The following is a 288,358-nucleotide window of genomic DNA, read 5'->3' as shown; positions in this document are numbered from 1 at the left end:
GCATCAGGCGCTTTCTGGGTACTACAGGAGAGGCCACTACACTAGGGCCTTTCTTTCTTTCCCTCTCTGAGCAGATAAGAAAAATTTCCACCGAATCTCCAAGAGCAAATAGCTCAGCAAACCCGGGGTCAGCCAAGACTCAGTTTTGCCTCCTATCTGGGACCCCCGGCTAGGGCGAGCCGGTTGCAAATCCCTCGTCAGCACGGGGGAGCTCTCGCCCACAGGAGGGTGCACACAGGATCTATAATGGCTCATGAGTGACGTGCAATTTGTAGCTCACTTCCAGGTCCTCGGGCAAGTGGCAATAGGTCTGTAAAAGCTTTTACCACTGTTTGTTTGGGAATATAAAATCTTCAATCATCTTATTCATTTTAAAAATGATATTGTCAGGTGAGCAGAAATAGATTTCGATAGCCACCGTGTGGAATACAGCATACTAAATGGATGCTAGATAACGTGTCTGGGAGGCTCCCAGCTCTGGGGTGAAAAGGAAAGGCTGTATAAGTCAGGCTGGGCACATGGGATGTGTGAACACAGGGGTACGTACCTGCACTCCCATCCCAAGGAGAACTGAGGCACATATGCTGTAAGGGAGTCTTTCTGTGTTCACCTCAGTGAACACAATAATATTTACTCACTACCTGCCTACAGCTGATCCCTGTTCTCAAAGAGATTTACAAAAGGTAGATAGTATGACATAGTATGACCCCATGTCATACAAAATGGGGGTATGAGGATTTTGGTCACACAGCAGATCGGGAGGAGTGCTTTGGAACAGCTCCCACATTTCCCATTTCCTGCGAAGGAAACTTCTCCAGACAGAGCTGAGATCCCTCCTGAGGGCATGAATTTAAGCCCAAATCTCTGTAGTCATACCCTAGCAGCAAGTCTTCAAGACAGGCTCCATGATGTGGTCTCAAATATCAGCAAAGTGAGTGAATATGAGGAAAGCAAGGCTTTGTGCTGTGACAGTGGCTACCCATTGCATTTTGAAACTGTGCGGCTGCATCTTTCGCTATCTGGGAAGCCTACCAAAAGAGAATTACAGTAATTGGAAAATGGGCCAAGAGAGCAAGCACTGCTCTTTCAGGATAATTGCAAAGTAAATAAGGGTGCATGCAGCATTTGCAAATTTTACAGACATTAAAAAAAAAACAAAACCCTACTCTCATGAGACATCCAATACACATTTTTCCAGCAAGAGCTCAGAATCAAAAATAACCAAGTTAATAATACTAAACTAACACTTTCAAATTACATTCTCTTCTAATACACACAATGCAAACACATACTAATCACCCTACTCATTTACATTTACTCTACATTACCTGTCTTTTCAACATGGGAGGTCTTCTGAACCCAGAGAGAGAGATCATTTGAATCTCCACCACAAGAGCTCGGCTGTAGGATATCATTGTGTTGATGATAAGATATTCCATATTTAGTATGGTCTGAGCAAAAGGCCTCACGAAGTACTCTGAAATGCCAGAAACAGGCCAGATTTCAAATCCATCAGTACTGCCTCGCAGTGACTGTCAATTGTCTGAGTGATGACTGTTTCCATAAGTGTCGAAAACCATTTCAGAGAAAAACGGCCAATAAAAATCTGCAATCAACAATTTGAAAAGCTGCTGAAATGTGCTGAATTATCAAGGATCCATGACATGCAGCCTATAGGACCTGGCAGGACCTCAGCAGCAAGCAAGAGGTCTACACTGGCACTAGAAGAAAGCCAGCTGGTGGGAGTGACCTGGCCCAGAGAAACAGGTGCCTTTTCCAGAATGGGGCAATCTGACACCAGGGGCTGACCATATATGCCATCTCAGAGGTCTCACAATAAATAAACTCAGGCAAAGTAGTTTCTATGCCTCTTGATTTTCTCTCAGACCTTTAGCTGTGAAATTCTTCCAAGTCTCATCACTCTCCTCCTGTTTGTTGGCTGTGTCAAACCATGAGCCACGAGAACAAGACCCCATGAGTTATGGGCCACCACTATCCCAGCAGCCTTAATCCCCCCTCTTTCCCATGCCCTGGCAACACTTTTCCTAGCTGTCTGCAGCCTGAAGAAAGTTGAAAAACAGATACAAGGACGTCTCTTCTGGAGAACTACTGGGAGAAAGCAATTGGGTGTAGCAAAAAGCAAGAAACCAACAGGTCCGCAGGAACTGTGGTTTCATCTCTGTTGGAAGGGCTGGCCCTCCTGCAGCTAAGATGGATGTGGACCTAAGATTCCCATTGCTCTTTCTGTTTCAGGAAACCAAAATAACAACAGGAACACCTAATTTCATCTGAAACTAGCCAGGAAATTGTGCCCCTCACATTTGGATGTGGAACTTGGCTGAGCAAACTATGCTTTCATCACCTTCAAGTTAGACTATTGCAAGCAATACGTTCTCAAGCTGGAGTTAACCACAAAAAGGCATTCAGAACCTGTAACTAGTTCATGAGACTTGTCTCCTGAGTCAGACATGCCAAAGAAAGCACTTCACACCAGTGCTCTGCGCTCCCTCTGGACTCCTGGTCCAGTTAAACAACCGGCTTCAAGGATCTTGTCTTTCAGCTGTAAAATCTTGAAATGGCCCAGGCATGGCTCACAGTCCATCTTTCTTCCTTCTTCCTCTCACTATGATCAGTAGGAACAGCAGTTAGTGTTTTCCAAAGCACCAAAAGAGATTTAGGAGCCTTTATCTTTTTACCTTGCTGTTGCTTAAGCTCTTACACCTCTCGTACATTTCTGAAAATTTTATACACACAAGGACTCTGAGAGTCTAAAGTGCACAGATCTTATGTGTAGGGAAGAGGTGTTCCCAATTGCTGGGCTCAACTTCAAAAAGGAATGTCGTTTAATTAAAAGCAAGAACTTAGTATCCCATCTCCCCATGATGTACTTGGTATCAGAAACCAGGTGATAGGCACTTTCCCTGAGAAGAGATAAATTGAAACCTCCCCCATCCTCCTAAAGCTCAGGCAAGATGACAGGTTGTTGATTAGATTCTCCCTGGAGCTGACTCACAGCCCCACTGTGGAGGGTTCAGTAGTTTACTTGGCTTCTCTGCTTCATGCTGAGAAAAAAAAACCAAACCCAAAAACAAAAAGTCCGTTGTGTGTGAAAGTATCCCAGAAGACAGGGGATAACTTTTTCCAAAACAGTTAAGTACTGTAGGAGCTACATCCTTTCCATAATACTCTGTGCCACAGGATTCAGCAGAAATATTCAGCGTGCCTCTCACTGTATATTTAAGCAGAAAATACTCCATAAAAACTCCAGCACACACAGCAAATTCTAGTCTTGTTTTCCTTAAATACAAGCTTTTTTTTCCTTTTCAATTATCTGGAGATTCAACTGAAGGAGTTGTGGATGAACATACAGAGGCACACAACTCCTCGTATTGAGAAGAAGTGATGAAAAGAAAATAAAGCTCCTTGTAGGTGAGGACTGTAGAACTCAGATATGAAGCAGACAGTGCTGGGATAAGGAATAATGAAAGCTACTGTATGGGAGTGAAAAGGGAATGTGATAGGACATACAGAGCACTTCCCACAAGGAAAGAGGATGAAGTCCCTGAAGCAGAGAGGTGGGGAAGGGAGATGTGCAGCGACACAAGGGATGGAGGGTAAGAGCTCAAGATGTGTGAAAACACATTTGGCCTGCAAAGATGTTCTCTCTCTCCCCCAGTTCCTTTTTGTAGCTGTTCCCCATGACTCCCACATCTCTCTTTGCCTCTCTGTCAGGGTCTTTTCCTCATATAACATGCTGAATTTGAAACATCTTGAAAACCAACAGAAACAAAAGTATCACTATTGCCATGACTCAAACTGAGTAGAGAGAAATGTAGAGTACAGACTTCAAAATCAACAGGATATGTTTCCGGGGTTCCTATCAGAAAGGTGTTTTGATTAGGCACTTGTATGAACCTGAAAAAATAGGGTTTTACCATCCTGCAAAATGTCAAGGAAGAAATAGTAAGTGCTAATCTCTCTTAGATAAGGCTGGTGTGGTAGAAAAGATCAAACCCAGTGTATTTCTCCTGCTGTGTAACTGTTGTCTTCTGATTTTACACTGTACCTTTCTTAACAACTTGTTCAAAAAACCTTTCAAGAATCTTCTAAAAAGTGTTCATTTGTTTTGAGAGTCGAGTCATCTTGTCTTACTCATGTGAATAGTCAAAGGGACCCACCCAAGAAAGCAGAGTTTTACTTTTTAATGTAAGCCCTGTGACTGATTGAACTGGCCTACGTTTCATACACTGCATGTTGTCATATTCCACATTTGTCCTAAACCCATCTTTTGCAGTCCATTCGAAAAACTCATTTTAATTCAACGAGGAGCAGACAAAATTTCTTCTACCATATTTATCGTTACTGACCAATACTTCACTATACAAATAGCAAACTGAAGCTAGTAAGGTAACGTAGCAAAAGCTGGGACATTCTCAGTTGGTTTCCCATCAGGGAGTGTACATTGATGTTACAGAGATGAGTAGAGCTGCCTTACAAGTAGTTGACCCACGTTCAGTTCCCGGCTGGTGGAAAATCATGGTATCTTTCTTGTAGTGACTCTGTGACCTGTTTAGCTTTCTCGGGGGGGTGAGATGATTGTGGAAGGGGAACAAGGAGGGCAGCCGGTGGCACAGAACCTGAGTATTTTCTTTCTACATCTTGTTTCATATAAGCTGTAAACTTCATTTTGTGACTAGAAATGGTTACAGATAGGTTACGAGCAATTCTGTTGTAGGAAATGCAGCCCAAATACCAAGTTTGTCTGTGTAGATCTGCCCAACGTTTACCTCAAGAGACTGAAGCAGAAGACATGACCCCTTGCTTTTTGAAAGGGCTCCCCCAAAGGACAACTACATCACAAAGCTAACAACTGCAGAGCTTTTCTTTAAAGACAGTACAGAGCTGGTATGCTAAACCAAAGAACTAAGTGAAACAGCAGCATATGGTGAATTCTCCCATAAAAATGCTACTCACTGCAAGGATGGGCAGAATCTCACCTGGTGAAAAAAGGTGCAAATCCTGTTGCTTCATAATGAACATCACTTTGAATGCAATGACCAGAAAATATTATCACAGTTGTAAGAAATACCTCACTGTCAACAAAACAAAAATGCCATGCTTCAGGCTGCAATAGGCACAGCACACCAGTGCGTATGTCTAAGAACCATAGCACAAGCTGGAGTCTGCTGGACACACACCAGTAGTGGGTAATAGAAGTCACCTGTGTCAAGTGAGGTTCCAGCAGCAGCTTGTTCATGTAGTCCGTTCTTGTTGAACGGGAAAGGTACTGTTGTCTTCAGCATCTAATTTTCTTGTTCAGAACAATTTTGGAAAGCTGTGCTTCTCAACGACTGGCATTTGTATGGCATCCAAAAAGAAGCCATGGCAAAGAGCACTGGGCAATTTGCTGTGAGGCCTGCCCCTCTATCTAACTTAATGGGTAGCAAAAGGATAATGTTCCAGCTGAATAATATTTAACATCATTCTGGGGTTTGTGTGACTAATAGCAATACTTTCTTGGTTGTTGAGTATTGCAAATGGAGGCTCTGAGCCAGTTCTTCATAAACAGCTTATTCTAGCAACATGGTGCTGATAAGTAGTGCTAATAAGGGAATCTTTACAAGAATGCTAAAACTCACAGCCTGGGATTGAATTCATGTCCTCAAACACTGTAAGTGGATCCTCCTATATAATAAGGGCTTTTACAAATCACCTTCTTCCTCTTGGGAAAAGGAGGAATATGAGAAACCCCTTAACTACCACCACTACTAAGCACACGCTTCGGTTTGCTTTCCAACAGGAAAGGATTTAAGGATCTGCCTTTTCTTTCATACAAATTAATTATCGTCTCTTTTATCTTTAAGCAAACTTAGAATAGACCCAAGGAGAACTACAAAAATATTATACTGCAAAGGCAATATTGACATAATTTTTAAAGCTGTAAAAGTCAAGCAATATGGAATGAAGGTTGAAAAGCTGTCTTTACCTCATCAGTCAAACACAGGGATTTATGAGAGCACCTACTGCCTGCAAAAGGAGGGGTGGGGAATAATAGCTCTCAGTCAAGCTCATGATGTGTTATATTCTGGGGGATGAACACAAATAGTGGGTTTGGTTTTATTTCCCCTTACTTTCTTCTGAGACTAACAGTGAGAGGAATTAGTGTCTTCTGTGCAGGATCTAACTGGTTCAAGTCTTTTTCCTCTTGCACCCTTTATCCAGATATGTAACGATAGCCAGTTAAATACTTCCATTAGCATTATCTTTGTAAATATAACTTTAGCCACATACATTTCTTACCACATACATTGATTTTATGTGTGTGCTTGAGTAAGTGTGCTGATGAACAAATGTTCTGTTTCTACAGAATTTAACACAATCTTGAAAATTTGATACCAAACAGAAAACCTCAAGTTTTACAGCAGGTGTTTTTAGCCCACACCAAGAATTTCAATAGATGATAATATTGCAGGAAGATTAGATGCAACATGGGAGGCACCAGAAATGAAGTTCAAAAGTTATTAACTTTGTTACAGACCTTGCAACCTTCAAAAGTTTAGAGTCAAGGCTACGAGAAGGTAAAGAGAGGTGTCCCCACCTGTTTGGGTTGCTAACATGGAGTGGGGAGAGTCTCCAGCTCTGCCTCACTGGGAATTTAAATGCAGAAGAGAGTGGGGAGAAGCAGGTTGAGACTTAGTCTTTCTATATTTGGGGGAAGGAGGGTTAGTGGAAGGAGAGTGTGAAAAAATTATACCATTTACCTACTTCTCCTTGTATGGGCTCCAATTAAAGTAGGAGTTTTGAAGTTCCCCAGTCTTCCAGCTGTGGCTGCCTTAACTGAGCATAGCCAAGCTGCTTTGTAGTTGCAGTGAAAGCTCATGTGTGTATGGTATTGGTTCTCAGGTCCTTTTATGCTGGATAATGCTTGCTTTTTGTTCTTCCCAGAAGAATCTGAAACAGAAAAGATTTTTTTTGTGCTGTGCCCAAAGGCTGACCTCTTTTGAGGCAATTAAACAGGTTAAGTACAAGAAAATTTAGTGGGTTGTTTGGCAGGGTTTTTTTGTAAGTAGTAACCTGTGGTACTTTTGTTTCTTAGGAAGCTGAGGGGTTTTTGAGTAACTGGCATATGAGTTGGAACCTACATTCAGCACCCATCTCCCTTTGAATATCCTGTACGGTTCTAGGTGGGCTCCTGTGAAGCTGGATTTCTGCACATCTCAGGACCCCCGTCTCACAGGACAGTCTCAGCCCTCACGTTGCAGAGGACACTTGGCCTGTAACAGGGTGAGCCACAAGTACTTGTATTTTAGTAAGAAGTGGGCCCAAAAAACTTGTTTCCTGTGGAGCAGTCAGCATCCCTGTGGTGTCTCTGTGCTGTTTTGTAAATGCAGTTCTGCTACTGCTTTTCTTACATTGGAAGCATTCATAAGGAAAGTTTTCTCTGTCTAGCTGCTTATATTCAAAAAATGCTTAGGAACCTAATATCTCAGAAGCTTCTGCTCTCTCCAGTCTGGTGGAAGTTGGCTGATATAAATTCAAAATGAATGTGGAGGAAGTAGTGCATAAGCGAAGTGATGGCATAACCCTCAGGGGAACAAAACTTCAGTGTGTATTTCAAACACGATCCCAATTGCTCTGTGTTACTACATGGGAGAAGTAACACCCAGGTCATGGGTTTATACTGAACAACGATCTAACAGACAATGACTGTAATAGACAAATACAGCCTTATTGATAACATTTGGTATTTCAATCATGTAATTATTTATACGACCCAGGAACTGAGATGCCGTTGTGTACTGATTTTCTGTAAGTGAAGGAAGTTCAGCTATTACTTAAAAAAGAAATATAGTCTGAGTAGAGAGGAGAGACATGGTGATCTCTCAGAGGCTTACTTTTTTATTGTGTTTGCCTCTAATATAAAATTGTTAACATATTCTCTCCCTCCCATGGAAGCTAATAGCAATATTAAAGCCAGTTTTACAGTTTTCATCCTGTACCTAAATCCTCCCTCATCCTGCTTGCTTCTTATATGGGACTTTTTGCCTGACCTTTTATACAGTATACATTACTCTCCTCTAGCCCTCTCTCACAAATAAACATCCCACACCTGCGAGTGGAATTTCATCTGGGCAGGAAAAATGGAAACTTCTCCTAATGGAGAAGGGTTCGTGCATGTCTCGCTGTGCCACCACCGCTCTGAGGTGCATTGCTGCATGAATGCAAGCAGTGAGCTGAGTGATATGCACCACCAAGATGTTATATTGAATAGATGGCACTGGCAGAGAGCTAGGAAAATAATGGGATGGGGTTCAGGTTACTGCATCAGCACTTCCCTCAAGCAAAAATGTAGGCCGCTGGATCTTAATAAGATAGATATCCCTATTCCCCTTTGCTGGCTTCTGTAATAACTGTAGAAAGGTAGGCAGTTTTTTGTGGCTCAAGAGTGTGAATTTAATATCCTCAGTTCTTGAGTTCCCTTGCTAATTACAGCTCACTTCATCACTGTGTATTGGAAAGGTAAGTTTTACCCTAACAGTTAAATGAGAGTAGGAAAAACTATCACAAGAGAAGCACAAACCAAAACTGCAGAAGTAGCAGACTCATAGCACCTGCTTCTGCTCTCTGTGAATTTATAAGTTCTTGGGCTTTATTACAGGCTGGCTCTGTTTAGGTTAGTGCTTGGCAAAGATGTGTTCAATATATATTCAGGAGGAGTGTGTGAATCAGTTTTCTGGCTCCTTTCAAACAGTTTCTGCTAGTCAGAACTGTGTGCACACATCCAAAAGCTAGAAAGGCTCCATGGACTTTTGGCAACATACAATGTGAAGCGACCAAGAAAATGTGCTCCAAAAGCTGAAGCTTGTACAGAAATAATGTAAATATTATGTGACAATTACTGCAAAATGAAACTTTACACATCTGTGCATCTTTGGCCTGATTTTCATTTTGATGTGAAGGACAGTGTGCTTTTTTTCTTTCCTTCTTTAAAAAGTCTGAACTTTTCACTGCTGGACCTAAAATTCTGTGTAAACTTTTGATGTCAACTTCTGCAGTCATGGAAGGGAAGCTGTTTAGAAGCATCAGTAAGGTATCAAAAGATTTCGTCTGTTAGTGCTATTTAGTTACAAACAACAGGAACATTGCCAAACAGTTAAAACAGCCCTCTGTGTTCACAGCAGGCTAGAATAGACTCTGTTTTTTCTTAGGTGAAAATAAAACATCCTAAAATCACTCTCCCCTCCTCCCTCCATGAAGTCTCATACCTTCTAAAAACATGATGTTGCCCCAACTTTGTTCCCATTTGTTAATAACTTGGGGTGGGGGAAATGTTCATTTGGAACAGCACTAAATAAACACATTGCTCTTATAAACGAAATTGGTGCAGGAGCTGAAGTTTTTTTAAACCCTGGTTGATTAAAAAATCCTGACAGATACATAGGTTAAGCTTACATATTTCATTCTACAAATAATCAGCTTTATATGCCTTGCTTAGAAAAACACGACAAGCAAGCTTTGTTATTCATTCTCTCTCATCCGCGCATTTAATAGGAAAGACAAGAAGTGCCTGTTTTCCACCGCAGTGACTTACGCTCTCTGTACAGCTCTCTGACATCCCGGCAACTTGCCCCTACACGCTTCAGAAACATCAGCACAGAAGCTTGTGGTGATAATCCCTGGTGGGCTACAAGTGCTAAAGGGTAATACCATCACACACTTGATTAGAGCCGAGACGTACTGTGTCGCGAAGGGAAACGGTATACCCGCTGCTGGGAAGCCACAGGCAGTGAGTGATATGCTCCCCCAGTAGGGCTGTCCTGCTGTGTGCTAAGTGAAGAGCTGAGCCGCTCTCTGCATCAGCTGGTTTCCTACAGGACTCTCTCATATCGTCTGACATGGATCACTAGGAGAGGCTGCGGAGGACAAGCCCAATAACTATGAGAGGACAGTGTTCAAGGAGACCTTGAAAGCAGAAATTAGAAACACATCTTCCCATTTATAAATTCTGTAGACAGATCTTTTGCTTAGGAGGAGTCTTGTGTCAGTAACCAGCTGGTAGTACATGACCCAAGCTGTCTAAATTTGTCATGGGAGGAGAGGTGTCAGAAAACAGAGCGTGCCTACCCGTTTGGTGGAGGATGCAAAGCTGGAATGGGAGCATCAGGTTCAGCTGACTATTTACAGTCTCCTAGAGACAAGGAGCCTGTGAGGTTTGTGGTGGTGGTCACTGAGATGGAGACAACAGTGCAGCTGGGCATGACTGGCTAATATGGGGTCCCTTCAGTCTACTATACATCATTAACTCCCTTTTTTACCTACAACAGCATGCTTTACAGCATGAGAGTTAAGCCTTCAGTGTCAGACCAGGATGGCTAATTTGTTTTCCTATGCCACTCCCCCTCAAACCCAACACCAGAGCCCCTGTTTTTTTGTAACATGAACTTGGAAAGACATAGCTAAACTAAGGAAGAAGGTCATATTAGGAGTATGTAACAGGAAGTATTTTACCTCTATTTTTCCTTGCCCCTTTCTTTTGCTACATTCCTCTGCAGGAAGCTACTTTGCTTTGCAGGAAGGTATGTTGGGTTGGCTATAGCCTTTGGAGTTGTCTTTTCCCTCTCAGACCCAAAAGGGGACTTGTCGACTGCACCTGGAAAGTAAGTAGGAACTGTGGCCAAAATAGAGCTGGAGCAAGGAAGAGGGTCAGCTTTCTGTCTGCTAATGCCAGAGCTGTTTCAGAAACAGTACACCTTGGGCAAGTATAAATATTCTTCTCCAGACACTCCATTTGTCTTGGCATTCTGGGAGCTGGACGTGATGGGGATGGAGTGGGAGCAGAAGAAAGGCTGCAAAATATTTTGGTGGTATAGGGCAATCTTCCTCTCTTTGGGAGCTGCTTCTTCGGAAAACTGTGATGAAGGTCAATCCCACATCAGCACTTATGAAACACCATGGATGTAGTGATGAATGTCCTTGAGGAATAAAGGTTTTCCTATCTTCTAACCCCCAATTCAATGGGAGAAGACAAAATGGCCTGTGTTGTAGGATTGGACTTTAGTGAACATAACAGCTCCCAACCCAAAAAGTGATAGAAGGCTCCTAGGAGCTATGGTTCCTTGTAGACATGGTTAATATTTCCCATCTTGGAAAACACTTTATCTCCTAAAAAAAACGAAAATTACACTTTCCCTTCCCATATGGAATACCTTGCAACTTCTGCTTATTGGGGCTTGAAAAGCAAACCGTCAAGGAGGGAAACGCAATGAGAATTTCATCTGGCCTCAAAACCATGTGAAGTTGGGGATGGATGCTCTCTTGTTAGACAACAATGCATTGCGGAGTGGGAGCAGTAAAGCCAAGTGTCTCAGCGCAGACTTCAAGAGCCCTTTTCAAACTTCTGCCTCATGGTTGAAAATGAGTGGCCTGTAAAACGCTTCCTTGTACTTTTTTTTCTTTTTTTTTTTTTTTTTTAATTGTTGCAAGCACAGAAGACAACCAAGTACTTTCCCAAGTACCCACTAGATGTCAGTGTGCTCTGCCGGTTCAGGTCCCCCAGCAGAGGCCGCCGGCCGCCCGAGTCCCTGCCCGCGCCCGGGAGCGCCCCCGGGTGCCCCGGGGCCGGGGTCGGGGCTGGGACCGGGGCCGGGGCTGGGCTGGGGGGCGCAGCCCTCCCGGGCGGCTGGGCGATGCCCCAGAGCTGAGCTCTCCTGCCACCAAGCTCCTCCGGTTTTCAAGGAAAATACTTGCGCGGTTGTTGCGTTTGCACCTTTCGGAATAAGCAGTCGGGGCTGTCAGATGGATGCGTAAAGACTTGGTGATGCCTTTGGCTGGTTGAGTCTCATAGTTGCACACCCCCTTCCTAAAGAAAATGGGGTTGAAACGTTAAATTGTCTTGGGGACGTTGCAGACATCAGTATCTGAATGGGAAACTTGTTTATTTACCACCGGGCCGCATCACCATGAAGCATTTATTAAATGACTTATCCAATATTCTTCTTGAATACGAGGCTATCAATTTTCACTGTGTTTTGTGAATGCTGTCACCAGTAAAGAGCCTTTAGGAAGTGCCAAGTCTGCAAAAGGCAGATCTTTGCATTAGCCATTAAGCTCCCTATCTTTGCCTCCCTGGAAAGGTCGTGGATGTTTCGGCCTGATGCGTTTGGTGCAAATCATTTCAAAGAGAGGAACCAGCCCAACATTGAATCCAGATGTGGATTCAGAGTCACCCAGCCTCTCCGTCCGTGCTCACAGCTGTTGGAGCTTTCCTGATCCCATGTTCTGGGCCTATCTCAATCGCAGACATTTCACTCTTGATTTATTTTTAAAAAATAAAAAAATACCACTGCCACTATATCATCAAGTCTTGGCAGATCTATAAAAATCTCCTTGTTATACTGTTTCAAGGGACTGTCTCTTGCAAAGAATATTAATATTCCTGAGGTTTAGTATTTAAGAAAAAAATCTGGAACAAACCATTGTAGGTGATGAGGCAAGAGAGAATGCCTCCTTCAGATGTTTGATTAACATTTGAACTGTAAGTTTGGCAGAGCCTTCACAAAGCCTGAACAAGTAGGTCAGGTATTTGAGCATTTGTCTATTTTATTTATTCTGTGATGGATGTACAGCGCTAGCATGAATTTTTTTAAGGGAAGCACAGTGCTGTTTAATGTAAAGCGGATTAGAGGACATAAATTAAAACTGAAATGCAGCAGGGAACCCTGCAACAGCTCTTACTAGGGCAAGCCAAATATCTGCCCTATTGATCTCATCATTACATAAAAAAATATTAGGAAAAATTTCTTAGCTGACTAGTCTTACTGAGCTGTGCAAGAGTCTCCCCAAGGTGATGCACTAGGTCCCACTGCCTGACTCACTGAGCAGCGCAGCAGACAAACCACTAGCAAACTTGGGGAACAGTTCTGGGTTGGCAGAGGATGGACCAGATGACGTAACAGTCTTTTTTTTTTTTATGTCTCTAAATTTGCATTGAAAAGCTTTCTGTTTCAGCAAACAGCAGAGGCATATGACCAACTGTTTCTAGAAATATACAATTTACTGTACTCTGAAACATATAGGACATTAGGAAAGAACAATTCCGTAACATATCTCATTAAAACTTGTTCCTTCCAAGAGACATAGAAACATTCTTCTGCCCATCATAAGACTGATATATGTTCATTTCTTGAACTCTGAAACCCTTTGTACATGTGTGTTACTAGCCACAGAAATGCACAGTCATATGGCTGTACAATTAATACAATACTATTTCTTGTTCCTAGTGTTGCTGTGACATGATTTTCCTTTGGGTGGACTTTCAGGCAGGGGAATCCTATGAGATAGCTAAGCTACAGATGTTGACTTACAGTGTCTGTGAAACAGCAGATATTGGAATAGTTATGAATAATTATAACAATAAATCATAACTGTTAGTAAGGTCAAGAATGGACAAAGTCAAGCAGGAGAAAGCATAATAGTACTTTTTACTGTGTGAAAGGACTAATGCTTTTGTGATCCAAGGCAAATTATCTGCTCAGACTCACTAAACTCTGGTAAGGGGTGATAGCATTGAGACCCAAGCTCAGCTGACTTCTCATGAATTGCCCTTGGGTTGCTGCCAAAATGAAATTTTCTGCTTCTGAAAAGCAATTCCAGCTATTGCCAAGAACGGAGGTTAAAATGGAGAATGGAGGAATTTCACAGCCCTGTGGAGTGCCAAGTCAGCCTGTGATGGGACTGCTCAGGAAAACTACTGAAGGGCAGAGGATTGTCTCGGTGCTGGGGAAGGTTATGGAGCAGATCATCCTGAGCGCCATCACACGGCATGTAGAGGACAACCGGGGGACGAGGCCCAGTCAGCATGGGTTTATGAAAGGGAGGTCCTGCTTGACTAACCTGATCTCCTTCTATGACAAGGTGACCCACTTAGTGGATGAGGGAAAGGCTGTGGATGTTGTCTACCTGGACCTTAATAAAGCCTTTGACACTGTTTCCCACAGCATTCTCCCAGAGAAACTGGCTGCTCATGGCTTGGACGAGTATACTCTTTGCTGGGTAAAAAACTGGCTGGATGGCTGGGCCCAAAGAGTTGTGGTGAACGGAGTTAAATCCAGTTGGTGGCCGGTCACAAGTGGTGTTCCCCAGGGCTCACTACTGGGTCCAGTTCTGTTTAATATCTTTATCAATGATCTGGATGAGAGGATCAAGTGCACCCCCAGTAAGTTTGCAGATGACACCAAGCTGGCTGGGAGTGTTGATCTGCTAGATGGTAGGAAGGCTCTACAGAGGGACCTGGACAGGCTGGATCGATGGGCCAAGGCCAACTGTATGAGATTGAACAAGGCTGAGTGCCAGGTCCTGCACTTTGGTCACAACAACCCCATGCAACGCTGCAGGCTTGGGGAGGAGTGGCTGGAGAGCTGCCTGGCGGAAAAGGACCTGGGGGTGTTGGTCGACAGCCAGCTGAATATGAGCCGGCAGTGTGCTCAGGTGGCCAAAGCGGTCAGTAGCATCCCGGCTTGTATCAGAAATAGTGTGGCCAGCAGGACTAGGGAAGTGATTGTCCCCCTGTGCTCGGCATGTGTGAGGCTGCATCTCAAATGCTGTGTTCAGTTTTGGGCCCCTCACTACAAGAAGGACATTGAGGTGCTGAAGCGTGTCCAAAGAAGGGCAACAAAGCTGGTGAAGGGTGTAGAGCACAAGTCATATTAGGAGCAGCTAAGGGAGCTGGAGAAGAGGAGGCTGAGGGGAGACCTTATTGCTCTCTACAACTACCTGAAAGGAGGTTGTAGCAAGGTGGGGGTCGGTCTCTTCTCCCAAGTAACAAGCAATAGGACAAGAGGAAACAGCCTCAAGCTGCACCAGGGGAAATTTAGGTTGGATATTAGGAAAAACTTCTTCACTGAAAGGGTAGTCAGGCACTAGAACAGGCTGCCCAGGGAAGTGGTTGAGTCTCCATCCCTGGAGATATTTAAAAGACGGGTAGATGTAGCGCTTAGGGACATGGTTTAGTGGTGGACTTGGTGATGCTAGGTTAATGGTTGGACTTGATGATCTTAAAGGTCTTTTCCAACCTAAATGATTCTATGATTCTAATGGCTGAAGCACAAATATGTGGATTCTGGGTTTGAAGAAACTTTATTTGAAACTCTTCGGCCTGCATCTTTGAGTGGAGGACTTGCTAGAGGAAATGTTCTCCTGGAGGAGCTTGGACATTGCATGAAAGCAGTACTCTCCCATCGTACATTCAGTTTATTAGTTTTGAATCTTAATGGTAGCCCAGGAAAGTGGAAATCAGCTGAAGCCAAGTGGTTTGCAGTGGGATATGTTGCCTGAGGACAATGGCTGTGAGAGAGCTATTCCTCCTCACCTGGTAGGTTTGTACCTTAGCCGAGGAGCTCCAGTTCAGTGCTGTCTGCACCATTGTGCTGTCTGCACCTGTGGAATTTGGGAAGGGAGAAGGCACGTGCACATGGAAACAGCTGCTCTTAAAAATCTCTGAAGTAACTGTTTATGGGAGAGACATACAACATTTTGAATGCCATTATCAGGGAACAAGTGAGAAATGGAGCAGATCTTACCCATGAGCTCTCTACTCATGTTTTCAGATGTCCATCCAGGAGCTAACTCCCTGTAAGGAGCTAAGAGATTTTTATTTCCCCCAGGCTTTTCTACCCTCTAATTTGGAGTCATTTACTTTAAAATGGACAGCTGATGCATCACGGCTAATCTCCTCCTATGCTCCCCCTGAAATGCTTCTTGGAACTACCATATTGCACTGTCTTAGAAAGGACATTTGACAAGCCTTGTGCAGCACCCTGTTTTAATCTGCTCTTGTCAACCACCACTTCAGTTAGTTCAAGAAGATTTGAAAAATATTTGTTTACAGGAATCCCAGGTGAAGAACGCTGATCTCTCACACATGCATACACAAAAATGGGAGGGATGTGTGTGTTTTGTTTGGGTTTTTTTAATGCTGCATTCAGTTATAAAGCAGGCAAGCTCAGTGAGGTTTGTAGCACGTACATTTGAATCTTCAGTTAACGAGGAATGGAAAGAGATGCGTTCACTCTGAGATGTCTCTCTCGCTTTAGAATAGCCAAATAATCTTCACAGATGTCTGTTGATTGACTCCTTCCAAATCCTTTTGGTTTTTCTACTAGCTCCAAGCATTACTTGCAAATAAGTTCTTAATGTCACCTCTGACCTGCGTTTGATCAAGTTATTAATACACAGCTACTTTTAGGCAAAAGAAAAGGGTCTTGTGACAGGGAAAACAAAAGGAAAAAATGTCATTCTGCTAGCTGGGTGAATGAAACTGTTTTTCTATGATACCAGCTAATGTGTGATCTTTGTTTGTCCTTTCACACACCTGGTTTCTTGCAGACTTGCTCGTCTTCCCCACCAAACAGTACTTAATCTTTCATAGAACTCCCTTGGGGCATTGCTTAAGCCCTTATATTCCACATATATGTAATAAGCTCTGAACATTCTGTTACCAGACATATTTTGTTGCAAAAATGGATTTTTATAACATGCCGTTAGTGGCCTGTGACCACAGCTGTCCTTGGCCATGCTGCATTGTCACAGTCATATGGGTGACAGCAGGCAAGTAGTTGAGCTGGTCAGATGCTTTGAATAAACTTTTAAAAGGAAAAAGGTTGGGCTCTTCTAGGTTTCAAAGTAAGAAGAAGAAAACCTCACCTACGTTTCCCCGTGACATTTATTTATTTATTAGCAACAGAGATGAAGAAGAACACCAAATCTTGTGAAAGCAAAACTCTTCAATTAACATTTTCACAAAGGGAGTGAGTGATAGAGGTCCTTTTCCACCTACAAAGTGCCAAAGTTGCTCTGATTCTGCAATCTCTTCTTCTGCCCTTACCCATGCAGCATAAGGAGCACTATCTTTGCAGTACTGTCTTCTCCTTTCTTGCCGTTTGTGTAAAGTGGTTCCTTGTCGTTTTGGGGGCTGGAAACAGCATCAGAAGGGAGTGGGGCAAGGCAGCTGCTGGGCTTCAGCAACACTCAGTCCTGCAGAGGCTCCTGCGAGGCAGCTGCTGCGGAACATGGACGGTAGCTGCACCGCATCTGGGAGAGTGTGCAGTTGTCAGGAGGATGATCAGAAACCAGGAGAGCAGCACAAGGCAGTGGCTTTTCATTCAGAAGAGTACTGGCACCAAGCATCTCACTGACTTAATTTGCCCAACGTGAGCCTGTCGTGGTTTAACCCCAGCCAGCAACTAAGCACCACACAGCCGCTCGCTCACTCCCCCCCGCTGGGATGGGGGAGAGAATCGGAAGAGTAAAAGTGAGAAAACTCATGGGTTGAGATGAAGACAGTTTAATAGGTAAAGCAAAAGCCACACGCACAAGCAAAGCAAAGCAAGGAATTCATTCACTACTTCCCATGGGCAGGCAGGTGTTCAGCCATCCCCAGGAAAGCAGGGCTCCATCACGTGTAACGGTTACTTGGGAAGACAAACGCCATCACTCCAAACGTCCCCCCCTTCCTTCTTCTTCCCCCAGCTTATATACTGAGCATGATGTCATATGGTATGGAATAGCCCTTTGGCCAGTCTGGGTCAGCTGTCCTAGCTATACTCCCTCCCAGCTTCTTATGCACCTGGCAGAGCACAAGAAGCTAAAAAGTCCTTGACTAGTGTAAACTCTACTCAGCAAGAACCAAAACATCAGTGTCTTATCAACATTATTCTCATCCTAAATCCAAAACACAGCACTCTACCAGCTACTAAGAAGAAAATTAACTCTATCCCAGCTGAAACCAGGACAGAGCCCTTGTGCTCAATCTTGTACGCTTCAAGCATTTCCTGCTCTGGGAGGTAAATATTGTTTGATATTCTCGTTTTACCTTCCTGCGCTTCTTCTCCATAGCGTCTTTTTCCTCAGGGAAAAGTTAGAGCTGTACATGGACATCTCCCCATCCAGTTTTCACATTCCTATTAGGTACAACTCCTAAAAAGGTTTTCTTAATTGTATTTAGACTGTGTGCCATCACAGAGTGCCTGGCACCCTACTTAATCCAGTGACCTGACTGCACTGCACCACGACTCTCCTTTGGCTTACATAGCCAGATTTTCTTCTCCTAGAAGTGGGGTGTGGGGCAGGCTGACGTATACCTTGGTCTCGCCTGATTCTGGGTGGTGTAAAAGCCTAGCCAAGGAGCTCCTTGGACTCAGAAGTTAGGAGCAATCCCAAGTCCTGCAGCTGAGAAGCAGTTTACGTGGCTCAGTTCAAAATCTGTTCTCAGATGCATGGCCTGTTTCCCTGTGCTTGTACAGTGCACCAACAATTTTCTCTAAAAGACCTCGTGTGAAAGAGGTCCATTTTTTTTGTCATAGCAACAGCCTGAAGTGAAGGACTTTACCAAAAATGTTTCACTTTAAAGAAAAATCCATTTTCTTTTCCTAATAGGAACAGAGCATCCATCTTAAAAGTTGGCTTGGATGAGAATATCTGAATGCTGGCTTTGCTATAGAACATAATTTCTTTAAAAATGGCATTTCAAAGCATATGGAGGAATGTAATTTGCAGCGAAACTGAACAGTTTGCTAATAACGACAATTATGAGTCCTGAGATGCAACATGGGTTTACAGACTGTGGTGCATATTTATTTGTGTGATAACTAAGCCACTGATTTCCCCCTTCCACAAGAAGTAGCAAACTGACTACTAGCTATTAGCAAAATAGCTTTTGTATCAATAGGAGTTGCCTCAGCATATCAAAACTATGAAGAAATCTGTAGGTGAAGATTTTACATTTTTTTTTAAACAATTTAATGTCCTTGTGGGTTATTTGAAAAGTAAAACCAAGAGTTTCTGATTTACTTTCTGAATAGTACCCAGTCAATCAAGTATGTTATATTGCCAGTCCCAGAAGTCAATACACCTGTTAAGGTTGGCAGTGCCTGTTAAATACACAACCCATCAAGCTCTATCACCCAGAAACATGAGAGAGTAAAGCTGGCACTGGTCTCAGTTTCAGTTCTAAGAATTGCAGCCCTATGGTCTTCTATATTATCTTAACAGATACCAATCTGGTTACAGTTTGTGATCAGGATTATGCAGAAGTCTCCTCTGTGAGTAATTTCTGAGGCAAAAATTCGGTTCTTGTTTGGGTTATTCTTAAGGGTTATTGAATAATTTTGAAATGTAGTGCCAGCTTTATCATCAGAGCAATCTTCCACAAGGGGATATAGACACATGTGAAGGTGTAATGTTGTAATCATTGCATCGCTGTGTCTAAAACTGATAGTTACTTGTTCATTTTCTGTGGATCTTGTACAGAAACTTGCCAGTCCTATCGGTTTGTTAATGAGGACAAGCCTACACAGCATGGCTAAAGATCCCTGAGGATGAAGGAAGCAAGGGTGCAAAAGTAGCTGCAGAATCAGTCCCGCTGACTAGCAGGGTCTAATTCTTGCTTTTCAGCAATCCGTATGCCAATGGTGGAGGAGTCACAAAAAGAAAACACATCTCTGAGGTATAGCAAATAATCCTCACATTACAGGCTGAAATCAAGCCTGTTTTATTGTGATCCTAATCTCAGTCCGCCACTTCCACATCTAAACATTGTGCACACATCTGCACAGAGGACAGCCTCCTGCACCAATCAAGGGCCAGTACTGCAGCAGATAAGGAGCGTGAGCGTGCTTGAGCTGTATTAATCTATTATCTTCACTTTTTCTGTCTTTTTTTTTAAGCGTTTGAGTCTCAACCTAAGCAGCTATTCAAACTGTTGACGTAGTTTGAAGGTTCCTCAGAGGGTTCCTCCTTTTATAAAGACCATGTTACAAACATTAAATCCATAATTATATACAAAATTAGATGCTGGGCACAAAGCCTATCTCTAAATCAAACTGGCGTGAGGCAGGGTGGTGTTACGGGAACAGGCTCAAAATCAAGTTACGAACCATGACTTGGCTCAAATTCTCTCCCTAGTCCTCAGTCATTAGGTTTGATATATACAGGAATTTTGCAAGGACACACTGGAATTTCCAGTTTATTTTTGATCAAAGTATTCATAGAATGGGACAGGAAAGGTTTGGCAATTCAGAGACAAGTTCTGTTATCACTGAGATTTCTTTAGGACCATAAATGTAACTATTCCAATTAAATTTGCTAATAATTGTGTCCTAGTTTCAGCTGGGATAGAGCTAATTTTCTTCTTAGTAGCTGGTATAGTGCTGTGGTTTGGATAATTAGAATGAGAATAATGTTGATAACACGCTGATGTTTTGGTTGTTGCTGAGCAGTGCTTACACCAGTCAAGAACTTTTCAGCTTCCCATGCTCTGCCCGGTGCACAAGAAGCTGGGAGGGGGCACAGCCAGGACAGCTGACCCAGACTGGCCAAGGGGCTGTTCCACACCATAGGACATCACGCTAAATATATAAGCTGGGGGAAGAAGAAAGAAGGGGGGGACGTTTGGAGTGATGGCATTTGTCTTCCCAAGTAACCGTTACGCGTGATGGAGCCCTGCTTTCCTGGGGATGGCTGAACACCTGCCTGCCCATGGGAAGTAGTGAATGAATTCCTTGCTTTGCTTTGCTTTGCTTGCATGCACGGCTTTTGCTTTGCCTATTAAACTGTCTTTATCTCAGCCCACGAGTTTTCTCACTTTTACTCTTCTGATTCTCTCCCCCATCCCAGCGGGGGGGAGTGAGCGAGTGGCTGGGTGGTGCTTAGTTGCCAGCTGGGGTTAAACCACAATTGTCTTAGGAAATGTGAATTTGAACCTTCCTGGTAGATCAGACTGACAATTAGGGTGCAGCTACATTAGTGATATCCTGATCATTGCCACTTACCACCCTTTGGCTCACAGCACAGAGCAGTCTCTGAGTATAAAAACTGGTTTCCTTTTGGATTAAATGAAACCAGACAATGTGTTCCAGTGTTGCTCTTAATGCTCTCCAATTATTTCTACATATTCAATCCACAGGCCCAGACTTGAAACATGTATCATCTGCACATCAGATACTCAACACCATTTTTTCACTCTATAAATCCACTCTTATCAGGCCACATGCTTGCTAATGTAGATGTACCCTTAGATTTGCAGTTTGAGAGTTTAACAAAAATCATTTGGAGAATATTTCTGAGAGATCCTCAGATTCAGCGGTACAAAGCTCTTGGCCATGGAGCTGTGTGCCTTTGCAGCACTTTGCGATTTAAAAGCTGTCTCTAAAATACATAGAGTTGTGCTGTGTGCTTCGAATTTGCTGACGATTGAAGGAACCAGAACTGAAGTTTGAGTGTGTGAGTTTGCAAGTTGTCTCTTTTGACAATGGATAATGTATTAGCACCTAATGACTTCTGCTTTGCCACTGGTACCTGAGAAGCACAACAGGATTTCAGTATGTAAACAAAGCTTAAAGGCTTGGATAGAGAGGAAAAACATCAAAAATAGAGGCTGTGTTGACGAAGTGGCCACATCTGAATACATAGCAAGCTGATTTCTAAAACCTCTGGTGTTCTTGTATCATCAAAATTTTAAAAGAGAGAGATAATTTGTAAAAATATATGAATCCTTTGTATTTTAATGGATGAGAAAAGATGATGGGGGAGCGAAGCAGGGGAAGAAAGTGGACAAAAATGAGGGAAGTAGGCACTGGTATCTTATGGTAAACTTGCTAAACTGAAAAGAACTGGGGCAAAAAAAAGAGACCAGAAGCAAAAGCAGCATTTTGCTGCGGTTTTGTCTGCGTCTGAATGTAAACAGAAGTAATACTCCTTGCCCCGTCCCCAATTTTTGTTAGCAAATATTTGAGCTAGTTAAGATTCAAATCTAAGAACAGCACTGGGTACAGAAGCTTTTGGACAAATCAGTCAGTCAAGTCTTTCTGCCCATGTGACTAGACATCATCTTGAGCTCTTATACATGTGAAATTCCCTGGTTTATGAACTAAGCAGTCTGGGTAAAACAGCAGGTATTTCAGACATTCAGTCCTTCACTTCGTATCACCCAAAACTTCTGTGGCCTCCCCGTCCCATACTTAGCTGTAGTCAAGCCATTTGCCAAGAAAGTGCAAAGGGTGTTTCGTAAACACATTATTACTATACCCTGGATAATATGTGCTCTATGGAGATACCTCATGCCCGCTCCCAGCTTGTCTTGTGGAATGCTCCTGCATATGTACGATGCTGTATGTACTCAGGGTCCACGTTCAAAGTCGCCTTTCTGCAATTCCTTGCTCTGCTGTGCGTGAGTCTCTAGACAGCAAACTATGCTGCAGCACAAGCCTGGATGAGGTTTTCTCCTAAACTGAACTATCCAAAACAGAAGCCATTCCCAAACCATCTGTATATGCAACTGGTATTTACTCTGAGTTTTAAAAAAAAAAAAAAAAAAAAGGCGATAAATTGCATGTCTACCAGAAGACTCATATGTTTGAATACCATTGCTCTGCTAAACCAGGCTTTTAGGCTCTGTGCTCTTTGCCCTGCCTGCTCTCTTCCAAATCTTCCTCATGCATATATAACCAATCGCCCACGGACTGTGCAGAATTGGGCCATGTGTTTAAAGGACTTTCAGGATTTTCTCGCTCATACCTTAAGTTATGGCAGCAGTTAGGAGTGGCTTAAGAGGTAAGATGAGCATCCAACATGACTCACCAGAAGCTCTACTGACCCTGGTTTTACCTGTTTCAGTAGGCAGTTAGGTGACCTTGACAGAGTCTTGAACTACATCCTCAGCAGACAGGGATGTAAAGCGGTGGACAACTTTATTTTTACGTGCTATCACCACCATCAGGTGATCAATCAATGTGCACCACTTGCGAGCAGGATAGCCTCAAATTTACTACCTGATTTGCCATTCACTGAAGTATTTTTAACCTTTTCACATCAACTTGCTCTGAAATAAATAGAGGCTTAATGTACACTTCTGTTCAGAAGATGAGTCTTTTGTGAAAGGCTGTGGTTAATCGCCACAAGGGGCTGCAAAACCAAATCTTTTTCTCTGTCTGGTAATAACAATATGCCTTTAATTTGGCCAAGACTTGATTTTAATAACTTGTCTGCTAAGTAAAGAGAGTGTAGATGATTAAAAAAAAAAAAATCTTTCGTTTTTCCAGAAGTTCTGTGATAACTTGTTAAAGTAACTCTAACAATTACTACTGTAATTGTGTAAAGTTTGGTTGTTCATCACAGATGTGATAATGTCACAGACCTGGACCACCCTGTCAGCTTGTCAGCTTTAAAATATTACTCCTCGAATAATGAAAAATTGCCAGCTTCTCAGTATGGCTTTTTGATTTATGGGTAGTTCCTCAGAGATTGATTAGTTGTTTTGTTTTGTTACCTGGAATGAATGATGAATATTTTAAAAAATACTTAATGTTGGATCTAGTGCAAATGAGATAATTTTACAGTGACTTGTTTAGTTTTTTCCAGAATAATTGGACATTATTACCTGCCCACCATGCGTGAACTATAGGTCTCTGGAGGGGCTAAATAGCTTCAGTTGATGTTTCCTTAATATTTCAATGTAGTTCATCTGCACTGTTCATACAGGAGCTTTTACCAGATGGTTAACCAGCCCTGTAATGACATTTCACATTTCCCGTCTATTACTCACCAATGGAAAATGATACAATTTGATTCGCTGTTCACCGTAACTTATGACTGACTCACTTGTGTACCTGTAGTAAAGAATCGTGGCCAAGTGGCCCAGCGAGGTTAAATTGAAAGAGAGTTTCCTGTTACCTTGAATGGGATCAGTACTGACATCTACAATACTGAAGCAAATAATTTGCACTCTTTTTTATGATTTAAGAACAAATCCCGGGAAACAAACTGGGCTTTATTGGGCTTTTCCTGAGATGATTTGGCAAATAAGACACTTGGATAGCTACCCCGAGAGTGATTTTTAAAAAATTCCTGAAGAATCCATTATAATTTGAAACTGCTTTTAAACCTCTGGCTCTGCAGGTGGAGGTGGGAGAAGAAGGAGTCATAGTTAGCTGTGAGGCCATGAATAGCTGACCTTCATTTCTGAAAAATATACTATTTGTTCAATTCCTAAACATCAAGGCACGTCTCTCCCCTATCCTTTGGCTTCCCTGACCGTGTCCATGTTGTTTCAGCCCCTGCAAGGCAGCCTCCTGGAAACCAAGAGCCGCCTCGGGGCATTGCCCCCAGCAGGGAGGCACCACTGCTCTCTGTCTCCTCAGCTGCTGGGAGACAGCGGGGAACAGATGTCGTCTCACCTTTGGTGCGTTTTGGGCAGGGGGGAGGTGAGGGCAACATGTAATCCAAACTTATCTTTGTCTCCACTGGGCAGTGTTTAAGCAGGGCTTTTTTAATAGTTTATTTTTACTGGAGAGTTTCATTATGCTGCTTTTACAAATGGACCTTTTAGATACGCAGTGTCCTTGTGTCTGATAACCTATCAGTATTTTATTTGTCACCAAACATCTTCAGCATGGAGAAGGCAGTGGTAAAAGCCCACTTTGGGGAGACATTCAGAAAACTGCTGTTTCAAAACATAATCCTGCCTGTGTGCTGTCAGAAGTTGCACATCAGGAGCTGCATCTGTAGGAAAAAGACTGTTTTCTCTTCCTGCTGTCCTTGTTATTCACCTTTGAATCTACACTCCTCTATCTTCTTCCTTTTCTGTCTCTATACAATTTCCAGTTTGACTATGTTGTCTCAGCTCTGGGCTGTTCACGTTGGTTGAAGGCTCCTACACCCATGTTTGTTCTATACTAGTCTAGTTTTGCAAACTCTGGTCTTTCCTATTTGACCTCCATCCTTTGGCAAAGTGAAGAAAGATGTAATTGCAGCAATCAGTAGCCTTTGTTCTGTTGGTAACAGCTCTGAGGACTGGCTAGTGGAAAGGCACCTGGACTGGACCCCTGGGATCACAGAGCCCAATCTTTCACAGCTACAAGCATGAAATAGAAACTTTGTCTGGAGACCCCCCAAAAAACCACTGCAAGCCCCAAAATCCTCCTCAGGACCCTTTAGCAAACTTCATAAGTAAATACAAGAGACCCATACCAACTTCAGATATTACAGTGTGTCCCAAGAAGAGAATGAAGACATCACCAATGGCTTCAGACACTGCTTTAAGTGGAAAAGCTTCCATAATCTGAAGGAGTGGACCCTGTATCGAGCTGGTGAGGAAGGGAACCGTACAGGAGGAAGCCTTCCTCACTTTCTGGAACTTGCCCAAATTGCTGGGTTGTCTCAAGAGCTCTCCACTTTTCAGTAACCTGATCCTACAGAAACCTTTTGTTCCAACATTTCTTTCCTGGCTAATGTCTGCTTTGCAATGTGGCTACTTGACATGTGGATTACACTTCTATCCAGTATTCTTTCTTTGCTCATTAAGTGTCTGGCCTCTTAGAGTTTTCTTGATTTGAATCTTTGGGATCTTGTTGAACACAGCTATCTGTAGGAGTCTTTGTGATAAATGTATATGCTAGGAAATCATTCTGTTATGATGGCAAAAAATGGGTGTGGGATGACTGCTGTTTACTGTTTGAATTGTGCTACTTTATTGTTTCTGTCTGTGTTATCTCCTTCCCTGTCTTCTCCTTACAGGCTCTTTTGGCCATGACTGCCTACTTATTGTGTGTACTTTACCAAATGCCTCGTTGAAGTATCTAAGTGTTGCTGAAGTCTGTTATGAAAATTTGACATGATAGAGAGCAAAGAGAAGAGAAGATCATATTCAGAGTTGCACCATATTATTTTGATGTCAGAAAATCAAACTGAAAGGAGACCCTTTTTCCACTTTTCTGTTAAAAAAAAAAAAAAGCTCATTTTTATTCATAAAAGAGGCTGCTTCTTTAGCTGGAAAGAATTTTTCCCCTCTCACTAGGAATATAAATAATTTGAGCAGAAGAGAACAGAGAAGCCACATTAATCATGTATGTATGGATATATTTTATTTCAAAATTATTTTCTTAAATCTAAAAAACATTCATGACTGTCTTATTCAAGTACAGTAGTTTTCATAATATAGTGGACATATATAAGTATTTATTTCTTTCCTTAGAGACTTGGGTTTAAAAACATTTTTCTTTTTAATATCCAAAATTCATGTAAGGTTTAGGATTGACTTAGGTTGAAGTCATAATTCTTAAAACGCTTGTGCATATGCTTGACTTCAGGAATGTAAGTCTCTTTCAGTTCAATAGAACAACTTTGTCTAAGTTATATGCTTAAAGAAGATCAAAGCCTGGACCTAACTTTCCAAATAGAAGTTACAAACATTAGTTATAATGATCTAAGCCATGGGGGGAAGAAAAAAAAAAGCCTTTTTTAAAACAACTGTAATTTCAAATGGGTAAGACAGGATAAACTGTAGGTGAGAGTTGGAGCCTGGATCCGTGCTGGTCCTGTGAGTTATCCCTGCATGAAAACCAGCTTTTGCTGAAGAAGTGGAAGGCAAAGCAGGGCAATGGAAACCAAGAGAGATGGCAGAGAACGGAAAAAAGTTGAGCTCGGTGAGGCTCAGAGTGTTTCCAACTCTTTCAAGTGAGTTTTAGGCTGTAAAAAGAGGTGGAGAACCACTGCTACACATAACACTCCTGACTGCTAGTTCCTTTGCAAGCCCAACTTTGCCATGCTCGTAAAAGCTTCAGTAAAGATCCCATTGCACCCACTGAGAAGGGTTGGTAAGAAATTATTTTGACTTGAGAAAATTGCAAGGGCTTGATAGCCATCATTTGGAGAGGCACAGAGTCTTGGCTGTCTTTACCCACTCTTTGCTGTAGCTCCAAGCAAAGCAGGATGGCTGTAGAGCCTCTGTTTGGCTCTGCGGTGAGCAGGGGGGAGGTTTCCAGAGGCACAGAAGGGGATTAAGCAGACAACCAATGCTGGACACCCCTGGTAGAGAGGCATCCTTTCCTCTTTGTGTTGGTCAGAATTTTTTCCATCTGCCTTTTCCACAGTGACGGCACAGTGAAGTTATCAGAGAGTTCGTGTGGCTGCTAAAGAAGTTCAGGGCTGATTTAAGGGAGGGGGGTGCTGGAAACTTTGAAAAAAATTAATTTCCTGTGGAAATATGTTTTGTGTAGTGGTGAAATACCAGGACCTGAACATGCTTCTGGTTTTAATAAAAATGTTTAGGGCTTGGCTTTTGTCTTTTGTCAGTTGAAGAAAATTCAACCATCTCCACTACAAAGCATCTTCTCCATGTGAGAGAGCAGATGGAAAGTTTGGTTTCCCAGATGGTGTCCAGGGATTTTGCAGTAATGGATGGTCATTTTAACTGCTCTCCCGTGGAGATCTGAGCCGTACATGAAGGAGGGAAGGCAAGGCTCCAGAAGCAGCTACTGAGCACAGTGCGTGGTGGTGGAAATGGGGAGGCTCCAGAGATACAGCCGGAAGGAAGAGTCATTGGATGCGCCTGAGGCAGACAGGCGAAGGCTGGAGGAAGAGGAAAAGGGAGTATCTCTAAAATCGTGCAGCAGCAGGAAGAGTATCTGAAAGAGCGGAGATGAGACCACACAGACCAACAGATACTCTCTGGGATGCCAGTGACATCCTGCAGTAGTGGCATTCACCCAAAAAATTGTACTCATATTTGCCTTATTACTGTAGCCTTTATCGCTAATGCTGTCCACATATATTTCAGTCTGTGGGGAGAGAGATTATTATTATAATATATCCTCAAAGCATAGCAGTAAATATTTTTTCTACAGCCTTTATAATGCACACAGAGTCTTGGTATAGACTTGGATGGTGTGCCAATTTGCCGTTTTCTTGCAGGGGGCTCCCTGGGATGGGCTTTTCATCAGCTCTTCCCCCACAAACACTGCCCCCAAACTGCATTGATTTAGGCACCCAAACTACTGAAACCCATTTTTTCCCTAAACATTTGCAATGCAGTGTGGGTGGTAAAAGATTTTGAATGCTACAGGTCATGCAGTGCTGTACTCAACAGGAGTACTGATTTCTTAGTTCTTTATTAGAAACAACCAAATAAAACTCGATTAAAAATGTATTCAGTTTATTAGTTTTCCTAGTTCCTGAATGCCTACTAGCAATTTGCAATTATTTAACACTTACTTGTTCTAATTTACTCAACAAATATTTTAGTGTTGCTTGCAGTCATGGAATTTCTTGAAGAGTTTGCTATACACTTGCAGTACTTCATATTCAAAATTTGAAATCTATATAACAGTCGAGACCTAGCACTTATATTAATGTGTGTTCTCTGTTACATCAGTAAGCAAGTGCAGTTTTTTCAATTCTGGGTAGGAAATGAAGAATTTGAAGCCTCTGAAGGTTTTTATTTCCCAACTAAAGAAATACTTTTTTTCCTTTTTCTTAAGAGTAGCAAAAAACCTAGATAGGTGTGTACTAATCTGTATTTAAAAATTAAAAGCACAAGCCATTTCCTTCTACACCTTTCAGAGCTAGTTACAAAAGTCACTGTAAGATTTGTTGGCTAAAAGCATCGAGTTTCAGCACATTTGCAGGGAAAGAGAGTGTGGTAAGTGTAATCACATTGTTTCTGGGTTGTCCTTGCCCTGGTTCAGATGCATGCTTTGAAAATCCTATCTTGGCTATACAAGTTACGGAACACCATCTACAGGGTGGAAGCTCGAATGTGCAAAGCAGATGTTCAGCTGGTGTGAACTGTCATGGTGCCAGTGAAATAAATGAAGTTTTGACAGCCCGTATTAGCTGGGTTTGAGCTCCTATTTTGAGGTATAAAATTTGGGAATGCCAAAGAGCAGAAGTCAGGAGGATGATGGAATCTGTTTACAGCAACTTGTTGCAAAATTCATCTGGGCTCAGAAATAGATACTTTCTATTTTTGAATTGTGGTAGTACCCGAAAACCCAAACAGACCAAGGTCGCTGTTCCTACCCTGTGTCTGTAATTTCTCAAAGAGACAGCCTTTGCCTCAAAGAGTCTTCAGTCTAAATATAAGACAAAGGATGGGACAAGATACAGAAACATAGTGAGGCACAGTGATTTCTCCCCATTTTTTCAGCAGGTCAGCATCAATGCCAAAAGTGGAACCCAGTCTTCAGACTCCTGGCGCACTGACGTGTCATGCTGTGGATTAAGGCTGTGTACTGCCAATGCCAGTTTCAAAGTCCATTGGGATACAAATGAAAAAATGCTTAGGTAGTTGTATTTTAGATCACCCACATCATTATCTGGGGACATGAGGGAACAGAAAATTGAAATTATTTGCCTGAAGGATGGTTTTGGTTTTGCTTTATTACTGCAGTGTTTAATAATTCTGAAAATACGGGTTAATACATTGTGAACATGTTCAGAACCTGAAGTGGTAGAATTGTATTTTAAATGCTGCAAGATGAGAAAGATGTATTTGGTGTTGAAATAGGAAGGGAGGAGAAAAATCTCTGACTTCCAGTCCTCAAAGTAAGGTGAGATAATTTTACTAACTGGAGGAGTAGGTCCCCAATAAATGATTCCTGCAGGTGTTCTGCCAGGGTTTTTTTCCCCGACATGGAAGCGGTCTCACAACACACTCTCCAGAGTCATTGATGCGACAATATGTACTTGTTCTTCAGAGCCATTTTGGTTTTCACTCCTCACTGGCAAGCCTAGGAAGAAATTCTTGAACACACACACACACACACACACGTGCACGCACACACACGCACACACACACGCCCCCTAAATAAATTGTAACTGTGTGAATAACCTCTTGTGGAATCTGTATGTTGGTCGGTTCAAGTGGTCCTCTTTGTCCGTACTCATTCTGAGAGTGGTCAGGGGCCAACAGCATGAAGGAGCTGCAAAATATCCTAGCTCAAGCTGTTGATGTAATAACAGCTCCTTATTACTTAGACATTGGCTTATGTCCTGAAATACAAGGCTTTATATACCTTCCAAAATGTGCAAGTCCTCACTAATGCGCCTCTGAATGTTTTTATTATTCATGTAAATCACAGGTGACATCCTGAATGGAAAAAAAAAATTAGCAACTCTAAACGATAAACAAGTTTGGAACTGAAAAGAAGGTGAATGAATGAAAAGCCTTCTGGCCCAGGGCAGCATAGGGACTGTTCTGTGAGTTGCTGATTTTTTCCTGAAACGATGAAGTGTATCATTATGAGGGGAAGAAGCTGAAACGAGAATACAGGAAAGAAAGTGATTTTTATAAAGTATAAAGAATGGCAGGTAACTGTATTTTGACACTGTGTTTTATTACAGTAAAAATTATCCTATTACGTCACTTCTTACGAAAGTTCATCACTGTAATACCACTACTGTATTTATTATTACAAGGAGCAGACCAATCAATGTGTTAAACAGCTGTTTTGATCATTTTCAAAAGTTTTTGGGTTTTTTTAATCTAAAAGGGGAAAGTGCTGCTGTCCTGAAAATATCTAAGATTTGCTAATGGTAAAAAATGGGATAAATGGTAAAGTTACTGCATTCATCAGTCAACCACCCCAAAACATTTGCAACTGATTATATATTTCAAAACTTGGCTGGGAGTCGTGAGGTTTCTTGTAAGCAACATGCTGTATTGTGCCAAATGTAGGAAAACTAGAAGGTACTTCTGAAACATGTACTGAGGAAAAACCTTTCTTCTTGTTGTTGCTTTTTTGTAATAAATAATAATAATAATAATAATAATAATAATAATAATAATAATAATAATAGGACAAAGGTATGGGAATAGGCTTTGACCGGTAATAAGACATTCAAGGAAGACTGCAAAGTTACGAAAACTAAGACCATAATAAAAATATCTCATGTATGTACTATTTCCTATTTTATTGCCTACCAGTTGCTGTTAAACCGTACTCAGGTTGTGTCTTTTCCTGCTCTTACTGGAATATTTGTCAAGAGAATGAGGTGCCAGAACCTGAAGGCTTGTCCTAGGAGAGAGAATAGTCGGTCAGGGTTTATTGCAAGAGTCTCCACAAATGGTGGTCTTTGAGTCAAGCACATTTTTCTTCCTCCTCTCTTTCCTTTTTTGCGACTCATGTCTGGTATGTCTTGGCTTCTTAAAAAGGTTTGCTACCCCACACATTGGACGTCACTCATCCCTTTCCCCACTCTATTACACCTTCTTTCTCTTTCCTTCCCCTCACTATTGCTCTTTCAAGAATGTCAGACTCCCATCCAGACTTTGTACCATAAGCACTTTTTCCTTCCTGATGGTCAGTTGTGTCCTGCTGCATGGCCACCAGTGTTGGAAGGAGAAAGCTGACCTCCCTGGATGATAGCCATGTGTATGTCTCACTGCAGCATTTCTTGGACACTGGGGTCTGGGATGTTGCTGTTTTCTGTCGGTTCTGCTTCAGTGGAAGAAAGTTTTAAATTGCTGATACTTTTTAGGTTGCACCCTTCCTATCCTGTGCTGTTAGTAAATTATGCTGCTGTTTCTAGTCCAAGAGGGTGGGATCAGGCTTGGGAAATACTTCACAATTAGAGTTGTAAAGAATATTTCAAGTAATAAGCATAAGATCATCTGTGTATTGGAAATATGTGGGATTTGCATGTGCAGTTGCCTCCAGGTAATTATGACTCAACTTTTGTTACCCGTGATGCACATTTTTTTTGTACAATTCTCTTCATCACATGCATTTGTTACAACTCAAGGAAAGACTTTTTCTATTACTGTCTTCTTTAGTTAGACTATATTAACCAGATGTCATTAGATTGGTATTCTGACCCTGTGATAATTTATTATCACTTGGTGTTTTTTGTTTTGTTCCCCTCGGCTCAGGTACTCCTACTACATTAAAGCGCTCTCCTGATCCCCTACTTGTTATCTGTTACCTCTGGTTCCAATCAAATCCCCATTACAGTCGATATAAGTATTTTCAGTAATATCAGAGTGCTTGGAATTGAGCCCCTATCAAAAGAGAAGCAGACATTAGTGAGCTGAAAACTATGTCAAATATTGGCTCATGGAAGTCACAGTCTTACTGCAAAAACAACCCAAAAAGAACAGGTTTGTAGCTTTCAGCTCCTTAGCTTTTGTGCTGCAGTATTGATGCCACCTGTTTTGGTTTGGGTTTTTTTAAATGTGTGTTTTGTTTTCCCCTCCATATTGGGCAGCTGGTTTTACTTGAAACTTCACTGAATTGTGGTCATACCTTCATACCATTCTCATCTTATTTGGAGGAGCTAGTGCAAAGAGCAAGCTGGAGACCTGGCGCATAGTCCTTTTACACTGTATAGTTTCTCCCACTGTACAGCCACAATCTGACGCCTATTTTCAAATTAAGTCACTGGCCTGGACTCAAGGGAGGGAAGCTGTGGAGAAAAGAAACGGTTAGCACTGCAGCCATACCCAGGAAGCTCAAGTCCAGGCAGAACTAGCTTGCTCATACCATGTGAACTCAACTTGTGCGCCACCTTTTGCATGGACCATGTAGACTTGTTGCCTCACTGAGTTCATTAGCCATTAATAAGCAAAAAATTAACAGGTTCAAATGCAGCACAAGGCCATCATCTACATTAAAATTAAAAAGTGCAGACTAAAAGAGTCTAGAAGGTAATGAAGAGGAAGCTGTTTCTGAGGAAACCTTTCCCCCTGCTTAGGCTATGCTGATATATCAAAGCTTTCTCCAGGTCCCTCCATGCTAACTTCTGCAGTGCTCGTTGAAACTACTTTAAATTAGTAGCTAAAATTATGGGGACATCACAAGTTACATTTAAAATGAGGAGAACATATTGGGCAATGTTACTTTAAAAAAAAAAAAAAAAAAGGATTACTAAGAGAAAACATGTCCAATTTCTAAAAAACACCCAAACTGAAATTAATTCCTGGATCAGGGCAACTAGAAACCAATAACAAGTATTTTATATCCTGTCTCTAGGAGAGCTTAGTTTAGACAATACATAATACATGCTATTGCCTATGTTGAATAGCTTCCTGGTCTTGGTTGTTATGTCTTTAAGGCAGTTCAGCAGCAAAAATGCAGATAAATGCAATTTAATCAATGTACCTATTGGATAGAACAAAGAGTAACAGAAACAGATGCTTCCAGATTCCTTGTATGTATTCTGTGGGTTTTTTTCTTGCACTGTATCCTATAGGTACTGAATTTGAGGAACAGGATACAGAACATAAGGCTATCATTCTTACTAACATGATTACAAAAATCTTACTGTATTAGCAGCATTCCAGTTTTACTTACAGAGTGCTTAACTGAATCAGTAAGTTTTATTTTCATGTGAGATACTATCATTATTTAACTCTAATTTACTATGAAATCCTTATTGCTTTGTCACAGGAGTTTTATGATCCTTTTTTTTAATGATAGGAGTTGCCTTTGCACCAAGGGACTTTTTTTTTATTTAATCATGGTCTTAAGAGATTTGAAACTTCAGGGATTAATAAAGTATCCCCAAAATCATAAAGCAAATCACAGCATACCAAATCATTTCTCCTTTGAGACCAGTGCCAAACATTTTCTGTGGTGTTCCAGTGAAACCGGACACTTCCAGCCCAATGGCTAGTAAAGTCAGCAAAGAAAAGAAAAGAGAGTGACTATGTGACCAAACTTTTATTTTCAGCGCATAGCTGGAATTTCAGCCTCTCTGCACAAGTCCTTGCCATTACAATTTATTAGATGTTTTATGTAGCAGATTTTATTGAATGATTTAGGTAGTCTTGACTTGATCCTTTCCAAATGTGTTCAACAGTATTCTGCTACATGCGAAAGCATTTTTATATTCTCACTTTCATGTAACTAAATCTCTGAAATCTAGATAAAGTTACCCGCCTGCTATATATACTGGTTTACTTTCAGAATTAATTTGGAAAGCCCTGTATGGCCTGGCCTCTGCAGCCCTTTCCAGAAGATTTAAGATTATAAATTAGATTGTCTGACGTGCATCGGCATTTCGAGCCGGAAGGCATGTGTCTGCCAGCAGGAAGAAGAGGGGCACTGGAACCACCAAGCTGACTAAGAGCTATTAAGCTCCTGGGAGTGTGAAGGTTAGGATAAAAGGAAATGGAGAATATTAAAGATGCAGGAACTACATTTTCCAGAGCATATCTTGATTCCATGGTGTATTGATCTGCAGTCCTGGATTTCATCAAATGTAATACCTCATCTTCAACACACTCATGGAAAAGGACGGGGGAGCAGGGGAGGCAGCCTGAAGTAGTTGCTCTCCACTAAACCAAGGAGCTGGCTCTGCTTCTGTAGTAAGCATGTATTGCAAATCTTTTGATTTGCATTCAGACACATCTATATTGCAACAGAATTTATAATCTTCGTTCTGAAGGAAAGAGAGAAGCTTTCTTCTCCTAAATCATCTTTTAACAATAATTCCCCTAGAAAAACAGTTTTGATGAGATATAGAATGCCTCATGGTACTCTGTACCTCTTTTGAGAGCCACCAGTGTCAGGTCAATGGATATTTAAAAAAAAATGTTGCTTCAAAATACAAGGATGGCAATTCATGTATTTTCAGGTGTTAAGAATCCTTTATCTAATGGTAACTCCCAGATCATAACGAAGTTAGAGGCAAGTTTTAATCCATTCTTATTTGTTTTGCTTTAAATTATTTTCTTGTCATTCACACATGTAAATTTGTTAACTTTATAAATACATAGTGCATATACACAAATCTGCACGTATTCTGTATGTCAATTTGAAATAATGTGACATTATTTACTGAGTTACATTTCCATGAAAATTTAATATCTTTTTTTCTTCCTGCCACGTCTGACTTAAGCCTTAATTTTTAACTTTAACCAGATCATCATTCTGATTTTCAGTATAATGGATGAAATTCCTGTTATCTGAAGTTGCACGGTGTAAATGGCTGTCCATTTAGTTAACAAATTTGTAAGCAATGTGAAAAACATTCCTATAGATGAAGCCTGAGCTGAAGAGAAAAACAATTCCCTTCCGGAAATCAGAATCTTCTCTTACAGATTTGACCAAGTGTCTTTGCAACCTGGAGGACTCATGTTTGTTTATCAAATATATGTACCTTCTTACAAGGAAACCTGTTTATGTGCACATAAGAGCCACTGCAGGCCGGAGATCCGTCTAGCCTGATTTCCATCCTCTGTCAATGGCCAGAAAGTGTAGCGCAGGAGGCTAATCCCAGAGGGGCATGTACCTGGGCCATTCTCACAGCCTGAGGAAGTCTCCAGCTCAGAGACTTTTTGAGTCAGAGCTAGCACCAGTGTTGTGTTTGATGAACTTCCCTTTCCAGGAATTTGTCTAATAGATCTCTGAAATGATGTTATTTTGCAAGCTCCCGCAAAGCCACGTGGCAGCATGTTTCACAGCTTGTCTGCAGGTCATGTGATTATAACCCTGACTGGTTTTACCCTTTTTTCTTGTATTACAGTGGCAGTCAATAGTGTTCCATATTCACTATCTCCACTTCACCTAGAATTTTATATATGGTTTGTGTAAAGTTAACTCTTTTATTTTCGCCCCTACTCTCCACTCCTCGCTCATTGAAACCAGATTATGGTCACGTCTCATGTGGAGACTCTCCCATATCATCTTGACCTTCTCCAAGCCATCTCTAGTTCTGAAATATCTGCCTAGAAATAGAGGCTAGAAATCAACACTACCCCTGTAATTAAGATGCAGGTGCATTGTGGGTTTATCTAGAGACATGGTATTCTGTCATGATATTCCTTTCCTATATTACTTGTTTTTTAACCACTACTGAGCACTGAGCTGACTGTCTATCAGAGCTCAGAAATCTTCTCCCTGAATAGTAGTAGATAGTCTGAAAACTATCATTTTGTATGCAAAACTTGCATGGCTTTTTTCCCCAAGAGTATTACTTTACATTTCTCTGCATCAAATTTAATCTGCTATTTCATTGCCCAGTTACTCAACATAATGAGGTCCTTCTGGAGCTCTGCAATTGACTTAGCTTGTTAATATCCTGAATAATTTAGCTTTGATGCCAACTTTGTCACCTTACTCTTCATCCCCTCTTTCAGCTGATTTGTGAAGAGCACGGGCCCTATCACAGAAATCAGAGGAACTCCATGCTTGACCTTCCTCCTCTGAAAAAAAAGATTTTTTTTTTTTCCTGTGTTCCTTGCCTTTACATCAGTAATGTAAACATCACGACCTCTCCTCCTGTCCCATGGCAATTTAATTTTCCCTAAGAATACCTGGGGAAAAATCTTGTTGAAAACGTTTTGAAAATCCAGGCAGTCTATAGCAACTGTATCTCCTTTGTCCACATTTGTTGTCTCAGGTAATTCTAAGAGATCTGCAAGGGCATGACTTCTCACTATAAAACCCGTGTTGACTCTTTCCTAAGAAGTCATTTATTCATTTGTCCATTTATGCGTATATCCACTAATTCTTTTCTTTTAGTTTAATGTTTTGATGCAGAGTTGATAGCAGCTTTGGCTACTTATCTCCCATTTCTGACCAAAACCCCTCAAGACAATTCAAAGGAGTGCTGGACATATTTCCTTTCCTGCTGGGTATATCTAGAGCAGCAATCAAATATGTGTTGCTGAACTAGCCTTAAGAAATTAAATTAGAATTTTATTTGCATTTGCTTCCATGAAATTTCCTTCCAAGTTTAATGTCTAAGCAGTAATGTGTCTAATATCCATACTTTTATGATTCAGTTGTTTTATGGGTTTTTATTGTGGCATTGGATTCCTCCAGTCAGAAATGACCAAATTCACTGTGCTGAAAGGGTAGGGGGTGGAGAAAGAAAGGAAAATGGGGAATTATTTTCCATACCCAGAATTTGGTGGCCTGACTGATCAGGGCAAAAAGATGACTATGTGTAGTCTGTTCTCCTTTACCTGCAGCAATGTTGGTAGCAATGAGTTTCTCTTCAAAGATGGAAGTTTTACAAAGAGGGTAGTGAAACACGGGAACGTGTTGCCCAGAGAGGTTGTAGATGCCCCATCCCTGGAAACATTCAAGGTCAGGTTGGATGGGGCTCTGAGCAACCTGATCTAGTTGAAGATGTCCCTGCACATTGCAGGGGGGGTGGACTAGATGATCTTTAAAGGTCCCTTCCAACCCAAACTATTCTATGATTCTATGATTCTACTAGCAGTAGTGCAAAACAAAGGAGAATAAAGTGTCCCTAGCTTAAGTTCAATTAGAAAAAAGAGAAAGCCAGAAAAGGGGCATGGGGAAGATAGTGTTTAACATGCAAGCAGTAGTCATGGGGTGATCAAACAAATGCATTTTGCCAATTAATCAGATTTCATGTAGCTTTATTTATCACAGTGGCTGGAGGATAGTGACCTTGCAAAACTGTTCCCAACTGCTAGTTGGTAGTCAACAGCAGAGCCCTGGGCAGAGGGGAGAAACAGTAAGGAAGTCACATCTGGAGTATCAAGGATCAGAACAATGAAACTCTTTGAAGACAAGTTGAAAAATCATAAGTGGATTCAGTGGGAAGAGTGCAGGGGAGGGGACTTTAGCATGCAATGTGATGTAGCTAGTGTAACCTTGAGAAAATAGTGATTTAGAAATGGCGGGATCATGGGACAAATCCAAGGTATGTTTTTTACAGAGCCTAACCTTGCTTCTCTTGAAATTGTGGTAAAACTTTTATTGAACAAAAGCTCTATACTTCTGAGTTCTCTTACACTGCACTCTCTGTGGTGATAGACTCTACTATTTGATTCCAGTTGCTGCTTCAAAATACACATGATAATATGCGTGACTGCACTTTTTAAAAAACAACATTTTAAGAATCACAAGCGATTAGCAAATTAGTTTTTATGGAAATAAATTTACTGTGTCATTTAATTCTACCATGCTAAGCTGTTTTCTGTTTAAGCTCTTAGTGTATCACTGTGTACAATGATAGTAAGAAAAAGCAGGTTGGTAGATCTTTAGCTTAGAGTTGTTTTTTCCAGTGAGTCTAGTTGACATGCTTAAGTAATAGTAATGCTACAGGTGATTTTTTCATGATTCTGGTATTAAAGTACATTGTTTGACTAGTGCTCTTCTGGAGCAATGAAATTTTCAATCTAAATGAAACAAGCTTCTATCTAATTACATTATGCTCCTCTAGCAATTCCAGAGGGCATACAGAATAACATCAAAGGCCTAAGGATTTAACTCATAAAGCCAATTCTGGTCGGAATGAGCAATAATCTGAAAACTGCTTTAGTTTCACTTTTTGATTACTCTTTAGCAACAACACTTGACAAAAACACATTAAGCAAATGAAATATAAAAGTAACTTGCAAAGGCCTTGGGTTTTGAAGTTGTAGATAGTCATCATGTGATATTAAAGGTGGCTTGAAGCACAAGCATACAAGGAAGATCTTGAAAGTATCTAGTCTACAATTCAAAAGCCCTTCCAGGTATTTTGAAGACAGCAAAAACTCTTAAAGCATCCTCAATAATTTCTTCATTTTTTTTTTTTAAATCTGAAACAAATATTTGCAACAAAGAAAGTAATATTTTTTTGTGCGTGTGTTTCAATGTTTTGGCCCTATAACTGCAGCTGATCACCTATGTTAGAAGGAAGGATGTTTCAAGTTGAGCTGGAAGATCACACTTTCAAAACTAACTAGGAAATGTCCAGGAGCCATTCTGGTGTGCTGTGGTATTCATTTCAAGTAACCAAAGTAGGACTCTCAGTTTGTGGTGGTAGATGGTTATCCTTTGGTGGGACAAAAATGGCCACTGTCTCCACAGACTTTTATCAGTGGGATGTCATTTGCAAATATATTTGCCAGTCATGTCTATGCTGTTCTATTCTTGTTCAACTCCTCCTTTATTTCACTAGCAACATTTCTTATCAGCATATTTCCAAAGCACTTTTTAATTATTTGTGGTTGCTAGTACCTTCCATTTTTGTTTATTTCAAGTTACTTGACTCCTAGAAGAAAATCTATGTTTTCAGCTGTTTCGGAGCTCTGCCTTAAAGGATGCAATGTGAAGGGGGTAAATATCAGGTTTATCAAAAACACCTCCCTTTTCAGTTGAATTGACAAGCATGCCAAATGTTTTCAGTATTTCTTGTCTTGCAATAAATCTACGCATCATTCACTTTTACAATTTTGTTATATTTCAGTAAACTATGGCTTTTTTGCATGTTTTTTGAACCTTTCCAGATCAGGTGTGGAAAGCTGAGGGCTTAATGTGGATATGGCAGGGGGACATTTCTGGAAAAAGCTGTAACATTGTTTTCTTCAGGGCCATTGTTGCAACCTTGTATATTGTGTGTTTTCTGCTAGAACTTTTATGCCATGTCAGCTTATTTATCTTCCTAGTTGTCCCATTATATTTTATTTGGTGGTGGAAATGATGAAAGAGAGAGAGAGAGTGAGAAAGCAGTTTGGAGGCTTCATTATTGCTGTTATTGTAACGAAGTGTTTAAATGAAGTGCTGGCCCTTTTAAGATACTGTTTTCAGCAACATAAATACAAATTATCCTTGTGCTGAGTATAACCATTACAAAGAGTACTCTCAAATGATTATTTAAAATAAATGTGTAATCTTTTAATCACACTGAAGTTTATACAGAAGAGTAATTACTCTGGCATGAATCCAAGTAGTCCCTATCAAGGCATGTTATTAATGCACTAGTCAGCATAGCTGGAACACTATTATGGATTGGTAGGGCTCCATAGTCTAAGCCTGCAAGAAATTGAGGCTATCTGCCATGAAACTCTTTCCCAGTCTAGAATAAGACATTGGAATCAGGTCTAACACACAGAGGAAAAGTCACGTTTGTCAGAAGAAAAAGCAGTAGCCTGAATACTTCTCTTTAAACCAGTGGTAGAATTAATTTTAACTTAACAGAAGCAGAGAAGGATGGATTCTGAGAGACCTTGATGATCCTTCCTGTACTCCGTTGCCAGATTTGCACATAGGTCTGCTCTTTCGTTGCAATTCATGATTTTTCTGGCATGTGGCAAGTACTGAGAGCAAAGACTGCTTTAGACTCTCTAAAAATATCATTTACAGAGTGTATTTTTCACTCCTGAAGTATTCCACACCAGGCTGTATCACTGAAGTAGAGCGGCATTTGTGGTGGAAAGCAAAACATCATCTGCATGACTGAAAAACAGAGATTGCTTAGATGAGAGATCTTTCTCCTCTCCTGGAACATGGAATAGGAGAGGATCTTCTATAACCCCAGCCATGCCTGTCTCAAACTATCTATGTTTATTTCTGTAGAATTCATCGGGTTCCTCCTTATGGGGTTGAGATGGTCCCAGTTCTAATTTGATCCAGAAGGATCCTAAATCTGCTAAACCGTTCGAATCACTAAGCCATGTCCACATCTACTGAAATGTTACAGAATTGCAAGCACAGATTTATTGGAGGCGGGGGCCTTCCTGAGCACTGGGTCTCTCTTCACCCCACAACTGCAGTGGCTCCTTCTCATATGATATGGGAGACCTGCTCAGCTTTGCTATTCAGATGGGGGAGTATCTGCTTCAGTAGTTGCATACTGCTTTTCCAAAGCATACATCTGGGGGGAGGGGGGAAATCAAAGAAAAAAGTCTCTTTTTCTCTACAACAGTCTTATCCCAGTTCCCCATAGGAGTGACAGTGGCAGTGACGGACAATTGCATGTCTAAAAGAGAGACAGTGCTCTTCTCCTGGCTGTTAATACCTCTTAAATCTGAAGCACCGATGTAGTCTACGTCACACAAGCAGCACATACAGGCCTTGGGTGTTTGCAGTGGTAGAACCTGAACTTGCTGAACATCCCTCAGGTCCTGCTGTGTAAGTTGGGGATATTTTCCTTAGCTCTCAGGAGTGCTGTGAAACTAAATATGTCAAATCTTGCCCAGCAGCTTGCCTATTTCATAGAAGAAGCTTTAGATATTCAATACACCATGAGTGTAATTTTGTTACAAAACTCTGTCATTTGGTTAATATTAAAATAAAATATTTCCTCTCTCTATTGCTCAGCAGCAGTATCTTCTTTTTTTTCTGTCAGTATTCAATAAAAAGAACCTTTAGCACTTACCACTCCCAAAATACAGGATGTTTTGCTCTCCACTACTAATCCAGCTTTATTGCTCCTTTTCTTCTTGAATATTCTGCCCCTCCTGCGTATTGGCAATGTATACCGACTTTTTGGTGAAGTTCATACTTTCTGTGAGATAGTTATCTGCATGAATGTTAGATCCACCTTTGAAGAATTATCCTAGTACTTTCCCTCTGCCTTGATACTTGCTTTCGTTGCAATCTCCTTTTGCCTCTCTGGCAGGTAGTTCTTTACTTCCTTTCAATAGTTGAATTCATCCCCCTCTTTTCTACTCTCTAAAGATTTCCCATGTGTCAGCATATTTGATACCTTTCAAAGGCCAGACAGAGTAGATACAATAGATCTCCTTTGTCTAGAAAATCAGTTATCAAAGAGTTTAAAATGTCTGGCATGATCTCTTCAGTAAACCTCTGTCACATATTTTTATATCCTATTGCACTTTCCTTTTAATTATTCTTTTTTTGTGGCATTTGTTCTCTTATGTGTTATTGGGATTAGACCAAAGGACTCAAAGATGCCCTCGTCTGCCACCTGTTCTAAAATACATATGCCACCGTTACAACCCCCTGTTTTTGTAGTTCCACTTCATCACTTGATCTATTTGATAAAATTTCTTCCACTGGAACTGCAATTTTATTTTCAATGCCGTGGTCATTTCCATTTCTATAGTCACCTTCCCATGTAGCTTCTCATTATCAACAAGAGCATATTTCTAAGATGAGGCAAGATATTCAAATTCATCTGAATGTCAAATGAGTGATCTTTAATGCCTGACTTATTCCCACTGGATATGATTTTTTTAATAGATATTCTGGATTAATCTTTTGCTACTTGCTTTTTTTTCCAAAAAAATTTACCTCAGCTTGACTCTTGGAAGTTCCCACTTTATACCTACACTTTCCTACTTAGAACACAGTTCCCAGCTTTTTTTCCTGCTCTTTACTCTCCATCCTTGCAGCCATTTGCATCTACTCTCATTTTGTAAAGCAAGTTTTTTATTTATCCATTTGGTCTGAAGATCTTCCTTATGAACATTTTCTCTTTCACTAGAATAAAGACTTGGGCCACTTTTTCATACCTTTGATTTAAAGAAATTTAAAGCCTCCTCCATACTGAAGTCCCAGAGATCTTCAACTGAAGTGGCTTCACTGAATAGTCTCAGGCTATTTGCTTTGAAACACTGATCTTTTAGTAGCCAAGATCTCCATTATTTTCTGAAGGTTTCTACACCGTATTTGGCGTAGAACAAGAAGCACATGGAGTTTTTCTCCCATCTCAGTGTCTCACCACGCACTCCCAGAACTGGGTGTGCTTATCTTCTCCCAGCATGTGAAATATTTTTTTCTGAAAGTCAACTACAGGCAACTTGACTTTGTTCCCAGACGGTGGTGAAACACTAATTCTGCAGGAATCACAGGGATTTAATTTTTTCAGCTGACTTTCTCAGAGTGCTCATCTCACCTCAGTCTGCCCAGGGTTAGATTAGCAGAGAGCACTTTTCAATCTTCTGCTTTTACCTTTATATATAACAGAGTTAAGGGTTTAACCTGACAAGCACTGGAGAAAAAAAAAAACAAAAACCACAAACACATGCAAACATTGGTGTAACAAAAATAACAATGCTTTACAGCTCCCAGGAATCCCTTTCTTCGTGCTGATAGGAAACGTGCAAATTAAGAAATCTATGTATCATACAATGTGTGATTTTTAACAATTCTTTTATAGCCAGATTATGTCCATGGGGAGAAGGGCAGTTTTGAATTGCATTTTGTTTCATTTATTTCTAGATAGGTAGATAGATAGATTTATACACGCACACATATATAAGCAATGAGTGCTCATGTGCATAATGTGTGTATTCATGATGCAAACCTCCAAAGAGGCAGATTTAGAGTGTCATCGCCGTGCTTTTTCATACAAAGGGGAAAATCTGCAATTTAGAAACAAACCCGTGTCGTAACAAAGTGGTTTTTATTTTAGTTATAGGCCAAGCTTAAAATGTACCCAATCTAGGGCAAAGCCCATCTCTGTAGTGCACAGCCTGAGGTAAATTGATACATTCATTCCCAGTGCAGACTTCTTCTACACTGATTACTGGTCTCTACTAACACTGTTTGCAAGACGGCTTATCTATTCTCCTCTTCTATAAGAGACACTGTTCAAAGAGCTTGAAACACAGCTGCCTCTTTACAGGCTTTACGTAGTTTTCAAAAGGAGGGGAATCACGTGGCCGGGGGGTGGATGCCTCTGCAATAGAAAATCTAAATTAATCTTCATAGAAAGTGGGGAGCCTTGTTTGGATCTATCAGAAAGGGAAAGCACTTGTAGGTGAAATCTTCTTAAGACCAAAGTGAAAACTTGAGGGGAACCCTGTGAAAATGCTGGGCCATGAGGCTTCCTGGGCATTTCAAACAAAAGAAATTATCTCTCTGGATAAAAGGTTCCTGGTTTAAATGTGAAATTTTTCACCGTGAAGAGGCAGTGCAATGCTGAAAATCTGAACAGGCTGAGAGTTTACCATCAAAACTCTCCATCTGGGTTTGGGACAGCCTCTCTTCTTCCTCACCTGTCCTTCAGAGTAGGAGCCATGACACCACATACGCATTTGCTTCACCCTATTGGGAAATGAAACGATGGACTGAAGTGTATCCTAACCTCTGTAGGCAGCATTGCAGTAAATTCTCGCTTTTGAATTATCATTTTGGCCAGCTGGTCAAACACAAGGCTGGAAAAGATGTCAGAAGGACACCTCTTTCAGTGTTTCTCAGTCTCAGCCCTATTTCACTTGCCAGAGTGGGAAGGCTGTGCTGCAGCAGGAGATAGGTTCTGCTGGCGTCTGGTGCATTAGGATGTCTTGCAGACCACCGCTGGTCTGGAAAGCACAGAGCTCATCCACCTCACCCTCATAGTGCTGCCCTGTGCCCCAAGACCAGGAGCAGTGAGAGACTGGTGTTATAGCCAACAGGGATGACCAAACAGCGGGCAAGAAAAATCAAGGCAACAAAAGGAGAAGGTGAGAAAGAGGGTATTGCAAAAAGGGGCAGCCTGTTCATGTAAGCACGTAACCCAAAGATGTAGTTTACTGGAGACCAACAGCTTTTGACTTTCTTTTTAATTAACTTCCATGGGAAGAAAAAATACTTCTTTTCTTTGAGAAAGATTTGTGAGAGCACAGAGCTTTTCCCACACACATTGATGTTGGTTTGCAGTCTGACCTGTTCAGTTGCTCAAAAGTATGTAAGAGAGGAAAACTTTCTCTTCTTTTTAGAGCTCTGCTAACAGAGGACTTTTGGTATCTGAAGTGCTTGCAAGATGTGAAAAGCTACTGAACCAAAGTCACCACAGATTTTTGTGCAAAATATGCCAGAAATTTTCTGGTAATGTAAATCGGATCCTTTTGATTTGCCATCACTATGGTTTGTTTCCTCAGCGTGTTGGAGAATGAAACTTACGGTATGATGAATGAGCACTGACTTCTGGCCCAGGCAGCACTCAACGTAAAATCCATTGGCTTTTCCAAACTGACCGTCACTTGCCCTTCTTGTTCTTGGGAAATTAGGCTCATGAAGTGTGACATCACTCCAGACAAGCTCACATAGTTTTTTCTTGTTTTAAAATGTTAATGCACTTGCACTTGGAGATCTGGAGTGTAAGCAGGCAAAAGGGAGGTTGTGTACCTATAAGTCTGTGATAAATCTATTACAACAGGACTGTGGCTCATCCTGCTACCTGCTGTTTTGAAAGTGACTGTTTTGCATATCTGGAATCAAGTGTACTAGAGACATAGCTACCTACATTTCTAATAAGTGAATAGCATATTAAGTATTTAAAAGATGTGTAGACATGGCGCTTAGGGACATGGTTTAGTGGTGGACTTGGCAGTGTTAGGTTAACGGTTGGACTTGATGATCTTAAGGGTCTTTTCCAACCTTAATGATTTTATGATTCTATGATTCTATCCTTTTTTTCTGTCAAAACATTTTACACGTGTGTTTGTAGAAGAGCTGATCCTGAAATATGTGGTTTCCATATGCAAAGCTTTACACCTGAGACAGTGACGCTTGCTTTCCAGAATGCTGTTTTTCATTTCAGAAACAGGTCGCTGGCGAGAAGGAAAACAGCAGCACTTACGATATGAGTGGGGACCACAGATTAGTGTGCAAGTTCCCCTGGGGATTTCCATGTTCCAGTTTTGCACTTCAATAGGCCTTAGGCAGCAGAAATTGCATACCTACACCAGTTAGATTTTGTTTCTTCTTGAATTATGTGCAAGATATGCAACCCAACCCTCCTGTAAAAGACTCGCAACATGCAAGCTCACATAGCCCCCCAAGCAAGGGAATTTTCTTTTATGGAGACTGGCCTAATGTGTGAAATCATGAAATTAACCCCCTGGCATTAGTGGTGGGCCTTTGCCTTCACAGTTTAAGACTGAAAACTCCCAAGTGCTGGTCCCAAGCGCTCCTAAAGCCCGGTGGATATGACTGCAAGCAAAGCAAGCAAAGCAACTTCCCACCTCCAGATATATTTCATTTCCCCAAGCTTAATACAGTAAAATGCATCAGACAGAGATCTCGCTGTGTCTTTGGAAGCAAGACCACCCACGGGCACCTCTGTGAAATTATTCTGAGTGAATGTGATTTGAGCAGTTTAGTACAAGGTCAATGATTCTGGCTTTTTTTTCCTTTTTCTCACATCTCTTCTTCCTTCTTCCCATTTCACAATTGTGAAAAAGTCCAGTTTGATTTAAAACTGTAATCCCACCCAATATTCTTCTTTGCACAAGGCAAAAGAGGAAAACATTTTAACAGCTCTGCATAGTTACATTCGCTTAGACAGTGAATGAAAAAGCTTACAAGTAGCAGCTTTATGCACAGCTGTAGCCTTTGATTTGCTTTAAGTACCTGTTATTTTAAAATTATTCCCTTAAAAAAATAACCCTGTGCATTTATTTCTTCTATTTGCAAAGACCACTGGGAGGACTTGTGAGTCATTCACCATGGAGATAGAAAGGGCAGGGGAAGTGGACTGCTAACACTGGGATCTCACCTGCTGTCAGACCAGGCTTAGCACAGAATAGGATGGGAGATTTGGATGGGGCTCTGTGAGGCTTGATCCTACGCCAAGGCAGGGCTCAGCTCAATTGCTTAAAGGCATGTTCCTGCAGACAGAGCCAGTGCAAGTGTTGCCATTGACTTCCATGGAAACGGTACTGGAAACTTCTTTCCATCCCTTCTTCCCTTGCTTGCTTGCTCTCCCTCTTTTTCTTTATGTCCCATCTCTTTCACTTTGTTTCTGGCCTTTGCAGAAGGTGCAGCAATTTGGCCAGGGTCTCTGCCTGTAGATTAGGGGCCCAATGCCTTTTCTCACTGGACTCAACAGAAATCTTTCTTATGACTGTAAAGGCAACTTGACTGAATGTAAATTATCAGGCATGTGGGATTAGTTGTTGCATTAAATGTAAGCAATGATCACAGATAAGAAGCAAAAGAAATATTTTTGTAAGTAAGCAAGCACTTTTCTGGAAAGATTTAAAAAAAAAACAATTAAGATAAATGAATGAATAATTCAAGTACTTTTTCAGAAGACGAAAGAGATTATTACTTTCTCCTGCACAGAAATTCATTGAATGGGAAATTATCAAATACATCATTTACTGCATGGAGTCCAGACGAATCACTAAATTCAGCGGCGCCCTTCCTGACTCTCATTTCCTACACAAGAGGAGAAGCAGCCTGTGGGACTGCAGAAAGAAAAGATTAATAAATGGTAGAATGAAAGAAGAAAGGGAATAATTGTATTATTTGAACTGTAACACATCCCTCAACTACTTGGTCTCACTGCTGTTCCTCACAAGAAACTTTCTAAGTAACTTTTGCCCAGCTTGACGTTCAGTTTTTCAGTTTTCATGGACTAGAAGTGGACTGTGCAGGGCTTGGATCTGCCCCTCCAGCCACACAGAGCACAAGGATTTATGCGGAAATCCATCATAAACCCACAGCCCTCAAATCGATCCCTTAGAGGGTGTGCTCTGTAAGGCTACTCCCTTGGCCCTCTTCTATAACGCTACTTTCCTCCTTGCTGCAAACTTCCTTTAAAAATCACAATATCCTTGGCTCCCCCAAAGGCTGTGGGAGTTGGCAATTCTGTGCTGAGACCTGTTGGTATTTTCTGCTGGAAAAATCCTGGGGTGTGCTGCTCCTGGGCCATGGTGCTGTGTGGAGAGGCCAGGTTCTTCTTTGGCCTCATTTGGCCCCAAGACACATCCTTTCCAGAAAGATAAAGGAGAGGTATCTGCACCCTCAGGGAAGGAGGAAGATGTTTTTGCATGGGATTTGCTGCCCTCTCACAGACAGTTTGATCTTTGTCCTCACAAAGTTTCTGCTCTCCCACCAGGAGACAGAAGAGTAGAGGGCAAGTTCCCAGGATTTGCTAAAGTCTGCCTGGATTTTTTTTTTCCCAAAAAAAAGATCTGTCTTTAAATGTAAAGGTTTAAATGTTATTTAAAAATAGCTTGAAGCTTAAAAATAGATTTAAATGTTATTTTCTTTTATAAGTATGTATCTCTGGCTTCTTGTATTGCAATTACAGTATTTTGCAGAGTTCACATGCTTTTTATTTCGGCCGAATAGCCCTAGCGGAGCACTTGGCAGCTATTAAGCACAAAGACATCCTTGCTACTTTTGTATTTCCATCCGTCACCTTCCTCCTCCCCCTCTCCCATCCGCATGTTTGTCTCCATCACCTGTCCCAACACTTTTGGGCTGGGAGCCCTTTGTCACAGACCGTCTGTCAGCCCGCATGTTTGCACAGGGCTGGAGGCAGCGATACCCAGACCTGGGCGAGGCCTCTCGCACGATATAAATTGTCTCCACAGAGGAGACGTCTGTTTTTACAGAGAGCTAATCCTCACACATCCTCGTGTGGGGTAGGTAAGCCTCTTGCTTTTCAGAAGGACCCTCCGAGCTCAGAGGCACCGGCCCTAAAACCGGAGTACCTCCTGCTGGTGGGGTGCCAGGTGCGATTGCCACCCTAGGGACAGCATCCAGAATGTCTGGCACTGGCATGCGCAATTCCCCCCCCAAAATTTCCCGAGTATAGGAAAATCATGTGCATAAACATATCCTCAGTGCCGACACACTTCAGCTGGCTTTTGTGCTTGATGACAGCTCTGTCACCGAGCTTCAGAAAGGGCAGCATGAGGATTTTGTGAAGCAGCAAGCAGTAACCTACCGCAAAACACCTCTAACCGTAAACTCTGAGTTTTCTGTAGATGTTAACCCTGAAAGTGTGTTTATGGGTCTAGGTTCAGCCCTGCAGTGACTGTTGGAGAAGTATTAAAACAGAGCTCACACGTGAGTTTTGTCGCCCCGGACTGGCTGCGGTGCCACTGCGAGGCTCTGTTCACACCAAACACTAGCAGCGGCAAACCCCAGTGGCTGCTGATGCTCCCGGCAGATGTCAGGGCAGTTACGGTAATAAAATCTGTAAGGGCAGATACCTTTTTCCTGCTGTAACATCGAAGGTGAGTGCTGGAGAAGAGGGTTAAATCCTTCCTGTAAGTAGCATCTCACCAGTACCAGGAATGTGGCAGTTGGTGCTGGTATCTTGCACTTTCTAATGCTACAAAACACTCATCCATGGGTATGTCAGATGTTGGCAGTGTGCTCTCTGCACGTGAGGAGATTTCATCCTGTAATTTTATTTTTCTTTTTCAGCTGTGACATGGGTGTTTCCCCAGCGTACAGATAGGAACTCTTTGCTCTGAGTCTTCTTTTGGACATGCAGAAAGCTGCACCTCCTCATATCTCTCTTGTAGACTGGCAATCAAATTATAGTTCACTTCTACTTCAGCATTTGCAACTCAGGAGAGTAAAGAAGCTGGTTATCTGGAAGAGTGCAATACAGTTTTGAGAAATATGTAGGTTTTGAGTTACAATTGTTGTGATAGTTTGCTTTGTTGGGCTCCAATTCAAGCAGGAGAGCGGCAGCCAGGAAATAGCCAGGGAGGGTGGGGGAGGCAGGGGACGCAAGACGCTAAACCAGAGTCAGCGTTGCAAGATCTGCGCCCCACAAAAGACAACTGAGTTTCTTCCCAGCTGCTTGCTGTGCTATGTCTATTTTGGAACTCTAATTTCCAAGGACAGTTTATATTAAAAAACTCCTTGCTGAATCTGCTCAGAAATTCCAGTGTGAAGAAATGAAACAATTCTTCTTCCCAGGAATTGTCTTCCCAGCAATTGTTAATTAAAACCTGTGGATATCTTTTTATAATATTTGTTATACATGCCTGCTGGTTTCCCTTGCCTCTGTCATATTTCCCTACAGTTTCCAGATGACAGCCCACCTTTTCCCCCTCCTTCTCTTCTCTGTACCACATCAAACTCATACTGGAAAAATCTTGCACATCATCTATAGATGAAAAATTATGGTTTCAGATTTTAATTAAGAAATAATTTCCAGTAAGTGTTTTTCCAGTGAAGTCAAGTTTTACCAAGTTATTTGCATGGGTATTGAAAGAAATTTCATAAAAATAAAAATAAAATGAAAATATGCTGGTTTAGGCCCCAATTCAGCAATGTGCTTAGGCACGTACTTAAACTCATCCATTAACACATGTTTGAGCGCTGAATAAATCCCCTGTGGTATTTAAAGCATGAACCGTGTTTAAATATTTTTGTGATTTCAAATCCTAGTCCTACTCAGCAGGAGGAAAAAAAGTTTCCCATACATTAGATAAAAGCACTTCTATTTTCTTTAAAAAAATATTAAAGAGGATTAACGCATATAATATAGCCAATGTTTTGGGGCAGGCCAGACTGAAACACATGGCAAGCTGTGCTCCCGTAACCTGTCCTGAAGGGACAAACCAGTAGTGCGGGGTGATTAACGCCTGTCACTGAGTGGTGGAAAGACTCTTGCCTGCTTTCTGCACAGGCAGGCATGCAGCATCGGAGGGAGAGGTCAGCCACCCTCTCTTTCCTCACCTGGTGATGGAGGGCAAGTGGTGCTCTGCAGGCGGCTCTGTATGAGGACCCAAATGTGGGGCAAAGCTCCCAGAAGCTAACAGAAACAGCTGGAGGATGTTCTTGCTGCTGAGGTCAGTCCTGCTGAGCTGCCGCACTGCAGATGCTGCACAGTCCCCCTCGCCTCTGCCTCAGACTCAAGACATTTGCTTCCAACCTGAGACGGACGTACCCATGTACACACAGGGCGATAGGCACCGGCCTAGCTATGCTATTTCAAAGTCACACTCCACTTAATCTGAATTATGTTCCCAGGGCTGACAAAGACAAGAGAAGCTGAATTCAGTTGAATGGATCACGCCAGCAAGGAACTTGCTTCACTGTTATTAAGCAGGACTTAAGATGCACCCTCCTGCAGGAGTGGCCAAGCATCTTGGGCATCCTATAGCTGCCAACATATTTTCACCTCCTATTTTCTTCTTCAGCTCTGATGTTAAAAAGGCGAAAGCATGTACAATTCTGCACGGTAACTGAAAATGAAACAAAGTCTCTGGCTTTAATGCAAACTGCAGACAACATTGGACTCTTGGTAGCATCGCTTTGTAGAAGTTCTCTTTCAGCTCAGCTTTCATACAACTATATGATGAAAGTTCGATGAGAGATGTAAAGACAACAATTTAAAATTTCAGTGCTTACTGAGAAGGGTGGAGAATTGTTTTTCTTACACAAAAGCCACATTGAACAAAATAAGAGTACAGCATAACTCTGTTTCTCTTTTGGCCTCCACCTGAGTCCTGAAAGAACTCAGGCATAAACCGGATAAGCCACTAAATATGACTCAGCTCATTCATAAAAGCTGCAAAAAACCCTTTATTTATTTAAAGAAAATTCTCTAACAATAGCCCTACCTGCTTCAGCAGGCAAGCCTGACTGTTCGGTAATGCCAGGCTGTAGAAAGTATTATTTTAAATGCAGGATTTCCTCTCCTGATGATGTTTGAACAGATGGTTTTGTGGCAACACCTCTATGCTTCTTTTTTATTATTATTATTATTATTTTAATAGTAAATTTGTTTGGACTGTATGAGGCAAGCTATTAAAAGCAGCAGAGTACTAGGCTTGAAAGTATCATCTCAGTATTACACTCAAAAGGATCTAATAAAATGTCTGAAGGCATGATCATTAGCCATCCCAGTATTCTCTCTGCTGATGCCCAGTCCTGGGAATGTCAGGAACAGATGTAAAACTCTGGGATATTTAACCTGGGAAAAATTATACAGCTGTGTACACAGGTGAAGCTGTACTCCCTTGTATTAAGGGGAGGAGGTGGAGAGGGAAGGAAAGGTTAGGTAGAGAGGAAGTCATTGGAGTCTGTTGGCGATGAGTGGGCTGTTTAAATACACAGGGGGATAAAGTGAAGAGGGTTATTTTCCATGTAAATATGCACTTGTGGTGGTCAGAGTCCCCAAAACATCAAACTGAAGAATCCCATAACCTTTACTATAGGGACTGTAGCAGCCAGTGTCCCCTTACTGGGGACATTCTCCGTTTTGGTGGGTCCCCTGGTCCTCCCATAGTAAATGCTATCAGTAACAGCAATGCAATTCTGGAGATTCGTGTTTTGAACTATTCCAATCACATCCAACTGTACTCCTCCTCCTCCCCACCCGTGTTGGTCTCATTGCTTTAGCTCAGCTCCTCAGGTAGGCTGCTCCAAGGCTGGGCTCTGCAGCATCCCCCCATCCTTGGGATGCCCGGGTTTGCCTACTGCACCTCCAAGTCGGTGCCACCTGACTCAGGTCCAGGCATCATCCCTGCATTATCTGAGGCATGTATTCACTGTGCAGCCACCATGAAGAACTGGATCAGCAAGAAATGGGTTTCAGGCACTAGCGTATATTTCAGAGGAACTTAGGTTTATGTTCTTGCTCATTTAGTCACACTCTGCAGTTTTTGGAAAGCCACCAAGGCATTTGGAGCCCTGTTGCTCTGTGTGAATGTTGGAAGGAGGGTGGAAAAGTAGCCCTGACCTATGAATTGCTTATTCTGTAGTAGCAAAGGTTGAGCATGTGCTTTATAAGAGAAAAAGAGGTGGGCTAACTGACCCAGATTCAATACAGATATGACTGAAAAAAGCCTAGTAGGTTGGAGGAAAGATGTTGAAGCAGGAGCAGATACAGCATGTAAAATCCTGCTTCAGTTGATAGTCAAATTACCATTGGTTTTAATAGTTGTGAGGTTTCGTTCATGTTGTCTGCTGCTACTATCTGAATTTCAGTCATTGTGAATTTTGAGAAAAACCCATGCTTAAATCCCCCAAACACTTGTTTTACATCAAATTTAACTCTTCTAGAGTTTTTCATGATCTGTTTAGCCTGACTAAAGCTCTACTAAATCTGAAAAACTGTATTTCTGCTTATGATGATTAACAAAGAAGATAAACCCAATTTAACTTTAAGACTGTGTTTTCAGGGCTAGCAATTGTGCAAACACTGGTGGATATAACATAGAAAACCGAAATGAATTCCCAATAGCACCTCTTTTTACAACGTCATTGTGGGCTTTGTTGACTTTAGACTGGCTTTTTTTCTGTGGATGCCATGGAATTTGAGATGACTTGAAACACTCAAATGAACACATTTAAATGTGTGTATTTATGGGTAAGGGAGGGGAATTCGCGCTTAAATCCTAAGTGCTGGAATTAGCTCCAACAAAGCCCGAGTGTGTTGACTTTCAAATGTATTCAGCTGATGGAGCAGAAATTTGTTGGCTAGCTTCAAGAGTTATCTATTTTCCACCCCCACCCCGGAGAACATCTTTGCCAGCAGTCTCTGTATAACAGAATAAGTGCAATATGTTTAAACACAGAATTTTGGCTATGGAGTGGTGGAGCAGTGGGGTTCCTCTTCAGGTTCCTTTTGGCAGTGTAATTTGGTGAATCCTGCCTGTACTGTCTGTGCTGTTCTTGCTCTGCAAATGCAGAGCTCTCCAGCTGCCCTCAGTCCTAAATCATTCACTCAAGAGGGCTCTGACAGAGAGACTTTGGCAAATCCTGCTACAGAAATTTAACATATTAGCCAGCGCCCCTTGGATGTTAGTGTTGACAAGACCCAGGTGGCAGACTCTTGCCATAGCAGAGGTGGCAGAAGAGAGCAGAGTGCCCACACATTGCATCAGATCAGTGTGCCAGGCAGCCAACAGTATAAGCACAACAGCAAACCCGTTTCCTCTTCCACTTTTACAGAAGATGATAACGTGGGATGGAAAGGGGATCAATGGTTGGGGATGTCACCTGCAGCTGAAGTCTGAAAGTTCATCTGTTGGAACCAAAACTAAACAGTATGTTACAGGAGGCAAGCCATGGGTTGTTAGAAGTCTCTTTAGACTAGCTCCATTAGTCAGATTAATTGTATAAATTGCCACAAATTGAATCTGAAACAAACTCGGCAAATTGCCTCTTCTTTGTGTGGTATAAAGGAATAAACATTTTTAACCACCTGCCCAGGCCTCTGCATCACCTGTTAGCATTATTTTTACAGATCATATCAGCCCTGGCTCTTCTCTTTCCTACGGATGCTGTAAACACCAGTATTGCAGATGGATGCTGTGGCGGGGGAAGAACTGTGCTTGTAGGAAAAGTCCAGTTGGTGCTTACAAGTCAGTGGGCAGGACAGTGCTGACTTGAGGGGCTCAGACCAGGGCTTCTCAGGAGGCTGCTCCATCATGCTGTCATTTTTGTCTTCAGGGTATGAAAGAAAGACAATTCTGCGAAGATCAATATGCCTAGCATCATGCCTGGCAGATTTCCTACAGCCTCTGGCACTTGCTGGGGAAAAAAAAAATCTCAGCTGCACTTGCCCCTTCCTTCATGTGAATAAAACCTGCAACCTATGCCTAGTTTTTGCTTTGCAGATACAGTATGCACTTTATCTATTTATCTATCTATCTACATGTGATGAAGATAACTGTACTCTAATTTAACCCATTGTCTATCTCACTGCAAAATCTTCACTGAAACACAATGATTCACAGTGGTTTGATATACAGTTGGTGCAAATGACTGTTCTGTGAGGAACAGAATGGAGTACAGGGTTTGGTGCATAATTCTTTTTCTATAACAGAAAAGGAACATATAATGCAAACATTGTGTGCCTGACATATTTTTATAACAGCGTACTAAGAAAATACTTGCTACCTGAAATATTTCTGTAAGTCACTGAAGCAAGCAATCCAACATGTGGGTTACATTACATTCAGAGCTGATCTTAGTTTTGTAACACACACTAAACAGCAGTATGTAGGAGGCTCAGGTTTAATAAAACTAAAACTTTCGGTGGTGCATACAACCAATAAAGATTTAAGCATGCTGGGCATGATCAGCATACTAATTGCTGCATTAATAAATCCTGAAGCCTGGGTTGTTTTGAAAGGCAAATAAAATTATTGTAGAAACCTTGAGGAGCATTTACTCAGAAAAGTTAGCATATGTCTGTACTGAGATGTGTGTGAATGTAAAATATCAGTGATAACACTGATCAGATGTTTTTTCACGTTTTTTCTACCTCTCTGTTCTGTGCAATCAGGACTTTGCAACGTCCGATGTTAAGTTGTTCTGCCCTAGTGTTTATTGACAAAACATCACTGAAAATAATCATATCTCTGTAGCTGATAGCGATAATGCAGTTTATCTTTCATTTTCACTACTACATTGAATAAGTCATGTTGTACAGATGGAGGGGTCCCAAAGCGTAAGGCTGGACAGAGCTATCTATTCGACTACAACACTTCAGACCACAACCACAGGCAAAAGGGAACATGACGGCAATTGTCCGAGCACAAAAAATTGTCCAATGTATCTGTTTCACAAAGCTGGAGTGCAGTATTTCCCAGGAAGCCAGGGATACAGGAGGCACCTGAGGTCTCTTCTTGCATGGAAACAGGACCACAACTGGGTCTGAACTGATGTGAAGTGGTACTTTGAGTGCTGTGGGCCAGTGCGCAGCGTCTTGTCCAGCTGTCAGCAAGAAGCTCTCTCCTCTCGTTTCTGCTCCCCAGCAACCCCCAGCCCCTCACTAGAGAGAAACGCTGCCTGCCTCGTGCAGAAACGGGCTGAGTATCAGCGGCAAGAGGTTTTCAGCTTAGTAAGGACAAGCTTGCAAACGTGAAAAGGAAGATTAAAAAAATTAGCCCTGAGAGTTTACAGAAGTGTAAAGTGCATTTCCAAAGCTAGTGATGGAAGAAAGATGGTTTTACATGCAAAAAAATGTAAAGAAATGTTTTATTTTCATAGCGAGCTCACTTGCCTAGCAAAAAGTGTACTCCACTGTTCTTTACTTCCTAAATAAAAATTGTTTATTAAAAAGTTTGGAATTTTTTTAATGAAAGGTAAGATTAATGAGCCGTGCTCAAGCAGCAATGATTCCTGCCAGCTTGTGCATTAGTCAGCTATTAACATACTTCTTGGGTAATTTGAAGGCATTTTTTCATAGCGCATTGGAAATCACAAAAGACTCGTTGAACTCAACAGGATCCTTACTCCCAGTTAACTTGCCTTACAGTCTGATGGCTGTGGCTGTTCTAATACATTTTGGTATTTTTCACAGTAGCATCAGTACAGTTAGTGGAGAAAATCAGCAAATACCATAAGGTGAAAAGGGATTCCTTTTAGAGACACCTAATTTTTAACACAACAGCCATCCTAAGTGTCTCTCTCTCTTTCTCCTGCTACTATTACATGGACTGTAGGAACAGGGAGGTGAGATCTGGAGGCAGAGAAGATGGGGGGAAAAAAAAAGAAAAAAAAAATCGCATCTCTTTCCTTGTAAACTCTTGTCTACCCTGTCTGACACAGATAAGAAATGTGCGTTAGAGCTGTGAGTTCTGAATCTCAAGCAGAGTGTTTCCAGCACGCAGAAGATACAAGCGCAGTACACGATACTCCCTTTGGGAGAAAGTGATGAGCGAAATGTGTTTTGTTATTGCAGTGTCAAAAGGAATCCCCGGGCTGGAGAAGCTGTGGTTTCTAGCAAAAATCAGGGGTGAAATATGAATGAATAAAACATACATAGGAGGCAGCTGTTTTGGCAATGGTATTTCAGACTTCCACCAGCAACTATAATGAAGCAAGAAGCAGGGAAGTGGAATCATATTAAAGGAACTGGACCCAGACTGTAGGTACCAGACATGGTTCTCAAGTCTGCAGCAGATTCTGTAGGTGACACAGGTCAAATTAACCTTTCTTTTCCTCAGCTTTCCAGTTGCAAAGTGGGGGCAGCAAGAACACTGGCATTTGGTTTTTTCTAGACCTTTTGTCTGCTTTGTTTGTTCCCCTCAGGAGAGTAACCATCTTCTACTAACCATTTCTACTGTGGCCAACAGCATTGTGAACAGCGGTGCTGCGGCCTCAGCTAGATCCAGTGGCTGCTAATCTCATAGACTAGACTATCTTTGATTTCAGGTTGCGTATCTATTAGCTATATGCTTGCAGCATCTTGGATCCTAAGTCGATGGCAGTAGTTCTTAGGGCGCTGTCAGTTTACGTACCAAAGTCACTTTTTCATGTTGGTTACCACATGGTCTTTTTTCCTTTTAAAACAGCTGCTGCAGCAGGCAGAGATTTGTTGGCCTCCAACTCAGACCTCTAAGGCAAACCTTTCACGCTCCCAAACATACGTCCCATGGAAAATCTGCAGCTACCCAAGGTACCGTTCCCTCCTTTCTTCTGCCTGAGAGTCCACTAAAGAACTCAGGCACCACAGCAAAGGTTAAATGGGATTCATCCAAAGGACTGGAGAACTAGCAGACCTGGTTCCCATGGCAGAAAGCAATTCAGCCTTCTAAGGATGATGGTATCCCCCCCAAAAACCCTGCCTGGGGACATTTTCCATGGTAATTATCCAGACTTTGCTGCACTATGGAGAAATACTCCTTTCTCTGTTGAGGCGCTCAAAGACCTAGTGCAAGAAGCACTGTTCCCATCAGGATGGGAGTATGTGGTGTGTTACTGTACTGCCTGCACAGCAGCTGCTGTGGAACCTTTAATGGACCAACTCCACAGCCAGCCTCCAGTGCAGACATGCCCTTATTGTTACAGGTCAGTCTTCCCTTTTTGATGCTTTCACAGGGTATATTAAATGAATCTCACTCCTTTTAAAACCTGGCTACCAGAGCTGGAGGAAAGTGTTCCACACGTGCAGCTATTTTCCCAAAACATTCTCTCACTGTCTTAGGAAATATTTCAGGTCTCCTGCATTTCCCGAACAGAATTCAGTTCTGCTCCTGTTGTAGCTTTGTGCCATTTCTAATAAAAGAAGCTTAGCAGTACTTTTAAAATTCTTCAAATAGGGATTGTTTAGTTTATAGTGCTTAATACCATGGCACTGCATTCTGACTCTGGCTGCCACCATGCTGCTGTTGCTGAACCCCACATTTGAGCTAGGTTTGGCAAGTTTTTGGTAGGCATAGGCTAAGGTTCAAGCAAACATGAGCTAAATCATCACCTGGGGTGGAAACTGGAACAAAACAAGATAATAGTTGAGTTTCGGGTTTTCAGGTTTTGGTTTCATTTGAACCACAAACTCAGAACTGAAGATTAGAGATTGTTTACATGCCATGCCTGCATTTGCAACACAAGCAGTGGGTCGCATTCAGCCCAAGTGATGAGTGAATCCTAATAAATTATTTCTGTTTATTCAGACCTCTAGACATTAGAGGTATGGTGGAAATCTATTTGCCTAGTGAGATTTACTCTCTGGCCATTCTGGAAATATCATGAGAACAGTCTCTTTTATTGTATCTGTTTTATCACTCGTGATCTTACTCAAACCCAGAAATCCAAAATTGCCAGGCTGAAATGGCAGATAACATTTTTAAAGCCTGCTAATCTCAAGTTTTTATTGTTTGGCATAAGTATCTATGTTCAGTCTTATTTTAGTTGAACTGGTTAAAAAAGAAGGCAGGGGAGGCACAGAAATTGCCCATGAGTGTCCCTATATGCTGCACAGACCAGAAGTCCCATCATGGCTTGCGTGGCTCAGGGAAAGGTTCCAAAACATAAACCCGACAGGTCATACAGTCACTCTGACAGAAGTTGAAACAACTTACTAGGGTTTTTCAAGTGCTTGCCAGCTTCATTAAGTATTGCACTACATCTGTAAGCAGAAAAAAATAGTCATTGCTGATCAGTTAAAAAAAAAAGCACTGATATAAATAAAAAGATGTCCGGTCCACACAATCTACACTCTACAAAAACAACATACTGCCAGTAACTGTCTTTAAATAAACTCTTTAAAAATATTAATAGTAAAGCAATATACCAAATATAATGCAGAATAGAAACATTTCACTTTTCGTATTTTTACAATTCTGTAGATGAGGTATATAAAAGTAACTATTCACCATAAACCTGTATTTATAGACTGGTGATAACAAAACTTCTGTTGGAGTATTTGATGCTGCAGCTCCTCCCGTACTTGTCTGGGTGCCCTGTGTCCCACAAGAATACATTCTCAAGGTATGAAAAGTAGAAATTTAAAAAAGAAAAATTTTTTGGAGTGATTATAGAAAAACTAAGGAAACATGCCCTATACAGGACTGCTTATAATCCAGCAGTAATGACAAAATAAGAAGCAATGATGACTCTTGAAACAAAATATGTATTTAAAATATCTCAAAACAATACATTTATACATCTGCAGGAGTTGTTTTTCTGCTGCGTGTGCTTAGTAACAAGCTAGCACAGCTGCTCTCTAGTGATGCCAGTCCCAGCTACAAAGGTAAGAAATTCTAAATAATTAACAGGGAGAAAAGCAGCCTTAATAATCTGTCGTGCTGCATTGAATATATATAGCTGTGCTCCATTTGTGCACCGTGTAGTCCTCCCTGTGTAAACAGGGAGTCTCTGTAGCTGATGGGCTTCTTTCTCAGGGAGGAAGATGAATTATGTGGCTCAGCCCCATTGGCAAGAAAACACACAGCCCCCACATGTCAGTAGACATATCCTCATCACCACTCATGTAAAATCTAATCCCTGCCTGTCATGACAGTCTCCAAAACATGGAGTATTCTCTGAACCACAGCCAATTTTTTTGGTCATTCACTGCATCAGAAGCAGCAGTCGCTGTTCTCTGTGTGTGTGTGCATTATGCCTTAATGTATAAATATACATACTTTTAATTCAGTTACTTTAAAATTGAGAGGGGGTGGAAATCAGGGGAAACCCCTAGCGATTTCTTTTGGGGGTTGATACTTGAAACTTTGAGTTTCATTCATAACAATATGGAAAGGCTAGCAGTCTTGACGTGCCGCTCTTTGGGGAATTTTTCACAGATGAACATTTTCCCTAGTCTTATTTCACAACGTGTGAGTGAAATACAGTACACAATAGATTGATAGGGCTGTTTTAAAGAAGTCTTTGTCAAAAATTCCTGCATGCTTGACCCATTTCTTCAGTAGCAAGTCCTACCAGAAAGGCAATCTGAATATACAGTGAGCAGGACAAATGTGGCTTGGCATAAGCAGCTGCAGGTCTGCAGACGTGTGCCATGATGGGAGGTGAGTGCTAGCTGAATTGCTGCTCCACTGAAAAGGCACCTGTTGAAATAAAATACAGTTAAAGAGCAAAAGAGACTATGTTGGAGTGGCAATCCTTAGTAGCAATGTGGAGGTAAGACCACATACGTGTTTGAGCGTGCGCATGTGTTTAGCACGTGAAAACAGGAATCATTTTCTTTCCATGCAAGCTGAGGGGGCAGTTGGGTCCGCATCGAGAGCCCAGGGCTGGGGGAGGAGAGGGTGCAGGGCAATACGCAGATTTGACAGAATCTGAATTATGCAAATGCTACTGAATAAACAGGTGGGCTAGTGTATATTAAAAGCAGTGTTTTGATGCATTGATCTAGTTTCAAAGTATTTGAACAAGCAAGCAAGCTTTTTCATGGGGTATTTGGTACCTCATGGAAACCTTAATGTGGTCATTTTGGCATCTCCTTTTCCGCTCACAGCTGGAAAATTTACAGAGCCTGTGAAAGACCTGTGCACGTGTGGTGCATTCACACAGTAGAGGGGCATATGATTGTATTCTTCTCTGCCTAATAAGTAGAGTGTAGGTTTCTGAGGGTGATTCAGCACTGCTTAAGTGTCTCCCATCAGTCGCTTGCACTGACCGTGAGTTCCTTGGACCTGTAATCACTGCAGATTCTGGTTTCACACCCGAACCACCTTTTCTTCCTCCCCCACCGGCTATGCGTTAATGCTGGATACCTCAAACTCACCAAAAGGTTCAGGAAGACAGATTATCTGGAATTAAGTAGGTAACACTTAGCAAAAGGGTGAAGCAGAATGAAAAACAAGCAAGAGCCAAGCTGTGAATGCAAGTTTTTAACTTCTTAGCATTAATCATACTCTTGATGAAAGACTGAGGCTGCAAAACCATGCACAGCCCACGGACCTTGCAAATCAGGGCAGACAGCAGAGGCAACAAACATCCACTGGGCACTAAAGTGATTTAGGGGCAACGCTTTCTGTGCAGTGGGTCAGGAACTTAAGGTTACCATGCCATTTGATTTCTCTTTAATAATCTTAATTCCAAAACCAGAGAACCTCCCAGAAAAGCCAAATCTTGCCAGCAGTTTGTTGTCCCTGGACTTTTACAATTTCTTTCTGGAAAAAGCTTTTAAGAACTGATTGTCAAGGACACCATTTGTAACTCAAAACAACTTATTGTCATACCTGTTTAAAGCCATATATCTAGATCCATATTTACGATGAACAAATTTAGAATACACAAATTTACAATATATTTAGAGTACTTTATTTGATAAACTATACATTATTTCACTTAGACAAATAAAACTTTGTTGGAGTCAGAGTGATACTAGAAATACAGCAATTGTTGGTGTCAAAACAGGTTAATCCCACAAATGACGTATCCAAACCTCTTCCTTGCCCAGTCTAAACCCATTTCAGGCCAACAATGTAATACATCACAAGGCTTTAATGCCCTCTTGCATGGTTAACAGAAAAAAAAGAGGAAGGGAAAGGAAGGGAAGGGAAGGGAAGGGAAGGGAAGGGAAGGGAAGGGAAGGGAAGGGAAGGGAAGGGAAGGGAAGGGAAGGGAAGGGAAGGGAAGGGAAGGGAAGGGAAGGGAAGGGAAGGGAAGGGAAGGGAAGGGAAGGGAAGGGAAGGGAAGGGAAGGGAAGGGAAGGGAAGGGAAGGGAAGGGAAGGGAAGGGAAGGGAAGGGAAGGGAAGGGAAGGGAAGGGAAGAAGGGAAGGGAAGGGAAGGGAAGGGAAGGGAAGGGAAGGGAAGGGAAGGGAAGGGAAGGGAAGGGAAGGGAAGGGAAGGGAAGGGAAGGGAAGGGAAGGGAAGGGAAGGGAAGGGAAGGGAAGGGAAGGGAAGGGAAGGGAAGGGAAGGGAAGGGAAGGGAAGGGAAGGGAAGGGAAGGGAAGGGAAGGGAAGGGAAGGGAAGGGAAGGGGGGAAGAGAAGAGAAGAGAAGAGAAGAGAAGAGAAGAGAAGAGAAGAGAAGAGAAGAGAAGAGAAGAGGAAAAAGGAAAAAGGAAAAAGGAAAAAGGAAAAAGGAAAAAGGAAAAAGGAAAAAGGAAAAAGGAAAAAGGAAAAAGGAAAAAGGAAAAAGGAAAAAGGAAAAAGGAAAAAGGAAAAGAAAAGGAAAAAGGAAAAGAAAAGGAAAAAGGAAAGGAAAGGAAAGGAAAGGAAAGGAAAGGAAAGGAAAAGAAAAGAAAAGAAAAGAAAAGAAAAGAAAAGAAAAGAAAAGAAAAGAAAAGAAAAGAAAAGAAAAGAAAAGAAAAGAAAAGAAAAGAAAAGAAAAGAAAAGAAAAGAAAAGAAAAGAAAAGAAAAGAAAAGAAAAGAAAAGAAAAGAAAAGAAAAGAAAAGAAAAGAAAAGAAAAGAAAAGAAAAGAAAAGAAAAGAAAAGAAAAGAAAAGAAGAAAAAAGCCCTCTTCTGTAGCGTAGATAATTTCTAATCCTTTTCCTGTTATACACATTAACAACATCCTCATCAGGATGACCTGGGGCTCAGGTCCTTCTTACTTGCATAAATTCAAGTACCAGCTACCTTCACATGAGATACAGGGTGGAGAAGTAGGTTTGAGTGAAGGAAGACAGGAAAAGCTGTGGACATGTGTAGACATGCAATTTCTATTCCCTCTTGTATGAAATGTATTATTTCGTGCTATCAGTAAAAGCTGCAGAGATGGCCTTTTTAGGGACCCTAAATGACAGATTTTCAAATATTCCTACTATTTTCCCCTATTGATCCAACTGGCAGAATTGCCTGCAAAATGCCTACTGGGAAGTCCATCTTTTCTCAAAAGCAAAGGAGATGTGGGAGAAGGATTTGCACTGATATTAATTGGACTTGTGCTCAAAATTTCTTGATCCTGGCTCTCTGAGTTTAAGTGCCCAAAAGGGTAGTCTGGTTTCCTGAACTGATGCATGTGGAAGTTTTATGTGTACACATGGGCTTGTGAACTGAAGTTCACCTACACCAGAGGGGAAAATTTTCTGAATACTGCCTCATTGTTCTTCAAGGAAAAGAAGCAGAAGATAGCCCCAAAACTGTATTGTAACTGCTTAAGTAGACAACAAGTCAGATCTTGCAAATAGGAAATAATTACTTGCACAAGTAATTATTGTTTTAGTTTGAATGTCTATGAGCTAATGTTTACTTTTCAACCAGGAGATTCTGATGCTTGCAAGAGAACAAGAGAAATTTTCTGTAGGATTCTGCATTTATAAATCTATTGCATTTTTATAACCTCTTAATATAGTCATGAGGCTGAATTTATTTTGTGCATTAGTATTGTTTTTGCATCTCAGCATATCTTACAGTGTGGGGTTTTTTGCAAATGAAAAATACAGCATTAAAAATTTGCCAATCAATTGGTACAGGTGACTAAAAGATTTGTTTTCTTTAAATCAGTTTCATACTGCTTCAATAAGCAGATTTACTTCTATTATCCACCTATTTTTAATCCTAAATAACAACTGAAAATGTGTTTATTCCCTTGGTACAGTGAATAGGCACACTTGATGAATATGCATTATCTAATAACTCCACACTGTCACCACCTGCTGACCCACAAATCGATCACATATTTTTCCTTTCTCTTCCTTCATTATAGAGACCTCATCAGTGTGATTTTAATGACTTGGAGAGAAGTTCTCATTTTGCTTTGAATGCAGCATGCTGCACTTTTCAAAAGTTAGATTAAAATTCAGTAACTACAGGCCCAATCTAAAGCTGTGAGATATGCAGAACTCGGGCACCGATCCTAGGTCCTTTCCTGGACAGCCCAAATGCCCCAATAGCGACCCTTGTGAGTCTGGCTGGACAATCTCCAGGCAGCATCTAACCTTTTTCCCAGGAACCTCCTGAGGAACTTGAGAGAGGTCAATGAAATGTAGGTTGAGAGGAGTTTTGAGGAGATTCATCAATTGGGTGTGAAGCTCTGCATTAGAGAAAAAAGCTACAGTTTCACAGATTGATTGGGAATGACAAAGAAATACATTTATCCTTGAAAAAAAATCATTCTGCAATAAGGGAGGTTCATAGGCGAGTAAAACAATGTAGTGAGTCAGGCTTTTGCAGGATAGGCAACTTGTAAGACTAATAGGAAAGTTTTTAAGCACAAAGAGATGACACAGTGTCTGATTCATACAGGTAAAGACAGAAGAGGCAAACAAGTTTCTGTAAAGGCTAGAAGTATATAACGTTGTTATGAACTGCCAGAGGTCTAGTGGCAGTTATTAGTCAGTAAGAAGGAACAGTTCCAAAGCAGGACACAAATCAGCAATGGTTATGGTGTACTAATGCACATATTGCCATGAATCATACTTTTTCCAATGGTAAAAAGAAAAGCATATAAGCACTGTTTGTGTTTTATATACATTCAGTTCCTGACTTTTTTTTATTATTATTTCTTAAAATATCATAAAACAAACATGGTCTTTAATCCATCATAGAAAACCCCTGTATCTAATCTTAGTGTAGCTGTTGCCATATGGGCTGTGCAAACATTAAAAAAAGAAAACAGTAATTCTATGATAAGCAAAACAGGAAATTGGAGGTTGCTGATGATGAAACTGATATCCAACTGGTAACCTGAGCAATGAAGTCACTAAGCCTTTCCTGCACTATAAATTTGATTTCCTGGGACATATTTAATGTTTTTGTTAGATTTCTTGGATAGTATCAACCAGGTATTTTCAGCTAAGAATCATCACCATCGTTTTATTCAGTTCCCTCAAAATAAGTAGCGTGTTACAAGCATAATGTGGGAGCGGAAAGCTAAAGCGTGCTCATATTATAGTGTCAGCATTTACTTACAGCTGGGCCTGTTGTGCAGATAACATCTAAGTGGTAAAAGGAGGAGGGGGTTTAAGCAGTGCATGCTCTTTACAAAGGCTGCTTAGTAACCAACATCACATTGCCTCACTGGAAGCTTTATGTTTGTTCAGGCTATTTCATTAAAAAAAAGTAAAGAGCACTTCTGGAGAGTAGCGAGGAGGGAGACTCAGAGAGCAGCGGCCAGAGTAGATGAAATGTAATTACAGCCCACCAAAGCCTTTCCTCAAAATGGAGACAGCAAAAGATTTAGGTATTTTGTGAGCTGCTGTTAATCCTTGAAACTGTGATAGCCAAGTCTCTCATGGCCAAGCATAGGCCATTTATTTATTATTACAGGTGGTGGTGTGCTAAAATGCAGCAGTTTCTGAGAGACAGATCATATCATCAGTCAATGCAACTATGAAGTGGTGTTGGCTTTAGTGAACTTATACACAGTATCTGGCCCAAATCTTCATCAACGCTATTAAGTAATGTCCTGGCACCTCTGTAGACACTGTTTTAATGATTGCATATTATTTGGCTGGCTTAAAAATGGTGTTTTCAAGGGATAGTTCACAATGGCTTCAGTCTAAGTAGAGAATTATATTTCGGAAGTCTTGTTCTCCTGCACCTTTGAGAGCCAGAGACGGAACCTAGACAGTGGGCTGGAATTGTCCAAATTCACTACAGTGAAATGAGTCTGGGAATGATATCCGGCATAGGGGATATTTGCTGGGGAAATGCCTCTGGAGGCAAACAAGAGACCAGTAGGAGGAAGAAGCAGGCTGAGAGATAATTATAATCATGAGAGCATTAGCAGCACAATGTAGGAGATTATATCCCAAAAGCAGTGAGTGAGGTCTACAGTGGCACCAGCAATAGGCAAAGTTATTCCATAACAGAATTTATGTGTGTATTATAGAAGAGTGTGTGTGTATAATTAATATGAATTAGTCAATCTCAAAGGATTGAGATTGACCTGGAGGTGAGAGTCCCCTGGATGTAGAGGTTATTCTCTCATTCCAATAGGAAATGAACCTGCTAGAGGACAGAGCAGTGGAAAAGCAAAAGTCATGTGCCATAAAACCATGGGACTCATCACTACCACTCTCAAAAAGAAGCACAAGTTGATGGCAGTCATTTCTCTGAGGAAGGAGGCAACAAAGATAGACACTAGTGGACCAAGTTACACATTCAAAGAGGTATGCTACGTGCAAAGAGCTCAAATCTGAAACAGTTGTACAAAAGTTGTGAAGACATCAGGCATCTCTGTGGCATCTCTGCCTCCCACTTTTCTGACCAGTAATGACACTACCAGGAGTCACCCTGAGCATATCAGAGTGCTCCCAAGGCCCCAGGAACAAGGGATTAGGGGTTCAGGTGTTGGTCTCAGTATGTGCCTCCAGCTCCCCTGCCAGGAGCTGTTATTTGTGTGTGGCTGCATAGATGACATTGCCCCAGGCCATCCCATCCCATGTGATGATGTTGAGCATGGATGGAGTTAACATCATGAGAAAGGAGAAGAGCATTTTTGTACACCAATTTGTTACTGGAATGAAGAGAGGTCTAAACTGGAACAAAAGAATGAAAGGGAATGCCCTAAGAGGTATGAATCAATGTGACCAGCAGAGCAGAGGGTGAGAGAGGTCATTATAAAATAAGAACTGGGCTTAGTAATGGATCTGCAGATCCAACCAAGGCTGCCAAGTTAGGAAGGTCAGGTGGATAAATATTTTGTTGAGTAACTAACAAAATCATTCAGGGCACAAAGTTTGGTGACCTGTACAGATTTTGAATATCCAAACATCTTCTGGGAGAGAAAGGCAAATTGACTGTCCAGAAAACTCAAGGGATGGATGCAGTGTTGACCGTTTTCTTTTTAATCTGTATATTCTAAGAGCAAAGAAAAGTATTAGAGAGGAAGGTTTTTCTGATGCAATTCTATCTGCAGGGGAGGAACTGGTTCACACAGAAGTTAACTTGAGTAAGTATGACCGAAATGACAGAGCTTGCAATCAAGGAGAAGGAAGAGCAACAAAATAGAAACCATGAATCCATTCAAGAAAGTGGACTTCAGCAAAGTCAGAGGCTTTGTAGGATTGACGTCCCAGAAAACTGGTTCAAAGGAGTGGAAAGAATTCTTAAGGAAATGGTATTACAAACACATCAGCAAATTATCTTGTTGTGAAAGGAATGGAAAAATGGTGTAGAAAAGACCATGATGCCTACATTGGAAGTTCTTTTCACAGGCTTCAAACACAAGGAGAGAGTGTACAGAAGTTAGAAACTGAATCAGGTAATTCACAGAAACACAGCATGGGCATTTAGTGACAAAATCAGAGAGGCCAAGGCATAAAACGAATGCAGTTCACATGGGGCACCAAGAATAACTAATGCAGAGGAACACAGGCAGGAAGATATTGCTTGGTTCCCTGTCCTGCAACAGATGTCCACTCTGAAAGACTACACAGAGCATTGGTTCAATGCACCAACCTTAAGCCGTTAAACTCTACCTGAAACACTGTAAAAAATCTAGATCCTCTTTGCCAAAAACTCACAGTTATTTCTGTGCCGCAGGAAGAGGGCAGAAGAGGATCAAGAATACTGCCTCTGCCCCAGGACCCTGCAACAGCACAAAATGTCTCGTAGCTCCCAGAACATTGTGCAAAAATGCTTCATGCTGTTGAGAGCAGAGGAGAGATGGTCCTGGCCAGTCTGATCACTGGGAGGGAGCTTCCCCCTCCAACTCCAAACCTGGCAGTGAGGGTGCAAGTAGGGGGTGGTAGGCAGCAGGGGTGCTACTTGCTACATGAGTAGCAAAAGGAAGACCACAGAATGGAATGGGAAAGCTATAGACAGGGGACGTTTGGGGAAGACCACTGACATACTGGAAGACTGGAAAAAGAGAAAATACAGTAAGGGCTTTTACAAGGTGACATGCAAAGGTGTTTGGAGTGATGTACTTGGGCAGTAGTTGTCAGTGGTCACCAATGGCATGGGAGGCTGTGCTGAGCACACTTTTGCAGCAGTCTGTCCTGGAATCTGGTACGAGTATTTTCATTACTGACTTGGATGTTAAATAAGCAATGTGCTAACCATATTTGCAGATCACACCAGTTTGGGAAGACCTATAAATAGTGAAAGACTGAAAATGAACTCTACGTGATGGCTACAAAACTGAGAAACAGCATTTAAAAATATTTAACTCAGTAAGAATGAGAGTAAAGTGCTATGTAGGGATGCTATAGATACAGGACAGGGAACAGGTTGATAAATGGTAGCTCTCTAAGAACAGACCTCGTTGTTATAGTAGGTCATTAGATGAGCCATGATACACTCTGCTAACGATGAATGCCATCCAGGGGTTGGACAGGAGCAGAAGGTAGGGGAACTGTTGCATCCTCTCCAACACAGCAGGAGTCAATTAGAGGGAATTCAGAAAACAGAAATGTCGATAACCAGAAATATAGAAAGGAGGGTTTGTGAAAAAAAAATTGAATGAACTGTGACTTTTCAGACCCACAGGAGAAAAAAACTTGAAATAATATCTAGAAGAAACTAGACATAAACATAATATTCTTTTAAACATTTCAGAGCTTTAAAGTCCTTTATAAAAGGCCTGTTAACATGAATAAGAATTGCTTTTTCATTTCCAATTACTTTTTTTTTTCCTACTTCTAACAGGTAAATTAGAGCAATCTGAGTAAGAGAGCTTTGAAAAGCTTGAGAGGAAGATTTTGATTCATCTCCTTTGAAAGTCCCTCAGAAGAGAATGAGATGTTTTTTCAAAAACGTGCCTTTCGCAAGAATCTCTAAAGCTGTGAGGGGAAACAAGATCTTATTCATATCTGTGCCGCTATAGTGAAGTCACCAGAATCCATTTGCATCAAAACTGAATCTAACCTGCATGTCTCAAATGAAGTCCAAGTCGAGCCTTGAGATCAGGTCCACAGAGGGATGTAGATACTCTTGTCTCCCTTGCCTCATGGCTCAGGTCCTGGTTACAGGCTTGTCTCCTCTGTGTGCCATCTGGGACTCACTGCAGCCAGCATGCTGAGCAGGGACCCACACAAATCAGCTAGCGAGAAATGCTTTAAAGAACAGCATGTCATGCATTTTGCTTCTTTTAGAGGTTAGGCTCTTAACCCAGGCTGTTGTTCCTTTCAACAACGTAGCAAGAGGTCACTCTCCTCTTTTATCACACAGGCTAAAAAAGAGCAAGAGGTTGCGGTCATCACAATAACCTTTTGTGTTCTAATTCAGCAGCTAAAGCACTTCTCAGGACACAGGTTGTTCAAGGCTCTCGCAAGACAGTACCCTAGTGACAGAGCTACTGGTGAGGCTGGGCATTCCTCTGTTTGCCGGGTCACACACACACAAAAAGCCTTCAAGAGTCATTGTGTTAGGAAAGACCGTGATGCTCTAATCAGGTGCATGGGCTCCTCATGCGGGAAGACAGAGATAGGGACTTAGCCCAGCTCTTAGGCTTGCTTATACATTATACATGACGTCTGTACTGGATAAAATTATTCAGTAGCTCCTAGGAAGGGCCTGAACCCAACCTGCACAGCTCTGTGGGGATGGCAGCTGTTCCTGGCCATTTGCAGAAGAAGGTATTTCAGGGTCTTGAAGACTTTATGCACATAAAAAATGATGTGGGGAGGAACTTTATATTATTCAGTCTCTACATGAACGTGGACGGGGTCCTCACCTTTGGATGACATGGATGATCCCATTCAGTGCAAGAACTTCAATAGAAAAAAAGAGTAAGCAGTCTTCACAACACATTCTGCTTCACCAAGGAAATCTTCAGTAATATCCAGGCATAGACTGCAAGACAATCCTTTCAGTCAAAACAGTAATTAAAAAAATACAGCTGTGTATGAAGTTATTCCTGACTGTTGATATTTATGCACAATGAATGCCTGACCAAAGTTTCAAAAAATAAAGAAAAAATAAGAGCGTACCTATGGGTTTGGGTGACATCCATCCCTTTGCCAACTGCCCAATATACTGAAGTGGCATTCATGACTCTCCTAGGGGTTTTGTTTTCAAGGCTTAGTCCCGTAAATGCTGTTTTATGTCATGAGGCACTGAGGTTGTCAGAGAGGTAAATAAATGTCATGTCTTTTAGTGAGTGCCAACAGCAACTTGATTGCAACAAAGCCTCAGTTGTTGAATGTTTTTATGAATACCAATGTTATTCGTTTTGCTCCTGGAATCCTGGAATCTCTTCTGTTTTGTTTATGCACATGCACACACATTATATATAATATATATATAGAAAGCATGAAGAGAAAAAATCTGGAATATTTCCCTCTGCAGTGTGACGGACTTCAATTTACTCAACAGTCGCAAGACCCGCTTGCTTGTGAAGTCCTAGCACTCTTCATTTCTGAGTAGGATGCCTGTGAGAAGTTATCAAGAGATGAATGAATAGAGCATTTTCATATAGTAGCATTTTAAACACATAGATACAGGCAATTATAAAAGAGAGAATCTAGTGTAGAATTGGAAACACAATCAATTTTTTGCTCCTTTTTTCTTTTTCTTCCTTTTCCTTGTTCTCTTTTACAGGAAGTTTTCTTCATCATGAAGCATCAGTGCTCCACACTGGGTGAGACAGTTCTGAGTCTTCACCTAAATTTATATTTTAGGAACTGTAAGTATTCCGGTCATTGAACTTCAGAGCTTCAATTCCATGTTTTGGGCATCCTCTGCTGGTGCAGAAAGAGTGTCTTGGATTTTTTTTCAGTTCTTGATCACAAATTTATATTTCTTACATTACAAACTGGAAACTCAGGTGTTCAAGGAGTTTATCATCAATGACACAAAATATTTGAAAGCATTGTGCTGCCCTTTCTGTTTTTGCAGCCTTTTTCTTTTGTATTTTGATGAGAGTTTCATCTCGTGTTCAAAGCAATACCTCCTACTGAAACCAATGAATGCTTTCATCATGAGTAAGGCAGGCCCACGGAGGAGCTTATCTAATAACACGAGTTTCTTTTTGGCTGGTTTCACGATTCGCATTTCCTTATGTTCATACTTACAGGGAAGACTTGCTAATGTGATTTTATGTGACCTACCCAGCTTTCTCCTATGTCTTGATGGGGAGCCCCTACAGCCCTTTGCTGTGCCCAGCTTTATTGCAGTACTCTGGAGTCTATTGAACTGCCTCCATTAGAAGTCACATTTGACTTTGTGTTCAAAGACTCATATTTGTTTATTAAAATGTGGCACTCGAGTCAATATTCTGTAAACATGGCAACCCAGCCAGGATTTTCCTGTAACCTATTGGCATTATGTTCAATAGCATGATCCTGAAAACAGATTTATTGCAACGTTTAACACTATGTCAGGTAACATCTCTCCTTTAGTCAAATCCTGATCCATTTTAGTGCAATTAAATCACGCAGTCTAGAGGGCAAAATTCGCACTTAGACAAGTATATTTCAACTTGTTGGCCCCTTGTGCCTTTTTCTTGAGGCTCAGCAGAGTTTGCACAAACACTTGCTTTCCCATTTTCCCAAATTACTGCCCATATTTGCTGTTCCGTTCAACCACGTATACACATGTCCAACTGCTCCCAACATCATGGGGTTTCTATACGTTGTAGGAGGAAGTCGTGGACACTTCTTCAATTGTATGACAACCAAACACACAACGCCACGACTAATATTTGGCTCTGTTTGGTTAAGATGAATGGCATCTTAAAAAGTTCCATCATGTACAGTAATCATTATAATCATGTGGACAGCCCCTTCCTTAGCTTCTTTAGTCATGACTTCTGCCCTTTTTTCTTGGTTGATAAGTGACAGCTTTGCATTCTGGACCTTGAAATATATATTTACAGTAGTCTAAGAAATTTGTCCTTAATCAAAGGAGGCTTGACTTGCCAGCACATCTTTAGAATATTATTGAGTAACTCATTAAAATGTTAATAGCTTCTGTCAGGATTTATTGATCCTGATGTCAGCTTTTCTCAGAATAAGAAATAAAGCTGATTTTGATCTTATCTTCAGACCATGCTGAATGATCAGTACTTAAATAGACTAATAAGAAGTGCTTGAGTAGAATAATCAGCATCTAGCACATCTATCAGTTCTGAATACAGACAGAGCCCTCCAGATATATGAGTGTATTTTATGTGGTGTATGAAATAATATGTAATATAAGGAAAATGAAGAAGACACTTTATCTGGATGATTTTGACAAATAATTTTTTCTGCTGAAGCAAATAGAGGGAATACAATTGCATCACATATTTTGTCTTCAATTAAAATAAATTTTTTAAACATCTTAGTAAAATAAAAGTAAGAGTGCCCATGTTGTTCATTGCATCCTAAGTTATACAAGTTAAATAATGACCAAATTCTATTCCACTGAATTTCTATAAGACAAACATTAGATACAGAATATTTTCTGCTATTGTCACATTGTTTTGGCTATGTGTGGAACTGAACAAAAGACTGACTGACCTAGTGAAGGAGAGGGAGGGAAGGGTATTTGTTTTTCAAAGGCAGCTGCTAATCTCAGAATCTTTCCCACCATGAGCAATGTTGTCCAACAAGAGTAAAACAGCAAATCCCATGCTGACCCCAGCAGAGGCAGGATTGTCAAGTGTCAAGATGAATGAAAGAAATAAGAGAGAAGAATCTGTCTTTTATATCTTGCTTTAAAATGATTAAGTGGGCCTTCATCAGGACACTTGAGTACGTCAACAAGTATTTTACAGCATGTTCAGGATGTGTAACAGATGGGTACAATGTTGTGATACTTTGCTAATTCGAAAGACACTGAAGACAGCATATAGAAATCTGTCCCTTAAACGTTTATTTAAGTAGCATCCTACAAGGCAATTCCCTCTGAGCCTGGCAGGTAAGAGCCACTGTGTCCTGTGTAAATATGCTGTCACCTTGTACCTGGAAGGTGATAGGCATTTACTGGCAAATGGGCTAAAAAGTTACCTGGCTGCATTTAAGCTACAGCATGGTCAGCCTGTGAAAAGGCTATGTAATATAAGTGTCTGCAACAAAACAGGCTCAGCCTTCTGATACAAGAGATTCTTTTAAATCCTGTGCTTTTATAACATAAGAGTTCAAAAAAGATGGTGGGATACTTAGTAGTTTATTTATATGATAAGGGCAAGAGCAATTGCCAAGAGGGTGATGAATGCTTTAAAACTTAAAAAAATAATAATTTTAGGACATCGTGAGAGAAGCTTCTTCTAAATCAAAATGCCTTGTCTGGATATTAAGTAGAGTCTGCAGTCAAGGAGAATTTATAGGAGTTATAGTTATGAGTGATATTGTTATGGACGTGGTCAACTTACCTTTTCATCAGATTAGTCAACATAATAGGACTACGAAATCTGGCAAAACAGCCAGATGTCATCACATGCTTAGTGAATTTTAATCTGGCATTTACAGTATTTGAGAATATAATGTGAAAAACGCTAAATGATGCCTAGTTTATGTGACTTGTGGGTCTGATTTTCATTAACACTTTTCTTGTGACAGTTGCCAATAAATCCTGGAATTACTTGCGTTCCTTTAAAAGGACGAAGGCAACAGCTGTGAGGATGCAGACAAGAAACATTATTTGGTATATGGTAAACAGCATGCGCTTCTGAAACCTGGTTGAATCCTTAATGTAGCATATTAAGTGTTTGTGCATAAAGTACAATCTTAATAACATTTGTCCAGAGTGACACTTACACATTAAGGTCTTCAATACGCAAACACTTAAGCTTATGGGTAATTTTACATTTATGTGTAATCCTGTTCGATATGCAATATAAAGTTGCTCACGTATGTAAGTGACTTTAGGATGAAGGTCAGAGTTTATAGAGTGATTTGAGATTCCTCAGGATAAAAATGCCATCTAAATGTAAAGATACTGTTTGTTAGGCATTAGTGTTTTACAGACAGTAAATTTAATGGGCCTGATTTTCATTTACCTTTACAGTCAGATGAGGGATCTATTTTGGAAAAGTCACCACTGTGGGGGAAGAAAAACAATAGCCAGGAAATTGCTAATGTTAATGTGATGTAAAGTCAAGCAACCATTTCGAATCTCGTTTAAACTTTGATTCAGGAAGGGACTGAAACATGCGCTTAATTTTAATCATGTCAGCAGTCCCAGCAGTCAGTGAGACCGCTTAAAATTAGGCGTATTCTGCCTGCATGGAGGTCTCAGTCAACAGAGTACAAAATACATTACCATTTCTTGTCCGAATTGCCTGTGCCCAGTTCTTAATGGATGGATGGTCTTCTCCCAAAATACAATGTCAGAATTGATATTTAATGGAGCAGAAAAACTCCTCTGCTGAACTGAGTCAAATGAGATTTCACTGAGAGGAGAGAGAGCCTCATCCTCTGAGAGGAGTATATTTTAGAGGGACTAAGACAGAAGGTCAAGCAAAATTCCTAATGTAGGTGCACTTTTGATGGCTCATACTGGGTACCCATGCTCCTAACTTAACTGACTAGGCTAAACACCTAAAGTAAGAGGACATGAACATTTTCCAGAGAGGTTTATCTGTCTTCTGCTACACCCCAGGGCAACGTGTTGTGTCATATCATTCATCTGTGCCAGCAATAAATAATTACATCAAAGAATTCACCACAACTGTGCAAAGCCAAAGGCTGCTTCAGAACCACCTTCCTTTCAATGGCACTATTCAAATTATCTGTATTATTCCTCATTTTAGGAATTAACATCTCAAGGGAGCTACTTTGAATGCCTACTTGAAACAATATCCCCTTGTGTATTGAATTTAAAAATAAAGCATACATTCTGGCTTTTTATAGCACATATTTATAAATAAGACATGGTCACAGTACATATTTTGCACTTTCATTTTTAAATGCTGTGTGATCTAGAATTTGATGGGGTTTGGGTTTTTTTCACAAACACAGAGATCAGAAAGAGTCATTTATGCTGTTTATAAAGTAATGATGTGCAACTTAACATTCTGCATAACCACTCATATGTGTATTTATATACATGTGTATGTGTAGAGATACTTTTATATATTGTGAATATGTGTTTATCCTTGTGTCTTTAAAAAGGTTGCTCACAACAGAAAGGATTACACAATTCTTCAGGCGTCTGCATTCTTTTGAAGAACCCATTAAAATAAATTTGCTTCTGACACTCAGGAACTTAAAGAACTGCTAGTGTGTTTGGGGGTCTTTTTTAACTTTTTTTGGCTTAAAATTGGCAAGATGTATTTATTTAGCTTATATATATTTTCTCCCAATAGGCAACTAGGTATTGTATGTGATTACAGCTAAAAGAGGGGACTGGGAAACAAGAGTGTTTTTTGAACTTTGTAAGCATCTTCCTGCATGATCTGGGACAATTTTGTGGGTTTTAAGATCGTAAAGGATCATTACAATTTTCTGTTCTCTTTCTCAGAGATCTCCCTGAATCTCCAGTGTGATCCAGGCGACAGGACGCCACCCATGGGACTTTTGTGTGTTTAGCCTCATGGGAATGGTATGAAATTTGAAGAGCTAGGAATAAGACTTGGGGTTTTTAAGTCAACATGCTATGTATCTACACGAGTTAATTTTAAAGGCCTCAAGTTACAGGAAATTTATCATATTCCTTAGTAAAAGTTGTCTTATTCCTAGGCTGAACTCTACATCACGCAGCTGGATACCACGTGCCTTTGGTATGACAGACAAGGAACCTCCCTGGGATAATACTTTCTTACGGCACATTTCCAACAGAGAAATAGGGAAACTAAGGCACTCAGATTCAGTTATTATTCCTCACACTGGGTCTGCTGCATGTTTGTGATCCCTGCCTGATGCTTTTTTTCTCAGTAATGACTTTGAAAACCATGAGTAAAATCTCCTGTAATTGTAGGAAACATATTCAATTTAAATTTAATAGTGTAAAAAACATATCATGCATGAATGCAGGACTACTTTAGACCACGTTATTTTCCACTATGCCCAGGCTTTCATATAAAAGGTTCACTCTCTTAATTCATAGTTTACAATAGCTTTTAAAAGATCTGGTTAGGAGCAGTTACAATGTTTCTTCAGGGTGTTATCAATGTAGGAGGTTGGTCCAGTCCTTAGCAGCACTGCAGATGTTTCTACCCCTGCCAGCTTCCAAGGTCAGGAAGGTCCATGGAAACAGACTAAAAAGCTCCACAGTTTAAATTCTAAAGAAATCTCTACCTTTATTTAGTAATTTACTTATCTTGATCCTTATGAGAATATGTATACAAATCTTACTAATGTAAGGCTTAAGCAACAACCTATGGCTTAAGCAACAACACAAAAAAATGCTGCTGATAAATATTCATCTGACCATGGCATGGCCCATGTGGCCTGGTAATCATTCACTCCTTAAATTCAACGTCAGAGCCAAAAAATAATTTGAAAAGAGATCTTTAAAATATTTTACTAGAAAAGACCGTGAGCATTGAAATTTCATGGAACATAATTAGAGATGTGAAAATATTCCCCAATAAAAATATAGCAAGGATATTTTTTATTCCATCTCCTTTAGCTAAAATTTGCTTCCAAAGATTCCACTTTCCACCTAATCCCAAAGGCTGGATTTTAAGTGATTTCCCACAACCACCATTACATCTAAAGGGGCAGCAGGAAAGAGACCTTCTTGGGGAGAACAAACACCTTGATAAAAGAAGGCATTTCTCTTTAGAGGTGGACATTTCCTAGGGTATCTGTGGGGTGAACATTTACACTGTAAAAAATTGCCAGAAAAGCCTATGAAGCTCAACTGGATCAGCTCTAGCAAAGATGCCATCACTGACTCGGATGGAGGGCAAAGTATCAGATGTTTTGTGTCCCTAAAAACACTTGAGAGTTTGTGCCCATGACCTTGAGTGTCTCAGAACAAATCACTGAGGCGGACCCTTGCTGATTCGTTCATAACAGGATGCCCCATTCCCAACATTCAAGGTCAAGTTGGACAGGGCTCTGAGCAACCTGATCTAGTTGAAGATGTCCCTGCTCATTGCAGGTGGGTTTGGCTAGATGACCTTTAAAGGTCCCTTCCAACCCAAACCATTCTATGAGTCTATGATTCTATAATGTGTCGCTAATAACACGGCATGATCCATCCAAGCCACTCATTTATACACAAGTAATCTAACCATTTCTAACAGTGAGCAGTAATTTCTAAATACATTTCTCTTTCTCTTCTGGTTGCATAGGTGAGGGAGAGGGTAGAGGTGTGCTTCGTTGGATGCTTACAGCAACCAAGCAGACAAAAACGATGCTAGGAAAAGCTGATTGGTTTATTTTACCTGCTATCCCATAAAAAGTGGTAATTGACATTTTAATGCATGACATGTTGCATTCCTTCATAACGCTACAGTAATTGAATACACATGAAACTGTAGTGCACTGGGTGACCCCGGAGTGTGCCACACACCTGGAAGCAGTGAAGTTCAATTAATGTGTCATTGCTACTAATAACAGCTACTAGTGAGAACCTCCAGCCAGTTGCTACACCAGAGGAAACAGTAATCCTTGTATTTAGACAGATAGTATACAGTAAACACCAAGGATCCATTGTTTACATGCAGAGCTGTTTTGGATCAACAGTTAAAATCTTGTTCTCTTAGTAACTTGCTTTTTCACTAAATTGCACAATTTAATTTACCCCTGCACTGCATTTGTCTAACTTTGTGTGCAAAAATTTACAGATACTAAAATAAAATCAGCTGAGAGCCATTAGTAGACTAAATCAAATAGTACTGAGACAAAGGTTCATGCAATAAAAAAGAGGACATAAATCACACACTTGCAGAGAAAAAACTATGGTAAAATGGCCTTAAGGATTTGATTTAATCTGTCGAACCCCAGGAAATTTAGAGTTAAGAGTTTAAACTCCTTCCTTAACTTGCCTTATTGTTAAAATCAAGTTATCCAAAGTCCTACATTAAGCATACGCATATATAGATGTGCTTACACAAACAGTGTGAATATTTTCTTCATTTAGTTTACAAAAATAGAGGACATCAAAACTGAAAATGTACATCTGTGGTGGACCAGAACAGAGGCAGGCAGGGCTGAAGTTCTCCTTTTTAATATCTCAGCATCGGGTCTGATTTCACTAAATAATGAGCATCAGGCTCTTGAGACAAGTTATGTGTCCTAGGTGCTGAACCTAAGAAATTATTAAACCATTTAACCAAAAGTTCGTAGGGAAGAAAAGATCATTCCAGTGCAGCCTGGTTCCACAAAATCTCTGTCCTCACTAGGATTACAGAGTAGGATATCAAGTTACAAACATTACATCATTTGAAAAAGCCTCCACTGACTGAAAGCCATGTTAATACTGAAGACCATGATGTTGATTCATGAGGAGTTTAGCCTCTTCACAGGAACCCTGTTTGCAGTATCAGACCTGTGCATTTTTACTGGTGTTGAGACAAATCTCAGAGGAGTTGTAGTTTCTGGTTGAGTAATCCCCAGAGATAAAACATCTTATTGAAAATGGGTTTGAACTTCTGCAGAGCTTCACTCCTCTTCTAGCACTTATCATCACCACATCTATTTTATTTCTCCAATCGTGCTGCTCTCTCATCTTAGATTTGTCTAAGATTTATCTGTCGGCTTTATCTGCCCCTAAATTCATTTCAGCTCTCTAGCTGATTCTCTCAGGCATTCATGATAAATAATATTCTCTGTGTGCTTCATGCTCCTATTTCCCCTCACTTTGCTTTTATATGTCTCGGTTTAAAGACTGTCCTACTGACCTGCCTGAAATCCCTTATGTTTATGGAATTAGAGTACAAACTTCCTCAGCGATCGGTCTCTAATAGTCAGTAAAGCACTGGGTAGGCAGTTGGGAGAATATTTATCTTGTATGAATTGCACAAATATTCAGCTCAGCCCAAGATCCTCTCCGGTTTTGTGAACTATCTAGTCCACGCTGCATGTGTTCAGAGGGTTAGAGACATCGGTGTAATCAATCCCACTGTGAGTATTTGCACTGTCCTATACTTGCAATCTATTCAGGGTAAACAGTTGTCTGCCGGCCCCCACTGCAGGAAGGTTTCCCAAGATATGCTAATAGCATGTCTCCAGTGCTGGAGAAACCCTGAAGTAGAGAAAGCTGGAAAAAAATAGTACAGAAAAGGTTCTGAGTTCAAAATGGAGGAAAGAGGAGAAAAGCACTTTCTGAATTTGACTTTTATATTGTTCAGCAGGAAGCAAAGAGATAAAAGACTTTCTGAAACCATTCAAGTGATAAAAGGAGTGTTTGGAGACAACAGTATGTACCAGTTTCTGTTGATGGAGGGAACCTGCTGTTTTCTTCTCTCAGAAAAGAAATAAATTGCACTTCTGGAAATGCAAGGAAATTCTACATAGGTTTAGGGGGAAGGAAGGGTGGAGGGGACGTGTCTTTCTTTCCATTGCAGCATGGTGGCCACCATTTGGGAGACTTAAGCCCAAGAATCTTATTTGGCTGAGGTTCATTGTAGGGAGATGGTTATATGAGAACAGATGATCCCAGGAATGTTCTGAAACTCCTAATAAGTAGCACCAGAAAATGGTGGAATAATTTCATATATTGCCCCATAGCAATGTGAAAACAGATTTCTCTCTGCTTTTTTTTTAGATAGGAAAATATCAAAAAAAATAATTTGGAGACATAAAGCTAGGTGTTGCAACCCCTCATAAATTATACAAATCCTTTCCAAACTCGGTGTTAGCTACCTAAACTGCTGTGGGGTTGGGTTCTTCCAAAGAGAATGCATAAAAAAGCTGAGCAGTGAAACATGTAAGCTAGCCATGAGGGAGATGTTAAGGGAGCGGGCTGGTTCTTACTGCCTTCTTCCTACCTCAGACTTAAACATCTTCCTCATCATGAGGTTCCCTGACTGGGATTTTCTTCTAACCTTTTCCTTTGGTTTATTTGTTTGTTTGGTTGGGTTTGAGGTTTTAAGAGAAAACGCAAAAGAATACGCTGTTTAAGCTCTAAGACTGGAGGCAGAACACCAGTTTTCCTCATCTTCCTGACATACCACAGAGTGGTCCTGAATTCATGAAATAAGGGGAAGGTTCAATTGCCTTTGAGGAAGTTCAAACTCTTATATCTCCATCTTTTCAACAACAGCAGGATATAAATGGGGCTGAGACTCACAGTCCCTCCTGTTCACATCAGGCTACTCTGCCTAGAAAAAATAAAGGGAGGGGAAAAAAAGCATGTGACCCTAGCCTGCTTGGCAGGGCAGTTGGCTGGGAGAAGGGGGTCCTGGACCTCATCCTATTCCAAAGACTTTTAATGCATTTGTGTGCGATGTCTGTTCCCAAATAATATACATTTAAAACAAACAAACAAAAATCCCTTTGAAAAGTCATCAAAGGTTTGTCCCTTCCCCAGTAAATCTTGATTCTTCTATGCACAATGAAGTCAATTCAGTAGGAGAGTACCCCACAGGCACACTCAAGCGGACAATGGTCTGATACCTTGAACATACTCTTCATAGACAAGTGTACTGGGTTTGCATGACAAGGTTTTGGTAGCGGGGCGAGCTACAGGGGTGGCTTCTGTGAGAAGCTGCTAGAAGCTGCCCCTGTGTCTGATAGAGCCAATGCCAGCCGGCTCCAAGATGGACCCACTGCTGGCCAAGGCCGAGCCCGTCAGCAACGGTGGTAGTGCCTCTGTGATAACATATTTAAGAAGAGGAAAAACCTGCTGTGCAACAGCAGCTGGAGAGAGGACTGAGAATATGTGAGAGAAACAACCCTGCAGACACCAAGGTCAGTGAAGGAAGAGGTGCTCCAGGCACCAGAGCAGAGATTCTCCTGCAGCCCGTGGTGAAGACCATGGTGAGGCAGGCTGTTTTGCCCATCACAGTAATTGGTGAATGATCTCTCCCTGTCCTTATCTTGACCCATGCGCCTTTCATTATATTTTCTCTCCCCTGTCCAGCTGAGGAGGGGAGTGATAGAACAGCTTTAGTGGGCACCTGGCATCCAGCCAGGGTTAACCTCCCACAACAAGAGGACTTGTGGTTGAATCCCTTTGGACAAAGGAGGGAATTGAGTCTGGATATTCACCATCATATCTGACTGATCTATCTCCTGTATAAAATGAAGACATCTTCTCCTGTTGGTCATGGAGAGGAAGATGCTTTCAGCGCATTTTCGCAGAGTATTCATTGACTGTGTTGGGCACAGATCAAAGGAGAGAAGTAGCGAAATACTTGCTTCCTAGGTCTGCATTAGGTACCATGCTAGCTCTGCCTTGCTGAGGCTGAGGTACAACTGGGGGTATGTTTGGGGAGCTGAAATGATGAAAATCGGGCTTCAGATATGCCCATAATTAGCCAGCAACTGAGTGGAAGTGTTCAGCATTCCCATTTTAGACTTCAGCATCTGCATTCTTCCTGAGTCCCTTTCTGGATCTGGCCTTGAGCTCCGAAACTGAGAGCACACTCAAATGGCATCCAGTGACTGAAGTGTCTAATTCTTTGGTGTTGGTGGGTCTTGGGGATCAAATTTCAGGATCAGTGTCTAAAGGTCGAACAGATCATTTTAGAGGGCAGTATCTTCTGAGTATCCTTCTGATGTTAACAGAGACTGAACTTAGGTCATCTTTGTTCAGTTAAGATCGAACATATCCCAAGGTCCCCGTAATAAAAGCATGGAAACCTTGATAATATGAACCCTGACAAAGGAAAAAGGCATACAAAGTTATAGACAAAGCTGGAAACAATAATGAGAACAGCAGTAAGTTCCTACACTGACAGTAGCTCCACTTTCAGATACGTTTGCTAACTGACTAGCAGCTCAGATACAAAACCTGCTGGAGTGAGTTTGTTGAGGGGTGAGTTACTGATACAGGCAAATGCCTTGTGTGCCCATGCAGGATGTTTTGAAAAGTTCCAGCGTTGCATGTAATTGCATTGTGGCAATTACTGTCCAAGAAAACAACTGTCTGTTTTTATATTGGAAAGACATGAGCAGAGGCGGGGAACGCCTCTTGCATTCTGCCTTCGGTGAAGTCAGCTCACGCGAGCTCCTTGCACACTCGCAAAACCTTGACTCTGCAAGGATGAAGGCTGGGAGGCTTGCAACCCATTTCAAAGAAAACACCGTGGTATGAGGCTGTTCTCTGCTCTGCCTTTTGAACCAAAGGGGATCACGTCCATTGAAACCACACCACCGGTTGCCCAGGAGCTGAGCTTATGAATCCTCACTTTTCCCATACCCACGCCAGACCTTCCCCATCAGCTCGACCACACTAGCAAGGAGACAGAGCCCCCTCTTCCCACTCCTCTCAGTGCCTTGTCCTGCCTTGCTGAGGCTGCACTGCTGTGAGTATTCCACGCTGTTTTAAGCTAACGGCTTGGTGAGTTGTCTGGTACATCTTCATTTGCAGGGCTGAGGTCTTAAGTTCACAAAAGCATCCTTCACTGGAGCCTCTGCTTCTCTTCTCCATCCCCTCTCCCTTGCAATAATGTCCCAGTCCCATGTGAATAGCTTATTCGGGACTTAAATTTCTCTGCCTGTACGTGGTAAAATACCTATTCAGAAATAGGCTATTGTATGTGTTATAAAGGGTTCAATGGACAAATGCAAAAAATATTGAATCAGGATGTTACAACAAACCAAAAGTACGGTAATTAACAAGAGCACATACATTTGCTTACGAATGTGCTTTGAACATAGTAAAACATCACATAATGATGTATAAATAGTGTTTTCCATTCATCATTTCTAAATCATGACTGAAGTATTTATAAACTTTACCATAAAGTATTACCAAAGTTCTTCTGACAGCCATTATATAATATATTGAATGCCAAGCAGCATAAAATACCATCAAAAAAGAGAGATGTTTTTGCATCAGAATTCCTCTATTCCTTGCAGATCCATTACTCATCTCCACTAGATTAGTCACACTATTCATATAAGCCGAGGGCCACTGAGAAAACTAGTCCAAGTCACTGAACATAACTTAAAAAAAAGTAAACAAAAATACTTACATTGACTTTCATAATGTTCAAAGGATTTCAGACAAATAGAGCAAAAACGCTCCACTGTGTGCCTTTCATACTAGATTTTTCCTATTTCTTCAGCCTGGAAGCTTCCTCTCTATGATTGATACATTCCCTCTCCTGTTTCCAAGGACAGCTTTCACCTTTTAAACTACCTACTGTAGTTAAAAGAAATACAGTTTGCAGCTTATATGGTCATGAAAGTTTGGGCATCATAATTAATATCAATTATCTGAGTTTTCTGAAAATGCTTTCAGAAAATTCATCAAACTCCAGGTCCAGTTGGAAAAAAAAAAAAAAAAGAAGTTGGCCTTAACAAAATAACTTTATTCTCCTTAGAAAACTGAAATTGAAAACCTGACCCAAACATGAGCATTCACTGTTTTTAATTTAGACATATTTTCTGCAAATGTCATCCACTTGGATCAGTCCATCAACTCTGACAGCTCCTGCAGTGTTGCATGCCTATATTATCACTGTACATTATGTACAGGCGCTGTACATTATGTACACTGTGTACCCCTTTCTACATCTTGTACAGAAAAAAAACAAACAATTTACTAGTTCTAAGGAAAAAAAAATCCTGTTATTTCATTTTTAAACAGCAGGTATTTTTCTGGATAGTTAGCTCAAGCCACTTTTGACAAACTCTAAAAATGCTATCTGAGTAACGAGAAAGAGCGTTGAGTTTTCCTTCCCTCCTCTCTGATTAGAAACGGGATCCACGCCCCAGCTGGATATTTCCAGTTCATGCCCAGTAGAAGTAATTTTCTGTCCGATTGCCAAACGTTGTCCCATGTGGCCAGCAAAGGTTGGACAATAGCAGTAATACAGCTTCAAGTAAAGAGCTGAAAATGATGCCGTGCAACCGGAGGCCTCAATTCTGCATAGTTTAATAATTCTACCACCATGATTTAACTTCCTTTTTTCCTTTCAAGTATTCAGTGCAAATTAATCGTATTGTCAATGCTTACGTCTCCTACCTTACTTATTTGTAAGGACATGTTCAAGTGGCATACTAGAAGGTTGATCCTGCGGTCTATACTTAACTAGTAATCCTCATGCACACTAGTAACCCCATTGAATATCAATATAAGATTGTGGTGCCAGGGAAAGTTAAACAAATCCTGAGGAATCTGTTTTATTAGCATTTATAGGATTTGTGTGTGTGAGCGTGTGTGTGTATACATTCACACTTGGGAACAGTAGTTACAGGAAAAAAAAATATAAGGGATTCCTCTGGGGACAATAAGCGCTGCTAGTTCTTGAGCTCATACCAATGCTGATGTTGCAGCCTGTAAATGTTAAAATATCTGATGATGTTTTCTTTCCTGAGGAACTCGGTGGCATTTCTCACAGTTAATACGTTAGCCAAGCACATCAGACAAAAGTTCAGACCCGCGCTGCGCTTGGCCCCGCAGCCCTGTTTTCCCTAGCCTGGACCCGTTCGGCATCGCCTGTATTGCACGAGCGTACGAGACGGAGAAACACGGGAAAATTACACGGACGCGCAGGACCGAAGCCACGGCCCTGCAAAGGTGTCTGTCGCAAGAGCTGACCGGGTGGCACCGGCACCGCGTTCACGCACACGGGGGGACGGCAAGCCCCGGCCTGCCGCCTGCCCCTGCCCGGGCCCTTCTTCCCCGCCACCGTCCCCACCGAAACACGCCAGCGTCTGCAAACGGCGGCCGAAGGGACCCTGGAAACCCCCGCCCCGCTCCCGGCCGGGGCGGCCGCCGCCGCCGGGCCCCTGCCGCCCGGGGCTGCCACCCCGCTGCGCACCGGGGGGCTCCCGCGCTGCCGCCGCCCGCTCCGCCTGCGAGACGCTGCTTGCCTCTCCTTCGGGGTTACTAAAAACAAAGGCGTTAAACCCCTCGTTTTCAGCTTCTCTTTCCTCAGCGCCTCCCCCAGGATCTCGCCTCGGCGTAAACTAAGCCCCTGGGGCTTGCCCCCGGCGCGACGCGGACACGCGTGGGCTGCGCGCCCGGCTGCCCCCGCCACACACCTCCCTCCACGGCGGGGCGCGGGGAAATGCCCCGCGGTCGCCCACTCGCGTAACCCCCCCCCCCATACCCCCACACACAGAGGCCCCGGGGCCCCTCCGCGCCAGCCCCGGTGCCTCCCGGCGCGCTGCAGCCAGGCGGTACGTGATTCGCGGCGCAGGAGCTGGTTGTGGGGTGCCGGGTTGGGGTTTTTTTCCCCCCCCACACACGTTTTCCCCTTTATTTTTCATTTTTCGTTTAAACACTGGGGGGAAAAAAAAAAAAAAAAAAAAAAAAAGGCGAAATGTTCCCCTGCGTTACAGCTCACCTGAGAAAGAAACGCTCTCCCTTTCCCTCCCACCCGGTGAAGAGTTTCCCTCTGGAACCAAGGAAAAGGGTTGTTAAATAACAGTGGGTTTTGTGTGCGCCCAATTTATGGTTCAACAACAGCGTATGGGTGAAAATATGATCCGAATATTTAAATAATTAATTGTTTTATTTATTCTCCTTATTTATTTTCGTCCCTGGCGTGGAGTTTGTTATTAAAACGGAGGGAGGGAAGCCCTTCCCCAAAGGTCCCTGCAGCCACCTCGGACTCACCGAGTTGAATATCGCGAATCCACCTCGATAGGTTTGGGCCACCCTTGTAGCAACGTGATTTTTCTTTTTCTGTCGGGATTATGTTGCAAACATTCGCAAACCTGCCCTTTATCCAAACCCCCGTAATTTCTCAGAAACGTGACATGCTCCCCTCTCGCTTTCCTTTGAGACCCAGTCGCTCGTCCCTATAAATTGTTTACAGGACACAGAAATGTCCCATGCCGGTTTCTTCTCGGGGTTAGCGATCGCGGAGCTTGTTCGGACCCGTTAGGACCTACCTTGAAACACAGCTACTTTTCCGTATATATATGTGTGTATATATATATAATATTTTTCCCCCGTATAATTTTTTTTACCTCTGCTAATAAGTCCAGTTTCGGCGGCGGGCGGAGGTTGTACTGAATTTTGAGAATTCCCCCGAAAGGCTGAAGTTTCTTTTCGACTGGTGTTTTTGCTAGATTAATTTTGGGTTGTTTTGCTCGGCGAAAAGTCCTAGGCGGAGCATGCCTCCGTAAAAAGAAAAATACGGCGGCGGGTTTAATCGCCGACTACGTCTGCCGTCCCCAAGCCTGCGCCAAGTGTCCCCGTGAGAGGGGCACCCCTGCGAGAGGGGTACGGGGCTGCTCCTGTTTTGCGGGTAAAAAGGGCGGTGCGGGAGGGTGAAACGGGTCGCATCGCCCGGGCTCCCCCGCGCAACCGTTTCGCTCCGGTTTCCTTGACCTGGAAGCCAGCTCTAGCCTAAATCCCACCCAGGACGGCGGGACAGAGAGCCGCTTCCCGATCCCTGCCGTCCTCCCTGCGAAAGCCGCTTTCCCCCGGGCGCGCCGGCCCGGGACGGGCGCGGTGCCGGGTACCTGAGCCGGGAGGGGGGCGGATTTGGGACGGGACGGGGCAAGAGGCCGTGCGCGGAGGGCCCGGGGCCCGTCGGGGCGCCGCTCCCCCCTTCCTTGCCCCACGTTTCAAGCAGCAGATGCAGAAGGTGCCCCAGCCTCCCTGCTCGCCATCCCCCGGGAGCGGTGAGGCAACCGGCTTCCCCGGGCGGCGGCGCCCCGGGAGGGGAGAGCCGGGGCAGCGGTGCCGGCCCGGGGGCCGCGCAAGTCCCGCCCGCGGAGACGGGGCCTCCGCCGGCGGCGGGGAGGTTAAAGAGCGTGGCCTTTCCCTCGACAACGCCGGGCCGGGCCCTTTCTGGTGTAATAGGATAATTACAGAGGGGCGGGCGAGCTTAAGCAAACACACTCGCCCGCCGGCCAGGCCTCTCCCGGGGATTAATATTAAGGACCGGTGCATTGTGTTTTGCAAACGGGCGATCCCATCCCCCTCGGCGCCCTCCCCGTGTCCCCGGTTGGGGACTCTGCCCGCCGCTCTGCCTGGTCCCTCCTTTTCTTCGCACCGAGGGTTTTCTCCTCACTGCTTTAATCGCCGGCTGCAGCCCAGCTCCCCCCGCTCGGTCGGGACGGTGATGGGGCCACGCGTGTCCGTGCGCAGCCAGCCCGCGGAGCAGCTTTTTGCGAGGGGCGCTGGGCAGGGCTGGTTCCCCGTGGCGGTGGGTGTATGTACGTGCGTGTGTGTGTGTGTGTGTGTGTGTTTCCCCACGCCTGTGCCTCTCGCAGCAGCGCGGCGGTACCCTCGGAGCACGAAGGGCTCCCGTCGGGTCGGGGCCGCCTCAAAGCCAGGCCGGGCACGGCGCGGTCCTGTCCGGGCCCGGCTTAATCCTGTCGCTCGGGACACGACGCATCGGGAGGGGGGACCCGGGCATCGCTCTTGTTTGAGCGGCTGCCGTGACAACCTCTGCAAAAGCCGACTCCGAGCCCTGCAATTACAGCCCTGTGAGCGCCGTCTCGCCCGGCTCTGCCCACGCCGGGGTTTGTGGGGCCGCCGCCGGGTCTCCGCTGCCCGGAGGGAGGGGGCCCGGGGGCACCGGCAAAGCCCGGGCGCTCGGGGAGTTTCTTAACCTTCCCCCGGCGATGCGCTTCGGCTGCTCCGGGGCTAAGCCCTGGTCGTGGGCGGCCCGCCGGGCAGCGGAGAGTCACGTCGGGGCTGATGAGCAGCGGCGGCCGGCGCGGCACCGGCGGGGAGGGCAGCGGGGTCCCCGGCAGCGCCCGCCGCCTCCCCCGGGGCTCGGCCCCGCGCTTCCCCTCTCCCCGCACCCAGCGGTGCGAGAGGCCGTGTATAAATATATATATATGTGTGTGTGCCTTTGTAAATGGACTCACGTGTGTACATGTATATATACGCGGACACACGTGTAATGTATATGCAAAATATATATAATGTGTATATATAGTATAAATGTGTGCTATATATACGTAGGCATGTGCACCTATGGTAGACACACATACGCCTATATGTACGCAGGTACATCTTCGCCCTTTTACCCCCTGCAAAAACAACAGGGGAAAGCGCTCGGGTGAATTCATGGCGGCGCAGTGGGTCTGGTGAAGGAGGGCCCGCGCGTGTCGCGGCCCCACGCGTGCCCGTGAACCGGCCCCCCTCCGGCAGCCGGATGCCGGTTGGGGGTACGGGCCCCCCCCGGCGCCGCGGGGTCACGGCCGGTGCACCAAGGGCGTACGTGAGCAGCGGCAGGCTACGGGGCGAGGGGGCGGCGGGTCCCCGCCGCGGCTCCGCGGCCGCTTAGGGGGGCCGGGGGGAGCGGGCTGGGGCTGCCACAGCAAAGGGCCCCCGCCCCCGGCTCCCCCCGCCCCGGCCTCCCGTCCCATCGCAAGTGCTAATTGCGGCTCTTCTCCGGCTCCTCTGTATTTGGGTCCCTCGGAGGGCGCTGCGCGGGAGGACACGTCACGGATACATTATCCCCTCCCCTCTTGAGGCTCTCCCGGCTTTCTGCAGCCCTTGCTAAAGAATTAACCGAGGGGTCCACTTCAGAGCTCCTTCTGCCCCTGGAAGAAAAAAAAAAAAAAGGAAAAAGAGAAAGGGGAAAAAAAAAAAAAGCGGAGATATCGGTGCCTTCAGGCGAGGAGCGTGGCGGCTAGGATTTCCAGAGGAGGGGAATTTTACCTTCGATCCTTGCTGTATGGTGAGGATCACTGCTCCTTGCCGGAGGTGAATGTAGCAAACCCTCCCTTCGCCTTCGAAAGGCATGTCTATGCGAAAGAGCCACCGCTTTGCTCTTTAAATACGTGACAAATAATAATAATAATAAAAGAAACAATTCCTGATCTTGCAAATTCTTTTTTCTTTAAAAGGAGGAAAAAAAAAACCAATCAATAAATCCAACAAAATCAAACCCGCGCCTTTGCCAGCGCTCGGACTTGTTTGGAAAGAGACAACGCTGAAGTGGCACTGGTCCCGAGGAAAACGGATCCTTTAATTTGACTCCGCATGAGAACCACATTTGGAGCCGGGCGCAGCGGCCGGAGCGGCGGGAGCAGCCCCGCGGCCAGCAGCCCCCGGTGCCCGCAGCCCCGCCGCCAGCCCGGCCCCGCCGCCGCCGCCGCCGCCCCGCGGGGCCCGGCGCCCCCCGCACCCCGGCGCTGAAGCAGCCCCTCGGGGACGGGGGAAAAGCGTCCTCCTGCCGCCAGACCAGCCGCCGCCCGCCGAGAGCCGGCCGAGGGGGAAGCGTCTGAAGGAAATGCGAGCTTGTGATTTCGGAGCGCCCCGGCCACCAGCTCCCTCCGCACGGGCTGCGACTCTCGTTTAGCGGGGGGCTGCTGCCTTGCCGGCTCCTCGTCTCCTCGGCATCTCGGGCTCCGGGACCAGATCGTTTTGCACTTCGTTAAACGAGCAGCGCGGTCTTTCCTTTTCTTTCTTTCTTTCTTTCTTTTTTTTTTTTTTTTTTTTAAGAGACAAAGTGTCCAAAAATGGTTCAGCCTGCTTAGCCCAATGATTTCTTGCGTGGACGCTCTATTTTTAATATTTTTTTATTATTATTTTTGGACGGGGAAGGAGCGAGTAGAAGAAATCCTTCAGTGAAGGGAACCCAGTGCTTTGCTCCCCGTTGAGGAGAAGACCCGATTCCAGCTGCGGGCAGAGGACCGTGGTTCGTGTAGGTCTTTCAGTCTCGGTTTCGAAGCGCTAGATATCGAAGGGTCAGAGCAGAACTGCCTTCTCCCGAGCGGCTTGCCTGTCGTGGCTGTGGCTCAGAGATCGCCTCCCCCCTCCTCGCACCATTTCTCTTGGTGGTGTTTTTGTTTGGTTGGTTTGACTTTTTTTCCCTCCCCTTTTCCCCTTTTTTTCTCCCCTTTTTAATTTTTTTTTTTTTTTTTTTTTTTTTTTTACTATTTGATTTGATTTGGGTGAATTCCCTCCCTCCCTTCCTTAAACGAAAATACTAACTCTGAAGCCGAAATCCATGCCCCCTGCAATTCGGAAGAATCGGGTCTAATATGCCAGTGTCATCTTCGCCTTGCAGTAGTCGCGATGAAGGAAAAATCCAAGAACGCGGCAAAGACTAGACGCGAAAAAGAAAATGGAGAATTCTACGAACTGGCCAAACTCCTACCCCTGCCCTCGGCCATCACCTCCCAGCTGGACAAGGCGTCCATCATCCGCCTCACCACCAGCTACCTGAAAATGCGAGCCGTCTTCCCCGAAGGTAACCACCCCGCGGCTCCCCGGGAGGGGCCGTCGGCCGCCCGCCCGGCCCGCGCAGGAGGGACGGGGCAGCGCTGCGGCCCGAAACGGGGCGCAGGGGGGGAGCACGTACCCCGAGACGAGCCCGCATCGACTCTACGTCCTGGGAGCAAGGGGGGTTGCCTGCAAGGCTCCCAGCCCCGGGTGGCAAACGAGGGGCGAGCGAGGGAAACGCCGCCGGGGGTGGAAAGGAGCCCGCTTGCCTGGGAAGAGGAGGCAGCGCTGCGCTGCTCGAAAGCGGAGGCTTGCGGCGGGGGTGGCGTGCGGAGGGCGGGCTGCAAGGAGCGGCTCCGGTCCTGTGAGGCCTAAACACGAACACAGCTCGCCGTGGCCGCGCGTAGGAAGACGAGCCCCCCGCCCCGGCAGCCGCGCCCGGGGGTGCGGGCTGAGCGGGGACCCCGGCCGGGGGCTGCGCCGGGCTGGCGGCGGAGCGGGGGCGGGCGGCCCGGCCGGAGGCGGCGGGGGGGGAGGGCAGAGCCGTCCGGTTAATCCCCCCCTTATCCCCCCTCCTCCTTTGCTGCCGGTTCAGCTCCGTCTGCTCGGGGGGACCGTCCTCAGAGAACGGGCTGCGTTCGTCTACGCCGTGCCCGGCGTCTGCGGCCCCGGGAGGCAGCCGCCCCGGCCCCCGGGGGAGGCCCCTCGGCTCGGCGCTCCCGCCGGTGCCCAGGCACGGCCTGGGGGAAAAAAAGTAGTGTGGGTGTTGTTATTATTTTGTTTTGGTTGGAGTTTTCTGGAGGTAGGGAAGCAGGCTGGGAAATAAGGCGCGGCGGCTTCGCAACGAGGCCCTCCGCCTTCTCCGGCGGCCGGGGAGAGCGGGGAGGGCCAGCCCGAGCCCAGCCTGCCCCCGAGCGGGGCCGGGACCCCGCTGCCCCCCGGCCGGGGCCGTGCGGGGCGGTGAGCGTCGGTGGCTCCTGCAGCTCTTCTCGGAGACAGGCAGCAAGGAGGCCTGACACCGCTCTCTCCTTCCCCCGGGGTTTGGTAAAAAAAGCAGCCCCCCGGGCCATCCGCTCACCTACACCCCGAGGGCCGAAAGGACGCGGGGCTGGGGCCGCTGTGGGCGAGGGGAGGCAGCCGGCCGGCACCCGCGGGGAGCCGTCGGCCGCCCGTCCTTTCCGTGCCGCCGCGGAGCTGATGGGAGGCGTGAAATGAAACGCTGGTTAGTGTCTACGGGTGGCTAAATAAAGCCCAGCTCCCCGCTTTGTCATTTGTTTGTGCCTCTCCGGACGAGGGGGTGTGAAGGAATTAGCAAATTCCGGAGTGGAAGGTCTGCTCTCCGTCGCGGTTTCTAAGAAGCTTTATTAAGAGCCTGCAAATTTAAAAAAAAAAAAAAAAAAAAAAAAAAAAAGAGGGGGGGGGCGGAAAAAAAAAACACTCCCAAACCGAGAAAAGCTTACCGTTATGGCCATCTAATTCAGTAATTTCGAGAGCAAATACTAGCAGTGCTACGGAAAGCCGGGGCTCCTTTAGCGTGCGCTCCCCAGGCACGCCGAGCCAGCGGAGCCAGGGGAAGCGAGGCGCTGCTCCGCTGCAATTTCCAGCCATTATCCCCCAGCGGGAAATCTCCCGATGAGAAATAGCGCGTCGTAATTTCGGGGGGCCGCTCGCCGGCCCTTGCTGGGGAACGTGCCCTCGAATGGCTTTGATTTAGGAGGGAAGAAAAGTGGCACGTTTCGAGATGCTGCTGAACGTGTCCCTGCTTTTCCAGCCCTACCGATCCTCAAGAGCATCAAGACGACCCCGAGAGCAGGTTTATACCCCCGGCTCGGGTGTGTTTTATGTGTCTGTCTTCCTTAAACAGGCCGGGCGTGCGCTTCCGCACACTCTGCTTATTAAGAGCAACGTTTAAATGCATACAGCGAATTCCTGATCTTTCATCGTCTTAAGTACGGATGGAAATACGTTTAAAACCAAAGCTTTGCATCCAGGGACGACAGGCCGGGAGAACAACCGCCTCCGGTCCCCGAGCCGTGCGTTCAGTGCCTGGGAGGGTGGAGGGCAGAGGGGGGAGCCGGAGAGAGGCGGCCGCGGGCAGTGCCCACTCCCCCGCCGGCGGCAGTAGGGCACTCGGTGCCGGGCGGGGGGGCTGCCCGAGGGCACACGGGGCATCGCCTCTCTCTTTCCTTCCCCTCGGGATTTGTGTGCGGAAGGAGGGGAGGAGGGGTCCTCCCCGCCCCCCCCCCCCCCCCCATACCCGGCTGGTTGTTTCCAGTTGGCTTTACTGGAAGGGGAAGGGGAGAAACCCAACAGGCCGAGGGGGCTGCCCGGCACCGCATCTTCAATTCTGTGGGCAGCAAGACTTGGGGAAAGCACCCCTTCCAGCATGCTAGACCCGATGCGGGGGGGACGACCCACGTCCGAGGTCCTGGGGTTTGAAATAGAGGTGGGGCCTCTGCTCCCGGGGCAGTGGGAGCCGCGCCGCCCGCGCTCCCCCGGGAGTCGCCCCCGAAATCTGCCGCCGCGGGTCCAGCGCCCCGGGCCGGCACCGAGGCACCACCCCCGTAAGGCTCAGGGGAGTTTACTTCTTCCAGCCCGCGGTGGCGGGGGGGCACAGGCCTGAGACCCCTCCAGCATGCATGCTAGGCCCCGGGTAGCTGCAGCCAGCATGATCAGAAACGTTGTCCAGCTATAAACCTGGCTCCCAGCTCTGTCTAGACTGGAGGGGAAGAGAGAGAGAGGGCTGTGTTTCTAAAAACTCCGGTGGATGGCTTCCCCCACCCGCTTTATTTCCAGAGTGAGCTGACACACAGTTTAGGCAAAGTTTGAGATCCTCACTGAGGTGTCTGGTCCCAGCGCTTCGACAGGGCTTGTAAAGGGGGCTCAGACAGGCTCCCCCTGCTCACCCCGGCCAGGGGTTTCCCGAAGATGCACATTTTGGACTGAACTCACAGATCCCCCCGCGGAGGCGCCCGATCAGGCTCAAAGAAGTGAGAGTGAAAGGAGATTTATATTCCAGCTCCTTTCTCCCCTCAAAGTGCAAGCCCTGGAAGGTACAATTCCGTGCTCCGGTATCACGGATTTTGCCGTGCGGTTTCGCTCTGACCTTCAGATTCATGAATTAAAGTCCAGGAGACAGCAACCTACAGCCTCCCCCGGGCTCCCGCTCTGTAAGATCGTCTTCTCTTGTGTTTTGATATTTTGCCAAGGCATTTATTACTGTAGAACAAAAATACACCACGGGACTGCTTCTGTCTTGACTGTCAGTATTTTTTTTTTTTTTGCCGGAAAATGAGCAAATGAAAGAAAGAGACGCGAGAAGGAATAGCGTTTAAAAACCGCGATTCTCTGCCCCCCGGTTATGGCAGACTGGTTAAATTGTTACCCTCTCCCTCCCCCATCCCTGAGGCGGTTTCCAAAAGTGGCGATGAAACTGCACATTTATGGATGTTTAAAGCGGATGGGAACAACGTGATTAATAAGCGACCCAAAAGATAATGTGCGCTATACAAAATAATCTGAATAAAATGACTCAGCGGTAGAGCTTAGACCTGTTCCTTATTCCGAGACGCAGACAATAGAAATTACTAGAAGCATATAGAGTTTTCGGTCCCTATTTAAACCTGGCCGTGAATGTATATTTTCAGAAAATCAAGGCGAATTGCAGCTATTTCATCTAATTTTCATAGGCACTCGGAAGAGGTTCATTAATGAATCAAATAAATAAATAAAGCCCAACCCGGCGGCGTGAGTAATCCCTCTACGAAACCTCCCTTCTATTGTAACAGCCGCTAATAGCGGCATTAAAGGTCTTACTAAAACAAAAGTGCCATTAGGGCTTCCCTGGAGCTGCGCGGCCGTTCCCAGGCGGCGGGAGCCGGCAGCCCTCGGTGCGGGGACGGGCGGCGGCGGCGGGGTGGCCCCGGCCTCTGCGGGCCGGCGGCAGGGGGTCACCGCCGTGGTAGCCGTGGCTCAGGCCGGGACAGCGCTGTTTGCCGTGCGCCCGCTTTCGGGCCTGTTAACATGATCGGGTGTTTCTGGCTCACCGGGAAGAGCCGGGTTTGGGTTTGTCCGGCTGTCCTGGAGGGCGTTTTTGTTACTTTGTTTTGTTGGTTTGGTTTGCTGTTTTGGTTTGGGTTTTTTTGTTGGTTTTTTTTTGTTTTTTGTTTTTTTTTTCTTTGTCTGGGACTTGGCCTTCTTCTTTTTTCCTTTTTATTTTCTTCTCTTTTTTCTCAACCAAAGTCTTGATCTCTACGTCCGTCGCTCCCATCGCCCAGCCCTCGGCCGCCTTTCCAGCCGGTGACGCTGAAGCCCGCCGAGAGGAGGCGAGCGGGCCGGTACGGCCCCGTCGAAGTTAAGCTAAAGCAGCCCTGCTCCTTCCCAAAGCGACCCCGGCGTGAGAGCCTCCCGCCCCGCGCAGAGGTTACCCTCGCCGGGGCCGGGGGCTCCCCGTCGGCTCCAAACCCGTCCCGGCCCCTCGGACCCGCCTGCCGAGCGGTGCGAGCCTCTGTGCCGTCGGGGCTGAGCTACCTCGCCCCCCGCTGCAGCCGGGCCTTAGGGCAAGGTGCCGGCTCTGCCCCTCGCCCAGAGCCCCGCTGCCCCACGGGCTGCCAGGCCGCCCCCTCCCCATCCAACCCTGGGCCTCGCCTAAACGAGGGAGCCGAAGCTCGACGGAGGGCAGGGGCCGCCTCCGCCCCGGCGGCTCGCCGTCCCCCGGGTCATTTCCCCTTCGCTCTCCCGGCCGAGGGAGGCACAACCGCGCTGGGGAAAATCCCCCGGGAGAGGCGGCGCTGAAAATCCCGGCGCTTGTAGTGGACCCAGGTTCCTTGTGAAGGATGGCTATTGAATAACGCGGGGGGACGGTGCGCTCCGGAGGAGCCGGGGAACAATACAGCAGACACAAAGGAAATACTCCAAGTTACAGGGCAATCCGATACTTAACATAATGCATCGCTAAGTAATTCTTTTAGCAGAATCCCAAGCAGAAAAGCTACCGGGCTTTCAAATGTGTGTGTGTACGAATTTATATATTTGGAGAGCAAAGGTGGGAGTTGTTCCCAAAGATTTCTAGATCTTGTTACAGTTTAACTCGCTCCCCTCCCTGGAAACTGGGAAAGGGTGCAAAGCCAATATTGAGGTACTTTGTAAAGCAGCCAGAGATGCCAGAAGACGGTGGCGGGGAATCGTGCCCGGGGTTGCCGGAGGGAGGGGGACGCGTTCGTGTGAGAACCCCCACGTCTCTCAGCGGCAGAACAGCACCAACTTCGGGGTGCCGGTGCGAAACCCACTCTCTGTCCCCGGGACGCCGTTGCCGGAGCCGAACCGGCCGGCCGGTGCCCGGGAAGGGGTTGGCGGGCACAGCCGCCCTTAGGGCCGGTTATTTCCCCCTTAGCGTTGCCTGCCAGGCGTCCCGCTGCGCCCGTCCTGCCCTCCAGCCCTCTGTCGTTACAGACACCAGTAAATGGAGGGCAGACAAGGAGAGGGGCTCATCTCACCCGTGTTTGCCGACGGCGGGATGCCAGGAAAGAGGAGGCTGCGCCCGGGGCCGGCGAGTCGCCCTCCCCGCAGGCAGCGCTTCGCCGTGCCAGCTCCTGCCCGCCGGGGCGGGCTCTGCCGCCGAGCCCGGCTCCGGCTCCCCGGGCTTTAGGCTACCGGCAGCGCCCGGAGCAGCCCCAAGCCGCTGGCTGTAGGCGATCCCCTACCCTCTAGCGCGGCAAGAGAGGTGAACCCCGCGTTTGCAGGAAGGATGCGCCGGCTGCTCGCAGGGAAATCGCTCCCTGGGCCGGCGTCGCAGGTAATTCGCGCCGCACTGGGGCGTTTTAAAACGTTGCCTTCGAAGCGACCCGTCGGGCAGCGCACCGGCTGCGCAGCCGGGCAGAGCGCCGGCGGCCTTCCCCGCCGGAGACCCCCCCCCGGCCGGGGCAGCCCGGCAAACTCCCACCGCGTTTAGGCGGTGTAGGAAACGCTCGCTTTGTATCGGCAGCTCTTTTGGCCGCGCTCCAGCCCAGTGAGTGAAAATGTGCGTTATTGACTGGCTGGGCAGGAGCAGCTCGTCTGAGTCTATTGCATCCATATGTTTACAGGACGTAGGCTGCGCGTTTGCAAATCTCTCGGAAGACAAGTTAAGGGGCGTTAGTCCTCTATCTGAACGTAAGGTTTTATTCGTTTCGTTTCCACCTTCAAAGCGATCTGCTGGTGGATTAAATGATAAAATCATCGGCTTTAAAATAAGCTTAGACGAATGCCAGGCTGATCCACCAAACGCGTTTACGTTTGATGCGAGTTCGCAATTGCAACTCCGATTTACAATTTCAAAGGGAACAAATCTGCGGAAGCGACTTTTTTTTTTTTTTTTTTTTTTTTTTTTTTTTTTTTTTTAGTCCGAGTTAGGAAAGATCCTCAAAAATAGCCGTGATTTGGGGGATGCTGTGAATCCGCACCTGGCCAGCCGTCACGGGCAGGACGGAGCAGATGATTGCCACGCACGGGCGAGGCAGAGACACGGTTCGTTCTTGAAGAGCTGCTTCGTGAGTGGCTCAAAATCTGCTTCGTCCTTCGGAAAGTTAGGGCTGGTTTCAGGACAGTTTTTACACCGCTATGCGTAAGCCCCTTTATAGGGTTACAATACCCATGTTTCGAGATTTGCAATTAGCAAATCGAAATAAGGGCAAGCCGCGCAGCAGCGGGACTGACCCCATCGGTTGCGTTTGTTACCGCCTCGGGCAAGAGACTGCAGGATGTCTCTGCGATCCTCAAACTTTTCGCCCCAGGGGAAGCTGCGTTTCAGCAGAAAGAACATTTTGACGGGCCCCGGGAAGTTTAGGAGCCTTCTCCAAGCTGCGAATTGGGAAACGGCAGTAGAAAAATGCGACTTTTCGTTTGGTTCTTCAAGGCAAATTTCCCAGTGCGTGGCCAAGCGCTTCCCCCAGCGAAGGGAAGGTGTCCTTCCCCTGCCCGCACGGAAGCGCAGCCGCACACCGCTCTTTGGAGAGAGCGGCCGGGGCGGCCGGAGGGACGGACACGGGGCAGGGAGACAGACGCCTCCTCTCGGGACTGACCTGGGGTGCTGCCACTGCCTTGCGACTCCAGCAAGGAGGCGCCGGGGGCGGCCGAGGTCCCCGGGATACCCCGCCTGGCGCTGGGAGCCGCCGGCTCCTTTGTGCTTGCCCGGCGGGAGCGGGGCGTGGGGCGAGGCTCCGCTGCCACCGGGGCACTGGGAGGAGGCGAAGCTCGGGGGGAGGCAGGGCGGGCAGCCGCGCTTGGCCACGCGTCCTCTCCGCCGCCCCCCGTTCCTCCAGTGGGAGATCCTGTCCGCCCCAAGGGACGCCCCAAGAGCTGGCAGGAAGGCTCCCATCCTTTCTAGACCTGCGGACACCCGGCCGAAGGGTGCGCGGATCTGGGAGGGCTTCAGGCGGGACGTCCAGAAACGCGCCCCAAAGCCGGGGATTAGGGCAGGGCTTTCCGCCTGGGTGTCAACTTCTTCTCCCTCCCGTAACGGAGCCGCGCGGGGCTCCCGCGGCAGCGGCCTTTGCCCCTGCAGGCTGGCGGTGGGAGGCTTCTTTGAAAGCACCTGGTCGGTGAGAGGGCAGCGGGGGAGAACGCGGCTGGGTTTCATGGCCGCACGTATCAGTTCGCAGCGACGCTGAGGGCGGCCCGGGTGAAGGGCGCAGGGCTGCGCCCCACCGCACGCGTGTGCGAAACGCCGCAGACGGGACCCCCGGTGCCCCCGGCCGCCGCGACCCGGGCTGGCCGCACCGAGCGTCCCCGCCGCTCACCCGCCGCCGGCCCTGCCCGGCGCCTCTCGGCTGCAGGGAAGCACGGGCAGGACCGCGGCCTCTCAGAAGCGGCGCTGCAGCCCCGAGGGCTTCAGCCTTCTGTTCTCCCCAAAAAGGAAGCATTAAGTGGATGCGGCCCCGTCCCCCTTTCTCCCCCCCCCCCCCCAATCTGTGGGCCCTTGCGGGCAATGGCGCGCTGCAGATCCTGCCATCAGGTGCCGACGTGAGTCCCCAGCTCTTCGGCTGGCACGGGTAGTGGTCGCAGCTCCACCGGGGAGCTGGTGCAAGCCTTCTTTGCATGGGAGAAATGAAAAACAAACAAACAAACAAACACACCCCAGACCAGGGCCCTCACACCGCCCCCCAAGCCCCCGACAACACAGCTCCATCAATAACCTGTCGCTGTCCCCAGGGCAGTGCCGGGCGCAGGGGCTGCCCCCAGCCCGCCGGGCAGCGCTCGGGCAGAGCGGCGGGGCCGGGTCGGGCCTGCCGGAGCGGCGGGGCCGGAGCTCGGCCGGGCAGGGCTGGCCGCGGGAGGGGGCGAAGCTGCGGAATCGCGCCGGCAAATTGCTCGGTGCCGTCCGTGCGCAGGTGAAGAGGCCGTCGGGGCAGTTTCCCCCCGACTGAGCTCCGGCCCTCTTTAACCTCCTCAGCCCCCTCCCCAGCCGGGACCCGCCTTGGCCAGCGCGGGGGTCGTCGGCACCGGTACCCCCGCGCAAGCCCGCCGGCCGGCGGCGGGGGCGGAGGGCAGCGGGGCGGGGGACCGCGGCCGGGTGTCAGGGGCCGCCCCGCCGCACCTCCCGCGGGGAGCACGCGTGGCCGGGGCGGTAATTGAAGACAGGCGAGAGTCTCGCAGCTCCTTGTGCCTTCCGTGGGGGAACCCCCGCGCTGGGCGCCAAGCGCCCGGGGCCGTGCCTGGCAAGGCTGCGGGCAGGCCGGGTGCTCCGCGCCTGCCTCCACGACGGCTCGTCCCTCGGGTCCTCAGTGTGAGGCCAGTCTTCCCTCATCCCGGCCGCGGGGGAAGGGGGGACGGGCACGGTGCTGCCGGCAGGACGGTGCGGCACGGCGGGCGAGGGGAAGCGGTTGGGCAGGCGCCTCCCCGGGGGAGCGCTGGAGGGCGGGCGGCTCTCCGGGGAGGGAGAGAGCGCGTCCGCGGGGGTGCCCTCGCCGGGACCTCCAGAGAAAGAGCAATTCCCTTCCCGCGGGTGTGTGTAGAAGGGACTCGGCCTTTCCCACCTCCCGAGCCCCCGCGTCGCGGCCTGGCCCGCTCCCCCCGGGGGAAGGGGGGAGAGCGTGCCCCGACGGGGAGGCGGGGCGGGCCCCGCTCCGCTTCCCGCTCTAACCAGCTCCTTGGTTCCCTTGCAGGTCTGGGCGACGCCTGGGGACAGCCGAGCAGGATAGGGCCCTTGGATAACGTGGCCAAGGAGCTCGGATCCCATTTGCTTCAGGTAGCGGACGCCTTCCTCCTCTCGTACGCGCTGCGCATCGGAAGCCTGGTGTTGCGGTGTGATCAGCCTCCCGCCTCTCCTCCTCCTCCTCCTCCTCCTCCTCCTCCTCCTCACCCCCGCACCGCCGGAGGAGCCTGGGTGAAGCCTTCTCCTTACTCCCGAGCCTCACACCGGCCGGGAGGGGAGAAAAACCGAGACGCCAACCACTGCAATTATTTTTTGTTTTGTTTTGTTTTCGCCTTTGATATTAGCAGAAGTAGCAGCTTACCGTGGCACTAACCGCCTCTCCGTGCACGCAAAGTGTCTCCCGGCCGTAAGAGCGATAATCAGAGGCCCCAGAGCTGCCGGGGATGTCCCGCAGGCAGCCCCCGGCCCGCGGCAGCGGGGAGCGCCTCCAGGCTGGAGGGGTGCCGGCCATCGGGGGCCGTCGTTCTCCGCCGGTGACTCGGGAGGGGAAACCTGTGAGGGAGCGCAGGGCTCCCGAGGCGGGGGTGCACATCTGGATTAGATCTCCCGTGGACGTTAGCACCTGAAAATACCGTTGTTCACAATCCCGTTGATCTGCTCTGGAATTCCTCCCAATTCCCCCCGCGTAGGAGAGTTTAGGAAGTCGTAGCTGGGGCGTGTGTGCCAGCCGGAGGAAAAAAAAAATAATTACGTTTAGCTCCATTTTTTTTATATGCTGCTTTTGCTTAATACAGCAAGGGTTTTTCTCCCCCGATTTTAAAGACCTAGTAAACCGTAATCATTTAACGGCCGATTTTATTGTGGGAGGTTAATTCCTGGTCACAGAGCTGGAGCTGTTTTAACTGTTCGCTCGGCTGGGGATAAAAACCTCCACAGAACCCCTGTTCGTGGTCTGCGGCCGCTCCCCCCCGCCCAGTCGCCAGGAGGGCTCGCCCACCTTTCTCCCCGCTAGCCGCTGGCGTTCGGGGCCAGCCCCGGCCGTTCGCCCCCAGCGCCCGCCCGCCGCCCCGCGCCCCGGCCGTTCGCCCCCCCCCCAGCGCCCGCCCGCCGCCTCGCGCCCCGGCCGTTGGCCGCGGCCGGAGGGCCGTGCGCAGCCCCCTCAGGTAGCTGCCGTTCTCCTCAGGCTCACGCCAGGCGCGTACTCCGCGGGAGGTAAAGAGGCTGCCGGGCGGGCTGGCTGGGAAAGCTGTGCGAGGCCGCCCGGCGTTTGAAATGCCGTGCGCAGTTAGTTAGTTGTTACTGCGGCCCTGCAAAACATCACCCGTTCTCCTGAAGTAAAAAGAGAGCAGGCTTCGGGTAGAGGGATTTGAAGCGTGCGTTACTGAGAGCATACAGTGAATGGAAATAGGTAAAGTTCAAAATTATCTCCTGTGGAGGTATTTCTAGCCTTGAAAATTCTGTTTTAAGTAGCTGATGTCCTATCAACTGTTTCAGAATCACTGGTCTACCTAGAAAATACATATCCAGTCATATCATAAAAATCATTGTTGTTACACTTGCTCCACCTCCCTGTTAGCTATTTCACATTTTGTCATTAAATGAACTTAAGTGACATTATGTGCTAATCACCTGTAATACTCATTTTACAGTTCAGTTATTTCTGAATTATGAATGCTTAACATTTTAATCAACCCACATTTACTGTAGACTTTTTTTGAAGGGTTCTTAGACTGAAACCTTACATGTGAAGTTTCAGCTTCAATATGCTTCTCTGTATAGGAAAGTTAGAGACCTACTGCACCATATAATGCAGTAATGGAAGCATTGACACGGTTTTAGTTGTGATACTGGGCAGAGAAATTGCAAGATGACAGTGTTTAAAAGCAGAGTTATGGCTAAGGATGCAATAATTTATTTCCCATTTTAATACTTCTACAAAATTTAATTTATGTTCCAAAAAAGAAAAAAAGTAAAGGCAAAGAGTAATCTGGTTTCAATTACATGCTGTAGAATCGTTAGTAGGCCAGAGAATAATTTGGAATATTTTCTTATTGGGGCAGCACTGTAAGAACATGAAGCATACAGGATTTTATTGCTTCTCTCCTGGCTCAGTAACTTAAAAGATGAATTAAAATAGGTGTTTGTTTGATCTATGTACTGTAAAAAATTTTTTTCTATTCCACATATATTTTCCAATTATTTTCATACATATGTGTTGATCAAGGCTTCCTAAACTGGTTAGACATAATGGATACTTTTTGACTGAGAATATCAGATACTTTTGAAAAAATGCCTCAAACTGGGCACTGAAGAATCAAGATACCCCCAGACTCATAATTTGCACGTCCAAATCGTGGCCAGTTTTGGCTAACCTGTACCATTTGCATCGTATTATTTTTTTCTCATATGAATGATATATGACTAAATGAAACTTTAGTTTTTACTTACACAAGTAATATTTACCTTCCAGTCAATATCCCATCAATAAAGATTTGTAGGATTGGACCTCAAGTTTGCATTACATATTACCATTGGTTGAGATTCACTAACTGTAGGGATATAGCTTAATGAGCATAAATATCTCTCCTCAAGCGTGATAAAATTTTGAATGCTGATTTATTTTACTTTCTTTTCCTAAGTTTGCATAGTTACATAGCAGACAGCCCTCTGTTCAGAAAGTCATTATTAAAAATATAGTCAAAGAAGTTTAAAGCATTGCTTATGGTATCATTAAATATATTGCAAATAGCGGTAAGCTGTGTCTGCCAATTATACCATAAAAAATGGCTTGCATAGTACTAGACTTTCCCCTAAGTACCACATAGCTCAGGATTTGTACTAAGTACTAAAATAACCAGAATCAACAGGAGAATGTTAACTTAAAGTGAAGCAGTAAAGCTAGCATCTGTAGGGGGAATGAATTGGATTTCACAATGTGTGCGTGTGTCATAGGGTTTGTAGGAACAGCATCGGATAAAGGTTTCAGTTCCTTAAATTTTGCTGCTGTTTGCTGCTGTTGAAGTTGGATAGCAATCTTCCTCCAAAAGACTTAAAAAATTATTTTCACTGTTAAACAGAGAGCTTGCTTTTTACCCTACATATTTCTCTTTTTCAGACTTTAGATGGCTTTGTTTTCGTGGTAGCATCAGATGGCAAAATAATGTACATCTCGGAAACCGCATCTGTACATCTTGGCTTATCTCAGGTATGAGTGATTTATTCTGTCTATCTATCTGTTAAATACGGATACTGGATTTGGAACCTAACACTAGTATCTTGCCATGTATATAATGTAATTGTTTTTTAGGGGTATTTGAAGCTTCAACTTTGTTTTCTGACAAATGGCCTTACTTAAATATTCAAGTTTCCTTTGCTTACAACCACATCATGACTGTCTTTATATCTTTTCTTGTTCATTGTATTTTACTCCTCATTACCTTTAAGAAGGGTAATAAATAATATGATATTGCAAATTGCAGATATATACAGAGCTTGAAACCCAAACCTATTGCCTGTGTGGTAACGCTATATGTCTGAAATAAAGTTTAGAATTCAAGGCTATATGTTTTAGATTGTGTAAGATATTGAGACTTGCTATGAAATAGAGAGGAAATCTGATGTGGAACATGAGTTTTATGGTAAATGTGCTTTAGGAAAAAAAGAAAAGGGGGGCAGATTTATGAGTGTTCACATGGAATTCAGGGTAGTTTTTCCTGAGTTTTTCCAGCTCAGTGGTCTTTTCAGTAAAGCGTTTTATATGGTTGTGATAGAACTCATAAAACTCAGTTTACTACTGTTCTGCACAAGAAGTATAAGGGTTTTTTTATTGTTTTTCTTCTTAGAAGGACATTTCTAATTTTTTGCCTTCTTGGGATAGGCACAAGGGCAAACAGTCTGAATTTATTGCAGAGTGCAAGCTTCCATACCTTTGTGTGTAAGCGTATTACACAAATTCATTGGTAGCACCTGACCTAAACCTTGCTGAAGTCCAATAGAAAAACTAATTAACTTCACTGGGCCCTGGATGAGACTTGCAAGAAACAGGACTGTTTCTTCAGAACCAGTTGCAGCTCAAACACTTCTCAGAGTTAAATAAAGTGAAATAAAGACTTAATAGCAGAGGGAAGAAAAATGAGGAGATGAAGGTGAGAGAGCACAGGGTGTTCTGAAAATGTCTGGGGAATATGCCCTGTGGCTATTCCAATAAACAGAGAAGGGTCTGAGTCGTGGAGATAATATGTGTGCTTTAACTTTGGTAGTAACTAATATTTTTGATTGAAAAACTGTGAAGTTCTTTGGATGTGTGTTTATAATAGTGATATTAAAATTAGTAGCTGTGAGAAAAAAATAGAACTCTAAATAGCTAGAAAAAGCAAGTATATCATCTCGTAAACACTGCTTCCAAATCCCAAGGCAACTAAATCCCTGTTTTTGTAATCTCTTTCAGAAAAAGTAATTTTGAGAATCAATATTCTGTGTGGATACTTTTTTTTCTGCCAACTTTTAAAAACGTGTCCAGGGAACATTCTTAATTCAAGCAGTTTTTCAATTGAGTCTGTTACAGTATAGTATTAGTTGTTTCATAACATTTAATGCATGTTCAAATTACTTTAAATAGTGCTTTGTTTTAGAATAAACTTTCCTAGACAATGGCCATATTTTCTACCCTGAATCAACAGCATTATTAAAAGTTTTTCTCACCCTAACTTTTGAAAAGATCTACCACGCTGCTGACTGCTTAAACAGATTCATTTAGTCAGTACAATTATTCCAAAGCACTGAGTGTTCCCATCTGTCCTTGCTGAAGTCGAGTCTCGTTGTCCCGTGCTGCTTGCTGTTTGATAAGTGCTAACTGATCTTCCAGGTTTTGTCCAGAAATTGTTTCTTTCTTTTCTTTCTTTTTGAGGAATATCAAGTCATCAGATCTTGTAGGTCTCAGTATTATCCAGTCATCTGGTGAAATTAAAGAACTATGGGATCAGTAGGGCACTAAACAAACTTGGCCACATTCAAGGAGAGGGGACTGAAAGCTTCATACAGGCTTTAGTCATATTTAGCCCTCATGACCTCATGGCCCTCTGCACAGACTGAATTCCATGTGCGTTGCACATGTAAATATCTATAAACCCTTAGTGCAAGAGGTGCTGATGAAAACTAGAGTATTTGGTCATATTGCTTATTGAAGTCAGTTTAATAAGCAAAATCACCAATATTTCACTTTAGCAGAGATTTGTAAATGAATATGCTGTATTCTTGAACTCCCCAGAAAGCCATAGATTGGAGAGGACAGAGGGAAGTGAAATTTAAGGGCATGTTTTAGATTCTCAGAACACTAAGTGGTCCAGCAGTTTCACAGTGCAGTTTTTTATTTATAAATACAAAACTCCAGCTAAACAAGGCAGTGATTTTTCACCCCTTTCCTCATACTGTTTTATCATCTAATCTGTTCTTGCTATTTCTCAATGTTCTATTTTTTGAAGGGACAGTTTTGCTTTAAGTAGCACTAGCATTAATACTAGGCTACTCCTATGTACTAGGATATTAATACATTAACACGAGGATATTCCTGTAAGCTTCCCAGGGCTCTAAATGAGTTCTTGTTCCTACTTCTCTGGAAATCACTGGGAGTTTTGCCACTGACATCAACAAGAATGAGATTGGTCTGTAGAAGCAAATTCTGCAAGTCTCCCTCACCAAGTCATAATCCCACACTATATTTTCAACAAGTGCTCTTATAGAGCTCCAGCCAATACAAGCTGAGACCAGAGTGATGATGATTGTAGAAAATCTTTTAGAGTGTGCATAGAAAGGCCTTTTTATTAAATAATTTGACAATTAACTAGTCCACACATCAATTTCCAGTTAAAGTGCAATTTATTTTAAAATATATATTTAAACTAAATAAAAAGTCCATTTAAAAATATTTTGCAGGATATTCTTGGAGACCTACTACAGTAGCCTTTATCTTCTAGTTGATCTTGAATTTAACTTCAGCAGGAAGAAATTAGAGCTTCTGAATAACCCTTCACTGGCTGGTGTAGTTAAGCTAGTTTAAAATTTAAAAACAACATTAAGGATTGTTTTTCAGCACTACTTCACTCACTTCTGTCTGCAGAATCAGAGAATCAGAAACAATATTTCTGAAAAGGCTACATCTTCATTTGTGGACCTATCACTTAATTTGTGGCTTTGGATTTTAATCTGCGTTTGCTCTCAACTGTAACAGTAAACACTGTAAATACTGATGGGTAGGATGCCCTCCTCCATTTAATTTCAGCTGGCCTCAGACCAGTGTTGAACTGACTTGTACTAGCTGAGAGAGCCAATTCCTTGCCTCTTTTTTTCCATGGATAACAAATAGGTTCAATTCCCCAAATATTTTTTCCCCTTAGAGGCCAAAGACAGAATGGAGAGGAAAATCCTCTTAGGAAACAATGGTGAAAGATTTTTTTTTATTTTTTTTTTTTTTTTTTAATTTTGAAAGTCTGGAGCTTATTCCAGCCATTTTCTGGGTCCATGAGGGAGCCAAGCTTATCTTTGGCTTTTGATAAGTCTTGAAATATTTAACCACAAACATCTGAACTTTTCCAAGAGTTTATTTTACTTTCATCAAATAAGTATATGAAAGGCAAAATATGTAATTATTTGCTCTAGAATCCATCTACTTAGTCCTCTGTGTTTATTATGAATTGTTTCTTGGCAGGAAAAAAATGTGCAGCTGAGTTACACATAAAAACCCTCTTAGTAGGAAACAGTGATATTTGGTAGTAAGCAGGTATTTACAGATAGTAAAAAGCTGCATCGAGGAAGCTGGTTTAATAAGCCTGAGGCATGGGATTTTAGAATGTTTATGAATTGAACCATATAATTTATTTTTTTAAGTTTTCAGTGTTTCATTGTAGGCTTTAAAATAGCATGCATGCACTACGCGTAGCAGGAGACTGTGGTCAGTTTCAAAATTATGTATACATATTTTGGTTATTTGACTCCTACATAGCCCCCATCTCTTTGCTGACGGCTTTATGTTTCCACTTGCATTTTTACAGTCAATTTTGGTTTCAGTGTTGTATGTTCACCTCCCGCTGATTTTGCTGGGGTTGCAAATGCATACATCAGAGTAGAAAATATTCCTACGTGTATAACGAGAAAAACTAGTCCTTAGTTTGACAAAGCACTTTAGTTCTGAATTTTAGATATAAGCCCTGGGATACAAATTACGGTTTGGATAAAACTGTGACCTTGGGTCCAGTCCTGTGAATCCTGTGAACAAATGTGTGTTTCCATGAGTAGTCCTTTGGAAATAGGTAGTGACTTTTGGAAAAGCAAGAGATGATACCCTTGAGTTACCCTTTGTAAGAGAGTAGATGCAGGTTGACGTGGTTATGATTATACTCAGTAACAGCAGAGTTGCAACAAGATCTTTTGGATTACTACAGTTGATGTTGCTAGTCAGGTTGGTTGGTGTTGTTTTTGTAAGAAAGTCCTTATACTGAAGGGAGAGATTGTTTGCACATAGCCACCCATGAACAATTTTTTTTGGAAGCTGTATTCTCTGATACAATTGTTTTAATTTCAAAGGTAAAACATACTCCTCAGTAAAATCACCATTAGCCAGAGATAAAATAGTAAGAACGGGGTCATAAGTGATACTCCTTTTGGTTTGAACGCTGACCACAGCTGTACATTTTTTCAATGATAATTTTTTTCATGTTCTGTTTTAGCATGCAAGCCAATGAAATGCCCATCACTGTAAGAATTATTAGATTTTTTTTAAAATTGGTTTTATGTGTCTGTAGGTGATTATGATATTTAGGGAGATAGCTATTTACAATGTATTTTCCCCCATGTAATTCAAAACAAACAGAAGCATTGAGAAGCATGACTCACAGTGAGATTGTATATTCTCCTTCCTCCCCCGCCACTAAGCTTGAATATGGGATGTTACTATAACAGGTCCCCACCTGTTACAATCCTGAAAAGAAACAGCTAGTGCTTTTTAAGGAGAACATTTAGAGAAAATTTTATAAATGAAGCAACATAGATAATCTGCTTCCTTGCCTTCCCTTGCCTTGCCTTGCCTTGCCTTGCCTTGCCTTGCCTTGCCTTGCCTTGCCTTGCCTTGCCTTCCCTTCCCTTCCCTTCCCTTCCCTTCCCTTCCCTTCCCTTCCCTTTGTCCTCCCTTTGTCCTCCCTTTGTCCTCCTTTCCTTTCTCCTTCTCTCTCCCCCCTTTGTCCTCTCTCTCTCTCTTTTCTTCTTCTCTTTCTTTCTTCACTTCTTTCTCTCTGCCTTTCTTTCTCTCTTTCTTTTTCTCTCTTTCGATCTCTCCTGTCCTTTTTTTTTTTTCTTTCTTTCTCTCTTTTTTTCCTTAATCAGTGAAATTTTATTCTGGTTAGAATATCAAATCAGTGTTAGTGTTTTTGTTTTTGCAGGGAAGGGTTGCTGGAAAGAAGCAGTGGGGAATAGATGGCTAGAAAAAAGTTAGTTTGCATAGTCTTGGGAAGAGACATTCCATGAATAATGCAGAAAATGGAACGATGAGAAACATTTTCAGAAAAAGATTGCTTTGTGGGGTAGACAACTTCATTTATTCCAAAGAAAAGGCAATTCACACATCTTAGCAAATCAGTAGGATTGGCTCAGAATAATAGGTTAAATTACTTCACCTCTCAGCTGTCTCTGATCTTAGGGGCCCAAGGCACATCAGGCCACGCTGAACAATTGGGCAGCCTGACACTAATTTAAAACACAGGCTCAAAGTATTGGTTCACTCCTTAAATCAATTACTGCATCTATCTGGAGACTTTTGTTGGTGAGTTTTATACGTGGCAAATAGAGTTAGCAAAAAGGACATACGGTGCGCGCCATTCATTTTTTTGTGCAACAGTTATTATGGGTACAACAGTGGGAAAGACAGAAATACATTCTTGTGCGAGCAAAGTTCAAGTGAGAAGAGGGAATGCACAGATATTTAAGACAGATCTAGTCTTTACTGTGCATGTTTACTTAAAGCAGAGAAGGCTCAATCCAATGCCCATGAAAATCTATGGAAGTCTGCCTTTTGAATTCACTGGCTACTGTTCTGAGCCCTTCGCACTACTGTGGATTGAGTGTGGTGGATCGTCTTTGAAAAGGCACAAAGGAATTGTGTAAGTCTAGTGGTTTGGCTCTGACGGCTGAGCTGCCAGCTGAATGCAGGTGATAGTTTCTGGGAACCTGTAGAAACATTATTTTTTTGGATATCTGTCTTCTTGAGAGACATTAATACAGTTCACAGGGATTTTATCCTGTTTTGTGGCAATCTAACATTTCTACAGCTGCTCTAGTTTGTCACTTCATTTGCCAGCTCTCTCTAATAGCAGCTCTTCTGTATCCGGATCATCACCAGAAATTCCCACAAAAGTGCCTATAATATTAGTTACTGCTGAAGAAGGAATTAATTCAGTTTAATGGGTATAATTTGGAACATGGTTTTGATACGTTCAACTTATGTTTTAAAAACGATGCGTAGTTGCCCAGATGCAGTGTATGAAGGTTACTTAATAGCACTTTTGGGATAGGAAAAAAAATAGTCGGCTGCACTGCTTCATGTGTTACATGTCTCTTCACAGGTGGAGCTTACTGGTAATAGCATTTATGAGTACATACATCCTTCCGATCACGATGAAATGACAGCTGTTCTTACTGCTCACCAGCCTCTTCATCCTCACCTCTTACAAGGTACTTGTGTGATCTGTGATCAAACTACCATTGAAAACTAAAAAAAGTAAAACAACCCTAGGCTGAAAAGTGAGAAGTTCATATTTATCCGATATGAAGCTATGCACGTGAATGGAGGAGGAGCATGAACTTGAAACTGTGACCCAGGATTTTGGTTTGTTGTAGTAAAGGGAACAATGTATCTTAGATTAAATAATGCTTTTCATGCCATGGAGTCCATGCAGTTTTAAACAGTTTTTTAGATTTTGCCCAGTGGCCATTTCATCTCTTTTATTTTGTCATCACTGATGAGGTTGGAGGAATGTTGCAACGGTCTAGCTGTGCACAGCTGTAGCTATGCGGTCTTAGTGGAAAAAAAAAAGAATAATACATTAGGCAATTGGGAAATAGGAGGACGCTTTTAATGTTTTAAAAACAACTGTTAAATTTGAAGCTTGGACAAAAAGCCAGACCTAATACCCTCCACTGTAGGAAGAGCAAAAATGGGTTTTGTAAGTGACCTATGTTTAGAAACTCTCATAAAAAAGTGATCTCTCCAGGAAAAGAATGTCCTCTTGCCTTGATACTGGATCACTGATTCGCCAAGCCTCTCCACACATCCTGTTCGGGTGCTGCAGATGATTCACCCACGCGTACCCATACAGCATGATGCTAAGCTGGATGGAGTGTCAGGGAAGACAGCAGAACTCTTATTGATTATGTGAATGCCTGGTTCAGACTGTCCACCCTGGCTGTACTCAGCCACCACACATAAATATTAACATAATCCTTTGTGCATTAAGTTGTTACTTCAGTGTTGTAACTACTATATAACTAACAAAGATATGCTCATCTTTGCACTATTTTCTTCAGTAGCTTTTGTTTCCTTGGGGGCAATTCTTTGAACTTTAAAATATCAGAAATAATTTGACTCCACCATGTACAATGTGCTTTCACATATATTTCATAATCAGTTGGAGTTCACACCCTGCTAGGTTTTACTGGCCTTCTTAAGGCACAGCTCCTAAAAGCATGAGGAGCTTTGAGTTCGCACTACAATTCTGTTTAGGATCAGGCATCTTCTTTGCAGTTCTGGTGCCTCTGCATTTTCTGTACTTGGTGATCTCACCACAGTTCTGACTGCTGTGATTTCATCACCACAGAACCATGTACCATCTGCATGCAGAGAAGTTTAATGTTCCTGGAAGCATATGTACTGCTCTAAGTGGTGTAAATGAAAGAACTATCTTAGCCTCCTTCTCTCTTCTTCCTCCCCAAACGGGTTGTTTTGTGTATCCCTTGGTGTCTTGAAAAACAAACTTATTTTTCTTGGACTCTTCTGATTCTAGTTGTTACTTGACTGTTTCGTAGTTTGCTCATTCCTCTGTCAGGGATTTTTTTTTTTTAAATGTTGACATTTTTAAAATAACAACATTTTTTTCCTCTTTCCTACCTTACTGATAAGCAGAGGGGATACCTCTGGTATAAATCCAAGACTTTTCGTGCAATTCTGCTGGTATCCAGAATTGGTAGTAAGACGTTTTTATACCCACTGTCTCGACAATGGCAATAGCCTCCTGGTTTTGTTACAATTTTTTTTTTTAATTTGTTAAGTGGAAATTTTTTACAAATTTAAAAGTCATGGGCGACTGATTGGAATTAATTTCTATGTCAAATGCAAATAAGCCTGCAGCTCTTCCTGTTCTCTGTTTAGTGTCATGACTCTGGTTTACCAGAAGCAGTGAGACAGCACACTAGTACTGCAGTTCCAGGAGGGTTTCTTTTTTTTGTTCAGAACTAGGTACTGCCTGTATCTTGCTTACATTTGGATGTCTCTGGATGCTTATCTTGCCTGTTAGCATCTGTTTTCTGAAACAATCAGGTCTTTCTCATTTTAGCTACTTATGGTCAAATTCTTGATTTCCTTAACAAATTCTCCTCACCACATGTGAAGTGTAATTCTGCTCTGGTTGTGTTTGAAAAGACTTTAGACACAAATGAAACTGTTAATTTCAGTTTACTTGCAACTTTTTTGGTCTGAAATTCTGCCGATGGTATAATTAGCCCCAGATATATGCCTCATTCTCTGTAGCTTGCTTTACCTCATTCTACATAGATGCTGGTTTTTATTAGCATCAAGCTCTGGTTTCTCAATAGTGCAAAGGTAAAGGAAAATTTACCTTGAAATGTGATCCATTTGCATATGTTTTGTTCTGTTTAAAATTTTGTATTTTAAGAGGAAATTGATAAAAACCTCAAAATCAGATTCCTAGACTTGGAGAAGATAAATAAAGGAGTTAAGCTGTGTTCTGGTTTGTGTAGGGATTATTTTATGCAAATCTTACTTCTGCATGTCTCTTCTCCATACAATGCATGGAGTGGGTGTATTAAAATACCCAGAATCCATAGCTAAATCTTTTTAAAACAAACAGAGTGATCAAATATTTTTTTGTATTTGTCTTCCCTGTCCCAGTAATTCCCTTTTCTTCATTGTATATATTTTATACATATATATCTTGAGGTATAACCTGAAACTACCTGGCCTACAGAAATCAAAGCAGGTCTCCTGTTTTTCTTCAGTGAAGCCCTGAAACCTATTTAATAAATGTCAGGAATGAAGCAACTCCTCTCTGTATCTTAGTAGATATTTTGAATATTTAAATAAAACATGGAGTTCTACAGATAACTTAGGACAGAGGGAAGTTGAGTGAAAGTGGCTTTATTTTCTAATAAAAAGGTAAAGAGACTTTTAAAAGAGCATTTCCTGTCATTTCAGTTCGATTTTATCTCTTTTAATCTTTTAAAACATGTCTGAATCATCAAGTCACTGGGTCAAGTAAAAACTTTGCTTTTATAACTTCATTACCTTATAGATTTCTCCAATCTGTGGTATTATTCAGGAGTAAAATCAATATTGCACTGCAGACACAGACTTTCATAACATAAATTTACAGCTTGGCTCATGTAACTTTACTTGCTCAAGATGTGTTTTTCAGCTAATTCTCAGGTACGTATATACATTTTTAGTTCAGTTGCTATTTCAGCAGTTGTAGCTGGGTAAGATCTGTTATGACAGAAATAAAATCACAAATGTGAACATACATATCTATACTCTGTGGTATTCTGTTACTGGTATTGAATAACACAGAGTACAGGTGATTTTTGACCTCCAGTTTTACTGTCTTTGTAAATTTTGATGCTAGCCCCTTATTTGTTTCTTCATTTGCTTTTCATCTTCTTCATTTTCCTTCATTATTCTCTTCAAACCTTCCCTTGCATTTCCAGTGCTTCATCAGTTCCATAGAAGCTTTTCTGAAGGACCAAGCAACATGAGAAATGTAGAAGCCTTGCAGGTGTCGAGCTCTAGAAATCTTATTTGCATGAGTTTTATTTCTCAGGGAAATGCAAATTATTGCTCTCTGCATAAAATCAGACATAGTGTGGATTTCTTTATATAATGCTCACTGTCACATCATTGTTTTTCTTCAGATTTCTCAGCCTGGTACTAAAAAAATTATATATTAGTTTAAAAGGCATAAGCCTTCTTACATTATAACTTTTAAATTTTTTTAAGTTTGCCCTGGACTTCCTAATGTGTCAGGTACAACAAGGCACATCTTCAAACATACAGGGTAGATACTTTGTTTTTTTAAAAGACAGTGAAAATTCTTGAATAATCACATGCTTCCAGAAGCTGGGACTTCATAGCAATATTAAATGTAATAAAAATTGGGAAAATGGATGTTGGTGAACTAGCTGTTGTGTCATCACTCTTTAGATAAGTCCAATATGGTGCTACAGCAAGTTTTGGTAAGGAAAGCTTTTGGGACAAGAAACTGGAAGACGGCAACTCTGAGAAGCATCTAAAGGTCATGACGGACAAACAGCTCGGTTCGAGCTCCTGTTGTGAAGCTGTGGCAAAAAGGGGTAATGGAAAATCCTTGTGCATGTAAGCAGAGGAATAGTGAACAGGAATAGCAAGGATGAATAATTGCGTTCTTTATAAAGGATTAGTGAAATGCACAGTGGATTTTTCTGTATAATTCTGTTGTCCACTTTAAAAAAAAAAAAGAAGGCAAATTGGAGAAAGTACAGAAGAGAGCCACAAAAATGAATGAAGGACTGGAAAGGCTTATAATGAGAGATTAAAGAACACCATCTGTTTGGTTTATCAAAAAGACGATTGGGAGGTGACTTGATTACTGTGTGTGCATACTTCCAAGGGAAGAAAATACTGGGAACTAAAGGACTGTTTTAGAAGAAAAAAAACATATCAAGGACCAATGTCTGTGAACTGAAACCACAAAAGCTCGAATTAGAATAATGCATACATTTATAACGAGGAGTTTGATTAACCACAGGAACAACATACTGAGGGAAGCAGTGGTTTCTTCCTCTTTTGATGTCTTCAGATCAAGGCTGCATGCCGTTATAGAAGATACACTTCAGGCAAACAGAAGTTACTGAGCTCAGCACAGGAGTAACTGCCTGCAGTTTAATGAACTGCAATGTACAGGTTACACCTATGATCTAATGCTCCTTTCTGGCCTTTAAAGTCTACAAACTATGACTCAGTGAAAGCCATAAGCCCCATGATCTGTGGAGGCTTTGGAGAAAGTAAGCTTTAACTTACAAAGTCTTTAAGCCGCCTTTTTACTTGCACGACCAGCTTTGAAAATGTAAAGCAATATGTACTGATCCCTTGCTATGAAAGAAGCGAACAGCTGGACCCTCTTTCTGAGGGTAACTGGGGTGGGGAAAAAGAATAATCTCTCTCACGTACATATTAAAGGTGGGGTGTGCCTCAGCAAATCACCTCACATGAGTCTTTAGGCCAGCTTTGCACCAATTGTAACAAAATGAATCAATTATATTCAACTGGGATGGACTAGTAGAAAAAGAAAAAAAAAAAGAAAAAAGAGAATAATTTGCTATCTTTTCTAAATGATGTGTACTGGCCGTTCTCAGATCTCAGATGACTTCACTGGCCCTTCATGCCTTTCCGAGTGTTGCTTAATGTTTTTCTGGTCTGCAGCATTTTAGTGTGTTCTGGCTTAGTTTTGTACCTGTGAAGCCTTACGCCTCAGTTTTGCACTCCCTGTACCACCTGTATCTGTTGCATAGGCTGATATCAAGATTCCTGGGCCTCTATCCTAAGATATGCAACACTTAACTAACAAACAGGAATGTGGGAATTGTTTCATGGTGTAGGGCTGAGAAACTGATTTCTTAGGATGTAGAGAAGTGGTTTTGATGCATGCTGTCTTTCCTTGAGCACTTACAGCTCTGAAAGCTTTTCTTTTCTGTTTCTTCAAGCAGTGGAACTAACAAACTGGGTCCACTGGATGAGATTTGCCTTCTGGGGCAGAAGGTAGTCATCCAGCAGGGTGGTTGGGCTCCAAAATGTGGGGATGATGAGGTAACAGTAGTTTCTGAATCTTGGAAGACTGCGAGGTTACGTTTATGACTGACTGTAGAGACTCAGTGCATGCTGCGTATCTCCCCTGCTTAGTGCAGGAGACCTAGTAGGTTGTGGCTGTGGTGCCATGCAAAATTCTGCCTAGCCAACAATAGCTCCAGAACTTCATGGAGCCATGTGAGGAGCTTGCCCCTTTTCTCACCTCACATATAGCACAAAACTAAATGTCTGTCAGGCTAGTAAGTCTAAGCTGCTACAGCTCAGCAGCAAAGCATTTTGGTACTAGCATGGTGGGGGCTACAATGCTGGCAGAGGTTTGTGAAGCGACTGTTACAAAGTGCCTTGTCCAGAGGTGATAAGCATTTTGAATGTGTCTGAAATAGTGGCTGGCTTTCAGGGACAGAAGGTTGAGGATTGCACCAGGATTATTGACTACACCCAGCTCCCCCCAGCATGCTCTTTAAAGGAAACAACATACTGATGCAAGTTGGGATGCATATGCTACGATAAGTCCGGGACCTTAAGCCCTCAAATGATGTTGCTGTTGAAAGTGTGTCTGTATGAACCATTTCTGCAGAAAGTTTTCTTTAACAGTTAGCAGCATAGAGTTAGGCTTGTAGCAGGATAGTAACACTTAGTAAACCATCTGGAGGTTGTGGGGAAATGCTGTACCTCCTGAACCATATCTATAAGAATAAAGAAGGAAATTTTTGTGTGAAATATCAGGGTAGTGAAAGCTGGGTATGACTACTCAGTCCATCTGTCATCATTGCAGCTGAATACAAGCAAGCAAGCAAGTGAAATAAGAGATATTTGCACTGCAGGTTAACTGAGACAAGAAATTAAGCAATACTGTGAGGGATTCAGCATTGTGTGCTGCTCTTCCATGTGTGTATTTGGAGTCAGACATCATTGTGTCTCTTTTGTTGGTTTCATATGCTTTTTCTGAGATTTTAATCCTTTAAAACATCTATAGCACCCCAACTTTTGCTGACTTGCACACCGAGGCATGGTATACTAAAAGCAGTTTATTAACATTCCCCAGAGCAGACAAAGGGAAAGAGAAATACTGTAGTTATTGTTGACATTCCAGTTGTCTGCTAACTGGATAATTCTTATATGATTAGTTATAAGCCTAATGTAAGTTACACAAGGAATATGGAATACATTGTGTCAGGCTTTCTCCACTCTGGTTGATTCTTTAAGGGCACCATTTCAGTCAGCTAAGCAGTAAATGCCAGTGCGTACTTTTCCTCTCAAGGAAGAACATCTTCCCTGCATACATTTTGTTTGATATTAAAAGAAGGGAATAAAAAATTGTACATCTGGAAAGATTTTTTTTACACTAAGTTTTAAAGAAACTTTTCCAGTAGTACATATGCAAAAGACAAATGTCGATAGGAATTTTTGTTTTAATTAATTTTAAAAGATTTTATAGGAGAACAGTTATTGAAAGATAATGGTTTAACATGATGATCCTTTTACCACTGTTTGTTAATGTTATTTTCAACTTGAGAAACCTAGAAAATATTATTATTTTGGATGTATAAAAGTGGGAAAGAGGGCAGACTGCTGGAAGCCCATTAAAAAATCTTTTTTCGTTGGTAATTAACAGTATAGTATACCAAAGAGAGCAGAGTGTCTCAGACTGCAAAAGCTGTTCTTTTCCTTTTTGCCTAGTGCCCTGTTGCGTTTCCTCTCTAAGAAAAGTTTGGAAGCATCACTTACAGGAGCAAAGGAAAATTTAGGCAAACACTAGCAAATGGCTGAGTTTGGATGACAGAAATTATAAAAGAGACAATTTACCCTCTGCAGCACTGACAGGATTCTGAATACAGTCAGGACACAGAACAAACTGTCCAAATAGGGAGGAACAACTTGCTCTTTCTATACGTATACTTTGCAATTTTGCCATATAATCCATTTATATTTTATATTTTATCATTCAACTGGTGCCACACATTCGCTAAAAAGATGAGTATTCTCAAATACTTAAGCCTGTAACATGCATGTGTATATATGATGCTGCAGTGTAATAGGGAGAAAGGAAGGTATGTCTAACAAACAACTGTTTTATTTCTTCTCTCTTACTTGGAATCAGTTTTGACCACACATACCAAGGAAGGACCGGGAAATGTTTTCATACATCCCTTTGCATGCAGTATTTCACTTTGCAGACTAGTTTTAGTCACCACCTCACTTTTGCACTGTTCTTTCTGGCATAGCGATAATAAAGATGGTCAGTATGCACCAGGCTTACAGGTCTGACTCCTCATTTTCCACTGTCTCACCTCCAGGCCTGCTTCTGAACAGGCTCCAGACCTGCTTTCCTGTCATGAGGAAAGTCCACCAAAGGCATTTGCAAGTCCCTTCTCACGCGGGCCCTGTTGGTCAATCTTGGATTCCCAGCTTCAAGGACTACCTTAAAACTGTGTGTGCTATTACGCAAGCATCTCTTTTGTATGTGCCCTACAGTGCTTTTGCCTCTTTTTTGTTCTAGAAGTTGGTGTCACCCTAATTCCGAATTAAGGAATAGAAGTTTGGCATTCTCTCTCCTGTGTCTCACAAAAGCTATAGCCTGGTTATGCTCACAAGAGACTAGCCAAGATACTCGCATGCTCTTTTAGTCAGCAATGTGCTGTGTGGGACCCAGATGCTTTGCAGATTACACAAGAGTAAGAGTAGAACATGTGCGACTTTATAGTATAGAGGAGGTAAGATGAAAATAACCAACTGAAAGGGCAAAAATATGCAGTGTTTGGGGGATGGGCAGTAAAGCATTATCCAGACATGAACTTGTGGTATCTGTGTTTCCACCCTGTAAAACAGTCCAGCAGGGACATGGAGTGCAGCTTATCACACATACGTGCCTTGTCTCCAGAGGAATGCACTCCCTTGAGACAAGCACGTGTCTCTGCACAAGTCGGATGGGAGGGAAGGTAGAAGCAGGTGACCTTGTGCACAGTGCTTTGGTCTAAATGTGCCCTTTGAGAATAGTTTTCATCTCCTACACTATAGCTGAAATTTGACATGGCACCCAAGCTGCCACGTAGAGCAAATATGAATCACTAGGTGTGTCAAGAGCTCCCAATTTTAATGCTGCTTTGTGTCTTTCGTAGTGACAGATCAGACATACATTCTTAAAACAGCGCATGGTGCAGCAGTGTGCAGTTTGCGTGCTGATGTATATTAATTTACAAAGTGGTTCTTCAACAAACCAATGCCATATTGTGCTAATGTCAAAACTTGGGAGCTTTGGGTAAGAGATATAAAATAGTAGCTTTTACCTTAGAGAAAATAAAAGCATGAGAGGTGAAGCTGTAGAAAAAACTATGGTGATCTTTTTTTCTCAGTCCACTGTGCAAGTAGCATGAAAACCACAGAATTTTGTGACTGTTTTCTTTCAAAAGAGATGAAAGATGGAGTTGAAAGCAAAGATGGATTTCATAGTTGCACCCCCAGGGATGGACAATTCTGGCTTCCATAAAGCTAACCATAATTTCACAGAAATGCTTGGAGAATCCTGTTTGGCAGTCATGTGCAATATGAGTGAACAAATGCACAAATTCTTTATCCAAAATAGCAAGACTCATTTTCTTTACCATGACATTTATTCTGTTTATGAGAGTAAGAAAATACAAATCTGTAAAATATAAACAAGCTATTTTCTTCTTGACTAGTGCTTGCAGTCAAACTGTATCGCGTGGTGTACTGAACTAAGAAAAGAAAAGGGATTAATGGAGAAGGCATACTTTGTAGAAATGGTACTCAGTGCTGTGAGAAAGAAATACATCTTCTGTATGTCCATAGACAGCAATGTTTTTCTGTGTTCTCATTCACAGGTTGCTGTGTTTCAGCTCTGTGAGGATGTTAACAGGGATAAGTTTGTGCTGGGATTTGAATGAAGCCATTTACTCTCTGCCTCATTTATAGCTTTTACTGAATCTACTAAACTACATTGCAGCAGTGCTTCAGGGAGGGAGCCTCTGTAAGATGACCAGGCAATATAGTACTATATTAGTAGAATAGAAAAACTTCTCTGAATCTGATAAGCGAAACATGGACTTTGGCTAAAAAATAACCAGCGATGCATTTGAAACTGACATCTTGGACACGGATGTGGACTCTGACTTGCAGTGCCTCCCCCTATAAAAGTCATTATAAATGATACCTCAATTTTATTAAAATATGTGCTAGTAGACATATTGAAAAACTCGGGATCTCAATAGCCTCAGTTACACCCTTCCAAAGAAGAGCATCAGAAAAGACAGAGAAATCTGCTCAAAGTATATAATCATGTTGATCAAAACTAGTATTTTACTTGCATCAGTTTTCATTTCCAACTATCACCAATCACCCAGCTGGGGAAAAATGGAAAATTGGAATTCCAGGTTAAAAACTGAGAGTCTCACAGGTCATTCTTAAAAAGATTTTGATAAAAGCTTGTGGAGCAGTAGGGAGAGGACAATCACTTTCAAATGTTAAACATTGAAACAGGGCAAACAAAATCAGAAATTTGCTATCATAAGTAAATCCAACTTATAACAAATTTGGAAGTGGCTGGAATAGAAAGTAGGCCTGCGATTGTGTTCCACATAACTGGATAAAGGAAAGCACTATACCAAAAATGGGAGGGTAAACATTTAGAAAGAACGCTAAAGCTCTGCTTTTCATCTCTAATTCCTGTAGTAGATAAACATAATATCAATAAATTCTGGGAAATGTTAAAAGCTGTACTAAGATGGTTGTTCTGCTTTTCAAGAAGCTATCATCAGAGCCTTTCAAGATACTTAGCAATTCAGAAGTGGGGGGTTGGAGGTTTCTTTTTAGCTATAGCAGCTTTTGAGACATTTTCTTGACTCATCATCTGAAAAAAGCCTGAAGAGAAGAATGTACAAACTTTGATAATTATTCCACTCACTTATGAAAAGAAAGATCAATTTCCCAATTATTTTAAAATTGTTTGGGAGAGGGAAACAAGTCACATTCAAGTAAAGAGGGAAAATAGATCCTGACATGGAAAGTAAAGGGGAAGATAGAAAAAGCTGACCCATGCTGCAATAGTTACACCCGTAAAGGAAAACTGTGTTAAAACCCTTCATAGCAATACACAGCTGCTTGTCAGAATTATAGATGGCTATTGCAAATGCTAGAGAGGGTGTAATTAAACAGACAAATTTCATTATATGTGGTGGACTTGCTGGAATAGTAGGGATTTGAAAGAAATGGTGCTGAGCAAGAGATGATACAACAACAGTGAAATTTAGCATAAGTTGCAGCAAAATTTGCCATTTCCTTGTGGTGACTGCTCACTTTTTTGAAACCTCACGTGGCTGGGAAAGGAGTGGCTGGAGAGCAGCCCTGCAGAAAGGGATCCGAGGGTGCTGGTTGATGCTAAGCTGAGTAAAGCCCTGGCAGCCAAGAGGGCAAACCACATTCTGGGGTGCATCAAACACAGTATAACCAGCCGGTCAAAAGAGGTGTTTATCCCACTGCATTTAGCATTGAGGTGGCCTCACCTTGAGTACTGTGTGCAGTTCTCAGCCCCACAATTTAAGGATGTTAAGGTCCTTGAATGCATCCAGAGGAGGGCAACAAAGCTGGTGAAAGGGCTGCAAGGCATGTCCTGTGAGGAGCAGCTGAGGAATCTGGGTTTGTCCAGTTTGGAGAAAAGGAGACTGAGGGGGGACCTCATTGCTCTCTATGCTTCCTGAGGAGGGGGAGTGGAGAGGGAGGTGCTGAGCTCTTCTCCCTGGTATCCAGTGACAGGACATATGGGAATGGTTCAAAGCTGCGCCAGGGGAGGTTCAGACTTGACATTAGGAAACATTTCTTTACCGAGAGGGTGGTCAAACACTGGAACAGGCTTCCTAGAGAGGAGGTCAATGCCCCAAACCTGCCGCTGTTTAAGAGGCATTTGGACAATGCCCTTAATAACATATTTTAACTTTTGGTCAGCCCTGAAGTAGTCAGGCAGTTGGACTAGGAGATCATTGTAGGTCCCTTCCAACAGAAATAGTCTATTCTATTCTATTCTATTCTATTCTATTCTATTCTATTCTATTCTATTCTATTCTATTCTATTCAGCTCATTGTCAGTTTCCCAGTTTTTCAGCTTGCTTCTGGAAGCTGTAGTCAATGGGGCAATATAATATATAATACCTCCTGCAGCAACAAATGTGAATTTACTCCAATCTAAAATATCCTCCATACCACACTGTGTGAAGAGACAGTTGTTTCAGTTCCAGGTGTTGTTAAGGCACAGTTGGAAAGTACAGTTTACCATGGGAGACATTGCTATGCTTAATGAAGTCTCCTTTGTTTTTTGCAGCTCTAAAAATGCTGTTTTGTAAATACATCAAGTTACATCTGTACAAACACACACAGAGTACATACATGGAGATTACAGTGCTGTAATAGTGTTCCTTTAATCATTATCACTAATAATAATATGAAGTACATCCTCATGCAGAGAAATGGGGTTTCTTTTGTTAGAGATGAAAACATCTTCACATTGGATCTGGTTTTATTTCTTATTCTCCCTTTTCATAAAAGGAAAAAGAAAAAACCAAACAAACTAAAACCAAAGCTGAGCAATATGTAGTTATCAATATCCATAGGGTTTGAATGGATTACTTCTTCTTCTGTGATACATATGGAAGACAAAAAACAACAAAGATTGTTATTAATAGGGGTTTTTTTTTGTGTTAACTCAGATGGAACATCTCTGTAAGACTTTCTGGTCTACTCAGTAGCATTTTGTTTCTCGTCTTTCATTAGCTGATGTCTGCAACCTGTTGGTTTCATCTTTTCTCTGTAACCAACAGACATAGTTTATACGTAGATTTTTAACATTTTGTTAACACTTAAAGGAAAGGTGTTAACATCACAGTGATGCATTTATATAGTTAACATTTAGGAATAATTAAATACAGTGGTTAAGCTTCAGTTATTAGATGGTATGAATATTCTTTAATAATTAAGAAAGGTGTTTTCCTTCAGCGTTTCTTATATTCTGGTTCAGTCATAACATTTTTCTGTTCATTATTCGCTCTCTTAAGTTTCATGCAGATGTGCTTAACTCACAGTTCTCTCAGCCTTTAACTACTTAAGAACTGGTAGCACTTGATTGGTTTCCTCTCTGTTTCAAACCTCTTTTACCTTCTTGGTAACCTAAGATTCTTTCCATTATTTATATGTGCTGTGCTTGCATGTTTGCTTGAAAGAACACTAGTGATATCAATAATTACATTACTAGGTCTAGATGCTTTATGTTGTTATATTTTTGCAGTTTTTCAAAACTTAATTCTGATAGATAAAATCACTTAACTCTTAAGAATAATTGGTTACATACACCTCTTACTTAAGACTGAAGTCCTTATTTTACATTTACTGTTTTTCTGTCTTCCCTTATTTGAGACTTTTGGTACATCCCTGGACATCTCCAGCCATTCTGCCTTTACAGCACATGCTGGCTATTTATCCTGTAGTCTTTTTTCCTGCTTTAAAACTGAGCTTTCATGCCTACTATCTCCTCACAATTTTGTGATTAACCTCTGCAGCAGGACAGCATGCATTAGTAATCACTCTTCTCACAGCTCATCTAATTTCTCCTATTTGAATATTCAGCGTCTCCCTCTATGCTTACTAAACCTTTAAGTAAGTACCTCATTTTCTTCCTATATTCTCTTCATCAGAGTAGACCATCTTAATTGCATCAGGTACAGCCTGGATGTGATATTTTAAGTTTTGCATTATATTGATGGATGTGTTAGCATCCAGCAGGATACCAGGGCTCTTTATTTCCCAATCAGCTTTACAATTACAATTTTACTTTGGTTCTTTTTTGCTTTTCTACCCCCTTCTGCTACTTTCAGGGGTATTGGGGAGTCACGCTGGCAAAGGTATCAGTTAATATGAATACTAATTCACACTGTTCACAACCTTGCACATCTAGATTCTTTATGTGAGGATTTCGGTCTTACTGCTCCTTTATATTTTGCAGTCTCGTGATCAGGTCTGGAGATGGTTTTATTCCCAGTAGGTGCGCACAAAGACACATGTGTACACAGAGCCCACCAAGGACAGATCAACATGGACAGCAGAGCAGTGCTTTTACAGGCGCCACATACACACTAATAGCACTCACAGATGCCAGACGGCATGTAGCACCTGCACATTATTCACTAGGCACCTTGATGCAACCATTAACCTTAACCAGCCACATAACAATCCCAGCTGGCTGGTTAAAAATGCTGTGGCACTCTGCATCCACCTGTACTATGGGACATACTGCATTACTAAATAACTGCGTTAACAGTTGTTACGGCCCCAGACCATCCAGGAATTATCAGCCTCTCCTTTTCTCCTTTAGACACATTCTGCTTTTTCCCTCCCGAAATGACAACTCTCACAGTGACACCAGGCTCCCACACAAACACAAAAAATCACTCTTAATACATGCAGGAAGAGGAACACTTATCATCATGTATACACTACTTTGACCTCTTCAGGTAAAAAGGCAGTATGTCACTCAGGGCCCAGATTCTGTTTGGCCACATGGGCCATCTCTCTTTTTGCTTACTTAAGGCATCTTAATATCAGCTTGCTCAAGCCTCAAAAATGGAAGCTCCCAGATGAGTCCCCAGTTACCTCGTGGGTAACTCTTCCCTCTTTGGATTGCAGGCATGAGAAGTAACTGATTTAAGAGACTAGTGTTTGTTGGTTCAGCAACACACTACTAAAAACCTAGTAATTCAATGACCAATAACTAATAAACACATCATTATCAAATTACAGTTATATAATTTTGCACTTGATTACACACAACAACAAAGCTGCCGATTATTACTCTTCAGCCTCACAAATCGCATGCAGCTACTATTGAATTACAGTTCTATCACCCTTCCCTCCCCATACCACTTAGTGCTAGGGTGCAACTCTATCTCTCTTTACTCTGTCCTCCTACACCACACAGCATCCTTGCCCTTGAATTGTTTTAATCACCCTCCTGATTTCCTAGACAGCCTGCAGCTAGTTACAAGGACTAGTGTTCCAGAGGGACCTCTTGCTTACAATCTACCATCATGAAATCAGGGAGACAAGAGCCCTTCTTAAATAATGAAATAATTACCAATTTTAAATTCTAAAGGAGAAATTACAGTCTGGGTACTACTCTAGTTTTGTAGACACCTAAAGACTACACTGTACATCATAACCTATCCCTGGTAGAATAATGAAATTAGAGCTAACTGAGTGTTTCTGTAGCAGTGCATAGTCTGCAGTAACATTTAAAAATGAAGGAAGCAGCAAATAGAAGGCTAACGAATAAGGTGCCTGGAAGGAGCTTGTTACTGAAAGAGACTCTTTAAGGTTTTGTGGCAGGACATTTGAGAAGTTTAAGGCCTTGCTTCCAATTCCACTCATCATCTCTTTTTATAGAAGAATGTAAGACATTAAAATTGCTAGCAACTCAGTCCACGTCCGAAGATGGTCTTTGTACCCTCATTACTGTGTGTTAATTATTTTTCTCCTTTGGCACCCTTGAAGGGAAAACATTACCTTTATTTTGTGTGCATGGGATAGCAGCAGAAAGAAAGCAAGCACTAGCATTAGGTCACACAGAAAATCTGTACTGAAGCCACGAATTGCACCGATGTTCCCAACTCCCAGATCCATTCTTTACTCATGAGATCATGCTTCAGCAATAGTAATCTGTACTGTATGGCTTCCTCCCACCAAATTGTATACATTTGTATTTAAAACTCAATAGTAGATGTGCCAGTTCATTTAAATGCTTGCTTTTCTCCATATGGATCTAATTTGCATTAGGAAGATAAATGGAAAATTCAAATACTGAGGAAGGCTGATACTAGTTGAGATGCACTACATATTGCATTTCTTTTCCCTCCTTGCTAAATCTTTTTTCCGTGGTTTTATCTTCAGACCTTTAAACTCAGAACTTAATGTAGAGAATTTATTGGTTTCCAGGTAGCGGTCTGAGGCTCAAACCACTGCAGGTGTGTGGCTAAGAGGTGTTAATTGGGTGATGGATGCACAAAAATTGGGAACACAACTCAATAGTTAAGTTAAAGCAAGACTCCAGCTGAATACAGTGGACTCTGGATCAAACCCTGTGGGGAGTTAGGAGGTAATACACATTGCAACAAATCTGAAAACCCCTCTGCTTCCCCGATTTTCCTATTCACAGATGTACACAATGAGTTTTCTTTTCCTAATATAGTTGTGTTTGCCCAAACTGCAACTTTCAGTAAAAAAAGTCAGAACTATTAATGATGTCTGAACTGTTATTGAGAATAATTAGCATTAAAGAGAATAGTAACTTACTCTTAGCAGAGAATATGTGTGTACCTGAGCAATATTTAGCTTTAAAACATTTCTGGAGGTTATCATTAAGACATTTGCTTAAAAACTGTCCACCAAGATGGTTTTGGAAGTCAGCGAAACAGGTAATAATATTGCATACAGAGGCCAGAAGTTCACCAGTCTGTGCATGACTAGCTATGTATGCTCAAATTATTACAAAACCAATGAATTTTCTTGTTTCCCATTCTGCTATTATTTTAGAGAGTACCTTCATTTACCTACACTCCAAAGGAGGTGTTTCCTTCCCTTTACCAATATGAGCTGGTACCTAGCTGTTCAGAAACAAGGTGATTGCCTTGTGAAGGGTGGTAAAAACAGAAATTTGGAGATCTAGTCATGCTGGCTTGTCCAACTTTCACAGGGAATCCTAATACAACGGTGAAATAAAACCTGAGGGCAGAGATTGAGTGGGAAAGTAGAATGGCTGACTTCTATTGCTGCCTAAGACTGGGACATAAATACATCTGTTAAATCATGAAAGGCAGTGTTATGGACAGTTTTGAAATCTTCAGTAATAAATAAACAGTGTGGTTTATGCTTTCAGAATATGAAATTGAGAGATCATTTTTCCTGAGAATGAAGTGTGTCCTAGCCAAGAGGAATGCAGGATTGACATGCAGTGGCTACAAGGTAATGTATATAAGCTTCCCCCCCCGCCCCCACCAAGTATTCAACAAGTGATCAGTTTATTTATTTAGTTTTTTTTTACATACATGTAGCTGAAGGCAAAGTCTGTAATGGAAAGAATCAGAACAGATGCAAAAAATGCCACTGCTGATTGCAGATTCCCTTAGTAATGCAAGTCTAGACTCTCTCACAGTGAGTTGGAGTTTGCTTTGTGGCACATTCCCACATCCTGATCCCTGATCTTCCAGACTGGGGAATTGGCTGGAGCACAGCCACGGAGGTGCAAGGAGAGCACACAGCTAGTTCTTATTCCTCTATGGAACTGGAGGCAGGAAACCAGACACAGGAACTTGGAAGTCTTCCCACATCCCTCTTCCTCGGTGTTACCGTGCTCTGGCTGAGCAGCCACCCAGTTGCACCAGTCACCTCATTTGGCCTGACCAGAATTACCTCAACATTAACGAGACCATAATGTTACCCTAAACAATCATTACTATCAACTCAGGGTTGAACTGTACTAAACCACCAAGTCTGTTTATAAATCTTACAGTTTGTATTAATTTTCTATTTATTACATGAAATCAGAAGCCACAGCAAATGCTGAGATTCTGTAATAACACCTGCCATTCAGGTAGTTCTTATTTTCAGCTTTACAGTGTGCATTTGCTGCTCTTTGAGCTACACAGTATAATTCTATCACTTAAGCATCAGGAGAGGAGGGTACTTCACGTGCAGTCTAGTGAGGATTCATTTTGAGTCATTCAAAAGAAAAGCATGCAAGAGAAGCAGAGCTCTTTTAAGGAATGTGTTCAAGGTCCAGACATATATCTCTCTATTTACACTCCTATCTACCTGGTTAGACTGATAATTCTTCATTACATGGACCCCTGTTTGCTCAGCTGCTTCCCAGCAAAAAATGATTCTGTCCCAAAGCTGAATCTGAAATCAGGTAAAAGAGTAGAGTTTGTAGTGGTGCTATCTCTGTATGTTTTGTTTTTGTTTTGTTTTGTTTTGTTTTTTTCCCATTTATGACTGCTAATCAGAGGAATCACCTTCTTTCTTCTTTTGCTCACTATTAAAAGTTTACACAGTGAAACATTTAAGGATGTATTAATCTAGAGAGATGTTGGCCTAAATTTATTATTTTTAACTATACTTAGAGTCAGAACTTAATAATTTTGAAAATATCACCTGATTAGCTGAAGCTCAAGAAAAACTCATGAATCAAATAGTATGGGAATTAGTAGGATCTGCTGAGAGATCTTAAATAAGTTTTGCTTGCTACTGTACTTTTGCTAACCACACTAATCACTTGGTGATTGGAGAGGAGGAAGGAAGGTTATACAGGAGGAGCCTATTTATAGGTGACTGTGTAGTAAGTTGTTCAGGAGTACTAAATACAGTGGAAATTAATTCCTTTCCTTTGAACACAGTTAAAAGTCAAACAAATACAGAAATTAAGCTGAAGGATGTGTAGTATGCCTGCTGTTTGGACTAGAAAATTGGCAGAAGCACAAATGATTTCTAAACCAGCACTACATTAAATAAATCTTATGGTCTGGAATAGTCCCCAGGTTACAATTTCCCCCCTCTTTAGCTGACATTGTGAATTTTTACAGTCTAACACTGAAGTTATCACTCCTGTGATTAGGAATTGTATATGGGGATTCAGGAATCTGGTCTCAAGGCCCTGGGCTTTGTCACATGTCAAAAGAATGTCATCTGAACTTGACTGGAGAACTTAAAACTCATTTCTAGTGCATTTACATACACAGCAGTTAAACATGATGCATTAATTTCCACTGGATTTTTAAAGTGTCTGTTTTTCATCAGAATAACAACTAATTGAAACATAAATATTTATATATACCTCCGTGTGTGTGTGAGAGTCATTTTAAAAAAAGCAACTTCCAGATTTTTTTATTAATGAACAAGAATTCTGACTGTATCTACAAGAAATCTGTATCAAAGAGAGTTTAAAGTATTAACTAGAAAGCCATCTAGATAGTCCCCAAAGCGCACGTGCTTTAGTACTGGATTAATCATGTTGACAGTAAACACAAAACCTGCATTTACTGTATTTTAATCTCCATTTATAAATTAACCACACTTCTGAAGCCTTAACAGACTATGCAGTATTTAATTGTTATAAGGGTGTATTGCTTTACAAGCTCATTGAAACTGGGTGGTCAGCTGACTTGCAGCCTCTTCCACTGCCATCAGATATTGAGTGTGTTTTCTTCTCATGCCAGGTGATCCATTGCAGTGGCTATTTGAAGATACGGCAGTATATGCTAGATATGTCTTTGTATGATTCCTGTTACCAAATCGTTGGACTGGTGGCTGTAGGTCAATCTTTACCTCCCAGTGCAATCACTGAGATCAAACTTCACAGTAACATGTTTATGTTCAGAGCAAGTTTGGACTTAAAATTAATATTCCTAGATTCCAGGTAAGCAGCTGTTTCATTTCTAACATAAAATGTTTTCAAAGTCAAGTGTTATCATAAGCTACAGTGGTTTCCAAACAGATCAAAATATCCATGAAAAAATAAAGCAGTCCAAAATAGATCTGGAACACAAAGACCATGCAGGTCTTCAATGCCCTTCAGGTAGCTGGATAGACCATACTTAGTCTTGAAAGCTAACATATAAGAGCCTGTACAATTTACCTACAGTTTCAGAGAGTCACCTAAAGCCTTCTTGCTGTGGGTAATTGGCAGATGAGCAGTAATACATTTTTACCTTAAAGGACATAAATTTTAACATACAAAGCTAGCAAAAGTAATAAGGATGTGCCATCATCCATAATTTAAAAAAAACACAACTGAAACACTGAGGTCAAATGACTTGCTGGGGTCATCCAGAAAGCTTTTGACAGAGTAGTAAGAAAACAGTCTTCTGCACTTTAGTGTAACACCTTAACAATGAAACCAGCCCTACTAAGGGGGCTGTTAGAATGAAAATTAATTCGATTGACTACTACATGAAAACATAGCCTTTTTAAACAAAACTTGGGAAGACAGCTATTGCTGAGGAAGGAGAACCCTTACTCTACTCTCAGCTGATATAGCTCACATACCAGCTAAGAGCACAAACCAGAACTGAAGGAGTTGTGAAATGATTCATTTCTCTCTTTTTGAAATATGGTATCTTTTAGTATACAATGATACTTTGTACAGTGCAGTTCAAGATACCTTGAGGGGAAAAAAGCAGTTCACAGACAATATAACAGATTTGACTATTGACAAGATGATCATTCTTCAAAAATCCCTGCATGTGGAACGGTATGTCACATACTCTCTCGTTTCCCTGGCATGCTGGATTTGCAAGAAGCAGAAGTGATATTCATGTGTAGCAGTGAAAACGAGTCCGAGGCAGTAGAGAAGTTCTGCGTGGCAGGTCAATCATGCAAGAACATGCTCTTTCTCCATGCTAAGTCAATGAGATAGTGGGCCATCAGCTGCTAAAATACAAAGAACTAGTTGTTTCTGGAATCCTTCCTTTTTTTTTTTTTTTTTTTTTTTTTTTTGGCATGCTTTACTTAATGTAACAGCTACAAAGAAGCACAAGGGGTTCAGCAACATGTCTTTGCATGTGGAAAAAAGGAAATGATGTGCCTAAGAGGAACTGCCTGGAGACATAAGTGTCTTCAAAGGAGACAGTATAACCAGAGGTGTTGACAAGAGCACAGATAGATAGAACCAGTACTGTTGCATAGCTGTGTTTACCAAAGAGCAGATGGGTGTCATCCACACATAGGACAATCAGGGATATTAAGCATTACCAAAGCCCTTTGCTCTCCCAGCTGAGCAAACCAAATTATATTTGCTCAGAGCAGGGACATATTAGGAATAAGACAAAACTGTTTTCAGGTTTGCTTCTGATATCCATACAAGGAAAAATGTTGCTAGATCTTTAGAGGTACCAGTCACAGCAGACAGACCAGGATGAAAGCCATAGGAAGGAGCAGTTAAATAAGCCTTTCTAGACACTTGATACAATGTAAAACATGCAAGAGTTCATTTATCAAGGTCACTGGAAAAAGGAGACAGTTACTTCCCTCCAAAGTGACCTGCTACTTCTGATTTTCATAGTGCAGCCTAGGCATTCGTTGCTACATGGTTTACAAAGGCTCTAAAGAACTCTAAGGGGCAGAACTGATCGTTGGGGCAAGCCGTTTCCTTCTGTGTGCCCTGTCACATGCAAAGAACAATCTTCAGAGCCCAGGGTCCCTACAGTGGCTCATTGAGGGGTTGGTTTTGTGTTAAGCAAGTCAAGCAGCTGAGTTTATGTCCAGATTCAAACTTTTCAAAAGTTTGGGTGTCCTCGTAACTGTTAATGATGTTTTTCCAGCCCATGGGAAGACCGGCTTCAAATTGAGGCTGCACCTCCAGAAAAATTAACACCTGGCTTAGGTTTGTGACATTTAGTTTGTTTTTGGTTTAGCTGTTTCTGTACTCGCCAGTTAAGTGAGCAGGATGAAACTGCCACTCTTGTTTTAATTGCACTGAAGTTAGAAGGAGCACTGAAACCTGAAAAGGATCTTTCACAAGTATTTCACCATGCTGATAGGCTTAAGTGAGAATTTGGGCCCCTAGAATTGCAAGCCAGGAGGGACAGTGCACACTGCAAAGGAGAAACACAAGCATATATTCACATATCCTCCTGCAGAAAGAGAACACGTGCCACTCCACGTTGGCAGTCCCTGACTGAGGCAAAGGCATGCAAGAGTTTCCCAGATGAAGGCATAGCTAGGGGAGGTATGGATGTATTTGTACTGTACTTACAATAAATCAGACCGCAAACGCATTTTTTTTGTTGTTTTTCTGATTTCCTTCAGAAGAATCCCACCCCCCAACACTCTCTCTCATGTAGAATGTAAAGTCCCCAGTCTCTGTGGGGTCCACATGATTGCTTAGTGTTAGGGTAAGAGTAAAGAAAATGCATAATAGTTACAAAAGAAAAAAAAAAAAAGTAATCAAAGTTTACGTTACCTGCAACCTCTCAATGACACAAGTTGCTTGAGACCCCTGTATTCATTTTTGTAGATAGTACTGTGTTATTCTCTGATACAGTGTATCCTTATTAGTGTTTAAGTTCAGACCAGAGGCATCCTTTTGAATGTCCTGACTGTCCTCACTTATTGCACTGCAATGCGTGTCATGAAGAGGCCTTAGGAATGCGAACTAGATTCCTTCTAGATGAATCTAAACTGGAGGACAACCTCCAAGAGCATGTCTAAGGCACTCCAACTATTATAAAGCTTTCAGTCCACAGGCCTAGATTAGAGCTAGTCCCAAGTAAATGTCCTGAAATTAAAATATACAGATGCATCTGCTGCTGCAGAAGTAGATCCTCAGCAGTAATAATTTTACCCTACAGATCGCCTGCTAATGGACTGTGTTGCTTGTTAATGTAGATGTACCTTTGTATGGTACCTCTGTTCTGCCTTTTTAGCTGAAGAAAGCCCAGGACAGCGTAAAACACCTGCAGCAACACTAGTTAAACAAGCCACATTCTGGCTGAGTTGCACAATGTACTTTAAGGATTTTTGTTCTCAAGCAACTATGCTAAATAGACAAAAGTCCATTTTGAACCATGAAGTTTGACTCTTCAGGTCTGACTGAGTGTAAGTCTGACCAGCGTAGCCTGCTTCCTTAACATCTGCAGAGATGCTGCTGGTTCACATTTGTTCCATTATTCTACTTCTTATCATGTGAGGATGTTTTTCTGAAGTCTAGCTTCAGCCTTCCTTTTCTTAGCTTGTGATCTTCATAACTCCTTGTCTTTCCACATTCTCAGCTGGAATAAGCTCCTGCTTCCTTCTTCTGTTAGGCGTTAGCCTGAATTTATTTATAGACCATGATCACAGCTTCTATGGACTGACATCCATGCTACACTTGTATGTTTGCAAAAGCAAATGAAAACGTGTCAGCAGTCCACAAGAGTAGTTTTATGGTTTCATGAATGGCTCCTCAACTGGATTTTGTGCAAAGGATCATGCATGGCAGTGGCAAAAGCCCGAAGTGGAAATAAGTAAAAGAACTCTTTTTCCTGCCTATGTGTAAGGCTGGCCAGGGAGTGCCCAACCTTGCTTTGGCTGGGTTGAGAGAGTTTATTTTCTTATAAAGATGAGATGTCTGTTTCCAAAACTAACATTTTGTCCTGCAGTTTTTAGGCACCTCATTTGTTGGCACAATCAAATATTAGGTTAATGAAACTTAATATTCCTAGAGATTTTGTTTATTTTGGGATCTTCCTTTTCCAGGGTGACTGAATTAACTGGATATGAGCCCCAGGATCTGATAGAAAAAACCCTCTACCACCATGTTCATGGCTGTGATGTGTTCCATTTACGATATGCTCATCATCTGTGTAAGTAAAAAGAATGCTAGACTGAAATTTGTTAAGTAGAGTGAGAAGTTTTGCAGACAACAGGCGCTATGCTGGAAAGTAGAGAAAGCTTTCCAAATCTTGACTGGAGCTAGGTTTTCAAAAGTGCTTGGCTATCACTTAAGGAAACCATTAGTTCTGCAAATAAGCTAGATACTCAATATGCTGTGCTTCTGAAAAAAGCATATCTGGCTACTTTAATCTTTCTACTTGAAGGATCTAGGCTCTTTTGAAAATTTGGACTTGATTCTGGGTGGTGAACTCTTGAAGGAAAAAAACCAAAAGAGCAAGTGAATGAGTGAGAGAAAAAAAATCTGAACTTTACTATCCTCTGTTGTTAAAAGAAAAATTACGCAACAGCTCCCCATTCCTCTGAAATATGTTAGTAATAATCATCCCATGTTTGAAGTGAATGCAACCCGAAAAATCCTCATATATATCATGTGGATGAGGTTTGGAGAATGGAGTGTCAGGAAAAAAAATTACACATTTAATAATTCCCCATCTGCCAACAGAGACACTAATCATATCTTCAAACATCTGGATTTGGGAAGTAGTTCATTCGGTAGCACATTAATTTGAGAAGCAAATTGAGGGAATAGCTGAACTCTGGATTTGGCTCAGTCTGCCGCAGCCCATACGATGCAAAGATGACATCCAAAAATCAATGTCAGTGAATTTTTTTCCAGATTGCTCCTGTGGGCTGAAAGCAGCCAGATTAAAATCCTTCTCTTAGGCTTCCTGAAGGAGAAAGTAGTCAGTTCTTCACCTTAATATGTGCTGTTCATGAGGGTGTGGAATATAAAGGAGGATGTATCTGTATTTGGCAAGTCAGTGCTGAAATTCCAAGTGCTGAATTCTGTTGACGGCAGTGTGTGCTACACCTGGGAAGGCAGAAACTGATCTTTACAGCAAGATCATATTTACCAAAATACCACTGAATACTCTGGGCCATTGCAAACTAAAAACAAGAATGACCAAGGTAGATGGTAATGTCCTGTTGGGGGCATCCTCTTTGTAATGTTAACATCTGCATCTGGATGTGACTGTTGACCTGTACAAAATATCACTCATTATTTTCACAAGACTATTTGAAATACCTATGTCAACCAGTATAGAGATGATTCCATTATAGCCACCATCACCTCTGGAAAACAGTTTTCCATTTTAGAGCAAAGTGATGGATAATTCTGTGTGTGCAGTAGAAGACTTGTACTTTGGCTGCCAGTTTGATCTATGTATGACTGGAGTTTTAAATAAAGAGACACATCATGTTTACTGAATTAACACCCCCCCCACCTCCTCCCACAAGAAAAAAACCCTCAACCAAACAGAATAACTAAAAGCAGTTCTCTAGATACCGTATCTGAACTACAAAGATAAATTATTGTAAAGTTTAAAAACAGAAGAAAAATGCGAGACACATGCCTAGAAATTTATTAAAGTTTCAAAGCAAATAAATGCCAAGAAGCAAAAAATAATGACTAATGCTTGGGCAACAGTGGGAACAGTGCAGAATCACGGTCAGAATACCAAGTAATAGGAATTATTAAAACAGATGTAAAGTGTACAGACTTCCTCTGGGGAGCACTGTTATAACTCCCCCACCATCCATCAGTAAACGTCTTAGGAACATGAACAGTAAAAGGTTGGCAAGTTTGACGTACCATTCTATAAAGCAATTTGATGATTAAGTGTCATCTGATGAAGAAATCTGGAGAGAAACATCTTACACCTAATAAGGGTATTAAGAAAAAAAAAGAAAAGAAAAAAAAAAAAGGCAATCCTAAAGTAGGGTAACCAATTGCTTTTTCAAAGAGGAAAAAAAATTCCCAAACTGAAGACCAAAAGCAACTGAACTTTAAGTTAGGCAGCACAGAGAACAAAACAAAGGAAACAGTGAGGGGAACAAGTTAGAAGGGATATAACAAGAACATCCGAGTATGAGGAAAATGTAGATGTGAATATTTGCCTAAGGTGTGCTGGCAGCAAACGGTGTTTCCTGTTTTAAACATTTGATTAGCTTCCAGCTATATGAAAAAGCTTCTGGCGTTTGAACTAGTGTTGTGTATTTCTATAGCACCACCAATATACACAGTGTTTACTCTGCAACTGGGGAAATGTGGCCACACAAATAATGAGTCCCTACCTAAGGATCTTGCATTCTAAAAGATGAGATAGAGAAACTGTTCCAGTACAGACAAAATACTTTTCTGGCCTCAGAGAAATCACTTCTTTTGTACCATTGTCTCTCTGTGAGGAGGATTTTGTGCATCCCACATGTTGTAACATCATTGCTCTTCCCACATAAAATTTTACAAAAGTCACATGTCTGTGCCTTGGCAAGGCAAGCCCCGGCTGATGTCATCACCAAACTGTTCTACCCCTTACTGGAAGTCAACCTAAGTATTTATAGAACCTGTCTTATAGCAGAGCACAGTTTACACTCTGTCCGTGGCATTGAGTCTACTTTTGCTCCCCCAGCAACCAAGCCTTCCGGCAGAGCTGCACTAGTTTTTAAGAGGGCAAAAGAACTGTAGAGTCTGCTAGGGCACCATCCATGGACCACGCTGCTCGGGGGCTGGTCCGAAGACATGCCAGGTTGTGTGCACCAGGGAAGCTAAAACAATAACTGCTGCAAGTGAGGAACCAAGAAGTCCATTTCTCTTAGCGGTATCCTTAAGTGCAGGCTAGGAACTCCCAGCCACATGCCTGTGAGCCTTCTGGAGCCTTTTAAAATAGCCATCTATGACAGACCAGAAGGACCAGCCCAGCCAGCCCAGTGCCTTTTTCAGCTTGCCTGCTAAACCAGGAGGGAACCACAACAGCGGAACACCCAGTTACAAGTGGCACATCTAAAAGCCAAGACTAAAGCCACTGAATCCTCCCCGTTTGATTGCAGCGGAGGCCACCAAGAAGTCTGAGCCTGCACAGATTCTCTTGGTAGTGGATTTACCTCACTCCCATTTCTGAGGTTTCCCAATCAGCATCAAACGGGATAATTTAACACAGAGCCAAATGGAAATTGACCTCATTTACTGTATCGGAAGTGCAGCTACTGTCCCCTAGCCAAGGTCAGACTTTCTCCAGATTGCTAAAAATGCAGGAGACACGGAGTCCTCCCCTGTCCCAGGAGAAATATTGGTTTATCCATATAATTAGGAAGGAAAGCTGAACACTGTAGTCCTCAGTGGTTTTCACATCTTTTAAAATACTGTCTTAACTGAAGAACTAAAACAGGGATTTAAAAAAAATCAGTGGGAGAGAGAAAGTCAAAACTAGTCCCAAAGCACACGGAAGACCTTTGTTGTAGCTAGTGGTCCATTACAGCATTAATTTCTATTTTGGGAGACTGAGTAGCAAAGCATTTTGAATTCAAGGAAAACCTGACCATTAAAGTAGCACAAAATCTTAGTTCTGAAAAGCCTAGACCACATTACAAAAAATATCTGTGAGATGATCTAGGCCAAAATGTAAGCATCATTTCCTGGAACTGGACCATTTGGATTATAGAACACCAAGAAACATAGTGATTCCATGGCATATAGCTGATTATTAACAAATATTTTTACGACAGACTTATTTGGCATTCTTACACTGAATCTTTGAGTAGCAGCTACAAGACCTTTACCTTCGAGCGATACATTGCACTTAAAGAGTACATATGCCTTTATATTTTGTAGGCGTGTTTACATACTTACACACATATTCCTCATGATTTTCTTGAATATCTGTACATATGTGCACCTCCACCCCATAGAGTATTCTATATAGAAACGTAGGCGTGAAAAAGGACACCAGCACGTATGAGGCAAAAAGCTGATACCTAAGAGAGACTTCAAACTCTAAACAGTAGTGGCTTGGTGTCAGCGAGGATGGGTTTTTGAGTGTCCTGCAAGATGTTGTTTATCTTGTTGCTTTCTGAACAAATGGATCCCATATCCTGTAATGGAAGGAGAACTGACACTTCCAGAAAGACCTGTCTATAGTCATTTTCTAAGAGCCTGATTTTCTTAGGGAGATGAACTGGATTTGAAGAAAAGCTTAAATATGTTGTGACGTGTGCAAATGAATAGGAGAGTAAGCAGTCCGGAGAGATGGCCTACATGCTAGAGGACCTTTTAGCAAGAATAAGAACTCTTGCTCTTCTATTTCTGTCAGTCTTACATTGGGCTATTCACATTATTCACATTATTGCAGTCTCTGATAACTATTGAAATTACAAATTTCTAATTCCCCAAGTAACGACTGAACAAAAAAAGCCAATCCTAGTGATGACTGATAGCTGTATAGTTAATTACCAAACAGTAAACAAACCCCCAAAGGTTATGCACTCCTTAGTTCCCAATTTAACATTGGATGCCCTCCCTATCAGAAAAATCTTCTATGAATACTAATTATAAGGCCATATATTTTCATTTCAAGTGGTCATTTGCTCTACTAGAGTTGACTGAAAGAGAAAGCTGTTGTTTGATTTCCTTATTATGTATCTGCTTCTGCACCAAGCATGTACAATGAGAAAACAAAATTACAGTGAGCTTTGCTACTAAGTTCAGTCTAGTACAAGCCCTGCCTTTGCAAGCAGTAATTCCATTTCTTAATCATGTATTATATAAAGGAATTGCTGCTATTGATCACTTTTTTTGGACATAGTTCGCGTAGCAAGCTCAGTCCCTTATTTCCTAATTTAACGTAAATAACTGATTGTATGGAAGAGCAAGAAGATGGAATTTCCTAGAGGAATGCTCCAGGGTCACACAAGAGAAGAACCGCCTTTGAAGGCTGGGCATTATCTTCCCTTGAATCATTAGATAAATGCCTGGCACTGAACCAGAAATATTTGTGGCTAGATTAAATATTTAGAGATGCTGCACAACTCCTATTATAGCATAGCCTTATGCCAAAACTACTTTGTTCACAGAGAATCCAAACGGGTGTCTAGAGGATTACATTTCTAGTGAAATCTACCAGATAACTGATTCACCTCTCTGGCCTTGTCTTTATTTGTGTGCTTAAGAACCAAATAGCATTTTAATTTTCCTCCTTTAAATCAACCTTCAAAATGTAGAGCATAAAATACATTGCAAAATACACAATGATCTATCAAGCTATGAATAACAAAAGTGCTTCCAAATATACTGGAAAAATTCAAGCTAGTTATGTCTGCTTCAAAATACTTTTGTTGCCTTGAACTTTTCTTTTTCAGCTAGAAGATTAGAAACAGTAAGCGTTTTTGCAGAATGTAAGCATAAAAGAGCAGGGTGAACTGGAAAAGAAGGAAGACAAACTCTAATAGTTTGCAACATACTATTTGTAAACAATACTGTGACCTTGTGAACCTACGTAAAGGGGCAGGACAGATACCTTTGCAGGGGAGCTATTTAAAGTTTGGTGGGAGAAGAAGGTTTAAAGGAGGGCGAGGAGGGAGAAAAGTCCCTGCCTTGCAAATAAATGTCTCCAGGAAGTGCTCACAGGTACAAGCAATGTGAAATGCTTTTTTGTATTGTATTCACAGTGTTGGTGAAAGGCCAAGTCACAACCAAGTACTACCGACTACTGTCCAAGCATGGAGGCTGGGTTTGGGTACAGAGCTACGCTACTATTGTGCATAACAGCCGTTCATCACGGCCTCACTGCATAGTGAGTGTCAATTATGTCCTTACGTAAGTCAAAATACTTTGTACCATTACGTGTTATCAGTAATAGATTCATTTTGTGTGTTATCAGTAATTGATTAATTACTAATTAAATCCTTTAAGTTTGCTTTACTTGTGTCTTCCAGTATCATTCTGTGCTTGCATGTTACAGCCACTTTTCTCTCCTTATATCCTCCCTCTTTTACTTACATTGAGCTAAAAAGAGCTAGCATTCCTGATGATTACCTCATACACCATATGCTTGAATGTAATACCACTTGTAGCCGTTTGCATTAAACCTGGACCCCAGCTCTGTAATTAGCATCAGAACTGCGCTGGGGCTGTCCAGACACAGTGAAAGCTGCTGCTACCCAGCAGAGGTCACAGAGTCAGTTTGCGGGACAGAGACATGGTAGGAAGTGTTACTCCTGTCAGGGACAGGTGAATCATGGAGGATTCCCGTGCTTGCCTTGGGTTGCACAGATACTCAGGGCAAACCTACATTCTCACAATGGCAAGTAGCTCCCACTGAGCTGGTGAACGTACAGAGGTTTGGGTCTCCAGTTTATGAATTCAGTTCAAGTCACAAAGGTGTTGCAAAATTCCTATCTTGATATAAACCTGAGAGAGACAAAAATCTATGTAGATAAGAGGGATAAGTACTAGTGAAACAGGCTGTGACTGAAGAGACTATCTGTGGGGAAAAGAAAAAAAAAAGGGACAGTGGGCACCCCTTGCATTGAATAGTGTAAAAAAGCAGGGAATTAAACACTTTTCTTTTGTCTAGACTGGTCCATTTCTTGTCTGGCTTGAAAGTAAGCTGTGTTTGCATGATGTGTGTGGTAGGATGATGTGTGTTTGCATATTACAATGTTGTCTCTGATACCTGACTTTGGGGAGTTAAAGTGTATGAGTTGAGAAACCATAGGGTGTTTCCTTAAACTACTTGAAGTAGGACCTCAGCTCCAGACACACAGGCTAATGTTGCCCTCATTCCTGTACAGATGTGAAAGCCAGCAGTATGAGGGAAAGACTCAGCCCTGCAACCTCCTTGAGTCCCATGAGTTGGGGCAAGTGATTTGAGTAAAAAGGAGGAAACTGTGCCAGGGATATAACAGCATATTCTTGAGGTGAATTTACTCCCAGGTTATTCACCATCAAAAAGTGACGGAAATGAGTTCCAGCTAGGAATTGAGAGATAAGTAGGTTTCTTCTCTAGTTATCCTTTCAAAAATATGCTCCGCTCTTGCTACTGATAAAACCAGGGGAGACCATTTAATCATCAGGACTGTATCAATTAATGTTTCAAAATATGATCCACAGTCTGTTCTTGATTTGTTTTTTAACCTCTTTTATACAAAAATCTGCCCTGTCTGTGGGGCAGATAAAACTGAATAGAACAGAGCAGAAATGAAAGACTAGAGATTGTCAGAAAAACAACATTGCAGCTCCTGTGGTCTAGTTACAAGCACTTTGCGCTGAACATTGCTCTTTTTCCTCTCCTCGGGGCTAATTGTGAGAGCCAGGGCAGAGACCAATTCCTGATTGAGGAGGAGGCAGATGAATTGAGCTGTGTCTTTCTATCAACTGACATGGCTGTGATTCCAAACTGCAGGGTGCCACGGATGGCTGAGAAGTTGGCACAGCTTCGGTTCAGAGAGCGGGCACATTTAGTACAAAGATGTTAACGCGGTTCCCAGTGGAACGTTTGTGATAGACTTGCATGGGGACGGGGTCAGATCATAAGGTCCACTGCCTGCTGACATCCCCAGACTCACACTGCAGAGTCAGTGAAAATCTTGGAAGAATGAAAATGAAAACATTGTGAAAGCTAACATGTATTTTCAAAGGAGCTATTTTGGATTTGTGCGGTATGGTTGAGCATGTAATTTATTGGACTGTTCTTTTGCAGAGATATTGAGTATAAGGAACTTCAGTTGTCACTGGACCAGGTTACCATTTCTAAGTCACAGTTTTCATGCAGAAACTCAGTATCTACCTCGCAGGAAACACGGAAAATAGTAAAACCCAAAAGTAATAAAATGAAGGCAAAACTCAGAACAACGCCTTACCCACAACAGGTAACTTTTGTAGCAATATTTACTTACCAATTGTTGTGGTACAGTGCTTGGGACAAGTTAGAGATCATCCAGAACTGAACTTACTGTAAAACTGACTACAGTACGCTCTGCCACAGGAACTCCCTTGTAGGCTGGAATACAATTAGACTCTTTTGTTCTTGGGATGGACAGCACAAGTAGTACAAACCAACCCTAGCAAGTGATGCAAACACAAAAACTTTTGGATTTGGAGTATGTAAAGTACTTCAAAACCAATGTGCTTTCTTGGTAAAAAGAAGAAAAACATGTACTAAGACCAGCTGTGTTGTGAAAATTTGTGCTGGTGTAGAACGCATCTCATTCACTGTTGATACGCCGAGTTCTTAATGTCACGTAGGTATCAGCAGTTTCCTTATGCTGGAGAATGCATCATGAGAATTAATCCTAGCAAACAGAGCACTGGAGTGGGATTTGGAATATCTCTCACTGTCACTGGGTGAGCTAGAACCAGATGTGAAAGGAAAGTATGGAGACTGTCCATAAAACTGGGTCGGTGAGACTGACAACCACCATGAGACATTCTGAGATTTTGCAACGCATGTTGCTGGAAGGGGCTACTATCACCTTAAAACAGCAGTGAATGCAGCTACATTCAAAACAGCGAGAGCGCAAAAAGCATTTGGAGTCTGGAGAGGGGGGTGGGAGAGAGTGGGAAGAGAAAATCATTGTGATAGAAGCTGATGCAAAGGACAGATTTTGTGTTCCTACCGTTCTAAAGCTTGACACGCCAACACACGCAAAATCACGTTCATGGTCTGCTACTCCATTTATCAGTGACTTCCAGTGCTTTGCAACAAACTTCTGCCCTCTGGTATTTGCAAATGCCTACACTTACTAGCTAAAATCCAACAAGCAAAATTATCAAATAAACCCTTAACATTAGGATGACAAAATAGGTTTTTTTCGTGTGTTAAGTGAAGGTAAAGTTATTGTGAAGATAAGGAACTTTAAATGCACTGGTAAGCCAGTCCCTTTAGCCAGTGAGATCACAGTTCAAGGAGGTCCAGCTTTGGGCTCCTGTATGATATGTTATGCGGTTTCATATAAAAGTTAGTCATTTAACTCTCTTCCCCTCCTTTTTTTTTTTTTCTTTCCCCCAGCAATACAGCTCATTCCAAACAGACAAACTGGAATGCAGCCAGGTGGGAAACTGGCGATCCAGCCCTGCAGTGAACTCTGCCACCATTCAAGAACAAAACTTCCATTCAGAAAACAGTGAACTTTTATATGCCCCGTCATATAGCTTGCCTTTCTCTTACCATTATGGACACTTCCCTGTAGATTCTCATGTCTTCAGTAGCAAAAAGCAAATGCTACCTTCAAAGTTTGGGCAGTCTCAAGGAGCACCTTGTGAAGTGGCTCGATTTTTCTTGAGTACGCTGCAGACAAATGGAGAATGCCAGTGGCATTATGCCAACTCCTTGGTACCCAACAGCCAGTCACCATCCAAAAATCTTCCTGATCAGCCAGTGAACATCATCCGACATAATCTTGCACAGAGTTATGAAGGTGGGTGTCACTTTAAAAAAAGAAAAAAAGAAAAGCAAAGCTGTGGGGTGTCTGGGAAAGAATTGTAATTGTAGTTTGAAAACAGGAATTACAAGGTGTTTAGGAAATACAGAAAATCAGAAACAGCGAAGTGTAACAACCGCTATGTTTATAGTATTTACATGGTCATCCCTCTTCCCGTTACCGTAAGCACTTGATTAGGAATATTATCAAAATGTCAGTTACAAAAATGTATTCAACAGAATCACTTTTAGAACAGGGCAGAGATACTACCTCCTTTAACACTGGCACAGTTTACCTTCATGTTTTGCACTATCAGAGTTATTTAGTGGAATTCCTCAGGTAAGTCACTCCCAAAGTCAGAAAGAAACAAATGTACTTCAGCTCACATACAGAAATTAAAATAAACACAATCTATTTCCACAAAAATTGAAGGTTGTGCTTTCTGAGTGTGAAGCCATTCTGAATGTCTTTACCTTACAGTGAATGAGTAAATGAAATGCAGTCTTCTGCTTATTTAAAAATGTCTTCAGTGCTCCTCCCCGACCAACAGCATCATCTCTCTATACAGACGGTCAGCTCAAATACTTTGAAGGAAGCACTGAAGACATCGACTTCTCTGAGGTGGCAACCTATAAGAAATAACCTTGCAAAGCTATAAAGCAACTAAATGTAAACAAGCTCAAGACACACTCTAATCGTTAGATCTCATATACATTACATCTATCTGCGTACACCATTTTGATTAGCTGAAAATCACCGGCGAGGACTGACTGGTTGACATATTGTTATAAAATTAGATGGAAACACTCCTTTCTTCTAGCTTCATTAAGGATGGGACGGAGGAAGCAGTAGTGGAAATTTAAAATAAAAAAGCTAGAAAAGATAGGCTCAAGATTCTTGAGTACCAGAAACAAGCATTTATTTGCTTAGGGACATGACATTAGATATCCTAGATCTGAAGGGAATACCTGCATATATTAAAAGCTGAGCTTGCTACGTCAGACAGAAGACAGTATCAGACATCGAATGTGTCTTCCAGAGGCGCAAATAACTTCTGCCCAGGGTTTTGTACTTCACAGGACTGTTTGACCTCACCTAGCTGATTGACCTCACCTAGCTAACCTAAGCATTTTATTTTACTATTCTGTGTTTAGGTTGAAAATGAGCAAGACTGAAGCTCTTCTTACAGTGCAGGTTAAATGCTTTTTCTGAGCTCATGCTCCTCTAATGTGCTGGCTTCCTTTTGTTGCTGTTGTGGGCTGGGTGTGAAAAGGATAAAAAATAAGAAATGGTTGTATTCTTTCTAAAGATGCTGTATCTTTTTGGAGAAGAAATAAAAGCTACATCTTTTGAGGATAAGTATAAGGATTGAGGTAAATCCTGCAGATCCCCAGTAAGTCTGCAGGAACAAAACTATTCTAGGTGTACAGAAGTCAGTCCAGCTTTTCTCCTCTGCTTCCAGACTAACAGATGCCATGAGACTGACCGAGAAAGTAGATCCACCCCTTGCTGGTCAGAGGGTGCCATCAGATACACTAAGAATGGATGTGGAAAGAACAGCCTGTTCAGAGAACAGCCTGCAAAACTGATTGTGGCCATAACATTTGCCAGAAAAGCCCAGTGAGCATAGCAGCAGACAAGCAATTTACCATCGGTCGGTTGATATGGGCAGATAACTCCTAGTAAATACATTGTCAGAAAGATTCCACAGGAATACTGTTAAATATGTTAGGTGAAAAAAATCCCAACAAAAAACTGCAAGCAACTGCTGGTATTTTTCAGTTGCATCATGCATGCATACCTTCACCATTTCCTCATGAACAGGAAAACGGAGCTGTGGTACCAGCGGTTCTTACTTCTGGTTCTACATCTACTTAAGGTTTTATTGCTTAAGCTGGAATATGTGGGCTCTCTTTCGAGCACAGATGTATTTTAATGGATGTTTAGCTATTGGGCATTTAATGAAAACTGACTTGGGACAATTAATTCTCTGCAAAAGCACTTACAGTTGTACTGTTTAGGAAGGAGAAAAGAATATGGTCAAACTCAGGCCTGGTCAGAGATCATTGCTTGAGTTCACACACAGTATTATAAGAGGGGAAAGAAAAACGGAGCCTCCACTGCAAAGAGGATTTATATCTAATTGTTACAGAGTTTGTTTCCTCCTGAGGTAGAATTGTTGTAGTTTTGCTGAGGCTGGTGGCAGAAAAGAAATCTGAACCTTTGGAAGCAACTTTTTGCTTTGAATTGAAAGGGGCATCTGATCTTCCTTACATTGTCAACTGCTGCTTTTTCCAGCAGTTCACTGAAAAACTGACAGCCAGTAAGCTTCAAAGCAGAGAGGATCTGCTTAGCGTCATTATCTTCAATCCAAAGGCAATGCCAAATATGACATCTGGCAACCGGGTTGGATGCAAGGGCTATTCCACATCACATCCATAGAAGCATCTGCCAAAAATGCCGTAGGCCAGAGACATTTTTCTCTATGGAAAATAGCTTCTTTTGGAGAGATCAGAGATTTTAAGATGATCATGCCAAGCCATCAAAGCTCTGGAAAAGCACGTAGCAGATAAAACTGCCTGCAAATCAGATGCTGCTGCCTCAGAATCTGGTTTTGAAGCTTCTTCCACTTTTTTCCAGCTGGCCTAGTCATCAGAAAAGAAACTCACTTCAGAGAAGGCAACCATATTCTTAGTCAGGGAAGTTTCCTTTGCACGCTTGAATGGCTACCTTACTACCGCGGGTACCACAGCACCCACTTCTCAGTAAGTTACGCTGTTGGCCAGTCTGTACTACCTGTGTGAAGCTTAGTGCCACTAATCATGCCAAAACTCTGGGAATGATGAAGAATACTAAGGAAATCTGTGAAAAAACTGTCATCTATCTTCCTCCCCCAAACGAACTCCCCAGGTTTTGCCTGAGACTACTGGACAAAATATACGACATCTTCTTTGAAAAGTGTATTCCACTAGAGACAAAGAGGTCTTGAAGATCGTGTTGTCTTACTATTGTTTTTGGAGGAAGAATAATGGAGAACATAGTAATTACAACATCAGCCCATGCCTCAGATGATTTGCAATTAGGGTTCAGACCAGGACACAGCACAGATATTGAGCTAATCTAAAAAATATCTTTTTCACGGACATGGATGTTATTAAGACTTGTTGTATCTTTGCCTTGTTTGACACGGAGGAATATCAGCATGCCTTTGTGACACAGGAGTGCGTGACCCGAGCAGTACAGCAGCTCTGCTTGTTGGTCTTCAGCAAAACTCAGAGCGACTGAGTAACTGCCCCTCTTCTCTGAAGGCCCTCTTGTACAAAGGATTAGGAAACATACTGAAACATCCTGGGCTACATGTCAGCATCCAAGTGTCTTTTCAAAACATACAGTAACTGGCAGGAGTACACTCTTCTGAGATTAGTGTAGATCAGAAAGGCCAAGAAAAATTATGCAAGACAAAGCATGCATGAAGAGGGCTTCAGCTGTGTCCTAAAACCAGACCAGGTTTTTCACAGACAGGATGCAAGACTCTGCTGATAAGGACTGCATACCTTTTGCAAGAAGATCAATGCTAAGTATCAGTCTTTCCTCGCTTTAACCTGTTTCCAAGATGCCTTTCTTTCATTTTTACTGGAATAGACGGGGCAATGAGAGAACAAGGAGCAGCTCTACCTATTAATGTCTTGATACAGAAAGGCATGTCTGTGAATGAAATACCTTTTCTGCAAGCGTCTTTCCCCATTGAGCACCATCCGATCTATGACTGCACTGTTTAAAGGTGAGGAGGGAATGCTCCTTGCTGCAGCGCTATGTTTGACAGGGGAAAGATCGCTCCAGTATACTGTAACTATGAATAGACATGATATGTTTTAAACAAAGGCCAGTACCTGCTAGAGTCGCCTTCCTGTTCCCACTTGGATGGCTGGATGCTGAAATCTGAGCAGGCTGCCAGGTGATGGGGCTCTTCTCTCCAGGTTTTCCTTCAACTTGCCTGAGCTGCACCCCATGCGCCAGCAGGAAAGCAGAGCTACTTGGCAAGAATTAACAGAGACATGATGCCCGAAGGACTGAGCTCACTGTTGCAGTTGTAGGCAGCTATGAATGGAGGCAGTGTAAGTAGGTATAAAGGCCCTTCTAGAAAGCTGCTATCACTCCGGTATGATATACAAACATAGATGTGCAGCGTATCTACCTCACTTGGCATAGCTGAGTTGCTCTGGCGGAAGAGTGGTTCAGAAAGCATCCCAAATTAATGCACTGACTTCAACGGCTGTAAAGTCTTTTCAGCACTGGAGAAGTGCAGAATGCATGGGACCCCCTGCACCTGCTGAGGCAGGTACGCTGGCAACCGCCCACACCCCAGATGGGTAGGAGCAATGCTGGGGTGCTGCCCTTCTACAGCAACACAAAGCAGCTGGTCAGCTTTCTATTAAAAGCTCTGTATGACCCCCCCCCTCCACCCCAGGAGGAGTCTGTCCCAGGGCATCCTTGGGTTTTGGTCTGCAAAGGAAGACAAAAGCAGGTTTAAGTCTAGCTCCAGTAACTGTTCTGAGTGTGAGCGGACAAAAACGACTGTGCTCTGTTGCACTGCAGACACGACTTGCTTATCTGTCTGGTCTAACTCCGTGAATGTGCTGACAACTTTAATGGAAGCCTGCAAACAATTACCCAGATGCTTACCTTCTTCTCAACAAAAGAGATGAAAACCATGTTTGAGAAACAGGATAGAACAGAACGGATAATATCCTGTAAATCTCCCAAGTATGCAAACTACTTCTTGGTACCAAGAAGGCAGCCATCAGCCCAGCAGAATGTGAGATTACAAAAATGATGATAACAAGACGGGGGCCAACTGGTTGCTGTGATGCTTCAGCTTCTTACAAGTGCGGGCTCTAAAAATGGAAAAGGAAAATCTTTTATTCAGAGATTAGAGCCATAAAGTGACAATACTCCATGCTGCAGTAAGAGAACAAACCCATCACTCCTGTGGGTGTCTCAGGTTTGAAAAACACTAAAACCAGTACCCCGGATTAGTTAAACCACATTAGTTATATGTCAGTAGCTCTCAGCATGTATACTTATTTCATAGTAAAAATGCCAAACGTGGAGTTACAATTATAGCAGTATAATTACACTGGTACAATTTCCAAGTTATACTCAAGCATGTGGCTGAATTCCTGTTTTGATCCGAGGGCCATTTTTCAACAGCTGATGAGAATTCAGTTTACTTAGGACTGCATATACTTCTCGGTACAAAATATATGCATGGAAATTAAAAAGAAAAACTTGAAAGGCTGTTGTTTCTAGGAGGGTGGTGGGTTGATCAAGAAGAAATTTGATCCAGATTCCTGTTTAAATTCTGGTGTTAATTATGTGGTGCAACTCCCTCTGAAATTAATGAAGCTCTGTATATAAAAAAGGGTACAATTGAGCTATTTCTGCTTCTTCTGTTATACATGAAGGCTCTGCCAGTCTACTATAGCACAGGGAATATTTAATTATTAGTGGGTACAGTTACGTCAGCAACCACTACAGGGGAACTCCAAAACTTTTAAGATGTTGAGTAAAATTTCTAGAAAAACAGAAAATCCCTTTTACAAAAGGCACATAGGTGTCCAGGGCTTTCAGTGAGCATAACACAAAATAGAGTTTAGGTTTAATTTGAGAAATTTGCTAAGTGCCTCATTTAACCTTTAACATAAAACTTTCAAATATGCCTTGGAGGAGCAGTATAACTGTCAAACTGTTCATACAAGACAGCGCAAAAAAAATTAGTACTCGCCTAATTTTAGCCATACTGTGTAGAGGTAAACCAGCGGCTCTTTCTCTTACCATTTGTAGACAGGATTGCACAAAAAGGAAAAGCTGCATAAGCCAAGCAGAAAATGATAAAACCAATTCAAATTGTTTCAAGAGTTCAGCTATCATGCAGAAACTTAAGAGAAAAGTAAGATTACTCAATATATTTTAGAGGAAAAGCCTGAATAGAAATCCTAGGTTCATACTCTCTTGAAAATTTAAGAATCCAGCTCCTGATTTTCCACGCATACCCCGTTTAGTCCTCCCACATTCAAACAAACATTCTCAGTGCATGTTGTAAAATACATTTATATTGTACATATAGCTTTATCACATGATAGCACCTTAAAAGCAGAGATACAGCATTCCTCAAGAAGTATTTAAGTTGCTTTTCAGTAGGTATTTTTAATATCTGATGCTAGTTCCTCAAAGAGAAAAAGCAAAGCCTTTAACGTGACGCCACCTCGATATCAAATATATCACAAAGAGATATCACGCCTTAGATACTGACACGTCACTATCTAATCCTACACACTCTTCTTGCCTTACAAGGGTAAGCGTCCAATAGACTTCCACAGTGACAGGAAGAATAAATTCTGTTTTACTCTAATCACTGAATCACTGCCATTTAATAAATGTTATCCATCCTTTGGTGAATCGTTTGATAAATCTCTGAACAGAGCTTATTTAAGGTCAAGGTTTTTGATAGCAGGTCACATTCCCAAATATTTGCTTTAATTTCCCCAATTTAACCATAGTAATAATGACAGTGATTTATAATTATTCGGTCGAATAAACAAAAGGGCATTTCACATGGAAAACCTTTACAGAACTGTTCAACACTGTTGGCCTTTCTCAATGGGTTGGGTTTGGTTTTTTTTTTTTACTTTTCAGCACTGTCTTAAAGAGACCTATGCAAAGCCACAGAGGCAAACGGGAATGTCTCTGATATCTTCACTGAGACTTGGATCTGGCCCAAACCAAATGGGTATTAACGTTGAGTCATGAGAAGTGCTAGAGTCTAGCTATTACATGAGCTCATTGTCAGTAATTAACGTGTTTTCTCTTTCCTGCAAGTGCCCATCTCAAACAGAAGATACAGCCAAGATGCTCTATCTGACAACTTTACAAGCTGCACAGCACCCATGCCAGGCAGCCGCTACAAAGAAGAGATTTATGATTCCGGCATCATGAAACCAAACAAAATAGAAACCAGGATTCAGCCACCTCACCACCTCATTAAAGAAGAAAACAAGTTAGCTTTTAACAGAGACCTACAAGAAAAAATGAGCATTAATGAAAGTTCTTTTTCAAACTCAATAGCTAACTCCTTGCTGCCAAAATCAGAATGTTTCCAGTCTAAAGCTATAGGACAATTAAGTCATCTCCTGCCAATGCCCTCAGTATATGAGCAAACAAGAAGGATTTGTATGAAAGAACCCAAATACGGGCATATTGGTCACCACGCTACAAATCTAGATGACCTGGAGAGCGATGAGAGAATGACTGTAAAGCTTGATCATGACTCCGAAAGCGAACGTGTGATGGATGTGAGACCCTCCGGACAAGTTCCATTTGTGCTTCTAAATTATCACCATGTTTTAGCCAAACATGGCACATTTCAAACTTCATCATGTACAGCCACAGGACACGTAGGAGAAAATTACGGATACAATTCTGAGGAAGTAAACACATTTATTTACAAAAACCAAAGCCCCTCATCAGCTTCTTCTCCAGAAACCCACAAGGAATCTGCACTACCCCATTATATTGGAACTTCTGTAATAATAGCCAATGGAAGGTGACGGTAGTAGAGGAGTATTTACATTTAATTAAGAAGCCAAACTGTAATGATTTGCAAAACGCATGAGAAAACATGGTTACATTTACTGAGCATAGCTGAAGGTCAATGAGGGGCAGACTCGTGTGTTCCTGGCAAGCCACGTGCAACCGTACCTTCAAGGTCAGGAAAAAACCCTACATCTAGCTTCAGTGCTTCGTTGTCACAGATTAAGCTCTGGTGCCAGTGAGAAGACATGTTACAGATCTTATTTTTGTTATTTTATAGTGTGCAACAAAATTAAATGATAGGTGTTATATGCAGAGATTTATATGAAGAACATTTTTTTCCTTAACCCCTCCTTCTCAAAATACATTCAAGATTTTTTTATCATTATCATAAACTACACACTCTAGTTTAGGTATTTTTGACAAACTGTGTGAAACCTTACATCAACTCTCCACCCACGTGTTAAACATCCTGACAAATGAACTTTGTTTAAAGAGTGGTGACTTTTAGTATCCATAATTCAGCTGTACTAACTAAACAGAACTTTTTTTTTGGAAAAAGCTTATTTATTAATTATCCAAAAGTTTTTAAACTAAATAAATCAAACCTAAATTTGATTTATTTAACATAGATTTCAGTGTTCTGAGATTGTTAGCACCACCATTTATCTTGACAAGGAACAATATGACAAATTAATACATACAAAGATACGTATTAAAGGGTTACAGGTCTTGTCATGGCAAATTGCGACAAATCACATAGCAGGAACTAAAGACTAGTCCCCATAAAATGTTGAAATAAGAAAAAGAAACTTCTAAAACGTGTGTTTCACTGAGTATTCTGGGAGAAGGCTGTGCAGATTTTCAAACCAGCTAGTCAAAAATACATCTTAATAACAGCACCAGAGATGTTTTCCTTATAGTCAAGGGAAAAATGAACATTTATGCTTTATTTTAAACTTACCAGTAGCCTTCTGAAGTTTGAAAGGTTCAGCTTTTACCGCACTGAACTTCCTTAAGTATAAATCTCATTGTCAACACAAAGGTAAGATTAATATTTGACTGATCCGTGCACTTCGCAAATAATGTCAGTGGACAATCCGAATACGGAAAGTCGAAAGTCACTGCACAACCACAAACCCCAAAGTTGCACTTGAAGTAAAGCAGAGTTGGAGGACATCGGGGTTTGGACCGGAACGCTTTGCACCCATCTCAATTTGTGCTAATAAACTGTAGCAAGCGAAAAGCATACGGCACACATTTACGTTTTGCCCAGCCTGTTAGGAATAGCTACTCCCCCGGTTTTACTTCTTCGTAGAGTTTACAAACGAGGAGACGTACGTCCCCGCGTGTGTTTAATTGACAACAGTCAGTCCACTCTGCTTTTCGACCGCTTCCCCAAACACTGTGTGCTCTGGATAAAACAGCCAAGGACTCCCTAAATAATAGCTGTAAATAAATACCAACAATAAAGGTGGTTGTAGAGCTGCGTCAGCTCTACTTAGCTATATTTCTTTGCCCAATTCAAGGCTAATTTACACTTTTAAAACTTTCTCTCTCTTATCAGACTCTCTCTAGAGAGACCTTCGCTGAAGAAAGTGCTTACCTGCCTTGTGCAATATGGAAAAAGAGTTGCTCGTGGATTGCACCTTGTCAGATAAAAATGTAATGAAACACACACTTTTAAAAATTACATGTTCTCCACTGTTTATATGCAGCAGTAATATTCAGCCACCTCCTTGTACGCATGAATATTTATTGCTATGAGTACACAAAAATACTTCTAAAACATATGTTTCAAAACAATTTTCAGTATTTTTATTGCCTCCTATTAAAAGGTTAACAGAGAAGGCTTCATTATGAGGCTAAATTGATGTTCACTGGGAAGCTCACAGTTGCCTTTTTCATTTGCTAAAAAAGCATGAAAAATAGCTTTCGTGATAAATGTAACAAAGAAATACCTGCTCAGCCAGTACCGCAGTACTGACTTAAAAAAAAAAGAGCAGATCCAGAAGAGCATATTCCCTCACGCAGTGTAACTGCGCCCCTCGGCTGGGCTAACGCTAGGGAAGCGAGCCAGCCTCCTGGAGCGCGAGGAGTGACCGTTATCGCCACTCGGACGTCAGAAATTGAAGCGATGAGACACAAGTTGCTTTTACAGTGGCTTTGGTTAGTAGCCCTCCCAGCCAGTGTTACTAATAAACGGGCCCAGCTCCTTGAAAGATACAATTATGCTGAGACTGGTACATGAATTTTTTAAAATTAAACCCATGCCCTATAAAGGAGCAACTGACATTGTTTGCATCATTAAAAAGAAACCTGACACACACCTCTCATACTACACTTTTCTCTATACCTCGTTAGTGGCATTGCTGCACACGAAGTCAATCTGGTGTATTTTTCTGTTCTCCTAAGTACTTCTCACTATAAAAACATGTTTTCAGGAACCTACAAATTAGGCTTCGGTTAAAAAAATGCCATTGATATTCTTAAGTAGAATACCACAAAATATTTTTCCAGCGTCTACCTTGTTATTCACACTTCCAGGCTTTATTCAATGAGGCTGAGCAGAGGAGGTGTTCCATCACTCTCCCACAGATGTTTTACAGTATGCGATATTCAGGCACGTGAGCTTTCCCTCCTAGGCAATAATGAATCAACTACGCAGTCACGTATGATAATACCGGGTCGGTTTTAGTAAAGACCTGTGATTAAAAAAGCAAATGTGCGAAACAGTTTTCCTGCCATTCCAAAACAGAAACAACAATTGCATGTTCACATCTGGAACGTGAGTAAATTATACCGAGAGAAAAATACGACTTTTAGGCAGTTAAACTAAGGGTGTTCATAGCCCACTGGTACTGCAGAACGCGGCACGGCCATTGACAGTGGCGATGTTTTTAGTAATTGGAAAAAATTATGTCACAAAAGTGGAGTGTGAATTGGAATATATTATGAAACATAACCTCATTTCTCTCTGCCGCTATAGATACCTTTGTCATGCGACTCGATGGGATTTCAACTCTTAGGGGAGTTCAGACCTCGCAAGGAGACGATACGGAGAACGAGGGAGAAAGAGAGCGAGAGGGGGAACATGTTACCAAAATGTAAAGTCGGGAACGTTAACCCCATGTTGAGGTCTCAAAGTTTTTATCCTATTAACAGAAACACCGCAAGGTAAATAAGGTGATCAGGGAGCAGACTTCTCTCCGGGTCGCAGTAGCCCTGTAATTTGAAAAAGGGTATTAAAGTAATTCAGTGAAACGAAGCACAGGGGACAACAGATGTAAAATTGGGGAATACATCACTGAGAGAAAGTGCAAATGAATGGGAAGCCTGCCAGAATACCCGTATTCCTCTAAAAATCACAAAACAGGACACAAGGATTTTTTTCAACATTTCAGTCATACTTCAAAAGCAACACAAAGAAAATTTTATTATTCCATTTTTTTCCTGAACATTAGATTTTGCTTTTTTTATATGATGCAGATAAAAGCTATTTGGCAAATGTAGGTGAAAAAGCACGCAAAACAAACAACCTATTAATGCTCAGAATTATATATGTACTCCCTAAAAATGTAAAGCATTTTTGCTTATTTATTATGTAAAACGAAACTGTTAAAATATGAATAAAATCCTGTAGCCAAAGGAAAAGTGAGTTGGATTTCTTTTTTACACAGGGTTTCACAAAAAATAATGTTGCATATCTGAAAACTTATTTCAATTGTAATACGTACTATATTTGACAGTTAACATACTATAAAATACAAGGATTTTTTTTTTATTTATTGTATTTTAGCCACGTTGCATTTTAAAGGAAGACTCTTGGAGAACGGCAAATAACAGAGAATCGCTAATGAAAGGCGCTGATGCAAGACGCTCAAACACGACACCAGTTCACAATTCCTCCCTGCAGTTCTCCTCCCTCAGTTGCGTCTCACCCGGCCGCAGCCTGCGGCGCGCCGTTGCGTTTTGACCTCTGCTCTTTCCTCCGTCCAGATTTAATTTCTTTGGCGCCTGATCAGCGCGGTGCATCGCTGCAGTAACTTCTGCATGCAAATGCTTTTATCAAGGCAGTCACCCCCAGCAATCGGCTCTTTGCGGCACAAATCTTTTTCATGACAGATATTAAGCTGTACTTCAATTATTTTTTTTTTTTTTTACATAGCTACTGTATATTCCACAAGCAGTTGCAGAGGGTAATTTTTTAGACTGCTGATGTCTTGTAACTGAATCAGAAAAAGAAAAGAAATAAAAAAATATCGTTGTACCATGAGGCAGCAGCAAAAAGAATTAAATGCTTTGATATTCTTTCTAGGTAACAGCCCTTGAGGTATATGATACTTGTTGGATATATTTTAAAAAATGCTCTGAAGTCTTATAAAGCCTTTTACTAGAAGCGAGATGTACTGCTCGAACTCTTACATGTTAAGTACATTATTACTTTTTCAAATCTTTGGAAACAGCATTGGCGCTGACGGGACACGACCCGCTCGCCCTTTCTCAACACAGCCACGTGCCAACACACCCAGCTTGCTCGGCAGAAGTTTTCCTATCAATAAACAACCTCTACAAATATTTTCACAATGTGTAATGAGAAATGATATAACAGAGTCCAGGAGGAAAGAAATGAAGTCACAGAAATACGGACACCATAATAAATGTTTTTTGAAAGCACTTCATCAAGAAAATACTTTAAGATATGACATCAGCCTCACAATGAAAGAGGTGTTTTACTAATCTAGACAGTTGAATGAAATTAAACATTTTCAGTGCATTACTTCTGGATCTGGAGTCGTCCGATTCTCTCCACGCCTACGTCCAGAGACACTCTGCACCACATTTGTCCGTCCTACCTAAAGAGCAGCAGCAACAACGATTTCTGTACAAAACCGTTGTGCCTTTCTGGCGGTGCCACCTCTGGCACACAAAGAAGAAGATCGCGGGCTGCGCTCCCCGTCCACCTGCAGGCGAGCGCGGTGCTGGAGGGGTCACCGGCTTTCTCGACGGAAGAGCCGCGCCTCCGGGGGGCCGCAGGCAGCTGCCCGCTGCACAGCCCGAAGGGTCTTTGTCAGGTGCTTTGGGTCTTCGGCGGGAAAGGCCAGGGTTGTGACAAACGCTTCGTCCAACTCCCGGCTGTTTCCTCAAGACAACCGGTAGTTCTATACACGCAGAACAAAAAGCAGAGGCAACGGGGTGCGTTCCCACAGCACCCACCTGCGCTCCGACACGCCCGCGCTGGGTCAGTTCTCAGTTGCAGAAAGGAAGTGCAACACCGAGTTTCATTCCAGTGCAAAAATGTTTGGAATAATCTTACAACTCAAAGTGAGAAGAGAACAAGCTTTTCCTTAAGAGGGCTATGACGAAACCCAAAAGGAACAATAGCAACCAGGAAATATTGCTGCATTTTACTATTAAAAATCCATCTGCCTGCTGCTCAGACGCCGTGGTAGCGCAGCTGAGTGAAGGTCTGCAGGTCCGTTCTGCCCTTCTTCCTACCGGAGCAGGTTGCGTCATGTCCCCCCATCACTCTTTTACAGTATTTGTCCCTAGCGAAGGGAGAGCGTGTTCTGAGGAAGCAATTCAAGTCAAAACCTGCTGCATGACCTGGCCGTTAGAAGAAATCCCTACAGGCGCTCATCAGTCTATATGGAATATGAGCGCAATCAAAGGTGCTCCCTGCAGGCACGCCCCCCGGCACCAAAACAGAGAGTGCTTTAGCTGCAAGTATGGGACTGAGGTACGGATGTAAAGCTTTGCAAAACTCTGTGGCTGGAAAAACAGCACCAGAGCTGCGCTTGCCACAGCTGACCTGCAGCAGCATGCGTCGCTCATAAGCTGCTTGAAGGAAAAGGTAGAAAAGAAGCGAAGGAGCACAGAGAAGATGTGGGTGTGCGTATGCACACGCACATTTTTTATATACGTATATATAAATGGGCTCTTCTTTTTATTTCAACTTTGTTAACTCGGACTCAAGTTTCATTTATAATATGCATCAATATTTGATTCTGAAATAGAGGTAGCTGCCAAAAATTAACAGACCAAAGCAGTTTTGAAAGCATCTGGTGGGAAAAAGCAAAAACTGGTGCTCATGTGTATCATTTTAACTATGCCAATTAACAGCTGTCTACGCTCCACTGTACAGTTCTATGAAATATTGGTGTGCAATCTCATCTGATGCGGATCATGGGGGAAAACAAAACAGCAGGGTACGGACAATCAGGCACACAGACAAATCTACTGTGATATGGAGCATAAAATCCCAAATGTAACAGGGACAACTTAATTTCTAGCGCTTGCTGCCAAACCACCTAAACCCTAATATGTGAGGATTACTCTAAATTACCATTACAGACTAGCTTCCTTGTTTTAAGACTTCTTGGCTTTGTAACTGAAACAATCTCCTAACATGTTCAGATTGTTTATGAGGTGAACTTTAACCTAAATAACCCATTTCTGGCTAGTAGACAGAAGTCCTTTGTGGAAACCAATTTGGCTGATCCACCTTCAGTAGGGACAAGGTAACGTAATAAGCAGCGCTGCCCACTTGAGGAAATGAAGCTGGCCACATCACACCTACGACAAACTTTTCATTTGCAGAGAACTGTTTGAAGTGCTGTGGTGGCCAAGCCTCCTGGTGCAAATTCGCCTTGCCCGGGAGAAAAACCCGACGAGCTGCCATCGCACGGGAGCTCCCACGTGCCTCCTCGGCGCTGCTTTCCCGTCGTGACCAGGCCGTCACATCTAACCTGGCACTGCGCAGCCGGCCCCCAAAGCCAGCTGCTCTCAGGTCAGCAGATGTTAAGCCTCTTGCTTTTAATGGTTAGCAGCAAGACCAGATGGTCTCCTTTGGGGAAGGGGGTGACAAAAGAAGCAACGGAAGAGAATCTGGACACAGGTTAACAACGTGTTTTCTCTTTTTCACTGTAGTAGTTGTTTACAGCAGTGATTTTAAGAGGGGGCATTTTTCTCTTATTTGTTTGCTTAACTTCATTATTATTACAGTAGAATTACTATAAAAATGTATGCTATTTAGACTTCCCTCTCCTGACACGGGATTCTACAACAACCTGGACAAGAGGATTACAACTAGGTGATACGCTACTCCAGTGGGCTATTCTTACAAGGGCTACAGCCTCTTCAAAGGCTATGATTCAAAGGAGATACGAGACTATTTCCTCGGATCCGATTGACTAAGAAGAGCAGAGTACCAATAATTTGGATGACCAACCACAGTTCCGAAGTGCTGACGGAAAACTCCCCAAAAACTCAAGGCAGCCATGACAGAGTTGCAGACCTGAGACCAAAGCACAGGACGGTCAACTGTTGCACAGGCCCACATGGAGAACCAAATCAGCAAGGCTTTACTTAGATCTGAATCTAAACACAGCGGTAATGCCAGTAATTCAGAAATATATGATGAGCTCTTCCAGCTGTTTCCACCGCAGACAACGCATAAACCAGAATTTAGTTTAAAAAAACATAGTAAAAATGTAAATATTGTACTGGCTTGTGCTAAGGCACAATAAAACACAGAGCCACTTCAGTTTCTCAAATACAGTGTGTAATTGAAGAGAAAGTTCTGATCATTGCAAGGTATTCCTTTGCAATCAGGCTCCTTTTAAAGAACAGATGCTTACAAAGAATGACAACATAGATGTGTTTTAAAGTTAATATGAAAGAATAAAGGCCTTCAGCAATGAGAGAATTACCTCTTCTTAACTGGTGAAGTTATCCATGTCAAAGAACAAAGATATCGGAAAATCAGAAGAAAAAAAAAAAATCAAGCCATCAACTACCCTTCCCACCTTTAAGCAAGTTTAGCTGCTTGGTGCCAAATACTAAAGAGCCTCCTTCTGCGCTGCGAGCTCTGAGGACTATGAATGCTTTGGGACTATGAGGTTTCTCAGCATGTCAAAGGAGTTGCCGTCTGGGTGCACAGACACTACACCCTTGCCTTCTTCATGGACTTGAAGGAATCCATAATCATCTATCCCGACTATCCATGCAATTGGGCCCTCCTCATTGTGGAGATGGACTTGCTTACCACTGCGAATAAAGAGAACCAGACAGTTAGGAATTAAGTGGTGGACGCTGCACAAATGATTAAAAATAGCTTAGAGGACTAATGTCTAGCAGAATATTTTTATTTCCCACTTCACTGCTTCTTTACAGAGAATGATTTTCAGCAGCATTTTCTACCTATTTTAATTTCTTTCTGTGGAATTACCAGAGTTGGAGTTAATCCAAACAGTCTATTTTTTTGTAGAAGACATGAGTACAGCAGCTTCATCACTAGCTAAACAAATCATTCCCAATTCCCTTTGTTTCGAGGTGATACATGTAAAATACCTAGAAGCATTCTTTAACTCACGCTAGTCCCTTGATTTTACTATGTGCTGTTTTTATTCTTCCTTGAAAAATTACATCCTACTTGGGAGTATATTTTAATTAAGTCACTAGTTTTAAACGCAATCTAGTAGAAAAAGTAGAAAAAGACAAAATACCCATGAGTTCTCTCCAAATTTCTTAAAAGAAAGTTCGAGAAGAACACTATACTCACCTGTGTACCCAGTACTTGTAGTAACGGGGGAGAACTCCGTTGGGCCCTTTCTCCTGAAAAATATCTATAAGCCTCTCTAGCACAGTTACAGTTCTTGCAATAAGACAGTCTGTAGTTAAAGCCTTCAGCTTTGTCCCCTCTTCTTTATTAAATTTCGCAATGAGATCATTGATGCATATGGTGGGGTTGCTGTTATTCACATTAATTCCAAAGCCTGAAGAAGACAAATCAAAAGAAGAGGACGCGATCTGTAAATACAAACGCTTTGTAACCGCCAGAAAGTCAGTACTTTATTCAACTACTTGGTACAATTATCTCTAAGGATGTTTCCAGTAGCTGTTTTCTTCAGTCTTTTATACCTTTAAACCTTCCTACTTGCGTAATTACAAATCACAGTCCAGATTTTACTTGTTTCGTGCCCTTAAAACCTCTCCTCAAAATTGTAGAAGCAAATCCAGCGCAGTGCTTTCAACAACACACCATCCTGTCAATGAGGCTTAGGAAGCCGGTAAGTTGTAACTTGCACGTTGGTTACAATAACATCAAAGTGAGAAATTCTTTTACTCCCTGGAAGCTGACAGGTCATTAGCTAATTGAGAGTAAATCATTGATCATACTCTAAGACGGAGTTTTATCTTTCAGTCTAACATTTAATAAAGAGACCTTTCTGTTTACTACAGTTAGATGATTGCATTTTCTGAAAACTAAGCCTTCTTACTCGGCTGATAAGCCTTGTTTGGCTTGCTCGGAAAAACCCAGAAGATTTAAGTTTGCCGTGTAAGACTCCAGTTTGCTTAATCTATCTTCCCACAGCATATCCTTTAGAAGCCTCAAGTCTCTCACTGAGATTTCTCCAGCTAGAATAACGTTGGCAGAACGCCTTTCTTATTTAAATATGGCTCTTGGGGCCTTTTTTGCAGCCTGCTGAAACAGGCTTCGAGGGATGTAAAGAAATATATTGTATTACCTGTTTATTTTTTTCTCCTAATAATTTGGATTTTTCTTTCCTCAGACATTTGGGATAAAACCCCACTCTGTCAATCAGGTTTAGATATGATACACCTCCAACTGCAAGAAGGTCCAGATGCACTGGTTTGTAAATTTGCTATTAGCGAGACCATTCATGTATGGAAGTAATTCATATTAACTATGAGGAGAAGGATCTCTTCAGTGAAAAGGAGTTTTTGACTTTTAACTAGTTAAAGAATGCAAGCAAAGAAAGCCACAGTGTTACCAGTACCAATACATAGATCCTATGGAATTGAGGAGAAACGTATTATCAGACAGAAACAAAAGAAAATGAACTGGAAAATCTAATGTGCCATGCCAGCAAATCCCAACTCAGCTGGTTACACTCAAATACAGCACAAGTGAAGAGAGAGTGACCGTGGCCACTATCCTGTGTTTGGTACTGTCAGGGTGCATAACGGGGCCTTGGAGTCCATCTGCAGGCTCAGGGCACTCAGGTGCCTATGTATGGAGATCGGTACTCAGCAATCCAAAAATTGAAACGGACACGAGAGATGTACTGAGATGACAAGCTCAGCTGAGGCAGAAGCACCTGGGGATAAACGTGGTGGCAAAAATGTAGCCAGCTAGTTTGAAAAATATTAGGTGTTCAGGACTCTTAGGGCATCTCTGCATTGTCCGTGTGAGAAGAGTGAAAAATAAACATTTAGCACCGACCTTGCAGTGTGCTGATGTGGCTAATACATCTTCCAGTTCCAGGGCTAGCCCTGCCTTCAGCGTCTGTGCGCTGGTCGGACGTGCCTTAGCTGCGTGCAGAGGCAGACAGAGCTTTTGCAGGTCAGGCACATTGGCTGTCCCTTGCATTCCAGTTGTGTTTGGCTACCTACATCTGTTCTGAGTCTGGCCCTTACATTAATGATGTATATTCTTCTGCAGAACTCTTCTTCCAGAAGTCCTGCAATAATTAATTTCTTAAAAAAAAGCTTTTTAAAAACATGTTTAAAAGTATGAACGTGAGCTGTGTCATCTGTGAGGCCTTGAGCACATGGTACAGGTGAAAAGGCAGGTTTGTGCCTTAATCTTCTGTGGTACTTCTCAGAGCAGTGAAGCCATGTAGATGATCTTTGATTTTGATCATTTCCCTCATATATGGAATACTCTTCGTGAGCGTCATGTAAGCAGTGAGGTCTAGGAAAGGAATCTCCATGACTGTAGAAAGGGTATGATGCATCTGGCTTACCTGTCCTGTTATAGAAGTTTGACCTCAATGCTACTACTAATACAAGAAGTTAGACCTACGACTCTCAGTGACATACATCACTGAAATGATGAAAAAGATCCTTGGATCCTATGTGGCAAGTAACTTGCAATCCTAGAAGCTTCCAGACAAAAGAAAGTTGATGAAAATGTACATCTTTGTATATACCCCAGACCTATCACCACCAAGATGACCCCTAGGGACATCTGAGAGAATGCATACAGAAAGTTTCCATTTTAATTTGAATGTTTTGGTGTTTAGGATAAGAAACACAAGGTCCAAAACTAATACGTGATGTGCAAAGAGATGTTTGATAAGATGAATTATTTTTGGAGCCATTTTTGCTTTCCTTGTGTTAACCAGAACAGGCTCTGGAAAAACATATGGAAGCAGCAAACGGTTGATGGGGCACAAAGAGACTCTCTTAAGTGTCTCGGTGCAACTTCCATTCTGTACATATAGATTATTTACAAAATGAGAATATAACAATTGAATAAAAAATTTAATGGCTGGGCATGTTTCATAGAAGGAGGTGATGACTACTTCAATCGTTTTGCTTGTTCGTGCCTTAGAATTTACAGCACCTTGACAGAAACGATATCATGCCCACACTCCCTTTGCAAGATACTTTACTTATCTACTGTGCTATATTCAAATATAAACCAAATCTTATCATCTTCTTCTTTAACCTTTTAGACTTGCTAAGGAACTTTCACTTAATTTTTTAGGCATAGCACAGATGATTATTTTTGGAACCAGAACCTAGATCTCTGCTGGCAGGTTTCTAAGCACGACCGACAGATCTGTGCTGCTGCTGGTTAGGGGAAAAATTTTCCTTAACAAATAGCAGGATGATTATCAGACTTGAAACAACAGAAACATCTCAATACTTATTGTGTGCACTAAAATGTCTTCTCCTGTTACAGCACTGGGACTTGCTGGAAAATACATGTACAGTCTTTTTGAGATTGGCCATGCTACCTTTCTGGAAGCACCCTTCCAGGTAGACTGTTCGTCTTCACAATAAACAGATTGTCACTCCTTGCTCCCCCATCCAGCCTTCCCAACTACTTAGCAAATTTTACTTTTTGAGAGAACTAAAGAAAGTGATTAATTAATCAAATCATTACTTCACTGCTGCTTCACCAGCAACACTCCAGTTTCTAGAAAGGTATCAACAGAAACAAGTTATGAATAAATTTTAAAAAGATGAAAGGAGAAATTAAAACATTACTATGTGTACATAGCTATTTTTCTACCAATTTAAAAAGTACGTTATTTATTTAACTATTTGTCATGTTGCAAAAAAATAAAAATTGAAAAAAACGGATACATTTTTCAATATATTCTACTATTTTTGCAATAGATCAAGGAGGACATTTTCCCTCTCGCTCTTTCTTTGAACTCCACTACACCAGCCCAGATGCTCGCATTTATGTTTTCCTTGTCAAGCATATGGAAATATTAAGAAGAATGAAAACATTTACTTTTTGTCCTTCCTTTTGATTTAATACTGTGCTTTATTTCCTTATGCCAGCTGTCACTATTTGTTCTTGTCCTTATCATTTGAACTCATAAAGACATTAACAACAAATTTCTTTAGAAAAAGACAGTATGGAAAAGTTTGAGAATAGACATTTACCAATAAGTATATGAAATGTTGTTTCAATAAGCGTAGAGTTTACCAGAACTCCACCAAGCTTCATAAGATCGCTGTAGTAAATATCATTTGGCCATTTTACTCGCAGATCAATATCCTAAAGAAATAAAAACATACATTTAGAAACACTTTGCTCTTCGATACCGATTATAAGAACACGGCTCATTCATCACTCCATATTCTACATTTTCTGTACCTCTTTGCCACACTGAATGTGATACTGTCGACTGTTCTTCATAATGAGAACCTATTTAAGTGCTCCACAAATGTACTGAAAAAGTCATAGTAACATGGTTACATGGTTTACTAAGGAGGTTGGCAGCTGTCAGAGAAAAAATAAAAATAAAAAAAATTATGGCAGATAATAAAGGTTTAGAGCGATCAGAAGGAAGACTAAAGATACTAGAGATTTTCAGTCTCAAAATTGTGAGGTTTTATAGAATTCATTTCCTTCATTCATGAGTGCCTATTAAAGATTTAAAAGATCTGTTCAAGAAAGATGCAAACTGTGGCAGCCACTGTGGCTTACTGCTGATACACAATCAGGGCAAGCCCACAATAACATCAACACCATACTTGAGGATCCTTGCAGAAAGCAAACAAGGAGACAATGACATCTTGAATTTCAGAAAGGAAATTTAGCAGACAGGAGAAATTCCAGTTCACAACTATGTAAATACTTCAGTAACGTCCTAAATATATTCACGCTTTCGGCAGCTACGCTCAAGCAACACCATGGAGCTGGAAACACAAACTGTGCTGTGTGACACCATTCCAGCGCAATAGAGAAGTTTTTGTTGAAACCACAGATCTGAACTGAACTTTGCACCGGCTACTTAAACACAAAAAGAAAGCAAATGTGCTTCCTGTAGTTTGAAAAACTGCATATGACTGTATCCCCAGAGGCAAATTATGGGAGGTGCTCCAGGACTACAAGAGTCGCATTCCCTCCTATTGTAGATTATGAAATCCCTTTACAGGATGTGTGAAAACTGCACCTGGGTCCATGTCTACTTTCCTGACAGATTTAAAGGCCAGAAAGGAGTCCATTACACGTACATTGACAGGAAATACTACCTGATTTTGCTATCAAAGCATTCTAAGAGAGAGTATCACCAATTCATATTCATTATGGAAAACAACTTGACTCTTCGCACTGGGAAAGGATTTATAGAAGACTCTCGAGACATGCGAAGAATGACACAGTTAAACAGCATTATCAGTGTTAAGAGATCTTCCGAAGAGCTACTCAGTAGATCTTATTTAAGGAAAACATGCACCTGTAAGACACCAGACACTAGCTCTGCAACTGAAGTGACAGCAAGCATGAAGAACAACCAAGTCAACTGGGTATTCTCATGACGTAAACCACACAGCAGAGACTTTGCCACAAAATGGAGTTACGAGGTACTGCACAACTATCTGCGTGTCAAAGAAACGATGGGCATCACAAAATATGCTGGAAATGGAGCACGTTCTTACCTTCACTTACTAGAGAGAGACGTCTGCTGTTCTCAGAATGGGAAAGCAAAGCACTCTCTTGATATAAGGCCCATTTGCATTTGCAGCACTAACATCTGACAGCAAAACTTCCAATTGAGCGGTCAGATTTTCTGCATGAGGACCCAGAACAAAGGCCTCAGTCACTGCCTGTTTAGCACAGTCAGCATTCGTGGCAATCCTAAAAATGATGACTGACCTGAGACACAGGTATTTCAGATTTTTGAAGGGAAATCCTGAAATGGACTTTGAGCATAGCAAACGACATTACAGTGCGTTAAAGTATTATTAAGATTCTGACATACGGCCACAGAGGTAAGGAAATTTGGAGGAGAGAATGAAACCTCATCTATAGATTAGCCATTGTTTGCAGCTACTGCAATTTCCATAACATGGATGTTCATCTGACATAAAGAAAAGCCCTGCATTACCTAAGTCTAAAGGGGAAATGTAAGCATTGCGTTTCCGATAAATCTTTTCATTTCCTTGCTTTAAGGTATTTGAGTGCAGCCCCTTAACATTGCTTTCACCCATTGTCTAGGGTGGACGTACTGTTAAAGACATTCAGTAGCTCTGTCTTCGTCACAGCGAGCTATGTATTGTACATGTGCTATGTACAGTACATGCACTATTGATACATACTATTTTTATATTAGTATTTAGTACTTCACTCACCTTTTTTCCTCTTGAATGGAATAAAATAAACCACGCCACAGTATACCAGGGTAGGTGTACAGAAGCAAAAACACCTCCATCGTAAATTAACTCCTTCCCCAGTCAGACTCATATTTTATAAAACTAACTCTTGTCCCTTCTATTTTAAATGGTTAAATTATTCACTCTAGCCAAATATTTTATATTGCAAATTTTAGCCTGAAGCATTTTGTTTTTATAGTCAAGTTATGAAGCACTCAAGTTAGAAGGTTTTAATAGAAAGGCTGACAGACCCTAAACTACAGCAAAGCTACTGGGTGCCACTATAATAAAGTTCATGTGTAAATGTGTATAAGTCATTGATTTTCTGTAATATAGGAAACATATGCTTTAGTTAACTACTTCTGTAAAATACCAAAGTTTTATAGTTAGCAAATATTAGGAAATGGTAACATTAAAAAGGAGATATATGAGGTGATGAAGAAGACTGGTTCTTCATTTTAATACTGATGACAGGACACTTGATTCCCTCTTGAGAGCAATACTCCTAAGTTCTTGCTTTAGAAATCAGTTTTCAACCTTAAACAAGGGTTGGAAAAATCCTTTAAAAGGGATAAAGTGACCACTGAAACAGCACCAACAAAAAAAGCAGAAAAGGATTTGTCAGTTTTATTCATTTTTCCCTCCTCCCTCTTCCCCAACTCCTTCAAAATCAAAACAAATTAACTCAATTGTTAGACAAACAAAATTGACGTTTTCTTTACTGCTGAAGACCGAGTCTTAAGTTTCATAAGATTACGAGTGAAATGAGTGTAGTATACTTAATCAGGTCAATAAAAGACAGTATTCATCATATGTATACTAGATTTCTTAAAACATATAAATAATCAAGCATGTATGAAGGCTAAGTTTACCACTGTATTAGCGCTGAAGAACTACATTATGCATTCAGTCATTCAACGTATAGAAGACATAGTTAAAATCTGAATTTAATGAAAATGGAAACAGGAATTTTGAGATAAATTAGAATGACATACCTCATATCCTGGTATTGATCTAACTGACTCTACCATTGCCAAGGACACTAGGTGTTGAATAAAAGGAATTCTCTGGCCCAGGTTGGAATGTAGAGGAATGGTGATATGTAAAGTGGATAGTGCACAGCCCACGGGACTGAGCCAAACATTTCCACCACGACCTGAGGAGGGAAAGAATAAAAGTTAACTTCAACTCAAGAAAAAAAATATTTATAAAAAAGATCACTTTGTTAATGTAACAACTACAAAAGAGAAAGATTCAGTAGTATTCATCCAAGAATCTCCCATAAGTCCTGTAATGAAGTTTCCAAACTAATTTTGAAGGAAAAATGGTTAAAGTGCAAAGCTTTTTCTTTAAAAAATCAGCAGGTTGTTTAATGTGTATGCTGCTACTCGGTTTCCTAGAATGTCCTAAATGACTTGCTTCCAGGATTTTCCTGGTATCTGGTAACATACACATTTCAAAAAACCTTGCTTTGTTTAAGTGAAGCAGTATTTGCGAAGATGCTCTGTGTGCATCTAGAAATGCATCCACATTATGAATCAACCCGATACAAGCTAGATCTGTATGGAAAGCCAGGTAACCATCTTCTTGTAGATCTGTGCTCAGAAGAGCTTATTAGGCTGGGCACTGTGTTCTAATAAAATGAACGTGGCTTTTAAATCAGTGCTAGCACCTCCCTGGGAAAGAGACAGAACTTGCTCGTATTTATCTGCAAAAGACTGTGAAAGCCCACACGACAGTTCAGGCAGGTCCTGCAGACTCAAGAAACCTCTATCTCAGAGCAAGTCAAGACCCAGTCTTGTTCCAGTTAAGCCGAAAAGGAGTTCTGATTTGGAAGTCTGACTTGTATTACACTAAATGTAGTGATGGCAGTTTCCATGACTGGGGAGACTTTTGGCAGAAACTAGAAGACCACTAAATCATTTCTGCAAAAGCCACCAAATGTCCTGAAAATGTTTACTTTGGTCTCTATTAACTTAGGTTTTGAGTTTGAATCCACAGTTCAAGCGGGAGGAGAAGACGACACGATTATTCTATAGATTATATTATCAAAAATACTTATAATGTATCTTTAAGGCAGCTAGGTGACATTAAAATGTCCTACTTCATATGTTTAATACACATTTATTAGCACTAGAAGGAAACTTACCTTTCCCTTGTGTTTGTTGAACAGCAATTGCTATTAAACCCATCTCCTCAGGCAACTCGAACATTAACCTGCCAATTAGGAAAAAAAAAACCCCATGCTTATCAGCTGGAACACTAAGCTACATTCATGAAAATCTAGGCTTAAATATCAGGTAATATTTTATGTTAACATTGCACTACCATTTATCCGTTTTCAGTTAACATTTATTCTTGACCAAAAAGCATTAGAATATTTAAAAAAGATTAACTGAAAAATGATCATGTAAAACATTATTATATCTATTACGCTGGAAAAAGTTATAGCCATAGTTCATTTAAGGTGCCTTCTGATAACATACGTTTTGTATTTCTTCACGTTTTCTTGAAGTGCTTATTTTTTGCGTGTCACTATCTTCAGTAAGTGACAACTAGCAATTCTAGACATTTGTTTCTACTTACAGCAAATTTTTGTTCATACTACAGAATATAAGAGCAGCAGTTTCTGATTATTTAGAAAACCAATATGGTGGCAATAAAGCAGTTTAAAAGATACACTATCCCCTGAGAACTAATTATGATTTAACTACAGTAAATAAATCTACACCTTCTGAGAACTCTAGAGAACACTGGCTTATTTTAGGCTTGTGTTCTGCTTTTAAAATAGTTTCACTTAAAAGAATACTAACTTTCCTCTGGGGATAAGTAGAAAGTGCACTTTAACACCACCAAATGAGTCAATGCTAGACTTGAAAAAAAGAAGAAAAAACCCTACTGTGAGAACTTCGTTCAAGCCACTTTAAAACAGATCTGAACTGTACTACGATCCTCCTCCATTTCACATTTTCAGGAAGAGTTATTTAACAGATAAAACAGATATTCAGGATGTTGCCAGCAAGGTAAACCCAGAAAGAGATTTATAGCCTACAAACCTACTTCTAATATGGGTACAAATATCATGTTGTTCATTCATATAAAAGCGATCTTGTCTTGGAGATAAGTGCAGTCCAAATCAGCAAAGAGTACCGTTCAAAATTATTTCCTCTGAATTTCAGACATGTATGAAAGGTGTTTCAAGTTCCGCAATCAAGCACGTATCACTGGGCAGCAGATACCAGCTGCAAGCAGAAGCGTCCCCCCGCCGCTCACAGACGTGCGACAGCCAAGGCACCATCAGGCCGGCGGCAAGCTAAGGAACTGTCCATCCCTCCTGCTTCACAAGTTGAAAAGCAAGGCGTCAGTAACTCTTGGGGCTGTATCGGTAGCAAAATACAAGTAGGATCCCCCCAAGGTTTCAGAGTATCTTTCAAATGGCTGACTTGCTTTCATGATGATCACAATGGGAGGCTATTGGAGGGCCCAAGCGAAGTCTGGACCACAAATGCCTTCACTAATTAGAAATGCTTGAACCCAAACTGACGGAAGCCGTAACAGGCCCCACAATGTTTTCCCACATTACTCCTGAATCAGTGAGATGTTGTCAAAGAGCAATACCCAGAAGACCTCTTTGCCAGTCCCCTTCCAGTTCACGTGAAATACAGCTCAATAATTCTTTCCTTTGGACCCTATGGATTACACCCTGAGACCAGGCTCACCTATCTATCACCAACCTTAAACATTAAAAATACACCTCTTCTTATGCTGGGACCTAGGGGAAAATCCTCTGTAGCTCTTTATGCCCATGAGGCTTTAGCCCTGTCTTCTGGGAACAGCATGATTTCAGTTACAACACCAAGTTCATCGTTCTGCAACATGAAAATCTAATTTAGATTTGGAAGCACAGTTAGGAAGAGATCACAGGCTTTGTCGAAATATGCTGATTTCTGTTGCTTCTCCATTTACATATTTGTTTTTAAATAGGGGGGAAAAAAAAAGTCATGTGCTGCCATGATGGGAGGAAAATAATCAGAGCCACGATGGGAGGAAAATAATCAGAGCAGGAAAAAAAGTTAATTATGAATCCAAAACACAGGCTTCTAGAACAAAGAGATATGATTAACAGAACATATGAATGTAGCTATTAGAGGCTTGGCAGCAGGTAACAACATATTAAATGCAGAGACCGAGTTTGTACTTTTAAGGGCCATGAAGAAATTCTTCAACGGACACAACATGGGGAAGTTGTTAATACCCAGACTGATACAGCAAGAGACAGATAGATTTATTTTTACTGCTTCCTGAGATTGTGCTGGAATTACCATGAAGCCTATGATAATAAAAACCCCCACACAACCGCCCCCCAAAACTTCAGAGCTTTGTAAATTGTGTGTGCTTGTTAGTTTTTTTTCTGGGAGAAACAACTTGGATTTTCCTTACCAGAAAGAGTAACCGTACGTGCACTTTTTTACATATTGACTTCCCTTCTTTTCTTTCAACTTAATCAGTTGCAGATTTAACGATTTCATTTTTCTGCAGAACGACTTAATCACAGTGCTTACCACATTTTTTCCCCTGAAATTTTTTCCTTCAAGAAATTCTGTTCTTTTTTGTGTTCTTTAACTAACTTGCTCTACATATTAACTCAAACGACCACACTGAGATACAAGATCAGGGAAACATGAAACGTCTTGAAGACAAATTTACATCAGGAAGAATATCAGATGGCACCTATATGATCGTAGAAGATGATGCTAGAATTTTGTGTAAATTTTTCTCTTCTGCTTTGAACATTTTTGTGGTATTTTCCAAAACGTGAGCAAGGCACTTTTAGTATTCAAGAATATTAAACCAGCTGAAATATTAAGAGAGAGATTCTATAATTTTTTATACAAATACCCTCCCCCCTGCCCTGTAGCGCATACTACGAATGCTGTCAAGAGTAATAAAAAATACTTAATTGTTTTATAGGCATTTCAAGTCTAAGGAGGCCTCTGTCTTCATGCCTAGTCAACACAATGACTTTTCTTCCTACATGAACATAAAATGGGAATTGAAACCACAAAAAACTATGTTTGAATAATGTTAACGGCCTGACAACTATAAATTTCATTGATGTTGTGGGTTTAAGGTTGAAACTCTCATTAATGCATCCTGCTGTGTTACAGTATTGCAGAGGTATTGCAACAGGCAGCATTACATTCCAGATGTTAAAATACCTGGGCACAAGAGGGTAAGTTATGAACAGATTTCTCCCTTCGCTTCAAGCTCCTTGTCTGAAAATCTCACTCTCAGATATCTTGTTTATAGAGTATTATAAAAGCAACATTAAAAAAACCTTTCAATTTTTAGTCAGATGGAAAGGAACATGTCTTCTGACCAGTTTCTTGTATTATTTTGGACAAAATGGTGCCCTGAACACTTGCTTCACTACTTTATATCTACTGTTTCTGTCCATTATGTCCAATGGGAAAATGAGCGGTGTGCCTACTAACATTTTTCCTAAATTCTCCTCTATTGCCCTCCATCTCCATTTCATAGCCCTCAACTGCACGATGCTGTGTCTGATTCCAGGCTCTGTGTGCTGAATGGCCTGCCAGAGGGCGTGCTGGCCAAGCAGAATAGGTAACTCTTGAGTCCACGCTGCAGACTCCTTGGTGGCAGCACTGATCTGGGTCTCTCTCTCCTACCTGGAAGCCTGTTTTCATGAGACCATGAATACCTGAAAGAGCTCAAAGATATGAAGGTCTTCTGTAAAACAGGCAGTAGACTGACTGAGAGCTGGTGGGCCACAATCAGAGAAGTCACAGAGAATGACATCATGGCAGGATTCTGTTACAGATCGCCTAATCAGAAGGAGGAAGTGGAAAGAGTCTTTTTGTTGCTCATCCTCAAGTTGCTACTTGAGGATGTCTGCAGATCACAGATCCTGATTCCTATGGGAGACTCCCATCTCCCGATATCTGCTAAAAGGCAAACAAGGTGGGATGCAAGCAATCCAGCTGACTTGTGGGCGATGCTAGGGACAAGCTCTCAACACAAATATCAGATGATCAACTGGAGTGATCGACTCGATCTGCTACAAACAAAGGAAAGCTGACTGGGGAGGTGGTAATCTATGGCAGCTTTGGCTGTAGCAACCATGAACCAATGCTGTTCAAGATCCTGAAAGGAATGAGGAAGGCACGTAAGAGAGTACAAACCCACGTTTTCACGAGAGCAGAATTCAGTTTATTCAGGGGCTTGATAGACGGGATCCTATGAGAGGCAGCTCTGAAGGGCAAGGGAGCTCAATGGACCTGGTCTTTAAAGACAACCTCCCACAGACAAAATAACAGTCCATCACAATACTGAGGAAAATAAGTAGATGAATAAGGAGTCTGGATTGGCTAAAAAGGGAATTCATGACTGTAAAAAGAATGTACAAAAGAGACGGAAGCAAGGAGAAATGCCACACAAGAGAAATGCAGAAACATTGTCCTGACAAGCAAAGATGTTAGGAAAGCTGAAGCTCAAGTATAGTAGAGATTGGCAAGAAACATGGCAAGAGGAACTTCCAACTGCTACATGGTAAGAACAAAGAAGGAAAATGTGGGCTTGCAGCTGACTGAGGAAAAAGCACAGCGGACACACATAAGGCTGAGATACTCAATGCGTTCTTTGCCCCAGTCTTCACGAACAAGGTCTCCCAGGCTTTTACACATACAGACAGGGTTCAAGGAGAAGAGGAAACACCAACAGCGGAAAAGGATTGATCTTATAAATTTCTAGAGAAACCTTGACTCATACAAGTCTATGAGGCAGATGGGATGCATCTGAGAGTGCTGAGAGAGCTGGCTCATGGCACATCAAGGCTGTTTTCTACCATCATGGTCATGGAGATCACGGGAAGTCCCAGATGAATGGAGAAGGGCAAATGTTGCAACCATCTTCAAGATGGTCTTTCACAGCATCCTTGTATCCAAGTTTGGCCATTGTGGTCTAGATGGATGCACTACCAGATAAGCAAAAGGCGTCTGGATTTTGGGATTCAAAAGTAATGGTTTGTACTCTACCTGTAGGCTGGATACAACAGCAGTTCCTTGGGGGTTTATCCTGAAACCTATCCTATTTAATATCTTAATATCTTTACCAATGACCTGTAGGAGGAAATAGCATGCACATTAATCAAGTTTGTGAATAACATTGAACTATGAGGATAACTAAGCATTGGAATAGGATGCCCAGAGAGGCTGTCGAGTATTTCTGTCCTTGGGGGTTTTCAAGATCTGGCTGGAAAAAACCCTGAGCAAGCTGGTCTGAATTCATTGTTGACCTTGCTTAAAAGGAGGCTGGACTAGAGACATTCAGGGATCCCTTCCAGTCTGAATGATTCTTTGACTCCAGGAAATGTACAGAAACTTGGTATCTCTGCTGTGTCTAGCTGTCCTTTAAGTTTGGTTGAAATCTGTCAGAAATGAGCCATTAGCTACTAATTACTAAATTAGCAATTTAGCCCAAAGGCTGTTCACTGGAATCCCCTATCCCAAGTAGGATCCTAGATTAAAGTCATTTTTGCACTCTCTTACTAGCCTAAATATTTCATTTTACCCACCTTCCACTTCCCATGCAGTATTTTATACATGACCAGGTGCAATATGCAGGCTCCCAAAAGACTGACTCCCACATCTGAGACAGGTAGAAGAACACCTAAACTGTTAATCCTACTGAGGCTTATTTAAATGATGGGAATCTTACCACTCTGCACTGTTATAACTTTGCCTATATGCAGCAGGCAAAATATGTGCCAGAATACACTATTACATGAATGCACTCTTCTGTTCTATTGCAAAAATTCATAGCTTCTTTCACTTTATAGTAGGTTTCCCTATAGCGATGTTAGTAGAGAAAGGACCATTTAGTGTCAAATTCTCTTTGAACTCCTTCGATACATTGAAGTCCTACATCAGTGAGAAAAAGCGTTAAGGGATTACCATGTCCCATACTTGTGGAAAACTGAAAAAGTACTGGAACCTTGGACTGCTAGTTTCTTGTACCTTACTTCAATAAATACTACAAAAAGAAGACTGTCCTATACTAGTCATGACATTTTCAGCAAGGAATAATCTATCGATACTATGAATGACATAGGTTAGCAACTTATATATACTTTGGCTAGTTGGTTAGTCCTTGAGAGCAGTGCACTAATAACGATGTTGTTTCAACAAAACTGCAATATATAGGAAGACTGTAAGTAGGGTAAAGTCATGTGAGTTATTTTTCAGCTGGATCAATGCTCTAATCTGGCTCACCATAAATGAACACTGCTGTTGGCAAAAGAGAAGCAACAATAAAAGAGGCCAGTGGATAGAAGGGAAGACTAAACCACCTCTTTCTTACCACCCATGTACTTATGCTTGATTTAAATTATCATATTATGGCCTCAGAATAGCGCATACTTTGCTTGTGGAATTGCTTTGAGAATCAGGTCTGCTGAACAGACAGGGTAAAACTCTACCATTAAATGCTCATTTTTTCTGCTCACTGCATTTTTCAGCTGGTAATTTTCTTGTCTCTCTATTTTTATACCAGATATTTTATAATTAGTCCTTTGTATATGTTTATAGGTTTTTCCTCTTAAAAAAAGAAAGAGAATTTTAAAACACAGTACCATACAGCCAAAGGTGTCAGGAAACATACCCAAATAAGAAAGGACTCCAAAAAATTGGTTTGCCAACAAAATGCCAGTAAAATTTGAAACCTGGGTTCAGACACACTGGTAATGTTCCAAAACTGAAAACTTAAATAACTTCTTTATTCAGTAAATCAGCTTCTCTGTGAATATCATCAAGACCACAAAGTTACAGTAAAGGAGGGAGTTTCCAAGGGAGATGTGAGGAGAGTTTAGGAGTTTAAGTTGTTTCAATTTTTGATTTGAAAAGCAAAAACCTCTACTGTTTTGAACAACTTATTTCATTTTTTTTTCCTATAATAAGTTATCGTTTCAAGTCATGACTTTTCTTTATTTGAAAAAGCTACCTGAAGCATACTGAAAAGTTAACATAAGACAAATGGAAATGAAACAGATTTCATTAAAAAAATGAACACTAGTGCCAAGATTTAAGAAACAGAATAGTTACTGGAATGCAGTGAAACGTATTTATCATAACATGTTAAGAATAGAATCTTCAGAGTGGAATAAAAAGTTATAAACATATTGATCAAAACCAGATCTAACCACTCTTGTCCAAAGTAAAGCACAGTACGGATGCTATAAAAACTTTAAAACAGAGATCAATGCAGCCTGTAGCGATGTTACTTTTAACAGTAATTTCATCACACTTCATTAGATAAGAGTGTACAAGTTTGGTCACTGTCTGGGAGGGAAACCTTAAAGTAACCCCATACAGTCCAGCAAGAAACAACAGCATTTCAGTAAGGTGGCAAATCTATTTTAAATTAGCATTGGATTCACTAACTTATAGTGCGAGGCATCGCAAGCATTAGGATCTCAAAAGTAATCCATCGTGATTCTGAATTCATACAGTGTTACTTAAAGTCACCTCTCAGATAAAATAGCAAACCAAGAACTTTTTGCATACACAGCGATTTTAACTTGATATTCTGGCCAATTTCTAGTCTGGGTAATTACATTTCCTTACGAAAATTTCTCTGCAATTTACTAAGACAGCACTTCATTTCCTGTCTTAAATCATACAGGGTGTTAAATAGTTGCCATGTTCCACCAGAGAAGTGATGAAGTTATTCCCAAGTAGCCACTCAAACAGTATAGGGTTAATGTAGAACAAAAGACACTGGACATATCGCGCAAATTAAAGTGAGCATGAAAAAGAATTCTATGTAAGCAGAAACTAGCTGCCCTCCCCAGATCCTTCACAGAGGTTTCCATTGCAAACTGGGAAAAATTAAAGCATTTCAACAAAAAAACATCCATTCCTTGCTAAGTAACTGTAGAAGACCTAAAAAATTAGCAATAACACTTATTTTCCTCAGATTCTTAATTTTTCCCTTATCCTTTTACTATTGAAAGTTTCATCAAAACCAGTCATACCTAAAATGACAGAAGTAATTGATAGTTAAGAGAATACTCTAAAAGCCTTTGAATTTTCCTCTGTGATTTGCTTTTGTTTCTTTTATTTTATGCCTCAACATATATTGTACTCCAAATCTAGGCCATGATGGTTTATGATAACGGTAATGTGGTTGTTGCTATAAGCCTAAGGATGTAGCGAATTTCTAGTCTTCCTAATCCAATGGTAAATGAAAAATAATTCTACTTTTTCTCCTCTTTCTGAAGGTACACTCAATAGTTTTCCTACACTAAAACAAGATGTAGGATATTTTTGCATTGTTTTACATTTCTTGTGGTCTATAGATTAGATTTTACCTTTGGGGGACCTGTTGGTTAGTTTAACATTCTTTCTGAAAAATATTTCTAATGTGAAAAACAATTAACTAAAATTTCACGCGAATTTCTTCGTTACCACTCTTTTCCTTGGCCAAAAGCATCCGAGTCTCAATTTTAAAATTTCCACGTGTCTCTCTCACCATGTAATTTAAAAATACACACAGAACTTCTTCTAAGTTCTAAACATTTGTTCATATTCTTATTTCTATGATATGGGGTACACTGTACAATGTATGTTACAAGCATCGTCACGAAGATGGCAATTTGACACATTATTTGGCATTAAATCAAGTCTACATAATTTTGTGCAGGTGTTACAAGTATTATAAAACAACTATGGCTTCATAAACTGGCAGGCAAAGCACAATTATTTTACTTGTGTGTCTTTTTTTCCATTGAACACTGTGAAATACGAAATCTTTGAAAAAAGTATAACTAAAATGTTTTTTGCTATGTAAAAGCAATCAAAAGCACTATATTCCTTCTATGTCAATAAGCCCAGAATTTAACTGCAAAACTCCCACAGACAAAAATGTCAGTTTTTTTTCTCCTTCTCTATTAAAAAAACCTACATGTGTAACATCTAGAAATTTCTCAAGCATAATGTAAGAAATTAATGCAAAAGGAAAAATGTATGTTAACCTGGGAAAAAAGGTATTTTTTTCTTTAAAGAAAAAGTATTCCAGTGAGAAGCATTCTTAAAAGAAATTATTAGAAAATGGTAATTTAGCTCTAAAATTTTAGTTATAATTTGAAATACTTTGTTTAGCAAGTAAAGTTTAGAATATTATTTTTCAAAAGGCATTATTAGACCTGATCAAATGTTTTCCATATAAATAATTTTTCACAGAAAATATAGATTCAGAAAATCCACTATTCCATAAGAGAAGGAGGAATTAATTTGTCTGAAACAATGCCATTTTTCCTTTGAAACACTTAACACTTTTTGGAGGTATTTTCAGCCTAGTCAAACATATAAATTGCTTCAAATATACGGAAATGCTAAAGTTTTGAATTATTTAAACTTTGAAATGTATCTACCCATGGTGCCACAACTGGGCTTTCACATGCCTCAGTTTCCCCTTGAAGCCTCAGGTTCTGTTAAGGAGCTACATTTGCCTTCCAACTTGTGGTTCCCCTTTGTTAAGCCACACGATGCTTCAGAGAGGATCCATTTTTGGATGAGGAGTCTGGCCTATCAACCAGAGCAGCAACATGAGGTATCCTAACCAGAACCTTCACGAGGCATAAAAGTCCTATATGCACTTCTAATTCATTGTTGAGCTGACTTGAAATGAAGCATTGAGCTGGGTTATAAATCCTGAACATCACACTTCAACATGCCTAAATAGAATTTCCCTGCCATTTCTTGTTCCCTGTGTGAAGAAAGAACTGACGATACTTCAGCTTTTTTCTGATTTCAAGTTGCAGATCATGTTAGAGATAGTAATCCAGAAAAATTATTGCTTTTTTTATGGTGAATAAAAAAAGGCAATAAACACAATAGCTGAACTCAGTTGGCTCTGTATTCATGCATCTAATAATTAAAACACAAAAATGCTCTCATCAAGTACCAGAGTCTTATACTAGCTGCTCCCTCACAGTGCCAACAGAAACCACAAGATTTCTAAATTCAGTATTAAAGCATACAGCACTTTTCTCATGCAAGAGCCAACATCCAAAAACATATAAATAAAGAACAGAAAAGTTCTGTTTCCAAATATGTTGTTAAATATTTTTAAAACCCCTACTATTAGACTGTGCCAACTTGAAGGCAGTCTCCAATAGTTAATTTCATGGGTGATTAAGAATGGATTTCAAAATAAGGAAGTTACTTTATGCCGGCCACAGCATCCTCTGTAGACTCCAGAAACAGTCATCATAATATAGACTTTAACCACAGACTCAACACAAAATGTAGCTGATACTCAAAGCCCAAAACAGTGGATTCTCTTTGTCAGCGTGGGTAGGAGAAAACCCAAAGGTCCCCATCTAGCCTCGTTATTTGAAATTCTTCAAATGCAAGAAAAGCAGTAACTTCCTACTTCTATAAAGTTCAAAGGCATGCCCAGTTTGAGATATTAAAATATGTACGAATACCTCTTTCCATGAGACGTGGATGAATGGGGAAAGCCCTGAATTGGAGGGAGCTGACATCCAAGTGGGGAGGGCTGCACGACCGTTAATCACGTATCTGGATCATGCCTGCTGCTTAAGCAGCAATTGCTAGGGGGCAAGAAACCATATAGGTCCCCAGATAAATCTATACTTGGATCTTGGCATCTTGCCACTTTTCTGAGCCATGACCACTGACATTTGCACATAGTGGATGATGAAGTCTGAACATACCAAATATCGTCGAAGACAAAATACCTTTCATTCTCTCATTACTTTAGTAAACTCAGGAATTGCTTGCCAATACTGACAAATATATCAAGTTCTAACTGTATACCGCCATAAACAGTATTTCAACTTCCTTATATGAAAACCAGCTCACCCCCTGCCATGTCTCCCTCTCCTCCATCTCTGCTGCAGTGTTACTCTGTTGTAGTATCTCAACAGCCATGACCTAGTCACAAGTCCTGTGGTCCGTTACTAGTTCTCAGTGAATGTGTTTGATGACATGCCGTTCTTGCATTTGCTCATCAGATATGTAATCAGTACTCATAAAGTAATTGTTGAAATCTGTCATAAATAATTTCTGAACCTCCTGACAGACCTCCTTCACCTAATTTTTTTGCGCATTCATTAGCTGTAAAGCGAAAGCAAAGTACAGGCGTAGAAAAGAAACTTTCTCGTTCAGCTGTACTGATACATTTCTACAAAACAGGTGTTCAGTAGACCCTGACACTTGAATTGAGTTGTACTAAAGCTTAGTCAAATGTGAAGCCTTAGCAGAGGTGTTCTGGGCTAGTAAGTGAATGAGCAGAACCATTTGGATCACATGCAATAGAAGCCAGCATCAAAGAGAAGGAGGAAGACTTGGAGGATTAGTTACACGATACTATGACTCTTAGCAGTACTTAACACTAAGCAAGCTGAAATTGTGAGACAGACATGGTGGTATTTTCTTTTAAATGAAACAGCAAGGTTTTATCCAAAGTTATGGTGGTCTGTAGAAAATAATTCCTTTGGCTCTGGGGAAGGAAAAAAAATGGACTGGGAAGAGTGTCTTAAATGGGAAGCATCAGCACTGACATATACATGGTACTACGCAAAAATGCTCAGAAATAGAAATGAATAAAATGAATGCATACATAGTTAGCACATTTGTGCAAAGTAAAAATCCACCCAACCAGCAGAAGTCTATATCCCAGTACCTAGATTTGTAAGCATGGCAAAATGAGCCACAGCTGCATGGAAGCAAGCTGAAACCCTACTCTAATAACAGGTCAGTGCTGACAGCTACAGTAAAGTTGAAGATACAATTTTACACACAGACGCAGAGGACTGGAAGGAACCTCAAGTGCTATCTAAGTCTTTATCTTCTATGTCTGGTAAAACTTTCTCTGAACTATTCATAAAAACTTTCAACAATGGAGAAACGACAGCTTAGGCAAACTACCTTTCTTTAGCAATTTTAAAGGAAAAATAACCGTATCTGCATTTCTGCATTAAAACATTGTCCCATGCCCACTGAAAATGGAGAAGTGCTCATTCAGTTTCTTTCCATAAAGGACCACTGACATGAGTAGAGGTTTCTTTACACCAGTATTGTCTTCTTTTGATGAAAGAAACATAGTTCTTTTATATCCCACTTTCCCCATCCAAGGAGTCATGTTTCCTAGACCCTGAACTATTCCCTTTTCTCTGCTTTGTACTGTGCCCAGCAAATCCACACCTTTTGAAGCCTGGTGCTGAAAACTGGACCAATAACTGCAGTTAAGCACTCCCAGTGTTGAGTAGAACTGGAAGGATTACTCTGTACATTTTACATGTAGCACATTTTTAAGCACTTTTGTATGAATTTCAGTTTCAGTCCTCACTTCCTTTGTTACAACAGTAAGACTTCTTTTTTAACCTACATTCAGTTGCTGACTCAAACTTCCAGAACCTCTCTTGAGCACTGATATCCAACCACCCTATCTGCATTTAATGATTTGCATCTGATTATTACTCTATATCACACTTACCCATAAAGAGCTGCATCCTGTTTATTTCAGGCCATTCTTTGATTCATCAAGACTGTTAGAGTTTGAAGCCTACCTTCCTAAAACCTTACAGCTAGTCTTTGCAGAGTTTAGTTTTTGATATGCATACCCTCAATTCTGTCATCCAAATTATTAAAGAAGATGACTGAGTTGCACTGAAGCATCAGCAGATAGGAAGCCTCAGCAGTCTGGCCTAGTCAGTGAATCAGCAGAATTACTAAGGTCACATGCAACCTAAACAAGTATGAACATTGCTTAAGTGAAATCAGAAAAAAACAAGCCATCTTCTCAAACGCATACATCCGATAATGAAAATATGATCTGTCATGCTGAAGCTCCAAGCAGGGAGATCAATAACTGTAATCTTCAACAACCCGTTAGATGCCATCCACTTTGCCCAAAGCAGATTAAACTAAATCATGACTAAGAAAGGAACAACTACAAGTACAGTAGAAATGGAAACAAGCAAGTCAATTAAATGGGTCTTTGCGCTATAGTTAAAACAGGAGCCTTAGCTGTAGCACCTTAAATTCCTTTATTCCAAGAAAAAGTAAAAAGCAATTGCATAACTGGTTATTGGCCCAGATAAAGTCATTTTAGGGAACTACTCTTCACTATCTCCAAGTACTAATGGTAAACATGCCATTCCTAGGCAAAGCATGTGAATTTCTGGAAAGGTCAGACCTATTTCCCAAGCTCAAGAAGCTCTAATGCAACAGGGAAACCTATTCTGTAAACAATCATGGGTTTTGGATAAAACAAGATCCAACAGGTCATAACCCGCTTTAAGAGTTGGAAGATCTTTGGTAATGCACAATCCACATGGGTCTTAGTTTTAAAAAGGGTGTTTAAACACTTCAGCTGTGATACTAAGGAGTTAAGCATCTAAAAGCAGAAAGATCACTGAAGAAAAAATGATCACCTCTCCCTTTCTCCACTAACAGAATTTTAACAAGAAACTCTTCACAGAATTAATAAAGTTGCAGCTGTAAATGTCAAGCGTTTGCAGCTGTCTGTCTCCTCCACCTTTCACAATATATTTAGTGTTGAGTATAACTGAGAAAGAATAAGGCGAGGAAATACTTTTCCTTTTAGGTGTTTTTTTAAAAAGTGGCTTTTTCAACAAGTACTCCATAAATAATTTTGACTTTTCAACCATGGGCATAAGACTAACATAACAGAACACTATATTCCTATCCATCCAGAATAAACCTGTAAAATTCATCTTCCCATTACCCTTGTTTTCTTTTATGGGATAACTTCTCTATTGCAGCAAATATAAGCTCCTTGCGTTCACTTCTGAGACCTTTTTCACTATCATTCAGTCTAACATCCCGTAGTCATCCTGTCCCTGTAGGTCTTTTCTCATTCACAATTTGTAAGCTCTGGGTCAGGAACCGTCATTTTGTGTTTGTGCAACTTCTAGCCTCTGAGCCATGACTAGGGTGCTCAAATGATTCAACAAGAGAAATTCAAATGGGGTTTACATACTGTGGGTTGACAAGGCCAAGTGCAGGTAAAATACAAGGCTCAGACAGCGATGGCACATCTTTTATCTTTGCAGTCCAGCCACCACAGGGAAATGATCCTCTCTCACATACAAAATTCCCACTAGTATTAGCAGAACAGACAGAAAGAACTGACTTTTGAGACCAATAAACGAATTGACTATCACCCAACATACGGGTTCTTATCATGAACATGTTCAGATCATAAAAACACAGGTTTTCTGGAATTCTAGGGGCATTTCCCATGTATAGAGACTAAACCGTTTCAGGTATCGAGTTGCAGAAGTGTTACATTAATTCCACGGCTATACATCAGAACGTAAGCAGAGCCCGAAGTTTACTAACAGGCAAGATGTATGCTAAGTGCTCAACTCAGGCAGAATACTTTTACACATCAGATACTCTTATGCAGCAAGAAATGGAACATTTGTTCCAAAATCAAATGCAGACATGATCAAATAGACCTCTGTCAATACGCAGGGCAGAAACTAATTCTCCGGTGGGTTTTTTTGTTCTACAGATCCTGAAAGCTGAGACATGCAGCGATGCAAGCCAAAAACAACAAAAGGAGAGTAACTCTCAAACTGAAAGTACGAGGCACATATTCACCGTGTGACACTACCTGGAAATTCTCAGTGATTTAGCGACAGCAAAAGATGAAAAGACTTTTTTTTAATAAAGCAATATCTTCGCATCTAATGCAGCAATTGAATGGTTGAATATTGTCAAGTTACATTTGCTTATTGCCTATTTGTGTTTTTTTATTTTTAAATAAATTATGTATATGACTATCCATTTTTAAAAGCTACTGTAAAATCTTTTTAAGAGTAAAAAAAATTCTTCCTTCAAGTTACATATTTCAAGTGATAAAACTTATATTAGCTATTCCAGTATGACATAAAGCACGGTGGCTTCCACAATCATTAAGTGCATTATCAAGTTCTCAATTTTAAATGCTTTTTTTAAACCCTACCGCCAAAAAAATTTCTTGGAAGTTAACATAAAATACATCTCTGATTATTTATCACACTCTATCCCTCCTCTGACATGAACATCTATTTTTGGTACTGAGGCGTTCCTATAATTGAATTTCCTTTATTCATTAGCTTTTAGGATACTTCCACAAAGAAAAGATGACTGACTTTTAGAAAGGCAGTCATAAAATATAAAATGTGACAGCAGCAGAATGCTTTATTTATCTGTCCATTAAGCAAAAGTACTTACATAACTTAAGCAGTTCTTTCTGTGGAACAGACTCTGTGAGGAGTAAGTCCAAACAATGTTTGTAATATCCTATAGGTTTACATAAACTCACAAAAATTAACTCATTCTAGGAAGTGAAAAAAAAAATGTTTGCAGTCAAATTAAGTCACTCCCTTAGCCCCCCTTTTGTTGCCAGTGCACGTGCACATCAATAAAATCCCACAGGCCTTTTCTACTCAAAAATTTTTGATAATCCAGTTAAATGGCATTCACTGTAAATTGAAGGACTTGGAAGAAGTAATACATAATTATAGATGTGCCTTCCCATACGAACGCAAAGTTATTTGCATGGCTGACTAATAACTCTGGACTATATTTTGATGGTTTTGGTTGTCTTGCAACTCAGTGAAAACATTATCTGCAAGGCAGTTTGCCATGAGGCCTCATGAAACGCAGCTGTTCGCATGGCTGCCTCTTTCCCAGACAAACTGGGATTAAGTTACTGTTGCCACAAAAGCTCTGCAGTCCTGACAAGCATTCTTCTACCCCAGCGTTAGGGCTGTGTATTGGGCTATCATATGAGGATGGCACGGGCATGGCAGAGTTCAGTTCAGACATCACTTACATAAGCAAAGAAAATATATATTTTTTTTTAAATCACAGAAAAGAAAGAAGAAGCTGAATAGCATAAACTATCAGTATCAGTCCGCACTTTAAGAAAAACTTTATGTCACTCAAAGTGGGGGGGAATTAACACTGAAATTTTGATCAAAGTCCCCCTCTTCTAATAGTTTTGAATATTGAAGATTGCATGCAAGGAATGGTTAAAACTATGGTTTCAATCTACTATTATTAGATAAAATCAATTTGGTTTGTCTAGACAGACACTGCTTGCTATTCAATCCTACTTTGACAGTATGGGATCTTCCCATAAACAATTTTTCACGTATGCTTTTGTAGGATCCAAAGCAAAATCATAATTTTTGTGGTTCTGTTTCCCCATGTTAGTATGCACTTAATCACTATTTATCTACAGTGTTTCTAAGAGATCTTGGAAAGCTAAACGGTAACTACTGGCAAAGCATTTAAAAAAACACAGATGGATGACGCTGTAAAAGCACAAAAAGCATACTAGCGCCATTTCTGAAAGATGATACAGTTAGTGACTTAGATACATTGGGCACTACTGTTCTACTACTCTGTGCTATTATTCTGCATAGGTAATGTTATGAAGAGCTTTGCATGTTCACCGAAGTCCCTCACTGAGAGCAACTTGAAGGACGTGCCTTGTTCGGCATCTGAACTTCTGACTTTGCACAGGCAAAGGCCTCTGCGTACTATTTCTAATCCCACAGGTGACATAGATCAGTAACGTGTATTTCTAAAAATCAGAGAAAATAGCATGATGGTCTAAGATTGAGCTGTAACTATCATGTTTATCACATACCCCATGGCTGGGGATGAAGGCACTTGGGTATCAGAGAAACAAATCAAAGAGTGGATGTGCAAATGACTGCAAAATTATTATAGGAGAAGGTTTTATGTAAAACCTCTTATTCTCCCACAACCACAGGCATCATGTTCCAGAAATACGACATTGTTGCACACATTCAAATATGCTGTGCCTTTGCCTTAGAGTACTATGAATGTCTGACAGCAGCTCTAATCACAAACTCATCTACGGCTATGCATTGAAAAGCACTGTTGAAACAGCTTCAGGGCACTCACAAATTACCATGTCTAGTTCTAGGCCTCTGTATAGGAGTCACCTGGACTTTCACTTTCCATCCATCTACTGAATGTCAAGGCCAACTAATATTTCACTAGTCATGAAACAGATGCACAGTAAAACCACAGCATTTGTTATGTCTGATAATCCAAAGCAAGGTGCACAGGAAATTTTAGAAGGTTCTCAGACTCCTGGAGGTGGTGCCTATAAAACATCCAGATCTGATATCCATGCAATAGAGATCCAAGATTGATTACAGCAAAACAGCTTAAGCTAAACTATACATTAAACAATGTACAAGCACAAAAGAAATTATTGACTTTGTCATGCCTTCCCACCTTTAAATGCGTATGGTCTTTGGTAGCTAATCAAATGTTCAATCATTTTCTTCAAGCTGAAAAATCAAAACAGTAAACTTCCATGACACTTTTTCCTTTTTTAAATATGCATTTGATGCTCATCAAATCAAGTTTGAAAGAATTATTTTGACTTCTTCTGTTTGTAATGAAGCAAATGACATCAAGTACATCTGCAACCACCCAAGATATTTCAAGTGCATTCTAAGACAGACAACCCCGTCCCAATATACTGCTGCAAAAAAATGTACAGCCACTGCAAAAAATGCTTAAATCTCACTCCAGTCTGTGAAATTACAGACACAATTGAACAGAGGTTCATCTCTGCGCAGAACTATAAGGTATTTTTAGGTCTTGAATTTTTAATTATTTGTGAATCATGGGCATAATACAGTCCAAATATCCTTTGAAGTCTTTACTCTCAACTGCATTGCAATACACAGAATATTCTATTTTTATTCTATGAAATAACTGATGCATATTACAGAATAGTAATATTAGGTCCCTGGCTAAATGCCAGCTGTGCAATTACTTTCTGCCTATCTAAAATTCCAGTGCAGTTGCATTTAGCAATTGTAGTGGGCATGTTCCATCCTGAACATTTGCCTGGCTCCGCTTCTGCTTAAGGAACACCCTCCTTCATTTTAGAAATGTAGGCATCTCACTTTATTTAAGAGAATAAATTGAGATATTTGCACATTCAACACCTTAATTTTTAAAGGTACATTTTTTTGATGTGTATTTAAAAACATGCAGACACTGGAACTCAGAAACGAGGAAACAAAGCTCAATTGGAAACATCATACTTCTGCTCATTATATGAAATCACCTCAGCAACAAATGACAGCAGCTGTTTGTCAGCAAAACACAGTATTACCTTGCTCTTCACAGCAAGGAATTTGGAAAATATTTTCCAACTGAAAAACGCAAGAGAAGTTCAGGCGGAAAGTAATTACCCTCCCTCAGTCATGAAGAAGACTTCATTATGCAACTTATTATACAGTAAAATTGGTCTCTGTCTCACAGAGACTACAGTTTAAGAATAAGATGAGAAGACACAACAAGAATAAGATGACGGGCAACAACACTGACAAGGATTAACCTTCTTTCTGAAAGATTTCAAGGCTAGAAGAGGCTTCCCAAGGCCTTGAAAGGAAAAAGTGGTCAAAACCTCAACATCATATCCAATCTGAATACTCAAAATATTACATGTACATTTAGGCTCATAAGATGCACATTAAAAATACTTTTTTTCCTTCTCCTTCCCTTTGTTTGGTACACTGGTTAACCCATACAACATTTACCATAATTAAGAAAACGAATACTGCCTCGGGGATTGATACGTTCTTTTTCTTGCCATCTCCCACTAAATCTCTAGGTTTGAGTTCGTGGGCTTGACATCTGAAATCCAGTCTTTCATGAAGAATTACTATCCTAATCTAACTGTCCTAGCTTACAATGACAGTTATGAAGAGAGCAAACAAAATCCACATAATTATTGTAAGAGTCATGTAGATGCAACCAGGTTAAAAGTAAGATTTAAACATTTACAAAATTTCTTAGCTCAGCAGTAAAATTATTAATTTTCAGTTCCATCTACATCTTCCCATCCTTATCTTTCAGAATTTGAGCTTATAAAAACATACCATTAGACAAAATGGCAGCTGGAGGGGAAAAACAAACGCCAGAAGATAATAACTGGCATCCTTCAGATAACAAGCTGACTGGTTTCACAAAGAGGCCAGCATTGCACTTCTCAGGAAGACAGCAGACATTCTTGTCTCAAATCCTTACTCAGCACATACACTGTGCTCTTCTGAGCTGTACATAGCCATCAGAACAACATACACATCATGATAAACATACATGTACAAAACCATTAACGCAACATCTTCACTTACACAGTAAGACAAAAAGACTTCCAACACATTTTTCCTCTATGAAAATGGATGGTCTCTTTTTGCCATCACACAGCATTATGTTAATGCAAGAGTCATAACAGCCAGCCACCTTTTGCAATTAAACACTTCTTCAGTAGTGATGGCAGATATAATTTGTTTCTATTTTAAGAGCACAGGCACCTACAAAACTTGCCGAAAAAGAAATACTGAATAACATGTCCTGGAACACTTCTAATCTACTTAATCTCACAAGTCATTAAAAAGTAAAAAGAAAAATCCTTACTCCCTGAATGTTGTGCATTCAATCCTATGTACAAACTTAAAAATAAAGGTTGCATTTGTTTACATTTACATAATTTTTATAGAAGTCATTCTTGCTTTTAGCATCATTAAAGGTCATATTTTCAACCAATGTAAATTAGATGAAAAAAGACTACAAAAATGGTACATACACTAAACGCTACTTCATCTACACATCTTCAGTATAAGAAGCCTCTTTGGGCCAGGTTTTTCCCACCAAAGCAAAGATCTTATAAAAGAGGCTTGTGGCAATCACCTGTCTTTGCTTCCTCAAAAAGAGGGACTCTTGTTCAGATTATAATTTCACTTCATTCTGAATGTAACCAATTTTTTAAAAAGTTATTTCTGATAAGGTTAAGACTTCCACCAGTACATATACAACTACCTGCACTGCAAATATATTAAAAGGTTCTTTTAGTTAAAACTGCTCATAAAGTAGTTGGATGATCACTAATGCAGGCAGCTGTCCTAAAACTCCAAGGCTTTAAGAAAAAAAAAGGAAAAAAAAAAAAAAAAGCCTCTACAAGCATAACAATCCTTTTTATTTCACCTGTGCAAAACACTGCTGTGTTGTAATACTTGGTATTATGCATCAATCTCAGGAGTTAATCTAGGAGAGGGATCAAGCAACGCAAGCACTGAAACAACTTTTTCTTACGCAGGTAGAAAACAGCTGTCAGACAGCTACAGTTTTGTAAGATAATTATTTTAGCAATAATGAACATTTTTTGTATTCTGAGACTTTGTTAACATCAAAGCAGCAACACTGGATAAATTACTTAACTCATCCTAGCCCAGGTACTCATTTTGGTCCTAAATGTTACTGTAAACAGTAACCATTTATACCTTCAAACCAGAGTCTTCTCAGCACAGCGGACTTCCCAGAAAGCCAAAAAAATTGGTCCCATTGTGTTTGTATGCATACACTCCTATGTGTGCGTGTATAGTTATTTCCAAATATAAAAATAAAAAAAGAAATCATGCATTTAAACTCTGAAATACGTATTAAATAAGAATTCCATATTTTCAGTTCGTTCATCCCATAGAGCAATATATGTCCTTCGTATTAATTCTCTTAAACTACAAAAATATACAGTTAATCTGCTGACATTTCACTTATTAGTTGCTTCACATCCTAGTGAAGTTAAATTTTCACTAAAATCTTTCCTACCTTTAAGTTTAAATAAATTGTACTATCATGTCTTGCAAATATTTTTCTTGGTTTAATGAGTTACTTCAACAATTATCTTAATCATTTAAAATAGGGAATTTTAAGAAAGAAAGAAATACTACTATTCTTTAGGAAAAAAAGATCTCTACACTATTAAGCCTGGTCCTTATTAAATTAAGCTTACAAGTGGTTAGTTTCTTTTAGCTCAGTGGTTTACAGCATCTTCCCATGCTATAACAAACAAACAAAAAGTTTCTGGGATCTTTTCCTCCCATATTCAGAATTCCTCATATAGTTCAAATGAAAAGAAGGGAGGGTTGAAATGAGTATAGAACTGAAATGTCTTACACAAACTTGTTAACAAGTTTTCTGCATGTCTGTAGAAACAGCAGTTAGTTTCCGTTTCCTCCTTCCCCTGGTTTTCCTGTTAATCATCTGCAACCGCAACTTTTATCCCTGCTGAACATTACCCTAACTTCGCATCTTTTGCAGCTGACTGGAATTATACTATTAGAATAGCAAGATACTTTTCAATGTAAGCAGTACAATGAGATCTTTAATTAAAAAACTGACACTCTTTCACTTTAAGATGGGGCCTCAGCTTTTTATTTCCCTTTTTTATTGGTAATGAGCATTCATCAATACACTTATCATATATGCCAGTTTTCAGTTTTTGAACACTAAGATGGAAAAGAAGTGAATGCATAAAAAGCTGAAAATGCCCCCCCGCAGGTATTAATCAAAATCCTCCCAGTGGAAGAGGACCATCAACTGAAATAATCAACATAAACCAAAAGATATGGATCCTTGGGATCTGGCTCAGATGTAACTTTGCTTGTTTGTTTGCTTGTTTTATTTATTTTTATTTCAACTACTGATTACCACTGAAAAGGGCACACAAGCAGTTTCACTGGTTCAAGTGGTAGGCTTTCTTGAAACTTTATTGTTACTGATATTCCGGCATTCGCTGCGTTTTGTTTTCCAAAATTTTGTCTCTTTAATGGGCCTCGGAGTTGCTCGTACAGCAACAAACTATTTACTTTGGGCTCCTTGCTCATGTGCTATTTATCCCCATTCTATAAAACACTTCAATACATATGTAGACATCTAGCACTCATAATTTATAGACAATAATTAGTAACTCAAGGATTTGACTTTTAAAGGAATTCATCAGCTATCACTTTACATCCTGAGCTCTATATTACAGTCAATGGCCTCCAAGGCAGCCATACCGCTCTCAGAAACTTCCCTCCAACAACTCGGAGACGTGCATTATACATCATTAGTGGTTAAGCATTCAAATATCACAAGATCTGCTGATTAGAACAAAGAATGCATTGCAAAGCATCACTGGCCTCTGCTTTTATTTTCATAGACTAGCAAATCTTCTATAAAATAACTAGAGTCCAGGGCAACCCCTCCCAGACCGGAATAAAGCCATAGAAAGTCTATGAGTTTTCATATTCTTCAGTACTGCGATGAAAAATATTTTTCCCTCAAAAACGACCAAGCATTCTATACAGAAGAAGAAATCCCTACATCCTTCAAGAAAAAAAAAAAAAAAAAAAATCACTCTACTGATGACAGTTTTCAAGAACAGATCATGCCTTGCCTTCCTTGCCCCTAGGAACCAAGTACACGATTTCAAAAAAAACATTTGGGATCGGTTCTTGGGTGCTTTTTAGGCTGGCAGTGCATCAGGAAGGAACATGACCTCCTCCGCTCTGTGGCAGGTTAAGCAGTCTGATTGAACATTGCTGCTAATTAAGAGCTCTCGTTGTTTGGCAGGACCACCAGAGTACCTTCTGCACTTGTTCATGACAACAGCACCTCTTTCAGAAATTAACTCTTGATGAGTGCAGACAGGGGGCCCAGCTGGTTCTCCCAAATCCTCCAACTATATAAATGAAGCGTAATAAGAACACTGGTGACTACCGAGGGAAGAAAGGCTATTCGTGACCTCTTTTTAAAAAACAGAGTATACTTTTACATTGACTTAATTTTCTGCATTGGGGGTAGATAACGCAGCTGGGAACTGTGTGAACAGAACTAAAAATCACAGGAGGTGATAGCGAATGATTCTGTAAGAAATATTTTATTAGGCAAGCTAAAATATAATTTTGTTCACGGAGCTTTCAAAATCGGTAAATAATATTCAGTAACCAGGCTACAAAAAGAAAGTTTCACAACAAAAGCTGAAGATGAAAAAGGAAAAGGTTTTGTGAAAAAAAGCATTTTATTAAAACTGATTTGATATTTCATTTCTAAATCTTTAGGATGCATTCAGAAGCGCAGCTTTGTAATATTCAAAAGGGATGTTCCACATGTATAAATAGTACAGCTTACCCTATAAAACACATACAGAGCTAAATCCTCCACAAAATACAACCCACTCCCATTCAATGTTAATATTGCAGCATACACTGTCAACTGACAAATCACTGGCATCTCTGCTGACATTTCCGCAGGTTAGCATGACTTTGCCCATCTGAAGAGGCGCTCCCTGAAGACTTGGCATGAAACACACTAGAAGAGCAATGGTAGGAAGCTCGCCGTTATCTTTGCTGTACTTACTCTGCACGGGATTTCAGACTTCAGGACAGCTTGCTTAACACTACATCCAAATCAAATTCATAAGGTGAAGTCTACAGATTGACTTCCAGACGAAACAAGAGTGGATACCAAGCTGATAATTAAGTAGCAGAAGTACTGTCCATTAATATACTAAGATGCCACAGTCACAAAACAGCAATTTTTTGTTCCTTTGCATTGTTTCAGAATCTGATCTTTGTACAAAGATCCTATGCGTCTGTCAGCCTTAACTTGGTTGTTAAGAGCTGAAGCTTATGGAGATGTATAAGAATAATTATTACTATTTTAAAAAATTTATATCAGTATGGTCTATTATATTAAGTAGCGATTAGAAATAATTATATATAGAAATAATTACATATGCAAAGTGCTTGACTGCATCCTTCTGTGCAAGACACTATCAATCAGATATGACAAAAGAATGTGAAAAGCTATGATGATTGGAAGCAATCATTTCCCTCAGTCAAAAAAATGCATTTTAAAACAATTCAGTCCTTGTATTTCTTTTCTGCCCCCCACCCTTTGGTTACATCTTGCATGAAGCCTGAATTTCAAGGTAGCTGATGTTACAAAAATCTGAGAGCAGGCAATATATATTTCCTCACTTTAAAAAAAAGAAGCGAGAATATAGTAAAAGCAGTAAGCAAATGTTTTCATAAAGTGCCCAAGGAAAGACATCTTTCCATGTGTTTCACTGGGATGAAAAATACCAACAGAAACAAATACTTTGACACATATACATGAGATGTAAACTGCACGTGTTTTGTGTGACTGAAAAGTTTGTAATATACATCCTTCCTTAATTATTACTTGCTTTTTTCCTTCTGAAATGATTTCTACTTGAAAAAAGCAGCCTAACATTCAACCTAAACAAAGATTAAGGATGCCTCAGTGGTCAGCATACTCGGAGAGCATTCAGATCAATCACGATATTTTAGTGGTGTAAGATGTTACTGCAAACCTCACACTGTGGTGGTATGTGTGTACTTTTTAAGGTGCCTCAGCTTCTGAAATCCTGCAAATATATACTTCAGTTTAAAAATCAAAACACCAGCCATGACAGGTCCGTAGGTTAGTTGGAAAAATATGACCTAAAAGTCCAAATAGCAAATAAGTCCCCCTACAGCTACTTTTTCCTAATCTGAGTATCAGTGAACATACAGAGCTAGTACCAACATAATTTTTTTTCGTATCTGTTGGTAAAAAATAGGAGAGAACTGACTCTCTTTTTCTAATTGCATAGTTTCAACAGTCTCCTTCCAGCTGCTTCAACATTTTTCTTATATGTGGAACCAAGCACTGTGGAGCCACAGGAGGAGGGCTGGAGGGCAAAGAGCAAGTACCTTTGAATCAGTCGAATCCAAAAGGATTCATCAGAAAGCACCGTATGTTTTCATTGACCATTTTCAACTGTGAAATACAGCACTAAGAATGGAAGCAGCCTATGATGGCCATCTTTCAGTACAAGGTTTTCCACTAGATTAAGTAAGTGCTCTCTCTCACATTCATATCCCAAACTAAACTCTAATGGACAATGTTTGAGGGCAGCAATAGAAGATGGCGTGGAAGATTTTTGCCTTAGTTTCTCAATAAACCTCTTTAGCTTATAGTTTCTCAATAAACCTCTTTAGCTTATAGGATGGATAGTAATTATTATTAAAGTCCTGAGTAACTGTAGTTTAAGATTGCATATAAATCACCTTTTAACAAGTAACTTCCATTCATACCCTTTCCACTTTTCCACCACAGCTTTAGGAAATGTTTCCTATTCGTTATGACTCCTGTTCTGTCAAACGATCTCTCTACCTTTTCTGGATGAGGGCAAAGGGGGAAGGGAAAGCTGCATACCGAGTCTCAGGCCTTCAGTTAGGAGCATAATTATGTGTTGTAGTGGGCTTCAGATTTCCTCAAACAAGCCCTTTTTCCAAAATCACCAATTGGTAAGTGCTCAAAGGCAACATAGTCTCAATTAAAGGTATCTTTAAGCCATCTGTTAGTTTTGGGAAGAAGGCGATTCAAGTCTCCCCATACAACCAGTAATTCTTTTTGCGATGTGAAACAGCTGCCTCCAGGCTAAAAGAAGGTATATTCCACAACCTGGAACTGTTAAAAGAAAGAACAGACTTAAAACAAGATTTCTGAACAAATATAAGGGGCAAGGAATTGTGAAAGGAAAAATTCAGAATCCAGCTAGAGTGGCAGACATCGAAAGTACAGCCCAGGGCTCGAGGAAGGGATTGAAAAATACCTCTTATTCCAAAAAGTATTCCAGATAAAACTATGGCACTCCATATAATGCCATATGTTAGAGCATTGTACCGTACTCAGCACATATACTACTTTATACAGTCAAAACACTATATAAAGTAATAATTACAGCCTCAGTTAGTTCATCAATGAATATCTATCAGAATGGACAGCCTACAAAACAAATGCAAAACCAATGGCTCTTAATAGCAAGTTGGCAAATTTAATGTGGATAACTGCATATATAGTTTCAAAATAATCTCTAAAATTCAGGGAGATTTTTTTCTTGAATAATCTATTGGGAAAAAAAATGAAAGAAACTCTGAGGGAAAATTTTCATAGTAAATCTTGTTGCATAGTGGCAACACTGTGGTTAAAGGATCAGGTTCTGGTCTGACTGATTAAAGGTCTGTTTCTTCTGGAAGGAAAACTTTAACTCCTTCCCACATCAGAAAGACCTCCTTGAGGCAGCGTTTCATCTTCAACTTTCATGTAAACATCCACCAAGAGCTATGCCAAACTGTGCTACAAGCTGTAGAATAATTCTTTCAAACCTGGCCATAATACCTGGTCAGTAACGTAAGAAAGACAATGCTGTGTCAGAGCAAAGCTTCAGCTAGGTTAGCATCCCAACCACAACAAGGACCCAAAGCACGGCCAGGGCAGAATAACGGACCAGAGCAAGCAGAAAGCCAAACCTTTCCAGGATAGTCTCCCTGCTTTTAACAATTTGCAGCTCTGAGGCTTCCTGAGCCAAAGGCAATACCTTTCCATAAAACAACCCTCAATGGATATCTTTTATATGAACTCATCATCTGTGCAGCCATTTTATTTGCATTTAAGACTTTTACATCTTTACATACTCTGTCATCGGAAAAGGTATACTTTATATGCACGCATTGCTCATTACGTATCTTTCATCTCTTGTTTGAAGCTGGTTTCTTTCACATGCTGACAGTCTTTTAAGTCACTCTCCTAAAGTCTCTCAAAACATTTAGCTGGGAGATGTGACACACAATTCTTAAAACCAGTTAAAAGTCACACAGAAAAACTAAACGGCTTTATTCTGCAGACAGAGGAAGTGACTCTACCTTAGAGAGGACACCTATCAACAGCTGGTGCCCTTGCAGGTGATCACAGTACAGGCTAATCTCAGTACAGGCTAATCTCCTCGCAGACGAGGATTTTTTATTTTTGCACTCAAATGGAATACTCCAGGTAAAAAAGGCATTTGAAAGTTTTCTAATCTGCACTGCTAGCCTTCTGCTAGAGTCTGCTACTGAAATAAATTGATAGCAAAATTAATTGCTGTCATATTAATATTTACCTAATTGTATTTTCTAAAGGTTAGATAACAACATTAGATTGCCCAATTTCGCGTTGTGATCTCTCACACTATCAAAGTGAAGGACTTTGTTTGCAATAGCAGAGGACTTTAATAAAAAAGTGTTGCATAAGAAAACTACTACAATATTCTCAGGCAAAACAAGTTTTGTAGCCCATTTGTTCTTTTAACAAAGAAATATGACCTTAAGCTGATGGTATACCTATATGTATTTGTGGAGAATAACCTGTAAATGATAAATAATAATATGCAAGTCATGAAAAACAAGAAAATTTATTTACTCTGTTCTTTCTTCCTTCATTTTCATACAGACATATTCTTAATTCAAAAATTCTTAAAATCAGGTCTTAATAAATCATTTCCATTAGTGTCCCTGAATGTATTATTTGCTGCTTGAGGTTTCATTCATATTTTTGGAAGTATCACAGCATGGATTTTGCTAGCACTTCTATCTAGAAAGAACACAGTTTGGAGCAATACTAAAAACCAAGCAAGAGATAACACCATGACCGTCTTTCAGCACTATACCTTTTATATATTGACACAAGTATCCTGTTTAACATTGCAAGACCTTGTCTGCTATAGTTTTGATGCAAAACTTGTTATTCTCAAATCACACTGAAAAAAGCTAGATGTTTTGGGCTGACAATTCCACTTTCTTTTTTTTTTTTTTTTTTTTTACAAATGCTGATTTAGAATGTCTTTTCACAGAATAGTATTTATAAACAATGAGAGCTTTGTCATATCTGAATTATACTCCTAAATTTATCATTAACATTTTGTGCCATTTTGGCATGGACACAGCGGTCAACAGACTCCAGTGACCAACCTTGGTGTTTTACAGCTAACACCCACTCCATCTGTACTCAGACCCACAGTTGTCAACCTTTGCAAAGCAAGTTATGTATTAATTGTGGACTTTTTATTCTGTGAAATGCTAAACTGTAAAAATAATTCTCAATGATAAATACCATTTTCCAGATTAGTGTCCTATGCTACAGAAGTGTAAAGACAAAGGCTTCACCTGAGGTTTGGCCTTACCTATTTTATCAATACATGAGCTACAGCAGGATCTTCGTTATTCTACATGCTCCCCAGTCATCCATGAGCTTTCTGTGACTAATGACTCAGAAAACTAGCCAATAAATTAGGCCATAAAAATCACAAAAAATGATGATCTGAAATGATTTTAAATCTGAATTTATTTTTTCTCTTTATATTAAGCCATTATTGGCTTCAGCAGCTGACACTTTCAGACCAAACATTATCAGGTGAATATGGACACTACAATCATTCCTAACAGGCTGAACACCTACGTTCAAATTATATGTACATGTAACTTGGAATCATAAGGTTCTGCGTAAGGAAAGTTTTCTGAAAGAAAACCATCAAATAACAGGCCTTTCTTGGATAAAGGAAGCACTGGTACAGCCCATAGATCATGAAAGAAAAATAAAGCATCAGCTTATACTGAAGCCAGAAAAGGTCCACAGATTCAGTGCCAAATTTGATCCATGGTGTGTGTATCATTGTACAATAATATTCACAATGGCTGAACTGATTTGGCATCTTTGGTAGGGAGGGGCACAAGGACCTTTCATCATCTCTGACCTTAAGAAAAAGATTTATGTGGATGAAGCTCAATTCAGAAAAACAGAAATAACAGGGGAAAAAAAAAAAAAGAAAAAAAAAAGAGAAAGCAAAAATGGAGCACATCTGAACTCCATAAAAGACTTCACTACTCTTTCAGGGAGCAATGCAGTCAAATTTAGATATTTATAGGCTATTGGGGACAAATTTTACCTGAAACAGTTTGAACTCTTGCAAACCAAATGTGAATCCAAATTTTTTTCTTGTAAAATAGTTATATGTACACTGCACTCATGAAAGGTAAAGTGGAAAAGGTGAAAATACAAACTGTAAAATGTTTAATTTCCTGGTATTTTTAATTGTGATGATTTAATGAATCTACAAGTCAAAAGTGAATTATAATTAAAACTTCTCTTGCATTTTAATATAAAATAGACAGTATTTATTTTTAAGCTAATTCACACAGTAAAGAACAATCTGCTTTTGTGCTTGACTTTTTGAATTCATAGAAACATACTATATGTTGTTAAATACCAAAAGCTATTACCACCCCATCAGAGACATTTGCTTTCAAATGAAAAGAATTATTTCAGCAAGTTGCAGCTGCAACTCAGTTACGCTTTCTCAATATTTGTAATACTTTCTTTTATTAGATGTCCTTATCCTGCTCTTTCTACAATACTTCACCATTCAAGTCCCCTGCTCTTTTGCATAGCTCCAAATAAAACATACTGTTTATCCACAATGGTCCAACACCATCATATGCCACAACGAAGGGTTTTTTCTATGTGTATTTATTTCCAGTTTTAGCAGCTCTGAAAATTCTATAAATATGCGGTCAAATAAGAGAAAAAATAAATGCAAGACATCAAATTATGTTAAGCTGCGTTCCTGATTGCTCTTACTAGGCAGTTATGTTGATGGTTAAAAAAAGACAGGAATGTTTTGTTATACTGCTGGTTTTCAAAGTATAGTTGTGCCATTTGCAAACTGCAATTGGTTAATGAAGCTAAATTTAATTAGCTCAACTTCCTTGCAGATCCCATCAAACACCACTATTTGATGTATTCTGTAAGATGACCAAGTCTCCTACAGCTGGCTAAGTGTCACAATGAAAAGGCATCTATACTTATTTCTGGGAACTGAAATGAGCTGTTTTAAGTGGAGCTTTTCTTCCATTTTCTGAGGCTGCACTGCTCTGACCTTCCCAAAATCAATCCTTTGCGGATTAACATGTAAAGCAGTGTCGAATTAATTTCAGAAAGCGAATATGAGATCAGCCTGGGATCATACAAAACATCTAACTCCTAAATACACTAATGCTTCTAGCCGCTCAATGAGAAGCTGTCAATAAAAAGGAGGAGGGGGTAGTTAGAAGGATTTGAAGCGTGGAGCAATCTATCAGGCTAGTTAGAGCTTTGCCTACTTCTGTGGCATGGCTAATGCATTCCTCTAGAAGTTAATCCTATTTCTAAAGACCCTCCCGTGAGGAGCACATAGGCCGTGCCGAATGAGAACTAAAATGCATTAAAATTCTCAACAACGTCACCAAAAGGCATACTAGTAGATTCTGAGAGTTGACAATAAGATGGTTCATTAAAAGTGCAAGGTCTTAAAGAACCGACTTTTGTTACAATATGTCGGATAGAAAACATTCAATGCATCTTTTCTGATGCACCTGCAAACAGCATAATTTCTTAAAAACTGTTAAAAATTCAAATAAATAAAAATAAACTTATATTAATGCTACCACTGTAAACAGAAATTGTCACAGTTTCCATGACATTTCAAATCCACTACAAAAGAGGAGTCAAGCCTCCTTTAAGCAAATATTTATGTACAAAACTTACTTAGTATCTGTTACAGTGATACAGCATATGCAACTATGTTTAGGTATGCTTGCTTGTACTTCAGAAAGAAATAAAAGTAGATTATCATGTTACTACCTGAGAATGTGGCACTTCTAATACACAAATGCTGAGTTTTACAAACGCCAGTAACATCGTCAAATGCATGTTCAGTCTGTATGCCATGATACAATTAGACAATTTTCAGGATTTTTAACTGAATATTGTATCTAAGTCAGCAATTTAAGCATCCACGAGCGATAAAGCAAGGAAACCTCTGAACAGGCTAAATATCATCTGGAGACCTTCTGCTCTGTGAGCAGCCACATCAAAAGTCTGAAACGTAAAAACGAGAATCCTTATTCATCAGTAAAGACAGAGAATAAAAGAATATGGGGACCAAGAAAAAATACACGTAGTTCATATTATAAGGTAAATTTTCTTAGTATATTATGAGAGGGTAGTAGAACCATATTATCTGAATACAGATGATGTTAATCTTTATGAAACAAAATCATCCATTTCCACATGAAGAGGATACCAAAAGGCAATACAAACTTGTTTACTATTGCTGTCCTGAGGTTGAAGTGTGATTGGGAGAACCAAAAAGCAAACCCTTTGCCTTCTGTGTACCTACAATCATTTGGCGTTTTCAGCATATAAAATATAATAGAAGCAGGTTCAGAAGTGTGTGATAGTGTCACCAAAACTAGATTAAGCAGGTATCTTGACAAAAAGCACACTATGCACAAAACATTTTAGAAAACTGCATTAAAAACTTATATTTTCTATTATTTTCTACTTCTCAAAGTTTAGAAAGTGAAATACATGCCCATCGCTCATAATTAAAGACTACACATCTCATAAAACTTATCAATAATAGTGAACTATATTTGACAGAATATTTCTTGATTATCAGATCCCAGAATAAATCTTACGGTAAGAAAGGTCCCCTTTCATTTGTAACCTGATAAAATCTGATACAGGATATATGAAGAAAAACCAATAAAACTGACTGTCATTTCCACAAACTCATTTGTCATCCTCTCATCATACATATACACTGTCTAGTATGGTGATTAAAATGTGCTGTGAATTTGCTAGCACAACCGATCAAGAGTTATGGCATGTCTATCTACTGGATGCCTTCAATTCAGAAAAGGAATGGAATTCAGTTTTTTAGGCCAAAAGACTCTGGCAAAAGGAATTTTATGACTGTTTGAGATCATACTTCATCTAGCTGTTTTTTAGTCAACACTATTCATTAAAATGCCTTGCCGACATCTACACGTAAACAAACTAAGATTATATCATGCAAGACAAGCGAGCAATTCAGCAGCGAGCAATTCTCACTCTAAGCAGGGGAAAGGGATTTGTACCACCACATTTTGCTAAGCCGTCACACAACTAACTTTCGGTTGGGTCTGCTTTTGTGATATAATCCTGCAATCAGCACACAAGCACCATCTTGAAGATACTTTAAGAGAAGATGGAAAATCCAAACTAATATTTTCCGCTATTTCTGACTACCACAAACTGACCTACTTAAAGATAAAAAAAATAACGCATTTTTTCCCCTCAACAAAAACGATGTCCATTTAGTCTTTCAAAAACGGAACTGAAGGGCTAGTGAAAGATTGCAATGTTGACATTAAAATGTTTCACCTTCTAAAATCACAGGAAATGAACCAAACACATAGTTTCCACAATACAATGAACTGGCATAAGTTCACCTAAGCTTAATGGGATAAAGTCTCTGCTCACAGAAATAACTGAATCATGAGAAACAGTTACAAAAAAGGCCATTAAGAACAATTAAGTAAAAAGTGAAAACTAAATTAAAAGTTAATTTAGTACTCAGTGTTGCAATTAAAAACTAAGAACTGACTTTTCACTGAAAATCCTATAGCTGAATAGCTCTTAACACACACTTCCATCCAGAAAATAAGGTAATGGCTTTCTCCTATTATTCAGAGCAACTGAACTTAAAAAAGTTATAAAAGTGACACAATGCTGGTAATGTTTAACAATTCTATTACAGAACCATAACGACAATTTAGTGAAGGCAAGCTAAACAATATACTGTAGTTCCACTTCAACTCACCACTTTTTGTGCCATAGGTATTTTTGTGGCAGTATTTATGTTCATGTAGGTTTATAAATATTTATGCAGAAACTTAATGTTTCTCAGTTTTCCAGAATTTCCAGATTCCATCCTTAATATTTTGTCAGAAGAACAAAAAGGTATTATTGATCAAAAGCAGATGGAAGCAATAAATATAACTAATTTGTACAGAACAGCAAACATGCATTGGTCTTCCTTAAAATACTCCTAAAAAGGGAAGTTGGTTAAGAATTTGGCTCTGCAAAACCTTTTATATCAATTTGTTTCCATAAAAGATACAGAGCTGGAAACTAACACTTTATGAGATGTAAATATATCTGTGAAAGAATATTGTGAGAAAACCTGCACAAAGAAAAGACGTCATAGTTTTCTTCAGGACAAGCACTGAAGCTGCACAATACAACTCCTAGTACAAAACAAAGCTTAAGTGAGAAGATCACAACTGAAGATTAGGAGCCTTTTATTCTCTAGTTTGAAGTAAAGAGAAAGGAACAGAAACTATACCTTTTATTCTGAACTTGATTTTTTTAAGGTAGATGCAAAGAAGTAGGAAGGGGGACAGTATTTTGAATCATACATTTTAATAAGATGAGAGTTACATTGTGCATTTGTGTTAAGTCTGATCTTACACCAAAACTACGCCATGTCCTTGGAAAGGCAGCTCATGGGAAATGCCTTATTTTCTCATAACCTAAAAGACGCACACAATACATGAAAAGGTTCCTGTAGTTATAGAGTAAGGTTGTGCTGCAGAGAAGTCAGGGATTTTGTACAACCGGACTGAAATTCAGATTTTGAAGGGAATGTTCCTGCTGCTGGAAATCTGACAGTGCTTCCAGTTGCTAAACTGACAATATATTTTTATGTCCTAACTGTTAAATTAGGGAGTGAAATTAAATTCCATTAGGAATGAAAAGGTTATGCTGCTATTGTGTAAGTAAAGACTACACTGACCAACAATATATAGTGGGTCTAAAAGATACCACCCACAATAATCCACCATGGAAAAAGTCATGTATATACAGAAAGACACTGATCTTTTATAGCAAATGTTTTTCAGGTAATGCTATTGTCAAACAAAAAGATATAGATATAGAAATCCAACATAATTTCTTTTTTTTTCACATTTCTAATATTTCAGGGAAATTTATATTTTAAAATGTATGTAGACAATGGTGATATCATAATTTTCAAGACATCTTTTTGCATTGCCTGCCATTTTGCACTTACTTTCCCATACCAGAATATCAATTATTATCAGGTTATGAAGATAAGCCAGTTATAGGAAATAAACTACCACTATCACCGTAAAGAAGAGGGTCATCACATCCTAGAAAGGGCAAGTTATTGAACTGCATTTGGTAAAAGCGTGCTCACAATTACAAAAGATATCAGATGAGACCATATCAAGGCACTGTGTATATGCCATGCCTAGCAGAAATGTTACTGATTTCTGTTGCATTTTGATAGCTACATACCAGAGCCTGTTCACATGTAAACCTGAAAGCTCTCCAAAGGGCAGTATAACCAGTCCAGACTCTGAATGCCGTCCTGCAGGGCTCTTTCATAGCCAGCCCTGAAAATCTCCCAAAGGCAGGAACCTTGGTGCTTATCCCTCAGATGGCCCTAAGCAGAGCAACGGACTGCTTCTTCCCAAAGATACCCACACGGCTATGGTACTCCGATATTTAATAGAAAGACAGGTTCTATGCAAAACATCCAGCAATATGCAGCTGCCAACACACAGCGCCATTTGTGCATTCACACTGTGTCAGAAAAAAGTTATCCTACTGCCTCTGCTGACCAAAACCTGCCCAGACAGTTAATAGCCACCATGACTAACACAGCGTAGGTGGGTTAGAATGCACCTAAGTGCATTCATGCCCCTAAGTGTATGAATTTTACAAGATACCAAGCATCTGAGCCACTCACACACCTAAAAGAACGCACACGTTTAAGCATTTCAGTGTATGGGAACAGTTACAAGCATGTTTTTATTATAATATAGCCAAGTGAATTAAATAATTCTGTGTGTGTAGTGTTCTTCAGCTCAAATCTAGTATCAAAATACTAATGTTGTCTAAATGTTCATTTTAAGGTCTACAGCAAATACAGCATGGGAAGACCTGCTTAGACTTTTATTCCAAGTCATTTCAAGACAGACAGATGTTCAACAAGATCCAGAAAATGCTGCTTGATGGATTGAACAGCATTTCTCTAAGTGGATTAAAAGACTACAAGAGTCAAGATGTTTCTATTTGTGCTCCACACAATTATGCTCTTTAAAGAGACTGTGTTAAAACTGTTACCATGGTGTCTATATTCTAAGGTTACACGTTGACAAGTATGTCATTAAAAAAACAGCAGACACTTCAGTGAGAATCTGCTCCTGATCACCAGAATTAAGCTGTTTTAGAGAGACTGTTCTGACCATGTGTTTAGCACATTCAATTCTTATCCACTTCAAAAAACAACCATAAAAGACTTTTTTCCACGCGATAGCATAAACCATATTAAAATGGTATCAGATTTTTACTGCTTGGCCATGCTGCTTTTTAATAATTATGTACCAACAAGCTGATTTACCTAGCAAAATGTATCCAATTCATCAAAAGCCTGACACTTTCACTGACTTAAATCCACCCTACAACTCCAGCTCTTAAAACAGAGCAAAAATCTGTTTGGTTTAGCACCCAATCCTGTAAAATAGCCAGTTCTTCCAAGGGGATGACAATGAATCTGTATCTGCAGAGGCTGCAGCAGCTAAAGCGTGCTCTGCATGCACCTCACAGTCCTTCTGTCAAAGCTGCACACGCAGACTCACTGCTCTTTGTTATATGCTGAAGACTACAATAGATCGAAGGACAAAACAGAGCTGGGCAAACCCTCCGTCCATATAGCACTGCATATGCCAAGAGAGGAGTCCACAAGTGAACCAGGGCTCCATGAAGGCTTCCCCTTGCCTATGAAAAGCCAGCATGTGCATACCTCAAGTTAGCATGCTGACAAAGGATGCTGTTTGTTTCCTTGACTCAACAGGCATTCAATTCACCCGCTAAATCATGTGAAAATGTAAGAGAACTACCTTGCCTTTACTATGATGCTTGCTCTCTGTTAGCTAACTTAACTTATGGTTAAGTTTTTAGCAATAACAATACCAACGGCGATAGCGGGCTTTTCTGTGTATTTAATGTTCATCTGCTAGAGAGATTTTCTGTTTAACACATTAAAAGTCGGTAAAGAAACAATTTATATTATTTTATTTAATTCTATAAAATACTGTGTCTCACTTAAGGGAATTAATGCCTTAAGCAATAAACAGAAGTATGCAATAAATGGCATATGTGGGATCTATTAACCTAAGTGCTTGACTCTACCATCTAAATAATTCCCTTTTAGAGTTTCAGATTTAAAGTTTATATATGAATGATTGCTAAGAAAGTTTATTTATTAAAAAAAAAAAAAGAGATACTAAAATAGACTGTGGATCTAATAGCATGTGCTGCTGCTGAGGATTTAGTGGTGATGCTGGTCTAACTTTTGATCCCCTGAAAGTTCATTTTCCCACCCTCAGAAAAATTACTGGTAGTATGAGATAGTGTCACCAGATCAATTGTCAGATAAAGCAGGAGCCTGTTTGAAGCTCCTGCACAATCTATTTCTAGCTTATGTGGGCAAGGCAGCTTAAAAGCCTTTCTAACTTACCCTCTCTCTCCTTTTCTGTGTTGCTACCGTATGTTTTGCTGTGCTGAGGATTTGCTGCCTGCCTACTTGATCCAGCAGGTCAGGCTGATCTAAGCTGGATGGATGTTTCCATCTTTCTCCCACCACCTTCCAGCATCATTCTGGAGTAGAAAAACGGTAAGACTGTAAGAGGTGCTGTAAGTTACCATTGAGCCTGCTGTTTATCCTGTGTGTCAGCATTGTTTCTTATCCACTGTCCCAGTGGATAAGAGCAGGACAGTGCACAAGTAGGGATATAAAACACCCAATCATTTTGTCCTGTATTACATTAAATACCATCCAGACATAGTTAGCAATTCACATTAGAACATTATAAAATTGCAGCAATGGCTTACAGTAATCAGGACAATACCAATCTCCTTGATTAAAATGAGAATAAATTCCCAGTCCTAAACATTAAATGTTTTATTACCTTTCCCTTACCTTGTATATCTCGCTGTATAAAATGCAATACATGACATCCTAATATACATCTAACAACTATTATGTCAAACATTAATTCTTTAGCTAAGAGCAACATTTTCAATTATATGCAGAAAATGAATTGTTTGCTTTTTGTCCTTTTCTTCCCATAAATGCCTTAATGGATAAGAAAGTATTTTTCTGCACCCCCAAAAAATCAAATGAGCAGGGATTATACCAACAAACATCAATGTTAATTCAAAAATGGATTAACAATTAAAGATTTGAAGTACATTAGCATTGATCTCCAGCATGAAATAGTTGTGATCAATAAGCTAATCTGTAAATTTGATTAATTGAGTAAATCCTGTTTACTAAAGTATTCTATAAGCATAATTTACAAATAAAAGATGATGAAAATCCTGCTCTTACTAAAAAAAAATCAAAACTATCATATCTGTGTTTAGACAGGAATGGAAAAACAAAATTTTCTCATTCAAGAATGTATTCCTACAGATACCGGAACTTCACCGGCACAGTGTTGACAATATACAAATCAAGAAATGTCCTCTCAGTACTACAGAAATGGGACTGACACACAGTGAGCATGGCAAGTGAAACAAGAAATACATAACAGGGCTATAACTACTTCTGTTATTTTTCTAAGACCTTGCTCATGTACAAAGTTGTACTGCTTTACAACTATACTGCTAGACAGGAAAGGGAAATAAGAAAAATTGGTGGAAATATATCCTCATACTTATATAACTATATTTATTCCAGGAGTGGTATCAATACAACTACATTGGTTAAAAAAATAAATCATACCTCTGACTGACGGGTTTAAATAGTACAAAACTGTTTAGGCCAAACCTTAGTATTGAATGTGAGACTTTAAACTGAGTAGGTAAGCGCTGCTAATTGACAATAATTGAAGCATGAAAATGACAGGTAGTGAGATATGGTATTTAATTTAAAAGAGGAAAAAAAAAGAAATAAGAAGATTTAATAAAGAATGAAGTGAACTTTTTCCTAGTTGTAGATAACAACATTTTACTGAGAAGTTAAAAGGCATACAAACTTCCATTTTTATCTGCAGTTCTAAGTTTTGTGATGGGTCAAGTTGAAATGGTTGCACTTCAAAACTTATGAAATAATAGCCTTGGTGAAGACAGATAAATGATGGGTACTAATGTAAGGAAATATAGGACAACTCAATGCACTTCACACGGAAATGCAGAATTTTTTCCAATTCTTTTGTTTTCCTCTTAACCCCAGCTAGGAGAAAACACCACTTGATTTTTCTATGCAGTCATTGCTACAAACCCCTAAATAATGGAACTGACAGGCCTTGAGATACAACAGATCTCACGCTATCAAAATCCAGAAAAAAACCTGTCATGACATTTGAGATCTTCATACACAGTGAAAAACATGAATACATGGGAAAAAGATCCTTTATCGTACACTTCATGGAAAGGAACCAGTTATAATATCAAAACTTAACACAAACTGACATAAATAAATTCCATATTCAGACTGCTAAATATTTATTCATCCAGCTTTAACTCAATTCACAGGCCCTTTAAAAGACAGATGAAGTCTGTAAAAACTAGGCCTATTCCAGCAGCCACCTGTAGTAAGGGAAGACACTTAGTCAACCATATCTGTAGGACACCAGTAGGTTTTGCTGTAGTCCAGCCCCAGAGGAATGGACCTCTGAAGTGTATCAGCCAGTCTGGTAACACTGCACTTCTCTCAAAACTACGTGGTCTCTCTATCATTGTAGGTAACGCTGGTTACGTGTAAATAGCAAGTAGTGCAACAGATTGCGAGCAGATCTGCAGAACAGCTGGTGAGGAGGACGCAATGTCCGCACTGTAAAAGGGTTGGGGGGGGATGGATTTTGCAGTAACTCCAGCCTGCTTCCAGGGACTGAGTGCCAATGACTGGTTGAAACACACTAGGTGCGCTTCTGGAGCACATCTTCTGGTTACGTTTAACCTGAGAGGAATCCAGTTCACACTATGAGAACACTGGAACATGAACCAAAGTGCAGTAAGGGAGGATAATCGCATTTCTTTCAAAAGCTCATTCCTGATCTAAACAGGTAACACAGACGGCACTCACTGCTTTCCCAGGGCACAGCTCTTTCAAATCAAGACTCCACTTGCTCACAAAATGAGTGAGTGGAGGCAAACTGAATTTTATGCAGAATTCTTCTGACCACTTCAGAGTTTTTAGCTGTATGCACCACAGTTTACAATATCTTCCTAAATAGCCTGTCAACTACAAGATGTTAAATATGAAAAAGCTCAGGTATCCTTAAAAATGTAGAAACAACTGCATCTTGCTTTAGTCCCTTAGAGAATATCATTTTCACATTATGATTTTTAGAATTGCTATATTATTATAACAACTAAGCATGAATACAGCAGTCTGTTTACTGAATTTTCTTATATTCATTTTTTTAAATGTTTAGGCAAATTTTGGGTTAATTTTTAAAGATGTACAAAAAAGCCTCATGGCTGGCACATTCAATTTTAAATGGAATTCAAGTAACTGAGTTTTAAAGTTTTCTCAAAGATTTGTAATAGAAGCTAGAATTGAATCTTACCTTAGCTAATGGGTGCTGCTGTAACTCTCTGAAACAATCTCCCCAAATCTCTGACAGAATATAAGATATTTTAAAGTCCCATTTTTCCTCCCAGCAAAACTAGAACATATGAGAATAACTAAGAATTAGTAAGATCAACAGAGGTCAAAACTAAAGAAATGAATGGTAATTTTTACACATTGAAAGAGCTGTTTTCTCACAGAAGTGTAATTTTAGAGAAATTGGCAAGTCAACTGCAATCATGAACATTTTGTCAAACTATATAATGAATGCTACTGTTTTCCATACAGCCCACATGAAACCATGAAATTCTATACATTCAGTCAGCCTTTCTACTCTGTACACTCAAAATTGCTGGTTATTCCCTCTACAGCATTTCCTTTGTGGTTTTTTTTGTTGGTTTTGTTTTGTTTTGTTTTTTTTAAGAAAAGCAGCATATAAATTGGAAAAAAAAAGTCAGGTTATCTCCCAAAAAAACCAAAAGCTATCTTTAGCCATAATACATACACACTGCTTCTTGATACACTTCACCATCTCCCAGCTTTTGAAAATATCTCACCTTGTATGTTTGACTTTGGAGGAAAAAAAAAGTTCAGGTTATTACTTCATGCCACCTGACCTGATGTATTTGTAAATGCATAAAGGAAAGTTGATTGCAATGGGACTTGAGCCCACCTTCATCTTAAAAAGTTTCATAACAAAAAAAAGTTTGTGAAGAATGAATACACATTTTCTCCAAGTAGCTTATAGTTTTTTTGTTATGCAGCCCATTTGGCTATAAGAACATGTAAATGCATTGGTATATTCATGCTCTCACTAGGATGTACTACAGTGTTACCAACACCTCTGATTTTATAAGAAGCCTCGCAATATTTTTTCAACTTCAGTACCTCAGAATAAAACTGTGTCCGGTGCTCAACATTTTGCCTATCAGACAAATAAGAATAGGAATAGCTTTAAAGCTGTCCTAACCTTATTCTGGGGTTTTTTTTGTTTTGTTTTGGGGTTTTTTTTGGCTGTTTACTTCAAGTGAAGTCATGAATTGTACAAATATAGTTGAAGATTGGCTATGTGTGTAATTTTTTGCCCTTTAGAAGCACAAAGAAAGAACTGACCCACGACTATCAGGCCTTCCCAGGAACTGCAGCAACATCACACATTACCTAAGCAAGCGCTGAAATGACAGAAAAGAGGAAAGGCAGCAAAACATAAACGGAGAAAGGGAAAACTAGCTTTATACCAAAATGAAGTGGTTTAATAATATGTACATCACTAAAGCAGCTCATGTCAGAAAGCGCAGAATAGTTGGCACAGTACAATCTGTACTCGAAAGCTACAGTCGGAATGGATTTAGCACTTATTAATTGTAGGCTGAACACTGCCATTACTTTAAGATAAACAGACAGGACCACTGATTCAATTGTAAAACTGTAAAACATGATTATGGTGGCTGCACAATACATGTATGTGAATAAATGTCTCTATCATTTATTAGACGAAAATTTGACAGATAAGTGAAGGCCAACATGGTTGCAATGCCCAGCTCCCCAGCAGTTTCCACTGTTTTACGTCATACCCACTTACAGGGAGTTGAGTATGGAGACTTGGTACTGGAAATATATATCATCAATAACACTGGTACTGTAAAGGAAACTCGTACACGGTCTTGTCTAAAAAAATCCATCAGACTGTCCTACATTACTTCTAATTTGGCGGCTTCCTGTTTCTGTTATTTTTCTGGCAAAAACTCTATTTTTGAACAATAAAACAGTTCTACACTTTTTACACACTAAATAATTTTAGAACTCTCAAACCTGCATCCAACGTTTTTTCCTTAAAATAAGAACCGTGTTACATGCATCTTCAGTATCCACAGAAACTAGAGGTAGGGAAAAAAAATATAGTGGCCCTGGTGGAATCTTTAGTGGCCTGCATGATGTTCACAGAAAATGTTCTCACTGTTTCTTCAGGCTGTACAATAAGCTGTCCAAGAGCACAAATCATTTCAGATGACTTATCCGTAATATAAAAAATAAAGCTTAAATATAAAAAATCTGATTCTCATTCAGGTTTAATGGAGGAAAAGTTGAATGGATGAATGTTTGAGCTAAAGGATATCAAATCAAAGGATTTTATGTATTTATTCACATCAAGAAAAAATGTGCAATTTTTGAATTACAATCTGGTACATATATGGAGTGTGATCACTTATTGATAGTATCTGTCAAATGAGTTTAATATTCACAGATACTATACTACCTTAAAAAAAAAAAAAAAAGAAGAAGAAAAGAGGAATTTACTCCATGAATATATTCCTTTGATATTAGCACAGTACAAGCTTCCATTTATTGATGGCATTTGTGCAAACTAAACAAGGAAACATTTGATAAATCTTAGTGGAATTCTAAAGAATATTTCTGTGTGTTGTTCATTGTTTTAAAATCTGATGATCTTTGCAGAAGACTGAAATTTAGAATGAGCTCTGTTACAAAGTCACAGGTGCCAAGGACACTTGAATGCGAAATATCAGCTGCAAAACAGTTTCCCAATAATTCCTACGAGTAAGTCTGAATTTACTGAGGATTTAGCCTCCTACACCCCCTGGGCACATCCATACATCCTCCTGTCTTAAAGACTACATCTAAAAGCTAAGAAGCACTATGTAAACACCACACTGAATTCAAACTTGGCAAAACATCTTTGGAGTTTTCACAGTAGAGATCTTTCTAGTCTTATTTTAGATAGAAGAATGTTTTTACTTGGCAATTTTGTTTAAATTTAGATTAGCCTACTTCAAAAGAGAAGGGTGACAAAACCAAGCAAGTAAAAAGAGAGGCTTTTTCCAATAAAACAATGAAAAAATTGTTTTAAAAGCTGAACTGTGCATATCATTTACCTATAGAGTACTAACTCTACTGCTTATTTTGAAAAGATATATTAATTAGAGAGACATTGGAAATGACTTACAGTAGTAAGCATGCAGTTCCTCCATTTCATAAATGTAAGCATCAATGAAAGGATCTTCACCACATAAAAAAAGAAGTGGTTTGCAAAAGTGCCTCTGCGTATCAGCTGGTTTTCGTAACAATGTTCTTTATTTTTACATTTGTCTATATAAGCAATGAACAAATGTCTCTCTTGCGATAAGTCAAATATGTTTCTTTTTGGCATCTTGAGAGAAAACCTGTTTCATTGCTATCCACATGATTTCAGGTCCTAATAAAGAATAGGAAATAAGCTGTTTTACATTTTGTCCTTGGAAGGAAAACGGGACTTGAGAGATTATTCAAGTTCTTTAAAAAAGTAACAGTACATCTACACAGTCATTACAGAAACTGAACTTAGAAAATTTTCTTGTGGAAAATGAGCTTTTGTAAAAAACAACACACTGGAACATTCTTGAGAATGTGTTGCTAGCAGAAAATAAGTAACACATTCTTGGACTCTCGTCTTAATTTGTTATGTGAACAAGGACTACAGGGAAGGGAAGATGTAAGAAGTTAATTTTTTTTTTTTCAATCCAGAAGCCCATAACACAAGCTGAAAAGTAAAGGACTATCATTAACGGCAGCCCTAGATATTTCCTTGGATGGAAAAGGCAACAGACCCCAGACTCTTTCTATGTCTGGTAGAAATCACCATGTATTGTAGGACTGTGAGCCCCAAATCTTTTTCTAACTCTATCTGTCTAAAAAGTATCTCTGCACTAATCTTGCTGCTGCTTATAACTGTAGAAAAACATGGTCACAATAATACTTCATAGTAATATAGCTTCCATATGAATAAGACTAGTGCCTTGGTAAGTTTGATAATGTTGATCTAAGCATTGATTTAACATACAGGTAAGCTAGCAAAAGACACTTGGACACCTCTCTGCAATAATGTAGTCCTGCACCTCAGGTTATATTCCACAATTCAACTGTAGCACCATCAGGGGATGGGACACATCATAAGAATCCCCTTTCCTAAAATTCCTCCCTGCCTTACTCTCAGGAAGGGAGAGTTTACAACGCTATACAGCCTGTACCTACGGCATTGTCCAAATGATGCGGTGAAAATCCATTCTATTTAGACAAACTCCAACTGATGCATAATGCAGTCTTCATTTCACAGGTTTGAAAAGACATGGGGGATGTTGTAGAAAGCTCCTGTACTTTGTAAAGGTTAGTAGCTGCTTTGGGAGCTAGCAGAACATTTCAAAAAAGATTCTTCTCTTTGGAAAAGGGGCTATTCCTCTGTCAGTGACTTATCTCCAATGAGGTCCACATGGAAACAACTGGAGTGGAAACTTTATTGGCAGCTTTGCACAGCTCTCCCCCAGTTGCATTTTCCATATTACATTTTATAAAGTAGGAGTTAAAGAATAACTTTCAAATTGTAGTTTATTTAAAAAAACGAAGCCGTGAGAGCTAGGAAGGCTGGCAACCAACACAAGGTTAAAGCTGAACCTTTACCCTTGCAGACTGTCATAACAATTTCTTTGAAAGGAGTGCTATATAAACTGAACAAGCAGACAGGTTTTTGTGTTCTCACATAAATGGAAACTATGTCATATAAAAGAACTTTAATGGGCAAATGACACTGGCTTTTTTTTGTGGCAGAGTTTAAGATATTCTTTCTTTCATTTTTCCTTTTTTCCACTTGAAACACACATTCTATCATGCATACGAGCAGCACAAATGGACAAATGCTATCAAAAGTTTCAGTTGCACACAATATTTCATATTCCGTTTTTTCACCATCCACTGCATTTTGTCTAGTGTTAGTGGATGTATTGGTACTGTACTGCATTTTTTAAGACTTCACAGGGAAAAACTATTACATTACGCTGCATTTGGTGGAAAAACTTTGCTCTTTACAAAAGATATGTTGTAGAATTTATTAAAACAAAAGTGCCAATAAGATTTTACTTTAATACCTGAGGGAGAAATATGATCATCTGCACCAATAAGAAAAAGATGCATGCACTAGGTGCTCTACTAATTACAACTGCTTTGGTGGGCAATATCATTGGTGAAACAGATGTTAGGGACCTATTAACAAAAGTTTTTCAAACATCTGCTTACAATTTTAAGGCAATTGTAAATACAGCACAGAAGGTCAATTGGGCTCATTAAGGTCTATGTGCAAATCTACTGCTGCAGGTTTCTTTTTAGCTAATACTGACTTTTTTTTAACACAGGAAATAGAGTTTAATAGCAACTTGTGTCAATTTTGATTGTGATTTCATACAACAACAAACAACAATTGCATGCCCTATGCTTCACCAAATAACCCATTTTCCTTCCTCTTTTTCCTCTCTACCTACAGCACACTGCCATGGTTCTATGAGGTGAAGCACGAGGTAAAGGAAAGGTTATAAATTGGGCAATTATATAGAAATGATTGATTTTACTTTTAAACACCAATTATGAATCTTGCTAGGAAATCTTCATTTGTTGGACCAAAGACAAATGAGTTTTGATTACAACGCATAGTTACGATATGCAAATTATTCTTAACAACTGGAGTCAGCAGCCCCTTTAAGCGTCAGAGCAAGAACACAGATGTTCAGTAGGTCTAAAACATGTTAGTGATTGGAAATACTCTTCATCAGTCTTCCTCAAACCGGCACAAACCAGTAACACTGTTTTCTGATGAACTGCTCCAGACATAAACCCCTGGCCACAGTCCCAGAGACATTGGTAAGGAGCTACAAGGTTTCCATTGCAGCTGTTAATTAGTTCTCCAAAATTCAGGAACACTGACTTGCACGGGAGTTTCTAAGATTGGTTCTTTGAGACGACATCCAGTGAACTTGCTACCTTGAGTTAAAGCTTGAACTAACCATGTGACTTTGCACTAAACCGGATCTGTAAGTTGGATGTTCTGTGAAAAGGGCCCAATTGTGAGCAGCAACCTGCAGCTGAAAGGCTTCCTCAACCAATTCAGTTACATTCCCAAGAACCTGTTTTCCACCTGGAACTATATTGGTTATACATGGGAAAAACTCTTTGTAATACACAAACCTTAAAGATTTGAACACAAAGAAGACATTTATGAAAAGCAGGAGGAAAAATGATATGATGTAGAGGTCAGTCACTATTAAAATCACAGCCTGCATCCTCATAATAAAGATCATAAATTTGATGGCAAGTGCTGATCTATTAAAAAGAAAAATTAACTATTTTGTAAAAAATTCTATAAGCAATTTAAAAAGACAATTCTCTTACTACCTGTTATAATTCACTACAGGAAAATTAATGATTCTACAGTAAAATTGCATTTGAAAGCTTCTCAACTCTGTGGCTTGCACCAAAGGCGAAGATTCCACTTTATGTACTTTGCTGCATATTTTACAGCAAACTCAGCTTAGGAAATAAACACTAAACAGCACCTTCTACTATCAGTAGTAGTACACAGTTGAAATTATTAAAAATAAATTAATATAGATGAAAGTGTAAAATTTGTAAAAGTTCTTTATATCTGCAACCTTGAAGCTGTGCTCATATAGACCTGAAAAAGTAATATAAGTCCTTCTTGTCCAAACAACGGCTAAATCTGAAAGCAAACATCAGAGCTTTCAGAAAACATTCCCATCAATAAAGACTTGTCTTTACTCAGCTTGGCCCAATAGTGCCTGCTTTAAAAACTTATCACCCTATCCATCTTCTCTGTGACTTACTAGAAAGGATATTTTCAATGTCTTACGAATTTTTTTCCAAGCCATTTTTCCTTCATCTAGCATTTAGAAGAGTCTAAATGAACTGTGGATTTCTTTATTTCTTGTAAAGGAAGTGGGTAGCTTAATTTTGTAGGGCTGAGGAGTCCGAAGATTACCACTGATAATCTGTAAACTAAGATTTTTGATTCCTGTGTTTTTAATCTTCAAGTTATACTTAGCTGAGCAGAATGTCATTAATTATATCCTTGAGACTGAGTAGGTAATAGAATTAACATTATTCTTCGTTTTTAGAAATCCACAACCCCATTGTGGCAATTCCAGAGACTCCAGGTACACTTCATACCAGAAAGGGAAAAGTTTAGTGACATAAATTATCCCATCTCCAACCTTTCCCTTAGCATTCAAACCATTTAAAAAATGGTTTGCATGCACGGTGCAAATTTTAGTGGCCTAACCTGCTTTTACTGAACTGATGAAGATATTTTTCTTGCCTGGGGAAGTGAGGAAGGAGACAGAAGAGAGGGAAAGGAATAACATTTCCCAATGAGAACAGAACTAGGGGCACATACACATAAAGACACTTAGAAGAGAAGAAAAGCTATCATTACCCCTTGCAGCAACTTTTTATATTTCCCATTTCAATACTGATCCAACTTCACCTATGCAACTTAAATGAGATGCCAAAGAAGGTAAAATCCTTACATTTTACTAGGAGTTAAATGAAAAATGTGTCCCTTCATTATACCACTTATATTCATTGGATATTATTCAGGACCACTTAATTAAAAAAAAGCATACACTTCCAAATCAAATCCCAGAAATCCCAAAGAAACTTGGTGTGGGAAATGCAAGGATCTAACTAGCAAAAAACAGCACAGAGGTAACACTGATGATGAAAGGATTTGCTTTAGCTGAGGAGGACATAAAAGATGAAGTTCTACGAAGACCATTAAGTGTTCACCAGCTCACTGCAAATTACCCTAAACACTTGGAAAAGAAACTTTTGGCAGATGTCAGCAATATGTAAGCCAAACATGTTCCTTACATTGAAGGATAATGTAACTACAGAGAGGGTTTGTTTTGGAACGATTTCTATAGCACAAAAATAATCTGGCCTCGTCTCCTGGCAAGGCTGGATTTACCAAGCAAGAAGCAAGAGAGAACCATGACTACTTATGTGACAAATCCACATTTCTGCTATTTAGATACCTAATATCACTCCTGAAATAAGATATTATACACAAATTTGGTTAATAAAACATTTAGTTTTAAAAAAGATCGCAATAGATCTTCAAAAACTCAAATATTTATGTAACCTCTTGTTTTAACAAGTGTAGTATATACACTACTGCATACACACAACTACTTTCTGAAGTTAAAATCTTCCATATTTTGGATTTTGCTATTCCACTATTATCTTCTGCATGTTTGAAACTACATTCCTAAGTGTGAGTTACAAAGTTAAAACAGAACCTAAACCCAGTGAAATCTGTGGGATTCTCTTCTCCTCTCGATCTGCAAGTAGAAAGAAGTTTTTTCAGGAGCGCACAGGTTCTCCCTCCCCCCAGTTATTAGAAAGGCTGACCTGAACATTTAACGTTAAAATTAATGTACTGTTAGGTTCCACTTTAGGAAAACTACGCTTAAAGACAAGACAGAAAGGAAGGCATCTGTTTATAATTAGGAAAGATATCCTTGGCATAACTGACCAGGCTGTCAGTATCATTGCTAGGTAGAGCTTTTAGATTTCTTTTGTGGCGTATGAATTTCCTAGAATCAAGTCACATCCTTACAGCTGATGCAGTCAGTACTCCAAGACTTCATGTGCACAGCAAGCTAAGAGCAATTGAGATTCATGTGGGATTCCCAAACTTGCTTTCGCTAGTGAGCTCAAGTATCTGTAAACGGTAAGAAGGGCAGCAAAGCACAATACTCAAGGTAACTCAGGTTAGGAATCCAGGCTCAACCAGGTATGATAATGTTGCATATACTGGTTTGAAACTAGTTCAGAGAATCTATAAAAGTTTCATATCCAGACTGATTTCATTGTACACCTACTTTATGCCAGATAAAGCATTCCCTCAGGTTGGTATTTTGACTTTAGCAAGAATCTTTTTATTCTCTCTTCCCCTATTGTTATATATGTGTTTGAAATATCTAGTTCTTTTCTTTTTTCCCCTTCTCTCCTCTAACGCCATCAGGGCATCATTTGCATCAGGACACATTTAATACAAACTAAATCAACAGATTTTAAAATAGAGGGTCCACCATAAAGGAATACAGATTTGCTCTGTTTCAAATTTTTGCAATAAAGTGGCTGAACTTTAAAATTGCTATGTTATCTGCTACTATCACCTACACAGCTACCAAGTTTCATGCAGCTTACTGAGACATTTAATGAAAATGCTATTGACTTTTATCATCGTAAAACTGTTACCATTTTAAAATAGCGTGGCTCTAATCCCAGTAAAAGAAATCATCTTGACAGCTCTGGGCCTCTGCTTATTACATGGTTGTAAGAGTGGCAGCTTCTCGAATAAAACTTCACAACTATGAGTTACCTGGAACTAATGTAAGGCAAATTTTTATTGTCATATACAATTCTTTGCACCAACAGACAAACATGAGAGATGCAAACAGCAGCTAAGGCTTGAACAATTACATGCATTTGTGAATGCTGGAGAAAAGGGAAAAATAATCAGGCTTTCCCCCAGATACACAACACATACAGCCCCTTATTTTCACGTCCCCTATAGAGCACAGAGTCCTTCAGTGTCACCTCAATTAGATGTTTGTTCAAGTTCTAGTTCAAGTTTCCCTAACAAACTCATCTAAGAACAAGATCACTGAGTCCTCATCAGCTGAAAATTTTACTCTTGCTGAGGCTGACTAAAATCAAGCAGGTGAAAGTCTCTGTAGCTTATCAGCTGGACTCCCAGGCAGGAATACAGACCCTTTCAGAAGCTCATGCAAAGACTAGCTGTTCAAACAACTGAATTGAAATTATAGCCCATGAGTCTCCATTGGGAAAGAATCAGCAAGTGGACACAACATCTTCCAAACAGAAGACGACCTTCTGCTGAGAAACACACTTCATTTAAGATCATGAAAACAGGGGTTTAACCATTTACACTGGTCGGAATTGGGAGTGCAGCTAGCTGTTTATTATGCCTCTTCAAATGGCTGATCTTCTACTATCTTAGGGCAGCTGAATTTCTCAGAATTAGCTCTTCTCATATATAACTTCATCAATGTCAGTTCTACGTACGTACCCACCAAAAAGCCATGCTGGTTGTATCTGATGGTTAAAAGACTTGTCTGTTCAGTTAGCTGCATTTTCCCAGAGAACTAGACAGGTGGTTTCTTTGGCAATCTGCAATTTTTCACTGGGCAGTACTTCAAAATGGTGGCCCTCATCTGTGACATTCATTCCTAAAAAGGACATGTAGTGTTCACGTCACAGTAAACGAGCAAGAGCTATCACACATCAACCTTTAAATTACCTATCAGGAGTTGCAGTGCCTGAAAAGGAAATATTGCATCCCTAGCAAAACAAACCAATGAACCACCCACATGAACCAGCACTTACCCGACGCAGTGCAAATGAAATAGTGGTCTATACTCATCCAGTCACCTAACCACAGTAAGGAAATATTGTTTCCTTGGAGGAATTCTTTCTCAAAGTCTCTGTTTAAGCACTTCATACTTCCATAATTCTGTCATAAGTACTTGGCAGAAGCTGTAATACAAACATAACGAATGGCAACCCTTAACAGATTACAAACTATAGTCTCTGAAACTTGGGCCTCCAGAGACATCTATTTTATACAGCAGTTTCGCATGTGTAGAGATGCATCCAAGTGGAGCTGGAAGCTACACTTGCCAGAAGCACAGTAGCCGCTGACTATATTCCTAATTCTAGGCATCACTTCTATTTGAGCACGTTTCAGGGGATATTGTGACAAGATATAAAAATTTCAGGCAGTATTTCAAAATGCCGAGAGAATTTCCTGGAAGACCTGTTATCCTTTCCCTCAGTAGCATGTCCAAGGTGTTGTCTTGCTTGACCTGATGCACAAGGGGTTTGGGGAATCATTTCTGACCAGAATTTTAAAGCTGATGAAACCAGACCTACTGATGTTCTACATTTAAAAAGATGCTTGGAATGACCAAAGACACATATAGGATACTTTGAAAAAGCTTCATTTATTGCTTGCAAGACTATGCAGAAGGACTGCAGAAACAGTTTCAGCAGTGGCAGTTTTCTGCGACACCACTGCAGAATTAAATTAGAATCTGTTACCAGAAACCCCACTTCAATTAGGCGGGGAGTGGGTCAAAGGGTGCAATTTGTATTCCTAGCTGAGCTTCCAAGGCTTTCTTCTTCCTCATGCTTCTGTTGTGCATGACACAAATATTTCATTTATATCAATGGTGCTGCTATCCTTTTGTAGTCACTTAAGTGCAACTAATCAGAAATCTCCTATGTTACAAATCAAAAATCACCTGTTTTACATCCTCGCTGTGCTATTTTGTAGAATCCACAGTACTATAGGTCTAGAAAGTACATATCATACCGTGTCCTATTAAGAAAAACTCAATACAACCCATTTTTCACCATCCTCTGCAGAGCTCTTCCCTTCACATTCACATAAACTTTTGGTTTCCATAGGGACTGCATCTGTTACTTACAGCATTCCTATTCAACACATGCAGCATAACAACATAAATATAATTTAGAAAGATGCTTGCTGACCATTACATTCAAAGGGCATACTTTTGGCTCTCTACCTTTTCATCTCTGTGATATGATACTATGCAAGAAATTACTTTTTTTTCCACAAACATTTACACTTGGGCTATTTTGCAACTTTTATTCAACATCCTATAATACACATACAGCTATAAAATCTCCTATAGAGAAGACAACTCATCTGATATCACTTAGAATCTGAGAAGCAAATTTTATTTTAGCTATTTTTTTTAGCTAATTTTGAAAGTGAAACCTAACAATTCAAATCCTCCTAAGTGTTGAAATAAAATGTTATTTTAGTAATTCTCTGAATTATGTTCTGTCAACACAACAAGAAAGAGCTCCCACAAAAATTTTTCAATCAATCATAAACGTCGTGAACAAAAGATGCATGGAGTTATGAGAACTAAAGGATGAGGAACAAATCACATTTTATTTTTCTTAAATATGTTAAAATCCAACTTTACTGGAAAGTTGTAATTTGTCTCTGAAAACTCACAGCATAATAGTTGCATGCTAAAAAGGGTTAGGGAAGACCCGTGAAAAGTATTCTAGCTAGTTTCCAGAACAGGACTAAACCTGCTCAAATCCTAAGCATAAAGAAATCAGAGCACAAACTTTTTATCAACTTATTCATATAAATGTATGAAAGAGATGCCTTAAAACATCACGAAACCACTTCATAAGACTAAATTTTGTCATATAAAAGACTAGAAGTAGATACTTGCTTCCTTTCAGAAGCCTTCAGATGCTTATATTATTAAAGCACACAACTGCAAATACATTTCGTGTACTCAGATGTACATGAGTACATTCTAAACCAAAACTCTACTACCAGGTGTATTTGTTAAAAATATAATAACTACAAAATGAAAATAAATATATTTAAAGGGCTAGTGCTTTTTGTTCTGGAAGCAAAATTATGAAGCACATGGAGAAGAAAGAAGAAATTATTCAAGAAAACCCAAGCAGGACTGCTAAATTCCCACACTAGGGAAGGTCAAGTTATACTTTCAGTTAGAGCCTGTAGTCTCAACTTGTATATTTAGAGCCTGCTGAAAAGAACTGTAGATTTAAAGAAAAAAAGTTGGAAAATGGCACAAATATGACAGGTAAATTTAAGCCCCACTGCTGTACCAAGTTCTACTTTGTAAGTATCCTTAAAACCACACACAGCATCAACAAAAAGTTATGTGATTTGACATGCAAGTAAAAACACAGGCAAGTCAGTCTTGAAGCAGCAGCAGGAATATTGCAGAATAAGTATTATACCAAGTACTTTATGGCCAGTACTATTTCTGGCCTTAATTTATGAATCCACTTCCATGCAGAACTGCTGTACCACCTTAAAAAGAAGGCTTTAAATTATGATATGCAGTTAGATGGGGCAAAAAAAAAGGGAGGGGGGCAAGGCAAGGGGATTCTCATTTCAGAAACAAACAAAAAAAAATGCAAAGCTGACTAGATTGATCACAGTCAAGAAAAAAAGAAGCTGCTCTCCAAGAAGGACAGGATAAGAACCTCTGTTGTTAGAGGATCAGATCACTTGTGTCGTTTACTTATACAAGCTGCATAAGACTGACAAGCAGTAAACTGGACTCCTGAACGATCAAAAGAACTAAGGACATGGATATAGTGAAGAGCAAAACAAAACATAAACGTATCATCATTTCTTGCAGGTAGCGACAAATTTTTGAGTTGATAGAGATGAACAAGCAGAAGAGAATTTCTTTTCCACTATAGATTGTACTCACCAATTATGGTCTGGCAGAAGAGAAGCAGTACAGAGAAGAGGAGAAATTTAAGGAAGGAAACAGGTTCTAGTCAGTAGATTTTGACAAAAGATTGAAACCGTTATACACTCATGATTATGGATTGGCTGAATCTGAAGGAGAAAAATCTGTAGTAGAAGCAAATAAGGTATCCTGAGAATTTCTTGATTCTGCTTGAAACACAAAACCTTAATGTGAGCATCTGCCATACAGCTGGTGCTTTAAAACAGACGTAGGTAAAATCAGAGTGGACATAAAACTAGCTCACATTTTCTGAAACCAAATCCAACTCAGATTACTGGCAAATAATGCAGACACCACACATATCCCAGTAACACGAATATCAGTGTTTCAAAACCACCCTCCAGAATGTGTTCACACCGAAAAAAACCTACATGTAAATGTAACTAATGCTAGGAAGACCTAATACACTATGTAATATGGTCCAGTGCAGAAATCTACGCACAAATGGCAAACACACCAATAATCACCTACTTAGGAAAAACCACATCTAGGGATCATATTCCTACCCTTCTTGTAATGAGGTGGATATGAGCCACTGCATAAGATGGAGAGATGGTTAATGTATTTTGAAACCTGAAAACCAGAACGAAGCACCTCAGATTTACTAGAACACATAAAACTGAAAACACAGACTAGGCAAATACTTCTGCCTTACAGCTCGTTCCCTTGATGATATTAATATCACACAATAAAAAAAGACCTTTAGAAATACTGAAGTACATGATGGAATGAAAACAAAACAATCAAAGTTTGTGATTTTTTTTTTTAAATTAAAGGACGGTTCGTAATACATAACCTTCACAATTTAGCTTTTTTAACAGTTACGTGGTTGAAGCTGGTAAAGACATTCACAACATGATTTTTTGGAACTTGGTGTCTAATGATTCTGTTAAATACAGGAAAAAACACCCTAGTTTACTGAAGAGCAGTGCATTCATATCACCTAGCGTTGTACTGGATGTGACTGCCAGATGGCTCCACAGCCAGCTAGAATGGGTGATCAGTCCCATCAGGCTAGCCTGCAAAGCTGCCTGGCATCTCTTCTGTGAAGTCCAGAGTAGGGTGCCTGGAGCACTGTTGTGAAAACAAACAAACAACTTTCTCTTCAGCCAAATTAATATGTGAAGTCTCCTATGCCAGCACCCACTAAACACATGCATAAAATGTTCCCTTGAATTATCTCAATGTTAATCTGAATGATTTCACAGCACAAGTGAAAAAGAAACTATAGCATAGTTTGATTCCTGGTGTTAGTTTTAATATTTTATTCATCTCTGATCTAGTACTTTGTAATCTGAATTTAGCTTAGACTTTCTTTGTATAGTTACCGTCACTGGGAAAAAAACTTCCCTATTTCCAAGAAGGTTTTGCTAGGTACTAGGTAAATGCAACTGCAGACCTAGCCAAGTAATTAAGAGAACCTGGTTCTGGATCCAGTAAATGCAACCTCCATTTCTACATTTCTTGTTTTAACACCATCTAAAGATTTTTTTTTAAAGAACTGAATAAAGTGTGTGTTTGAAGTACGTGAAGAATTCTGCTGAGGATTTTAATTAAAAAGCTATAGCCCTCCATGACTAGAAAGCCTCCCTGGCATCAGTTAGAGAACAGTTAAATAAAAGGAAAATTTACATCCAAAATCTTGAAAAATCTAGGGTTACCACACTTTATGAGCCATGTCTAATTTGTATGTGGCACATCTGGTATAATAGATATGATATACAAGCAGGCAAATATTTGAAGTAATAAGTGTTTCCCAGTGTTAAAATAAACACCTCAGCACTTCAGATTTTTGCTCAGCAATTTTTCCTCAGTGGGAGAGGAAGCAGGGAAGGAAGGGTACTTATCTACTTATCTACTGTTACAGTCTACCACTTATGAATTATCACTCACTCACCCAGATTTTTGGTTTCAAATCCAAGTAGAAAGCATTCCATTTCACTTGGTTCATGTTCACAATATTTCACTGCTTAACTTGGCAAAACATCAAAATAGAACATTTTCACCCTTCTTAACCTCTTCTGTTGGCACACCAGTTTATTAAGCTAATGCCTCATAGCAAATTACCATTTTCCCTCTAAACCAATATAATTCTGTTGTCATGAACACCCTGTGTTAACAGCTTCAGCCAACTGGAGAATATTCATTCCTTCTTGACAGGTAAAGGGCTACAGTTTCTGTCCAGTTGTTCCCCAGTTACTAGTGAAATATAATTTGTCAATGACTAAATATTATCTGTTCTGATGACCACTGAATGCTGAAACCTCCAAATAGTACATTAGATGAAAAACAGATTATCAGATAGAATCCTAATGTACCAATTATCTGCACTCCCAAAACCACCTACCATACTTTCTATATCCATGCCATGTTGAAATAAAAACCACAAGTCTGGAATAGTAACGTACCTTCTGCAAGGAGCTAATGATGACCAGCAGACATTCTCCCAGACCGAATTATGTTATAGCCAACATGTAACAGGACCTGTTTATTGACCGACCTGGACTTCACAAAGAAGAAATCTTCAATTTTACTCCAAGTTTACTTATTCTTCCCTTTTCCTTCCACCCTCCTCCCAAAAATCTGACTGTCTTGTATCTAAAATCTTCAGAAAGAATAGTTTCTCTGTTGCCTTTACTAGCTAGTTTCCATAGAATTCTGGGCTGAATTTTCTGGTGAGTCTTGCAGAATAGCATCAATTAGTATTAAGTGTACAATGTGTTACACCTATTCTTGCAGACATCCCCAAAAGACATTTATGTCTATTTCTTCTTGCCTACTCCTACTTCTGCATAAAACACTAGGAAAAAAACCTTTGCTATTTCTGCAACCCATAGCTGACAACAGTTCAATTTTAAGAGTTCGTTCTTTCCTTTTGGTTTTACCTTTTTGAACTATTTATGTTGTTAGTTAAAGAGAGGGTGGAATTGTGCTGAATTTCATATTTGATACTACTGTTTAGTCATACTGTGAAAACAATCCAACGTTTGAATCCATTCTCTAGTGTGAAAAATGTCTTAACTGGTTTTAGGAAGAATAAACAAATGAAAAATAATAGAGAAGGTTCAGAAGGGAGCATGCAAATTCCTGATGACACACACCAGAAATATGTATAATTTACACATTTCAAGTCAGCTGACACTTACAGAAAAAGGGAAGGGGAGATTTAGAATATCACTCATTCTTTTTGAAGTATTTAATCATTACAACTTACTCGTTCCAAACCGTGTTCAGAACTGTAGGATTTAAAGCAGACCAATGAAGAGTTTTAAGACAACAAAGTATAGGAAAAGCTAAATTGAATACATTTACCAAAACAAGTTTTTTTTTCCAGCATATACCAGGTCAATATCTGAGTTCCTAACTGAAATAAGATTGATTTCTCCTAATTTTTTTTTAACTTATCAGTCAGCAACTATCAGAATTATTTTAACATGAAACTAAATTTAAAAATAAGACAGACATGAGTTCTGCAATTTCTGCTTTTGATAATTGGTACTAATTAATTAAATTGTAGTAACAGTACGTTATATCTTATCCATCTCAAACATGAAATCAAACCAAAAACTAAAAAATAAGGAAATAAAAATTACTGATAACAGCAAAATACTGGAAATGTGCGATGAAACTACTGGGAATAGAAATAAACATAATATAAGCAGAAATCTTCTTTTTATTGTCGCCAAAAGATAGGCATGAATTTGCAGTCCTTGTCTATAACAGAGATTAAGAAATAGAATAAATTTGCCTAGAAGATTTTAATATGTTTTGTATACCTAAAGTTATAACTGGTTAGATAAATTACTAGACGAAATTAAGACCATTTTATAATACCATTTATGGTGCTGTGAAGGTGACGTTTGGCTGTTAAGCAAAATAATTCCTCATCTTGTTTTGTCAGAAGGTTTAAAAACCCCCTCAGGAACATGGCATGCAGTGAAATACCTATGACAATATATTCTGTAATCAATTTCTAGCTCTGTGGCTACAGCACATGGCTCTGTGGAAATCTGAGTTAATCAAACTTCAATTCCTAGGGATGAGATTAGCATAGTCAGTTAAATACACTGCAAAGGTGATATTCTATGCCCGAATGTAGTTTTCTAGGCTGAATCTTTCCATACAATAGGCATGTCAACGACCTACGTCAAGAATATTTAATTGCCATAACTTCTGAAAAGCAAGAAGCCTCTTGTGATACAGATTCTTTCCTACTGAGAGCCTTATAACATGCTGATACTGTGGCGCGCAAGGGCATCTTCCATCTATTTTTTCTGTCAGCACGTCGTCAGTATTCTGATTGAGAAAACACGCCCCAGAAGAAGGAATCTGCACTTAGTTCCAAAGAAAACCGTGTAAATGTAATAACTGAATGGTAGCAGAATGCTGATGCTAAGATGGAAACAAAATGACAGGCAAATAAGCTGAAGTCACAGCGCTCTACTGACTTTCCAACACCTTCCCATTAAAAATTCTGTGGTGTCTGGCTACCACAAGAAATATCCAAGCCACTCACAGCTGCTTTTCAAAAACCCTTGGCAGAGGGTGATTATTACACTTTTCTTTTTTCAAACGGATGGATAAATTGTGATGGAAAATATTAAACATTCCACAAGCATCAATCCTTGCTAACCTGACATGGTCTACTAACTTATACGCTATCACATGAATTCTACATGACATCAACTACCACACAAGATTTCAAACGTGCATTAAAGCAGGTGGCCACCAGCAATTTCTTTCATATCTCACATCTGGTACCATACTCCATATAAAGTATACATGTTATCTTTTGTTAATAAATCAAGACGCGAGTGAGAACTTTTTATCTAATTTCCAGTCTTGAAACTTAAAAGTTGTAAAATAATATTCTTTTTTTTCTGCATCTGTGGACAGTATTTTAAACACTTTTCTTCTTTCAGGGAAGCCTGACAGATGGCATATTGAGATCATATAAGCATTCTTCTGTATTACTTCATAAATGTATGATCTGAACAAAACTTCTGTTTCAGAAGCCAGTAGCACAAACAGAGCTTATTGGAGGAAAAAGGTTATAAAAACCTAAGAAAATAGATAGAAAAATTTTTCTTTCTCCTAGGGCTGGGATGAGCATCTATATTCAACAAAGAAAGAAAATGGTTTTTAGTACAAGATCAGTACTTCATCAGAGAGTTATATCCAATGCCAGTAATAAACAGTTCTACAACGGCTTGTAAGCCTGTTTGATACCCCTGACGCCCGCATTTACACCAGTATATTAAACAGCTATTTGTTCTGAGCGCATCAAGTCCTGGTTTATTCCAGTGAAGAGTGAAATATTATTTTTAGCCACTAAAGCATTATATGCCTGTTATTCCTCCAGTGTTCATAAATCTCAGTTTCACGGCAACAGTCATATTGTGCAATACACATCCTTAAAAGGAAGCTGGTTCTGTAGCAACTAGTTTGCAAGACCAAATTAGTTTCTCCTTTACACATATCAGAAAATCAAGTCTTATGTTTAAACAAAGCAACTGATTATATGGGTGAAATATTTTAGCTGAAAGATGATGCAGCAGTATAAATATACGTTGTTCTCTTTCACTAAGCCCATGGCCCATCTAAGTCTACCAATAAGTTTTAGGGGCTCAGAAACAGGTGAATGAAATTCCATTTTTAAATTTTAACTGCCTATCCAAGGATTTGAATAAAGATAGTAAATTAATGGATGGAAAGCATTACAGTCAGGTGGAATGAATTCTGAAGCTTTTCTACTGTCATGTAACAGTACAGTTGGACAGGCTGGATTGATGGGCTGAGGCCAATTGCATGAGATTCAACAAGGCTCAGTGCCGGGTCCTGCACTTCAGTCACAACAACCCCATGCAACGCTACAGGCTTGGGGAGGAGAGGCTGGAGAGCTGCCTGGCAGAAAAGGACATGGGGGTGTTGGTTGACAGCCGCCTGAACATGAGCCAGCAGTGTGCCCAGGTGGCCAAGAAGGCCAATGGCATCCTGGCTTGTATCAAGAATAGTGTGGCCAGCAGGACCAGGGAGGTGATAGTGCCCCTGTACTCGGCACTCATGAGGCCACACCTCGAGTACTGTGTTCAGTTTTGGGCCCCTCACTACAAGAAGGACATCGAGGTGCTGGAGCGTGTCCAAAGAAGGGCCATGAAGCTGGTGAAGGGTCTAGAGCACAAGGCTTATGGGGAGCGGCTGAGGGAGCTGGGGTTGTTTAGCCTGGAGAAGAGGAGGCTGAGGGGAGACCTTATTGCTCTCTACAACTACCTGAAAGGAGGTTGTAGCGAGGTGGGGGTCGGTCTCTTCTCCCAAGTAACAAGCGATAGGACGAGAGGAAACAGCCTCAAGCTGTGCCAGGGGAGGTTTAGGTTGGATATCAGGAAAAACTTCTTCACTGAAAGGGCAGTCAGGCACTGGAACAGGCTGCCCAGGGAAGTGGTTGAGTCTCCATCCCTGGAGATATTTAAAAGATGTGTAGACGTGGTGCTTAGGGACATGGTTTAGTGGTGGACTTGGCAGTGATAGGTTAATGGTTGGACTTGATAATCTTAAAGGTCTTTTCCAACCTTAACAATTCTATGATTCTATGAACATGCAATTTAATGAATTATACAATATCCCAAAAGTATGACATAATATGTTGTTAAGCCACATTTTTAAATGCATGAAATATAAGCAATTTGTTGGATTCTGATTAGGTATTCAAAAATTATGATGATAGCAGGAAAGACTGAAAGAATGACTAAAAATAAACAAGTAAAGCAAGGCATCATAATTTGCAGATTCAGTTATGACTGTAAGCAAAATTGTTATTTAGCCTCAACAAAATACTCTGCTTTCCTCATACTCCCCCATTGTCAAACCAAAAAAAAAATAGAAATGGAACCACCACATGCTTAAGTGGAGTTATTACCAGCCTTTATGACTTCAGAAGAAACCAAACCTAAACACTATGTAAATTATCTTTCAGCAGACAATTTGCCATTTGAACAAGGGAGTATTGGGCTTTTGATCAGTAAGTGGTTTGCTAAGCACTCTGACAGCATGTAGACTTTTTCCCCAATTAATACTGCAATCTTCTTACATCCCACTTATTTTACCTTAAGCTTAACGTATTTGCTAAGAAATATTCAGTAAATACAGATAAGATTTGCTTCCCTTGAATGCTGTATTTTTACTTCCTCTTTCCTATGTCTCAGCCTCCATCTCCCTACTTTTTTTTCTCCTCTTGTTTTCTCTTCAGTATGCCTCTTCATCTTCCTCTGTGAATGGACAAACTGATGATCCATTCAAACACAGATTAAATTGAAAATGTCTATAGGATAGTTTATAATTGTATTCTGCAACTGCTTAATGTAATCTGCCATAAAAGCCTTGTGTTTGCAAAGAATCCTTTAAAATACTTTTGGGTTTTTTATGTAAGATCACATCATCAGTAAAAATAGTGTCAGTTCAAGTTTACAAAAAACATTTGGAAGTTCATCCACGTTTAACAGTTAAGCAACGAGAACAATGCCAGTAAATTCTTTTGAAAGCAACACAAGGTACAGCATTTTATAGTAATCCTGGGGATCACAAAACTGCAGTGGGGGAACCTCGCTTTTTTTACACACCATTCTACAGGCCATGACATTTTAGACTAAATGATATGAGGTGTGATAAATGCAAGCCTTCGTTTGAATACAAACAGATTCTTAAAATATTTTAACTAGGAGTATAAGTGAAAATAAATTAGGCCAGTGGGATTTAGGTAAAGGATTCAGATTCTGTGGGATTTTCTTAGTTTGCTGCTTAAGGTAGAAATCACACAAGCTTTGAAAGTTTTTGGCCCTGGAAACAATTAGGGAATTATTCTGCAATTAAATCACTATCTTCTGACTGACAGCATAAGAACAAACAAAAATCAGTGTATTTATTCTTAACACCACTAGAACAGGTGCTGTCTAAACTTCCCTAAACAGCCATGCAGTAAGTTTCTTGGCTCCTACCTTAGCTCCCATACTGTTGTAAATCCAACCTCTTTTTCTTCTTTTTTCTAACAAGGGCAAAGAGATGGAGATGTGCAAAATGGAAACTGAAAGCCATGACCTAACTTTGAGTTTCTAAGAAATCTGACTATGCTCTTATCACTGTGTAGTCAGAATGAGAAACTGGCATCTCCAGAGAATAATTCATATTTTGTGTGAGTGCACTTAGTTGTAGTTCAGCATTCAGATTTTTATTGTAGTTACAAATAAAAGTAAAGTCAAAACCTAGCACACAGCATGTTTGTCTCCATGGCTGACAACAGTGATTCTTCCTATCAGCTTCCTAAAATGATCAGACAAAAATTACTCTGTAGATGTAATTCCAAGGCTGAGTTGGGCCCTACACATCACTTAAAGCAAGTGTAATTGCCAGAGGAGTTGCCAAAGCAACACATACTGGACTCCACTTCTCCAGAATTCCCATTTTCTGAAAAAGTAGGGAGTCTGTTTGGAACTTGCATGTGTTGAATATCTCCAGCACATCTCCTTCAAAGGTCAAGTGTAACAAACGTGCAGTGCCCAGCCAAGTGGATTCTTTACTGGTTCCTAAACTGGAGCTTCCTCAGCCACACATAATGTGGGCAACCCGTTAATCAAACACATTATCAAGTCACTTAGATACCTAACTGCTATTCTGCTTTATTTGAACGCAACATCTTCAATTTATGCTTTCACTAGTCTGATGATTATAACAAGTAGAATAAAAAGGTATGGGGGAGACATGCAGATCCATGACTTGTCCAAGCCCCGAGCTACTCAACGAGGTTAATTAGGGAGGCGGAGAGGTTGTTTCATCTGGCCACATTATCAACATATCTAGTCTTAGTATGCCTTACCCTCCCCTTTTTAAATCAATGGGTCATGTCCTACACTGACTTACGCCTGTCTTTGAGTTTTTTAACTTATTACTATAAGCACGTGACTTCATTAGAGGCTATATTCTGATCTGAGCTCGGACCAGTGGCAATAAGGTGGCAGGTTTCCCAGTGCACAGAAAGCTATTTGATGAACACAAGGATACCCCTACCTGATACGTGTTCGTACTGACACTACAGAACTGACACTGTTATACTTAACAATATGCTACAAAACAATGATTGAAAAAGCATGAAAATCTCTTTCTGAATGAAGTGCAAACATCAATCTGTAAGTACTTCTACATTAATCTATAAGTACTTCTGGGTAGTTTAAGCTTAAGCGATATGTCTTTTTACTAAATAAAAGTTAAAATTCAAAGGCAGAATTGACAATCATGGAATTAGCAAATGAATAGCAATAATATACATGTACTATGTTGTAATTAATATTATAAATATATAACCATATATTATATATATTATGATGATATATTGTATTCTATTACATATATACTTTTTCAAGTTAAACCTCTTCAAAAAAAAAAAGTGATGATTTGTAACTTTAGTGTTCAATTTTTTCATCTTAATACGAAGAGTCTGTTTTAAAATGTGTGCATGAAAACAGCACTGTGTAAAACAAAACAGTAAAACGTTATTGAAATCCTTCCATCTCCATTCTTTAGCTCTCGTTTTAACTGTGCAGTCTTACGGGGTTTTCTCTCATATTTAAGGAATGATGAGTGCTCCAAGGCTACATGTGTATTCATACGACAATGCGAATTGTTCAGGAACTTCCAGCAGCAGGGTAATACAATATACTATAAGAGTTCAACGTGGGTTAATTGCTCTGCAAAACGGGTATCTTTTTTTTATGACTCAATCCCCTTTGGGAATGCCAAACCTCCCCCTGCACTGACAGAAACCGTGCAAGCGGGGGGCCCACTTCATTAACAGGAAGAAAATCTACTAATTTTACATAACAAAAAAATAAAGAGGAACATATTTTGCCTTCAGTTCCATGAAAAATCAGACACACAAGGTGCGTGACAAGAAAATAGGGACCTAATTGTTTAGCGCCCTCAAGAACTGTTCACAACAGGTGGAAAGAAAGGCACGGAAAATTGACGCAAAGGAGATGACAAATCCTAATACAGAAATCTTTCAGCAAGCATGTAATGAAAAATGGTATTGCAGAGAAGAGTCTGGGAATGGCACAGAACCAAATCAGTGCCAAAAACTTCCGAATTCCTCCCTTTCTACAGGCGAGGAAGGGAACAGACTCTTGGCTGTATTACAAAAATTCCTGCATGATCTTTTGTTATCAGGCTGAAGGACAGCTTTCTCTAACACTGGATGATGCAAAACACTACCAATAAGTGAATGGAAGAATAAAATATGAAATCTTATACATTTAAAACTAAATCAGCAAAAATTACTGTTGAAATTAATTTGATTTAAGGGAAACAAACATATTCTGTTATTTGAGCTAATCTTTATCACCAAAGGAAGGCACAAAGTATTGAATATAAAAAAACCCTTGAGGAAAACAAGCACGGAAGCAGCTATTCCCATGCACTAACTTTCTTCTTTTGAGAATAAAAAGCCCTTCAACCCTATAAATAAAAATAATGGAAGTTTAAAAGCTAGTAACCCCAATGATGTAAAGAACAAAGGAAGATGGCACTATATCAAGGCTAAGTTAAATGAGAGGGATGTAGATTAAAAGCATAAAATGCCTTGAAGACCAAGTCTATCGCCACTAGTATCTAACTTCAGTTTTTAGGCTAAACATTCATCAAGCAAAGGATTCCTATCCCACACTACAGTTTGACATACAAACAAAACCAAGGGATCTAAGCTTTCAAAAGCAGTATGAACTATTGCGAGAGCTCTCTGCACAAAGTACTCATTATCCAAACTGATAAAATATTTTTGGTTATGTATCTGTAGAAAAGATTATGTATAAAATGCATACACCACTTAAATGCAATTGACCAATTTATCAGCACACATTTTTTAAACATCCAACAACAATGCCTATTTCCTGAAAGAAAGGCATCCTTCCTGCCCACCATGGTATTTTCCAGCTCTCCAACATGCATTCTTGAGGGAAAAGGGTGTAGGGGGTTAATTTTTACAAACTTAATGTTGGTGATAAAACATTTATTTATAGCAGACTATTAACGTACGAGGATAGTCTCACCATGCTAAAAGACAAAGATTACTCTTTGAAGACTTTGCACTCCAACAACCCATACATCTTCAAGAGAGGAAACCACAAGGCCCGTGACACAGCTTGCAGTTGGTTTTGACTATTACAGCAGAACGGCTTCCTCCAGCCACCTGAGCCTAGATTATGAGACACAGCTAGCTAAAATAATATTAAAAGTAGTAAACAATTTTCATAGCTTTTAAGAAAATGGTCAATCAAGTTGAGCCAATAGTTGTAAGAATAATAATTCCGGCTTGTAGTTACAGTCCTAGAGGAATTCTGAGGCAAGTATCTGAGAGGGGAGGCTTTAAACAGGTACGCCTGATGATAGAATGAAAACAAGCACTGTGACTGTATGGCATATTTTGCAAAAGCCACGTTAATGCCAAGTTTCTATCTTCAAACCACACTTCAACCCACTCCCCACAACTTATCTGATTTTAATTTGTTTTTTAAAAAGATATGGTTTAAACAGGGGATAAGGGAGATCACCGAGGTGCATGGAATGACTAAATACGAGGCCACTGTTTACATAGAATAAAACATCACAAAGACTTGAAAAAAAAAATCATTAAGTACAAAATACAGTTTGTCAATCTCAATTTGTTTGCTTGTGCCTCTGAAGTGCCATTCCAATCTCCTTCAACTATACGCTGCTCTTACTTTTCACTAACTCATACCTGCATTAGCAGCACGCATATTTGAATACAACTAAAACAAAGGCTTTAAAATAAGCTGAGTCCTAATGCCCACTTTCCAAAATTAAGAGCTGTAGTACGATTTTAAAAAATTCAACAGTATGAATCTAGAAAAGCATAAAAAAAAACCCTAAAAGGGCACCAACAATGTAAAGTACTTTGTTTTTCAAAGCTTTTTAACTGTTTGGAAATGTTAATTCTAAACTGACATTTTATTTAAATATCCTATTCAGCAATTACGAAAGCAACTTCGTCCCACATTTTATTTCCACTAAAATTCACCATTTTTGTGCCAAACTCTTCTTAACATGGCACTTTGTGCTTCTTAAGTATTGGGGCAAAGGGATCCACGATGGCATTTCATATAGAATATATCACATGCTGGCTTAATCATCTAAACATCAAAACAGGATATAAGGTGCCAGTAAAGAATAAAACTGAAATGTATATCTAATTAATTTATTCTTTAACGAAATGCTTGTGAAACCACTCCAGTCAATTAGAGTGTGCTAGAACTATTTCTTTATCTCAAGTCTTGTGAGTCTAATAAGTATATCTCTACAATGTAACGCTTGTATCACTGTACCAGATGCATCCTCAAAAATAACGGTTTCATCTTAAATCATGCAATCCCAGGCATGCTCCGAGGAGAGGAGACAGAGAGAGTGGAGCTGCTTCTGGCAAGGTTAACCTGTTCAGGTGGCATTAGGATAAATATCCTTGAAGACAAGGTTTCTGAAATGAAACTTACAGAAAGAATTTCCTTTTAGAGAAAAATCAATCTTCTAATCTTTGGTAAGGGTTTTAAATTTTAGTTTAAGAAATAAAAATGGAAATCCTTTTTAAAATAGTCTCAAATGATTAAAATAAAGCTTTTAACATTAAATCATAAAAGCAATCTTGATCATTTAAAACTCTATGACATTTAAACAAATCTTTATTTTACAATTGGACTAATGCCATTTAATTTTAGATACCTACAGGTGAATTCACACTTAGTTTGTTACCTTAGGACACATAAACGTATGCCAGTGATAATACAGTGTATATGTTAATACGCAAACCACCAAGACCTGCCATCTGGAGAGTTAATGAACAATCAAGGGATCCCAAATTAAAAAAAGAATTTTCCCTTAGAATCTTTAGGACAACACTGTCAAGTTCAATCTATTCACTTAACCTCCAGAATCAATTTTTCAAACTTTATGACAGGTCTAATAGTTTCCACCTGTTTCTCTTGCTTGACTTTTGACTGGCACGTTACCAGCCAGGGTGGAAATGCAGACAAAGGCCCCTATTAGGCTCCGGCTGTTTCTCTACTGTGAGGTCGCTCAGCCATTAAATTAGTTCCAGCCCACTTTCTCCTTCCACGTCTTAATTTTTGGGGGGTATGAAAGTTTGAGGAAGTGGAAAGGAAGAGAGACAAAAGTTTGATATTCTGTTGGTGGGAAAGGTATAAGAAAATCTACAGTTACTGAAGTTAAATGCTAAATTTATTTATAATTTACTAACTAAATAATTTACTAAATTTACTACTAATCACACTAATTAAGTTCCTGAGGTGTCTGTATCATATTTTCAATCATCACAAAATTTGTAAATTTGAGACACCTAAGACAGTCTATCATGCAATGGGCTTATTGCGATACACGATTACATAAACACGGTATTGCAATTTTTTTCTGGGAATCACAAATGATCGATAGGTACCTGTTTTTTGTTCAAGCAAACAAACTCTTTTTTCCTGAGATATGTTTTCCTGTCATTCAGAATTGGCAATTAGAAAAAAGTGACATACGCATATCCTAACAAATTCATATTGGTTCATTTGGAAGTACCTTAAAAACCTGACAACCTTTTTCTTCAATAAAAATTACCTAGTAGGTACTTCCATCAGCTTCTAGTGATTTATGAAATGTTATCATCTGTGAAGTCTCAAGGTACTTTGCTGAATTGCAAATCCCATGGACTACATTATGCTGTTATCCATGACAACAAAGTATTTACAATAACCTAATAACATCAACCATAATACTTAAAGATTTTAACTTATTAAAACAAAGGTCTTTCTGTAAGATAAATTTAATTTTTCAAATTATGATCTGACTAGGATCGTCTTCCCGGTATAAGCTACTTAGAGCCAGGACTTCTAGTTTACATCCTACCCGAAAACTGACTACTCGAGCTGCATCATGACGGGGAAAATCTTGAAGACCTACATCCGTAAACACTTCATTACATTTGGGCTACTTAATGTAAAAAAGCAACCTGAGTGCTGACCACTCTGCTGGTACAGCACTTTAAATATAAGAGAGTAAAGGTTCCACTGTCATTGAAAAACCAAGACCACTTCTCTTGGCTCCCTTGCCTTTCTTGATAATATAATCATATATAAATTGGCCAGACATGATTCCATTCAGCTTGTGATATCTAAATAAATTCACAAAACTCTGAATTATATACTTCAGCTTACTGAGATGTGTGAATAATGTTACTGAGACCCACCACCACAATGCAACTGTCAGAGAAGAAAGGTCTTGACCTATTAAATTATCACTTTGTCGGTTTCTTGACAGTACTTCTGCTTTCAATCCAATGGGCTGAACACGCTGTGAATACTAAAAATTAAGAAGCAACTGATACAAATGATTCTATAAAATAACTCTCTTCTTTGTGGCCTGTTATTGAACCAGCATGTCTGTCTACATCCAAAAGCCATTGCAAAATCAGTTGCAGGACAAGGATGTAGGTCTGGGGGAAGGCGAGTGGCAAAATCAGATAGCAACATTTTTTTAATGTGTGTGCACATGAGTACATATGCACACACAAATAATACTTCGGAATGAAAAGAAATTTGCATTTGATTCCAACTGTCTCTAAATTGCAATATTTTAGCACAAATTATGATTTGTAAATTCCATCACAGTGTCAACTCTAAGACTACAAACTGATTTACTTTAATACTGTTATAATGCATCCTCATTCACAGATTTTCTATGCCTATATTCTAAAACAAATCACCTTTATTACTTGCAAGAAGGCATATTCTGTAACTTATATCGGTCTCACAATTTAGGCTCTCTAGCTGAGAACTAAAGCTATTATTGCTGCTTAACTAATCAGCTACAATAACATTCAAGATGATATAACTGATGATGTTGATTAAGAAAAAAATCTAAAACAAAATTCCTGAGGTTATTTTCAACAGTAAAATTCATCTGCAATTTCTGCAGATATTTTAACACTGATACTCAAAAGTAGCTGTCAAGAAAAGTTATAGCTGCAGGTAGAAACACACATAGAAAAATCCATCCTGAAGAGCAAGAACGTCCCAAAGACAGTTTTTTCCGTCAGACTATTTCACGAAACATAACAGTATAGTCTTTGTACACAGACTCCAACTTAAGATTTAGTAACTGTGATTTTCATATCGCTTAATCCCATTCAAAACTCTAATGAACTACCTTCTCAAAGGTATCCCACAACTCATTCACAAGGGTCATCTACGTGATGATGAAAGAATGCCTAGCATAACCCTAATCGATGTTTAAAAAAACCCCAACAAACCACTAAAGAGCATTTTAGTGAAATATTCAGTAAAAGGAATGAGAGAAAACAGTAATGTTTAAATCAAGGCCACAATCTACTTGGCGTCGCTTTTGTCAAATAACTAGCTTAGAAAATAACTTGTACTAGAATATGCATATAAATCTCCTAAATATGTATATTTAATACCTTAAACATTCCTATGGTGATGTTCATGCTTTACAAGAGGAATAATGATTAAACTCCACTGTCAAGTTAAAAGTTGTCACACTCAGATTTTCCCACCCTTTATATGGCTTGGTATTTCATACATTATCAATTAATATTCTATGAACACAAAGATCTCTATATTGTGTCCTACCTAGAAGATAATCAGCTTTTTTTTTTTTTTTTTTTACTTTGGCTAGCTCATAGGCAACAAATAAACCAAAGAGAAAAAAGTTTCTTTCTGAACATTGTGTGTTACTATAATTGTGAATTCCAGATCAGAAAGCTTATTCGGTATGGTCTAGATCGCTGTCTTACCCATCTAGAAGATTCATTGTTGTTGTGGTAACTTCAGTAAAAAGAAGAATCTTTCCAAGCTTCTTTGTTTGAAGATTCTGTTGATAGGTCTTCAGGCTGAAATGTTCTGATGAGAAGCTTCCCATCTCAGTGATGACTTGCATGAAAGATGGAGTTATCTCCATTTTTGATTCACAGGATGAAACAAATTTAAGAGACACTTTGCTGGATGCTCTTAATCCTTCAGCATCTACATTTCCCTCAAGCCATTTCAGAAAAGCAAGATGGACTTCCTGTGGGCAAGGGAAATAAAATAAGGCATAGAAATAAAGACCACTATATGTGAAGACATACAAACATTCTTCCAAGAACATTTTTATTCAAGCAATAATCTTCTACTTCAAAATAGGAAAATTAACTCAATTTCCTCTTCAAAGATCAACTTCTGCTTCTTGTTCTAGTCCAGCCTGGCCTGACTACCTGGTGCTCTCTTTCTAGACTTGAGACCATGCTCCTTTGCAGATTAATTCGGCTTAATCTTTCCCTATAACAGGGTTTGTAGTGGTTCTCCTAGATACCGAAGCATGGAGTGCACACATTCATCTGTATTATGCAGGTTCTTCAAAATGCAAACTTTCTCTGCTGGAAGCCGTTTAGTCCATCACTAAGACTCGATTTGAAGGATAAAGCAGCAGCTAAGAAAAAAATTTACTGATTTCTCAGCGGAATAACTGCTAAAAGGACTCGTGCCTTCAGCTAACGGAAGCTTTGCTACTATAACCTTAAATATAGACAAAAGTGACTGTTAATTAGCTAGCTAAAAAAGAAACATGTAAGTCAAGAATGCACACAACTAAAAAAATTCTATCATCAGTGTATGAAATGCAGTTATATGTATGCTCTGTCGTCCTTGTCCCAGCTAATGCACAACTACTACACATTTCTGTGCAAAAGATTTAAAATGTGAAATATACATTTACATGTTTATAAAATTTTATATATCTACACACCAAAACTTTGATTTTTCTCTCCTTTATTTTAGGTTATTCAGAAATACATTTTTTTGCACATGAAACGAGGAGATGAATTACTGGGATTATTACCTGTCTGGTGACACCCTGAAACAACTGTTACACATTCACAGAACTCTTTCTGGAGATACCTAATGCTGTTCTGAGAGATTTGTTAGGAAACATTTGCCATGTCTTCAGAAATGGTAAGTTAACAGCCCACGAACACAGATGCTGGGACTTCTTTTTTGGTAAGTGTGTAGCTTAGATTTCGAAGAGCTCTCTTTCTAGAGACAAAGTGGTCTTTTATATGATATATGATACCACAAAAATTGTGTATTCTGTTCTACTGAAAATAATGTACTAGTGATTCTTGCCCTCAAATTTTTAAGAGGAAGACATTTGACTTTTAAATAAAAAACTTCTAACCAAATATATGCCTCTCCTTCCCATTACTGCCATATCTGGGAACCAGAATACGAGTGTTTCCTATGTGAGTGCTGAAGACAGGACTAAGCTCTCTTGCCCTTGAACAAGATGTTCCTGAGCTCCAGCCCAACTCTTTAAAACCCACAAACTGCAATTAAGAGCAAACTTCCTATAAATAGTTATCTATCCAAGGCATTACTCCAATTTTCCAAATCCCATTGTTATATCTTAAGAAGGAATCAGAAAAGTGGTCCTGTTCCTAACACCTTTCTGTAGATTTTCCATCCTCAGCAACTACTCATTAACAAGTTTCACACCAACACTGCTTCTTGTGTGACATTCTTTGTATGCTGAATGTTAGCAGACTTACCGGTTTGCGGCCCTATAGTATGGGCAGTAGAGTATAACACTAAGAAAGGAATAGTCTCTTTCCATATGCAATCAGACACTAGCTTCTAAGCCCCAGGACGATCTAAGAGTGGCTCAGTAGCTAAATTTTAGTTACAGAGAAATTACTTCTCATTTCTTGGTTTTCTAAAGCTCCGTCTGAACTCTTTCCATCTAACTTCTTGGATAAAACATGCTTTGAATATTTTCTTCCTATTTTTTTTTTTGCATGTGCATCATAAATGATGATGTGGCATTAAAGGTTTTTATGAGTTTCTTTGACTTGATCTGCACGACGCACTTGTATCTTCACTTACTGTAAAACCATAGCTTTGACAGACTGCTGCTGAATTCTTTACACACTATCCTACTTGTTTTACACACACACACACACACACACAGACTAACTTATTAGCTGTAAGTGACATTTAGAAAAATTACAGCTTTCATTCTTGTGAGGGAGTATATGGAAACTGCTTAATCAGAAATTGCATTTTCCTATTGCTTTCCAAACACAGAAATTCACTTAGCATAATTGAGCATGCAAGTCCTAGACACAAAACCGTAATTTTAACTTACATAAGGACAGGTTTACAGACTTACAGAAACAGACATTAAGTTAAAAAACAAAGGTGCTTAAAGTATTATTACATTCTAAACAAACAATAAAAGTGCTCGATACTACGCGTCAGAAAGTCTGGTGTACTTTTGCCACAGCATACTTTCTGAAAAGACTCAAATAGCATATATTTATGTGTGATGTTACATTATTACAAATATGCCACACAATTCCTACCATTTATCCTCAAGTATATTCTTTCAGGTGATTTTTTTCCCCCCATAAGTTTTAGGTTTACTTCTTGATTTAATTTGCTTGTTTCTAACACAGACTGAACCATTTAAGAATTGTTACATGTGTATAATTATGAAGCTAATTTTTCCCATAATGTACACGTTTATTGAGCTGATCAAAAATATAAACATGAGTAATACATAATCAAGAACAGCATTTGATTTTTACAAATTCCTAAAAAATGTTTTTACATTTTTAACAAAGTAAAGTTTCAAGTGCTGTCCAAGTACACGCTATAAAAATTAATTTTCACTGTAAGAACCTCCTTCACACAAAGTTACAGAAACACAGATGCTGAACCAATGCATACCGGCACACAGAGAAGCACATTTTTGTATAATGAAATAAACATATTATATTGGCTCTTGCTGAGATGGAGTTAATTTTACCCATAGCAGCCCCCACAGTGCTGTGCTTTGTATTGGTAGCTAGAAAGGTGTTGATAACACACCAGTGTTTCGGCTACTTGCTCACACAGCATCAAAGCCATCTCTCCAACATTTCCCCCCTCACCAGCAGGCTGGGGGTGGGCAAGATCTTGGGAGCTGACCAAAGTGACCAAAGGGATATTCCATACCATATGATGCCTGCTCAGCAATAAAAGCTAAGAGAAAGAAGGAGGGGGGCATTCGTTATTTATGACGTTCGTCTTCCTGAGCAACCGCTACGTGTACTGACGTCCTACTTCCCGGGAAGTGGCTGGACATCTCCTCCTGCCGGGAAGCAGAGAATAAATCTTTTGTTTTCCTTTGCTTCCACACGTGGCCTTTGCTTTTGCTTTATTAAATTGCCTTTATCTTGAGGTTTTTTTCCATCTTATTTTCTCCCCTCGCCCCCATCCTGCTGAGGAGGGGAGTGATAGAGCAGCTTGGTAGGCACCTGGCGTCCAGCCAAGGTTAACCCACCACACATATACAAGAAGTCAGGGTTAACCTCTGCTTCAACTCCATTCGAAAGGAATATAATCACGTCAGAACCCAAACTGTGTGATTTGTTGCTAAGTTCAGGATTCAGCTTTTAATTCAAAACCTATCCCCAGCTGCATCCGCCGTTCTGCAGCAACCTCTGGTGGCCATTTACATGAAAAGTGTTGGTTCAGGAACAGTCTGAGCCTTCCACACCTCTGGGACCAGATCAGGTGTGTCAAGCAAGGCACCCAACACAAGGTAAGGGAATACCCAAACTCCTGGCCGCTGCTTACCCTGACCCTTAACAAAATCCTAAAACATGCAGGTACAAGCTTGAAATGCATATGCAATCAAAAAAGCTGTTGCTGTTACATATTCAGGCACCGACAATTTCTGCAGCTACTCACACATACAATCATACTAAAATCTGTATTATGCATATCATCAGTAACATACTTTGTAAATATAACTACTACACTCGCTTTAGGGTGGCACAAATATATTCTGGAATTGTTACTCATCATTACTGCATCAGTTTTGGATAGGAGAACTGAAGTCAAGTGAAATTTAATTTCCTAAAAAACTGTTCATTTTTCAAATCATATTTTATATGTACATTCTCTAAAGCAGAGTTATTGCCTTCTTTCTTAAAGAATGAAATTTGACATGTCAACCAAACAAGTTGGCGACAAGAGAGCTAATCAGCTTTTCACAGTTAAAATAATCCACCACAAATTTAATATTAATAACGAGAAAAATTTTCTACCCATATTTTAAATGGTAAAAGCAGTATATATTTTCAATGCATTGTAAAAAACAATTACCAAAAGCAGAAAAGCACTAAACCATCAGGAACTACCCACCACTTCTCACTAACAAATTCTCCCCCAGCACTCCAAAGCAAAACTTAACTCATCCCGGAGAGAAGGATGGAGAAATATGCAATTTCAAAGCAGTGACAGCCTCACTGATCCGGTACCCAGGGATAAGGAGATCAACCAGCAGAATTTGGATTGTCAGACTGAAAGTGTCACTAAATGAAAAGTTGTTTTGAGTGGGTAGGGAGATATTGTGGATTTTGATTCACAAAATTCATAGAGAGTTAAGCTATTACATATACTCTCAGTTCCTCCACTGATCAGTAGAAAGGTTTATTAGGGGTCACTGTATCAAGGATTGGAGGACTGACATTGCAAGTTGTTGAACTAAAGTTTAAATGGTAATTGTAACGTAAAGAAGGAAGAGTAAAAGCTGTATTTTTTTATGATTTAACATCTGCTTTCTATGATTTTTAGAGTTTGGCCAGGTGTGTGAAGAAGCTGCTATGTAACAGAAGTTTTCTTTTGCTGTTTAAAATTCTTTTTATTTTCATAATCATTAGTTTCACTTTTTCCTAATGCTTACTTAGTGGTTGAAATTGAACAAAAAGGAGAAAAGAAGGAGACATAAGAGACAAAAAACAGCTGCATATGGACCCTTCTCTGTTGTAGTATAAAATAACAGAAAATTACAGCTCCTGACAGAGATTTTATTTGCACCTGGGCCTTAGCAACCAATAAGACTCACACACAAAGTACATAAACTTTCAGTTATAATGGTTCAAAATAATCCCAAATCCAAGACTTCATTCTTACTTTCTATTTATATATATATATAATTTTGATGTATTTTCTTATTTTTATACATATGTTCATATACACACACAGATATATGCAAATATCTCTCTCATTGGGCATATTTGGGAGCTACTTTTTTCTACCAAACTCTGTGATGATAGATGTTAAACTCTGTATCAATGGAATTCTTTGTTAAGACAAAATTCAGTTACAGCCTAAATTCATTTGGTTTCTATTAAAAACATGGAGGTGAAACTAAATGAAAGCTAAAAATATAATGCCACAAAACAAACAAACGTTATACATCAGTCAGCTCTCTCCTTTCTTGGGAGGAAAAATAAGACAATTTTAACTACCGATGTTCTAACCGATGACTCAATATTGTGACTATAAAATAACACTATATTTTAGCTGTTGCTTGTTGAATGAGTGAGGCCAAGCATTCACTTTCTGGATTCACAGCTAGAATATGATTTAACAATTTTTCTCCTTCCTTTGCATAAAATGTAATCATTTCCAATGAACTACCTCTAATTTTGCCTCACTGTACTAAATGAAGTTTGCAGTTGATGTATTGATTCATATATTATCAGCTAAGGTACTGATTAAATCACATACACATATATGCTTATCAACTGAAAACAAGTGAAGATTACATAGGCATAAAGTACCAGTCTTTTAGAGGGACACATGAATAGCCCGTTTGGAGCATAACCACATTTATAGACATCACACCTTCAACATGGCTAACCTGCTTTTTTTTCTGAATTGGCTGTTTTCAAATGAGTATTATTCAGTTCAGCTATGCTCTTAAATGTATATATTTCATAAGAATTCTGTAATAGCACTGATGGAAAACAACACATTTTAATGAAGAGTGCACGGCGTTTGCAATCTGATTTGAACTTCAGAATATAAAAATACACACACGCATATACATATACACAAAAAATATATCCTCCTTGTATTACACAGCTTTGCTCAACAGTGCTGGAAGTTTAAAGGTGTTAAATTAGCCACTGGAGAGCTTCCATAGCATCTCTTGAATCCAATAGAAATAAACTGAAGTCCAACGTCGTAGTAAGCAGTAGGCTGGCGCCAGCAAAAAACACATCTACAGTGGCAACTCCAGCCCCGAATACTAGCGACTTAGGAGGCCAGCAGCAGGAAAAGTCAGCTATTAGCACAAGAGGGCAAGGTTTTGGCAGACATTTCTGACTAATGAGGCACACAAAATGCTTTTCTGATGCTGCCTGTGTTTTTACATCCTGTAATAATGCCATGCTTTGAGATCTGAAGCAGATGACAGTTTCATAACACAACCATAGCCCCATTTTAAAATCATGTTCATACCCAGTCAATATAGAAAAATGCTAAAAATAAATAAATAAATATTAAATGGCACAAAAAAACCCCTTACTGTAAATATACAGAAGATGCAGGAAAAAAGTGAAGCTATATGCTATCCTTTATTGCTTTCAAACCCTAGCATGTATATATTACCTTTTACTGAGGCTTTGTAAAACAATTTATAAATACTAAGTTTAGTACCACAACCATTCATGAAAAGGTATTATTTTCTTTGACAAGGGAGGGAAAACCCGGTACAATGTCTTTCTCTTTAGGAAAAGACTGAAGAAAGGAGAAAAAAAACCCCAAAACTTGATAGATCGGGTGAGGAACGAAGATAATCTCTTGGTGATCACAGCCTTGACAGAGGAACTGGAAGAGAGTGAAGACTAGGCCTGCTGTAACGTCTTCCATGGAAACACTCACAAAGATGGGAGAAAGGTTGCTCTTCCCTCCCAAGAAAACCAATACTGGCAATTAAGTTGTAGTAGCCACCTTCTAGTAGTTCAGCAGGACTTAGTAAAGCTGCAAATAGCAGATGTATTACTTGTGTTTGTGTGTCAAAGCCAATGTCTCTAACCAGACAATCAGATTAAGAGATTTCATTAGGTAGTCATAACCATTATTTCAATACTGTTCAGATGTCACTAATATGTAATAACATTACCAAACTACACATCAACGCCTGAAGCCCTGAATAGTTGCTCTTTTAGACTTAAGTAAGTGTAAGCTTGAAGATAGATTTTCTAACAACTGAAACAAAAAGGATAAACAGAACGGTAAAACACAAAGGCTGTTTACAACACATTCAAAATCTGATTTGAAATACGTAAAGTACTCAAATGAATTCCTTTTCAGAAAGCATATATAAAACTTTTCTCTTAATATTAACTGCTTATAATTAATTTCAAAGTTCAGTCCTTGTTCAAGGAAATAGATAAAAATTGAGAAAGCTAGATAGTTTCCCTCCACAGCCCCACGGGCTGATTTTAATCTATCTTCAGATTGCTTACAATATTTTCATTTGTTTTGCATATTTTATTAATTGGAAGACATATTGTAACTGAGGTCACTCCTCTAGGCTAAGTCAGGGGAGAATCTGTGCATCCATCTATCTTTATTCAGCAGGCAGAGGGCCATTATTTTCCTGATTCTCTGGTTTAGTTCATAGTATAAAAATCTTAGAAAGGAGAGAAATCCCCAGTTCTCCACTCCCTCCTTTTCCCATCCCCCAAAGAACTTCATAAAGATTTTATTGTAGTACAACCGAGGTGCATTCTCATTTCATGTTCTCATGAACTTTTGTAGTTACTTGGCTGATATTTGCTCTGCATTCTCAGGATACTACATAACTAGGAAATCTGTTTCAGTTTATTAATAATCTTTTTGTATTTCCTAAACCCAGATATGGTGCAAAACATGAGTTGATTGTGGAAAATATGGAAGGGCATTTAAAAAGATGGCAGGGTTTGGTAACTTTTTAAATTCACAACCAACTGGATTTTTAGGAGTCTCTAGTGGTTTGGGTAGTTACTTTAGTCTGCGATGTACTTTCTCAAGAGAGGCAGAAAAAGCCGATCATTTCTTAAAGTTCATTCCAGAGACCAAGTTCTTTATTTTTGTCTCCACTTCAGTGTGTTTTTAAAAACAAGTATTACATTACATAAACAATCACACAGTGCATCATCTCAGCAGTACGGGGAGTAGGAACAGCCACATATATAAGTGGGTCCACTTTGCCAACTGATAAGTGGAATACCTAGTCCAGAAAAGGGAAAGATTGTTAACAAAGTGTTGCAAGGTATCCTTATCCTTTTCATTGCAGTTACATTTCTTTGAACATGAAGCATCTTAGATTTCAACCCATTCCCAGTCTACATGTCCAGAAACTGCTCATAAATCTGTGCCTAAATTTGAATCCAAAATTAAATTTAGCTTTAAAAAGCACTGTATGTAGGCAGAAGATTAATTTATCCAATGTGCAGCAGTCCATTCTAAAAACAGGCTGCAGGGCCCAGGTCAGAATTCACCGACTAATGAAAAATATATCAGATGTTACCTTCTGCAGAGAAAAGAATGCTGTCAATAAGGTTAAAAATAAGATAAAAAGAAATCAACTAGCAATGAAAAAGAAAAATGGTTTTCATGTCAGGTTTTTTATATCAGTATCTCTCTGTTGTTTTTAGCACAGTGTTATGCTTGGGTATTAGGTTGCTAGAAGGCACATGCTATCATTCAGTCATGCAAAACATACAGGAAATGAGGCAATCGCATTTTTTCTTTATTGCTATATGCAAAAAAAGTATCAGAAATTCTTAGAAGGATGGAACAATTAAAAGAATGAGTGAATGCGTACTGCTCTAAGTAGAACACATTTGTTTTGATTTCTCAGTTTTGATAAAGTACTACCGTTTACAGTCCCTGCCTATGTAACAGCCTTCGCAGGACAAGGCCAGCTACACAAGGCCCCACTGCACTGTCCTCAACGCAAGCCAGAGCCGAGCGGAGGAACAAGGAGGACAGAAGAGCAATGCTGTAAGGTGCATCCTGGCTTTTGCTTTTCTTACTCAGCTGCAACAGAACAGTCTGGAAGCAATCTTCCCAGCAGCTGCTCTCATCAACAAACTGTTTATTGTAAGAAAGTGGCTGGGTCAAAGGCTAAACGTCATCCAGAGCTGAAAGCATATCTTTAAAAAAACCTGAAGCCGTCCATGCATATGAAAAAAGCACATTACATATGAAAGAGAACCATATTCCATTTTGAAAGGCCAAAAGTCTACTTAAACAAAAACTCCTTAATTTGCTGAAGCAGTATTTTATAACGTTGCACTAATTTACTGTGGCTTGTGCCGATTTTGAGACCTGTGCAAGGTTTCTAATAAAAACAGAAGTTATTTAAAATTCAATCTGTGTTTCATGGTAAAAAAAGTAGAGTTGTATTAAAAAATATTCTAAAATATTTTATTAACATTTATTAACACTGAATAAGTTAGCTCCATATTCACATACATCAACAACAAAATGAGTACTCCTCTAATACATTACAAATGCACCAACAATGCGTTACATGAGTTGAAAAAACAGGTTTAGGCTCAGTATCAGTTTTACTAAAAAAATATCGCAAGTTTTATGGTGCAGGTAGCAGAGCAAGATGACGTACTAAATGCATGTGTATTAAATCCTTCGCAAGCACTTGCCAAGTCAGTTTCAAACCTTATTTGAAAACTTTTGGATGCAAGAGCCCATATTCAGATATCAAAACCTCTTCCAGAATTCCCAGCTCTGTCAAGAATCACTAAAGGATTGAATTTAGCCAGGTTTTAAGCCAAGCATACTTCAAAAAAATTGTATTTGCATGTTACCATATAACTACATTTAAGCACGTGAAGACACACACACAAAAAGAAAGGAACAAAGAACATATGCATCAAAACCCTCTCATATTTAGCATAATTTAGTAACACCCATAATAAAGTTTTAGTTTAAACTACAGGATACGAAAAATTACAGGACAAAATCTCATTTAGTCTGTAGTTCTTAATCTCAGAAATTAAACAGTATACGACCACCTATGCAAGGTAAACTGGTATCATAACATAGCACAGTAATTGGGGTACGTTTGCTGCAACAGACTGTAAAGCTGACTTTGAGGGTACAGGATCAATAAGAACAAGGTCTACCTTTGACATAACATCACTACATAACACTTCACAAAAATGAGCACTGCAATGAAAGGGCTGATAAATCAGAGGACTAGTAGGTGTTGATTTATCCTACCAGAAAAAGGCGTGATAAATTACAGTTTGACCATTTAATTCTTCATGACACCTACTTTGTAACAAAACTGTTGTTATTTTTTTGAAGAACAGTGTACAGTAAATTGAGCATATGTGCAACTGTGCTAAATTTAAGTATAGAGAAACCAGGGAGAAGGGAAAAGACATTCCATTTTTGCACTAAACTCTGAACATTATGCATATTAAAGTGTTGGTTTTTTTTTAAAAAAAAAGAAACAAAAACCAAAGTCATGTTTAGAAGAATAAATTAAGATATAAATCTAACCCTAAATGCTGTATACATTTATTTCAAATTGCTCTCAAAAGTATTCTGTATTGACTAGGAAAAAAAATACAGAAGAATTTTGTTCTCAGCTAATAGGGCAATAAATTAGATGCAATATATTCAGCTGGTAAAACTGGCTCTGTTAAACAGCTATCACATAATAGTATTTTTATTTGGTACCAAAGCTTTTTTTTTTTTTTAATAAACTGAGGATAAAATTGTTTTTTGAAAATCTTGGAATTAGTAGTAGAATGAGTTAAGTAAATAAAACCTAAGAAAATATTTTTTCTTAGCACTGATAATACACTGTTCTTAGTTTAAGGTTTTCCATCAGGTTTGTTTTGCCTTTCAACAGGTTTATACACATAAAATGTGAGTGAATTTAGTGTTCATGAATATGAAATAGTAGAACAGGAGCCAAAGATTCTCCTCTTAGTACTGCAAACATGCATTAAACCCGAACGACAAGATTTCAGCTGTACCTCATTTTTGCCTCTTCTGAGTAAGAACTCCCAACTCTGTCACACTGTAGGGGTTTTTGAGCTAAAGAAATGCCTGTGAAATATTAGGCTGAAACCACAACACGTTTTCACATGTACCACAACTCAAAGATTACAATACAGTTATGTCCCTAAAGTTGCACAGCTAATGTTCAACATGTATCATATATTTTATAATCCTTTCTAAAACCTATTCAAGTTGACATAACAGCTTATAAATAAAAAAAAAAAAAAAAGATACTAAAAGAAACATCTTAGAAAGGAAGAATTTCTTGGGAATTATATGCTATAATGGCAAGAACATGCTTGGTATGTTATTTATAGTATACCTACTCCAAAGATAAAAAACAGTATTAAGGTAACAACTACTAACTTTCACTGTAACTAAGGTCCCCTTGCTAATTGAGGATTCTAAAAAAACATTAGCATGACAGCATGGGATTATTTATTTAGAAAAAAAAAACAAACCAAAACAAGCCTTCTTATTTAGTGGAGTCTATCAAAAAAGTTAAGCTTCATGCTTCGAAAAATCCATCATATACATATACAGCAATGTAAAATTTAGGTGTCAAATTGAGAACTCTGAAGGAAGCCTCAATACTATTCACTTTACCACAAACTAATACATTTTTCTTACAAAACATGGGGAAAAATACAGTATTCACATCCATGTATTATAATGCCAAGTTGTAAGAGTGAATGATACATTTGCAGTTATCCTAGCTGCATGTTTTCTAACACATTGTAATTCTTCTCTCCCTTTTTCAGCCCTTTCAGATTTAACAAATACTTTCTTCCACTGGGATTGAAACCTTGTTCAGAATAAAAAAGGTAAAAATTTTTCCTCAGAGGAAAAACAAGAAGATAGTAAGCAAATCATACACGATACCTTCCTGTAGCTCTAAGAGTCCTGATACACAGGCAGCTTCAAGAACTAACTTCAGAGCTAGCCTCCTTAGAGAGCAGCCACCTGAAAGCATTTCTGCAATTGTCAGGGATAAATGGGAAAAAAACCCCAAGTTTAATTTGTCCTTTAAAGGTGGACATACAACATACTTAACCCTCACAGGGATAAGGACAAACATTTATCTAGACAAACCCTTTAGCTAGTCCAGGGCTCAGCTGACTTTACTTAAGTCATACACAGCACTAGCTTCTACTCCAAAAGACCACATTTGGCATGTAGAACTTACAGTATTGCAGACAACACAGCAGAAGTCAAAGCTCATGACTGAACTTCAGGGTTTTAGGAGTGACTGGGAAACAAGGCACTCAAAGAAGAAACAAGAACAGACTCGAGACTGAGGCCGTGTATGAGAAGCGCGCAACAGAAGCAAATACAGGCAGTCAGGAGCATTTTTGACAATGGCACATTCTTTATTCTGAAGGACTTTGGATTCCCTTGACTTGTCTCTGAGGATAACCACCTGTTTCTGTGCTTAGGAATATTTATACTCTTACTGTTAAAAGACTTGAGGAAAGACCCAATCTGTCAAACAAAATTTTGCAATATTCATTAATGCAAACGGTAACACTTCATGTAGAATGTATCCCAAAGAGACCTCATTTCATAAAATCTAACCACAATGCTTGGAAACATGGTCTTGCATTGTTTTAAGACTCAACTGAATAGCACACCTGAAAAAGGAGATGGCTTCATTTTTTAGACTTTTCCCATTAAAATTTAGTATTACCCCAGATAAGGAAATGTCTTGGGGAGCAGCAGTCTGGAGGGGACAACAAAATACAACCTTATGGAAATACTCGTTGAAAACTACGTAAACAGTAAATGCTTGCTGCATATGGGCACTAATGTAGTCTACTGCAAAAGTCAGTGACTGCAGTGCAAGCCTCAAACTTCTGACAAGGTATAAAAGCTTTTAAGTGGAGTAACAGTAAAGCTTAATGCAATTTTTCATTCCAGCTCAGTGGCCATTGAATGAAAAGGGATTATGGCTCCCAAGGCATACAGCTGTATTGTGCATTTCCTAGCTCCTGACTGAGCATAGGAAGTGGCAGAATTGAAACTTTTGAACCCTGCTGTAATACTAAAAAGAAAAATAGCCAAGGTCTGAGCAAGAGTCTTACAGAAATGAGGACTGAGACTACAACATCCATACCTGGACTATGCTTCTGAAGTCAAGAACCTGGCCAGAAAAAAGCAAAAGCTTTGAAAGACTGAAAACCAGCTCTGCACATATCCACTCCAAAGGTGAGCTTTTAACTGATTAAATGTGAACCACCTTTGTTGAAGGCCCTTAATTAATAGTCCCAAACCAGAGGGTTAACTTCTAAAAACGAATTGTCTTGAGGGAAAAAGTTTCAGGGATTACTTCAATCAGTATTAAAATGTGAAAAAAGAGCTTAAAACACATTTCCAGAATAGTACCACACAAACTAAGGAACTCAAGCTACAGACAAAGTCTGTCTACTCAGTGTGTGACACCTAGTGATTAATTTATCGTTGGTTAAATAGCAACAATTTGGGTCTCTGTTTCTTGAACGTAATAGCCAGGGAAACAGGAGACTGAGAGCAAAGCAATTATTATTTAATTTTGAGTTTCAAGTTTGATGTGTACTTTCAGTTTGTCAAGCTAGTGTTATTACATAAAATCATGAACGTGACAATGGCTGCAAAAGTAACATTCTACCAGCAAATTATCATATTCTTCCAAGATGAAGAGACATCTTTGAACAGAGGGAGAAATTATTTTGTATGGAGCAATAAGGACAGCAATAATTGTAGTAAGGTTTATTGCAGTTCAAAAATGTCTAATTTGCTATTCCTGTACTGCCAATTGGAGACCATCATTAGACAGAGTGGATCGCACAGGATAGAAAAAAGCTTGAAAATATTTTGAGAAGACTGAAGTCCACTCCCACCTTCAAAAGGAAATGGTTGCTGCAAAGATAACAAAAGCATATCCTTATCATTGCTAGCTATTCATACACACCATTTGACCAAAATGCCAAATTAAACATTGTTGCTTCCCAGATGTTGCCTATGGCTAAAACAGGTAAAAGGAGAAGCTTCCCATAATTGCAAGAGCTGATGAACTTCTCTTTCAAATGACAAAATAACTAACAGCAGAAAGGGGCAGCTCTTGTCAAAATCCACTGCTGCTCAAATGATACAAATACAAGGACAAAGCAGCAGTTGTATCAATATAATATGCCCCTTTAAATCTGTACCTTTTCTCCAACAGTGGCCAGCAGCAGATGCACAAGAGAAGAACACGGCAGGCCTAAGATAAGCATCTCCTCTTCTAGCAATCTACATCATAAGGATTTGAGAGCCAAAGAGCATATGCCTGACAGCTCCAGTGAAGTATTCTCCCATGAAAGAAAAGTAATCTTTTGAACTCGGTTCAAAACATTCCTGATATCAACTATTCTCATTTAAAATAATGACAGAAGCATTCTAAAGACAAAAGTACAACTTTAAATGTTTTCAGGTATTTTTAGCAAAAGCTCAGGAATTCAAACAAGCAGCTCAAATATTTATGGTAATTTGCAGCTCATACTGTTCATGGTAACTTTGGGAAAGTTCCCCTCTCTCTAAAGGATGCAAAAAATAAGAATGAGCTTTTGCTTTCAGCTACTGTATTTTCATTTCCATCAACTAATATATTGTACTAATATACCAATATGTAAAACACAGGAAAAAAATGGAAAACTAATTAGATAACTTTTATCTCTGCAGCTGCTACTCTTGTCAGGTAGCTGTGGTACCTGAACTAATCTTAATACCAACAATTCCATTTTAGAAAGAAAAAAAGCGTACCTTCCAGACCAGAAAAATGCATGGATAATTGCTTATTTCATGTAAAGAGTTCTAAAGTCAAAACATGCCATATGTAATTTTTTACTTAAATCTGACAATTATGCATCAAAACCCAATGATTCTTCCTTATCTGGCAAAAGATTTCAGAAATACCTCCTGGAATTAATTTTTGTTGATTTTGACTACATGGAAATGCTGAGACATGCTCGCACAAAATAGTTCTCTCCATCTTAAAATTCAGAGGATCTTAAGATGTTTTTCTATTCCTAAAAGTTGTCTTTTTGCAATAGGTAGAGAGCATCCAGGCACAGTGCTTTAAAGCGGAGGAGATGGCGATATGCTTTCTCCAACTGAATATTGCTCTTCCTTTCAAATAATTTTTATAATGAGAACAATGTAACTTTTCTACTGAAGTTACCACCTACTTCATCACTTGAAAGGTAAGTTACAAAGAAATTATGATCAATTACTTTGTAAAAAAAGTATGATGCACAGAAAAAAGGAAACATATGCATACTATTCAGTAATACACATTATATCCATAATCTCCCTTCACATTTGGACCTTGGGAAATAAAAATCACCTTATCTTTATTTAGATTCTCTCTCTGAAGTTGTTAAAACATGGTATTCACTTTATAGTAAGTCTATATTGAAGGGGAAGAAGCTGCACAAAAATCTAGACGCAGGTTTTTTGTCTGAAGAATGTTTTGAGACTCGGCAGTCCATGTACCCACCTCTAAAGACTTAAGTTATTAAATGATCTATTGTTCTGTCTTCAAATCTTAGTTGTCACCATGTACAAAAATTGTAAATTTATTATGGCCACTATTACTTTTAAACTGCAGCAGGGATTCTTATCCATATTAAAACAAGTAGGGACAGACTGCACTAGTCTCCTCAGTACTGATCCTGCTAAGGCTTGGCTTTAACATTTATTTTAATTATACCTTTATTCAGTTTTTACAAATTAAGAAGGATATTTTGAAATGTTTTCTGAAGTAGTACTTAAAATATTTCTTAAATAAGTTCAACAGTGCAATTTAGTACACACTTGAGAAACAATACACACTAGATAAGGAAGGTGATTCTCAATAAAGCAAGCCGTAAAAATCAAATGTTGTCCCGTATCTTACATCCTAGTGAAATGATCAGTCCAAAGTAGCACAGATTTTATAGTTAAAATTTTCAGATATGCATTATAAGAACTAGCAGCTGTAGAGAATGCTAGAAAATGCAGTAATACAAGTTGTTTTCTACATGGTCAAGACCTGCTCCTTACCTCTGCCTCTTCAGCTGTTACCCCATTCCCCTCTCTCCTCCTCCCACAGTGTCTGTCTTCTCTTTCATCTGGTATCAAACTAGATCCACTAGCTCTTTCTCCTGAGGTTTTTCTCTCTCAAAAAAGTTCTTACCCTCATCAGTCAAGGAGCATGCTCCAATTTACACACTAGATGAATAACTCAACTTTTCTCAGGGCTGGAGTTCTTCTCCAGGGCCAGTAGTCTTCTCTGGGCCTGTGACACTTTCGTAATTTCTACTATATCATACATTTACTAAGGAAGGGGTAAAGAAAGAAGACTTGACTTAATTTCTGAAACTTGAGGTTGCCAATATGGCTAATAAAATAAGATTATATACAGACTTTTTAAAAATACACATATTAACACACATATATACACAGACTTATATAGGTCTGTATATGTAATTATATACAGGCGTAGTGCCATAGTTAAGTACAGCACTTCATCACCGTTGTAGATCCTCCAGTGTCTGCACAAGGAAATACTGGCACAGATAAAATGGTGACCAGCTGAAATTCTTAAAATTAAATCATGTAATCCTGTGAAGCACAGCTCTGTACAATCTAACTGTACAATTACAGGTTGCCCTGATGGACTTAGCTACACAACACTTTTACAAAGGATACTTTTACTGGCAGAGGAAAAAATACATGTACCGTGAAAACAGACAGAACAAGATTTATTCTGATTTCTTTTCTTCTGAGAAAATCTTGCTTCAATATTCATCTAAATCTTTTGTAATTAATGTCACCACTACAATTGCCAAGTAACTGAGTATAGTGATTTACTAAACTGGAACACATTCTACTTGTGAAGACCGACTAAAACCCAAATAAAAAAAGCTTTCACATAAAAGTTTTAGTAGAAGCTACAGCAAACTCTCTGATTTAAGCTAACAGCTGTTCTTTAATCAGCTTTTCATTATAAGAACTGCATAATGTCAGCCAGATAGTCACATGCCAAATTCCATTCCCAGTGCACCTGGAATTTCAGGATTTCCTCAACATGTCAGAAACCCCAAATCATTTCTTAAAATGAACTGTCAAATGATAAATACAACAGAATCTCTAAGTCAGTCCCTTCCCTATTGACTTCTGACACAAGTTATACTTGATAATTTCTTTTTGCAGTCTTCATCTTCTTTGATAACAAAGTCTGAGAATACTGGAATGTTTTTTAAATCAATGATAACTCTAATTAAACTCCCATTTTAATTTTCCAGAATAAATTCAGCTTGATAAACTTAAATAATAAGCTTTGTGTTGTGGACAATTTTTTTCTGATAACATTATTGTGTAACTGAATTGTCAAAGAATTGTTAAGAGTCAAAGAAATATATTCAGAAGACCTCAATGTGATAAATGCACTGCTTCAAAAACAGCTTAAGTTGGCCGTTTTATCTTTTTGAAGAGCAATATAAGGAGACACTTCTATTTCCTCTCTGTTATATATTTTTATTCAACTTTTCCCTTTAATTAAAATATATAATCTTATATCATCTAGCCATAATTTGTTTAAAAGTAAAGATACAAAAGAAGCACTAATTAAATTTTTAGATAACCATTATAATGATTTCTCATTGTGGAAATGTATCGTCATTTCTGAGCAATGGTAACATGATAGCATCTCACAGGACTTCAGCTGATGCCAAGCCTGTTCTCATTTTCCCAGTCTCACTTACATAAATTAGCCACAGGCCCCACTGACAGTCAGAGAATCTCAAGTTTTTTATGTTTGGAAATACTCCACTTTTGTCAGATCTTTACCAGTGAGGTCATAGTAAACGAATCGATGCCAAATTGCCACGGCTCTCCAGAGCGTTTGTCCCAAGTTATGGATTCTTGCTATCTAAAATCACCCATCTGCTCAAAGGCAGTACCCTGAACCCTGACTCCAAAAGGTTTATCAGTTACAACTTTTGAGTGCTAAAATAAAATCCACGACCAGTCACTTTAACAGAATAGATAGAATGTGTGCCTGTGTTAGACACAGAGCCAACATGAATTTGGATTAGTCTGCCACTGTGGATTTTACTTTTTTAATTTAGATTCCTATTACAAACTCCAAGATAAACTGAAACTAAGAAAATTCAGCCTCATACACTGGCTAGCAATGCTCTCTGCCGAGTGACCTATACTTAAGAAAGGATACTCAACCCTAATGCTATTCTCTATCATTTCAGGAATGAGAAGTTAGGAGGAGACATGAACATCAAACTCACAAATGTTTTAAATATATATTACATAAGCAATTCTGAAAGGATAACAAATTTTTCCATTCTCTACAGTACAGAAAGAACATGCCTACTGAAGAAAGTGGTTGTGAAGTATCATGCACACCGACTTGAAGCAAGCCTTGAAACATGATAGAATATACTTCAGTGAGTTGCACTTTGGTCAGATGCCAGCACATAATAATTTCATATCAGAGCTAGCTCTACAATAAGATTAAACGCTACTCAGTACAAAAGGCATTAACTTTTAGTTCTCACAGCAGCATAAAGACCCTTTTTATGGAGATTGCTATAAACAAGATATTTTCTTTCATTCCTCAAAGCTTCTTGCATTTTCCAAATGATGGTCAAAAACATTTATTGAATCAATACATAGTCAAAAAGTTATTTACAAACCATAATGCAACATAAGTATGCTATTCATTATTATGTGCCTACAAATGTGATTCATGGTAGTTTAATATAAACAGCATGCTCGCTGCTATCATGCAAGAAGGAAAACACGTTTTTAACTAGAGAAGTGTAAAATAAAGGGAATGTTTGCCAGATTTCTCTTCCCCCCTCCCCCAAATATATGGCAAATAATCCCTGAAGATAAACAACAGAAAAGCAAAAGGTAGCTTTAGCAACCACCTGGAATTACTTGGCTCCATGTTTGGAGTCCCCTTCATTGCCTATCAATATTTCTTAATTGCAAATATTTTACTGTATTTTGACACTACATACCATTGATTCCTGTGGAATTTAAAATGGCGTTTTAAAACTGAGGAAATATTATACAGGACAGTCGCTGCAAACATGCAAAGATATTTTAATGCAAATCTATATACAACACACTACGCATAAAATGTTTTCCATCCCTTCCTTATTTTTTTGTTTTACTGTGTTCTCTAACTCCAGCTCGTAAGTGACCCCTAGTGGTAAGAGACCTTCCCCCACTAAAGGCACTGTATAAAAAGCCGCAACTGCATCCAGCTTGTGAGAGCAACAGAGATTCACGGCGATTTTAATGTAACGCCAACATTGGTCTAGCTCAGCTGGGCAGCGACGCTGATCAATACTGGAGTCTCATAGTGCTGGTGAACGCAACGAAAGTACCTGCAGCATGCCAGCCTTTCTTCAATAAACAGCTCCAGGGAGCAGTCTAAAGAAACTTTTATGAGTGAACAAATTAAGAGATAATTTGGCCTTCTAATACTTACAGGAGCCAGCATGAACAAAGCTCAGTCAGATCCTGAGCCTGGACTACTGAGTTAGCACCCAGGAAAAACAATCTCTATTGAATACTTTAGTTTTGTCTAAAAAGTTAGTAAAAAATATTTTATAGTTTCATAGTCATTTTGCACTATAAGATTGGTTAAAAAAAGCAGCCTCTGAGCAGAGAGCCAGGAAAGCCTAGTTCCTGTAACTGTGTCTCGTAGTTTAACTGCAATAGCCCTCATCATCTTTTTCTCCATGCCTTCTACATACAGTCACTATTACTATTTCTGTATCTCCCACATCTCTCTTCCCTCTGTCTCTCTCCTTTCTCAACAGGGCCAGTGTCCTGGTTCCAGCTGGGATAAAGTAAAGTTTCTTCCTAGTAGCTGGTATAGTGCTGTGTTTTGGATTTAGTATGAGAATAATGTTGATAACACCCTGATGTTTTAGTTGTTGCTAAGTAATGTTTATACTAGTGAAAGACTTTTCAGCTTCCCATGCTCTGCCAGGTGCACAAGAAGCTGGGAGGGGGCACAGCCAGGAGAGCTGACCCAGACTGGCCCAAGGGCTATGCCATACCATATGACGTCATGCTCAGTATATAAGCTGGGGGAAGAAGAAGGAAGAGGGGACATTCGGTGTGATGGCGTTTGTCTTCCCAAGTAACCGTTACGCGTGATGGAGCCCTGCTCTCCTGGGGATGGCTGAACACCTGCCTGCTGATGGGAAGTAGTGAATGAATTCCTTGTTTTGCTTTGCTTGCGTGCGCAGCTTTTGCTTTACCTATTAAACTGACTTTATCCCAACCCATGAGTTTTCTTGCTTTTACTCTTCTGATTCTCTCCCCCATCCCAGCGGGGGGGAGTGAGCGAGTGGCTGTGTGGTGGTTAGTTGCTGGGTTAAACAATGACAGCCAGCTAAATACTTCTCAGGAGCATAGGCAAAAGTTGTTTTTTTAAGAACAAAACAATTTTTCAAGGCAAGATGTTAATTAAATGACCCTCACTGATCCAAGCAAGCTCTTTGTATCTGAAGAGAGCCAAGAAAAGACACTTTTTTCAGCCTCTGGAGAGGGAGGACTGCTCCTGTTTCTAGACAGTGAGACCAGCAAGGCTCTAGTCAACAGCAGAGACCTGAAAATCCAGAAAGCATTGCCCTTCCCTGCGCTCCTCCCTTACCTGGGGGTGGGGAGGTGTTATGAGAGGAAGGAGCCAGTTCAATATCGCATTGATGTTCTTTCTGTGAGAGCAGTGTGCTGCCTCCCTTGTCAGGCTCTCGTCACCTCTTTCAGCTATGGGGAAGAAGGTAGGTGTCAGGCAGCAAATCTATAGTTATCTGTTACTGTTCGCGTCATTGCGGCTCCCCATAAGATCACTGCAGCTCCTCATAAGATCACCTATGCAGTTACATATAGAGCTGGTATCACTTCACCACATCTGCCCTGTATCTCCAGGCTGCCGTGCCTCAACCCGCCATGACACCCCTTTCCTCCCTTCACAGCAACACGCTCAGGCTCTCAAGTTCCTGCCTCTTTACTACGACTTGCCCTGCCAGCTGGGAGAGGAGCAGAAGAGGGTGGGTGTTTCTGGCACAGCAGTGTTTAGTCAGACTGGCAGTGCCACTAGCATCTCCTTACTGCCAGGCAAGACCAACAGGCTGTCTTGGCGTGTAACTAGCTTTGCAAAGTATCCTGCCCTGGACTGTATGTTTTAAAATTTGCTATAGAAACTCAGCTTCTTTTAAGCTTTTACCTCTACCAAGTAGTTGGAACCCAAAAGTTTAAAAATTTTACTGAAGAACTGGCAGATCTATTAGGAAACTACACTAATAAAGGTATGCAGAGTAATAGAAGACTGATGAGAAAGAAGAAAAAGACATGTTAAAATATACAGTACTTACTCCACCTCCGTCTACTACATGACTGTATGACAAGTTTTACAAAACTGTTCACTGAGGTACAAGAGGAAATATCACTGAGAAACAACAACCAGTATCTTGGTTCCCATCTGCAGATTTCCTTCTCTTCCCCATTCTAGCCATCCTCGCTCATGCTGCACCTACCTTCAAGTCCCGTAGTTCATCCTCCCTCTGTAGGCTAGAAAGGGTAAGGATGGAAAATGGAGCAGCACCCCTCCTCTCAGTTACTCTGCTAAATTACCACAGATAAGAAATTACCCTGTGCTTGGTAAGCCACAGTAACTGACCATAATCATTCTCTTAGTCATTCACAAGTGTGAAGTAAAAACACGTCATCTTAAATCTCTACAGTTTATTCTGCCATGCCATTGAGTCCTCTCTTCTTATGCCCAGCACTATCATGGAGCTGGTGCCCAAAAAGCCCTATGCAGCCTAAGCACTCCCGAGACTGGCCTTTTCCCATACTGAACCTGCAGAGGATTTAGCTCGCAAACTTCTCGCCTCTGGAAGTGGGCACAAACCAGGAATGCGCAGGGGCTCACACCTCAGTCAGGGTAGCATCAGGTCTCAGAAGAACGGCTTTCTGCTTTCCTCTGACCAAGAGAGCTCTGAACTGTCGAAGCAGGAGATGGTCCCTATGTACCTTCATTATCTTGAGTGCTGATGGGGGGGGCAGGGGGAAGGAGCTACTGACTGTCAAATAACCATCCCCTCTTAGAGGGCCACTCCTTTCAGAACCACATGCTTAAACACCAGCAAACAGCAGGGACTATTATTAGAATCCAGACATTGATACAAAGAGCTTTTCAATGAATGACAACACTGAAATGGTTTTGGTTTATGATCGGTGTGACCCCTCTGGGTTTGCAAGTTTTGTTATAAAGAAACAAAAGTTAATGTGAGGAGGGGAGGGGGAAGAATACAAAACAATCAAAAGCAAACCCACCCTCCCTGCACACATATACAACTTAAAGCCTTGCAGGCCAACAAATAACTTTGAATTTATTATAGGAAAAAAAAAAAAAAAAAAAAAAAAAAACCAAACTAAACACATGGAGTTAAATTACAAATTTTTTTTAGTTGATAGTACTTTGTTATCAGTCCTTGGGTTAAGTTTTATGTATAAATTCTTCAGAAAGCCACTTAAGAGAAAAAGCATATTACCTGTCAGAATGCAAATGGTTTGCCAAACGCACTGCATTGCCTAACCAACCTAGTAGAAACACAGCTTTTAACAGCAAAGAGTTCCACACATGGCATAAATTAAATCCATTTCCCAAAAAGAATAAGCTGTTCCAGCAAATATACATTTTTACTGGTACAGATGCATTTACATTGCTGTATCTACTTTTTTTTTTCCCTGAAACAACTTTGCCATAAAAGACATTTTCATTCCTAGCCAAGAGACAAACTGGCAAAGCTTTCAAGTACAGACAAAGATTTCTGGCAAGAATGCACTGCTCGTTTGAAATAATATATATAATATGTTAACAAAAGTAAAAAATGTTAGAGACAAACTATTTATCAGTGATCAGCAGAATCCTTTCAGATCTCTCACATGGTGTGCTTTTCATTCAACATTTTTCTCAGCTCTCGGGTTACTTCTGAGCTACAGCAAAGAGCAAATTTCCTTTCTGGAATAAATACTTCCAAAGGGATCTTGCTTTTTGTCCTACTGGCTAAAAAGGCAGGGACGATGCTTATGCTTTGAGGATGATAGATAGGAGAAAATAAGCAAGTCTCCTATTTTGTACACTATACATATCTGGTTGGCTTTTAAGAACAAAAACTTGGATAGCAATAAAAATAAGGCTTTGAAGTTTCAGTATAACTATCCCTGATTTTAGCACTGGAAATTTTTAAAAAACTCTGGAGTTTCACAGTTGAATCTCAAGTTCTACAATACACATTAATATGCATGGAAATATTTCAGAAACAATTGTCTCAAAACGTACCCTGAAATCTAGGTTCATTATAGTGTTAGCTGAGAGTTCAAATTTCCCATCCTCAAAGAAAGATTTATTCAGGATAAAGTAACTTCATACTCTCTTTGCTGACATAATGGACTTGGAATTTAAAAACAGCCGATGCCACCACAGAATCAAAACTGCACCTCAAGACATGTAAATTTGGCCCAACTGAATTCTGATTGAGCTGTAGTGTGCTGAGTTATTCAAATACACAAAGTTGCCTTTGCACTGCATTACCCTTTTGAGTGCAGTATTCTGTATCTCAAAGTGTCCTTTAAAGGAAAGTTTTAAATTCAAGAGGTATGTTCAATTGTACTTTTAAATTACTCTTTCTGCCTCCAATAAGCAAGAGTTAAAATCCCCAACTTCAAGCTTCAGCCAATATGTTTGTATCGACTGCTTATTATTCTGGAAGAACATACTGTTTAAAAGATGGTTACTAGCCGAGCCGAAGTAACAAAGACTGATTACATTTCATCATTTGGCTGCCATCCATTTGGAAGATACTGAAAAAACTGACTCAGCCTAACACAGCCTGAGAATATAGTAGTCAAGTTTAAGAGGCTTCAGATCAGCAAATGTGTGGGTGTAATATACTTCCTAATGGAAATAATCACTATTCTGACAAATCTCTCTCATTCTTCAAGGAGTGAATTCTTGTTTTGAAACCTAGAAGATGTTATGCTGAAACTTATGGCAATAAAATACAATCCTAGCATTTATGTCTGAAAAATTATCCTTTAAGATGGCAATGTGAAAGAGTAAATATTTGAGCGTTTAAAGGCAAAGCTGCAGAAAAAATCAGATCTCTACGCCTGAAGCTGCCACTGAACATATGGGTGCCAGACAACAGGCTTACAGTGATCACCATTTGTTTCAACACTTTGAGTTCACCGTGCACCACAGCGACACAGAATTTTCTTTTTACAGCAATGTACAAGTCTACAATTTGCTTAACTGCTTTACACCAGATCAAGGAAAGAGGAAAGGAAAAAGGTGCTGTGTTTCAGTATCAATACTTGTCTCTAAAATTACATTTAACACCAACAAGTTGTGCAGATTTAACTAAACTTTTAAGCAGCAAGTAACCTGCCTTTCATACTGTACTGCTCTTGGTTCAAACACTGCCTTCGTTGATGTTGTAGCACTGTATGGATTCTTCCCAGTTAACCGAATTTTAATATGTCCATACGTGTGTATCTGAAGCAAACCATACTTGAAGCCTTAGTGCAAAAAGTCTTGTGATGAAAGAGTTGCCTCGAGCGCTGTTTACTTCCCAGGCCCCCTACCTTATACTCTGCTTACAAGAAAGGAGATCAGGAATAACAAGCGCATGCTGTCACAGCAATCATTCAACACCCACAGCAGTGAGCACTAGCTGAGGATTGACTAGCATAATTCTACATGGTAAGATCTAGACCTTCTAACAGATGGACATTAGCATCCATTATTCAGATACTAGAGCTTTTATTTGAATTCAAAGCCATAATATTACCAGAATTTCAATCTCAGACTGGTAGAGCCTGTGGACATTTTAAGAAAAAGCCAGGTGAACAAAAGAAACACCGAAGTGGGGGGAGGGAAGAGTAAAACTGAAAATCCCCAAGATATGGGAATCAATCACAACAGTTAACATTATTTGAGAACCGTAATACACACAAAAAAATAATAAATCATATTTTCTAGTTTGACATCTCAATCTGACATTTATTTTAACTTTCTACTGAGAAGTAACCTAAATATTGTTACCCCAATAGTGGCAACGTGATCTAATTTCTGCTGTTTAGAAAGTTATTCAACAGCTAAAAGGAGACTCTGTGCTTATTTAGTACAGCCTCCAACTCATCCTATCTCCAACTTGAATATAGCACAGCTGGAAATCTCTGCCTGCTTTAGAACAGTATCAGCAGCATAAATCTAGTCTGGCTAAGGCATATGCAGTCAATATATCACTTATTTTAAAAGCTTGACCATCCCATTCCTAATGTATTTTCTTGAGTGATAACATTTAATTGTGTAGTTTTCAACGTAATACTGTCAAGGTTTAAAAGTTTCTTCCCAGGTCTCCTACATTCCACCCTAAACTAAAATTTTCTTTTCATATGCCAAAGGCAAAAAGTACATTACAAATTTCGTAACTCCTCATGAAATATCAATATCTGCCTTTCCAAGTCTTTTTTCAAAGCAAAGGACACTACATTCAAATTTAATTATGTGTAAGTTAATTATACCTTTGCTTATTTTTCATACAACAAACTAGCCCCCAGTTTTTATTACATATAAACTTAAAAAAAAAGTAATAGATAACCATATATGAAATCCTGGACACTTAAAGTCAAAATTCAACTCTTCTCCTCAGAATTAGCTTGCCTTTTTTTTTTTTTTTTATTAAAGGAATTAAAGAAATTGTCTCCCCAAATTCTAAAGTTACACTAATTTTCAGAAAGCTAATGCCAGTTCTGCTCATATGTTATTAGTTTTTTTTAATCCATAAGATTAAAGTAAAACTGTGATTTTAAGATACATGATAACCATATAAACTGGAAACTAAAACTTAAAAATGTGAATCCTAAAGAGAAAAAAGAATTTCCAAACCACCCCTCAGAAGCAGCTAAAAATTACATTGCAAAAGGCACCGTCCAAGATCCAGAGAGTAGACAGGAAGATCTGAAAGTCTTAATAGGGAAATTTATACCAATCAGCATAACAGATTTGATGGGATTATTAACAGCATCGCAACAATGATGCAAAAAGACACAGATTGTTCAGGAACCGTAGGCAGAGGAAAAGACAAGAGAAGCTATTTATTCATACAATAAAGTTGAGTAAGTTTTATTTGACGTCCACAATGTAGTAGAAAATAGGTCTGATGAAAGTTCTGAAGTGACAAAGGAGGAAAGGGGGTGGGGAAGAGAAACCAAGGAAATCACACAGAACAGGGTACAGCTCTACCGTAAATTGAAGCTTACAGATCAGAAAGAAAACACTCACCAAACCAGCACTTTAAAGAATTGAAAAACAACTGGAAAAAAAAAAAAAAAATCTACATTTTTTCTTAATGGAGTCGAAAATGCAGAACAAAATCAATTATTATTTCTTCCACATAAGCAAAAGGAGCTTGTAGTTTCTAAAATTAATTCAAAAAAATCTGACAAGGTTAGGTCTACCAGTGGTTTTTAAACCTAACAGTACAGATGTAACCTTCAGTTTGGGGGTAAGGAATCAGTGAACTGCCAGCTCTTAGAAACAAGAAGAGTGTTTGCCATTCTTCCATTTTTGGAACTGCTAACAGGACATTGAGCTTGCTTGATTGCTAGCTGACTCATTATGACGTTTCTTATTACAGGGAAGCATAAGAAAATCATCCAAAAATCACTTGCTTTCAATAAGTATTACTTGGATAATCTCTCAGGGAAGGAATATACTGTCCAATACATCCCCAGCGACCTGTACCGGACAAGCTCTCCATACAAATAGTGATAAAAAAGAAGGAAGTTCAAGAGTACTAAAGCTTGCAAGACAGTTTCCTCCATTTCCAGTACTACCGACTCACTCTTATCTTAAAAAAGTTTAAGTATTTCCTCAAATTATTCACCTGTCAGGTACATTTCTGGTACATTTCTCTCTAGGAAAGTAAGAAGACCTATGTAGAACATGATGTACAGAGAAAAATAAATAACTTGTTAGAAAGCTGAACTATTACATACTCCTTATTTATTTTAATATGCTATCTCTTCATTATTAACTGTAGTTTTTACACACAAGTTGCAACGTCCTTTCACACAACTTTCTGGAAGCGCATCATGGCTAAAGCAAAAAATGTTGAAACAATGACCACACATACAAGCACAGAAAAACTACCATTTAAAAAAAATGTAGAAAAACAACACTTAAAAAACCTTATTTTGGTATAAACTTTAACTATACAGTATACATTGCAAATATCTTTAATAGATGGCCTGCAACCTGTAATATGCCACTAGATGGCAAGTTTGGATTGAAATTAGCTAACTTTTTTATTCATGGCATGTTTGAAAATTGCAAGTGGATAGGAAAGAAAGAATTGTGAAAAAAGAGTGAAAGAGGAGAACAAAAAAGGAACAGTTCAATAAACTACAAGTCTTCTGTATAGATCACGTTTAATATTAGTCAAAAAGGCTAAATCGGTTTTAGTTTTGTTTCCACATCTGCCACACAAATAGATAATCAATTCTTACAAATTTACTGCTCACGGACAGGGAAGAACTTGTTTCTTATTTGGTCACAGACAGCAGCATTGGCCATAGCAACCACAAGAATCCAAGATCTAGAGGAAGGCTGAGAAGGGAAGCAGCAGAGTTAGGTCTTGGGAAAGCAGACTTCAGCTTATGCAAGGAGTTGCTAGTTAGGATTCCTTGGAAAGCAACCACAAAAGGGTTAGGGGTACACAACACATCTATAAGAAGAGGATGAGGAAGCTGGGTTCATTCAGTTTGGCAAAGAGGGGGCTAAGGAGTGATTTAATAACAAACTGTAAATACTTAAGAGAGTTAAAAGAACGATAGAGCCAAATGCTTCTTTGTAGTGCCAGACAATACAATAAAGCACCAACAGCCATAAATTGCAGCTTGAGAGGTTCAGGCCAGACATTGGCCGGGGGGGGGAACAAATCACTAGAATGGTACAGCAGCTGGAATAGGTTGCACAGACAGGTTGTAGCATGCACCCTTGGAGGTTTTCAAGATTCAACCAGACAAAGGGCATGGTTGACCTGATCTAGTGTTGGCAACAGCCCTGCTTCAAGCAGAAGGCTGGAGAGAAAGCACTTCCAATAGTATTTTCAATATTGTAAAGTGGAGACGGATCTAGCAGAGTTAGCACACATGAAAGGGCAATCATTCCAGGGGAATAAAGAATAGCTCTCTGCATTTTGCCTGATTTTGATCAATTGTTGCATCCAATCCAAGTTGCTATACAAGGGCATTACTTAATGCACCGGTAGAAAGTTTTGGCAGTATCTTCAGAGACATAGGAAAAAACCACAGATTTGAATTTACAGATACACCTATTAATAGTATTTTAGTCAGTTTGTCTGGATTTGCTACTGACTTGCCTGCCATACAATGAAGTCACATATCACATATTCCCAATCTGTAAATTGTGCAATGCTTATCATACCCACCTTCCAGATTAATGAAGTGTTTTGAAAAGTACGACCTAAATCTAAAATATCATCCAAGTTATTTAAAAACATTCAGCTGTAATGTCACTTTGTTCATTGATTGATCCTCTAGCCAAAAAAGGATGTTACATATGATACTGCTGGAAACAGGCTTCCAACAAGGAGCTTGTGTAGTTGAGTTCCCCTAAAGACAGACATCTCATTTCTGTGCTAATGTAAGGGTGGTATAGAAAAGGAGCAGGAATCAGACAAGCATGCTAAGAGCAAGTAATGACAGCTCTATAAGGGCTGGAAACAACAACCTCAAAGAGCCTGAGTAGCCTGTGTTGCTTTTTAATCACCTACTACTTCACCCCTTTGATCAATATAATACAGTTCTCATGTATTTGAAGTCATGTTTAAAAAAAAGTTAAAATTAGTGCTTTCTATGTTCTTCACAATTCTTCATAGCAATGTCTCAAATTGAGAAGGTCCAGAATAGTCAGCTGACTACTGGAATTACAAGAAGCTATTCTATTTCCAGGAAATATTACAATATCCTCAGGAATAAAGCTCTTCATTGTGTAATCACATACTCTTCCCTACTCACCCAGGTCTTTCAGTTTTGATCTGCCACACCATTCTCCATAATTTCGGTTTGGTCTTTTGTTGCCAGCCTATATAGAACTTTCTATCTTGTTTTAAAAGAAAAACAAATCCTGTCTTTTAAATCAATTCTTTCTGTAGCTTACCACGGCCTTGTGTTTTGATATTGCAGAAGCATGCAAATAAGCATAAAAGTTCTTAACAGAAATATAGCAAATATATCTGAAAAGTTAACCCTGCACAATTTCCCCATGGTTAAATTCAAAACTACTACTGGCAGGTAATAAAATAGTGACAGAGTAGAAATTAAACTTTTTGCTTACCTGTAATACATATGTAAACCTCTCCCAACAAAAACACCACACAAGAAACAAGGTGTATTTAAGTGAACACTGAATTTGTCTTGTAGGGTAAATCTCAAACAACTGAAATGTAAGCAGAAGCCTTACCTCATCAGGAGATAGAAGGTAAATAGGCGTTAACATAGGGATTTTACTTAATTCACAACTCAGGCCAAGTGATATCAGGATCTCCTTGAGAACTTCATATCTCTTGGTATTGCTTATCTTAAGCAAATTAAAATCCTCTTCAGTTTGGACATCCATAGAATTGATATCCAGTTCCAAGTGTGCCTGGCAGGATACATGCAAAGGGAATAAAAAAATTATTTTGTATTACACATTTTAACATGGCACAGAGAGATAAGAACAGTTCCAAAATCAGCTTTGTCCTGACTGCGGTTCCTGAATTATCCAGTGTTAATAGTGTGATTTAAAAACTTCTCATGTCTTCATCATATCTACCCAAGTAGGGCTTTATTATTTATTATCCTAATAAATTAGGGAATACCTATGTATTTATAGTTTCTGATTCAGGGATCACAGTTGCCAGTACACTACAATTTTCTCTGAAACCTGCACAAAATATCCCTTCTTAAAAAACTGGTCTTCTCCTGGAGGAATTGTTCAAACTTGTATTTACTAACTTAAACTTCTCCTTCTGCTTTTCACATCTGCTGGCAACTTAGAACCAACAGCAATATTGGTCATATTCTGGCTTGTACAAGAGCAGAATTACATTAAAATTGCAAGAGCTTTATCAGAGGTTGCACAAGATATGTAGAACTCAGGCTGAGCAAGTCCTTACTGTGTCACATGAATTAAGTTGCAATCAGTGCAGATAAAGAAATGTTTCTGTCTGAAAGAGAACTAAGAACCCCAGAATATCACCTTGTAGAGAATCACTTCTCAAGGCTGAAGCAGATGCTTAAAAGTAGAAATGAAATGCAGAAGGAAAAAAAAAATCCCTTACAGACCTCCTTTTCCGTTTGTTTTTGGTTTTGGTTTTTTTTTGTGTGTGTGTGTTTTGTTGTGGTTTTTGTTTGTTTTTTAAATAAGTGTTCCAAGATATTTAGAAGCTTTTGTACCCTACTATATGTATATTCATTTAATGAAAATCACAAGCTATTATCTTTGTTCATTTCTCCAATTTTGCACATTTTAATAATGTTCTTCATCTTTCATATATGATCTACTTTATTGAAATTCAGGGAAATATGCTGAAATGGAGGGGGTATGGAACAGAACAGTACAGAAAAAAGGGAAACAACAAGTCTGTGACAGAATTTTAATGGCTGATGTCACTGTCAGTCCTCTGAAGAGAAAACAATAAGGCTTTTCAAATCCAGACTGGAAGTCATTTAAAATTATAAAATGACACACTAATCCTTTTAATCTGATTTTTGAAGCTATACTGTAATGCCCTTTTTCTGGGGAAAACCTCTGCAGTATTAAGTTTTACTACAGCAGAAGGGTCAATTTAAACGATACAGCAAAGCAGGTTTTACCATGGAACTTGCAGAAACAGATCGCAACAGTATCTAATCAATTTTCTAGTACAAGCATACAGCACATGGGTGGCAAAACTTCCTACATAAAGCTATAAAGATGCTACTGTGTATAACAGAGTTTCCAAAAAACTAGTAGATTTAATCTGATAAACTGGTAAGAGAGGAAAATACTTCTAAGAAACCCGATGAATATTTCTGAATTACGTAATTGCTAAAAGAGTATATGCTACCTGATATGCGAGCAGTTAAATTTGAGTGCACTGGACTCCTGAGAAAGTTCTCCTGTAACTCAAATATTGGTAAAAATAGGTCCTAGAATCTTTCACAAAGTTTGTTCAGCTATGTCCCCATTATATTCCTCATCTACTTAATACTGGTAAATAAATCTTGCTCTGCTTTTCTCAACGTGCTGCTTGAAAGCAAAGACCGTGTAAGGGGAGTGATTTAATTGTGAACAGCCATGCTAAAAAGAAAATGTTTACCTCTGCTCCTACTGAGGCTCACTCAAAACATCCAAGTTGCCTTCAGGCTCACTTTAAAAGTTTTACTATGAAATGGCTGAAATCTCTCTAGATTTAACAGCACAGGTTATACACAGAGGCTGATGCATACTTCTGGGGCATAGACTTATTTTTCTAAACTTAATGGTACCTCTTATCAGCCTTTCTATCACTCCAAACTTTAGCCAGATATCTGTGAATATTTAAATAATTGGTGACCAACATTTACCTTTAACACAGCCATGGAAACTTCCTCACCCATTATCCAGGAAGACAGAGTAACAATAACAAAAAAGATTAAGAACACTTGAACTTATCTGTTTAACTTTTTGAGGGTGTGTGGATTTGGTTTGGTTGTTGGGGTTTTTTAAACAGAGATCACAATACAGTAACACTGGAGAGATACCTTTGCTGGGATATTATTACTCTTAAGTAGAATGAATAAGATTTTGGCTCATTCTAGACTCCTTCATTTCTGTCCCTCAGGAGCTCTAAGCCATTTGTTAGGTGCAAAATGTTAAACATGTAAAAGTTTAAAGCCTGAAGGAAGACTCAAGAAACAAAAAAGCAAGTTTCCAGCAGACTAGATTCCCCCTCTCCCCACCCCACCCCCCCAAAAAAAACAGGAGCGTATATTACTGCCTGAAAACATGTCAAGGTTTAGAAAACAAAAAACAAGTTTTAGATCTTTTATCTTGATAGTAAATAGAAAAAACGCATTCCAGTTGAGTAAAGGGGTTTTTTAAATAGCAGAACAGCAAGGCCAACCATCGTGAACCCAACATGCATCTAGAAATTAGGCTTAATCAAAACACTGCTAAAGAAACCATAAAATGGTTCGCTTCATTCACAACACTAAGATACAAACAGAATACAACTAAGAAAATGGTAGCAATACTAGCAAAAAAAGAACCAACAGACCTAAATCAACAATGGCACTTCAGTGCAGTCAGAGACTAACCTTTATTGTGTAGTTACTTGCTCAAGCAAGAATTGTACAGCAGTTTTTCTAGACATAGCATGCAACAAGTAATAGAGGCTGGGACACTCTCATCCACTAGTCGGATTTCCAGAATTGCTGGCTACCTTAACCTTAAGAGAAGACGTCTTTCAAGTTTCTTGCAAGGTTTATTTTACACCCTCTCCTGACACTCTGCTTCACCGTCGTTCATATCTTTGTAAGGATGTCTCTTTTTTTATCTTGCCAGTATAAGCTTTCATCCCGAGTCCAACGACTCGGCTCTTCCTGTTCCCACCTCCCAAAATCTGTAAAATGCACAGTTGTATCACTGCACAACTTCTAGAAGGCAGAAGACGATAGCTCTGCTCTTGAAGATGCTTGCTTACCATGCAAATCTGCTCTCTCCTCTACCACCCACTATGATCTCGTATGACCTACATGTTCATGGCTACATGGTGAAAACAAGAAAGTGGAACAGCAGTGACATTCTCGACCATTCTTTAAGCTTCCTGAGGACCAAGCGAAAACCATTCTGCATTGAGTCCTTGTACATTCACCGAGACATCCGTCTATATCTCCCCTTGACAAGCATCCCCAAGAGCATGCAATGGGAACAAGTGAACTTTTTTAGCATACTACAACATCAGGTAGCAATGAGAAAATTAATGCTTCTGCATACACAGTACCTGAGAAAGAATGGCTTCTCCTCCACTGTCTCCATAAGTCAGATGAACAATAACTGTATCTTTATCAGCATTATTTAATCGACTCAATGTCTTCACTTTGCTGGTATCTTCCTTCATCACTTCCTCAAAAACACAGCCACTGACCAAAAGGTTTAACTTAATTTCAGTGCTGTCCGTTTTAGAGACCACTAATTCACGAACAGTCTTCAGTTTGCTTTTTCTCTTTATTTGTATGCCATCAAACGTAAAAGATGAAGAAAACCCTAGAATCTTTCCACCTTTAGATAAAAACTTCATAAATTGTTTGTGGTTCTCCTCAGAAATAGGTTCCTCTGTAGCAATGATCAACAGCAGTGAATTATCAATCCACGGAGCCTTCAGAACCTCATGCAGCTCATAGATGGCGTAGCTGTCTGCATCAATGCATTCCTGAAGGATTGATTTTACCTGCTCAAATTTCACTTTTGCAGTTTCAGAGCCAAGATAAATCAATACATTAGGGGGCTTTCCCGCAAGGTTTACTCTCTTTATTCCTCTTGCTAGACAGTCATCATTCTTCTCTTCCAGTTTGCTATTGCAGTCATCAGAAAGTTCTGGAATGTTTTCTGCAGAGGCAAATCTGACCGATTCAATAGTACTGTTTTCAAGTTGCAGGCATTCATGACAGCTGGAAAGATGCAAGTGATGATGGTCTCCAGCACCTGTCTCTTTGTCGGATAGACTGTTGGATTCATCTTCATGCTCACTTTCTTTCTCTAGCTTGGATTTCTCTTGTCCTGCAGACTCAGCTACTCCTAATCCCGATTTAACAGTAGTCCCAAAAGTAGCAGCAGGAGTTACTTCATCCATTTGTGTACTGCTTACACTTTGCTCTTTTACAGATGGTGCCACCTGTGCCAACTCCTTCAGAGTAGATTCCTGTAAATGGACAGCTGGAACAGTTAAAGAATAAGAAAAAGGGGTTATAAAAATTATATTAAAAGAGCTATGATGAATATCACTACCACAGTGGGATTTAGATTTAATTTCAGTACAAATCATCTATAATAGCAAGAATTTCACTTGTTTGTTTGACACACCAAATCCTAACCCCTCCCCAAGAATGTAATAAATTTCCACTCATAACACAAGTAATTTACTCTAATGACTCTTTATTTCAGGAAAGTCTGACTGAGAGCACAACACTCGGTATTTACAGGGCACGTTGCAACAAACTAACATGTATTGTGAGCGCAAAAACATTTGCACAAAAGTAAAACATGACAGCTACTGTACACAATGCAGATGTGTTCTTAATGGAACAATAGGCTATGGGTGGGAAGGTGAGGAAGTTCTCATGAATGCATCACCTTGTCAGCTTCTTATTTTGCCTGTCCCTCTGTCCCCAGCAAAGGACAAAATGGAGCGAGGGAAGTACCTTTGGAAAAATACTGGTGTCTTAAGGAGGGCAGGGTGGAAAATTGCTTGCTGCTATTTTGGAATAAACTATTTTGATATAAGCTAATAAAGTGGTGATATTGGGTAAGATGGAGACATTGAACCATGTCTCTTGCATTGCTGCAGAGAGAAGTCTGGCACAAGTAAAAGGGAGTAAAAAAAATCTGAATTGCTTTCAGTCTGCAGAAAGGGAGTCATATGCACCCATAGCAAGACTTGGGAGCTAAGAATCTGAGGGAAAACTAGCGAACAGGAAGAATAGTTAAACCTTCCCCTTTCTCCCCCCAAAAAGGATAGAAATGGGAAGATGAAAAATTTTTGGCAAATACAAGTGAGAAAAGAGTGGCAAAGATGATTATTATCAGCGTGAAACTTGCAGAGCAAACTAAATAAGAAAGAGGAGAGAAAAAGTACTCTTCATAAGGTAATTTTTTCAGCTGCTGAGCCATGAAAATATTTTCAATCAAAGTCTGCAAAATTTTACTGAATCCATCTCCACTCGCATAAGGCCAAATAAACTTAGTATGCTTTTGTTTCTGATTTCTCAAGAAAATTCAGTGAGAAACTTGATTAACAAAATAGTCAGCTGGCACAGAATACACTAGATCCAAGTTCAATCACTTTCTTTGCTTAACAACAGTTGCATTCCCTTGAAACCATATCCCCTTTGCCTAGTTTGGAGCAGAAATTTGAAGCAAGATTTTTTCACATCCCAGGAGAATTTCACAGCTACCAGCCTATATGCTATTCCATCAACAGCCTGTTCTCCTGGAGCAGTTCTAGCATGCACATGGTACCTGAAGCAAAATGAGCCAGCAAACATTCTGAAAAGTAAATGACAGGGGCACTCTTTCACCTTCCATCCCCTCCTTATGTGAATATTTTTGCAGAACAGCACCAAGAGACAGAGTTTCACATCAGATACATTTGTGAGCATATTCCTACCCTCTTGCACTCCAGCTAGCTGTTCTCCATTTTGTCCCTCCCTGACTTCTGCCAAAGTGCTATGATCTACATAAAAAAAACAATCAAGCAAACAAAAAAACCCCACAACCAAACACAAAAAACCCCAAACCAAAACAAGAAACCCAACCGCCTTTTTTGAGGGGTAGGGGAGGGGGGAGCAGGGAAGAGAATTTTTTTGTAGCCCAAATCATTATTTTATTATTCTAAGTGACCCACAAAAAAAAAAAAAAAAATGTGGCTCTACCCCCCCCAAGAGCTAACTACTCTACAATACCCTACAGAGTGCATATTACGGCACTTTTAGAACGGTGCTGGAAAAAAGAAGTTCAAATCTCATGAAGCAAAGGGAGGTGGAGCTTGGACTTCCCACAGCCCAGACAACAATTCTATTTAAGAAAGGTGTTACAAGTGCAACCACAACTACTTCCTTCTCCTCTCTGTGGAATTAGCCACGAACTCCCTTCCTGCCTTAGCTGAAACTATTAAACTAATGAGGACATAGTTCTGATATCATTAAAATCACCCCCTAAAGACATAAACCATCCACCAAAAATTCAAAATTCAATTAGCAATGACACCACCCTCCTTCCCCTGGTTATCCCTTTCCCTGTTTAGAAAGCATCTGTGAGCTTTTCTCTCAGTGTTCTAAAGGATTAAGATGCTTGAGTTACAGAAATTGTTCTCAACCTATGTTTAGCTTTGAATACACTTTTTTTCCAAATATGAAAGAAGAGAACATTTGCCTAAAACCTTCTGTATTTTTTTTTCAAATAGATTAGTTAATCTAACAGACGAGCCTTACAGAAACAATATTTTCTAACTTCACCTTTGTGACATTTATGCATTCATGCATTTGCAAAAGCTTAAACACCTTCTTGGATACTCGGAGATCTCATCATACCAAGATTAATTACTGGCAGTAGCTTATGAGGCATTAAAGAAAAAGAGGGGGATTTATTCCAAAAATATTTTGATCCATTTTTCTGTTATTTCTGTTGCTGTATTTGTAAGATGTTCTGTAAAGAGAGAAACTCACTGAAAAAGTAGTCTAACTTTTCAAGGATCTCTATATTTGACAGTATTCAGTATAAAATACAGTAGTGCTACAGCGCGATCAACTGCCTAGAATGACAAGAGGAAGAAAACATTGTGCCAAAATAAAAGCATGAGTTTTTATGTAGGTATAAAGACTATATGCACAGTCCTAAAATAACCATGTAATAAACATGTTCTACCATTAAAAACAATTTGTGAAGATACTTACAAACAATCTTGTGTGGCACCATTCCATTATCCATTTGAAGCCTGTCTTCCATGAATGCTATTCCAAGGTTACTGAAGTTATCTACACTTGCTTCAGCAATTAACTTATAAGGCTCCCCAGCTTTATAGGCCAATGGTGAACAGTAGTCTGACCACTTCACAACCTAGAATAAAGCATACACGTGTTTTTCAGTTTGAAAAGGTTACAGAAAAATATCAAAATACCACCAGTATTATGAGTCTGCAAGATGAACTGCAAATAAAAACTGCCCTTCCTTCCCAAAGGATTCTGCTATTAAAAAGCAGCAGAACGGTAGCAGAGCCAACAGAGAGACTTTACGTCAAAATGGCACAACTGGCAAACCCAAGGACTGGAAGTAATTTTAAAGAAAGTACTTTAAAAAAAAAAAAAGTGTAGCTAACAGGATTACAGAATACTAAATTGGCAGAATCACTTTTAAGACTTGTTTCTGTGATGCCTGATGTGTTTAAAACAACTACTACATTTAATAGTATCATGAGACAACACATCTCAACTAGAGAAGGCTTTCAGTAGTCAGTTCCTGTCACACAAAAGTGCACCCTTCATGACTACAAAGGTCAATGTATGAGAATGAATACAACCAAAAGAACCTACTGAGGAAGGGTAGCAAGCAATACCTGCTACAAGATTCAGTCCTGAGGGAAGTAAACAAAGCAACATCCACACTAAGTGTTGAAAGCAAACAGGGAGTACAAATACATCTTTCCCAAAGATCAAGGCTATAAAAGCTTCAAGTAACACACAAAATGGCAGGAGAGCATTATCATGTTCTCTAAGTAAAATTCTATTTGTATTTATTTCCAAGACATAGCTTTCAGCACAAATTCTAAAAAGAATGCTGATAAAAAGAGCAAAGGTAAACTACTAGGGTTTAATAAAAGCACACACTATCAGAAGCATTAACTAAACACAGAAGATTCAAGCTGCTTATCTACATCAAAAATTCCGTTCTCCAGAAAAGAAGCATTATGAAAGTGACACACTTAGGTTTGTTTTCTTCAATAAGGTTTGTTAAACACAAACTACGCAGCTGTACCCTCTTGAAGAACAAGTTCCAAGTTTAACTATAAAAGCAACAAGTGGGGGTAAAGTGAAAAGTTTTGGTTTCCTTCTGAAAGGTGGGCACATTAATAAAGACTACAAATCTGTCTGCTGACTCATAACTGAAAATGACCCCTTTTAAACCTTATGTTTATAAAACAACAGTACCAAACAAGACAATATTCAGACAACTGACAAACACAGTGATATGAGTCAATTCTGAAAGCAAAAACCAAATAAGGCACCCGATTTCAGTAAAAATTGTGTGACTGATACCACAGCCTTTATCCTTTATAGGATACACAAACCAACTGTTCTCCTGTGAAGGCATTTTTAGAGACAATGAAGCACCATCTGTTTTCATGACCTAAAAAAAAAAAAGTTAACCTTCGCCATGTAATACGTTCCAAACACTGGGAGGCAAAGCACAATTCCCACATAGCAACTCCAGCACTTTGACGCTGTCATCACCAAACCACTTCCATGAAGTTCACCCTTTTATCACTACACACAAGATGTAACACGCTGATTAAACACAGGAAGAAAAAACACTTTTGTTGAATGCACAAAATGAGAGTGAGCTCTTGGATATTTTACTTGTTCATAATTAGACCATCAGCTAAAATTACCTTTTTATCTACTGCAGTTAAGTGGTTTACATAATATAAAAAAAAAAAAAAGAAAATAAAAATCTATTTCCAACTTTTGACTTTACAGTATGTCCCAAGGGAACAAGAAGAAGAAACTCAGATTTCATACAACCTTAATGATCACATGTCCTTTCTAAGTCATTCTCAAAGACAATCTCTGATTACTGTAACCCAGATGAGACCATCCAGTCCATACTCATATTGGTGGCCTTTGGATACCTAACAAGAAAACTGGCTGGGTATCTTCTGATACATCACCTATACTAACTCTTAGTGAACAAACTCAGTTTCAAAAAAGAGAAAAAGACAGCAGTGTGTGGGCAGTGTGTTGGTGTTTACCACAAAGTCAGCTGCATGCTTTAACTGATGGGTTAAACTCCAACTCTGTAACACAAGAGCAAGTAACAGCTTCAAACCAGCCACACCAGGACACACAGTTGTGAGAGCCAGCCCTCAAATTCATGACAGGTGTATCACTCGGGTCCTGAACTTCTGGACATAACCGCTCACCAGTAAAAGCAACAACAGTGAGTTTCTACCTCCAGGACCTTCTGAAAGGTCATCTCCATGACTGTACCACAAAGAAATACCAGCTCTGAAGTTACAGGATATATTTCTGGGCACGCTAGTATTGACCTGTTCTGAAGCAGAATAAAATCTCCTTCTGGAAGATAGCTATGCCAGACCCTGACAGATATGAATCCCTGTAGTTGGAGCATCAGTCAGACTTCATCCCACTGTCACTAGGGAAGTCTGTGACCAAGTCAGGCAGAATTGCCCCAAGCAACTGCCTTGAGCGATGACCTGGACAACACCATCGCTTTCCGGATGGAAGGTATTCCCAATTGTGTTTAGTCTATTGGTACAACATCCACAGCTGTAATGGAAGTGTCCAGTTGTAGTTGTAAGGCGTAAAACTCTAAGGGCCTGCTGGTAACTGCTGGCAATTCACGATCACCAGTGACAAACATGGCAGATACATTTATGATATTTATGATTATTGTGATATTTATGATACCAGCTTCCGTCTCTATTTTCCTCAGCATATGACTCTGGGCTAGTCTCTATGGTGGAGGGTAAGAGACTTTCACTGTATTTAGATATCCTTTCTTACCCAGAGAACAGGCACAAGCAGGTAACACCCACGTCACCTGGAAACTGTGAGGAGAGCATATTGATGGTCTTCAGCCTTTTTTCATGGCATCAAGTAAAACATTAGACATTCTAATAAGTAAAAAGTAGTTATTGCTGTCTAGTACGAATAAAGTGAATACACAAAAGAACCTTGCAAAGTAAGGCTGTTGCCAAGACATATGACCTGTAATCCTGCTCATGCAACAATCGACTTTCTTTGCAGCATAACAAAAATCCTCAGAAAATATTTTCAAACAGGCCAAGCTTTCCTGCTACAGCTAGAAATCTTCATCAAAATTTTGTCAGAATACAAAATTAAAGGCCGGGCCTTAGTAAGATATGAGATATTATTTATACTCCTGCTTTCTGGGTCCACCTCAGTTTCAACAGAAACCAGTCACAGATCACTGATAGCCCTACAAAGAATGGCTTTTCTGTCTAGAAATTATCATAGGTCACAGGAGCAATCTGTTCTTACAGCTCCTGTCTATGTTGACAGCTGGCTGACAGAGGTAGCAGAATTAAAAGCACTTTGCTAGAAGTACACAGCAGAACAATAAACAAAATAAAACAGTAATCCTTTTCCTCTTTAGCTTCAGTCTTTTGCCTGGACTATCACTTCTGAGCTTGACAAATCAGATTAATTATTAACGTATACATAAGAATGCAAACATTTTCCATTCTAAAGAAAATGCAAATGAAACCAACAAGATTAAAAAACTCCACTGAACAATAAATCCCAAAAGAACAACAAACTAGAGCTTCAACTCAGACATTTTTGTGGACCTCTCTACTACAAAAAAAAGTAAAGTTTAAAAAAAAAAATCTCCCTTAGCCTTCTGAGTTGGCCCAGCACTCCCCAGGTGCACTCTAAGACAACCTAGGGAGCACAGCAGGTATCCGATCTAGTTTATCTCCTAGAAGTAGAGCCCCCACCTGGATTGATTCCAGAGTCTTACATCAAAGGCAATAAAAACATTTACAAACCAGCTAACGTGGCTACTTCCTGTGTGCTCCAAGGAAACACAAAGTCAAGACTTCAGCAGAAAAGATCTGAGTTCTCAACAAGCTTTCAGTGTCTCCAGTCCTCACATTCTGAGCTTCATGGAGATAACGATTTTGCCTGATGCAGCACTTCACCTGGACACCATTCCTCTAGAGGGCAAAGACTAATATGCTCCAAATGCATGCTCTGTTCTAGAATTGACAGGCCTCCATGGAGTGTGAAGGTACTAAAAATTTGATTGCAGGCACAAATCTGTAATTGTGCCCATTCCCAATCTGTCCTTCTGTTCCTGCACTCAAGTTAGATAAGACTATTTACCAACCACTCTGTTCTCAACGTTCACTCCAGCAGAAGACTCCTGGATCATCTCCCAGAACAAGTGGCCTGGAACATATATGTTCCTCATCCAGGGAAATGGACAGGCTGCAAGCACCTGTGTATGTGACACATTTCCTTTAACTCCAAAAAGGATCTTGAAACCTGGTGCCAAAAAGCAAGGATGACAGATTGCCCTTTAAGGTGCTAAGCAGGGGCCATTCAGAAAGACACCTTATCAACTGCCCCCAGGTGGTGATGCCAGCCTGTTCAATGGGAGAGCTCTGTCGATTTTATGGTACCCCAGCAACCAGGCCAGAGGTTTTATTATTGCCTACCCAGTGACATCCTAGCATGCACGTCTTTCCATTTCTCCTCTTTGCAGCAGGCAATGAGGTCCATTCTGTCCTCTTCACTACAGAGAGCATACAGCACACACAACAACTGACTGCCTTAGGAAGGAACTATGACAACGTGTACTGCTTAGAAGATTTTTCCTCCCTGCAAAGGACATTTATCGTTTGCTTTGGGTTACAACCTTTCACCCCCTTCAGACCTGCACCCAAGCTGAGACGCCTAGGAAGCAAGCATGCCTCATGTGAGGAAAAAGTTATAAAACCAACAAAATTTAGGGGAGAGAGAGACATTATCTCAAGTTCATAGTAAGTTTTGATAGGGTCTGGATACTATTTTTATGCATAATCTGTTTAGAGATGCTATATATTCAGTAATTCAAGTTTTAGAACATCATCTTTTAAATCCACATCTTCGCACTTTCAATATATTAGTGGAAAAGACACTTTTTAGATTTCTAAGTATCTAGGACATGGACATTTTGTGAGTATGCTTGCCATAAGGATTTCAATACTAGTTTAATTTATATCTTTGGATGCCTCAATAACATTTTGTAAGTATTACGCATTAAAAGGCAAACACAGTTTATAAAATTCCAACCAGGAAGTATTGCCATTCCCCCACTGCATTTTATAGAAAAACAAAGAGATTAAAAGCTTGATTTTGGCCTTACTTTTGCAGACTGACATAATCAATCAAACGTATAATACTTTAACTTGTACTTACAAATCACAATGAAAGGAAGCTTCCAAGACAGACTTCTATTTCAATTATGACTTTTCACAACCACTTGGCTGGAGGCTTGAAGAGCTTTTCAGAAAACTTAACATATGCTTGCTCTCTATATTCTTACTGAGGCATTTGTTTCAGCTGGTGTCAGAAACAGGATACTGAGCTACATGGACTTCTGATCTGCCTTAGTATGACAGCTTTCAAGCATTTTTTTCCTATTCAGGGTATCTAACCATACATGCCTCATCCAAAGTCACAATGGAATTCTGCAGTCACCATCCACAGCCAGGGAAGTGTGCTACTAAAAAAATCACAATAAAATGTCTATGGGTCTATTTAAAGCATAAAGTAGAACTAGAGTATTAACAGTGATTCATTTTAATGAAGAGACTACCTTTTTATTCCCAATAAGATTATAAACATACAAAATCTATCTGCCATTGATTTTTTTCCTTCAAGTGTTTTAGGTTTATACCTACCAAATGACCTACCTGTACTACTTTCTATGCAAGAAACAAAGAGAACTACTTACCTCTTTTGAAGAGACAGGCACTTTCTGCAAATTATCTGCCTGAGCTGAAATGCTTTCTGTCACAAAAGCTATATGTTCTGCTTCAAGTAACTTATCAGGATAAATCATAGGAGAAATGAGAAGCAAACTCCATCTGTTTAAGTCATCAAGGAACTGAAAGAGACAGGAAAGAAAAATAAGTCTGTATAGAAAGCACCTGATTTCATAACTCATTTTTAAATTATGTCCAGCCTAAATTCAAATGTGACCCTTCAGCCTTACCTGAAGGGTCTCTACCATTTCACGTTCCCCATGAGGGAAAAAAGGGGTAAAGGTCTGAAGCACTAAGCAGGAACACATTAAAAATAAAACTAAAAGTGACAACCAAGCTTTTAAGCCAATTCAGACTCCAGCTTTCAGATTTACAGGACAAGTGCACAAGTGAGCGGGCCGGGAGACCACTATGCATTGGTACTGTGACTGTTGTAGGCCATTTGCCACTGGCAACATCCCTCATTCAACCTGAACCTCCTCTCCCATTCACACCGCAGTTCACCCTGCCTCCTCCTTCCTTCCCTCTTCTCCCCTGACTACACGAACCCATGGCCCTGCTGTCTCAGTTCTGGTGGCTGAAGGGCACCGTCCGCTACTTGGCAGGGACTGAGAAAGCAGTCACAACACACAATCTGCCTGGTCAGTCACTACAGCCCCTCTAACTGGACAGTAGCCCAGGTAGCATTCATTCTATCTGGGTAACAATCCTCCAGGAAACATACACTCCTACTGCTAAGACATATACACTGTCTCTATACCCAGCTGCCAAAAGACCAACCAAACTGTGAGCCACAAGTGACCCAAGAACTATATACTACACAGGTTTAATTTTTAGACCTAATTTACAAAATTTCAAGACTTCCTTTGTAAAGCCAGTTATATAAAGACAGTTATATTTTGTGGACATGTACAATCCCAGGACAAATTCTTTAAAAAGTGATTTGAAAAATCTTAAAAAAAAATATTTGAAATAAAAGGAGAGGGTACTTTTTTTTTTTTTAATATATTAAGTCCTCATGCATTTGCACCAAAATTACTCATTCAGTATGTAACTCTAAGTTAAAGAAAAAACTCATTCAAAATAAATTTGTCCATAAGGTAGTCTATCCACTTTAGCAGACCATTGTACAAACGTTTCCTTCATTAAATTATAAAGACGGTTCCCTCTCTTGTCCTCACAAATGAGCAAATAAAGCTCAATAGCTGGAATCAGTAGACCAAAGAACAGTTTTAAGAACCTCAAAGTTTCTCAATACATAATCTGATCCCACACCATATTACATCAATTTTTATGTAGATATTGCATTGAACTTAATTTTTCTGTCATAGTTTAAAAGTGGCAAACATTAGAAATAGATATTTTGCTACTACTATACTAGAAACACATGCTTTGCACATCTTCAGTAATTTTATGTGGAAACATAAGAGAATTTCCCCATAGCACACTAAATGTGTACATCACTCCATATCTAAAATGAAACCGCACAATATTAAGTCTATGGGGATAGATTGCCAATCGAACCAGCTTTACTGAGCAGAGAAGCTGCTAGAGTAAACATTGCTACCTTCCATGAGAAAGTTAACTGAACTCACGAAGCACTATATTATCTTAAGCATCCAATCTGATTAAAGATTAAACAAAAAAACTTCACAGGTTACGATTTATGATTTGCTGGTATCTTATCTTAAGGAAGTTACTGATCACAGTCCAGAGGCAGTTAGACCTACTCAGAAAGCAAAGTAGCTCAGCTAGCTTCCTAGAAGCCAAAAAAGCATGCTACTTAACCTTTTTCTCTTCACAGTGTTCACCGATGATGTAGAGGGGTCCCCAGTGATGCTGTCTCTATCTTTAATGCAGCCAGATTAGAGCCCTTATATGCCACACTACCGAGGTGCAGCGTGGCAGGCAACTTCCACAGGGATTCTCAGAGCAACTGGTAACTTTCAATACATATTTTCAAGAAGCAAAGACAGTTTGAATAATAGCGTTGACTTTATGCCAAACTGCAAGGCAAACTACAGTTCCCGAGAGGGTTTCCCAATTCCCAATAAACACAAATAAACTGACAAGCTTATAAAGTCAGTCTGCATGAATAACATTGCAGACAGAAAAAAATGTGCTTACTGTGCAAGGACCAAGGAGAAACTACTTCAGAAATGAGCATTAGTGGAGCAAAGAACAGCATAAATTAGTTGAAATATGATTTACAAAACAATAATCCAGGCCAACTGAGGCTGAACTCCTCTAAACACACGGACAATTATTTGGTTTTTGTTTTAAGAGCTTTATCGAAATACAAACTATGCATTTAACTTCCCTGTGAGAGATTCTGAGATTGTCACCCGCGCTTCTAAATATGAAATAATCTGCTTATTAGGTAGCAAAAAGACTATTTTTGAGCAAACACCACTAGCATTTGTGATCTTATTTTCACTGCACTGAAAATATCCTCTTTACACACTGAATGTATGAAAAGTTTCTCTGCTTTTAAAGAGTAGCACTTAGCCAACAATAAATACATTTCAGTAACACCAGTTGAAGTGAAACGTGAAACAACTGAGATATTTATATGTGTGCTTGCGGAAGTTATCAGCAGAAAGGAGATCAAGAAGATTCTTATCCACAGGAATTCTGGTATTTAGAAACAAATTTAGACAAATTCAACATTCATTTAAATGATTCAGATGACTGGGGGTGTGTATGTGTGTGTGTGTGTGTGTGGTGCCAGAGGAGTTACAGTCCTAGATTTGAAAGTCAGAAGCAAGCTTACTTTCAGTTTTACTTCATGAGATGGCAAGTGAAATTTGTTCAGGCACGGTATTTTCCACTGTCATGGGCTACCACAGCCTCACCCCACCCTCCTCTCTCACTGTCCATTTGCAAAAAAGGGATTTTCACAGATCTTGTTTTTCATGTCATTTTCCTCACTTGAAACAACGTTTGGTATCGGGAGAAGCACGCAGTTCTCCATAACCAAAAGCTCAATTCAGACTCCATTACAGATGCAGCTACATTTTTAATCTCTGACACACAGCTTGAATGCACAAATATAGCAAACGTTTTTAGACTAAAGCCTTGCATGTGCTAAAAGTTTATTACTAATATGGAAATACTAACAAGCTGTCCAAGTGCTCCTATTGCCACAGCTGTACTTGCAAAGCTGCACCTCACACGCGTGTGGTAAAACACACTCCTCAGCCCACTCCCTAAGCCAGCAACCTATAGTAATGAAGAGAGGTAGCTACAACTGTACCAAGATTTTCTACCAAGGCAATTACCTGGGCCTTATCTGAGCCTGACCCTTGACAAGCAGGGCTGTGACAGGCCTGGGAAGCTACACGAGGTGTTTTTTTCAACCGCAAGTCCCAGCCCGCCACTGACACTCTCGCTGTCACACGCCGAAAGAGCAAGGGCAGCCTTAAGCCCCGCAACCGCTGCTCCCCTTTCCCTCCGGGCTCCGCCGCCTCAGCCCACGGCCGCCGCCGCCGCCGCCGCCGCCTCTCCCCTCCCCTCCCCTCCCCTCCCGCCGCGGGAGGCGCGGCCGGGCGCCCTGGGGGAAGGGGCGGCGGCGCAGCTCCGCCGCCGCCCGCCGGGGAAGGCGGTTCGCCGTTGCCACAGTAACACGGGGGACCGCTCCCGGCCGCGGCTGCTTCCCCGCCCGAGAGGCCCCGGGCATCCGCCGGACGAAGCGCCTCTCAGGCCTCGGCCCCACGGCTCGGGGCGGTACCTGCGTCTCGTCCGTGAAAAAGACTTTGTTCCCTATCCTGAGGCAGACTCGCTCCTCGGGCGGCACCTGCCTGCGCGGCTGCCGAGGCGGGGGCGCCGGCGGGCCGGCGCAGCAGCAGAAGGTGAAGGAGCAGCGGGAGCGGTGGAGGCGGCGCACGGTGCGGCGGATGAGCGCGGCCGAGCGAGGCCCCCAGCGCGCCCATAGGTAGAGGTAGCAGAGCGTGATCAGCATGGCGCGCGCCCCCCGCCCCGCCCCGCGCCGGCCCGGCCTCTCAACGTCCAGCCACGGCCGGGCGGCCGCGAGGGGAGCCCCCGCCCCGCCCGCCCCAAAGAGAAAGGGGCGACGCGGTTGGGCGAGCCGGCCGGCCGCTCTGATTGGCTGGCGGCCTCGCGCGCCCGGCGCCCCGCCCCTTTTAAGCCCCGGCGGGGGCCGTTGAGGGGCTGAGCGTGCGGCTGCCGCAGCGCGACCGGCGCTGAGCGCTGACGCCAAGCAGCACCTGGTGCTGCAGAAAATACAGAAGTATGCTTTGAAGCGACGTGTGCAGAAAATAAAAATCAGAAAAAAGGGCCAGCCTGGGGGTTGTCTCTTTGCGCCACGTTAGTTGTCCTCAGGCTCCCACACGAGGGGCGGTAAGGGCCTATGTTCTCTCGCCCCAGGCACCACGACCCGGCTTCTCAAGGAAACCTGCAGCTTCGGTTGTCCGAAACCAATGCTGTCCTGAGGGACAATGGTTTTGGATGAATGCAACGGTTCAGTGTCGTGGTGAGGGCTGCAGGATCTGCCCTTCAGCTCTGTGTCACGCGTGGTGCCATCTGCAATGTGCATGCAATGCAGGGAACTGAACTTAACGTTTCCACTATAAACATCGGTTTGCTATCCTGTCAACGGCCCTTGCCACTGTGGGTGACAGAAAAGTATATACGCAGTAGGCAAAACAGTCAGAGCCAAAGTATTTGTTGCTTGTTTCCATGCAGCAACAGGGAAGGATCCCATCTTCCTCAGAAACAGCTCCACTCTGCCACCTGACCTTATTTCAGGGTCTATGGTATCCTAGAGGAGCGGCATCCCCTCCATCACAGAACCAGATGAAAACACCAGTCTTCAGGTCCCATACCTGTTCCAGGGGAGCCACCAGAGTGCAAAGCAGGCATAAACAGATGCATTTGATTTCAGCCGATTCATTGGATTCACCGAACAAGAAAGATGAAGTCAGGGCTCAGCAGAGCTCATCATTGAGGCCAGAGTGAAGAGGAATAAAGGCTTGTTGGGGAATAAAACTGTAGGATTTGCATGTGCCACGTGTGCTGCAAACACAACTTGCCACTACAAAAGATGCAACAGAGGTAACAAGGTATCCATTACTCCTCTGGTAAGTCTATGCACGAAAATTATTAAATAATTTCTATATTTTATACGGAAGGTAGTCACAACATTAAGCTCTGTGAAAAGAACAGCTATATCACTCTGATCCTAGCAGACATTTAGTGGGTGAGTGAAAAGAGAAGGGAAAAAAAAGGCAAGAGGAAATATGCAAGAAGGCTAGAAGAAAGAAGCTGACGCCAACATTAAATAGTTGTAGCTGGCTGATACATGACAACCCTTTCCTGAACAGGGCATGAAGCGACATTCTTTTTATTATTCTGAACTCAAGGCCTTGTATGTGCTTGGAAATTTACTGAAATAGGTATTCTAAAAAGAACAATTTCCTAAATGGGTCTCTGGAAACATCACACTGGCATTGCAGATAAACAAGGAACAAATTGGCCCTGCACATTTTGGAGTGGGCATCAATGTGAAAAAAACACCACCAGTACCGACAGACATTTTTACTTCTTTAAACCTGCACCTACAGCAGAAGCTTATCCGAAATGGTAGGAATCGCTGACATAATTTTGATTTCCACAATGCATGGCAGAAACAGGTGACAGTTTCTGCTGGAGGGTCAAATAATTTAAATAATTCTCCTTCTCCCTCGCAAGCTTAAGAAATACCAGTTTTGTGCTGCTGCTATATCCTGTACGTATTCTACAGAGAGAGGAACAAAGTCTCCAGTGGTCCTAACTTGGCATTATACACTGTTCCTTTGTGTGACTTTATCTTACGCAGGAAGTCAAAAGACTTACCCCGGCACATCAAAAGAAAGAAAACAAGCAAAGTATACAACCTCAAAAGAAAGCTCTCAACTTTGGAATTCACTTTCTCTGTAATAGTTCAACAGCACCTACATTGCTGACCTTCAGAGCACACCACAAAACACAACTGTTTATATAACCTTTGCACGATGAGGAACATGCTTCGCTTAATCCTGTAGTGGCATCAAATGCAGTCAACTATATTATGATCCTTTTTGTTTTTAAGGTCCCCTTACCCTGGAAATGTTTATGAGTAAATGAGAAAACTGAGTCAAAACTTCATGATGCAAGGGAATGTAAAGGAGAAAAATACACAGGCAAAAGCAGTCACCATTTTAAGACAAGTTTCTACATATGTTGGCACATTCTCAATTAGAATAATTTGAAGCCATAAAGTTGCTGTAGGTTTTCTAGTTTCTATTATAGTGTAGCTCAGACTTAATCACGACAAGCTCTGATTAAAAGGTTAAGAATTTTAGATTGGGAAACATTCTTTCTTTATTATTGTGAAGCCAAGGCCTTGTATGCACCAGGAAATTTACTAAAATAGGTATCCTAAAATAACTATGTCAATCAGTTCCTCCTTATAGGAGGATGGAAGGAAGCCTTGGAAAGAAACAGTGAGTAATATTAGCCCTCAGGCTTCCCAGAACACTTGGGTTTTTGTCATAGAGAAAAGATTACACAAAGATGTTGCAAGATGCTGAAAACTCTCTCTCTCTCTCTCTCTCTCTCGTTTAAAGAGAATTTGAAAAGGCTAAATTTTGAATTTCTGCCTGGAAGCTTGGAGAATCCCCCCTCCAATAGGAGAGAAAGGCCAGCTTTGGTCGGGGGGGCGGTGGGGGTGGGGTGTAAATCTCCCTTAGCTCTTCAAACAATCCACGTGGGAAGGCTCCCAAAGGAGGACACTCAGAACAGGGAGCCAATTCTACCACGTAACCTCAGCATAGATGAATATCTCTTTTTGACTTTAAAGGAATATTACGAGACTGGCCTTGCTGTGCTTTGTGAATGGCTCGGTTTCCTCCTCCCTCTGTCCACCGAATCCTGTTCCAACAATTTCTCTTTGAGGAGCTTTGCACGCTATTAGTGGCTACAAAAGCCTATGTCATGTTGTTTAATACCAGATATTATTCAAAACTATAAATACTGTAGAGCTATCCTGTTTCCTGGACTATACCGATTTATATTGAATGCTCTTTATTCTTGCAAATGCGTTAAGTGCTTCCATGAGAAAACTGAGTAAAACAGGTTTCTCACAAAGATAAAAAACATCTTCCAATTAACACAAAACAATTATCTTATGGCTCACCTCTCTGTAAGAATCAAGTCTGTCAAAGTTATCCTCGGGTAGTATCAGAAGTCTGAAAAATACTCCTGGCTGCTGGTAAGGATGGATGAGCATCTGTAACAGAATCAGCGTTTTCTGAATCTGTGAAGTGTTCTTCACCAAATACAGCACCTTGTATTAAAATTAAGTATATTGCAAAAAGTGATATAGTTCTTAAAATTAGACAGCTATGACTGGCCTAACTGCTGCTTTTTTTTTTCCTTTTTTTTTGCCTTTTTTTTTTCCCCAAACTAGAGATCATACACTATTACCGCTGCTTGTATTTTATTGGAATAAACCATTTTCCACAGATCTGCAATCTGATTTTAGCTAATGATTTCCATGAAAATACTAGTTCAAGTTGTGTGCTTTGATTAATTAGTACAATAATGTAATATTAACTTACATCTTTTCTACAGTGTTACATGTAATTACATTAGATTACCTTATAGCTTCATTAACAAAATTATATTTTTGATATTTTTTAATAAATTTGGTCTTGCAGGGCTTTATCAACAGATTTATTTGATGGTAGGTTTTCATCTTCTGGATAGCTATACTTTAGTAGTTTAGGCTTTGGTCCTGCACTAATATCCGTGTTGGCAGATTCTATCCAGAGTTATAAATCAATTATCCTCACATACGGATCTGATTGCAAGATCAGGACCACAGACATCAGTTGTGTAATGCACACTTCCCTTTCAACTATCAAATTAAATTAGGTCTAAATAAAACTAAGCTGATGAAATTATATATGTGTATTTAAGACTGTAATTCAGCAAGATATTTAATTACAGTTTAGGTTACTTAAGAAGTTTGCCATTTTTTTCTCAGGACCCATGCTGCTATTTAATATATAGTTTGTTATTTGAATATTACTCATGATATTTTTCATTCTAATAATTGCATTGATTTTAACACAGAAATGTTTTAAGTTATTAGACTGTGCATATATTTTCATGAGACTGTGCATATATTTTCTTCTTTGAGATATAGTATTATTTACTTAGTTAAAAATTTACAAATATTACACAACATTTAAACATTGGAGAGAGTAGATTTAGATTGTGAATCCTCTATTACATATTGTCAGTGCTTCCCAGAACAGCATGTAATGGCTTTGGCCTTTGAGTTTAAACCACGTCTATTTGTCACAGCAAGAAGGGATGTTTTAAAGATCAGAAAAAATTAATGTAAGAATTGGACCTCAACAAATCAAATCCTGGAAACTTACTGAAGACTACTTCAAAAGCATCAGAACCTGTGTTATGCTATTGCTTCTGGCAGTCTTAGGAGCCCCAAGTAGCTAACACAACCATACAACTTGCATCAACGTAGGAAAATCACTCTGACTTTCAAATCTGACCTAAGTTCCTCCCTGTTGAAAGAACAACATTTAAATTGAAGCAAAATCAGCAGAATGCACAAAAAACCCTACTTGTGCAAAGGTATATATACAATGTTTTCTAATACAGAACAATTTCAGGGGGAAATTGTATCTCCAGTGGTTTTTATCTGTGAGTCCAGCTCCTTCTTGCTGACTGCACATGTGCTACCTCCAGCTGGATCATAATGTGAAAAAGAGCCACAAGGCTTACCTCGGAGGGATCTGACCACCACAGAGAATTTTCAGTGTCCTCTCAGACTGACTGCTTGATGGCTTCTTCAGCTAAGTCAGCTAGAAGGGACATAATTTGTGCTAAATAATCAACAGACACTCCATGTTCAGTAAACAAAATTATTTTTCTCTCTCTGGGAAGAAAGTTCACAATAGACACCAATTATATTTGGGAGCTGAATCTGTTTCCTTTGATGTCAATGTGTAAACAGCACCAGTGGAAAGAGAATTCAGCTTTAGGTTCTTATAATCCTCCTACATCTCTGCAATAGTTGGGAAATAAAGGAAACAAAGTGAACTGTACCAATGAACCACAACAATGAAAATCAGATAATGTCACCCGCCTGGTAATAAATTGTTCTTGTACAATGTAACAGGCAATGAGTAATGCAAGCTACGAACGAAAACAGTGGGAAGAAACCTTGGAATAAGGCTGTTTCTATTCAGTCTTTACAGGCTTAAAGCATATATTGCATACTTTGAAATAAAAGATTCCTCAAAGCGATGGCATTCATAACCCTTATTCTTTGATTGACAAAGTACTCTTTCTTGGCATAAGCTTTCTTCTCCATCCATCAAATAGCAATTAAATTAAAGGAACATCTCTCTAGTATTGAGGAAGTCACCAGGGCTGTCTTTACATCCTCTCACCTTCACTGATTTCTGGTATCTTTTTTAAAGTTAGGACATGGAAAAGACTTCAGTAATTTAAAAAATTATTTTACATTTAAAATTCTCTTCTAGTCTCTGTTACACTTTTTTAGGACAGGATGTTGATGAATTTTCCCAAGACATGCATAAAGAGTATTTACATCATATATTTCATATAGAGCAAATAGGGAGTTTGTAAGACAGTGAAAGATAAAGGGCACAGATTATTTTCCATGTGATTTTCTAACTAAACTTAACAAAAAGCCTCTGTTTCTCTAGCAGTGCTCTCCCCAGGACAGGCTGCCAAAGAGAGCCCTATCTGTGAACTGTTTGGGGGAGTGAAAAGAAATCTCATTAAGGACGTTGCTCTCCTTTTACCTGAGGCCGTGTTTGTTTTAGGTAAGTATTCTTTGGGAGTTAAGATAAAGGAGGGGCTGAAAGGCCCAGGCAAGCGCCCAGCCTGCCACAAGTTTTAGACCACCAAATGCCATGGAGGGTGCAGCTGGAGGTTTCCCGGTCCAGGCTGCAGCGGGGCGCATCTGTCACCGCTCCCGGGGCGCCCGGCGGCCGCGGCGGCAGCAGCAGCAGCACCCACCCCGGCCGAGGGAGCGCCCAGAGAGGTAAGGCAGGCGCAGGGAGACTTTTTTCAGCAACCTTCCTTTCAAAACTCTGACTGTAAGTATCATTTGAATGTAATGATTTCAGCATTGAATAGACAACAAGAAACAATTACCAGCTTTAGAAGTAAAGGGCAAAATATATTCCTGAAAGCGTTTCACTTGGAACAGCTTTTTATTTGTTTTGCCAATATTTTATCCTTTTCAGTCAAATATTTCAGAACTTACTTATAAATGGAAGTAAATTAAAATTATGGTTGCGATAACTGAATTATTTTTTTTAAGTGTATTTACCTTTCATATCTGAAAGCACTTTTCCATTTGCCCAATGGTATGGATCTGTTACACAGCAGCAGAGATGGAAGGTACTGTAAAAAAGAGCATCCATAACTGTAGTCCCCCACACCAAAGAAAAGGCAGATGTAGCATTCACCACTGCATATGCTCCCTTCAGCTAATTAGATCAGATTGCCCAGGTCAGTTTAATGCTGGAGTTGCTTACTCGGTAAATAACTAGCCACTCACTGATGACATGGAATCTGTGTTTAGACATACTGTCAGAGAAGGAGGGTTACTTTTTATTTTGTAGCAGTGCTGCATAAATAAAAAGATTTCAGTATTAATTACATCATCATTTGGAGTTCAATGCAGTCACTTTCAGTTGTGAAATCTTAAAGGGAAATGACACCTTAGTTAAAAATTTGCGAGCCGTTGTCTAGTTTGTTTAATCAGATCATGGACAGAAGACAGACTAATATTGCCACAGAAATCAGATTCACCAAATCAAAATGTGTTGAAAAGAAAAAAAACATGTTATTTCAAAAGATACCAACAGAATCTAACAAAAGGAGCTGTACTGTATGGATATTACCACAAAGAATTAACTGTGGGAGCACTATTCTATCTTAATCTTTCAGCAGCCCTGCTTTATGGAGGCCCTGGATGCTCACAGCAAGAGATGGCGAGAAGACAGAGAATCAACAAATGGTGAGACTAAATTCTGGAGAAAATAATTCTTATAGAAAACAGGTGCAGAAATTGAAACTATTTGAACACAGGAAGTGAGGCTTGGTCATCTATTCGTTTCTTCTTTCAAGCATTTCTTCAGTGTTATAAAATATGGTTCAAATTACAGTGTTCTGTACATGATGATGGTTAAGAGTATCTCTAATTTTGTATCAGATTAAGAACTGAGAATGATTCTATAAAAGCTGCAGAAAGCACTGCTTAGTCAAAACAACTATCTTTTTAACAGCAATTTTTATTTGCTTGATTATAAAAATAAGAATATCCTCAGTTTGAAATTTCCAGGCCTAGTCTGTATGTGATATTTTGTATATAGGGAGAGCTTGAATGAAAATGACTTTTAGATGAAATTTAAAACATACTTTCGGGTGCACAATTTTATTGATTGTTTTTTGGGAGGGATGTTGCTATAGCTAATCCAGCTAGGAAATCAACAGAAAATTGGATTTTAAAGTAGCTCTTACTGCCAAATGCCTTTGAAAGACACCACGATTATTAGTTTTACTTACTCATGTAGGAAGATTTGTTAGGCTCAAAGAACAAAAATAGAGAGAGATTGAAGCACATTCAACGTAGGTCCCGATGCTGCAAACTTTAAAAAGTGTATTGAAATGGTGCTACTCCCATGCTTAGTTTTAAGCATCGCCTAAGTTTTTGCAGCATCCGATCCACAGTTACATCTTCAACTTTTTACCAAAGGCTCAGCAGGTTAAGACAACGACTCTCCTTATGCAAGTCTTTAAAGATTCATGATTTCTACTATATTCTAACACGTGCAACACATTTTTACCTTGTACTTATTGTCTGCTGAAGATGGAGGTTGTAACTGTACAGATCTGAGGGAGTGCCACACTCCTCCTGGCAGCCACCTTGGGAAAGCCTGTGGAAGAATGTCCTTCCCCGCAGTGTTGCCAGCAAGCTTTGCCAGAGGCACCTGTAAATTTGCTAAGGATAAGAATAGTCTTACTCTCATGATTTTGAAAAACTAAGGTTTCTGAAATCAGGAAGTTGTGATTTATTACTGAGGCTATTTTTTGTAGAAAATTTTATTCAACCAGCTCAAAAGTTTTAATTCACACTTGGGCTTCTGCTCACTGGTGCGAGAAAAACAAACGATATATGAAGTTTTCCACATTCATGCTAACAGCCTGGCATTGTTTCAAGCCAAGTATAACTGAAACAATTCAATTTTTTAACATTTCTCCTTCCTGCCAGAAGCTTCTCAGACCCTTTTCATCCATAACTTATGGCCCATCCACACTGCTGCAGCATCCTAGATGTCTCTGTAGCTTGGGACCTAATGAGGGCTGAAGGAGGGCTTGAGGAGCCCTTTCATATGCTTTTTAACAGGGTCACGACAACTGAGAAAAGACGCTTGGATACTTTGTGTGGTGCATAGGTGGGAAGAGGTGCTCACTAATGCATACCTACATCCCACTGCTGTGGAAGGCAAGAGGTATCTTCTTCAGCAAAATTACTGAGGTTTCTAGCAGAAGGCCTTCCAAGATGGGTTGAGCACAATGTTTTTGTTCATGCAACTAGTTAGTTGCATGCTGGCTACTTTTATTTTCTGCAATGTATACATACAAATGCCAATGCTTTACAGATCAGTAGACACTCCAGACACTGGAGAGTGAAACAAATAAAAGTTTCAATATCCTCTGTGTAATTAAAAAAAAAAAAAGTTTAGGAATATACA

At 40.2% G+C, this 288,358-nt stretch overlaps 2 protein-coding genes across 2 annotated transcripts; one reads left to right on the top strand and one right to left on the bottom strand.

The window, feature by feature from the left end:
• The first annotated feature begins 89,115 nt into the window (after positions 1–89,115).
• On the top strand, positions 89,116–148,178 carry SIM2 (SIM bHLH transcription factor 2). The gene is made up of 11 exons (XM_082303925.1): positions 89,116–89,362; positions 98,475–98,557; positions 101,580–101,669; positions 108,073–108,181; positions 124,510–124,595; positions 126,845–127,044; positions 130,863–130,969; positions 136,503–136,650; positions 138,536–138,704; positions 139,844–140,252; positions 147,135–148,178. The coding sequence occupies exons 1-11, from the start codon at positions 89,188–89,190 to the stop codon at positions 147,860–147,862; spliced, it is 2,304 nt and encodes a 767-aa protein (XP_082160051.1). The 5' UTR covers positions 89,116–89,187; the 3' UTR covers positions 147,863–148,178.
• A 7,397-nt stretch (positions 148,179–155,575) lies between these two features.
• HLCS (holocarboxylase synthetase) lies at positions 155,576–279,516 on the bottom strand (the record flags this gene model as incomplete). Its single annotated transcript, XM_082303924.1, has 11 exons — positions 155,576–155,894; positions 156,409–156,622; positions 160,278–160,392; positions 163,487–163,647; positions 164,641–164,708; positions 232,809–233,080; positions 262,505–262,687; positions 266,052–266,983; positions 269,719–269,881; positions 275,525–275,677; positions 279,286–279,516. The coding sequence occupies 11 exons, from the start codon at positions 279,514–279,516 to the stop codon at positions 155,723–155,725; spliced, it is 2,664 nt and encodes an 887-aa protein (XP_082160050.1). The 3' UTR covers positions 155,576–155,722.
• Between the last annotated feature and the right edge of the window lie 8,842 nt (positions 279,517–288,358).

Source organism: Platalea leucorodia (genome assembly GCF_965183815.1).
Source record: "Platalea leucorodia genome assembly, chromosome: 2".
Lineage (NCBI taxonomy): Eukaryota > Metazoa > Chordata > Aves > Pelecaniformes > Threskiornithidae > Platalea > Platalea leucorodia.
Note: the sequence above shows the minus strand (reverse complement) of the source record. Positions and strands in the feature narration are given on the sequence as shown.

Excerpts from the sequence above, each read along its gene's own strand:
- SIM2 (XM_082303925.1), top strand. The coding sequence starts at position 89,188 with ATGAAGGAAAAATCCAAGAACGCGGCAAAGACTAGACGCGAAAAAGAA. Across the intron at positions 136,651-138,535 it reads AGTGTCAATTATGTCCTTAC|AGATATTGAGTATAAGGAAC; the intron begins GTAAGTCAAAAT and ends GTTCTTTTGCAG. Across the intron at positions 138,705-139,843 it reads CAACGCCTTACCCACAACAG|CAATACAGCTCATTCCAAAC; the intron begins GTAACTTTTGTA and ends TCTTTCCCCCAG.